Genomic DNA, 271,769 nt, shown 5'->3' with positions numbered 1-271,769 from the left:
TCTTTTTATTGCATGTTTTGACTAAATCTACCCATTTCATGGTTTCGTACCAGTGAAAATTTTATTTGACATTTTTCTCTGTGAAATACCGGTTATATTTCACTCTAATGTTCCAAAAATTCAATGAAAAACATGCAGTAACTCATATTTCATGCTATCACACTTGAATATCCTACCATCATTGTCATTTTTTTTTCATATTTATTATTTTGCTGCTGTTTAATAGGTTGTTGTCAGATGCCCTTAAATGGCCTTGACTTTATCATTGTTACAGAAACGTTCATTTTTCACAGTATTACAGCTGAAAGAGATCTTCACTTTGAAATGTGGTACTCTTATTTAACCGAGTTCGGAATTTATCAGCACCGAGAGGTATCGACTGATGCCCAGATAAAATATTTCACTAATGAGTATTCAGTATTCATTGCAAACAATTAAGGGGACGCATATTGCTACATTCACAGTTCATACAGCAATGCGGAAGGGGTGCATATTCAAGAAATCGATGGTGGGAAAATAAAAAACATATTCCTAAACTGATATAATACTGATGGACACCTGTAATATTCAGTATTTTGTGGATAAGGATGTGGTACTATGAATGTAATAGGAAAACAGAGGTCTTTGTGAAAGTACATTCAACACAAAATATTAAGCTTTTGTATAAGGAAAATACAGGTTTTTTACAATAACAGTATTCCAAATAATGTTGAAGGGATGAGATTTTCTTTCTAACACACCAGGGCCCAGTTGATCGAAACTTTAACAGGCGATTAAGCTAACGGTCGATTAACTTTTAGAGTTATTTTTCGCATTTCAGACGACTTTGAAAATCAAATGTATAAGGTAAGAATTAAGAACAATGAAAACTCTTTACAATAAAATCAAAACATCATACTAGTGTTTTTCACCAAGTCTAGTATTTTTAATCAAAATTTAACAGGCGGTTATGTTAACAGCCGGTTAAAGTTTCGAACAACCGGCCCCAGGTTTGCTTAAACATGTAAAAATTTAACGCCACGTCAGTTCACCTCGGGATGGACGCCATATTTGTCATTGATAAAAAATGTAAACAAAAAAGTCAGAGGGGGATTAGCATTGCAAGGGCATAACATGACATTCTACACAATGAATACCTTAGAACAGATATCTAAGATGCTACACAGGTCAGGCGGGTTAAATGCATAATGTCGATCACTTGAAATTCATCTTGAAACGGTGGTTAATTTTAGTTTGTTTACATGGTTTTTAATTTTTCCACGACTTCTCGGCGATTCACTGCAAATGTATTACTGCGCCGGACGAAAGGTAACTCTAATAAACAACGGGAGACAACTTAGGTGTCAGCACGTGTACGATTTTTAAAAAAACATGTCGATGATTATAATTTCTTATCAAATAATGAATCCTATTCAGATATTCGTCTTTAATATTAGAAAATTATTAATTTCTGTGGACATTTGTCAAATAATATTACTTACAGTGGACTTCTTTGCGCATCAAACTGGTTTCCGCTTCAGTTGTGAGGCACTTCCGTTATACTTTTTGACAACAATAACAAAACACAAAATGAATCAATAAAGTCACTTATAAACCGACTGCTACTTAAATCAGTGTAAGTAAAGTTGTTGTTACAACATTATACATGTTCGTTACGATATGAGATAAAGTTTATCTTGAACTGCATAATCCATTAATTACGTTTAGATGATACTGCATTTACAACTTATTTGACCCCGTTTTTTTACGTGAATGACAGCATTCTCGTGCAACTCGTGCAAACAGAGTTATGAAAAGTATGGTGGAGAATTCAAGGACAAACTATAAATGACATTAAAGTGAGGATAACTGTATATTCGTCCAGTTTTGATCATTGACATTCCTGCTGTTTATTAGTAACTTTTGTGAACAAGATTAGAATGTTGCTTTTGCACATATACACATTGATTGGACCTCTCAACCAAATTTCATACCTTATTTTAGGGATTTTTAAGACAATACATTTTCAAAAGTTTGTTGAATGTGTTTTGATATTTAAGTGCATTGTAGTTCATGAAAACCAAGTTAAAAATTAATAATGGCAACATTTCTAGGCCTTTATTGTAAGCCACTAGACTTCTGTAACGATAAATGTTAAATGTATTAAGGGGAATATACTCTTTTAGTTTTGTAATGTGGCATTCCTTGACCACCGTATCTTTTCTTAGGCACTACTTTGTAAACAAACTAAATAATGTGTTTTAGCTCACATATGCGAAATGAAAAGCAAGACAGTGAACTTATTTCACATTCTTTCTTTAAATTAGAATCTGTAGGACATTGATAAATGTTTAGACAAAGTGAAGCACTATTATTTTCGCACCAAAAAGTCTTAATTGTTGACTTTGAATGTACACAAGAAGTCTTACGTAATTCAACAATAACTTTCTTGTTTCAGTTTTTCTCATTTTTATTTTAGTGATCAATCCTTTGTGTACTTATAACAGTTGAAACAGTATTCATTTCATTTACCAAAACCTTGTACTTTTTTGCAGGTAAATTTTATAATACCCCACCCACTTTTTCTAATTTCAAAGTATGCGTCCCCTTAATGTTCGGTAGACACAGATACAGTTTAAAGTGCGTGTGCATATTTTATTTAAAAGTATGCGTGTAAATGTGATGATTTTTTTTAAAAATTTACCAATGATCTAAATAGATTTAACTTGATATTCTATTCAAGTAACACATATTTTATCACATTTGTATTAACGATGTATCAAACTATCTTTAATAGAGAACCTCCTTTTTGAAGAGTATTCAATACCCACCACAAACCTACTTTTACTGCAATTCTTATGGGGGCGTAGGTTCAAGTCCTACTGGGACCAAATTTTTTTCACCTTATTTTCCATTTTTTCTAGTAAGTTTTTACTTCTTTCAAGACTTATTATGAGTTCTTGTACAAAAATGGAAAAAGACGAATTTATAAGCAATTTCTTGGTGTTCAAAGTGAATTTACTACTTAAACAGAAGGGGTAGAGTTACACATCTTTAAAAATATTGAGTTACACGCGGTGAAAGTTCTCTATTTTGCTTTCACTCTTAGATTATATATTGTAGAAGAAAATTAAGTAAGTTTTACGTCTGCCCTAAGGTTATTTTTAAATAGAGTAAGCAAAATTCAAAACAGAAACACAGCATTTGACCTTATCTTTTTCAATGTTGAAGTATGAATTCTGTCTCATTAAATCCGTTTACTTGAGGCACCATAGAAAAATGATATTTATATTTTTATTTTGTGTTTTATAATTGTTTACCAATAGTTTGATGTTTCTTTTATTAAAATTAATGGTAGAATGAGTTCTCTGCAAACGTTTTGGATAATGGATATCACTTTGAAATTTGTCTCTACTTGAGCTTGAGGAGATACCATAAGTTATACAAAATTTATAAAAAAAAAAAAAAAAAAAAACAGCACGGTAAAAAGTTGTTTAAAAATTGCAAAATAGTGCAAAACACGCTTACCTTTCAGAATATACCAAGCAAAGGCCATTTTGTAAACATTACTATTAGTGATATAATACCTTAACCAGTTCAAGAGACTTATACTTCTGTGCGATTTAAACTTGTGATGTTCTGTCCCAAACAATGGTTTTTCTTTGATCGGAGTTCATATGCAAAGGAATTATATCATTTTGATATGACCTTACAGAACTTTTAGATTGTTAACCCTTACCCTGCTAAATTTCTAAAATGGACTGGTCCATCCTTCAGTTTTGGCAATACCATTTATTAGGGGTGTTCATTGAAATGTACTGACTGAATAGAGAACATTTACTAGTTTGTCCGGTACATTTCTTAGTTTGTGTTGTGCATTCACCAGTTTGTGATGTACAATTGATAGTTCGTCATGTGCATTTTCCAATATATTCGGTACAAATTATAATTTGTCTTGTAGATAAAACAATTTGTTATGTACATTTACTAGTTTGTCCGGTACATTTCTTAGTTTGTGTTGTGCATTCATCAGTTTGTGCTGTCCAATAGATAGTTCGTCATGTGCTTTTCTTAATATGTTCGGTACTAATCATAATTTGTTGTATAGATAAAACAGTTTGTTATGTACATTAACTAGTTTGTCCGGTACATTTCTTAGTTTGTGTTGTGCATTTACTAGTTTGTGCTGTCCAATTAATAGTTCGTTATGTGCTTTTCCCAATATTTTCGGTACAAATCATAACTTGTCTTGTAGATAAAGCAGTTTGTTATGTTTTAATAAACAAATATGTATTAATTATCTTTTCAAAAATTTCCGAAAATAGATAATTGCCGAAAAGAACTTATCTAACATAAGTAGTATATTTGTTGTGTGTATGAGAATCCACTTGTAAAGACAAAAATTGTAAGGGTACACGTTGTGTAATTTAACATGAACTCGGATATTTTTAAGCAATCAATTGGACAGCACAAACTGGCGAATGCACAACACAAATTAAGAAATGTACCGGACAAACTAGTAAATGTACATAAACTGTTTTATCTACATAACAAATTATGATTTGTACCGAACATATTGGGAAAAGCACATAACGAACTATTAATTGGACAGCACAAACTAATGTATGGACATCACAAACTAATAACCGGACAAACTAGTAACTGTACATAACAGTTTTGTCTACAAGACAAATTATAATTTCTACCAAATATATTGGAACTATTAATTGTACAGCACAAACTAGTGAATGCACAACATAAACTAAGAAATGTACCGGACAAACTAGTAAATCTACATAACAAACTGCTTTATTTACAAGACAGATTATGAATTGTACCGATAGCCACATGAGAAAACGCAAACTGGACCTGGGGCCAAGTACAGACATGGGCGAAGGACAGAATACATTGGAGATCTCTGGTGGTGGCCTTATGCGCAAACCAGCGCAAAGAGGATTAAGTAAGTAGTAACGGTGTTTGTGAGTGGAGTGCAGTTTCATCTCACACGTAAAACAGCTTTTCATTACGCGACACCACATATTGGTACAATGTTAATGTTGAAACTGTAACTTTAAACTTTTTTTCTGGAATTTATTGATTTCATTTTTGATATCATGGAGGGACGTAGACGCTATATTTTTACTTTCTTATAACAAGCTGTACATTTCTGATTTCTGACACAGGCAATTTCAGTAACATATTGTATATATCATTCTTAGATAATAAATGGATAGGTATTGTCGTTTATTTATATGTAAGGTAAACCATTAAAACGTAAAATATGTTATTACATAGAATATGCGATTACAAAACGTGTCACAATGTACACTATAGTCAATAAGTAAGGAATAAAAGTGTCTTTTGTACGTAAGTCTAAACGAGCCACAATTCGTGCTCAAATATTTCCAATGTCTTATACACCTGTGGGATAACTCGCGTACTGTGAAATCCCGCACTTGTCTCCCTTGTTTCTGGCTGCAAACAAGTAGCCCCTTGCACCCCAATCAGTTCCCCAACTGAAATGGAAACAAAAAGGTATTCAAAAATAATTGACGTACATTGTAATGCACTAATATAATTTTTAATGCTAAATATGTCTTCCATTGTTTCAAGGGTATACAGTAGTAAATAAATTTGCTGTATGTTCTAAATAAAATCAACAATCTTCTGAGAGCTGTAAGACATAGAAATGCCCATTTGAAAAAATGATTACTAGCCTTATGTTCTTAAAAGACCTATTAACCACAAGAAAAACACCAAGAAAAGAAGGGGACATGTATCTACTAAGAGAGATTTTTTGTCTGACAGGTCAAGACTATAGAATATCTTCCAAACTGACAGCTAAAATGTGAGAATGAATACATGTGTAACAATTAAGGTTTATATACAATTCTATAAAAGCAAAAAAATTCCCTGAAAATGCTACCAAATTGACAAGTATAATAAATAATAATAATAATAAATTAAGGGCGTAAGTGGAAAATCATAGTTTTCTGCAAAATGAAAAAAAAATGTCTATGACAGATACGCCCTTCTAATTCTAAGGGCGTAAGTGGACTTTTCTGGTACAACAATTAAGTGCAGATACGCCCTTCTATTACTGGGATTCTGAAAAACTTTTCACTTACACCCTTTTATTATTGGTGAATTTGATCAACACAGCAGTTTGTGACAAAAATTGTTTTTTACAGAAGTATGCCCCTTGGTGTGTAGTTTCAAAAAATGTATGATTCATAAAAGGGCGTAACTTACACTTACGCCCTTCTTATTCTGGGGCGTCAATATGTCTACAAATACATAATAAAAAAACAGGAACTGGCTTACATTAAACATCAAAATGCCATTTTAACTGAGAAAAAAAACTGAGGATTTTTTCTTTTCACCATCATCTGATAGCCCGGAAGTGCTAACTGCTTGATAAAATATTTAGTACTACTGTACCTTCAAAGCATTACATATGCCTTCAGATTTGATTTACAGTAAAAATGATTTTATCCCGTTATGTTATACTTCAAAAAAAGTGACTGCACGTTTATTACAAAACCATTTCACCGTTTTCTGTAAGTATTGTATATAAATTTAATCACTAAGTATGCACCTTTTTCAGATATTGTTTGTCAATAAAACTAAATCAACAAGTTTTCACTTGTTTTTTTTTTCCATGACAACTTACCAGAATTTGCTTGCTTACCTCAGTGCCTTTTCATTGCAAGAAGATTTTACCATTTCCTTACCTGTTTTTGATGATCCAATATTGTCCTCCGCTGCTTTCACCATATCCCACAGCTACCATGGCATGGGTGGGATGTTTACTCGTGCAGTTAGGCTCGTGGTATATCCCGTTTTTGTAACTCCTGTACACATTTGGATCAGAAATAAATCATTCAGAAATGTACAACTGATAAGAAAGATTTTACTATTCGTAAAGCTTTTTTAGGCCCGTCCTTTTAAGATGTTTGAACTAGGGTATAAATGTTGAAATCCAAGGCTCTTTCAAGAACTGACCTATTACCGTCCTTTCCCTATATAGCAGAAAAGTTGAACATATAGGCTGAAGACATCTGTCCATTTTCCGTTCGATAAAGATAAGTTAGATTAGGTCAGTTACATATATTGTTGTTAACTTAGTAAATAGAAATCTAACATTTTATTTGGGCAGGCGGGGGACTGGGGGGTGCGGTTGTCATGTTTACCAATAGATATAGCACGACAACTTACCAGAATGCTTTATGCTTACTGCAGTGCTTTTGTGTCCATGTTTTATTTTTAAATTTACCTTCAAATTGCTCTTTAAGTATTTCGAAATAAGAGTTTACTTCAGCTACCACTGTGATTACTGTAAAATATTTATAAAAAATGAAAATACATTTTGTACATTTTGATGTATTTCGCATATTATTAGGAAGAAGATATGAATGACTAATTAATTAAGCAAAGATTAAGAAATTAAAATCTGTTTCAATATTACCAAAAAGAGCGGTGATTGACGTCCATGGCAATGGCAATGGGTCCTACTTTCGCCAGTGAACTTTGAAGACTGCTATCGGATTTACCAACGTTCCCATATCCACCATTTTTGGCCACCTTACAACACCGTTTGTAGCTACAAGTCTCATCCTGTGTAAGACGAGAATACACCAATCAGGTTGATTTACATAGTGTTGCTGGTATTGACCTAACCAGTGTTGCTGGTATTGACCTGTCGTCTGCGCTAACAGGAATGAGAGATTACGGACGAATGCTCATACGGGCGCATCGTCACGAGCTTGGTGCAGTTCAAGGTCAAGTGAAAAACATTATGCGGGGTGGATGGGGGGGGAGTGGGGGTTAAAATTCGTTTATTGTATAGAAGTTAATGATATTTTAGAATTCAAATATTGCAGAATTTTCAACATATTTATATTTTTCCATCTGGATATAATTAAACAATGAGTGTCAAATACTTATTGAAATCTTCTATAGCAATGGTCCGATTTATGAAAAATACAGTGTCAAATTAGCGTCAAACCTTTTCTAAAACCAACCTCCAAATAAAGGCCAGTTCTATAATGTCTGTTTATAAAGGCCAATATTCTCTCTTCCCGTTTAACCACATATAGTGTAAATTAACATGTTGTCAACAAAGACATTTTTTATTCCTCAAGGGTGGTCTTTATACTAGACAGATTTGACTGTAAAAAAAAATCTTTTGGGATCATTTAACTCTCTTCTGGTAAATAATATTTCAAGATAAATAAGAGTTAACGTAATGTCAATAACAGAAAGAGGTAGAAGTAAATTGGTTGGAAGCACTTTTTAACCTGATTCGATGCAGACGAATAGTGATGACGTCATCGTGTCATACAATGAGAATAACAATAAATATTTTCTTGAAGTATGCATCTTATATTCAAAACGATTGCCAAAATAGACTGTCACGGCAGCTAAATTATTTTTTTCAAAAGGTTGGATAGATATCATGTCGTGAGCGAAATCATTATTAGATACAAAGTGCACTGAAATAGTATTTGTATAGCGCTGGGAAATTAGAAATAGATACCTTGGCTGTATACGGTTGCCAAAAAAAAAGGCTGCCACGGCAACTTTGTTATTCTTAGTATGTTGGAAAGTTATAGCGTCGTGAGTGAAATTATGTTTATATATGAAGTGCACTAAAATGGTGTTTATATACTGTCTGGAAATTGGAAACAGATACCTTGGCTGTATATGGGTAACAGATCTCGCCGTCAACTCCTCGGTTATCTTTGATGTACTTATAAGCATTGTTCATCCATCCACCCTCGCATCCATAATTACCTTAAAGATTAACTAGAATTGCTTAGAATGTGAACACTTAAGAAGGAATTTATATATTTTATTTTGTTGGATTTAACGTCGCACCGACACAATTATAGGTCATATGGCGACTTCCAGCTAAGATGGTGCAGGAAGACCCCAGGTGCCCCTCCGTGCATTATTTCATCACGAGCGGTTACCTGGGTAGAACCATCGACCTTCCGTAAGCCAGCTGGATGGCTTCCCCACATGAAGAATTCAACGCCCCGAGTGAGGCTCGAACCCACATCGATGAGGGGCAATAAGAAGGAAACATCTGTTTATGACCGTACGGATTTATCCATGTTCAAATGGTCAGCTGAGGCCTCCACATTAATTTTGGTACACTCGCTCCAGGTCACTCTTAGTTCTAGACTCTTCAGTCAGTCCGTGTTATAAAAATCCTGTCATTTCAGATTTTTTTGCCGAGGAAAAAGGGAACATTGATTTTCAGAAGATTCCACTTACCATATTTTTTATTTGCACAATCAACCAGATTCTGTTCAGACAAATCACTGACCGAACCTCCATGATATTTCTTCTGTTGCCCCTCCAACGCTCCCAATGCGGAGAATGCCCAACAAGATCCACACCTTCCCTAAAAGGATATTGTAAATCGTCATTTAAAATTTATTCCTTTTTAAGATCGGTTAACAAAGTGAGGAATGGCTATTCATTTGTCATTGACCTAACAGACAAGTCCCAGTATGTTACATGTTGACATCTTTAATAAATGGCGTCCGTTGATACTGTATATTTCAAGACAATCTTTGCTATTGATTGCTATGGTTTACTTAAGTGAGATACGTTTTACCTTACCGAGATACATTTAAGGAATAAGAAGATTGGCGACAATCTGAATCGACGTAACAACAACGTACCTGGTTTTTCACTGATGAAACAAATCCGCGCTTTCTCCAGTCAAGTTGATTAGGAGCTTCCGGATCCGGTTCAGTGAGGGCTTCCGGATATTCTTCCTCTACTTCCGGTAAAATAAGACATCGCAGGTAGGTTTTCTCAAACTCGTCTTCAGCCTTAAAAACATAACATGCAAATTTTGTTAATCTAGTTTTGGCAATTAAGACACAACGGACACTGATAATTTTATGCCTTCAACAGAAATATTGGCACTGTAGATTTTTTTTGTTTACATTAATGTTAGAAAGCATAGCTCATGAACCTGTATTAAGAACTAAGAATACATCTAATTGGGCGAATCTCCATTAATACGTATTATACTCGGATTAATATATAACAAACCATGTCGGCAAAATCATTTTCTCCCACTGTAAAAGTAGATTCTCCTTGGTCAAACTTCAGGTTGTGTTCCTGAATAAACTGCAGAGTATCTTCCCAATATAAACGTCTGGAATAGAAACAGATACCTTATTCAAAACATAAAAAAACGGAAAATGCCGAGCGATCACGGAAACGACCGAGAGTTTACACGTCAATGAAGATGGTAGCAGCTGTAGAGATAATTTTTCAAAGTCGGAAATGATGTTTAAATTTTTATGTGCTTAAAATCACAAATTATATTTTTAAAAACATATATGGTATTGCAGTTTTGATATAGACCTGCAAAGAACTTTATTTTTGAGATCGCAAATATCAACATCTCCTACTTCTTGTCGATTTTTATGGTACCTGTGTCTAACAACATCTATTGTATAAGCCGGGCCTAATCGATTTCCTCCGAAAAAAACAGTTCGGAAAACGCAAACCCTCATAGTTTATTACTTGTATAACGTATAAAACGTTCATGACTATTAGGAATCGAATGACTACAGAAAGCTCTAATATGTCCCTCTTGTAAAAATTCTTATTATTATAAACAGATGGAAACGTAGATTTTTACAATACTAGAAACTAGTACAGCGTTAAATGTGCGGATCATTATTCGAATTCCATATTTGTGCAATAACGAAAGTAAAATAATTATCATCTTTCTTTCGGAACTTTTTTTGTCAGAAATGTAACTATTTCTCTTTGTAAAATGTACCTTCTGACTTCCTCGTTGGCATCAACATACGTCTTGTTGTAAGTCTTCTTGAAAAGCATCCAATCCTGATCTAACTCAGAGTTCACAAACGAAAGTAAGTTCGTCTGCGGAAGATCCCATGAGTTCAAACCGAGGCTGACGCCGACACAGCAGGCGAGTAAAACCAATGCCGAGTTCGTCTGCAAAATAATTTTTGTCTTTTGAAGTAAGATATTTTCTTTGAAAATGAATTATTTAGTATTTCAAGTCTATTTCTACTTTAAGCCGGTGGGCATGTAGAGACAATCGACAATTTCCCTGAGATTATGTATTCTCGTTGGTCAATTCGGCATTCTTCGGACTTTTCCGTAACTTCCGGAAAAAGTCGAAATCACGTAAGGATAATGCGAAATTTGCCGATTGTCTATACAAAATCGCATCTTGGCCCATGCTAAGTAAACAGTCGCGGCGTGAAACTTTTTGTTGTTGTAGCTTTTGCTAGATACTTCCCGGACATCGATTTTTGTTTTGTCTTTTAAAGTGTATGTTCTTTACGCAAATGCCTGGAGGAGGCATACAAAATAAAAGTATAGAACGTGAGCTACAACAAGATATTTTTCTCTTAAATTTTATCCTAAATTGTTCTTATAGTGTTTCAATAAAGTTATATTTATTTCTTTTTAGTGCTCCTGTTATGTAAGCTTTGTCATATTTGTACTCGTATACTGTTTGTCAAACAACGCGCATTAGATAAATCAAATTATTTGTGCAATGATTGTCTGTCATGTTGTGGCAAATAAACTTTTCAATTTCTATTGATGAAGGCAGCCGCAGACATATGATACTGCGTCCTTAATGACACACGTCAGTTTTGGTTTGATTACATACTTTACGTATGCATTAAGCATAATACAGGTACGGAAATCCATGTACTTGTGACCGCCGAAGCAATTTAAGGAGGAGACCATAATCTCAAGGAAATTGTAGAGTGTCGTTTCGGGTTCACTACTCTAAAAAGAACATGGTAGAGAGTAAAAGTTAGTCAGTGGCCCGTTTATTATGCTAATGGTCAAGTACATATGCTGGTGTACCATCATTTAGAAAGACGTCCTTTGGGTTTATAGGCATACAGACACTAAATAGGAAAATGGCGCAAAAAAAATGATAGTCGCATAATAGCGGATACAAATAGTTCTCAGTTTTTTTTGCTCTGTAGAGCTATTTTCCTTATTTTCTTTGCAATTGTTTTGCTAAAATCGCTTGACAGATCTATGCTTGACATGTAGGTAGCACTTTCATAATGAAATAACAACATGACAGAATTTTTCATGGAAACTTAGATTATACACCACCACTACAATTTGGGGTCTCAGTTTCAGCACTGACTATATTCTTCAAGAAAATGTAAGTTACAGACATTTAAAATGGGTCCTGGTGTGTGCTGCGGCCATTGGAAATATGTCAATTTTATATAGAATAAAGAAGAACTGCTTTTTAGTGTGTTGTAATCTTATATATTGCAATAGCTGGTTCTCAGCTTGCCAATGCATTTGCAACCTTCATGGGACTCGAAAGCTTCGGTCTTTTTCGTTGTTTTCAAACAAAAATCCTATCATTATAGCGACCCGTCGGGACGGGCAAGAATAATGTTATAGTGGCAATTTATCATAATATACAACACAAAGGGTATTTTGTTGACAGAGAACTTAATCATTTTATGTGGCACATTATGTCAGTTCTATTATTCATCGAATAAATGCATAAGTCTATTTACTTTGATTCTAACACCATCCGCATTAATTGCAATATAACCATATAGCAAAGAGCTTATATACATTTTGTAGGAAATAAAATTTAATTGGTTGATACATTTAACACCCTACGATTGTAGCGTAAGAGATTCTACCGCTATTCCTATTCACACAAATACGTCGTATACAAGTTAAGATCGTAATTAACACTTGGTCAAATAATAAAATATCTGCATTTTTATTAATAATAGTTTACGAGCTGTTAGATTACTAGATTATAAATACTTCCGTAAAAAGAAACAAATATTGACGATGCATCACTTTCTTACCATGGGGAGTAAATTGTAACAGCATAAGGCCCGAATGACGTTTAGTACTGTAAAGTGCGAATTTTTGACGTTGTTGGAATCGAAATAATAAACACGTTCCAATAATTTTATCAGGTAATAAAATATAAACAGTCATTCGGGTGCGAATAATGAAATCACCAGCGCTACGCACTCGTGATTTCATTATTACGCATCCTAGGCCTAACTCCTGCACATATTTTATTAAATGATAAAATATATTAACAGTTTTATTATTTCTTAAACATAAAATATCTTCAAATTTAGTGACATACATATTTATTAATTACCATTTCTTTTTATACATCAAATTAAGTGGTAACTATATTATGAAATATTTATCGATTATCAAAATTAATGATTTAATAGTTTGTAAATTCACTTAAATCCAAGACAAAAATGTATGAAAATATCAAAAACCCTTACCATCATTGATAATTCCGCTACTGTAATGCAAGGAGAGGCAAAAGTTTGCCTTTTTAGAGGTTCAAAGATCCTGGTTGTTAAAATGACCTAATGATACGTGATCGATAAAGAAATCAATTTGTCGAGTATCTAATTAAAAACAACTTACAATATCTTAATTGCATAAGCTTTCTAGTGGGCATTATGTGGATACGTGTCCTGTTTCAAAATTGTTTAAAGTTTTAATATCCGAGTAGAGGCGGCATGTCTGCTTTATGATAAAATAACCAGTTAGTATCTTTAACTTGTTGATTTACTTGTATATCTATAAAAACAATCCAGTAAATGTTATTAAGTTATTTACATATACTTCATCGTGACTTGCATTCAGTAGAAGTATCAAAAAGTCATTAAAAAGGGAAGTAATTCAGAAGAAATATACCAACATTTTTATGACATATTAGTGGGAACTATTGTGCCACGTAATGTTGACATATGACCTTCAGTTTAATGCTAGGGATCTAGATTGTCTCATTATGGACAGGAAACTCCTGTTAACCGTTGACCTCACAGTCGGACATTGACCTTTGAACTAGGGGCCCACAGTGTTGCACATGACGCGCCGTGTTATTATGGGAATCATTTATGCTAAGTAATATTAAAATCTCTTGGTGGATGGCCGAGTTATAGACCGTGCATCAAAGTGTAGACGGACGTATTCCTTAAGTCCCTAGAAACTAGTTTTCAATCAGTAGGTACTTATATACAAACGTACGACGTTTCAAAAAAATTTCAAGAAAAGAAGACTTACATAAGAAATTCCAATTTTCTATGTACAGAATGGGACAAAATTCTGACAAAATGCATGCAAAATGCTTCGCCTTCGTATTTGGATACCGATGATAAACATTTGTACAAAGTTTCAAAGCTATAACTCGTATAGTGTTCAAGTAAAATGAACCTAAATGATGCTATATAAGTGTGCATATCTTAACCACTGGCAAGGGTGACGCCGACGAAGACCTTTCATGTGATTCAGTTTTAACTTTAATAGTGAAATGATTTTAACAAAATGATCTTAACAAAAAAGATAAAGGTACATGCAAAGATGCTACGGTTCACGTTTAATGATTTTATGAGAACAAAGGAATTTATGTTCTCTTGGGAAATAAATCTATTTTATTTTTCAGTAGGTACGCAAGAGCTATAATTTCTGCTTCAGTTACACTAATCCAGTCCATATAATATAACGTGCCTCGATTAATCAATTTCACGCACGAGCAGTTCACGGGTGTGGTCATTTTGATCAATTTTATATTTCAAACCGGTTCATTCCTTCACAAATAACTAAGCAGGCAATTCGACACTTCGTATATAAAAATACCCACCCTCCTCACCCTAACATTTTTTGAAAAAAATCTGCTGCCGTGTTATATGTTTTTCAGCGCCAGTACACCAGGTCATGCCACATACTGCCACGCCGGTATACAGTACCTTTTATGGATAAAGACAATTTTTCCTTCCAAGAAGTCAAAAGTTCGCCACCAAGTATATGGAGGCTTCAGGTGTTTCATCTACGAAATTCAGCGATTTTTTTCAGTTTATTTAAGTATTTATCTGAATATTTAATTTGTGTAAATGTTACGACCTGTATCATGTCCAATTTTCATTTAATACCAGAAAAACGAGTGTTATAGATCAAGAAAGTCGGGGGGTGGAGACACCTTTCTGTTTGCAGCATTTGGATATCACTACCTCCCTCCTCCCCCTCCAAATTAAAATAAATAACTAAAAGATGAGGGTAAAAAAGATATATAAATAGGAGTTAGGGGTTAAGCAGCCGTCTCGCAGTTACTCGACTTCCCTTTGAAATAGCCCTGTTAACAAAATGAAATAGATTCAGTGAAAATTTTAAGGTTGTGAAACAAAAGAAACTGTTTGTTTTTATTCAGTAAAGAAAACATTTTATTTTGTAGAATATGATAATTATGTTGTATCAAGTAAACACGCGGGCAGCAGCGGACTTGTTTATTCAGTTTGCTGCAAAATATCATCTTTTTAAGAGCAAAAAATATCATTTTAAAGACTTAAGTTTTAATTGTTAGTCGTGACTTTTGTTCCCATCGTGGCTGATATATTGCTGCATAAACATGGCAAAAATATGGTATCTATTTGGCAGTTTTATTCTAATTATACATTCTCTTGCACTTGACTGGATTCATATTTTTGTTTCCTTTAAATCCATTATCATGAAGTTGAGAATTCGTTGAGCATCTTGGCCTCGGATTTTCGGCAGCTGGATTTGCTAGCACAATTTTCAATTTTGCATTCTCCTTCCATTGTCTAGTACATGTGTGCTTATCATAAATTTAGAGCTTCAGCATCATAGCGTTGCCTATTTTGTTTCTTTGCAATTTAGCTAGAAATCTATCATTTCATGCTTCATTTCATGATACTCCTATCTCATACAAAATGCCATGATATTTCATTAATTTTCTGTAATGATATTATAATAATAAAAGTCACGGTCTTATCCCATTCAATCAGCATTTGTTATTTATTGTCAATAGTCAGAAGCGACAGGCTGCTCTTACTGATATATGGTTAAAATCTAAGTCAGTTCTCATCATGGTTAAAACAACATGTCTCTCAAGAGTGCGGGCGAGCATGTCGCTTCTTATATTCATGTCCTACTGATAAAATAAGTGATACTAAAAGATTTTTTTATTTTGTAGCCCAGATGACCAGTAAAGGCCTAAAAGTCTATAACATTTCAACCTCTCATATAACTGATAAAGTTACAACACAATGAGGCCTTGTAAACATTGATTATACCTTATGTCAATGTTATGCAGATTGTCCCTGTTTGTAATAACAATTAAACATATTTTAGTTCTTGTAATAACACAGCGAACAAACAGTCTCTAAGCACTTGGCTTTTCGTCGTACTTCAATCAGAATAAATTACTTCCTTACATCTGTTAAAAAAATATCTGGGGATTATGAAAGAGACACGTTTTTAAATTACGGTTAAACCTGCACTTGGGAGAGTCAAAAGGTGGTCTTTATTAACAGTTAGTCTTGAACAGGAAAGACATGATGACCCTGTATTTCCCACTAGAGTTTCACAGTTGTAAAATGAAACAGTATTGCCAATTAAGTAACTTTAAAAACTTGTCGCAGATTTAGAGGCGATTTTCAAAGTTTTCCGTCAAGTCATATATAAGGAAAACTAGAACAACTCAATGCAGCCATTGTTTTGATAAGACACGATGGAACTTAACGATTTTATTAATATTAAGGTCAGTCAAGGAACATTTTTGTGAAATAATATCTCAATCATACTATTGGTTTAGGAATTTTGGAATATGGTGGGGATAAGAGTGAGGTAAGGTGCGCACCATAAGCCGATATAAGCTCTCAATATTGTTTTTGCCTCTGACCATTTCAAGGCGGTACCCATGGCGTTCCCTTGTTTGTTTTGTCCTCGTGTTGCACAAAACAAGCGTCATCGTGTTGCACAAAACAAGCGAGGTTCAGAACCCACAGCGGATAATGGCAAGTCATTCAGGGTTGGCCATCTTGAACACTTGGCTACGAGAGCCCCAAAAGCTTTTTTTTAAAATTGGTTTGCTTTTCTGCCTATGTTTATTGACAAATCAAGATATCTTGGTAGATGGTTGTCCAAGGAGCGCTATTTGAAATTATTTCATTTTTTTTGGTTAGTTATCCATGGAGCTTAATTTGAAATTATTTTCAATTTCTGACGAGAAGATTTTTGAAGTTCCCACTACATACACAATATGGAAACTGGCGGCCATGTTTTAAATGAATCGGATAGATTCAAAAATCTTCGTAGAGGGTAACTCGAAACATTCCTGTTAACAAGAAAATTGTTTAATTTCCAACCAGACTTGTGTAATTAGTCACCTCTATTTAGCAGCCATCTGTAGGAAGCAGCCAAACAATTTTGCTATTTCCCATTTCTTTTACTTTTAGAGCAAAAAAGCCTGTTTTCAGCAACAGCCTCTATTAAATTTCACCTTTCTCCTTCCCTTTTCCGCACAGCTGTCTGTGAATTCACATAATAACAACATTTGTTATGCATTCATCAATGGTAATACCGCTATTTAGGTTAAGACAAAAACAAACCATTTATTTACTGAAAACATACAGAATAGCCAAGTGTGTCAGGTAAATACAAAGCGATCAGGAAATGAAGTCACTTGTATCCAAGATATGAACCTCACTAATAAACAAATTACCTGTAAAATTGACAGACTAATAATGCATACTTAATGAAACTAAGGATATTATCAATTTAATTGAATTCAGAAGAGTTATGGTATGCTATTTTCCGGATAAATAAACCACTATCAATCCCTCATATCCTGAGAAACAAGGAACTTATTGAATATTCATAAAGTAATAAATCAGCTACAGAATATTCATTAAGTAAAAAATAAACATTCAAGGAAGGTCGTAGAAGGCAGATTTTAGATAGGATTGCCAGTCTTTCCAATTTCCGATCTAAATATTTGTTTTATAAAAGTGATTGTTTAATTTAATGATGTTTTTACTCCAGTGGTAAGTTTTATACTTTTTATTGACCGACTCCAGTATCTGTGACACCCTGTTATTGTTTTCTACTATCCATCACCATCATCATGATTTCTGTCTACAGAGAATCATCGTCGCACACCCACGACCGATTCATTCCATTACACAATTCATCTTTCTGTCTACATGGAATTACAGAATCTGCTTAGAAAAAGTCATGCCACATTAAAACTGGACCAGGTTTGATTAAGATACGTGAGAAGCGTGATTTTATGTTTTTGAGGCGTGGCTTCTTGCACGAGAAGGCGTGACTTCTAAATGTATAATCAAGTAAAATTCGCAGCGAGATTTTGAATCATGATAATATAGTTTGTGTTGTGAATTACGAAAGCGTGTAAACGATATAGACAAGTTGACGATATTTTGACATACATCTTTTATTCGAATAACAAACAAAACGTATAGTTTTGCAAAATATTGCCTGCAGATATTTTAATTTCCAGACAGTATCAGAAAATAAGACTTAAAGAGTGGATAAATGGTAAATGCTTGTTCACAAACGGTTCAAATGATCGCAATGATATTTAGTTTCACAACCTGTACAGATACTATCAGAAGGGTGTGGGTCTGTTGTCAGTGACAATAGTTGTTTGATACCTAGAAACTGATACCTAGAAATGGGTACATGGACTGCGAAGACAAAAGGGAATAAGTCTGATTAACCTAAAATGAGGTTTGAGGTAACCTCGCCAGTTGATGCGTCTTGTAGAACTCAACCTCCTGAGTTCAGATGGACTGCGTTCAAGGTCAGCTAAGGTCTCAAATGGCAGACCTTGATGTTTTCTGCCGCGAATGTATGACAAAAATTAAAGCCTGAACCATTTTACTAACGTCACTCTTTTTTATGGTTACTGCTCATTCTTTTTCACCAAATCACAGTTGATTTAAAAATCCATTGTCTTCAAGATATTGTTAACAGACAGTCATATACAACCAAGGATCGAACTCGCGGCCCCTTTATTTATAGTCTTGTGCTTAACCTACCGGGCTAACAGGACTCTTACCGAAAATTTATGCCAATGTTTATTATGTTTTAATGACGAAACAGGACAATTTGGTTTTCTCCCAAAATGGCATACTGTAAAATCATTTAATTTCGTGGACATGAAATTTCGTGGTTTTAGTCAAAACGGCAATTTCGTGGGGACATGAATTCATGGATTTCAACTTTTGAACATAAAATGAATGGAAATTTTACATGTTCGTTGGCATTAAATTTCGTGGATTGACACAACCACGAAATCCACGAAAATTAGCCCCCCACGAATATTAATGATTTCACAGTATACATCGACTACAGTCATTGAACATTAACCATGATCATGCTTGGCATGAGTGATTCTGCCTTTGCGACCAGTGTAGATCATGATTACCCTGCACATCCATGCAGTCTGATCATGACCTACACTGTTCTGACAAAACAAACGGGCCGATGACTAGCTCTTACGAAAAGCTTACCTAAACATTTCAGCAAAATTAAGTATCTATGACCGCAATGAAGCAAATTTTGGTTCTTGTCATAATTGCGCAATGAACAAACAGTCTTCAATCACGTTCGTTATACCTGAACCAGAATAGATCACTTTCTCATACACATTTTATAGGCCAGATGGCGACCTTCCAACTTTTATGTCGGAGGAATACGCCCAGGTGCGTTGGAAAAAAAACGCTATTTTTTTAAATACTTTTCAAGGGAGGTTGCTCTTTCTTCATTGTAAAAAATCCAATTAAAAGTTTAAAACATTTTCCTACCTACAGACCCTATTTTTGGCATGTTACCGGAAACCAACAATATGTTTTAGGCCTAATGGCAATTGACAATTTAGTTACGTATATTTGTACGGATTTAACAACATTAATATCTCTAATACCTCTGTTTAGATTCGGGCACCAAACATAAATTAACTAAAACATACAGAACCTTCAAGAGTGTAAGGTAAATACATCAATTACTTTCCATCCAATATATGAACCTCACCTTTGAATAAATTACAAATAAAATTGACCAGACCAACCACACATTTTACGAAACCAAGGATATTTGCAGTTTAATCGAGTTCAGAAGATAGAAACAGTGCTATTTCAACGTTATGGCGCACTATATTTTGATTCAATCAAACACGATCAATCACTAATATCCTGTTAAACAAGGAACTTATAGAATATTTATAAAGTAATAAATAAGCTACAGAATATTCATTCAGAGCAAACGTTCCTGGAAGACCACAGAAGACTAGATTTTAAATATGCTTGCCAGATTTATTTTCCAATTGCTGAACAGCTTCATGATCTAGATTCTTAAAATATTTTATCAAAGTGATAAATTAGTTTAAAGCTGTACTTTCTCCAATGGTAAGTTTTATTTTTATTATTGTCTGACTTCAGTAATTATCACACTAATATCAATGATTTCTGTCTATAGAGAATCATCGTTCCAATGCTGTACCGACTGAGCTACGCGGCCGCCTATACATTTTCTCCTTTTTTCAATATCCAAGTTCTATACCGTGACAATTCCGTATAGGGGACGAAAAGTCTAACCGTAATCGCCAATTTGGGTAAGAATATTAACTGAATATCAAGAAAACTTTCACAATAACCACTTATTGATGTGCATATGTGGATGGCAGAGGTGGGCACTAACAGGCAGTTTTGTCCTGTTAACATAATTATCTGGATAACACGCAATTTTGCCACCTGCCAGATAATAACTAGATATGTGACATTTTTAGAGAAAACTGTCTACATAAATAAGTGGATATGTGGTTGGCAGACATATGCCACCATACGTCACTGAAAATACGCGATGCAAAACTGAGTCAGATCTGCACGATATTTACCGATTAGACGCGTACATCATTTAACGTTTAAGTTATTTGAAATGGTACAAATGCTACAATCTATCTATGAACATGTATCAGCTTGTGTTAAGGTTTTCTCTGATGTTTCGGATTTTTCGAAGCTTCACCTGGCTCAAAACAAAGGGAGCCACTTTTTCCGATACTCTTTTTTTATTCGTAAACGATGTGTCTGCAAACATCTTAACCATACTCCGATATACATGTTATTATTTGCAGATGATAATTTTTAGGGTGTTATTTACCACATATCAAAACAGTTTGCAGTCTGTATGTTTATTCCATGAAGTGGGGTTTTAAAATAAATATTGATAAAACAAAAGTATGTATTTAAAAAAAAAATGAAGATTAAATGTTAATTATCAATGGTACATAAATGAATGTTACTTATATATCAGCTAGGATATGGATATCTATGGGACAATACTGAATTGAATGTTACCTATTTCCTTAGATCAGCTAGGATATGGATATCTATGGGGCAATGCTGAAATGAATGTTACTTATTTCCCTATTTGCAAGATCAATTTCTACAAGAATGGCATAACAACGTAACTAGTTTGCCAAAACTAGAATACTACGCCAGATTTAAAACTTCGTTTAGTTTTGAGTTATATTTGAATAATATTGATAATGATTACTTCAGAAAGTTGTTTACTCGTTTTAGAATGTCTTCTCATTGCTTAGCTGTTGAAATTGGTAGATATAATGGTGTTAGAAATAAAACATTATGTACACTATGTACATAATGTCTCTTAAATGCAGTTGAATCGGAATACCGTGTACTTGTGTCTTGTCCGAGATATGCGAATATTCGCTCAAAAATACTTGCCAAAAATATCATGGCTAAATTTAAGTTAATTTAATAATTTGATGTCCACTGACAGAAAGAGAATATTAATTTTGCAAATTTCTGAAGGAAGGATACTTGTTGAGATGGTAAGTAACTGTTGTTTATGTTTACGCATTTGTATGGCTTGATTTTGACGTTTGAAAGTTCAATTTATAGACTCGTCTGCAGATAAGGGAAATCAGCATGATTTACATTGCCTTATTTAGGTAAGGACCACTATCGTACTGAAAAACACGACCATTCCATTATTAAAAGTACAAAAACATAGCTGACCTCAAAACCGAACTATACAACATAATCTGTGAAAAAAAGATCCTTTGGAAGCAAAAAATGCAACCAAGAAGAATAATAGCAGACTCGGTTTCATCGAGTCTGTTCATGAGAGGTAATGAAATGTACAACCTCTCACGCCCCCTAGCGCTGGCTTAAGCGGAACCCTATTACACATATGTTGAATGGACTCCATGATCCCAAAGGACCAGAAAATATAACAGCACATATATACAAACCATATGTATAAAATGTTTACTGTTCGTTAGTCAAAGACATGTAATTGTCAAAATTGCTGTTAAAAGTTGTTGCTGAGTATTTTGCTTATCACTCCTTCATGAAGCACCCTTTACGCGCAAACTGAATAGATTATGACTGATTGATATTGATGTTTAGATAGATTAACAGTTGACATATCTTGTAGGACTTTAATAGACTTGAAAATTAAGTGTTTTACAACTTAATGAAACAGGTTATAATAATGTAAAAATATTGCACTATGTTGGTTTTCTCATGGGGCGGTCAATTTTTTAATGTTTTTTTTTTTCGGCCTTATCAACAAGTTCAGTTGTTTAGTTATAACCATTTAAAAATAAAGATGTTCACGATAGTATAGGTAAGTTTTCTTTGTGTGAAAACAACAGTGTTTATGTACACTCATCATTTTTGTGTTTATTGTTTTAAGTTACATACATCACAATCAAACCTTCGCTTTTTTTCTCTTGTGAATTTTGGGAAAAAAGCAGTTTGACTTTCTCTGAACACAGAATTTTATGAATGGTTTTCAGCACTGTATAACTTGAAAGGTGAGCAATTTGATCTAGATCATGTCTTTTTAAGGGTCGTTAGAGCTAAAAGTGGCAGAAAAAAGACTTTTAAATAACTTCTTCTCATGAATACCGAAATGGATCCTCATTAAATTTGGTCTGTAGCATCCTTTTACACATGACCTGCTTGGTGGATCTTTATCAGTCATGGTCTGTATCATCTTTGTAAGGTCCTCTCTCAATTTTGTTTCAGTAAGTGCACCTGGTTCCTTTTAGGGGCCGCCAGAGGTAAACATAGAAACACTTTTAAACAACTTTCTTCTCATCAACCGCTTGATGGATCTTTATCAAATTTGGTCTGTAGCATCATTGTAAGGCTGGGTTAATGTTTCGTCATTTAACCTGTATTTTATGAGCCAGTGATCTTGCCTGTGTGTTGTACATGACAGGTTTTCTTATTCTGGGAAACATTTGTGCCAAATATTATTTAAATCTCTTGATGGATAGCAGATTTATGGACCGCATAGGAAAAAAAAATCTATTGAAATTTGACCTCCAAGTGTGACCTTGACATATAAGTTAGGGATTTTGGTGTTACGCATGGCACATCATCTCATTATGGTGAACATATGTGTGACGTTATAATTTATTGAAACAGTTCAATGAAAAAAATCTATTGACCCTTCAAATCCGAGTGCGACCTTGACCTTTTGGTTAGGGGTGTGGGTATTGCGCAGGACAGGTCATCTCATTATGGGATACATTTATGAAATGCAATATTAGAATCCCTTCAAGGATGACAGAGTTATGGTCCGAACAGAAAAACAGTACTGACCTTTGACCTCCAAGTGTGACCTTAAGCTTTGGGCTAGGAGCCAGATCTTGCGCATGACACGCCGTCTCATTACTGGATAATTTGTGCCAAGTAATATTGAAGTCCATTCAACGATTACTGAGTTATGGACCGGACGGGGAAAAAACTATTTCTTTTGACCTCTGAGTGTGACCTTGACATTTGGGCTAGGGGTCTGGGTGTTATGCAGGACATTATGGGATACATTTGTGTCGAGTAATATTAAAATCTCTTCAAGTAAGACGGTGTTAAAGACCTAACAGGAAACAAAACACTGCTGACTTTTGACCTCCAAGTGACACATCGTATCATTATGGGTGATATTTTTGCTAAGTAATATTAAAAACCTTTGATGGATGACAAAATTACAGACCGGACACGAATTCGGGACGAAAGAACTAACGGACGGACGGATGGACGCTGGTATTGCTATATACCGCCCTCAAAAGGGTGAGGAGGGTGCATAAAAACATTTAAACGACATTTTTTCTCTCTGTCAAACTTGCAATTTGGAATCATTTAAAGGCCCTCCCTCAAACTTGCTCAAATGGGGGCACTTGACCTGTTTTGTGTTTTTCTATGCTAAACAGAAATATTACTATTCACGATTCAGTGTGTCACACGTATATTCAAGGACAAACAGTCAAAATCAGATGAACAAATTAGGGCTACTATTGCCCGTTTGTTTTTATCATAAACACGATTTTCAAAGAATTTTTCGGTTCAGTCTAACGTTTGAAAACAGAAGTTTGGATGCCAGTATGAAAAAAAAGATAGCATGCTATTGGTTAGATTCTTAGAAACATCCAGTCATATGACTGAATTTCGTGACTGGTTTTAAAACTCATAATTTTTTATTGACGAAGCATTTGAAAATACTTCCCTTTTCTAGGTATGGTATTGAAATGTCATTTAGAAGTCTGAAAAGTTTTTCGGGCATGTGAATAATAAAAAACTGTCTAGTTTAAATAACGCTTGACCTCCTTTAGAATATGAAATTATATGATGATATCATTTTGCATATTTCTTTCAGAGCAATAAACATATCCAGGTATTCTGTAAGAAGTTTTAGAATGTGCCATTAAGAACAATGTTAGCTGCACTTATCATACAACAGTGTGTTCTACTAACATGCATCTCACTCACGCGCGCACAGTGCCGCCAGGAGAAAGAAAAATATATCTGCAACGGATATGTTCCTACACAAATACCAACCGACGTCACAAACATGTCCTTATATAACACAAACTTTTGCACAATAAGAAACCATCTGAGACCATCGTGGGCACATCTAAAAATTCTGCACATACTGCCCGAAACCTTAGAAAATGGGACGGACTTGTGGGCTCTTCGTCAGCATCATTGCAGTTGCCTCGAATCAACAGTAAAAACTCAATCGTTTTACTTCCTTAAAGAACTTGTATATTTACGGTTCATAAGCCCTTGTTTGAAATCAATAGAATCTGCAGCATTTCTGGGTCTCAAAAAGTTGGAAACTTTGGACCTTAACAATAACATAAAACTTACGTTTGATTCAGCAATGAATGGTTTAAAAGGAAGTAAACTGGTGTCTTTGAAAAATCTTTATTTACAGCGGCTTAGCCCTTACACCCTTTCAAATGAAAATGACATTGGACAGTACTTTCCTTTTCTAAAACATTTTCCGATCGAATTTTTAGACCTTAGTTATGTAAGCAGTGCTGTAATGAACACCGAAATATTTGCAAAAAATTTTCCGTTCTTAAAAAAAATCAATCTAGACCACAGCGGAGTTTTAGCATTTGACCTACTAGTATCCGCCGCATTCTATCATACTTCGCCAACATTCCAACATCTGAGAGAGATCAACATCAATTATCCAACGATACCACGGGGTTTTTACACAATGAACTTGACTTTTGAGCACCTTGTACTTAACCTTACTTCAATAAAAGCAAGGGCTGTAACTCCAAAAGGCTTTTCAGTTCATATGTTTGGAACATTAAGAAATGCTACGAGCACACGTTGGTTAGGGAAATTATGGAATTCTACAAAACGTTTTCTTTTATCAGCACACCTTAAAGAAAATGGCGTGATCTGGAATTTTCCGTTACCAATAAACGAAGATGGCAGTGTGTCTTTACGAATTCTAGATTTAGCGCACAATCACGTGGTACAAGTGAGTCCGTCGCTATTGTCGAGATTGATGAAACTTACAGAGTTCTATTTTTCAGAAAATACCTTAAGAAAATTACCGAAAAATATTTTCATGAACAATCACATGCTGCAAATTGTTGATCTATCTCAAAATCTGCTAGAAATAATAGATTTGAAACTAAATCATTTAAAGTGTTTGCAAATTTTCAATATAAGTAACAATCATATACATTTTTTAGACTCTTCAGCGATGAAAACTTTCGATCAACTTGTGATTCAATCAAGAACGTTTTTAGCTGAAGGAAATGAGATAAGTAACCACAGCCAATTATCCAAACAGTGGTATTCTCAGAGTTTTCAATTAATTTTAGTGGGCAACCCTATTTATTGTTCCTGTGAGTATATTACATTTCTACGCTGGATTTTACAGCACAGCTTCATCAAAGACCCCGAAACTTTGAAATGTTATCTTGATAACAAGCCTGAAAATAAATCACCGCTTGATAAACAAACTTTATCTTCTACTGAATACAAGTGCAACTTACCAAAACTTATAGCCATATCGGCAGTGCTTTCAACTGCAGCTTTTATCATCATTTTACTCTCTACATATTGTGCTATTACAAGATATAAAAGAAAGCAACACGACAAAAAAGTTAAAGATACGATCGAGAAATATAAATCTGACAAGAATCTTCAATTTCCGATCTTTTTGCCATATTGTAGTGCAGACGCGAGGTTTGTTGAAAAATGGGTGATTCCTGGATTAAATACTTCGCTTAAACATATGCTGGCAACTGAAGAAAATTGCATCGCCACTGGGGATAGGTATTTCAAACCGGGAAAATGGGTGAAAGAAGAGGTGATACGATGCATTGAAATATCAAGTGTTGTTGTGGCATGTATATCAGAAAACTTCTGTAAAAGTAATTTCTGTACGGATGAGGTGATGGTTGCACTGACGGCAAATAAACCTGTAATTTTGATGTTTCTAGAACATGTACATGAAAAACACATGCCAAAGTCGATTTGTAAGCATTTTAATAAAACAGCGCGAGCAAAATGGACTCTGGCAAACGACGGCACTTATACGTTAACGCCCGGATTTGATGTTTTATGTTCAACGATTCTAGAATTAATGAATCAGTCAAATGAAATACATGCAAGTACCTATATATAAAATAAAAGGCAAAAAATACCCATTAAATGAGCCGCGCCATGAGAAAACCAACATAGTGCGTTTGCGACCAGCATGGATCCAGACAAGCCTGCGCATCCGCGCAGTCTGGTCAGGATCCATGCTGTTCGCTAATGGTTTCTCTAATTGTAACAGGCTTTGAAAGCGAACAACATGGGTCCTGACCAGACTGCGCATCAGCGCAGGCTAGTTTGGATCCATGCTGGTCGCAAACGCATCATGTTGGTTTTATTATGGCGCGGCTTAAATGTGAAAAAGAACTAAACAATAATCTTAATCAATTTTGCTGTGCTTTACTCACATTTCATAAATACACTCGACAAAATCTCTAGCAAACCGTCTGGTTAGTTCTTTCAATCTTTGAAGCAAACTAATGATTTAGAAGTTTAATAGGTATTCATCTTTTTAAACTTTCAGATATACAAAGAAATAAAAACAAACAACCCCAACCCCTGAAAATGCTCCCTAAAGTCAAAGCAGGGCTAGATAAAAACAAAGATGCTTTAGGCATTAAGTTTGGTCAAAAGGTTCAGCTCTGACAGTCCCTAATTAAAGTTAAGCAGAGAGTTTTGAATACAATTGAAAAAGGTCCATGCAGTAATGCTACAGGCCAGGTTAAGCAAAAATCCTTCAAGCGTTTCACGAGAAGAAGTTGTTTGAATATAACTGAGCGGCGCCATGGGAAAACCAACATAGTGCGTTTGCGACCAGCATGGATCCAGAGCAGCCTGCGCATCCGTTTTCAAAACTTATTGCAATTAGAGAAACCGTTAGCGAACAGCCTGAATCCTGACCAGACTGCGCGGATGCGCAGGCTGGTCTGGATCCATGCTGGTCGCAAACGCACTATATTGGTTTTGTCATAGCGCGGTTCATATGGCACACGTTTGGTCATCTGATTCATGAAAAGAAGTTGTTAAAACGAATAAATCTATTTTAGCCCTGGTGGCCCTTAAAACGAGCCAAGCGAACAAAACATAGAGAAACCCTTACAAAGATGCATAAGACCGGGTTTGATGAAGATCCATCAAGTTGTTCATGTGATGAAGTTACTAGAAATATTTCTTTTTTAGCTCTGAATGCCACTGAAAGGGCCCAAGCAAAATCATTTAAACAAACTTGACAGAGAGCCTAAAGACGAGATAGATTCAGTGTTTTGAAGATCCGTTAAGGTTTTCATAAGAAGAAATCGCTAAAATATTCCTTACTGTCAAGTCTATCGGCCCTTAAAACGACAAAGCTAAAACATTTAAAGGACCTTACAAGCATACTGCAGACCAAGTTTGGTGAGTATCCATTGAGTGGTTTACGAGGAGAAATCTTTTTTCTAGTTTAGCAAACAAATCATTTGAACAAGTTTGAATAAAAACGTTATAAGGATGCTACAAACCAAGTATGGTGGATATCCATCAGATGAGTCGTGAGAAAAAGTTGTTAATGTTTTTATAGCTTTTACAGCTCTGATAGCACCTAATAGTAGCCATGCTGAACCATTTGACGTTTATGCCAAGATGCAACTGACCAAGTGTGGTTGAATTCTGACAAGTAGTTTGACAGAACCAATAAAAATGTTGACGTAGGATTGATGGGTGACGGACGCATTATAGCTCACTGCCTAATACCAAATGCATGTGCAAATGCTCCGACGGTTGCATCATTTAAACGAATGCTAAATAATGACCTACCAAATGTCTCCAGCTTCTTTTCTGGTGACCGTAAACTGCAGATCCTTCGCACAAGATTACGCACTCACTGCAGCTCTCTTTCCTCTGATTTATTTGAGAAAAATATTATCGACTCTCCTTTGAGTGGCTGCGGCGAAATAGAAAATTCTTACCACTATTTCCTTATTTGTCAAAAATACACAGATCTCCGACCTGAACTACTTACTACGTGTTCCCAACATTGTAACCCTTCTATTAATGTTAACTTAAACGGTGATACTTCATTATCTCTCGATTCCAATATATCAATTTTTAGTGCCGTTCAAAAAAACATTAGAGAAACAAAACGATTTTAGTAATAGCTATAGATAAGATGGTTGCATAAAATACAGTTGCACCTATATATGTATACACGTCATATCTAAACATTATCATTATCTAAACATGTTGATGATTTGATTGATTCAGCTATTTTTCTTCACACTTTATCCTTATCGTTCATCCGTTTATCCTTTCTTCCTTTACGTGTTTAAGTTTTTACTACTCTAAATTTAGTTTGGTGTTTAATTATTACATTTTACACTTACCATTTAAATCAGTATCAAATATCTCTTTCAATGAGATTTGCTTGTTATTTCATATCCTGTGATTCTGAATTCTATTATTCAATTCATTGTTATATGTCTGAAATATGTTTTCATATTTAAACTCTAATTGTACTTTACAAAAGCACTTTTTGGTTTATTGAAATGTGCCATCTTTCCATGTATTTCATATAATACTGTATTAACTGGTAAATAATTGTGCCATGAAAAAACATGTAATTTTATGTAATAAGGAGAGGACAACTGTAAGCTAATATAGCTTTCTGTCCAATTCCTGAAATGTTGTATTGTAATTATATATTTCATGCTTTTCGGAATAAAAATATGTTTAAACTAAATGCATGCGCAGTAAATTTGCTACTTTAGGTCGGGCTTTTGCATCATTTCCGAATGAGATATTAATGTGTGGTGATGGTGTCTTACAGAAAAATGGAGCAATCAAAGGCTTAAAGCTGCATTTCCCCTTTGCCCTTCCTTTTCTAAATACACTCTATAATTAAGTTATAATTTCGACAATATGAGATGCATCGGTATCATTAAGAGCATGTTTTAACACTTAACGATAACAAGAGGGTCATGATTACCCTGGATCGCTCACCTGAGCAATATAAGCTACATGTTTCAAATGTCAAACTGATGATAAAATATTAAGAAAGTCAGTAGGTCACATTCATGGTCAATGAAATTCAGTTTTACGGTTTGTGTGCAAAACTGTGTATGTAATCAAAATTTCAAGGCTGTATCTTAAAAAAACAAGAAAGTAGGTCAGTAGGTCAAGGTCACAGTCACGTGACATCAAGTTACTTGGGGTCATCGGGTAATTATAATTAAACAGTCTTGGAAATATGATCAGATGATTTTTTAAGTATTTTCCTATATAACTCACATAATAACTAAGTGACACCAGGGCGGGTCCTCTTTTAACCCCATGGGCATAATTTGAAAAATTTTAGTAGAGGACTACTAGACAATGCATCATACCAAATATCAAAAGCCTAGGTCGTATGGTTTCAGACAAGAAGATTTTTAAAGCTTTTTTCTATATAAGTCTATATAAAACTTGGGACCCCCAGGGCAGGGCCTCTTTTCACCCAAGGGGTACAATTTGAATAATTTTGCTTGAGGATCATAAGACAATGCTACAAACCAAATATCAAAGGGTTAGTGTTGTGGTTTCAGACAAGAAGATTTTTAAACTTTTTTTCTTATATAAGTCTATGTGAAAGTGGGACCCCCGGGGCGGGGCCATATTTGACCCTAGGGGATAATTTTAACAATCTTGGTAGGTGACCATTAGATGATGCTACATACCAAATATCAAAGCCCTAGGCCATGTGGATTTGTACAAGAAGATTTTCAAAGTTTTCCCTATATAAGTCTATATAAACCATGTGACCCCCGGGGCGGGGCCATATTTGACCCTAGGGGGATAATTTGAACAATTTTGGTAGAGAACCTCTAGATGATTCTACACACCAGATATCAAAGCCCTAGGCCCTGTGGTTTTGGACAAGAAGATTTTTAAAGTTTTTTCCTTTCGGTTGCCATGGCAACCAGAGTTCTGCATGGAATTCAAATCTTTGAACAATTTTGAAAGGGGGCCATCCAAGGATCATTCCTGTGAAGTTTGGTGTAATTCTGCCCAGTGGTTTTCAAGAAGAAGATTTTTTTAGAAATTATTGACGCACGACGGACGACGGACATCAAGCGGTCACAATAGCTCACCTTGTCACTTCGTGACAGGTGAGCTAAAAACTATGTTTGGGACAAAAAAAAGGATTATAATTGAGAGGTGCAAACATAACATTAAATTAATTAGCTTTCCTTCCCGTCTGTACTTTGAATATTTCGTTATATTCCCGGAGGGGAGACAGTTAATACTTGCAGATGAATATTCGTGTTCGAGGAGGCGTGTCTTTCTGTTGATGAGGCGTGACTTCCTGTACGAAATATATAATAGGTAAAAACGCAGTAAGACTTAAAATGATTATAATATTTTAGTCTAAACATAGTTTATTTCAAACAATGATTACAATATTTACAATTCATTGTTACGCAATACAAAAGAATGAATGAATGAGTTGGGTTTTACGGCGAATTGACACAAAAGTCATATATCGCCGAGCAGTACAAAAGATGCATGCATCAAAAAGGATCAGAGTCGAAAGCAACAGCATATAGAGGTCCTCTCCTACAATAACATACTATTGCAGGTATGGAAAGACAATGTTTATGTTCTTATCTGAAATATTATCTTTAAGAAATATAAGTAAACTAAACTCTGAAATAAAGAACTATTAATTCGAAGATTGTCATTAAAAAAAGATACTATTTAAAGTGAAACAAGCACACATAATTATGGTTAATGAGTGTGTAAGTTGAGAATGATATAAGAAGAGGAAGAAAGAGAAGGCAAATATAGGGATAAATGAGATATAACATGAGCCGCACCATGAGAAAACCAACATAGTGCATTTGCGACCAGCATGGATCCAGACCAGCCTGCGCATCCGCGCTGTCTGGTCAGAATCCATGCTGTTCACAAAAGCACTATATTGGTTTTCTCATGGTGTAGCTCACAGTAATCCATTCATATAGTAAATTAGTGGCATGTTATATATGATCAATTACTCATGAAAATATTTTACTTTCCCTGATACAGTTTTGAACTGCTTAAAATATTTGAATGTTAATATCATCGCTGAGATTCCAGTCTCCAATCAGTAAGGTGTGATGTGTTACGGTGCAATAGATGGAAGTATTCTCAAGAAGACAGACTCTGATATCACTATAACAGTGACATTCAAAGAAGAAGTAATAATTACTATCCGTAAGACCACATTGACAAAGAGGTGATGGATAGATTTTTTTCTAAACAAATGCTGGTATAGGGAGCTGCATTCAGTACGGAGACGAACATGATGGACTTGCCTTTTCCTATCGCCTAGTTTTTATACTTTTAAATGTATTCCCATGAATCCTCTACTTTGATGATGTCGTGGGTACATGTAAATCTCTTTAATTTTATGGCTTCCCCAATTTTGTCCAGTCTGGTGTTCCGTACTTTTGCCAAAACACTCCAATACTTACAAATGATCCAAGGGAAATAAATCATCGCAGCCTTAAGTTCTTATGGCATGTAACTTATTTTTACCAATCACGATCTGGTCATTTCAAAGCTCAATGTTTTGAAATGTTTAGTTTTATACTCTGCGAAGTAATCAAACTATCTTTGGATATATGAGCTGGTCATTTTAACTTTAGGAGTTGAACTAATTCCAACATAACTTTTCGGTGTGGAATAAGTAGTATGTAAGGAAATGAATCATAGGGAAAAAAACTCCTTAAAAATCACAAATTTCAAAGCATGACTTTTGAGATATTTCATCTGAAATTCTGAAGTAACGTCTACATCTAATACTCACAGAAGCTCGGAGTCATGATCGTACTTTTTTCCTGCGCGGTTTTGTCTTTATATCACGACCGAAGCAAGGACCAAACTCAAATAATATGGTTTTATTTTACCCAAATCGTAGCTTTCATAAGTTACCGTCAAGGTGCCGGCAGACTGAAAAACAAAGAAGTATACTTTAGTTTGTGAGTAATTTTTAAAAGATATAAGGGATCATATTCGTTCCGTCAATACATAAAGACCGGATAAGGCCGAAAAATCTGCGTTCCCGACCTCGAGCTCCTGTGGATCTGAGGTTTCGCATTGGATCTGAGGACACGCCATTGAGACTCACGTTCACCAATCAGAGCCTTGCTTACAACATTAGTTGAAGTTTAAAAAAAAATCTATATTAAACCTGGGATTCAAGTTTTCAATATGTGGTTCATGTTTCTAGTAAGAAAAAAGGAAAATGGTCTCCTGAAGCAAGTGGTCTCTTACTAGACGTAGTTTATTTGACTAGTTTATTTTAGAGAAATACACGTTATCTATCTCTATTAAACTGGCTGCATGCACCGCACGTATTCAAAGTGTTGAAGTGATTTCTCAACTTGACACTGACAGATAACGGCCGAATCATTGGGATCCTTTTAAAATATATATAAATCGACAACGCATTTTTATATGTAGGTTACGGAAAGAAAATCTAAAATTAAGGAAGAAGTGTACTTACAAAGAAGGTAGATTTACCGTGTGTATGAACTGTGTGATAATTTTGTGTGACTTTTTATACTGTAACATTTGGAATATTTGCAAAAAAAGTTGAAATTCAGTGGTATGAATAATTTAACTTATAGTAGTATAAGCAATTTATAACTGTTTTGATTCATAGATGAAATTTATAAATACACCATATTGACTGAAATCTAAATATTGTTAACTTAGTATACGGGCACATATCAGGCACAGGTACACAGAAAATGACGTCACTCGACCTTCAGCTATTTCCGGAAGTAAATAAAAATGAAAGTAGACAGGTTGAAGTCGATAATCAGGGGTCACGCGCAGGGGTCACACCGCCTAAATATATGCGCGTGGACTTTTATATTCTAACAGGGAGTCAATTTTCAGCACTTTCTGACGATTCGAAAATAGTTATTTAGGGCTTGAGCATAACATGTCAGTTTTTCATCTACGTAACAATATTTGAATTCGGATTAAACAGAAATCCCACAGGGTTCGGCGTAACGGAACAAGGGTATGTGGAGGTCAAATCGTTCAAAAGGTCCTTTTTGGTGTTATCTGAAAGTGTCTGCATATGTGTCGGAAGTAAGATATTCCCGTATTTTAGAGCAGCAGACCCAGACATTTCAGAAATGATTTCAAAATTGTAGATTCCATGGAAGCGCGAAAGTGCCATCAGACGCTATTAATACGTTTTATTACGTTACAGGTACGGAAAGGTGAGAGTAATATTGATCATCGCGAGATATTGTGCTGCTCATTTGATTAAAACAGCTGTTATAACATACATTTGCGACCCCAGAACAATAAAGTGAGCGATTACCTGGCATGTATTGAGACTGACGGAAGTCAAAAGTATTGAGTACGACACAAGTTGGTAGGATGTGTAGGCAGATGACTGGAAATGTACATATGGGAAATATTGTTGATACATGTATGGATGTAGTTATTATAATCTGTAGAAAGTGATAGTGACGTGCCCCCATCTTTTGAAGAATAGGGAGTGTATTGTTTTGGGCATGCATGTCCAGACCATTTGTTTCCAGTCAACACCTACAGCTTGTGGAACTTGTAAACTCTCGAGCGGTGTTTTTGCCACTGATGTTCCAAAGCGATGCCTTGCTGCTTTTCTTCTTGAACGTTGCTGCATCCGTGTCTGTTAAATGTGTACATGCGCTCGGTCACCGAGTGCGTTTATGCAGTTGCACCTGCTCGTGTTTCTGTGTTGGGTGCTGTAATGGCGGCTTCTTTCTTTGAATGTGGGTTTTCCTGTTGGATCTTTGTCCGAGGTGGCCCGGGGATCTAGTGGTAACACGCTTGACTGTCAATCCAGCCTGGCCCGTATTCATCAACGTCCAAGTCTAAGCTTTAGACGTTTTAGAGAATTTAACTCCTTTTCTAATGTATCTATTTACCTGGAACGTCGCACACCTTTTTGTTATAGTATATATATATATATATATATATATATAGTAGAGAGAATTTTTACGAACTAAATCACCACCACAATATGCCAGACCAATTACGGCAAAGCGCCTAGCAGTACAAACGAACACGCACATGCCACAGCAAGTCCACTAACCCAATAAGATTAGTTTCGATGCTTCTTTATATACGAGCCCGAATTGTACTACACATTCCTACTGGTTCAACATTTGCATATATATACTCAAATCTCTGTTTTCATGTCTCACAAATCAGTAGTGACTTTTTAGTCTTTATAACTGATTGGGACCAGTTAATATTTAAGACAAGTTTTCAAGGAAATCCATGCTTTATTTGAAAAAATAAATATTTTAGCACTTCAAAGTCCAAGTCTAAATCGTTGGTCAATACGGGCCCAGAGGTCTGGGGTTCGAATTCCGGTCTTGGCACTGGAAACTTGTGAGATGCTTGTGTGAGTCTCCAACCTAAGTGGCCAATACTGGTTCTTCCAGGAAAGACAGCTTTGCTAGTGCCGGTGCTACACACCGGGCACGTTAAAGACCCACACTGTCTTTTCGCAAAAAGTTAGGTCAAGTTAGCCGGACATGCTTGTATATAAAAGAATTCTCTCTATCTGTTCTAGGACATTCTCTAACTCTGTCCCTCTAGTCTGACAGATAGATCTGTGTCTGTACAAGTAAAGGATTAATTTGGTGCCAAGAGCGACTGCCTTTGTATGTAAAGTGCCTTTGTACATATTTGTCTTGAGAAGTGCGCTGTATAAATCTGGTATACTATATCTAGGTACTCTTGTTGTTTTTGGGCTCAGCAGAGCAAGGCCTCAGCGACACTGAAGCTAAACACAGGAGATTGTTAAGATTGTGCCTACGACTGTCACACTTTAGGACAGTAGATTATGTCGACAGGTCAAGGTCACAGGGAGATATAGACTGTATTTTTTTCACATCACATGAGCCCATTGATGTCAAACTTTATAGGATGGTTGTTTGTGGTCAGAAGATGGTTACTATTGTTTCAGGGATTAAAAAATCAAAGGTCAAACTAGCAGTGATTTTCAGACTGAAATACGTAAAGTCCTCCAGCCGTCAAACTTTAAAGGGTGATTGACTAGTACATGTATAAGTTAATATCCCATTTTTGTAGGGGTCAAAGATCAAGCTTACACCGCACCTTAAAAAAGCTCCGATCAGTAGTGCCTGCAGCCGCCAAGCTTCATAGGATGACTACCTGAGATCATCCTGCAAGTTTGACGAGTGCAGGCCAAGGCAAACTGACAGTTACCGTTTTCAATTTTCGATTTCACTTTGACCTTTGACCTACTAACTTCATAACAATAGCTTTTATCTGCTGACAACAGACAATCATCTTATTTTATGTAATTGTCACAGATTATTGAATGGAATCCAGCTGGTTTGCCGACGGATGAGCAAAACCAGTTTACTTTCTGTTCATTGAAGAACTTGTGATATAGGTGGTATCTTCAAGCGTTTGACTAAACAGACTGAAGTAGAGTATTCAGGAGATTCACACCAGCGAAGAAGAACAGGAAATGGGTATAACTCCTCTAACATGTATTAACTGAGTAGAAAACACAGAGTTGAGAAACATTTATTTTATACATTGTTTATTGTAAATGATTTTAACTAATCTAATCATCTGAAATATTCAGTAAAAGTAGCCTAATTTCTGAACAACTGCTTAGAATAAAGCCTGATCAATGACTTTAAAATCTTCCCAGACGGCAATAACAGGGTTGCCAACCCACGTGACTTTGAGGTATCGTACCAGAAAATTGCTCACATCAGGTAACATATTCATTTCCTTTCTACTTGACAGATTTTCATCAAATTAAGAAAATGGGTGCTTTTGTCACCACAAAGCATCTGTCAAAAATGCTCGGTACTTTTCTCAAACACTTCGCCCAGTTTTTTTTCATTGACTCAATGTGTTTGGAAACGTACACACTGGAATATGGGCGAAGTGTTTGAAGACGGTATTGATTAAGTCTGGCAGCCATTTTGTTCCTAGGAAAACACGCATTTTTCTGTCTTTAACACTCTTTATTGTACCAAAATCCGTCAAGTAATAAGGAAACTACACACAACACCGTTACATGAATCGAGCGATTTTCCACGTGTATACCATACCGAAAAGTCACGTGGGTTAGCGGCCCTGAATAAAATCTCGGGGGAAGTTAACATTAATTTTTAAATTTTGAAAATAGGATCAAAGAATGAATTACTGGAAGAATATGGGCAGCTGGAAATGCAACTGTTGAAGTTGAAAGAAAGATATGACGATATATGTTCCTCCGTCGTTCAGAGAGCATCGGCAGAGTATTTAAGATGCAAGAATCATTTCATTCTGAGACGAAAAAACGAAGTCAAAAGTATTATCGAAGGTAATGTATAGAGAAGCGGTGTTTTAAACGATAAGTCAGCACTATAGAAGAGCGTATATGTTATGATTAAGATATTTATTTTTCTGTCTCAGTCTTAAAGTCTACATGACGAGGCACGCAACCATCCTACGCAGGACCAAACAGTAGGGACTCTAAATCAAAACAAAATTATATGTAACTTGTAACTTGATAAAGTATTCAGCTGAAATGTTTATTTTTACACAGAGGGAGAAATCAAATTTCGAAATAATTGGACAAAAAGTTACTTAAGCAGTAACACGGGAATTCGCTTGACCACTAATCATTTGCAAAATTACATTTTGATTGATTGATCTATTTATTTATTTCGTTGTTGGCCGGAGAATGTGGTAAGAATTGTTCTCTGGAATGGGTCTAGCTATGATTGGTAGCCCTTTAAAAAGTCAGTTTTATATAGAATATATCTAGGGAATACTATTTATTGTAGTGTAACCTACATTCAGTTTTCTTTTTACTCTTTTTACTGTTTTTACTCTATAGGTTGTATTAAAGTCTCGGTTTTGCAAAAGTTCCCACAATATTCTGACGATGAACAAGACAAAGGTGAAACACCCCGTAAAGGACTTCTAACGGTTGCAAGACAATTTTCGTGTACAATGGGAGACGTACAAGCTGTTTTGGGTATAACTTTTAAACTGGTACTTAGCTTTCTAAAATCAAGATAAGTAACACTAATAATTTATCCATATTTTCTGTACACTATGGTTCCGTCGATAACTTCATGGCAATAGTTCCGTCGACAACTTCATGATAAAGTGCTGCTTCAAAAACTATCGCGTGTAAGGTTTACGTGAGGCAAATACGGGTATTGGATCACAAATACGTAGCCCGATCAGCTACTGGGTCCAAATAGCCATTAAGTCCGGTCACAGCCTAACTCCTGTGTTCTTAAAAATGTAAATTCTAAATTTCAGAAATAAAACATAAAGTTAGACACATGAAAAAGGCGGATTTACAAAGAGAAATTGAAAAGACGAAAACAGAATTATCCGAAATGAATAAAAAGTTTGAAAAACTACTGGAAGAGATAACAACACTAGAAGGAGATTACAAAGCGTCCAGTCATATCCGCATCTTTTACAGGCGGTATTTAGAGAGAAAAAGTATGATAAAAACTTTCATCAGGGATTCAACTCAGTAATGGTAACGGCTTTCTGGACTTGAAAAAGACGTAACATTAAAGTCTATATCGCAGAAGCATGTTAAAAATGATGCATGGAACATGGAACTTTCAGTGGCAGAAAAATATGTTGAAACTATGTCTCAAATTACATTGGCCTTTAAAATAATTGTCTGGCTGATTGACATTGTTTGTAGACTGACATTGCTTTTAGAGTGACCAATTACTTTGACTGAAATTATGTGATTTTGGATACAGTATCGCATTTATCAGCAATTTCGGAAGGTCCTCTGATTGCCAACTTTACTTGTAGACGTGGTCAATATGTATAACAGAGATCTCTTAGGAACCATGTCAAGCATCAGATGGCACTGGACTGAAAATGCTTCAGCTCCTACCTGACAGGACTCGAACCAATTATGCTGCCGGGTCAGATGGCGGTGGATTTTGGGCCAGTCATTCTTCGACAACGACCAGGATTATTATTCAGCTCAGATCTAACCTGTATTTAACATCTTAGGACTTTTTTAATTGAAAATGAAAACAACTTACAGATATGTTTTAGACGATAGTCGGCGCAAGACAGATTCATCAATATATGAGCCGTGCCATGAGAAAACCAACATAGTGGGTATGCGACCAGCATGGATCCAGACCAGCCTGCGCATCCGCGCAGTCTGGTCAGGCTCCATGCTGTTCGCTTTTAAAGCCTATTGGAATTGGAGAAACTATTAGCGAACAGCATGGATCCTGACCAGACTGCGCGGATGCGCAGGCTGGTCTGGATCCATGCTGGTCGCAAAGCCACTATGTTGGTTTTCCCATGTCACGGCTCATATATACGATTTAAGGTAAAATCAGTCTCCTTGTTGGATCCTTGAATTCGGATACAAATACTTATGCTGCTTTTATCTTTTTGACTTTTACATTGATATACCCAGATGCATGTCATTCGTGAAAGCTCTACATAACAAGAGTAATAATGGAACTAAAAATAAAATTTAATGTGTAGATACAATGTATGTGATTCTGATCTATTTATAGTTGATGTTTATATTGGTTTTTTTTTCTTCTATCTAAAGAAGCCGATGAGGAATGCTACAACCACAAGACCTATTCCTGCATTCAAATTTAAAATCTTCGACCAGAACCTATTCTCTTTCAGAAACACTTTCTTCTGTGCGGCCTGTTCTTCTAAACTGTGTTCTTCGGCTTTTTTCGGAATTCCACAGACAAAATCCGCCCATCTTCGACAAGTTCCGCCACTTTCCGCCTCATCATCATCTGTTGCTGACTGTTCTGTTACGCCTGGATGCACAAAAAGCCAAAAAAGGAGATAACCCAAAGAAATACATTGACATATTTTCTTCGATCCTTTAGTCACCTTTGAAAGAATTAAAGTTAATTAAACACTATATTCCTCCCGGATTGCATGAAAATATTCCAGAGGTTTCTTCACTTAGTATTTTATAACCAGAATAATGTGTAAATAATCTGCAAAAAACAATGGCCAACATTTTTAGTCATCTAGTATATGAATTCTTTCGCTTCAAACAAATTATTAAAAGTAGCGGTTTTCAAGCGTATGAGAAATGTAATTTTATAAAATATTGAAAGCTTCTTTATAAAACCAGTGATATAAATAACTAACGTTACTAACCATTTGTTCTTGGTTTCAACGTCATTTCGTTCACTTCAGTAACATCAATATCGTCTGCTCTGAAACGTGTCCACCATGTCATTCCTATCAACTGTGAAATCAGAAAACACACAAAACCATGATTAGGTTATTGTAACTAATAGAACTTTCCTTTCGTATGATGTAATTTGATAATAAAAATCAGGAACATTTTGATACATTTTCTGTATCAAGCATTTCTGTACTAAACATTTCTGTACACAATCATTTCTTCACGAAACGTTTCTGTACGAAAATTCTGTACGTAAAACATTTTCTTTCACTTGAAAGTCACAGAACATTGTCAGTTTGAAAAGATATGAATTTTATAATTTAGTATATGATAGAGATGGTCTTGGTACCCAGCTTTCAAGCCTTCGACCTTGACTACATTCCATTATAAAAAGGAATATCATAGTATAAATCAATTTAAAAATAAAAAGTATATATAGGCCTACGCGTTTCAGACATGTCCATACAAAGAGAAAAGCTATAAAGTGTATGTCTGATTGTCAGCTTGGAAATTGCATATTTTTCATAAACTTATCTACCAATGAAAACTTACATATTTACCTTTTCCTTACCAAGCGGCTTGGTCAGGAGACTTATTATTATGATGGCTAAAGATGTAATAACCAAGTTCATCTGACAAAAATATGTATAGTGCACGTGAAGTACAACAGGCGGACGTGTTTCCGGTTCGCCGCAGTCAGGTGCTGGATATACAAAATCTAACACCATTCGTATCACTCCGCACACGTGACCAATAACGATTCCCCAAAATGCTCCCTGAAACAGAATATGTACAGTTTTTACACAGGTGAGCGAGGATTGCTGAATTTCGCACAAGAAAAATAACAGTGTAGAATTTAAATTTATATATTCATGTCACAATATTTACTTAAAAATATTCCAAGACTGTATAGTGTTTTTTTTCGCGTGGGCACATCAGTTTTGAATTCTTCAAGCAGGGTAAGAACCACAACAAATGGTCATTTACGGTCTCTCTTAAGTAAATGTTATCTTCTTATAGATTTTATTATATAACACCATATACATTTATAAAAGAGGTGAAACCTTCCTCGGACAGTCTTTATCTAGTTAAGTAAAGAAACGTAAATTACCTTATTGCAACGATCACATGTTCAAGGGCAAAATTCGGAGAACAATTATGATGAAAATGTTTGATATATTCGAGTTTAGTTAACAAACGAAACCTACATGTTCGTTCATCCGCCTCCACAGAATAGCAAAGAGAAAGAGAGCACCTATTGGCGTCCCCAGATATCCCTGTACAGCCTGTATATACACAAACAGCTGACCGCTCTGTGAGGACTTAACTAGCGGGATCCACAACACACTGAGGCCACACATGACGGCAATAAACACCCTGAATGTATATAATAGCACAACACACTGAGGCCACACATGACGGCAATAAACACCCTGAATGTATATAATGCCACAACACACTGAGGCCACACATGACGGCAATAAACACCCTGAATGTATATAATACCACAATACAATGCGTTATCGAGAAATTTTCTAAATTTCACGTTGAAAGGATAAAATTTAATCACACTCTTTTTTTCTAATTATTACATTATAACTGCTTTAACCGCGTAAAATAATATATCTGTCTGTTCAAGACAAATGAAGTAGTGTATATCTGTTTCTTCCACATTTTTCTAAACCACAAATAAAACCTTAATTACTTCATTCGGTCAAGATGTTTATTGTGGTCCTGTATGTAAAATACCTTCCGACGATAAGAAGTTCCCGTTCTGTTGCGTGTTTCCTTATTCGTCTCCAAAGATCCATTGTGAACAGGGTACTGGATGAGTTTAGAATGGACGTTAGAGAACTCATAATGGCTGACAACATCACTGCCATCAATAAACCGCGTAAACCTGTCAGACAATAGAGAATGGACGTTAGAGAACTCATAATGGCTGACAACATCACTGCTTTCAATAAACCGCGTAAACCTGTCAGACAATAGAGAATGGACGTTAGAGAACACATAATGGCTGACAACATGACTGTCATCAATAAACCGCGTAAACCTGTCAGACAATAAGAGAATGAACGTTAGAGAATACATAATGGCTGACAACATGACTGTCATCAATAAACCGCGTAAACCTGTCAGACAATAAGAGAATGGACGTTAGAGAACACATAACGGCTGACAACATGACTGTCATCAATAAACCGCGTAAGCCTGTCAGACAATAAGAGAATGGACGTTAGAGAATACATAACGGCTGCCAACAACATCACTGCAATCAATAAACCGCGTAAACCTAACAAACAGCAAATAAAAATGGTACCTTCCCTAATTTTCTTAATCATTTATGCATGGAATATGTTGTATAATAGTTAATTAATTAATGATGCCAATAATAACAATAAATTCTTGAGAAACAAAGCATGGATCTGTAAGCCCCGACTGACTATAAGTCCCGTCTGACTGTAAACCCGCCAGACCATAAGCCCAATCTTTACGTAAGGCCCGTCAGATTGTTGAAAAACGGCGTTAAACCAAAACAAACAAAAAATTATTTTATCAACTGTTCTCATTAAAGCGCTTACCTGTAGGCATAAGGGAAAGGACGAGTTTTGGGTAAGCAATATTGGAGCAGCCGACAGGGTTACCGCATACTCTGTTGCATTCTTCAGGATCTACACACCCAACCTCATCTACAAGATAAAACACTTCCGTACAGTTGAGTGCTACATTTTATGGCGGATTTCTTTTAAAAGGTACTCATATTTATTTCGTTAGTTGGGTTTTCTAAAATCATTTAAAGCAAGCAGTTTTTTAATCGGCTTAAAAGAGATTAATATAAGATGGCAGCAATTTTGTTTCAACGAGGGCGTAAACTGAGGATTAAAAATATCTTTAAACATTAATTTTGACTGTTTTTCCTTAATATGGTAAATAAGGTCTCTATTTTTTCCAGCTAGAATATAAGACATTATCTTGTTATAAAACCTGTAGAAAAAAGTATTTGAAAGGGCTAAATACTTTATCTAGCAGTGTACAACGAAATCCTGTTTAGCTCATATCGTGTGTAGTCCGTCGTGTTTTATGCTAAATTCTTAAACACGTTTGAATAAGTAAACAAAAGAGAATAGCACAAAAGAGATATTCTCATTTTTCAAAAAGAGTTTAAGCCGCTGATCAAGTCTATACTTATCACAATGTTATATAAAATTTCATTCACCAAAAAATTTGTTGGAGTTACAGCTAGTCTTTTGTCCAATAAAAGGGAGATTACCTGGCTAGTCTATGGTCCAATAAATGGGAGATTACCTGGCTAGTCTGTGGTCCAATAAAAGGGGATTACCTGGCTAGTCTATGGTCCAATAAAAGGGAGATTACCTGGATACAGAGAATGGTCCAATAAAAGGGAGATTACCTGGATAGTCTATGGTCCAATAAAAGGGAGATTACCTGGATACCGGGAATGGTCCAATAAAAGGGAGATTACCTGGATACAGAGCCCTGCTAATCATTCCAGGCCATATCATGATGAACAGTGGAACTATCTTCAGATATCCCGCCAAAATTGCCCCGCCTTTCGCATGCGAAAGGTTCTTAGCAGCGAGAGTTCGTTGTACTATCACCTAAAACATAAATACATTCTTTTAATGTTGTAATGACATGTAGTATATTTTTATGCTTCTCCAATCTTCAGGGAAAAGTAAAAAAAATGTCGTGTGGTTGGCCAGTCAAAGTTTATATAGATAGTATTTTGTGACCACTCTGTATATTTATATATTTTTGAATAATTTTCAAATAACTCAATGTTTGGTCAAATGCCATCATGAGACGACGTGCAGAAAGCAACGTTCAGTCATGCCGCTTAACGCTTAGTGTTACATTTTGAGAAATAAATCCAAACTACATAAAATCATAGAAAGGGTTGTTTCGCATGAAAATTGAGCAGCATGTAAAGCATGTATATTACTCTACAAAACAATTGTCAGTATATTTATATATATTTTGGATTACGGAATAGGACTGCATTAAGGGGCCACACTTTTGGACAGTTCAACGCTTTTAAAACTACCATTTTCAAAGAACTGTTACATAATATTATCTCCATTTTTATGCATTTGCAACAATGTCCCAGTGCTGAAATTTCATATAACTATGTGGAACGTAGCTTTCAAAAAATGTTTATTTCTATTTATTTATAAATGTCATTCATTTTTTAAAGGGGGACAACTTTTTCAGAATATTTTAAGTATCAATCGTACGGGACAGTACAGCAGTAGATTTTTGGTAAAGATGCTGTTCATTTATAAAATATTGCTGTGTTTTGATGATATACCCCTAAATCTTAATTGTCACAGTGTACGGTGGGACCAAAGGTCAATAGGATTATATGTGTTCATGTTCGCTGTGTACTTTTTACCCATTTGACGAATTACATAAGTGATTGCCATGAAAAAGACAACATACAGAGCGCAACGTTTAGTCATGTTATTGCATATTGTTCAAAGTTCCGTATGAACGAAGCAGTAGAGAGTTTGAGATAACAAACTTCGCCTTCCCCTTCAACGTCTCTCATATATATTTTGGGTAAAACGTCACCGATATGCGTGTATTTTATTTATATCATACGTTGCTACTAAAGTTTTCCATATAATATCACGTAAGCCTAAGACTTCTCTTTATTACTATGCGAAATAAAAAGCTTAGTTTCGGGATTTCTGCTTATTAAGTTATTTGATTATCCATATAAATAATTAGATTAAATTTGATGCGAAACACTATCAATAGGTATAAGAATAATGAAGTTTTGTATGGCTAATGATTTTAACTAAATACATTGAATTGAACCTGGAAGTATGAAGTTATCAACCGATTTTGAGAAACTTTTGAGATTTTGTTCAAACTTTAACTTCTACGGCATATTTGTGTCCCCAGGCGGTATCGATTATACTAGATGGGCCTTTTTGTCGTATGAAGTGAAGTTTTGAACGTCCGAAGATGTGATATCACGAAAGTCGAAACTTCATTCTTTTTACATCTACTCTGTCCACATACTCGGCATCAAAGACTGAAATCTGGATGGAGGCACATGGCATGACAGTCATTTTACTTGAACAATAAATTACGCGCGATGATCATTTGGTGGAACATTTTATTTTCACATCCAAATAAAAACAATCTGTTTCTGTCGGACACTTAATACGACAATTGCGTTTTAATTATAAACATATAATGGTACTAGTAAGACGGAAAATTCTTCTGAAGTATCAGACAATTTCAGATCTAGGATATCATGATGAGAGACGTTTCCTGTTAGCCGTATGGGATAACTCCATTCTTTAAATGCACGGAACCAGAGCCTGGCAGAGGGACATTGTGGGTTAATTCCCCCTTTGATTCTTACATTTTACAAAGAAAGTCGGTCTTGAAACTCGGTGTGACCCTACTCTACTGAAGTGGGTGACGCCCTCTTTAATGTTGATGTCCCTCTAACCAAAATTCCTGGATCCGCAGATGCTTTACTTATCAAATAGTATCTTAAAATCATATTGTGCTGTCTGAGAGTTTGGCATTATACACAGTCATACAGAGTGTCATTATCACGTTGATATGATCATTATAGGTTATTAACTTTGTATGTGGATATATGCACGAGTTCTGCAGCGGTAATATTGCGCGACTTTAGGAGCGCAATATTGTCCGCGAAAGAACGAGTGCATATATCCACATACAAAGTTGATAACCTTTCTATTACATATCCACTATCAAATGATTAATTTATATCTAAATTATCGTTCTGTCACGAAAGACAGGAAAAAATACAGAAAAAAATTCTCCGAAAACGCAATAAACAAATCAAACTGACGCGCATTAATATTTTTATGCGAAAATGACGTCAACTTGTTGTCGCAACGTGCGCGTGGATGCCATGGACGTCACGCGATTCTTTCCATTACAACGTTAAGAAAACATTCCACGTCCTATATTAGTCCAACTCATGACGTAATTATAACTTTCATTTCATTTCAGTTTGATAAATTACTACGTGCCAGTATCTAATAGGTCAGATTAATCAAAGTGTAAAAGTAAACAAAATGTTGCATAAATTACAAATTAAACTAACACACAATAGCAACAAAAATCTAAAGAAACGAGATCCGCAATGGACGGACCGTCAGGGGAGGTAACTAGAATTACGGATTGGGACTAGTCCGATATGAAAGCGTTCAACGTCATGATATGGAAAAATATTGCACGATCGCGGTCCATTGAAACCCAATGGAAAGTAATTTTAGGTATGTAATAATCATTTTTATTTCCTCTCATGTATGATTTACAATCGTGCATTGTTTACTGACTATACTGACACAATTTTATATAAAACCTAAATGTTTGGAGCAACACTAACGAGTTTTTACATTGTTCACATTGTTTTATCGTGTTTTTTTTTTTTGTTGTTTTTTTTTTTTGTTGTTGGTAATCGCTCTAATATCCATGCGATGATTATATTAATTGAAATGTTTTTTTTATTTAATTTTCATTTTTTCATTTTTAAAACCTCTTGTAAAATTCCTGCCCTTTCGGACAATTGGTATCAAAATGCACGAAAAAAACGATCATAATTACGGATAAGTTGAATGGGCGGATTAAAAGAAGTAAGGTTCATTCTAATGTTTGAAATCTCAAGGAATTTTAATCGAACTTCATCTTCATACGTTAACTTCGCAAGAGACGTTGAAGGGGAAGGCGAAGGTTGAAATCTCAAACTCTCTAGTATGAGAAAACGTGCGTCTTTTCAAAACATTTCAGTTATACCCGATTTTATGACACTAGGTGTGCCATAATGGCAAGGAGGCACAACCTCTAGCTAAAATGTTTATCTTTTCCAGAAACTGGACTGATTTTTTTCATAATACCAAGGCTTTCAGAATGAAGCCATGGTAATGCGATTTGGTATCCATTGTTATTAGACCAGCAATGTCATGTCATACACTCCCACTGAAGTAAACCTTTTATCGTCTATCATTACTTGACATATATAAGTGTCACGTAATGTTATAGTTATATATGTCACGTAATAATAGACGCTAAAAGGTCTAAGGTGTGTGCTATTGACCTGTCTATAGTTCAACAATAAATTTTGCTGTCTGAGGAAAAAAATGAAAATTCATTCTGAAGTTATGTAATAAAACACTTATTGAATGACTTGCCAGTGAATAATAATAATAATAATAACAATAATAATAATAACATTAATAATAATAATAATAACTTTATTTAACGAGGATAAAATATTTGGCAATAGCCAGTCTAACATAATTATGGTCCTCTAAAAATGATTTGAAAATTCTATCCCCGGTGTTTAACAATGCCACTCAGTACAATTTGGTGATTAACAGTAGTTAACAATGAAATACAATTTTCAAAATTTAATGCAGATAGAAATGATAACTTTATGGAACCTGCAATGTCTGAGAACTCACGAATGGGAAGAATGAAAAAATGTACACAAATACAATCATATTGTGGACTGTGGCGGTCGTGAAAAATGAAATGCATACATCAGGAAATATGGAAACGAACAGCCAATACAGCACCCTTCCCCATGAAGCTGTTTTATCCTAACTGCTGGATACAAGTGGTTACAGCCTTACATAGAACACCCAGACGGACTGCAGTACCTGAACTTTTGACTGATGATTTGTCTACATTAACCACCATACTCTGTTGTGAAAGCATCATTTTTGAATTTTTCGTCAGCACAATTTTGTAGCTTTGTTTCGACAAAACTAGACCGGGCAACAGTTTTGACTATTCAACGGCAACCAATTCAATATGTATATAATATAACCCAATGAAACCATACTTGATCACAGCACCAGTACCAAAGACATCCGAGTGACGCTTGTAGAATTAATCCAGGCCAGGGTTGGTCTGACGTCACTGGGTCACGTAGAAGATGGAATGCGTCACTGGGCGGGGCACCACACGTGCTGTTCTCCTCACGTATCGACGGGTAGGCATCCATATAGAGTACCTCTAGTTTGTTATACCCTCCAACTTTATCCATGCCTACATTTGAACAAGACAGATATTTTGAGAAGACCCTATAGTACTACAGCAAGATTGCAACAATTTAGCAATCATTTGTACTTGTACAAATTGGAATTAGGAGTTAATTTCAATAGGATTTACATAATTATTGCATTAAGACTTGGGGGTTTATTTGCAATATCCTCTTCTTCAAAGTCAATAATCCAATGGATGTCTATACCAATAGGAGAAACTTCCCGTTCGGGAAACAATCTATGGATTTTCCCCCAGCCTCCCGAACGGGAAACTTGATACTAAATATAGTAACTTTCTTCCTGTTCGGGAAGCAAAATCACCAGTCATTACCTGTTCCTTTCAAAGAATCAAATGCATAAGAATATTTATGTCATCAAATAATTAGATAAACCATTGTGGACCTGAGAGGTTTTTCTTAATTTTTACCGTCCAATTTTTTAAATGTCCTGGTAAGTTGTTTTATTAAACTTTTGAATTTCTGTGGCAGGTTGAATACAGACTGCACATTTTATCTCCTGTAAAAAAACTTTGCTATACAGTATATGAGCTGTGCCATGAGAAAACCAACATAGTGTCTTTGCGACCAGCATGGATCCAGACCAGCCTGCGCATCCGCGCAATCTGGTCAGGATCCATGCTGTTCGCTTTCAAAGCCTATTGGAATTAGAGAAACTGTTAGCGAACAGCATGGATCCTGACCAGACTGCGCGGATGTTGGTTTTCTCATGGCACGGCTCAATTATCTTTCTAGGAATTTAGTTTAGTTTTGTTTACTAGTATGTCATCTTTGCATATTGTAAGAATACCCCAGCAAAATAACGTTCCCACAAATTTACTATAAATTATATATCTCAGTTTCCCGATTGGGAATTAAAGTTTCCATTTCGGCAAGCTTTGGAATTTAGAAATTCAAAAGTTGAATAGAATTTAATTAGGACATTTCAAAAAATAATGAACGGTTGAAATTTAAAATAGATTTTAATGTTCACAAATGATGTATTTCATTCAAATAATATATGTGCCATGTATTTTCTTATGCATCGAGCCTTTTGAAAGAAAAAAAACAAAATCGTGACAACAAGTTACTATATTTAGTATCAAGTTTCCCGTTCGGGAAGTAAGGAAAATCCATAGCCTGTTTCCAGAATGGGAAGTTTCCCATACTGTATACGGTGCCTCTTGCGGGTTTCATTACCAATACTTGCATGACATGAAACAAACACTACGGACAATGTGACATGTTACTGAATACTGAGGTAGACAAAAATACATTACTTATTCCAATGAGAGCAAAGGCACCGATCGTCATGATGGCTGTCTGCAATGTATCAGTATATATAACTGCTGCCAAACCACCTGAAAATATCAAACATTTTACACATGAAAAAAAAAATCAATGTGTAAGGTAGTTTTGCACGTTCAGATCGAATTGTTTTCTACAATGTAGAATTTGATTAAACCCTGATTTTTCAAAACTTCAGGATATACTAAGAAAATTCAGCAAATAAAAATGATAGGGTCGTTTGCTTGATATTTTGCTAGACTGATTTGAAAAATTCGGACCTCACGCAATTTCGGGAGTCTATGGGGAAATCACAACTTTCTTAACATTTTCGCAAATAGAAATTTTTCTACAACGTAGATTTTAATGAAACTTCTCATAATCGTAAATAAACATATGGTGTATAATGTAGTGAAATAAAATGTATGATCCGTGTGCTTGTTTATGAGATATCTGACCGCACGTTTCAGGCTGATTTTAAGACATTATTTTGAATTATTTAACGTGTCAGATGTTTTAATATCATATTTATTTTAATTTTAGAAAGACAGTAACAGTACCATTGTAAAAATTTACTAACGGGTTGCTATTTCATAAAATGATTTTCATTTCCGTACGCCGCATCCAGGTTTTATGTATATTTATGTTGGGTGTTGTAGCACTATTTTCGTTATGGCGTTATTTCCGTGTAGGGATAACGCATGTTTTTTCGTGTTATAACATCTGCAGAATCCCGAGGGATTGGTTGGTACCCGAGCCCGTTAGGGCGAGTGTACCAACGATTCCCGAGGGATTCTGAAGATGTTATAACACGAAAAGAACATGCGCTAACGCTATTCTAGCAGAAAACGCGTAAAAAACCAGGTGAATTAATATATTGTCCCTCAGCGTCATTGAATTTCCAGGAAATGCGCGGTATTTAAAGTCTACGTTGTTTTGTCACGTCGACGTCATTTCATTTTGAATTATCCGTTTTGGGGCCGTCATGCGTTTACGCTTTGCCACGGAACATGCATATATAAAAAGGTGTTATAACAGCACGTGAGCGCGAGAATCTCTCTGTTAGCACACGTTTTCTCTCCTGTTGAAACACCCCCGAAAAATAACAAAAACAGCAGTTTTATGCTAGAATGTTAGATGTTGTAGCGTTATTTTCGTGTTTAATGTTGTAACGTTATTTTCTTGTTGGATATTGTGCTGTTATTTCATGTGTTATTTTCGTGTTGGATACTATGCTGTTATTTCATGTGTTATTTTCGTGTTGGATACTGTAGCGTTAACACACACGCTTTACATCTGCTATCACAATAATGCTTTATCAAAATTGAGCCGTGCCACGAGAAAACCAACATAGTGGCTTTGCGACCAGCATGGATCCAGACCAGCCTGCGCATCCGCGCAGTCTGGTCAGGATCCATGCTGTTCGCTTTTAAAGCCTACTGCATTTAGAGAAACTGTTAGCGAACAGCATGGATCCTGACCAGACTGCGCGGATGCGCAGGCTGGTCTGGATCCATGCTGGTCGCAAAGCCACTATGTTGGTTTTCCCATGGCACGGCTCATATTATAATTTGTACTCAATTTTGCTTATCTTTGGTAACTTTACTAACACTCGCATTCAGATTCGAAGTTTCATGGAGATTCTATAGTTGTATATATTTGTATTTTTTCCAGATGCTCTTATTGTCATTTGGTTTTGACACTACTAAAAATAACTTTGGAATACATTGTGCATGCAATCAACAACAACATAGTTACTATCTGTATTTTTTTTAAGTTCGTTCGGTTTTAAAATGTTTGTAAACATTTAGCCGTTTAATGACCTATATTTCAGGTTTTATAATATTAAACAAGTAGATTTCAGTACTTACTATCCCAGTAGTGCACTAAATAACTTTTGATTTAACTTGTTTTTTTTTTACATGAAAACAGTTTCTCGTCTAAACAAACAACTTATTGTTATATACAGGTATCTGCGGTTGCTTGGCTTCGCAGGAGTGTAAAATGTTCTCCTGCGATTTTAATCTGAGGAAACCATAGATATTATTGCATATGACAGCAAAATTCCTAGAAAGTGACATTATTTGGAGGTACTTTTTTTCTATGTTGACATCATACAGTCAAAGTATCATACTACAATATAACAAGTTAGTATGGGAATACTGTCACCTCACTTGGTAAACAAGATAACTATCGTTCTGATTTTCATTTTTAAGGTAAATAAACATCCGGATTTCTTTTTGTATTATTTGTATTATTGAGGTGTATGTCAAGGTGAAATTAAGTCCCATCTAGTGGGATGATTTCATATCTTCAATGCAAGACACAGAGTAAACAAAATAAACTATCGTTGTGATCTTCATTCTTAAGTTAAAAAAAAACAATAAAAAAACCAAAAAACATCCGGATTCGTTTTGTATTATTAAGGAGTATGTCAAGATGAAATTCAGTCCCATCAAGTGGGATAATTTTGTACCTTCAATGCAAGACGCAGACAAATGTAAAGGTTACATTTCTGTTTCTTACTCCAAAACATTTTTAGTGATTACTGACTTGGATATGTTTAGGTCTTATTAGTAGGAGATACGAAAAATACAAAGAACCCAGGGAGATACTTTTGCTATTTGTGAATAGATACATTGGCAGTGTGAAGCATCGATAATCGAGATTTCTCTTTCCTTCTTTCCTGGAAATTAAGACCCAGTACTGACCTTTTATAAACTATAACTTGGGTGGTAACTCAGAAATTTCCAGTGTCCGGTCCGGAAATTTAACAGCGGACCATCGGATTTACTGTCAAGCAGGTTATCACTAGACTTAACAAGCCAACCATTCCGATGTTTTTCCCAGGGACAACTTTCATACTGTTTTCACACTGTTTCAAACAGGAAAAGATGGCTCTTAGGAAGGAGATGGAGTCTATAAGACTTGTCTTTCGTTCTAATCCTTTCCATCAACTGTACTTGTAATATGTTTAAACCAAAGAGGATTCTGAGATAGATTTAACAAGATTTACGATACGTACAGGCCACCACACCATGCTTCTTCCCGCCAGAAAGTAACTGCGAACACTGCCTCTGTTTGGTCGCCATAACGACTGAAAAATTAACAACAGAAATTTGAAAAAATGTTTCCAAAACAGCAATGCAGCATGAGACATATACTGGAAATGTGCGTATCTTTTGACGATATTTTGCCACGGTTTTCAAGTGTTAACCCGATATGGCTTTATCGCGTGAACTTTGATCTAACGGGTTATCCTAAGTATTGAGATAAGATTAATTAGGAAATAATTGAAACTAGTTTACAAATTTGAATTAATGACTATAACTAATGTTACTAATGGACAATCTAATGGTTACTTGCAATTAAACCACAAAACAATGACAAGAAGTATCTTAACGGTGAGCCCCATATTTTGTGGGTGGAAAAAAGATCAAACAAAAGAAAGCTTTGCTTTACATGAAAATTGAACACCATATAAAACATGTATATTACTCTACAAAACAATTGTCAATTTACTGACATAAACATTGAATTCTGGAAAATGACTACATTAAGGGGCCACACTTTCGGAGAGTTCAACGCCTTTCAAGTAAAACCTCACCATTTTCAAAGAACAGTTACACTTTTTAGATGCATTTGCAATAATGTCCCAGTGTTGAAATTTCACATAACTATGTAGAACGTAGTTTTCAGCCATTGTTTATTTTCATTTCTTTACAAATTACATTCATTTTTGAGAGGGGAACACCTTTTTGAAAATAGTATCCAGTCGTACGGGACAAGAACGGTAGGACATGTAATGGACAGGTAGATTGTTGGTAAAGATGCTGTTTGTTTATCAAATATTGCTGTGTTTTGGTGATATACTCCTAGACCTTAATTGGTGTCATGAATATTTCGGCGATGGTCAAATGGTTACCATCAAAGTCTATGCAAAATATCGTCTTTACTGTTGGTCAATGTTGCTATACGATCGAATTGTATATCTGATTTCAAGTTCCATTCTTTGAAATGCACTGGCGATTGTTTCTCTTTCTCCTCAAAGAAAACTTCCACGCTGCTCTTAATGTTATAATATCACGAGATAATTCAAAAGTTGTCCAAATGAGCAATATGCATAGTTCGCGGTAAGAAAATAACGCGACTTCTGATGTTAAGTCACAACAATAAAGGGAGGTAATCAGAAACAGTAGATTCCGTAAAACTTTCTATTTTGTTGGTTAAATACTGAGACAAACAAAGAATATCGTGGAAAACTATTGCAAAGATCAGATAACAACAGGAAGTTAAATAGTTTAAGTTCATCTTCCAAAATGCATGCATTCATATAAACAATAAACCATTACGAATGTAAAAGAATTTACAAAACTTACCCAGAATCCTACTGCCAGCACAAGTATAAAATACACAGCAACAACTAGGATATCTCCCCAGTGGTTCAGACCTGCTATTGAGGATGAATCAGCCGAACCTGATTTCGGTGTAGTTGACATCTTGTAGCTGATCTGCTAGTCTTTGTATATATATATTTTAACTTTAACTGAACAGCTAAGTTATCCACTGATGTTCAGGTTAGTAAACTGTACATGAATATTAAACTTTCATTTTCAACACATATAGGTATACAACTTAAAAAGAAAAACAAAACGTTAAACGTTAATTATTTCTCGTTTAAGTGTGCGAGTACAACATTTGTCCAGGTGTAATTGTGTTTAATACAAACGTTGGTGATGCAAATAGAGCTTATCTTCCAAACAAAATTAATACATCCCGATTCGTAAACTGTATCAAGATAGTAGAGGGCTTTAAACCTAGTGAAACGCAAACGCGTCTAACTGGGACGTCTGTTCGATTTTACGGCCCCCTACTCGCCAAGTAAGGAATTGATGGACTATATAAGAATGCACAAAGTAAGAAAAAACAAATGTTAACCCTTACCATGCTGGACAGGATTGATTCCACCTTTGCGACCAGTGTAGATCACGATCAGCCTGCACATCCGTGCAGTCTGATCAAAATCTACCTGTTCGCTATTCAGTCAGTATCTTTTAGGTAAGACCCCCTTTTAACAGTTAATGGTACTGTCCAAATTAAAAGATGATAATGTGCATTATAGAAATTTAGCAGGGTAGGGTTTAAACAACGTCAAGGTAGTTTATAATATAGCCCTATATACTTCGTACACGACAAAAATAAATTAAATTAAATGCATTTTTTACCGCAATCAATCTCATCTTAAGAGGATCTGACATAAATTTGAATAAACAGAAGACAGCGTAGTTGGTAAATTGATATCTGTTATCTTTAAATGGTAAAATAAATTCATGCCCTTTTAAGGGTTTCATACTTTATCTTGGAATAACGTTTCATTTCATTTAAAGCGATAAGATAAACAAACCTCGTTAATAACTGCATATGTGCGAGGAATGACTGGAAGTCATGATTAAATAATCAATGCCTTCGCATAAACCGCAAATTCTTATATCCCCATTTTATTTATACCCAACTTCATTTTTCAGGGTAGTAATGAACTGAGCGTCATTCGAATATTTGACGTCATATTCCACTCTCACCGGTCCGCGCGCCAACCGTTGTTTAATGCAGAATTTGAAACGCTGTCAAAAAAAGTCGAGTCATCGTAGAATAGTAAATTATAAATTGCTATAAAACGTGAATTACGTAAATCAGCAATTCCTACTGAGGCAGTGGCTTGAAGGGTCACTGCACGTGCATTACGTCTGTGCTCAGACCCAGTGTTTTGTTCACAGGAGATAACTCGTGAGGCTATTCAAATTTTGTATAATTATGTCCCATTTCTTCTCAAAACATAATAATCAGAGCCAAGACTGATGAAGTCAGAATATATAGCAGAACTTTTTTTCTAAAAAAAAAAAATTGTCTGGTCGGTAGCCAGATAAGTGCATTACCGGCACAAGGTTTGTTCAAAACAAGAAATAGGTTTCCTTATAAAACGAGACGGGCGTTTCTTTGTTTGTTTTTTCGTTTGTTTTGGGTGTAACGCCGTTTTCCAACAGTATTTCAGTCATGTAACAGCGGGCAGTTAACCTAACCAGTGTTCCTGGATTCTGTACCAGTACAAACCTGTTCTCTGCAAGTAACTGCCAACTTCCCCACATGAATTATCAGAGGTGGAGGACGAATGATTGCAGACACAATGTCTTTTATCAAATCGTCACGGAGAACATACGCCCCGCCCGGGGATCGAACTCGTGACCCCGCGATCCGTAGACCAACGCTCTCCCTACTGAGCTAAGCGGGCGGGCTGACGGACGTTTCGGTGTTAAAGTTTAGAACTTTGGATAGGTTAAATTGGAGTCCTTTGCTAAATAAATTCATACAAGAAGATAAAAGGAAGACGTACAAGTTTTTTATCATTATTATTGATTTCCTGATAACTAAAACTCCATTAATGCCCTTTCATCTTATGCAAGCATGTGAAAAGGGTTCGTCGTGTAAACGAGGAACAGCACCATATTGGGCATGATCTGTAGACCACAGTGACACAAGCTTGTCTAACTGGAATGTAGAACAAAATAAACGAGGCCCTCCTCCATTAAACCAAGGGGGACAAAATCCCTCCTTTTTGATGATTAAAAAATTTAAAATTAAACTAAGATGAGCAGAAATAAAAGAATACAAACACTTTTCAAGATAAGTATCGATTCTAAACGGAACGAAGAGAAAATTTAGATATAAGTGAACAAAAAACGACAGGGGTGGATTTTGTCCAACTTGGTCAAAGTGAGCAGGTGAAATTCTGTCCGAGAATATTTTATCCATTTTCCGTTTATCTGGCATACCTTTAGCTCAGTGTCTTCCTCGAGATAACAAACTTTTACTGCTATTTTAGAAAGTAAAGCTTTTCTTAAAAAAACACTTTCATATACAGTATGGTAGAAATTTAGACAATGCAAGAAACAAGCTACACGATAAATATCAAAACCTTTAATGGGTGAAATAACAATATGCTGGGATGATATATATACAGTGTATTGCCATTACTTTTAAAACAAATAAAAAATGTAAAACAAATAACAAACAATAAAATTTACGATCCAACACGTGCATGACAATGGGGCTCTTAATCCATTGCAAGGCATAAATAACACCATAAGTTAGCTTTTATTAGAATTTAAATTGCAAATATTTTTCTTATCTTACTACTTATTCACTACAAGTGTTTGACAATGTTTTCATGGATTTATCTTTATATCATTTGTCAACTCGTACAAGGTTTTGCAGGAAGCATGAACATTCGAGTACAGATTAGAAAAAAAAACCTAAAACGAAATTTTCTGAGCCCGTACGAAACAACTTGTAAAATCAAAAACTTCGATTTAAGAACTTTCTATACAGATCTACCTTTATAGTAAATTTATAGCAAGTTTAATTTTCTGAGACGAATATGGTGTCTCTTCTGCCTGCACAACGCCTCTCCTACCAGACAGATACTCCTTGCTTGGTTACACCCCGCCTAGCCTCGCAATACCCATTCACGATCCAAGAACACCCTTATTACACTAGCAACGCCCCTCTTGGCCTAAAATCACGCCTGGCCTAGCAACGCCCTCCCGACCCAAGAACCACCTCCTAGCCTAGCAACGACCCTCCTGGCCCCAAGACCACCACTCCATGCCTAGCAACGCCCTTCCTGACCCAAGAACGCCCTCCTAAACTAACATCGTCCCTCCTGACCCGAGAACACACCTCCTAGCCCAGCAACACCCCTCCTGACTCAAAAACGCACCAACCCGCACCACCCTCCTGACCAGTGAATATCCCTCCTAGCCTAACAACGCACCTCCTGACCCAAGAACACCTCTCTTATCCTAGCATAAACCCTCCTGACCCAAGAGCATCCCTCCTAGCCTAACAACGCCACTCCTGACCCAAGAAAACCCCTCCTAGCCTAGCAACGCCCCTGCATACAAACTAACATCTCTGCTGACCACCATAACCTAGATAACAAGAGGGCCAAGATGGCCCTAGGTCGCTCACCTGTGTAACACACCATAACAGTGTAAATATGTTTTACCTTGTGATTTCATGGAGACAAATATTCTGAATCTTTTCATTAAGATTGGTCCAAAAACGTGGCCTCTTGAGTGTAAACAAGCATTTTCTTTCATTTGACCTAGTGACCTAGTTTTTTACCCAACATGACCCAGATTCGAACTTGTCCAAAATTTCATGAAAACAAACATTCTGACAAAGTTTCGGGAAGATTTTGACAAAAAATGGCCTCTAGTGTTTATACAAGCTTTTCCGATGGTGTTACCTAGTTTTTGACCCCATGTGACCCAGATTTGAAATCGTCCAAGACGTCATGATAACAAACATTCTGACCAAAATTTATGAAGATAGAATAAAAAATGTGCCCCCCTAGGGTGTAAACAAACTTATTCTTTGATTTGGCCTGGTGACCTAGTTTTTGACCCCAAATGACCCAGATAAAAAGTCATATGATATTTCATGCAGACAAACATTCTGACCAAGTTTCATGCACATCAAATGAACAAGAATGTTAACAATCTTCTCCTTTGATTTGACTGGGTGACCTAGCTTTTGACCCCATATGATCCAATTTCAAACTTGGCCTAGGAATCATCAAGATAAACATTCTGACCAAGTTTCATGAAGATAGGGTCATAAATGCGGCCTAAAGAGTGTTAACAAGCTTTTCCTTTGATTTGACCTGATGACCTAGTTTTTGACCAGACATGACCCAGTTTCGATCCTGGCCTAGAGATCATCAAGATAATCATTCTGTGCAAGTTTTATCAAATCAAAGCATAAATGAAACCTCTATATGGCTGAAATGGCCAAAATAGAAAATTTTGCCCCATTCAGGGGCAATAACTCTAGAACCTATGACAGAATCTAGTCGGTTTTCGAAAGGAACCAAGATCTTATTGTGACTTAAGTTGTGTTTTAAAAAAGGTAAAAATTACCAAATTTTGGCTCTTTTAGGGGTCAATCAGGGGCTGCAACTCTGGAACCTTTGATTGGATCTGAAAAATTTATCACGGAATCCAAGATTTATTGTTGTTGAAGATATTTTGCAAGTTTGTATCAAATCAAATCATAAATGAAGTCTCTATATGGCTGCAAAAGCCAAAATAGCAAATTTTTGCCTTTTAAGGGGCCATAACTCTGGAACCCATGATGGGATCTGGCCAGTTTTCAAAAGGAACCGATATATCATGCCAATAAAAGTTGTGTGCAAGTTTGATTAAGGTTGATTGCAAAATGTTGTCTATCGTGTTCACTAGCCAAAAATAGCAAATTTTGGCCCTTCAAGGGGCTATAACTCTGCAACCCATGATGGGATCTGGCCAGTTTTCGAAGGAACTGAGTTATTATGCCAATACAAGTTGTGTGCAAGTTTGATTAAAGTTGATTGCAAAATGTGGTCTGTATCATGTTCACAAGCCAAAAATGCCAATTAAAGTTGTGTGCAAGTTTGATTAAGGTTGATTGCAAAATGTTGTCTATCGTGTTCACTAGCCAAAAATAGCAAATTTTGGCCCTTCAAGGGGCTATAACTCTGGAACCCATGATGGGATCTGGCCAGTTTTCGAAAGGAACCGAGATATTATGCCCATACAAGTTGTGTGTAAGTTTGATTAAAATCAAATACAAAATGTGGTCTCTAACGTGTTCACAATGAAATTATGGACGGACGGACGAAGGGCGATCATAAAAGCTCACGCTGTCACTATGTGACAGGTGAGCTAACAAAGAAAGTATAGAATTAAATATGTGTAGTCATGTTGTATAACATTTAACTATGACCCAGCATTTTGAAAAACCAAACTCAGTCTTTACACATGGTCATCTGATATGTGGAAATTGTCCTCACTGGTATAAACAACATTTATACATAAAACAACGATGCTTCTTATGAAGCAGAAAATGTACAAAGACAACATATGCTCAAAATTTAACATGAAAATCATGTTTGTCATATGTAATTTACAAAAGACTGGAAAACTGATACAAAATATATATCAGAGGATGATGATTTCTTTGTGTTGCAATACGAAAAGCCTGGTGAAATATATTGTCAAAAAAAAAATGGCTTTCCTGCTTTTCTAAAATTTGCACCACATTAATTTATCTTTCACCTCTGCTGGTGTCTGCCCTTAATATTAGTAAAAGCAGTAAAAATATTATGCCGGTTAGCTGCTATGTATCAGTATATTATACAAATGATACAATTTTTCAACTTCTTTTTACATAATTTAACTTTAACAAAACAGGTGAACGATTTGCTTTGACTGAAAAAAACTGTAAAATTATAAAACAAGTATCAAAGGCCTGAATGGCCTGAGTCGGCTAATGATTGATGTACTGACAGTATAGTCTACCAGTTTCAGGTTTTTTTAGTTTTTTTTCTTAAAATTTCATAACACAGCTCGATATTTACCCAAAATATTATATCCGGATGCGATTACACTTTTCTCCAGTTTGAACAATATATTTTACAAATTGTGATGATACGAAGACATTTAGCAGCAATTGGCAGTATCTGACATTGAAGTTTACGGTTAAATTACCTTTTATTTAAATCTTTTCATAAAAAAGTTGTTTCGTTTCGCCAAACATAGACGATCTACTTTCGATTTCAAAAACTACAAGAAAATACAATTTAATGTTTCGCCGATTTGTTTATTTCTCGAAAAATAAGAATTAAAATCATTTTTAATATCTGTAGTAACTAAACAAACCAGTAAGAGCTTCTTCTTCCGATAATTTATCCGTTTACTGACTGCAAAATTCATGTGTGTGTGTAGAAACCCACGCAAAGTTTATAGAAATCATACGATGCGTGTATACGTTCAATGTGGGAGAATTAAGGCTGATCGGGATCGGCTATGTTACCTAACGCATCCAGACGATTCAGATTTTGTTTTTAAAAAAGCATTGTGTGCATTTCTGTAATTTTATATACGTTTAGAAATTATTAGACATGCGTATTTGCATTATTTCTATACGTAATTTACGCTAATACGCATCTTATCTTGAGCCCTGTGGAACTATTTTTTGTCTTTCGCTGGATGTTACGCAAGCTTTGTAAGCCTGCGCTATTCATAAAATGCACATTTATGCTTAATGAGTTACATTCGAGTATTGCACAATTACAAGTCATAAATATGACAGATTACATCGTATATTGGTCATAGCAAAGGGAATTCACGCAACTTAACTTCATTCTTGCAGTGAACTGTTTGAAGTTTGAGAAATCTAATGGAACTACATCGCTTCACTGTGTTATTTGGTCCATTTAGACTTAGAGAATCGCTGGATAGCAAGGACTCGTCAAAACGATTACATCGTTTAGCCGACTCAAAAAACCAAGTAGACCTTGATAATCAATAGCCATTTGTAAAACACATATAGCCCCATGATTGCCTATCAGGAGCAACTGGGTATGTTATTTTGTATGCTGTGACCTTGACCTTTTATTAAATGACTTCAAACACAACAGGGGTCATCTACTGACTAGAGGCAATAACCTTAAAAGTTTGAAGGTCATAGGACCAAGTTTTCTTCAGTAATTGATCTAAAACCTTTTCAAGCTCACTGTGACTTTGACCCCAAGAGTACTGATCCTAAAATAGTGGTTACCGTCTCATCACTGGCAATCAACAATTATAAATTTTGACAGTCTTAAGCCTAGAAGTGCTTTAGATATTGAACAGAAACCATTTTCAGTTTCCAGGTAACTGTGACCTTGACCTTTGACATATGACTTTATGGATTTCAACCCTGGAAGACAAAATGAATAGGTATTTCATTGTTCATTGAAATTAAAGTTTATGGATTGACGCAACAATAAAACCCATGAAAAATAGTCCCTACCAATAATAATGGCTTCACAGTATATAACTATAGCATTCTCGTCCATAAGAGGTTCGTCAAAATCACGAGACCAACCTATGATTTATTTCTTTTGTTTATTTGGTGAGCATGCACACTCCTGATTACTACACAGATTGATTTAAGCCAATCAATGTTCGCCATTATTCGACACGCCAAATTTTTAAATGTCAAACAAATGTAATCAAAGTATTTGCTAAAAATGAATAAAGACGATATTGCAGGACTGTGATTAAGATTTATTCCTCTAATCGGATGTGTAGAAATTTACCTCCAGAAATAATATTTCTCTTAATTCGGCGTCAAGATTTTAAAGGATGCGTTCACCCTTTTCACAGCCAATTTTGATTGGTTCGCGAAGATTTGTCGTGAAACATTGCCGTTTGGCAGAACCTTTACCTGTGATGTAACCAAACTAAAAATATTGGTGAAATAACTGCCACTGGTTCAACCAGGAAACCATCATGGTAGACCTCTGGTATGCGAGAATGATAGCTAATTCAGTAAAATAGAGCATTCAGTAAAACATTTCAAAAAATAAAACTTAAAACCAGTTTACATTTTTATAAAAACACTGCAAGTAAAACAACTTTCATGTGAAAATGAGATTCCGCTTGTATACAATAAAAAAATTTATACACAAAAACAAAAACATGAGATTAATATATTTCCTATTCAAAGCACTTATTGGCTATGAAGGTAACCACTTTTTGTCTATGCAGTTAACTACTTTTTGTTAATTCATTTAACCACTTTTAATCTAAGCAGTTAACCATTTTAAGTCTAAGCAGTTAACCATTTTAAGTGGAGCAGTTAACCATTTTAAGTCTAAGCAGTTAACAATTTAAAGTTTAAGCAGTTAACTACTTTTAGTCTAAGCAGTTAACCACTTTTTGTTTAAGCAGTTAACCACTTTTAATCTAAGCAGTTAACCATTTTAAGTCTTTTCAGTCTAAGCAATTAACCATTTTCAGACTAAGCAGTTAACCACTTTTAGTATAAGCAGTTAACCATTTTTAGTCCAAGCAGTTAACCACTTTTTTTTGTGGAGGTGATAACTTGTTTGAAAATGCACCAACATATGCTATAAAAAATGTGATCTCAAACATATTTCAACATCTTACATATTCTTCTTAATTTTTGGCTTTACATAATGTAAAATAAATCAAACACATTGTTACTAGGAATTTGACAGAAGATAAATAAAGATAATGGTTTCTTTAACAAAAAATTCTCCACAGAAACAAGTATGCCCTAGGGCAGAATGTCAAGCCCGCCAGCTGTCAAATGTGACCTTGACCTTAGACCTAGAGACCTGGTTCTTGTGCAAGACTCTCTGTCTCATAATGGTGAACATTCATGCCAAGTTACATCAATATCCCACCATGCATGAAGAAGAAATGCTCTGGACAAACTTCAATTTGACCTTTGACCTCCAACTGTGACCTTGACCTTTGAGATAGGAACATGAGGTTTGCACATGACATGCCTTCTCATTGAGGTAAAGTTCATGCCAAATATAAACAAGACTGGTCCATGCATGTCAAAGTTATGCTCCGGACAAAATCGGACGGACGCACACGCACATACACCGAACCGCCAAAAGTGGCGACTAAGTCAAGCTCACCGCAAGCGGGCTCAACAAAAACTTTCTAATTTATAATGCTTTCTTTCCTCTAAAATTATTTCAAATTTTTAAAAAGAATCAATGCAATATGGTATCTAAAACTATTAAAACATTAGTAAATATTTTTAAAAAAAGCTATACTGTTTAGTTCAGTGCCTGATAATTCAAACTTAGTGAACTCAAACATGTGTAACATCGATAATTAAATCTCTGGTTCAATAATTTCAATTAAGACTCTATTTTTTTAAAAGTTTTTCTATCTAAAGTTTGAGATTCAACAAGATAAAAATAGCATGAGTTGAACAGTATCAAATAAAGCATCAAAATGTTTTAACTCGTTGAATTCAAAAGTACGAGTTAGAGCAGTTTTACATTCAACACTCTATCTTATTTAGTAACTGTCTTTAACACTTTGACTCTAAACAGGGGTTATATCTGGTAAATTCTTTGCAGGATCATATCGGAGTTGACCTGATTTCACTCTCCGAGAGATCTCCTGCCATAATAGTTTTTTCTCCTTTTTCACTTTTTTCAAGATGCCCTTGTTTTCCATGGCTCGGCGGGACAGATATGGTAAAACCTCGTCAACTGGTCCATACGGTACATATTTGTACACAGAGTACCCTGCTTGACCTGAAACAGAGAATTTATATAAATAGGTATGCTATAATAGTAGATCTTAATTTTCAAGATAAAATCAGTAAAATTGTAGAAAGTATATCATATTGGAAGAGAAGAAAACTAACTCCAATTGGTAAAATTATAGTTGTTAAATCATTGTTACTTCCCTTGTTGACACATTGTCTGATATCGTTACCAAACCCAAGTGATCAAGTCTTACAAGAAATTAATAATATTTTTTATGATTTTGTATGGGAAGGTAGAGTAAAAATCAAGAAAACAGTTATCATTAAAGACTATAAAGAAGGAGGCCTGAAAATGATAGACATATTTTCATATACATACAGCTTGAAAGTATCATGGTTCAAGAAATGTGTTAATGGAAGTGAGAGTAATTGCTTTCGATTAGTTAGAACCTTGTTTGATATAGATAAATTATTTAATACTGGTAAACTGTATGCAGAATATCCTATAAGAAAACTCACAAATAAATTTTAGATTGATGTTTTAAAATGTTTTATTAAATTAATAGAGTGTACACCAATTGATACAGCTGAACAATTGTTAAATATGCCACTATTCTATAATCATGAAATTCTCTCTGGTGGAAATGGTATATTTATAAAACCACTCTATGATAGAGGGATTCGATTTGTTAGTGATATTATGTCAGATTCTGTGTCTTTTCTTAGTTTGCAGTATTTGGAAACAATTGCTGGAAGTAAAATAAACTTTTTACATTATGAGATATTAAAAAGAAGTGTAAAAAGTTTTATATTAAGTAAAAATAACAACATTGTTATTGATTACAATGTGGTACATCCTTGTATCAGTAGCTATTTAATGCCTGTAATTCTGAAAAACAATAAAACTATTTATAGTATATTTATAAAAAATAATGAAAAACCAACAAGTCAACTAAAATGGAACTCTTTGTTTAATATTAGTCTTTTAGATTGGGAATATATATATAGTTTACCTTTCAAATATACAAGAGATTCATATATTCAGTGGTTTCAAACTAGAATAGTACATAGAACTTTAGGTACAAACTCTTTGTTGTATAAAATGAATATGAGAAACGATAATTTATGTACATTTTGCAGAATGGAAGAAGAAACTTTATTACATTTATTTTGGAATTGTCATATTGTTCAAGAATTACTTAGCGGAATAAAAAACATATGTGCAAATGTTAATATAAATATGGAATGTATGAAACAAGAATGTTTTTTACTTGGATCCTTCAGTTGTAAACCAAGAAATGTTGAATATGATATTTTGTTTCTGGAGATAAAACGATATATATATTTGTGCAAAAGAAAAGGAATTATACCAAATGTTACTGGAGTTAAGAAGAGCCTTTCATTAGCATGGGAAATTTATAAGAATTTGAACATTACAGATTTAGAAAAACAAAACTGGTCAATTGTAAGATTATTCATCAGATAAATGTTAACTTTGTAATTAGATAATATAACAATTATACTTCATAATACTAATCCTCAGTTTGTGCAAGCTCGCTCAGCATCATTATATATCATACATGTATAACCGCTTTTTCTTTTTTTCACCTTTTTGATATGGTTTTGCTAAAAAGAATGTTCCTTGGGTACCCGTTTATGGCCTTTTATACCATACTTGTAATAGTATTGATAGTATTGTTATATGAAAATATTGATGTTTAAAATAAGTACAGTATTATAATATGTATATGTTGTAATATGTTGTGTGTAAGGTCAATTAGGGATGGTTCTCCGACCCTAGTTATACCTATGACGGGGAAAATAAACGGGGTTACCCATTTGGGACCTCAAAAAAAAAAAAAAATAGGTATGTTATTTGTTTATTCATTTTGTTGGGTTTAACGTCCGCCGACACAATTATAGGTCATATGGCGACTTTCTAGCTTTTGATGATGGAGGAAGACCCCAGGTGCCCCTCCGTGCATTATTTCATCACGAGCCGGCACTTGGGTAGAACCACCGACCTTCCGTAAGCCAGCTGGATATCTTCCTCACATGAAGAATTCAATGCCTTGAGTGAGGCTCAAACACACATCGATGAGGGGCAAGTGATTTCAAGTCAGCGAACTTAACCACTCGGCCACGGAGGCCCCTAAATACGTATGGTAAAACCTTTTGTCAGTACATATGATCCACATTTGTTAAATGAATATTCTACCTGGTCAGAACAACTGAAGCTAGACATTACAACGATCAATGCCTTTCACATATTACATGACCTTCCAGTCTATCAGGATTTTTGCGAATCATACATTTAGCACGACAATTTTAAACAATATTTACAGTTAAATTAGTTTCCTCAAAGTAACGCTACTTCTAGTATGTTTGTTACTGTTAACACATGCTTTCGCTAAAATGAAATCATGTTAACATGCCATGACATCAATATTTTTGTTGCGACAAAGAAAGAGCCCTACAGTCTATGTTTAATCTACTGTTTTATATAAAGAGCATATTAGGATTGAAATAATGTATAGCAAAATCATGTTTTACTTAAGGTATTGGACCCGTAATAGAGTACCTCCTTTTTGAAGAGTATTCAATTCTTACCATAAACCTACTTTGACTGCAATTTTCAGGGGGGCGTAGGTTCAAGCCCCACTGGGACAAATTTTTTTTCTCCATATTTTCCTTTTTTTCATGTAAGTTTTTACTTCTTTCAAGACCTATTATGGATATATTGTACAAAAGTGGAAAATTTTCATTTTATAAGCGATTTCTTGCTGTTCAAAGTGAATTTACCTCTGAATCAGGAGGGGTAGAGTTAAATATCTTTAAAAATACTGAGTTACATGCAGTAAAAGTTCTCTACTTTGCCTTCATTCTTTAGATTACATATTGTGGAAGAAATGCAGGTAGGTTTTATTTCTGCCCCAAGGTTATTTTTGAATGAAGTGAGCAAAATTCAAAACAGACTCACAGGATTCGACCTTAATTTTTCAATGTTGGAGTTAGAATTCTGTCTCATTAAATCTGTTTACTTGAGGCACCCTAGAAAAAATGATATTTACAGTTTTATTTTGTGTTTTATAATTGTTTAACAATAGTCTGATGTTTCTTTTATCAAAATTAATGCTGTAATGAATTCTCTGCAAACGTTTTAGATAGTGGCCATCACATTGAAATTTGTCTCTACTTGAGCTTGAGGAAATACCATAAATTATAAAAAATTTACAAAAAACGGCACGGTAAAAGTTGTTTAAAATTTGCAACACAGTGCGAAACATGGTCAACTTTAAGAATATACCAAGCAAATGCCATTTTTTAAACATTACTATTAGGGGTCCAATACCTTAAATCAATACACTCAAATCTGTTATACGTCCTGAGAATAATTTACTCAAGCTACGCCCTCATGAAATTATTCCACAGATGTATGAGCGGCTGAAAATAAGGCGTAACATTTCTATGATCAACCAGCTTGTATAATATATTGTATTTTCTAAATTATAAAAATCAGATGAACTAAAGCAAACAAAAATACAAATATGAGCCGCACCATGAGAAAACCAACATAGTGCGTTTGCAACCAGCATGGATCCAGACCAGCTGGCGTATCCACGCAGTCTGGTCAGAATCCATGCTGTTTGCTTTCAAAGCCAATTGGAATTATAGAAACTGTTAGTGAACAGCATGGATCCTGACCAGACTGTGCGGATGCGCAGGCTGGTCTGGATCCATGCTGGTCGCAAAGCTACTATGTTGGTTTTCTCATGGCACGGCTCATATACATACCAAGAGGAAAGCTGACCTGGTCACACATGCCAAGCAACTGACCGAAACATATCACCTTGTCTGCAGGTCTCACTCCGAACTCTTTCATCCTGTAATAACAAATCAGTCAGTTTTGTTACAATCTTCATACTTATACACAGCTACAGCTGCTTCTGTATATTTCAATCTTGTAAATTTTCATAAAGACATTGTCTAGGACATTGACAACCTTTTCTGGTAACAACAGATGTTTTAAAATGCATATGCTCCAATAATCTGCCTGTCTGAGGTAACTGAATGTGTAATTTTCAGTCTCAAATATTATATGACCTCTACCTTTGACCTTCCAATATATTACATGTAACTGGATAATCATCCTATGCAATTCTACAAATGTACGACAAAGCATTCTCCAGCTATTGCTTGTTGTTGTTGTTTTTTTAAGTCATAATGACCTTGACCTTCAAGCATCTGACAGCATTTGTCCTCTGAAGTTTGAACATCACAGACCCTAGCCTTATTCAATTTAAATATTGTGCAGCATTGATTCATTTTTGAGGTAACTGGGACCTTGACCTTAAACCTACTGACCCTAGAAAGAATAGGGGTCATCTACTCTACAAGTCCTATCACCCTACGGAGTTTGAAGTTTCTAGGTGAAACGGTTCTAAAGTTATTCACCAGAAATGAAGTATGACATATGGACAGACGGAAGGATGGACAGGCAAAAACAAACGTCTCCCCCAGTTGGGGAAAGACATAATAATTCAGCTCATACTTATTTACCTAACAATTAGCTCTAAGACAAGGACTAACAGTCTTTGAAGCCCACCCACTTAGCTCAGTAGGGAGAACGCAGATCTACGGAACTCGGGGTTGTGAGTTCAAGCCCTTGGCGAGGCGTATGTTCTCCGTGACAATTTGATAAAAGACGTTGTGTCTGAAATCATTCGTCCTCCACCTCTGATTCATGTGGGGAAGTTGGCAGTTACTTGCGGAGAACAGGTTTGTACTGGTACAGAATCCAGGAACACTGATTAGGTTAACTGTCCACCGTTAAATAATTGAAATACTGTTGAAAAATGGTCTTTGAAACAAATGACTATAAGAAAATACCATACTTTTCTACAGTGTATCTGACAGTATCTTCGTTGTGACTGGCCACCATAACGGCAATCTTTCCACGTTCACGGATTTGTATCTGCCTCATCACCTCTCGTAACACCTTGTTATACATTGATGTTGTTGCATCGTACGAAGGATTAATAGGGTCCTCATAACCTATAGTGGCAGCACGTTCCCTTTCCTTGAATAAAATATTTGCAAATTAACATGCATATACACTAGACTGAGCTAGAGTTGGCTGACAATTTCGACTGAATATATATTCCATTTTTCTTTCTCTGTTCATGAACTATTTTCTTTCAATTCACATGCATAATACATATTCATTTTCTGAGAGCAGTTAAATCATGAGTGTAGCTTTCAATACATGAATAGAACTAGAATTGTGTCCATAGGACAATGCCCCCACGTACTGGGCCATCCTTTATGGTCATATTCAGATAAGGTTGTGAATCTGAGCAACTCTAGAATACATTCCCTTAAAAAGTGTATGAGGAGTTGAACACACCAAATTTCTTCACTATGGCCTATCTTGTGAAATTAAGAAAGGGCCATGATTCTAGAAAAAATTGCCACAGTAAGAAGTCCATTATTTATGATCATCTTCACATTAAGGTCCTTCATCTGTGAAACTTTCAAGCATATCCTTTCAATAGTGTTTGAAGAGTTGGACACGCAAGATTTTCATCTATATTCTACATAGCAAAACTATCAAAGGGCCATAACTGCGGTAAAAATAGCCAAAGCAAAAGTTCATTCCTTCATGGTCATCTGCACATCAAGTTTGTTTATCTTTACAAGTTTGTAGCAAAACAGGCTTACAGTGTGGGAGAAGTTGAACACAGGATTTTCGGATATATGTATGTACAGACAGCAGCAATGCTATATGCACCCCACAAGAATGTGGAGGCGTATCTAAAAACACCCACAGCTTGCTTAGAGGTCAGCATGGATGTTTACAGGCAAAAATTCATATGGGCCAAAGCAGAGTGTACCTCCATAAACTGCAAACTATTGTAAATAATTTTTCAAAAGATCAAATTTTAATCATATCTATCAGTAAAAGCATATTCTATGAGTGCCAGAGAAATATCTTGCCTATGCAAATCACACTCCTGGTATTGGTAAAGTACTGATTTAGAATGAAATATGAAAATGAGGTTTATATGAGCCGTGCCATGAGAAAACCAACATAGTGGCTTTGCAACCAGCATGGATCCAGACCAGCCTGCGCATCTGCGCAGTGTGGTCAGGATCCATGCTGTTCGCTAACAGTTTCTCTAATTGCAATAGGATTTGAAAGCGGACAGCATGGATCCTGACCAGACTACCTGGATGCGCAGGCTGGTCTGGATCCATGCTGGTCGCAAACCCACTATGTTGGTTTTCTCATGGCACGGCTCATATGTAAAACGAGTACCTACCTGCTCCATATAAGCCCCTCTGACAAGTTTAGCACCAAAGTATATGTTGTGTCTCACTGCTGTGTCCAAGTCCAGCTTGATAGCTTTGTGGGCGGACTGAAATATCATACAAATCATTGTCTCTATGGTAACCAAAATATTTCACCTTTCATATGGTAAGCTAAATACTCCCATGTTTAATGCAATAAGCAAAATATTCTTGCATGCTGAACAGATTTTCACACGTTTTCAGCAATGCTGAAAACTTCGTCTTACATCCCTGGGTTTAATTGCAATAATTCATTTTAGATTGATTGTGAAACAAGTTCTACAACTTATATTTATCACTCTTGATACCTCATTCCTGATGGAATCCATCGCCACAAGGGTGAAGAGGCCAGTTTCCCTTTTAATGCTGAGTGCCAAGCAAGGGAGCTACTGGTACCATTTTTCATGTCTTTGGTATGACACAGCCAGGGATTGAACCCACAACCACCCGCACTCAAAGCGGACGCTCTACCACTAGGCTATCGAGCATCCCTGGGTTAAGAAGACTTATATGCTGTACTTTAAAAATAATGTGGAACTTCATATACTACTATACTAAAATTATACTTAAAAGAAAAGCTTTCATTTTCATCTATTTCTTCTAATATTTGAACAATACCTCATGCAAGACAAGAAATCTCTCACTGGTTGTAGGTGCAGATAATAATACCTCATTACCTGGCTCTCAGCACTGTTTTGTGGTTACTCAGCAGAGCCTTGTCACTGCTTAGTTACCCTTTGGAAAAAATTTTCAATTGGCACCTTTGGCTAGTGACAAACAGAACTCCACAACAAAAAGGACACAGTCTTCTGTCAAAGTTAAGTAATGAGTTTAGAATTTATCTGACCAATCAGGGCAGTGTTGTGGGGGTGGGATTAGGGCACGACATAATACTAGGGCGCAAAATTTTTTGATTGAGAGTTTTATGTGGCAGCAGAGATATGATATTAAGGCATTTTTTTTGTAGGAGATAGATGTAGGGACGGATGGGGGTTAGGACTGGGGGAGCTACACTCTGCATATCATCTTATCACCACCTACCTATATGCTAACTTCTAGTCAATACCTTGAAACAGTTTTAAGGTATGTTCCTGACAAAAATATGAAGGAAATATTTGACCTTTGACCTATAGCCCCAGTTCATGCACACTGCTCATCATCTCACTGCTATCTACCTACACCCCAAGTTTAAAGCCAACATGTTGACCAGTTTTTAGGTTATGCTCCAGACAAAAATATGATGGACAGATTCGACAATTGAGATCAATTTGTGACCTTAACCTTTGACCTACTGACCTTGTTCATGCGTTTTGCACATCATCTCACCACCACATACCTATATGCCAAATTTCCTGGAACAGATTTTTCCAAAATGTGCACATAAAAAGCATTATCTTCAAAAGTAACTACAAATCAGAAATCCTTAATAAAGCAAGTAAGCCTTTTGTCTTTCAAATCTGGAAAAACATCCAACCCATTATACCTTGAGGTAACACTGGTATGTATTGAAGATAATGGCTTTCTCTTTGTTAAATTTCTTCATCATCTCCATGGTGAGTCTATTTATAGCAGGCTGGAAGTATGACTGCTCTGCATCAACCATCACTCTCACATCCCGCTCAACTGCATACTGTAACACACAAGTTAAACTGAAGGACATACCATAATCACTGGTGTCTGAAGAAATCTTAGCATGACCCTAATGGTTTTAGAACCTATTTCCATGTACAACAGTCAATATTTCAACCAAAATTGATAAAAAAAAAGAATTAAACAACTGATGGAACTATTATACATATTAAATCAATTATCTATATGCACAGCTCACAAAACATAGAATGTTTTCTAAAATGTCTACACAAAGTATAGATGATAAATATCCTTTTTCAAGTTCTAGAAACAACTCTCAGAAACATGCCACAGAAGTATACATTTAAGCATGTAAGTTTTGTACAGTTAAATATCACTCGGCAATGCCGAGTCGGCATCATTTATAAATATCAAGAACTGTATGCATTTGAAGCAAATCTGCAGCCTAGAAGTATTCATTACTACAGAACAAGGAGCCCGAGTTTCATCTTCCGCTCCTCCAACTAAAATAAGACAATCCCCTATTCCTCAGACTAAAATTACGTGATCCCCTTTTCCTGTTACTAAATTACACGATCCCCTGCTCCTTCAACTAAAATTACACCATCCCCTGCTCCTCCAACTAAAATTACACGATCCCCTGCTCCTCCAACAAAAATTACACGATCCCCTTCTCCTCCAACTAAAATTACACGATCCCCTGCTCCTCCAATTAAAATTACAGGATCCCTTTCTCCTCCAACTAAACTTACACGATCCCCTACTCCTTCAATTAAAATTACAGGACCCCTTTCTTCTCCAACTAAAATTACATGATCCCCTTCTCCTCCAACAAAAATAACAAGATCCTTCCCCTCCAACTAAAATTACACAATCCTCTGCTCCTCCAACTAAAATTACACGATCCCCTGCTCCTCCAACTAAAATTATACAATCCCCTGCTCCTCCAATTAAAATTACACAATCCCCTGCTCCTCAACTAAAGTAACACGATCCCCTTCTCTTCAGACTAAAATTACATGAACCCCTTCTCTTCAGATTAAAATTACACGATCCCCTGCTCCTCCAACTAAAAGTACACAATACCCTGCTCCTCCAACTAAAATTACATGATCCTCTTCTCCTCAGACTAAAATCACACGATCCCCTGCTCTCCAACTAAAATTACATGATCCCCTGCTCCTTCAACTAAAATTACACGATCCCCTTCTCTTCAACTAAAATTACACGATCCCCTTCTCTTCAACTAAAATTACACGATCCCCTTCTCTTCAACTAAAATTACACAACCCCTTCTCTTCAATTAAAATTACACAATCCCCTGCTCCTCCAACTCAAATTACACAATCCCCTACTCCTCCAACTCAAATTACATGATGCCCTGCTCCTTCAACTAAAATTACACGATCCCCTTCTCTTCAACTAAAATTACACAATCCCCTGCTCCTCCAACTCAAATTACACAATCCCCTACTCCTCCAACTCAAATTACATGATGCCCTGCTCCTTCAACTAAAATTACACAATCCCCTGCTCCTCCAACTCAAATTACATAATCCCCTACTCCTCCAACTCAAATTACACAATCCCCTACTCCTCCAACTCAAATTACATGATGCCCTGCTCCTTCAACTAAAATTACACGATCCCCTTCTCTTCAACTAAAATTACACAATCCCCTGCTCCTCCAACTCAAATTACACAATCCCCTACTCCTCCAACTCAAATTACATGATGCTCTGCTCCTTCAACTAAAATTACACGATCCCCTTCTCTTCAACTAAAATTACACAATCCCCTGCTCCTCCAACTCAAATTACACAATCCCCTACTCCTCCAACTCAAATTACATGATGCCCTGCTCCTTCAACTAAAATTACACAATCCCCTGCTCCTCCAACTCAAATTACACAATCCCCTACTCCTCCAACTAAAATTACACGATCCCCTTCTCTTCAACTAAAATTACACAATCCCCTGCTCCTTCAACTAAAATTACACGATCCCCTTCTCTTCAACTAAAATTACACAATCCCCTTCTCTTCAACTAAAATTACACAATCACCTGCTCCTCCAACTCAAATTACACAATCCCCTACTCCTCCAACTCAAATTACATGATGCCCTGCTCCTTCAACTAAAATTACACGATCCCCTTCTCTTCAACTAAAATTACACAATCCCCTGCTCCTTCAACTAAAATTACACGATCCCCTTCTCTTCAACTAAAATTACACAATCCCCTTCTCTTCAACTAAAATTACACAATCACCTGCTCCTCCAACTCAAATTACACAATCCCCTACTCCTCCAACTCAAATTACACGATCCCCTTCTCTTCAGACTAAAATTACATGATCCCCTGCTCACCCAACTAAAATTACACGATCCTCTTCTCCTCCAACTAATATTACACAAACCCCAGCTCCTAAACTGAAATTTCACAATCCCCTGCTCCTCCAACTAAAATTACACAATCCCCTGCTCCTCCAACTAAAATTACACAATCTCTTGCTCCTCCAACTAAAATTACACAATCCCTTGCTCCTCCAACTAACACTACACAATCCCTTGCTTCTCCACCTGGCATGTCAAGAAAACCAGAATCTAATACTAGTATGAATATATTTCAACAACACACACTATTAAATTCTACTGTTCCATGAAAGTAAAAATCACCTTAGTAATCTCGTTAATTCTGTGAAGCATGTTCTTCATTTCCTTCTCTGTATCTTCAGGCAAACAATGTAACATCGGCTTCAATTCCCCTGTCTACGAAATATAACTGAATATTTTAAAAGCAATGGACTTTGTACTATTTTGTATGCTCTTAACCTTAATACAGTGTAACTTCCCTATCTTAGTTTTATTCACTGTCCAGAAGTTGTTGAACTTTTTTTTTTCTTTCACAATTTTATATTAAGGACTGCAGAGACAGTGGTCATATTCTGCACCTCTGTGCTTCCCTAAATCAGAAAGAAAACATTTGGTCTTTAAAGATACCACTATCACATCTGTACCAATGAAAGCAATCTGCAGGGTGGCCAGGATACAAGATGCATTTATATAAATCTACAACAAGAGCACCGCAATGCGAAAAAATAAACGCTCGAAGGTCTAACCTTTGACCCCTAAGTGTGACCTTGACCTTGAAGCAAGCCATCCGAAACATGCCCTCTGCACGTTGTCTCGATGTGGTGAACATTTGTATCAAGTTTCTTCGATATCATTCAAGGGGTTCAAGAGTTACAGAGCGGACACAAAATTGCTAACGGACAGACAGACGGACGAACAGACAGACGGAGACCAGTGTCATAACATAATATGTCTCTTCGGGTGTATACTAATTTTTTTCCTCTGTCGTAAGATCATTTCAGTAAATAATTAGTCTTGTAAAAGTTTTCTATGCAGAAAAGAATTTGTTTAAAACTTCTTGTGCCAGTACACAACCTTGACATCAACAGATGGCTCTTAGGCAGTATCTCACCAACTTTGAAGAGAACAAGAATTTTAAACCTTTACTGGTATGTACACAGCAAAGACACTGGAAATTTCAGTAACTATTGCAACAATTAAAATATTGGTAATTTACCAGTGGATCTGGGATGACAAACAGTTGGTCAAGTTTCATGTTAACTTCTAGCAGATTGTCCCAGTCCATGATGTCAACTTGTCTGAAATACACAATAACAGATAATACATGCCACTTTCATCATTATGATAATACTCCCTCAAACAATCTAGACACAAAGAAGTGTTTTTTTCTTTCTTTTTTTTCTTTTTTTTTAATTCTGATGTTACCCCAACAAGCTAGGAATTGCTGTCTATATACAGATTTGATGATTATGACCTACATTAAGGCAAACATGTACCAAAATCCCAGACACAGCAACTTAGATTATTACTACTTTAAAACTGAACTTGACCACATAATGAAGATTGTACCTTTTAACATATTAAGTAGGTAATTTTTTCCCCAATGTTTTCAGTCTTAGGTTTTGACTTTAAACTACTAAAGACTCACTCTTTAAAACTGTAACTAATTACTTCTATTCCTGCAAAGTTTCATAAAATTATATGCAACAGCATCTTTAAGAAGTTCAGATTCTGAATATTTATGGATTATGGCCCTGGAGAGAATAAACATAATTATAGCCTGGGCCCTGGACAACATAAAAATATTGTCTGAACTCTGGAGAGAATAAACAAATGGCCTGGACCATGGACTTTATACAGCATAATTACAATGTATAAGACCTCAGCCCTGGAGTAACAGAGAATAAACAATATGGTCTGGGCCCTGGACAGCATAATCATATGGCTGAGTTACAGAAATATTTCTTAATACCAGAAATTTGTAAGTTTCAAATAACCATACCCATCCTGACTAAGGTCTAGTATTGAGAACCATCTACTACATTCCTCCAGTGTGATCTTCACCCCCATCTCACGTAGCTTCAACAGGAACTCGTCTTCTCGAAAACCCCGTGAGAAATTGTCTCCCTCTTTGCTTGTCAGTTTTTCAAAAAAATTCCTTGCTGATACTAACACATCCGACATCTGAAGCTGCAGAATAAATCTACATAATCATGTTTAACAAATTTTCTGTAAATTAACCTTAAGCCTTCTGGCGGCAAATGGTTTAGCCTTTGCGACCAGTGCAGACCAAGATCAGCCTGCACATCCTTGCAGGTTGATCATGGTCTGCCCTGTTTGCTATTCAGTCAGTAAATTTTCAGCAAACACCCCTTTGAAACACCCCTTTGAATAATAAATGCCCAAACTGAATGATAGACCAGTCTATTTTAGAAATTTAGCAGGGTAAAATTTAAATCACACAAGAAACTTAATATTCAAAACTTCATGCTACTAGTAAATCTCTCATTGAAGCAACATCTTTCAATGATTCAATATTAAGATGGGTGAAGAAGTGAGGTTTGAAACTTTCAAAGGCCAATATATTTTACAGACTTTGCATATTTAGTCGACATGGTATACATGCGACCACCTGTATACCACTTTTCTATTAAATGACCACTTAAAATCCCTCCCAAGTGTTTTTACTATATAAGTACATCCTTTTAAACAATTTTTTCATTATGTGACCAGCGACCACCTATTGAACGACCACGAATAAAACTTTCGCACCTGTCTTATCAGCAGATACATTTTGCACATATATAAACTTAACCTTTATAATAGCTTAGCAAACAAACAATTTCAAGGGTCAGTGGACTAGGAGAAGTTTTCACCATACTAAAACAAAATTTAAACACACTGTTTATCAGGAGTTCAGCTTAACCCTTACCCTGCTAAATTTCTATAATGAACTTGTCCATCTTTCAATTTGGACATTACCATTATCTGTTAAAAGGCGTGCTAACCAAAAAGATACTGACTAAATGGCTAACAGTGCAGATCATGATCAGACTGTACGGATGTGCAGGCTGATCATGATCTACACTGGTCGCAAAGGCAGAATCAGTCGTGTCCAGCATGATAAAAGTTAAAGCTGGTCAAACTGAATTTACCACAATCTGTTATGAGACCATTTTCATTAAGAGACAAGTTTTTGGCAGTCCATTGTGTGGTCTCTTAACCCTTATCATGCTGGCCACGATTGATTCTACCTTTGCGACCAGTGTAGATCATGATGTGCAGCCTGATCATGATATGCACTGTTCGCTATTCAGTCAGTATCTTTTCGTAAGCACCCCTTTAAAAAGTTAATGGTACTGTCCAAACTGAAAGATGGATAAGTCCATTATAGAAATTTAGCATGGTAAGGATTAATACAAAGTCTACTGTATATCTTTTTTGTTTCTTATATAAATACTTCTTCATTTCTTATTAATATTCCAAATTATTAAGGTATAAAACTTGGATCTAAATGCAATTTCCTCTTAACAATATACAACATACAAGTGGAGTTTCAAAAAAATATGGCATACTTGTGGATTTATTTATTTATTTGGGTTTTATGATGCACCAACACAGTATAGGTTAAATGGCGCCAAACAGGACTACAAATTTTGGTTTCACATCTCATTTACATCGACATAAAAACATGAGGTATGGAATCAAAATTTGCATACCTGCTGGAATCAGAGTTACAGCAAAACCAAGTGTTAAGACCCTACAAGTCGCCTCTTATGATCATGCAAGGGTAAGGCAGTGGTTCCAATTCTTTTCATACACAGATCGTCCCAGAACCAGATGGGGCCATACTTGTGGATGAACCATCACACCATCTGATATTAATGAAAATTACCAAAAAACTTTCTTTAATAAATTTTCTTTCAATGTTCAGAGTCAAAAGCTGGTTTATTTTGGAGATTTTCTCTGAGAAATTGTGGTATGATATCTGACAAAAGTAATAGCTTGGCTTAATATTCACTATATTTAGAAGGGGAGTTGTGGTCTAGTGGTAAAGGTACCAGCTGCTCAACCCAGAGGTTGTGGGTTTGAGCTCCACAGGGGTCATGACCCGACCTTCTTATATTACACCAGTTCTGGTTTTTCCAGGAAACGGATCCCAGTGATTAAAATAAGCTGAAATAAACTACTATAAACTACTTCATTTTATTTGAAATTTAAAAGGAAACACAACTGAAAAAAATATCATATTCTAGGAAAATATATGATATGATGTATATGTTTCACTTAATTCTACTTATAGAACTATTACGCTCTAGTCTTCAATTAACAATACATTGTCCCAGGTCCGATGTTTTGACTACTGACCTGTAAGCTATTCATTAATGACATCAGAAATAAAGATAAAAGTATATTTTTCTCAATTTTTGACTTTAAGCCCAGCAAAGCTGTGTTGAACTTTTGACAGGTCGATAGCGCAAACTACTGACCGGCGATTTATATAATAAGTAATGTAATGCAAATACTTGTTTGAGGTAAATTTTGAGCAAGCTGACCTATATACCCTGATCTTTAACAAAGCCCTAAAACACAAGAAATATTGAGTGAAAAGGTCACCAAGGGTTATCAAATGCTACAATGTATATATACTAACCAGTAACTGTGGCCGCCCAAGGGCTGTCATCTTAATAGCACAGAACCCAGTCTTCTTTGTCGCATCTGAAACAATTCCAACATACAATTTATGTATTTAAATGTTGTATATACCATTTTTAAGAAATCATTCAAACGAGCACAACTAGAATGAAGTCCAGACAAGAATTCCTAAGTATCACAAGAGCTGTCTAATAACAGTATGCTTGACACACTTCCATATAATACTGACTAACTTCCATCACTGCCTAACCCTTTACAGGGACATAGACACTTTTAACTAACACACAAAAGCTTTACCCAATTTTTTTAAGTTAAAAAAGGGCATGATCTTGTAAATTTTAAATCAGAGAGATATGGAACCTGGTTCAGGATGGTATCTTCACGATGTCTAACTCAAGTCTTATGAAGACTTTGGAAGCATTTGGTACAATATTAGAAATATGCTTATAAATATGTGAATCTTTCACCAAAATTTCTAAGTAAACAAGGGGCATAATTTTGATAAAATGTACACCAGAGTTATGAAACCCACTCTGTGAGATCACATTATGATGCCAAAAACTTCTGATGAGTTTTAAAGCATTCAGTCAAGCAGTTTCTGAGAAATCTGCTCACATGCAATACTTCCACAAAATTTCTATGTTCAAAAGGGGCATGATTTTGACAAAATAAAAGTCACAGTTATGTAATTTGTTCTCTGAGGTTACCACATGCAAAGTTTGAAAGCATCTGGTCTAGTATTTTCTGACAACGAAATTAGGCTATAATATTCAAGCTAAAATCAAATTAAAGGGCCAAAACTCAAAATCACCTAACCACAAAACCAGTAAAATATGCGCAACAATGCTTCATACTGATCACCACTATAAAGTTTCATTCTAGCTCATGGTAATTATAATCCTGGATACCCACCTGCACATGTTCTTAAGCATGGATCCTTATGTTCTTAAGTAAGGATCTTTATGTTCTTGAGTATGGGCCCTTATGTTCTGGAGTATGGACCCTTATGTTCTCGAGTATGGATTCATATGTTCTTGATAACGGACCCTTATGTTTTTAACAATGGACCCTTCTGTTCTCAAGTATGGACCCTTATATTCTTAAGTAATTTTTGGTCAAAAATAGTTTCTCAAGTTTGTACCCTTACATTGACCTGTATACTCCAAAGTATGGACCCTTCTGATGTACAGTATGGTCCCATATGTTCTTAAGTATGGACTCATGTTCTCAAGTATGGACCCATATGTTGTTAATATTCTTAAGTATGGACTCATGTTCTCAAGTACGGACCCATATGTTCTTAAGTATGAACTCATGTTCTCAAGTATGGACCCATATGTTCTTAAGTATGGACTCATGTTCTCAAGTATGGACTCATATGTTCTTAAGTATGGACTCATGTTCTCAAGTATGGACCCATGTTGTTAAGTGTGGACTCACATTCTCAAGTATGGACCCATATGTTCTTAAGTATGGACTCATATTCTCAAGTACAGACCCATATGTTCTTAAGTATGGACTCATGTTCTCAAGTATGGACCCATATGTTGTTAAGTGTGGACTCATATTCTCAAGTAAGGACCCATATGTTCTTAAGTATGGACTCATGTTCTCAAGTATAGACCAATATGTTGTTAAGTGTGGACTCACGTTCTCTAGTATGGACCCATATGTTGTTAATGTTCTGAAGTATGGACTAATGTTCTCAAGTATGGACCCATATGTTCTTAAGTATGGACTCATGTTCTTAAGTATGGACTCATGTTCTTAGGTATTGACCTTTATGCTCTAGAGTATGGACCATTCAAGAGTACTGACCTGGAAGTTCTTGAGTATAATGGACATAATTATTATGGGACTAAATGTTCTCCAGTACTTGCCCCTATATTCTTAAGAGCCTTGAAAATGAGTTTTTAAATTACCTGCTACACCATCTATCGACTCAAGGAATATTCTCATGTTCTTATCACACTGGTCCTCCCCTTCATAAAAATATGTCCTGCTCGATACAACCTTATCTCGACGGTCACCAAACTCACGGTGTGCCTGAAATCTCTGCCGGCTGGGCTCTACAGAAAAACAAAAAGAACTGTACATAGTAGTCAGAATGACCCCACAAGATTGATTTTGCTTCAATAAAAAAATCATGTTCTGTTCAACCTTTAGCCAGCTGGCTGCAAGTGATTTCGCCTTTTACAGGTTGATCATAGTCTGCACTGTTCGCTATTCAGCCAGTAAATTTTCAGTGTCAACCCCTTCTAATAATAAATGGTATTGCCCGAACTGAATGATGGACCAGTCCATTTTAGAAATTTAGCAGGCTAAAGGTTACTCTATTTATCAGCTTTCCCTCTCTCATTATCACTTATAATAGCTACAAAATGTACTGTGTGTAGCATATGTTAAATGAAACAGATGTTCATACTGTTTTAGGAAAACTTGCACCAAGTTCATGCTATTCATAATATAGCATTGTATTGATATATTGATGAGGCATTAAAGGAAGTAACTGGTCTGGTGAATAATTTATCAATAAAGTAAAGGAGAGAAATCTCAAGAATGAAAGCTATTGCTGGATTTAGCCTACCTTTAGCTATGTCTGTCATATTTTCTGACACACATGAACTGAAAAAGACAATGAATATCTTATGCAAGAAAAAATAAAAGCGATTGTTTTTCATGATTATTTTTAAAATCAAGACAAGTTATATATCTGTACTGAATTTTGTCCAGACTATCAGTATCGGCGAAAGACTTACTGTTGGAATAATCAATCAAGCCTTCATATCTGTACAGTTGTAATTAAAACACCAGTCACGGAAAAATCAATGCAACAATAAAACCAAATAATATATGATACTATTCTATTCCAGTTACATACAGCTATAAAGCCTCAATGTAGGTATTTTTCTCCCTTTCTATAGAAGGAGCTAGCTAGCCCTTTACAGGCATCTTCTCATAAAAATTTCTTTTAACATGTTTAAATCATGCAGTTTTCCTTTAAAGATGTACCTGTGGGTTTTTATATAGGCAAAGAAGGAAAATTTTAACTAATGGAGAGAATTTTCTTAAATTTTGCAGGATCATTGAGCATCATATTAGAAACAAATTTATGGGGAAAAAACTGGGGTTCCCGGTGCTGCTTTTTGAGTTATCTCAGAACTAACTAACAAGTTAACATCTTTAAGTAAATATAGTTAACAACTTTTTGCATGGAGAAGATGAAAAAATAATTAACAAGTAATTATGCCTTTGCAACCAGTGCAGACCAAGATCAGCCTGCACATCCATATTCAGTTAGGAAATTTTCAGTGAAAACCCCTTTGAATGATAAATGGTCCTGCCCAAATTGTACGACAGACCAGTCCATTTTAGAAATTTAGCAGGGTAAAGGTTAATATAATACCTCATTTCAGCTTCTTTAGCCTCCTCACTGCTAACGTCTTCCTCAGCACTGTAGTCAAGTATCGACTTCACACCAAACTGTTTGTTCCGGTTCACCAATGGACGAATTGCTATCCGGTCTTCTCCAGCCACAAACTGACCATAGAATGTTGCCTTCATCAACTTGTGGAAGAGGTTTGTTCCAAGGATTGACTGACTCCATTTCATTAACTAAAATATTGTTTTATTTAAGCTAGTACAAAGTTAATGATTAATTATCAAGTAACTTTCTTCATTTTAAAAAGCATAAATTATATTCCAATTTGGTAAATCAGGATGGCTTATTTTATGACCTCAAGTTTTATAGTTATTATCCCTCTAAGATATGAATGACAGCAACCAGTAAAAATGTTTTCTTGCTGTTCTTAACATCATAAAATTTAGACTAAAGTTTTAGCATCAGGACATTTTCAAAATTTTGTTATTCATCAAAAACAAAAACAAAGATGAGTGCTGGATGCATTTTAATCTAGTTGAAGACTGTATACAGTGCTTTAGGGTATAGCGGATTTTAGGGTATAGAGGATAGATTGAGAAATTTTATCTTTAGACTTGAATTATTGTCTAAATTTTCATATCATTCTTTTACTGGCATGCAAACAGACATTCTGACATACATTTTAAAGATTTGCTTGTTATGTTATTTTTCATATGTCATCAGATGTAAAATAAAGCTATCCCCTATAGACTGAATCAGTGTATATGTTAAAAACGTCAGTGCATGGAAAGTATTTGATAGAAATTTAAAAAGCTGATTTTTTTAAAAAAGAGAATACATTATTATTCTGATTTATAGTAAAGAAATTTTGGAAAGTTTATTAAGATGTGGATTTTAAACTAATAATGGAAAAAATTACCAAAGCTATCCTGTACACCCTAAATCAGCACATATGTAAACAATGGAATGGAGAGAAAATACACATGAATTTCTATTAAAAGCTTAATGTTTTGAGAAGAATGGATGTTTTCTGTCTGATAAACTGAAAAAAAACTACTATTTTCATTTCTTTAAATTGGAATGCAGGAAAAATTAGTTAGCTATCCGCTATACCCTAAAGCACTGTACTTAATTTAATTGGTGCAAAACTAAAATGCGTGTCAGTGGTTAGCTGGTTTGAAGGAAAACTAGCATTCAGTGATGAACTGTTTCCAGCAATATTGGCCTAGAAATAAGTACTTTATATGAAAATATTGGCAATTTTTCTTAAGATATTTTTGACTCTTGTTACTTGCCTTTTTATTGTGACTGACTATTAGGGGTATTGAGCATAACTGAAAAACAAAGTAGGCTCTTAGCAATTCTCCTGTGGTTTTACTTCTATACGCTTCCTGTGGGTTTGTGAATGATAAATCAATTTGCGGGTGTCCATCATCCAGACTTGTTTTACTTTCGGTTTCGTTTTGTGCATTCGATGATGTTCGGTTTTCTTCGCCAACTGCTGTGACACCGACCGCCGCAGTAGATTTATTGAATCTTAAATTCAGTGAATTCAGTGTTAGTCTCTTTGCTAAGAACTGTATTGTATTTCCATGCATTGATCTGCACCACATGCATCTTAGCGCCATCAAACCGACCACTTCAGACAAAAAAATGAAATTCCTCCTACAGCTGTTTTGACTTTTGGCGGGAACAGGGACGTCACTCTGTCAACATATGAAAATAGTTTAATTAGCGGCAAGTAAAACAATTCGTCAGTGCAATGATATAGAAGACATTTGTTTGTTTCAGTGTAAAATAGAAATATCTTTTATGAGTGAACAACAGATGCAATATTTTCATGAGTGGCATAGCCTCGAGTGAAAATGTAGGATATCGATTATGGTGTTCATGAGTAAAGGATATTTTGAGGCTTACATGTATAATATAAAACAAACAAATTGTCTTTTTATTTCATGCTTTGACTATATTTACGCATTTTATAGTTTCATATTAGTGAAAAATATATGATATTTTAACATTGAAAATACCAGATACATTTCACTGAAATATTTCGGTAAATTTATTTAAAAAGAAAACAAAAAACATTTAGGCCTAAAAAACGGTATAGATATATGTAAATGGAATTATGACTATTTATAGGCATTAACTGAAAATGACATAAAACATTTTTTAAAAAAGGTCAATAAATCACATGAAAGTGCTCTCAACTTCAGCATATATGGAAATAAAAAAATACTGGGCACATTGCTTTAAAATGACACTAAAATTTTAAAAATAGAGTCAGTAAATTACACGAAAGTGCTCTCAACTTCAGCATATATGGAAATAAAAAAATACAGGGCACATTGCTTTAAGCATGAAATAAGACCAATACACCTATCTGTAATATCATTGCAACAAAGCGAACTTCAAGACTATATTCAATGATTCTATAAGTCTTCTTTTTTTAGTAAAAAAATGAGTAGGCCTAGTCCAGCTACCGACTAGATAATCTTTTGAATTTTTTTTCAGTCATTTCTCTTATATATTCTGACCGTTCTTTCTTGGCTAGTGTTTTGAGAAGAAAAGGGACATAATTATACAAAATTTGAAAGCCCGAAACACATGGTCTGAACACAGACTAGATCAAAGGTTAGAAAACCGAGTTTAGAGGTAAGTCTCAAAACTCCCGCGGGTGTTTCTGAGCCCAGTTTTGATCTGAAAAGCCAATGGCAAGGTTGCATTCTCGGATTTAGCTCAAATCACAGTTGCATGGTGACCTTAATGCCTCAGATCTATCACCGGCTTTTGACGATCGTAAAACGGTAGTTTTAAACATTTAAATGAAAGAGGTGATAATTCTACTTATTCCCGCTTAAACTTCAAGGCCAACGACATGCTAGCTATTTGCATCTTAAATAAATCAATTTCAATTCATCCGTTGATTCATCCATTTAACATCTAAAGTGTATGAATAATCGGTCATTTTAGTTTATTTACTAACAATATACATTCTCCTTCATATTATTGACAATACGCTCTGTTGCTGTTGTATATGATTTTACTGAAGATAAAACACCGGGATATTATACTGTTGTTATATACATTACTATCACATCGAGTAAACCTCAATAGTAACTGTTGGTCACAGGTTAATTAACTAAGAATTTTGTTTAACCTGTAGGTAAGAACACTGCCTATGCAGAGAGGTATTCGCTCCTTAGAGGTACCGTAGATACAGGTTGCACTGTGAAAATAATAAATTACAAATATATGATGATACATATATAGGTAAGCTTTATAAAACAAATAGCAACCACTTATCCGCATATTGCATGTTGCAACCGATTTACATGATGGAAAATCTGTAAGCTATTTCTAGGATTAATATATTAGCATAAAACAAATTAGCCATATAAATATATGATTTACTAGTCTAATTACCTGCTCCATAACTGCTACTGTAACACGCAGGGAAGTAGGCTAAATATTTGCTTGCTTTTATAAGTTTAATCAATATTTACTTTTTAATTCTAATAATTTACAACAATAGTACTATATATACAAAAAAAAAAAAAAAAACAAAAAAACAAGCAAATGGGCAACATCAGTAAGACTAAACGGGTCTCCCAGTGTTTGGTTTGATATACGTAGCTCAGACAGCATCTCCAACTGTTGCATGCAGTTAATTATTTAAACCAGTTTTAATGTTTCTGCATTTACTAGTAAAGGATTAATTAATAAGTGGTGTCTCTCATATCGGAAGCGACTGCTAAAAACGGACAAATCCGTTTACAAGAATGCGCAGACAATTTTTTTGACATTTAGCAATTTAAATTAATCGCTGAAAAATTGATGTTGATATTTACGGCAAGTAACAGTACAAGGAAAGTATTAGCCCTTTCTATGTACGTACTTTCTGTGAATTATCAGCGTACATTAACATTTTATAAAAATAGAGAATGCAAAATATGGCACTTACTTTCCATTGTAACATATAACTAATGAAAGAATTAATAATTCATCTTCTGAACGTTTACCTTTGATAAATTTGATTCGATTTCGATTTCGATTAATTGTTGTTTGTTTTTTTTTTTTACGTTCAGTGTATGTTTGAATGTACGCAGTGTACAAGTCTAAATCATGGAAATTATCCAGTGATATATAATATTGCATTTGAATGCACTAATCGGCAATGTTATTCTGGTTTTATGAATGGATAGTACGGTATATAATCTGTTTGACTGACGAAGCGAAACTATTTACACATGCGTACAAGTTTCTCTCTTTCTTCTAAGTATTGATATTTACATTAAGTATTAACATATATACTATATAACATTATATAGATCTAACCATTAACATACCGAATTAAAATTACTGGTTACCTGCCAACAGTTAGATGATATAATTACGTAAGTGCGTTATGTCATCAAGTATAATAGCTTTTAATACAAGAACGCTACAACAGCTAGACGATGAAAGGGCGATACTTTGATGAAAATTCTGACATTCTGAGAAAAGTTTCGAATAATGACAAAAAATAAAATACAGACCTGTCCCGGTTAATGATCAGTCATTCAGTCCAAGTCCGCTTTCTCTTTTAATCACTGTTATGGATCGATAACTAAGTATTAGTGGTAACATATACTACATGATGTAGGTTATTTTTTTTAACAAAGTATGTTTATAAAATCCTTCACTATTTAATGTAACCGTCCTGATGCAAATTAAATAACCCGAATATACAACCAGTCAAGGTCGAATTTTTGTAGCGGTGGAGGTGTGTCGTCATTGGACGATTTGATTGGTTTGTTTACGGAGCAATCGATAGGCGATTAGTCGGGCGAAAAATGTAAACAAAACCACGTGTAAATGTTTATAAACAAAGGAAAATATGTTTTATTATAATATCGTATACTGAATTATTTCCAACAGTCATATTTTAATAATGGCTGCGTGCAATGCTGCGTTTTAGTAACCGGTTGTATTGTGCCTATACAAGACTATCATGTAATTATCGTGGTACAGTTCGATTACTAGGTCAAACGTGTTTACACGTTATCAAACCAAATTTTCTCCACTTGCAAAATGACCTTTCTACTTTTTGATTATGTTTTGTTTTAGCTTGAGCTCACGTTTTTCTTATACAAGACACATTAAAATATGGAACACTGAGTTAAGGTTATAAAACGCAATCTTTTAATGTTTACAAACATGATGTTTACGAAAACGAACTGTAGTAAAAGTGGTCCAGTTACCAGGTATTTGCCATTTGTTAAAAAAAGCGTGGAGTCAAAAGACTTTTTGGCAGATAAGCAGATGGGTGGAAACAGTATATTCTGACTGTCAACAGCAGATGTCAACATCGTACGACATATTGATAGGGCATAAATAACGTTAAACAAATAAATAAAATAAAATGGACACGAGACTTTAGACAAAATGTACATGATATGATACATGCATGACGTTTACAAAGTTTCATTTAAATGGAAGATAGAGATAGTTACCTTTATTACTTTCATAAAAGGCTACAAAACCCATGATGGCCTATAATTTACATAATACAAGATATAGCAAAGCAGTGGTAGATGAAATTCAGAGAGGGTCAGAAATAAATATGAGAAAATTCTGTCCTCTGACCATTTAGCTACTGATAATATGCAAGACACTGTACTGAGCAGTTGAGTACACAATGTTCTGATATAGTTGTTACACTCCGAAGTCCAAAAAGGGGCGAGTATTCCATAAAAATAATCTGAGAAGGAATTTAAGGCTTGACAGCATGCATATGTCCACTTCATGTTGGTGATTTATACATTGATTCATTTTAATTGAGAGAATCTGTGGAAAGACTCGATTACACAATGTTCTGATGTAGTTATTCTATATCAAAGTCCGAAAACAACCATAATTGTACAAATATAAAATCGGACATAAACGTCCCGACTATAGGCGCATGTCGACTTCATGTTGATGATGTAGATTCTACACCGAGTTTCATTTCAATTGGATCGATACTGCCGAGGGGATTGAATACATTAGAAAGTGTGACGGACGGACAGTTCACACATTATATGCCTACCGGGTCTTCGATACCGTGTGTATTTCAAGGTCAGCTAAATTCTGCTGCTTTTTTTGTTCGGGCGCGAAAACGTATAAAACGTAAGACGTAATGACGACGTCACCAGCGCTAACGTTGTTATTTCAAAAATGGCGGATGTGAATGAAGTATGCGAGTTGAACACCGATTGTGACGAATATCTTGCTGCTGCTGATAAAAGCGAAAATGCTTATTATTATGGTGATGATATATATTATTACATGAAGGAAATAGCAGACTTGGTCATACAGGCGAGATTACAGGCTAAAGAAGCTGACATTCGAGCAAAATATTCCATTGAATTTGCAAACCGGGCGGCTGCTGAAGCCCAGTCGGCACACCAAGTGTCTACGGCATTAGCAAAAACATCCCGAATGGTTGCGGCACTGGCTTTGGAGTTTTCAAACAACACTGGCGAGTATATTGACTCTTTCAACGACAGTAGAATGGACTCCCATTATTCAAGTATTCTGGACAGTGATAATTCCCTTCAGTCTGTTGGAGAAACTTCATCTTACTCAGAGGGCATGGCGTCAGATACAGTAATGTCTCCATATAAAGCTCATAATAAAGACACCACGGCTGTGTCGATTAGGTCGGTGGGTACCGGGACTGTTTTGCCGAAGTATCAGACGACGTATCCGGAAACTGTTCCATTGGACGAATTTCCGACGGAAAAAATCCTTCCGACCGTTTGGGAGGACTCTGAATCCAATGAAAAGAATTTAACTGATGAAGACAAAGAGAGAACTACGGAGAAAGGGGGCATTTCAGCTTTAGAGCTCAAAGATGAAATAAAAAATCGTGAAACAAAACGAAAAATGCTACTCTATCGTGACAGTAAAATTGCTTTCACAAATATGAATACATGCAACTCTGTACCTGCTAACCCATCGATGTGTGTGGAGAAAGGCTCCACATTGTCTCCTGGTACACCAGCAGAAGTGTCTTGTATGTGAAGAAGATGAAAATAGCTAGTTAACTATACTACAAAGAACAAATTACTTTGAACTTCACTGACATAAAATAGATTGCCTTGTACCGTCTTAAAAACATTTGTTTAAATACAGTCATTGTTTCATGGAAAACTGCAGTCCGAAAAACTATAGATACATTGTAGATCTTTATTTGGTTGACAATCTAGTTACAATACTAACTAGCATGTTGAAGAAGTTTAGTTATATTTTATTCTTAAAAAACGAACAATGTCCTTGATGGTGCCATCTTGAAAAGTGTGTATATCTATGTTTTTAGTAATAATTTGACCTGGCGCCGAGTTAGAAATAAAATTACGTTAGCTGCATTTCTTTTTAATATTAATAAATTTTATCATTATTTTTTATTATTATTATTAATAGTTCACTGCGGATTTTTGTCTGCGTCCTGTGCTCCATTCAATAAAACGTACACCGATTTCTAAACGTTTGGAAGTGGGAAAATTAAAGTACTATGAAAGTTACATATATAACTGGTCGTTTACCAATTGTTCAGATTTGTAAATTCGGGTTTTGTAGTTATATTTAAAATCATGTAGATTTTTAAGAAATCTTCAATTTTATTTTAATTACGCTCCTGAATCCGCTAGACGGGAATAGAGAACGGGAGCGTATGCAGTGACTATGACCAAAATGTTGACTGTGTATGAGTCTCTCAGCTGTCACGTTTTCCAGCAGTCACAAAAACTGCCATAATTATATGATTTGCTAGGTCATACATGTATATGATTTATGAAAAGAATACAGTTTAGTTTAAGTGTGTGCGCGAGAGGAACACTACTCAATGATCAGTACTCACAATGACGTGAACACTACTCCGTGAACAGTACTTAAGGTAATGTGGACACTACTTAGTAAGCAGTACTCACCGTGCCGTGAACACTATTCAGTGAGCAGTACTCACAGTACCGTGAAAACTACTCAATGAGCAGTACTCGTGATGCAGTGAATACTACTCACTACTCAGTGAGTAGTACTCAAGGTAAAATGAACACTACTCAGTGAAAAGTACTCGCGGCATCATGAACACTACTCAGTGAGCCTTACTCACGGTAATGTGAACACTATTCAGTGAACAGTACTCATAGTGCCATGAACTCTAATCAGTACTGAACACTACTCTGTAAGCACTACCCACCTGCCGTGAACACTGCTCAGTGAGCAGTACTCACAGTACCGTGAATACTACTCAGTAAGCAGAAAACACACTGCCGTGAAAACTTCTCAGTGAACAGTACTCACAGTACCGTGAAAACTATTCAGTGAGTAGTACTCTCGGTAACGTGAGCACTACTCAGTGATCAGTACTCACGGTGCCGTGAACATTACTCAGTGAGCAGTACTTGCGGTGTGAACAGTACTCAATGAGCAGTATTCACGGTAATGTGAACACTACTCAATGAGCAGTACTCAGGTGACGTGAACACTACTCAGTGAGCAGTTCTCTTGTCGTGAACACTACTCAGAGAGCAGTACTTACGGTAATGTGAACACTACTCAGTGAGCAGTACTCTGGCCGTGAACACTACTCAGTGAGCAGTACTCTGGCCGTGAACACTACTCAGAGAGCAGTATTCACGGTAATGTGAACACTACTCAATGAGCAGTACTCAGGTGACGTGAACACTACTGCAGTGAGCAGTTCTCTTGTCGTGAACACTACTCAGAGAGCAGTACTCACGGTAATGTGAACACTACTCAATGAGCAGTACTCACTGTGCTGTGAACACTACTCAGTGAGCAGTACTCACGATAATGTAAACATTATTCAGTAAGCAGAACTCACAGTACTACCGTGAATGCTACTTAGAGAGCAGTGCTCAAGGTGACATGAACACTACTCGGTGAGCAGTACTCACAGTGCCGTGAACACTACCCAGTGAGCAGTACTCACGGTACCGTGAACACTACCCGGTGAGCAATACTCACAGTACAGTACCCGTGAACACTACCCAGTAAGTAGTATGCCATGAACACTACTAGATGATCAATGTTCTGTGAAAAAGTACTCAGAGCTGTGATCACTCCACACTGATCATTAGCAATGATCACTGAAAAATTGTAACCCCAGCACACTTAAAGTCCCTCCCACTGAACATTTCTCACCATACTAAAAAAAGGGCACCGTTGTAAAAAAAATGTGACCGTGCGACCACATACACGCATTACAGGATCAATGCCCCATTCTCTAACGAAAGGGGCGACATTTTTGTCAATCTACCGTATCCCATTTTGGGATAGGTTATCGGTCAACAATTAAACATGGGGTTTGAAGAAATAGTTTATGTATGGCATCTTTCTTACGTTTAAGCAGGGTAATAGTGCCAATTTGTTTTCAGTTTTGACGTTTGAAACCGAATATGATCATATAACTTTCTTGAAAATATGACGATGTTTATTTCTTCAGCTCATGTAAAACTGATTTATTAGACTTTTAATTATTTCAGCGACATCGTCGAAACGTTTTAAAAACGTTTTCTAATATTCTATCAATGTGCATATATTTCAAGTTATGCAAACATATACTCTATTTTTGTATACAAATCTTTGCTTGAGTAACACGTCAATAATTGTCATTCTTTGTATCAGATAATCCTTTTGTGCCATTCTTTGAATTCTTTCAAAATGATTTACAAGTGCTGATATTCAAAACTACTAATTAGTGATAACCTAGCTAGCAAAATATATGTGCCCCATATGTGCCCCATATTGTTTTCTATATTGGGCCCACATGGGATTTGCAAACGGGATTGGCATGGGTCCCACATCGAAGAGACATTGTATATGGGTCCCATATGGGTCCGTTGTGGGCAAATACTTACAATATCGGTCACTTATGGGACCCGTATGGTACATTTGCCCAGATATAGCCCATATGGGGCCCCATTCAGGCTTGCGTGCTGGGAATGAATGGGTAAAATTTGTATTTCTCACATATTAAATTCAGACAAAATACAAATATTACTACGAGTCGCAGCAAAGCAGATAACGTTATTCTTGTTCCCAGTTGGACGACCCAGTTGGAATTTTACTTACGTTTCACATTGAAAAAAAAACACAAAAAAAACACTGTGATTAGGGTTCATGAACATTATGTAAAAAAATGTGGTAATTAAAAATGATGGTTAAGTAAACAGCATTTCATGGTTGCGTTTTGCTTCTGTCACATTTTGAATTTCTCTAGACTGGTCAGAGGAATTTCACTTACACAATCAATAGCGCACGGACCACCTCTGCAGCAAGTCGTTGCCCCGTACACCCGTACCAGTTATGTAGAAGATACCGTGGGATTCTGGCCCATTCCTGATGGAGCGCTACAGACTGTGGTTGACGTTGACGTAACCGCCGTCCAAGGTAACACCAGGTTGCAGTCCGTTGAGCATGCCGACCAAGACAAAACGTCAACGTTGCTAGCCTGTAAAAAGTTCATTGTTACACGTGCAACGTGAGTTCGTGCGTTGCCATGCTGAAAGGCAAATTCTTGTCGTTGACGGAATATAGGGACAACCACAGTACGTAATATCTGGTCGATGTAAAGCCTGGCTGTGAGATTACCTTGGCACATGACGAGTTGGGACTTTAACCTATGATTGATGGCTGCCCAGACCATAACCCCACCGTAAGATTGTGATGCATAACGCAATTGTGAGCGTAGCGTTCATGACGTCGTCTGCAGACAGGAAAACGTACGTCATACTCTAAGCCGATTTTTCACTGTATGTCGATTTATAGACCGTCCATGGTTACCTACCTTTAAACGTGATGTGGATACAGCCGTCACAAATCTGTAACGCAAATGGGTTGGCATACGTACTGACGTAATACGCGGTCTACCCGAACGAGGCCTACCGACAAGCGTTTCTGTGTCTCTTACACGTCGAACGAGACACAGAATTGTCGAATTGTCACAGGGATGTTCCTTGGATGGTCTTCTTTAAAAGTTGTTCAAAGATATGAATTACATACAGAACTCTTATTGTCATGGCAACCGAAAGGAAAAAAAAATCTTCTTATTCAAAACCACAGGTCCTGGAGCTTTAAATTGATATTTGGTATGTAACATCATCTAATGATCCTCCACCAAGATTGTTCAAATCATCCCCCCAGGGTTAAATATGGCCCACCCTGTAGGTCACATGGTTTATACAGACTTCTATAGGATTTTTTGTCCAAAACCACAGGGCCTAGGGCTTTAGCATGATCTAGTGGTTCTCTACCAAGTTTTTTCTCTTCAAATTATCACCCTGGGGTCAAGTGTGGTCCCGCCCTCTGGGTCACATGTTTTATATAGACTAATATAGGAAGAAACTTTGAAAATCTTCAAAGAAATTTAGACCACATGTTTGATACAGGTTTCATTACTCATCTTGAATAGTCTTAACCATGACATACTGATCTAATTTTTCGTTATTGAAGTTACAGCTTAGAAATTAGAACCACATGTATAATTTTTGATACAGATATCCATCCCCATCTTGGGTAGTCTTAATCATGACCTACTGCTCTACTTTCTTGTTTTTTTTTAAGGTACAGCTTTGAAAGTTTGACCACGGTTACAACTTTTGATACATATTTCAATACTCATCTTGAATAGTCTTAACAATGACATACTGACCTACTTTTTCGTTATTGAAGTTACAGCATAGAAATTCGGACTACCTGTAAAATGTTTAATACAGATTTCAATACTCATCTTGAATAGTCTTAATCGTGACCTACTGACCTACCTTCTAGTTTTTGGCGTTACAACAAAGACATTTTGACCACATGTATAACTTTTGATACAGATTTCAATACTCATCTTTAAATTCTTAACCTGATCTACTGACCTACTTTGTAGCTTTTGAAGCACAGCAAATAGATTTGGACCACCTGTAGATTTCTGTAGTTATCTTGAATAATATTAACCATGATCTACTCACCTGAATTTATGATTTTGAAGCATTAGCAAATTTTTAGTCGGTTCAAAATCACCTGGAGTGCTTATGTTGCATTTTTACTTGCCTTGCCGACTCAAAATAAAATGTATCTTATCTTAAGTATCTTAAGTTATCTTATCTTATCTTAAAGAAATCTGTTCAAACAAGCAACTAAACTCAGATGAACGATATAGGGCCATTTTGGCTCCTTGTACTAATTTTGTCATTGAATAATTCAAAATTTACTTTTTCAAAACTCCATTTCCGTCGTTCGTTTGAAGGTAGAGTTAGTCTGATATGTATTCGATAAGACAGATCAGTGTAACAGACTATATTTAGATAAAAACATCCTTTTGAGTTTGCATATATGTAGTATCTAACGCGTGGAAGAGTCTATATCTAGATAGATACGCAGTAAAAAGCTTTATGTCGCATAGTACTCGAAAGTAAAGTGAATATCACGAATGTTTGATGCAACGCACCGGTAAAGATTCCGCGAAATTTTAATTTTCCGAAAAAATCACAAAGTTAATAAATTGCATATTTAGAGATGCCTATGGCTTTGTCGACACAAACAGCATCAGAAGATGAACAATATGTCCTCATAGCAAAGATTGATAGCGCAAGAAATGTGTCGAACATTTTGAAAGCCATCCATTTCAAAGAGGTAAAATAGGCTAGGAGTAGGAAAGGAGATCTATCTAAGTCTGTATCTGTATATACGGCTGGACTCCCCTCACGGGTATAATAGCAGGGTTGCACGTCACAACCAGATAAAAGTTTGTTTAAAAGTAGTGAAAGGAAGGCTTTAAAAATGAAGATAGTGAGATGGAAGATAAAAGGGTATCAAGTCAACTCGTCCCCTAGTCAACTCGTCCCCCAGTCAACTCGTCCCCGATTTGGTCATTTCGTCCCCCAAAATTGGTCTTTTGTCCCCCTCATGATAAAATTTGGTCAACTTGTCCCCATTTTGGTCAACTCGTCCCCCTTTTGGTCAATTCGTAATATATTTTAATATTTTAGGCATTTTTGCTTTTTATGATATTTTTGACTTTGAAAACTTGTATTTAATTAAAATCATCGTGAGTTTTGAAGGAGTTATACTGAAAATAGTTAACTTTAAATAATTAGGTTTGATAAAATAATAAAAGAAATATACTTAAAATATAAAACAATTAACTGAAATAAAATTAAAAAAAAAATAAATACAATGCCCTTAGTATTAAAAATATAATATAATAGAAAATCTAACTTTTTAAAAATCATAGTAAGAAAGGAGAGAGCAATAAATCCTTACCCCTGGTCATAATAAAAGAAAGTTTTAATTACAGAGAACAGGAGAATTACAAAGCTAACTCCATTTTCATTCAATGTTCGACTATTTTTATTAGTCTTCTTCAGGAAGTAAACAAATATGATATGAAATAAACAACGTCATGAATATATGACGTCATAAAAGATGACGTTACGTTACAAACATTTTGGCGTAAAAATTACAATGTACAATAGACTACATAATGTTTACACAAATGTATATCTAAAGTACTGTTTAAAGTATATTATGACAAAAGTAAAATTAAAAGTGGTTATACTTAATACATAGTAAGATTATAGACATTATTTAAAAAGTTTTAATTAGAAATACAATAAAGAATAAATAAACAACTAATATCTGTCACATATGTTTTACTAAAAATAACCAACATGCTTTATATTCATTTTTGTCATTAAAATAATAAAAAAATACTTCAAAAGTAGGGAGACAGTGGTTTCTAAAAAATGTAGAATGAGCATATCCCTGCATACGAAATGTGTTAAAGGTTATTAATCACATTAAAAGGCGTTGATTGGGCTGATTGGAAGGTGTTAATGGCATTTAATTGCATGAGAAGTTGTTGATTGACCGAATGAAATGTGTCAAAATTTTCCCCTAGTAGAATTAAATGTGTTAATAGTTGACTGGAGTGAGGAAATTATTTGTTATAAAAAAGTTTAATAAAAAGTTTAATCTTATTCAAAAGTTTGAAAATAAGCAGCATCAAATACGGGCATTTAAACAGCAATCATGTTGTCCAATATAGCAGACTTACAAAAAAACAAAACAAACCCCCACCCCCCAGAAAATCCTTGTTAAATCGATCATTTTTAAAACAAAAAGTTCTTAAAACGAACGAAAACTTTTGTATATTTTTAGCATAAAATATACTTATTTGAAAGAAAAAAAACGACTTTATTTATCATACTTTGATTTTTTTTCTCAAAAATACGTTTTAAAAAGTGGGGGCCGAAAATGGGGGACGAAATCACCGAGGGGGACGAAATGACCAAATCGGGGACGAGTTGACTGGGGTACGAGTTGACTGTAAATAGATAAAAGTGTGAAAGTGTTAAGTTTCAGCGCTTTTGAACGTTTATTTTAAAGATGAAAAGAGCGCTATAAAAATCTGGTAAATAATGGTAAATAATAAAGTAAGATGAAATATATACAAAAATTACAAGTTAAAGGTGGTTAAAAACATCCGCTTTGTGAGTACAAGGGCAGTAAGAGAGGACCGAGGGGTCAAGACATCGTTTGAAGACCTCAAGATCACAACATAAGTTAATAGTCAAAACTAGTGTGAAAATGATTGTGTGATAACTTATGCCTTTCGCTGTCACATCATACAAATTTATTTTGCATATTTCTGTAAAGAATTTCCCAGTGGCTGTGAAATCCTGTCAGAACATTTTCTGGTGTGTGTACAATACATTATGATTACATCTCTGATAATGAATTTATGTTGGCATTAAACAAAGAGCTATAAAAATAAATAGATCAGCAACTTGAAAGCGGGTGAAACACAATATAGGGAGCATTTAGAATATCGCATTGTTATACATGGTTTTCAAAAATTTTCTAACCCTTTAGTGCAATTTAACATTTACACTTCATAACACTAAATATGAAGAAGTTCTGTGCCAAATTTTATTGATCTAGCTCAAATAGTTTTCAAGCAGTGGCAAAAAACACATCTAGAAAAAGTCATTTTTTAAGCGTTATGTTGTTGCACTTAGAATTTTCCATATTTTTCAAATAAAATAATGGTATGATATTATATATTTCTATGTAAATGTGTGTTATCAGCATAAAGACAATTTTTTAAGGATTATTTTGGTGTTTGATTTATCATGATCGGATGAAAATTGTTGAAGCTGTCGAGAAAAATGTGAAATGGGTATGATGTTATGCAATTTTTCACTGAAATTCTTTCCTTTTATTATAATGATTAATTGCAATGTTAACATTATTTTTTCTTTAATATTTTGGTCCAGAATCATTTCTCTGTTGTAATAGTACTTAAAGAAAAAAAATCAAAATCATGTATTTCTGAAATTTATTTGTATGAATTTTTAAAATTGAAAATCAGGTTTTTATGAAAATATGTAGAGTCCGTAACCAATTGTATTTTATAGATTTGTAAGATATTATGAGAGTCTTTATTGATTTTTTCTTATCAAATTTAACTGTTGACATTAAATTTTTATGCTATTTCCTTTATTGTTAACTACATTTTTGCTGTAGCACCACTAATATGGTTACGGACACTACAAAAACACTGTAGTGTCCGTAACCTGTCTTTCAATGGTGTAAATAAATATTTTTTAAAATTTTGTTTATAGCTATTCTTATGAAAGTAATAACTGATTTCACAAGTTAATTAATCAACTTTATTTTTCATCAACTTGTTGATGTTGCAACCACATTGGAAAACCCTTATTGCGGCATCTTTATATACAGCATCATTTTCTGTTGCTGCAACATGAAATTGAAAGATGTAATAGCAAACATTGAAGCGATGAGAGATAAAGGATCACTACTTTTTTTCAATTTGGAAGGTTCACTGATGACAAATTTAATAAAGTCTATTATCGCATAGTGCGGCAATTTTCCTTTGATCTTTGCAGCATGTTATACATAGTAACACACATTATTACTACAAAACTGTGCTGATATCTTACAAAACTGTTGCGATATATATCAACACGGAAATCACTATGGAGTTTCATAAGAAAAAAAGTGTTCCGATATATATCAGCACAGTAAAACTGTTCCGATATATATCGGAACACTTTTTCTCTATTGAGGTCCTATCAAGGGAGTATATTTTTTTCCTTTCAAAGAAAAGATTATTTTAGTTCCAATTTACAGTTCACAGAGAAAGAATTGTCACAAACACCTACATTTATAAAGTAAAAGAATAAATAAACTAGAATATTTCAAAAACTTGATAGTTATTGCCAAATTCAGAAATACATGAAATATATGAAATTCTGAGATTTCTCAAATGTTTCTTTTTCTTTGATTTTTTTTTACAAACAAAACAACAAGTTTTACAATATGTCTGGCCAATGAAATGCAAAGATTTAAAACCAATGCAGAAATTTGTTGGGTACTTTTATTTGGGGAACACATTTTCTAAAACAGAAGTTTTAGTGTTTCAGTCAGCGAGGCGCAGAAAGGGAATCAAAATAGTAAAAATAATAATAAACAAATTTAAATGAAAATAATATATAAATTTTAATGATAAACTATGCGATAAAACAGTTATAATATGTAATGCTCGTGTGTTACCAGGATATATCAGAGCTAGGGGTACATCTCGTTATTTTTCTCTTCACATATCTGTCTCGGCCTACCGGCCTCGACGATATGTGCAAAGAAAAATACCCTCGATGTACCCCTAGCTCTGATATATCCTGGTAACACACTCTCACACATACGATAACTATTACTTAACAATTTCACTACAAAAGGTAAATTTTGCCTATTTAATAATGCTACTTGAAACTGTAGTGTCCGTAACCAGAGCTGAAAAAATTAAAACTTGCATCTTTTTACAGAAAAATGAAAAATTATCATTTCAAAGTTTATTAATATTGAGAAAAAAACAAATATATGTATTTGTTGACAAATATTTTCAGATATAAAAATATAGATACAGTTCAAAAGTGCTAAAAATCATGTTTATCATCTAAATTGCACAGATTTATATTAAAAATGTAAAGATGTGATAATGATAATTAACCGTTATTCACTTAGACAAATTTCTTCAAGAGCTTCAAGAGATAATTCAAGTTCATGTAGCTTACAATAATGTTTCTTTTCAAAATGTTTCAGAGGGACAGTGTTATCTGGTTACGGACACTACAGAAATTAAAACAATGTAAAAAACATACAGTATTACTGAAATTTCTGTTTAAATTATTATACATCTTACAGTTCAAGTGAATAAATCTTTACAAGTATTTATGATTAAAAGTAATATCTAAAAACTTGCAAATGAAAGCAAAATCTCTTCAAGAAGTACTAAGTACAAAGCATGTGATGACAGGTACATGTATATTCATTTAGATGAGATTTTATATTTATGTGATGGGCATATAGTGTTGCTGCTCTATGTATGTACGTCCGTCAGTGCATTCAAAGTCTTGTGTGTCCAACTCCTCCCGCCATTAGATTGCTCTGCTTCAGACTTTCATAGATGAACAACCTTGATGTGTAGATAACCATAAAAGAAGGAATTTCTCAGTGACTATTTTAACCACAGTTATGATACTATGATATTTTTATATAGAAATATAGAATATATTTAGAAAAATCTTGTGTGTCCAACTCCTCCCACACTATTAGCCTGATTTGATTCAAACTTTTCACAGATGAAAAAGCTCAAGATGTGTATATTACAATAAAGCGACAATTTTTTTCTGTGACTATTTTACTTCAGTTATGGCCCTTTGATAATTTCTGTTTAATCATAAGGAATATAGAGAAACATTTTTATGTGTCCAACTCCTCCAACACTAGTAGCCTGATTTGTTTCAGACTTTCACAGATGAACAAGCTTGATGTTCAGATGACCGTAAAGGGAGAAATTCTTTCTGTGACTGTTTTTCTTTAGTTATGGCCCTTTTATAATTTTTGCTATATGGAATATAGTATGATAGCGGAAAATCCTGTCAACGATTCCCAAACTTTTAGCCTGATTTGCTTCAAACTTTAACAGATGAACAAGCTTTATGTGCAGATGAAGGGAAGGAATCTTCTCTGAGTATATTTTTACTGGCGGCAGTTATGATCATTTTTGCTTTCTAGAGAATGGGAAATGGCATGTGTATGTGTGCACCTGTGTCGTATGGTTATAATATCTAGTTTTATATTGCAATTTAATTGCTTTATAATAAAGTAGAAGTATGTCTGATTTCATTGTGCATTTGTGATTCAGATATAGAGTTTTGATCTGATGAGGCACCTGCAGTGCTGAAACTTAAAAGGCACAAAAATGCTGAATAGGTTAGAAGAGGTTAAATGGCAAGAAAGGCAGAAACTCAATCCAGGCCAATGTGAAAATTAAAAGAAAAATGAGAGAGAAAGAAAGAAGGATTGTAGAATGAGACAGCAACAAGAAGTAGAGAAGAGTAACTCAAAACTAGATTAGTTAAGAAAGCAGAACTAATATCAAAATCACATGATGAAGGAAAAAGAGTGGAAAGAAATTTATGTGTCCGCACACAAGATCTGTCATAGGAGATAAGAGACAATGTTGTTGCATTTATAGATGAATCTACTATGACTGATAATAGGGCTACATTTTCAACACCAAGACATCTGAAAATTTGAAAAGAAAAGTTACAAAAAGATTATAGATATGTGTACCTTCATTAGATAATTCATATTGCAGTGTCCATAACCATAAACTTAATTTCTTTTTTCTGGTTAGTGGCATTCTTGAGTAAAAAAAGTGTAAGTGTTAGTTGTGTGATATGAATACAAAGTATTGATAATAATGTATCACTTAGAGAACTTAATATTGCTTGTTAAGTTACAAGATTTCATGAAAACAGTTTTCAGATTTTGTTGTTCTGTTTTCTTTTTCATTGGTTTTAATTTGGCAAGTTGTATATTTTTGTTTGAAGAATATCAAATTTAAATACACTTTCCATTCAGATATCATTTTAACATTATACCAAATAATTCATGAGTGGATTTAATGTTTTTAACATAATCTAATGCAAAACCATTCTTGAGGCTTTTTTGTAGTGTCCGTAACCAATTACTGGTATCCATCAATGTTTAGGATTTTTTGAAAATTATTCACTTTCCCTTTTAATCTAAGTCATTTTGTTTCAACAAAGACAGAATTTGTGTTGATTTTTCATTAAGTTTTCATCATTAAAACTGAAATTGAAGATGTCAAATGATTTGAAATATACATGTTTTTAGCAACAAAGTAATATTCAACAATATGTTTCTTTTTTCAGTATCTATACCTTTCCCAGTCCTATTTTTGCCTTGCATTATGTATTTCAATGTGTTTGTCCTACAAAACAGTAAAAATAGTTCAAGTTTATCATAAATTTGAAGCTTTATTTTACAAAATGTACCACTTGTAGTGTCCGTAACCAGCAAAAATATGCATTTTATCAGCCTTTAAAAATTACATTTCCGATACAAGTACCAGCAAACCACTTAAGTTGCTTATACTTCAAGCACTCTACTATGTAGAAAAATACTTTTTTTGCCAAAATTAAGAACTTATTTTTTCACCTCCAAGTGCAACACTACTGTTCCCTATATTGTGTTTCACCCGAAGGCATATTGAGCAAATCTCGCCAACATCCCGTGATAACTGAATGAGATCTCGTTTACCGGAAGTAACGCTTTCTCCACACGCCATTTTGTAAGCGAAAGCAATTATTCATTGGTAAATTAATTATCACCGTATGACCACGCTTCTTATTATGGCAAGAAAGGTGTACATTGTGTCTTAAGACTATTTCACATTGAACTTGCGTTCTTTTAAAAGCTAACATGTATTTTAAATGTAGTTTTAAAGGTACAAATTGTAACTCCATGCTTGCCAATGTTTGTTTTTACTATGATAACGCGATTCACGCTCTGACACGAGATCACGCGAGACTACAGCCAGTTGCCATTCTGTGTATTTTATACTTCTATGCATTAAAGCATGAAATGGCAGTATTCGGCGAGTTATCTACCCAAATCATTTAACAGGTGTCGCTACAGGCGAATAGGTCCTATCATGCGGTATACTCTCGGCTTTTATCATAGTGTTAAAAAGTGATTAAATTATCTAAAACGACAGAGTCATAAAATTTATAAGTATCATCTATTTAGATCTTCTGTTTTTAACATGAAATTTATAGTCTCACTTCAAAATGCTGGCCAGTAATATACATGTATATAACTGAAATAGTTTCGTAGCATTTATTTTTAAGCGTGTCACATTTCTATTTAATTTGTTAGCAAAGCGGGGTTAGCTGTATGGATGCTTTGTTTCACATAGACTATGATTACTCTTGATATATTAAGTTTGCATAAAATTTCCTATCCACTGGCTGCAAACTGATTGTTATCATAATAATGTGCATGCCATGAGTCCTGTTAACTCTAGGGGGTTAAAGAATATGTCCTTGAAGCAGACTTAACACTTACTGCTCCCACGTGGGTGTTACATATTGGACAGTCTGATGTTAATGTAATGTGTATAATAAGGTTTCTTAATACTTTTAACACTGATTTGACATAATGTCTCACATTTGTTTTTTTTTATTATTTCCAAAGCTCTACAAATTTGTGGTCTGTATTAAAAATCCTCCCGAGTGTTTTTATAATATGTAAAGATTCATATTTTGACATTCTTGTGATATTTCTACTTTGTTTTCTATAGTTAAGAAACAAACGTGTCAGATTTTTGTTGATTAAAAACATTTCAACTAATTGTTTTGGTGTTATCTCAAGAGGCGTTGCTTTAGGCCCGACAAAAATTTGAGATTGAACCAATGACCGTTTTATTGGAAGTTTGTATTTCACTGTCGGCAAGTTGGTGTAAACTTGAATTGACTGAAAATTAAAGAGGCAACACCATAAAATCAAAATTAACACGAGATATGTTAATTTGTCGAGAGATCATTTATGCCTCATGGATGATATTTTAATAAAATATATGAGAAAACAGCTGTACTAATTAACTGGGCTAATGGAAAATTGAAGGGACATCTTATCACAAGGGCATATATTTTAACGTTTTACAGTAATTATTAATATAATTTTTATATTATTCAAGACCTCATTGTATTAAGCTGTGTATGCAGATCTTTCCGATGAAGTTGTAACTTTAGGAATATATACTGTCTATACTTATCCTTATTTAAAGAATATAGTCTGAATACTTGCAAAATGATAAAAGGATTTTCCAAGGAGGGCATTTAATACTGAAAAAATAGTTAAAAGCTAAATCAAGCATTTTTGCCACAATTAACAAGTATGACAATCGTACAGTCCATGAATTTACTGACACACAGAAAATGCACTTTAAAACAGTCCTTACAGCTAGTCTGTTATTTTTTAAAGCATAGAATATCAATAGATATGAATAAAGCTCTTCACTCAAAATTTTGCTCAAGTGATAAACAGCTGAACTTTGATGACATTGTCGGATACTTTCCAAATCTACTAATATTTTGAAGTGACAGCGACTGTATAACGATGCAAATAATGTATACAAACTTTTCTAGGACCTATTCGCATGTAGTGCCACCTATATGCGCACCTGTTTTATCAGGGGAATTAACTGACCGATATCGCCCATTGCCCCGCTGACTTTTTTTTAATGTATATTTAATGTTTTGTTTCTGCAGTTTAGTGGCATTTGCTGTCCACCACAGTGTCATGGGTAGAGATCCCCATGCACCTGCTCACAGATTTAATATCTCTTATTTTAAAGGCTGCGGCTTTAAGTGTCCTTCAAACATGGCTACAGGTCTGGTAATCAATATATGAATACTGAGAACGGTATTTACAAAGATTTTATCTTTAATAACGGAAGATGGTTTCAAAAGTTAAATTTACTCTCGTACTTTTCAGTTTTCTCGTTGTTTTAAATACAATGTAAGTGAGAGGAAACAGAAGTATTTATAATTTTTTAAGCTCTGGGAAAAATACAATCGCAAAATAATAAATAGCAGTTTGTATGCACTAATTGGAAGCTTTTATCAATTCTTGTTTTTCTCTGGACTGATGAATTGAAATAATGTTTTCTTTAGTAATAGTATTTAAACCATGCACAGTCACTGTAAATAATGGTGACTACCGGAAATCGCTGTTAAAAGTTCATATTCAGTATGCCTCAAACCCAAGTGAGAGCTAATTATAATAAAAAATATTCACAAAAAAAAAACTAAACGTAATAATGGCAACTTCATGACAACTAATCATAACTTTCACCACCAGTTATCTTATACAGGGGTAATACACTAAATACAGTACATAATAGCACATGTTTATAGATTACTGGACCAGTTAGCAGACCTCTAGCCACTTCCTATTTAAAATTTTATTAATTTAAACTCATTTGAAGTTACTGCATGAATATAAGTGTCTAATCTGCTGGAGAAAGTAAGTCTAACCAGTATTTTATGACTTATGTTTGGAATTTACATTGTCTTTGTTTTCCAAACAGTAAATGCAGATACGAATGATGGCAACTCAAAAATATCAGATCATAAAACAGGCCATTCCTTTTAGCCGAATGACTACTGCTAACAACGTACCAACCCCACTCTGACAAAATCTTTTAACACCATTAAATATAGTATCTAAAAGCAAATAAGGTTTGCTTATTGGTTATATTTGAAATGAGTTATTTTCGCTGAGAATTTCCAGTCGGTAAATATTAACAAAAGTTTTTTTCATATGTTAAGCAAAATAAGTCTGAAACAGGTCTGTCTGGCTAGACAGTCAGAGTCTTGTTCTTTAACTTGCTAGGTGTATAGCACTGAAGCTGTCTTACCTTGGGAGAAGCAGTACATGTGTACTTGCCTCTCTCAGAAATTTCCAATGCCATATGCCAGTATGTTGTAACTAACTTTGGTAAAATGAATTTACATGAAATGAATTGATCTTGTCTTTGATAGACAGCAACAGTGTTTGCCAGCCCAATGGGATTGAAGGTGACAGTAGAAGATGCCAAATGTATCCAAGCAAATGCATTCATACAAGAGGGAATCTTTCAGGAATACACAATTAAGGAAGAACAGCTCACATTTAAAATTAACCTTACAGTCCTTTTGGTATGTATAAAGCTAAGACGATAACTTCTTATTTATTTACATTACAAAACAAAAACATAAACAAGGAAGGGAGGTGTCTGCAGCTATCACATTTGATTTACCAGTACTTAAAGTTTCTCATGGACATCTAGTTACTAGATCATCATCTTTTAACCCTACTTGAAGAAGTCTTCAAATATGACTCTTCCATTTTGTTTCAGAAGGAAAAATTTTTGAGTTATCTATGGTACATCTTATACCTGCTTGTGCAGGTTGTTTTAACTTGATAATCCACCTAATTGTCCAGGTTATCTTCTCTTGATGTTTGGTCTAATTGTACATGTTATATTTACTTGATATTTTGCCTACTTGTCAAGGTTATCTTTATATGATATTCCACCTATTTGCCCAGGTTCTCTTCACTTGACAATTTGCCTACTTGTCAAGTTCATCTTAACTTGATGTTTTTAGTAATTATCCATGTTATCTTCACTTGACATTTTGCCTACATGTAAAGGTTATCTTAACTTGATGTTCTTAGTAATTATCCATGTTATCTTCACTTGACATTTTGCCTACATGTAAAGGTTATTGTAACTTGATGTTCTTAGTAATTATCCATGTTATCTTCACTTGACATTTTGCCTACTTGTCAAGGTTATCTTAACTTGATGTTCTTAGTAATTATCCATGTTATCTTCACTTGACATTTTGCCTACATATACTTGTCAAGGTTATCTTAATTTGATGTTCCTAGTAATTGTCCAGGTTATCTTAACTTGATATTCTGCCTATTTGTACAGGTCTTAACTTGGTATTCCACCTAGTTGTGTAGACTATCTTAGCATGATATTCTGTCTAATTTCCCAGGTTATCTTAACTTTATATTCAGTCTATTTGTCCAGGTTATCTTAACTTGGTATTCCATCTAATTCTCCAGGTTATCTTAACTTGATATTCAGTCTATTTGTCCAGGTTATCTTAACTTGGTATTCCATCTAATTCTCCAGGTTATCTTAACTTGGTATTCTGCCTAATTGTACAGGTTAGTTTGTCTTGGTATTCTGCCTAATTGTACAGGTTAGTTTGTCTTGATATTCTGCCTAATTGTACAGGTTAGTTTGTCTTGGTATTCTGCCTAATTGTACAGGTTAGTTTGTCTTGGTATTCTGCCTAATTGTACAGGTTAGTTTGTCTTGGTATTCTGCCTAATTGTACAGGTTAGTTTGTCTTGATATTCTGCCTAATTGTACAGGTTAGTTTGTCTTGATATTCTGCCTAGTTGCCCAGGTAATCTTACTTGATATAGGAGAGATCGTGTTTGTATACATATCCCTTGTAAATTCTATTTTTAGAACTGATAAGACAAATACCGGGTGGGCAGACGCCGAGCGTCCATGTTTTTTTGTAAACAGTGATGTTTTTCTAACGGCTTAAACTTTCTTAAAACACAAATGACATCAATATTTTTTTGATCAATGGAAAGGATATAAAACAAGCAATTTAATGCTTACTTTTAATTATCATTTCGAAATAAAATGAAATTATTTTGAACGCTTAACTTACAGTGCTTTTTCTAAAAGTTTGGAGCATCGCTACACCGCTACTAAAATCATATGTCATTTAAAATGGTAATTCATTTTAAAAAGATATTTAAATGAGAAAATATGAAAATCATAAGCATTTCAAAACTTTTTGAATTTTTAAAATCCATAAATGAGCGAAAGTTATTAAAATTTAAAAATTCCGATCCCATACACAAAAGGTGTAAAAACATTTGTTTTGCCAACCACCAGATAAACAGGTGTTAATGCGTGACGTCACGGCGATCTCTCCTATTGTAATACTTCAAGGTACAGTGACCTACTTTACTGAATGGGGATGTAAGCTTAAATGTAATTTTATTATAAGGTTACAGGCTGTTTTAAGTAATTATTTATCTAGTTTGGTCTTGGAACTTTTGATTTAGACCAGCCTCACCTACTTTATAAATTCATATAAGCAGTAATTCTTGTTAGATCTCTAGAAACAGCTGACTTCCTGGTTTTGCAGACATGCTGTTGTTGTTGTACTTGCAATGCATTGTGGGTTTTGTTTAGACTTTGTTTACATTGTTGTATATAGAAATGTCATTTAACTTTAAAGCAAATATGCTTCCTAGAAACTCACTTAAAAGGAAATTTGATGTTATAATCATTTAGATTATTCATTTTTCTTTCTTTTCATACTCATTTTATTTATGATCTTTAATGTTTTCATAGAAATATTGGCTTTTGTTTCCTTACAGTCTAAAGTTCACAGCTTCCACAACTCCACAGTTTTTAGTGTGAAGCTGGGTTCACATTTATTTGTGTGGATCCTCACATTTTTGTGTGTGCACTTCCACAACTATTTTTGTGAAGTCTGGGAGGTATAAATACCCCACTTTGCCTGTTTTCAGGGTTCACAATCTTAAATCTCTGGCCTTGAGCGGCTGTTATAGTCAGATAATTTTAAAGAAATATTTAAAGAAGTCTAGCAAATTTTATACAAAGATAGTCGTACTTGGTGTGTTTTTTTACCTGCTGTATTTTAATATTTTAACTTTTGATAAGCATTTTTAAACTCTTAGCTGAATAAAACTGCTATTTTTCATTAGATAAACTTTAAATTTTAACTGTTGCTCTGAGTTGTGTACTAGAAGCTTACTGACAGTTATCAAAATTATCAGAAGCTGGGCTTGATTATTATCTTTAATGAATAATAGACCTTATAAGTAAAAATACCATGTTATTACACTATTCTTGAGAGCTGTGAATTATTTACAGAATTATTGTGTGAGTTTTCTTTTAAATGATGATTGTTGCTGAACATGAACTGTTTGTGTTGAAATTCTTACTTCAATAAACTATAGTTTAACTGTCAAAGGAGTTGATAATTTCTGTAGTTAAGTGCAAGAAAACCGGCCAGCCTAATAGTACCTCCAGTTGTTTAACATACTTGTAGAAGAATTGTCTATATAAGTTTCCCAAAGGGCTTACACTTCAGCCATGGTGCAACACTTATAATCAGGCTACAACTATCTGCCAATTGCATCATACCAAGTCAGCATAATCATAGAAATAGATTCCATCAATTGAAGATTACATAGAAACTACATTGGCCATAGCGTAACAATATTCAGTCTATTTGTCCAGGTTATTATGCCCCCCTTTGAAAAAGGAGGGGTATATTGTTTTGCAGATGTCGGTCGGTCGGAATGTAGACCTATCCGTTTCCGGATGATAACTCAAGAACGCTTGGGCCTAGGATCATGAAAGTTGATAGGGAGGTTGGTCATCACCAGTAGATGACCCCTATTGATTTTGAGGTCAGTATGTCAAAGGTCAAGGTCACAGTGACCCTGAATAGTAAAACGGTTTCCGGATGATAACTCAAGAACACTTGGGCCTAGGATCATGAAAGTTGATAGGGAGGTTGGTCATTACCAGCAGATGACCCCTATTGATTTTGAGGTCAGTATGTTAAAGGTCAAGGTCACAGTGACCCTGAACAGTAAAACAGTTTCCGGATGATAACTCAAGAATGCTTAGGCCTAGGATTACGAAAGTTGATAGGGAGGTTGGTCATGACCAGCAGGTGACCCCTATTGATTTTGAGGTCAGTATGTCAAAGGTCAAGGTCACAGTGACCAGGAACAGTAAAATGGTTTCCAGGCAATAACTCAAGAACGCTTGGGCCTAGTGTCAGGAAAATTGATAGTTAGGTTGGCCATGACCAGCAGATGACCCCTATTGATTTTGAGGTCAGTATGTTAAAGGTCAAGGTCACAGTGACCCTGAACAGTAAAACAGTTTCCGGATGATAACTCAAGAACGCTTAGGCCTAGGATCACGAAAGTTGATAGGGAGGTTGGTCATGACCAGCAGGTGACCCCTATTGATTTTGAGGTCATTAGGTCAAAGGTCAAGGTCACATTGGCCAGGAACAGTTAAATGGTTTCTGATCTTCTTGTCCAAAACCATAGGGCCTAGGGCTTTGATATTTGGTATGTAGCAAAATCTAGTGGTCCTCTACCAAGATTGTTCAGATTATTTCCCTGGGGTCAAATATGGCCCCACCCCTAGGGTCACATGGTTTATATAGCCTTATATAGGAAAAAAATTTGAAAAACCTCTTGTCCAAAACCACAGGGCCTAGGGCTTTGATATTTTGTATATGACATCATCTAGTGATCCTCTACTAAGATTATTCAAATTATTCCCCAAGGGTCAAATATGGCTCCGCCCTGTGGGTCACATGGTTTACATATACCTATTTACAGTGTGCATATAATTTCTGTTCCTTGTGCAATTACTAAATGCATCAAGGGGGGAATTTCGTGTTCGACGAGCTCTTGTTTTAACTTGGTATTCCATCTAATTCTCCAGGTTATCTTAACTTGGTATTCCGCCAAATTGTACAGGTTAGTTTGTCTTGATATTCTGCCTAGTTGCCCAGGTAATCTTAACTTGATATTCAGTCTAGTTGCCCAGGTAATCTTAACTTGATATTCAGTCTATTTGTCCAGGTAATCTTAACTTGATGCTCCACTTATTTGTCCAGGTTATTTTAACTTTATACTCTTTCTAATTTTCCAGGTTATCATTTCCATAGTGTGTTATTCAAAATGATCTTTTTTTAGTAAGGTGTATAAATATAACATGAAAATTTGATTTTTCTCATAAGATGTAAAAGTAAATATTTCTTCATAGAACATGTAGAATATAGAAGTAAATATTTAATTTAAGGTGTATTAAGGCAGTGAGTAATAACTTGTTACCTGCAGTGTTTACTTACTTGAGTGATATTTCTATCATAGCCTATTACATATAGGAATGTTTGACTATATTTGGAAGTGGACCAGTTGCAGGCTCTGCTACCAGTTTAAAGATGTGCTATGGTGGTTATGGGTGTCCTTTATTGCTTATGTAAGTTTTTTTTTTTTATTGAAGTATTGTGAGTTTTACATTTTAAGTTAATAAATACAATTACATGCTACTAATACTACAGAATTGCACAAAAGCCAAGCAGTTGTTGAGTATCTGGGTTTGTCACATTTATAATATGTTTCTGCCAGATGCTATTAAATCACTTTCTGCCTCTGAACACAATTAGTACTTCACCTTGAATTCTTTTTACGCTTCCTTTTATTTGCTTGATTTTATTATTTACCCTTAGCCTGCTAAATTTCTAAAATGGACTGCTCCATCATTCAGTTTGGGCCATACCACTGGGTCATTTAAAGGAGTGTTCACTGAAAATTTACTGACCGAATAGTGAAAAGTGCAGACTGATGTGCAGGCTGATCCTGGTCTGCACTGGTTGCAAAGGCACAATCACTTGCCCCCAGCAGACTAAGGGTTAAGCGGCCAGTTATATCTAAAATTTTATTATTAAGTGACCCATGAGTGGCATGTAAAATTTGCTGGTTTTATGAAGGATTTATGTAAGTTTGCCTTAGATAATTTTGCATAAACAAGATAATATTTTACTAAGCACTTTGGAGTTTTTTTACCATTTCTCTAATAATAGAACTGTATATTTCAGTCTAGAGGAGGATGGTGTTCTCACAGATTGTAGCATTAAAACATTAGAACCAGACGAAGTTCTCGACTTCAACTTCTCCAGTACAAATGTCATCAATAAAATCATTATGAAGGTATTGCTTTTTCTTTATCATTGGTTGAATATGGAAAGAATTGTTTTTTTGAAAACAAGTCCCTACAAATATTTTGATATACATTTATATTTTTTTGGCATTTCAAGAGCAGATGTAAATTTTTTAACTTAAACAATGATCAATGTTTGGAAAGACACTGATGTTAACAAATGCATCATGTATAAAGTAAAACGGGGCTAAGAGGTATGCGAGTCGCATCTCATGTTCCATACTTCTCAGAGAAGTTAGACTGTGTCATTTACTAAACAGTACACTGTGTCAGCTGCAACATTGTTAATTTTGTTACTTGTTAAACTGTAGACTGTGTCAGCTCCTAAATACAGTAAAACTTGCTTTAGCGGTCACCTCTGTTAAGCAATCTGTTTTAAGCAGCCAGTGTCTCATTTCCCAAAATGGTCATTCATTTTATAAACCTGAATTAAGCAGCCGCATACTGTAAGCAGCCACCTTTTCCCACTCCCTTGGCTGGCTGCTGTAATTTTGTAAAATCTAGTTATTGACAAAATTTGTTCTTTATAATATTCTCCTTGAAAAAAAATTGTTCATATAGACTTATATAGGGCAGAACTAAAATCTTCTTGTCCATAACCTACAGCATTCAAATTTGGACCACCTGTATAGTTTTGAGTGGCAAAATGAACCTTGACATGAATTGACCTTGATCTTGACCTAGTGACCTACTTTCACATTTCTGTAGCTACAGCCTTCAAATTTGGACCACATGCATAGGTTTGTGTACTGAAAAAAATTGACCTAGTGACCTACTTTTACATTTTTGAAGGTACAGTCTTCAAATTTGGACCACATGCATAGTTTTGTGTACCGAAATGAACTTTGATCTTGAGATTGACCTAGTGACCTTATTTCACATTTCTGAAGCTACAAGTTGCAAATTTGGACCGCATGCATAGTTTTGTGTTCAGAATTGAAATTTGACATTGATTTTTATCTTGTACCTACTTTCACATTTCTCAAGCTACAGCTTTCAAATTTGAAGCACATGTATGGACCACATGTACGGTGTTGTGTACCGAAATTAAATTTGACCTTGAGCTAGTCTTGAAATTTGGAACATTCAAAAATGGCTCAATGGTGGGCCCCAAGATCACTCTGTGGTCTCTTGTTTTATAGTATATCAGTAATAAAGCAGCTCAAGTTCTGTAGTAGATTAGTTGATTGAGATGAACAGTACAGTTGTATACTAAGTTTGTTCTGTTAATAGGTGCAATATGTAGACATTCATAATTGTTTTACCTCCAATAAGATTCTAGAATTTCCATTGGTGGAAGGGTGGTCACATGACTCCCAAAAGTGTCACATGACTTGCAATAATTCTGTGGAAGGTCTGCAAATTTCCACGTTAGGTTAGATTAAAAATGAGTGGTTGATAAAACAGGACTGTTGTCAGTTACCCTTGGCAAAAGTACGTGGAGCAGTGTGATAAATATGTGGACTTTGCTGATGGCTTACCAACTTTAAAAATGATCCAACATATTTCCAGGGAGGATTGCTAATGAACCTAACTCCTAATTAATAAGAAATATATTATTATAATTGCTGTTAGCATGCATGGAAATGATAATCATTGCTGTAATTTTTCAGTCTGAATGTATATGTAAGTAGTTGTTGCCATGGTTACAATAATCAATTTTCAGTCTGAATGTCTGAAGGAAGCATTCAGTGAACTAGATATGACCAGTGATGTTCTCGAATTCCTCATGTCACCTGATGCTCCGCACTTCAGACTCTCAACATTTGGAAATGCTGGTAGCACATTCGTAAGTATATGTATCAGAATTTCTGCACTGGTTTAATGAGATACTTTGTAATTTTTCTGTGAAAGATATTGATGACACAGTATATGAAATTGCAAATATGTATGCCAGGTCAGAAATATAGACAATCTAAACATTTGATTAATTTTAAAACATCAAGGACAACTCAGAAAGGAAATTTATAGGTTTGTTTTCCTGTGCCAAAGGTGGAGGGATATTGTTGTAGAGTTGTCCTTCCAGCTATTGGTCTGTACATATGCATGTGTTCATATGAAGACTTCTTGTTGTAGGATCACTGTGGCTGAATGTTTAAAGTCACTATTAGTGTTTATTTAGGACCTGTGTGGCTGTGAGTTTAAAGTCACTTTTGCTGTTCATGTGAGGTCGCTTCAACCAATCTTTGAAACAAACGATTTCCTTTATTACAGTCTGACTTTCCGAAAGATTCAGACATGATGGAATCATTTCAGTGTGCACAGACACAGACTAATAGGTATGTATCATTGTAACTTCTGCACTGTCATCACCTCAGCTTGTCGTGTCGGCAAACGCTGAAAATATCTGATGATTCTTTGCTTTCCGACAAATTCTCTCTTACTGTGCTGAACAAGACAGTACAGTAATGTAGTTCTGTTGGAATGTCCCAAATATTATTATTATTATTATTATACCAGATTTGTTGAGCGCCCTTTTCATATGTAATATACGTTCAAAGGCGCTTTACAATTAAACATGTGACACATCGCAGATATGTAGGAAAATAACAAAACATGACATATGCAATCACAAAACTGAAACTGAACAATTTGATTAAACGCCTTTTTTATAAATGATATTTTCAATGGCGTTGTACATAATAATAAAAAATAACAACAATATCATAAATGAACAATGATAATATTTACAGCCTTATTGTAACAAACAGCCGTGACCGCACCCCTTCCCTTGAGGTCGTTTTACCCCTATTGCCAAAACCAGAGCTTTAAACATCTGGTACGCCCAGACGGGCTGCATATAATGGTTCAACCTCCCGGTAAATAGTGCCATCATGTACTGTTTTAGATAGAAATACCACACATTTCAAGTGAAACTCAAGTTTTGCAAAAAAACACACACATATAACGTCATAACCCTTAAAATGTGACATGATGAAATAAAAGATGGATTGTCAATTTAGTTAATTACATGATGAATTGTACAGTTAAGAGACCTTCGTCAAGGACGAATGACTTGCTGTAGTTCTGTATTAAAAAAATAACAATGGCATATTTATTATGAGTAGGAACAGTCACAGTTGGTATCTATGTGTTGTAGAAAATTTTGAAAAGGTGTGTTTTGAGAGCTCTTTTGAATGAATTAAGTGATGAATCTTTTCTGAGATTGTCAGGGAGAGAGTTCCATAGTTTTGCGGTCGGCAACCCTGAAACTTCTATCCCCGTAGGTAACCAGTCGACTTTTTGTGGCACAAGGGTTGTTGCTGCATTTGCTGACCTCAGATTTCTAGTTGGCACGTACACCTCCAGTAAGTCTCTCATATACAAACCCGGGGACTGTCCATGCAAGGCCTTGAATGTTTGAATGAGAATTTTGTATTTGATTCAAACTTGTATTTGAAGCCAATGAAGATCTTTAAGGATTTGGTGTTATATGTTCAAAACGGGTTGTTCTCGTAATAAGACGTGCAGCTGGTGTTTTGGACATTTTGGGAGTTTGCTCGTTGTTGATTTTGGCACGCCGTACAAAAGAGCATTGCAGTAATCTAATCGTGAGGTCACAAGCGAGTTTATCAGGGTTTTTTGTGGCTTCAGATTGTCAAATATGGGCGAATATGACCAACGTTTCGTATTTGGCCGTAGCATGTTTCGAGTCACAGAATTAACATGAAAGGTCCATGTGCATGTTCGAATCAAGCGTAGCACCAAGGTTTCGAACAGTTTTTGATGGTCTTATGCTCGATTACGCCAACTTTCAGTTCTAGATTTTCAACATGTTTAGAGTGTTTTTGACTCGAAAAAAGAATTACTTCAGTTTTGTCTGCATTCAATTTTAACAGTTTGAATTCATCCATGAGATGATTTCTTTAGGCATTGTTCAACTCGTGTGATTGTGGCTGCCTTTGATGCTTGTCAACTGGTTTAAACGATAGATAGAGTTGGGAGTCATCTGCATAAAAGTGTGGTTTAGACCGTGGTTTCTACAGATGGACCCGACCGGCTTTGTGTACATCGTGTAGAATTTTGGGCCTAGAACAGATCCCTTTAGGAACACTGAATTTCATAAGGACTGGTTCAGAGAGTTTGCCATCGATGCATACTGTTTGGTAGCGTCTGTTAGATATGATGCCACCCACTGAAGGGGTTTAATTTGGCAAATCCAAAATTAAATTTGAGTCTGTGAAGAAGGGTGTTATGGTCAATGGTGTCGAATGCAGCCGACAGGTCCAACATCACAAGTACTGTGACGTCACCTTTGTCAAGGATTCGAGAATGTCGTTCTGAACTTTAACAATGCGGTTTCAGTTGAATGAAATTTTCTGTATGCTGACTGGTTTATTTCATGTAATTGATTGTTCGTCAAATTTCCTCAATTCTTTTGTTTACCACTTTTTCAAGGATTTTTGAGAGGAATGGCAGATTTGAAACAGGCCTGAATTCTTGAGTGTGTTTTGGTCAAGACTTGGCTTTTTTAACAATGGTCTTATTCGTGATGTTTTAAATGATTCTGGACGATTGCACTTTCTAGAGAGATGTTAACAATTTTCGTCAATATTGGGAGAAGTTCGTTTATACAAGATTTCAAGAGCCATTAGGAAGAGGGTCAAATTCACATGACTTATTAGCTGACTTTTGAACAAGGTTTTTCACCTCCTCCTCTGGGTTTCCGGACTGAAACTAGTCAAACGCGCGTATCACATTGTGATATGCGTCCGTCTTCTGGAGTAAATGATTCATTCTGATCCTGGGGTGCAATATTAGTTCTGATTTTTTCTATTTATCTATGAAGAAATCGCTGAACTCCTGTGCTATAGTTCTGGGTTCTTGCCTGATGGAAGTGCCGCTTCACTTGGACCGTTCAATAAATGTTTCGTTATTTTGAACAAGCTTTTTTGGTCTCGTTCACTTGATTCTATTTCTCTGAGTAATAATCATTCTTGCCTTTTTTAACATTTTGTTAACGATTGCGCATTGGTTCCTATACATTAAGTGGTAAACGGCGAGTCCTGAAGTCTGCCATTTTCGTTCTAGTTTACGTTTCAAATGTTTGGCGTCGTGGAGCTCCTCCGAGAACCAAGGACAAGATGGTCTTAATGTGATGGTTTTTGAACACAAAGGCGCATGATTGTCAATTAAAGCTGAAAGTTCACTGTTGTATAATGAGACGAGAGTTTCTGCATCTGAAGTACTCTGTGACAAATTCAAAAGATCGGATGATAGAATATCAGCTTTGAAAGTATCAATGTCAATCGAACGGACTTTCCTGTATGTCACAGTTCTCTTTACCGGAGGGGGTTTCGCGGCAAGTGCATTAAACATTACCGCGAAATGGTCCTTGGCTATTTTTCCAGAGCTGTCTGATAACCCAGGATCAGTCACTACTACTGCCGATACTGTTTTATCTATGTCTCTGGTGATGACCACGTCTAGGGTATGACCGTGGACGTGGGTGGGCCCTTTCACATGTTGATACATGCCACAAGATTGCAACACACTGTTAAATCTGATGGTGTCACGATCAGAAGGAATGTCTAAATGAAAATTCAGATCGCCAGTTATGATGATATTCTTGTCAACTGCGGCGTATTTTGATAAGAAATCTGGCCACTCGGTATCCAGAAAATCATTTGTATTCAGACCATTTTTCTTTGATGGAGGAGGTCTGTAAATAACGGCCATGAGCAATGTGTAGTTGTTGATACTAACATTACACTCAATATGTTCAAATGTTGAAAAGTATAAGTAAATATCAAAGAATTTTGTCAAACTTGTGAAGAATATTTGCACCATGTTTTTGTTTCACATTCTGCTTACCTTTTACATCTCACTTTGTTCAAGATGAGCTACTGTAAAATCATTTTATTTCGTGGGCATGAAATTTCGTGGTTTTGGTCAAAACGGCAATTTCGTGGGGAAATGAATTTGTGGATTTCAACCTTTGAACAAAAAATGTATGGGATTTTTACTTGTTCGTTGGGATTAAATTTCGTGGATTGACTCAACCACGAAATCCAAGAAAATTAGTCCCCCACGAATATTAATGATTTCACAGTATTAGTGTAGGTGGATGGTCCATCGTCCTGCGTCCTTCTTCAACATTTTTACCTAAACATCTCTAAAACTGCTAGTCAGGATTACACCAAACTTGGTCAGTACCATCCTAGCATTGACCTTTATCAAGTGTCTTCAAATGGTTTACCTTGGCTCCTTTTAGGGGCCGCCAAAACTAAAATAAGAACAGGGGCCTCTGTGGCTGAATGGTTGAGGTCGCTGACTTCAAATCACTTGGCCCTTATCGATGTGGGTTCGAGCGTCGCTCAGGGTGTTGAATTCTTCATGTGAGGAAGTCATTCAGCTGGCATACGGAAGGCCGGTGGTTCTACCCAGGTGCCCACTCATGATGAAATAATGCACGGAGGGGCATCTGGGGTCTTCCTCCACCATCAAAGCTGGAAAGTTGCCATATGACCTATAAATGTGTCGGTGTGACGTGAAACCCAACAAAATGAATAATAAAAAAAAGAACAACTTTTAAACGATTTCTTCTCATGAACACTGGATAGATCTTCATCAGACTTGGTCTGTAGCATCTATTCTAAATAAACAAACAACTCTGCTAGTTCGCATTTCACAATAAACTCACCTTATTGTAAATCTTTCTGAAGCGATAAAAAGTGTACAGTATCTTCTTTTATCATGATTACTTTAGAAATATTTATTTATAAAATGAGCCGTGCCATGGGAAAACCAACATAGTGGCTTTGCGACCAGCATGGATCCAGACCAGCCTGCGCATCCGCGCAGTCTGGTCAGGCTCCATGCTGTTCGCTTTTAAAGCCTATTGGAATTGGAGAAACTGTTAGCGAACAGCATGGATCCTGACCAGACTGCGCGGATGCGCAGGCTGGTCTGGATCCATGCTGGTCGCAAACCCACTATGTTGGTTTTGTCATGGCACGGCTCAAATAATTTTACAGTTTTGAAGATAAATGTATGTAACAGTTATAGCCCTTGTCCATCCTCTGTCATCGGAAACCCATTATTCACAATTTACATATGCATCTTTTTCTGTGAAAATTCAAGTTAGAATTACACTTAAGCCGGTGTTAGGGAATGTGAGGGATCTTACACATTTCATTTCATGAACAGAATCAAATTGAATCTGTTGTTATTGTTGCTTCTTACTTCCAAAGGATGTTTTTACAGATAACATTACTCTGTAGAGTAACTGAGCATACCACATTACATGCCTAGCTGTCTTAACCCTTACCCTGCTAAATTTCTATAATGAACTTGTCCATCTTTCAATTTGGACAGTACTGTTAACTGTTAAAAGGTGGAAGCTTACCAAAAAGATACTGATTGAAAAGGGAACAGTGCAGATCATGATCAGACTGCACAGATGTGCAGGCTGACCATAATCTACACTGGTCACAAAGGCAGAATCGGTCATGTCCAGCAGAATAAGGGTTAAATAGGTAGATGTAAAGTATCGTCATATTTATTTATTCATGAAATATGTTTTTTCAGATATAAAGTCTCACTGTTAAAGCCGTCAGTGAAAGCGTTAGCGTTGTCGTCAAGGGTATCAATACGTACAGATAATCGTGGGTTCCTCTCACTGCAATACATGATTAAGAATGAAGATGGACAGGTTTGCTTTGTTGAATATTATGTAAGTATTTCATGAAATAAGTTTAATTTCAATTTTCAATTTAATATTTTATTTGGCATAAACATATGAATGTTCATCGCTAATACAGTGGGGTACAACACAATACAACACAATGCTCCTGAAGGGAGGCATATAGTAATCACATTGTCTCTTAGTGCTTCGGTTCTAAATATTCCATCTCTCTGCTTTAACTTTTAAAAGGAGTGCAATGTAGATTGAGGAAATAGTTATTTGGCAATGTGTCAACAATAGAATTAGTTAAACACTAAAATGGTTTAGTGCAGCATATACTTTTGTCATCAAAGCATAAAAACTGCAAAACTTTTATACATATTTTTATTTTCACTACACTGCATCAGAAGTTTTATTCAAAGTTTTCATTCAGTATATTTGAAAATCGGAAATCTTTCTCTTTTTACAATTGTAAGTTTGTCAATCATTTACACAGAATAGATAGTTTTTGTTTTGAAGTAAAGGACCACTGTAGAGTATGAGTAATCTTATATTATTTAATCTAATACATGTATTGTTAAAAAACTTCTTAGAGACCAATAAAACAAGACAGGTACTTGTGGAAGAATATTTATATGTCTTATTTAACCCTTAGCCTGCTGGCAGTAAGTGATTCTGCCTTTGCGACCAGTGCAGACCAAGATCAGCCTGCACATCCATGCAGACTGATCATGGTCTGCACTGTTCTGTATTCAGCAAGTAGATTTTCAGTGAACACCCATTTGAACATAATAAATGGTATATCCCAAATTCAAAGATGGACCAGTCCATTTTAGAAATTTAGCAGGATAAGGGTTAAAAGGATCATCTTGTATTAGCATAATTATATTACTTAAGAAGTAGTAATTCCGTTTTACTTAGTGACAGTATGATATTTTGTTTAATGTCTATAATTATAGAAGCTAATTTTTTGTCACCACTCGTAATCAATATGGGCAACTCCTCTAGAACTGTGGGAGTATAGTAGAATATAGAGAAACACTCCAGTTCCAGAAGCTTTCCTTGGTCATCACAGTTGACAGGACATTTTCCTTCTACTTAATGAAATTCTGACTCCAAGGTTATTAACCTTTTAACCTTTAGACTACTAAAGTTCGAAAATGGACTGGTCCATCACTCAATTTGGGCAGTACCATTTATTATTCAAGGTGGTGTTTAATCAAAATTTGCAAACTGAATAGCCAACAGTGCAGACCATGATTAGCCGGACATTATGATCATTGTGATGATACATTTGTATTACAGTGTGCACCTGATGAAGATGTTGATGAGCCGGAACATTGAAGATCTACGACTATAATTGGAGAGCAGGTGCTTGTTGTTTGTCAATACAGAAACAGACTATAGAACTTCCCCATTGTAGCTTATAAATACAGAAACAAACTGTAGAACTTTTCCCTCGATTGTACTGTTGTATTTTTCACAGAGTTGTATGAACAGTATGTTTTGTATGGAACAAGTCAAGAACTACCTCACTAACGAAAACTTCTATTCAAGGATATAAAAACCAAAAAATGTGTTGTTACTGTATTAGAATACAGTACAAATGCGAGTCTTTCATAAATCTTATGAAGATTTGCTCAGTAAAAGAGATCAAAGTCACTGTGTGTCTGATAGCATATACTAAGAGTTTGACTATGAAGAATGTTCTGGTATAAAATTGACTGATTCATTTTCTTCATATTGAAAAGGGATATAAGTAGGGTAATACAGACTTGACTACAATGGTTGTCTGTCTGGATGCATTTTCAGTTGGAATGGTGTCTTGGTTGTTGATAAGCAGAGAATTTCTATGAGGATCGTTGAAACTGCACTTAGGAAAGCTGCGAGTCATTAGACATGTGTTGTCAAAGAGCTTGTCAATGACTAATTTGATGTTGAGTAACAGAAATTGGAAAAAGAAAAATGGAAGTATAAAACCATTTTTTTAGTTCACATGTCACAAGTGACAAAGTGAGCTTTTGTGATCATGCAGCGTCTGTCGTCCGTTGTCCGAGCGGACGTCCGTCCGTAAACTTTGGCTTGTGACCACTCTAGAGGTCACATTTTTCATGGGATCTTTATCAAAGTTGGTCAGAATGTTTATCTTGATGACATCTAGGTCAAGTTTGAAACTGGGTCACGTGCGGCCCAAAACTAGGTCAGTAGGTCTAAAAATAGAAAAACCTTGTGACCTCTCTAGAGGCCATACTTTTCAATGGATCTTCATGAAAATTGGTCAGAATGTTCATCTTGATGATATCTAGGTCAAGTTCAAAACAGGGTCACCTGCCATCAAAAACTAGGTCAGTAGGTCAAATAATAAAAAACCTTGTGACCTCTCTAGAGGCCATATTTTTCATGGGATCTGTATGAAAGTTGGTCAGAATGTTTATCTTGATGATATCTAGGTCAAGTTCGAAACTGGGTCAACTGTGGTCAAAAACTAGGTCAGTAGCTCTAAAAATAGAAAAACCTTGTGACATCTCTAGAGGTCATACTTTTGAATGGATCTTCATGAAAATTGGTCAGAATGTTCACCTTGATGATATCTAGTTCAAGTTTAAAACTGGCTCACGTGCCATCAATAACTAGGTCAGTAGGTCAAATAATAAAAAAAACTTTGTGACCTCTCTAGAGGCCATATTTTTCATGAGATCTGTATGAAAGTTGGTCAGAATGTTCACTTTGATGATATCTAGGTCAAGTTTGAAACTGGGTCACCTGCCATCAAAAACTAGGTCAGTAGGTCTAAAAATGGAAAAACCTTATGACCTCTCTACAGGCCATATTTTTCAATGGATCTTCATGAAAATTGGTCAGAATTGTTATCTTGATGATATCTAGGTCAAGTTTAAAACTGGGTCACATGAGCTCAAAAGGTGTCAGTAGGTCAAATAATAGAAAAAACGACGTCATACTCAGTTCAAAAGTGGGTCATGTGGGGACAGGTGAGCGATTCAGGACCATAATGGTCCTCTTGTTATTTTTAATGGTGTGGTGTTCCCATCTTGCAGCATTTTTTTAATTGTTGATGGTCATATGTGCCTGAAATGAAATGATGATGTTTTTATTGTTAAAGATGTTATTATAAGAAAAATAAAGAAATAAAAAGTTTCATGAATTTTTGAGAAAATTAAATCAGAATAAGCTGAATCAGAATTTTAGCTCTTGTTTTGTTGCCTTAGGTATACCTCCTGTATTTTATTGAAGAAATTTAATTTCTGCTTAGCTGGATTTGATTTACAGGAAATATTGGGCAAGAAAAAATACAAGTTATCATTCAGATAGTTTAAACAGTGGGAGGGAAATAACTTGCATGCTTGCTAGTTGAAGGGATGAACTCTTGAATATCAGATTATAATTGCTTGTTAGTGGAAGGGAAATAGCCCCTTCATATCATGTTATAATTGCATGCTATTGGAAGGGAACTAAAACTTCATTGTACATCAGATTACATTCTGCTTGTTAGTTGAAAGGAAATAGCTCTTGCATATCAGATTAAAAATGCCTGCTAGTGGAAGGGAAGTAATTTTTCTATCATATTATAACTGCTTGTGTCAGGGAAATTACTTGCATATCAGATTAGAATTGCTTGCTAGTGGAAGGGAAATAACTCATGTGTACCAGATTATGCCATAACGGTTTTTTTAGTGGAAGGGATATAACTCTTGCATATCAGGTTATGCGATAACAGCTTGCATACAAGGTTTAAAAGGCTTGCTAGTGGAAGGGAAATAACTCTTGCATACTAGGTTATATAGGCTTGCTAGTGGAGGGGAAATAACTCTTGCATACAAGGTTATAAAGGCTTGCTAGTGGAAGGGAAATAACTCTTGCATACTAGGTTATATAGGCTTGCTAGTGGAAGGGAAATAACTCTTGCATACAAGGTTATAAAGGCTTGCTAGTGGAAGAAAAATAACTGTTGCATACTAGGTTATATAGGCTTGCTAGTGGAGGGGAAATAACTCTTGCATACAAGGTTATAAAGGCTTGCTAGTGGAAGGGAAATAACTTTTGCATACTAGGTTATATAGGCTTGCTAGTGGAGGGGAAATAACTCTTGCATACAAGGTTATAAAGGCTTGCTAGTGGAAGAAAAATAACTGTTGCATACTAGGTTATATAGGCTTGCTAGTGGAAGGGAAATAACTCTTGCATACTAGGTTATATAGGCTTGCTAGTGGAGGGGAAATAACTCTTGCATACAAGGTTATAAAGGCTTGCTAGTGGAAGGGAAATAACTCTTGCATACTAGGTTATATAGGCTTGCTAGTAGAAGGGAAATAACTCTTGCATACAAGGTTATAAAGGCTTGCTAGTGGAAGAAAAATAACTGTTGCATACTAGGTTATATAGGCTTGCTAGTGGAAGGGAAATAACTCTTGCATACAAGGTTATATAGGCTTGCTAGTGGAGGGGAAATAACTCTTGCATACTAGTTAAATATAGAGGCTTGCTAGTGGAGGGGAAATAACTCTTGCGTACAAGGTTATAAAGGCTTGCTAGTGGAAGGGAAATAACTCTTGCATACTAGGTTATATAGGCTTGCTAGTGGAAGGGAAATAACTCTTGCATACAAGGTTATAAAGGCTTGCTAGTGGAAGAAAAATAACTGTTGCATACTAGGTTATATAGGCTTGCTAGTGGAAGGGAAATAACTCTTGCATACAAGGATATAATGACTTGTTAGTAGAAAGAAAATAACACTTGCATACAAGGTTATAAAGGATTGCTAGTGGAAGGGAAATAACTCATGTATACCAGATTATGCCATATTGGCTTGCTAGTGGAAGGGATATAACTCTTGCATATCAGGTTATGTCATAACAGCTTGCATACAAGGTTTTAAAGGCTAGTGGAAGGGAAATAACTAGGGATGGCAACGAATATTCGTTCATGACACGAATATTCGGAAAAAATAAAAGATCATAAGAAATAAATAAAAAACAAATGAAAGAACCAGTATGTTCGTCTATCTAATTTACCAAAATTCGCTTTCATATACACACAAAAATGGCTTCTGTCGCTGTCAGACGTGTCGCTTTGTATATTAGCGTGCCGAGATTGTACATCGCTGTGGTGATGACATCGTACCCTGTAGTAAGTACTGCTAATTGCTTACCTTTAGAAATTTTATTGGTCCCAAATTGATGTAAATCTGTTACAAATCGCCTTGTTTTCGGTAGGTGCGAACCAAACATAATTAAAAATCATCAGAAAGCACTTGAACTAATGACTCGGTTTTCAATCAAAGTCGATTTAAGATGTATTTGAGTAAAGAAAAATGCCGAAAAGTGTTGAAAAGTCAAATGTAATGAATATTATTTTTATGTAAAACGGATCATCCTCTTGATAATAAATGCGTTTCATATGGAAAATCTACTCAATATTCAGACAAAGGGTCAAGTTAAGCAAAATATATCTTTTATTAGACTCCCCCCACCCCAAGGGTTATAATTTTACATCTCTAATTGAAAATATTGTCCATTGTGAATCTACTGTCAAAATGCAAGCAATACTGTCTGTCTTTTTAAAGTATTTCACGCGATCATCCGATGTTCTATGTTCAAAAGATGAACAAGCGATGAGAACGATTAGTCAATCTTAATTCGTCAATGTCTGAATTACTTCCAGTGTAAATGAAAGTAGAATTAATGCAGATCGCTGCTAAGGGTACAATGAATTCATAAGATTTTGAGTTGATTTGTTGATCATTTGATGACTGAATATTCGTCCAGAAAGTTGACCGAAAATTCGAATACCAGAATTGCAATCTGTTGCCATCCCTAGAAATAACTCTTGCATACAAGGTTATAAAAGCTTGCTAGTGGAAGGGAAATAACTCTTGCATACAAGGTTATATAGGCTTGCTAGTGGAAGGGAAATAACTCTTGCATACAAGGTTATAAAGGCTTGCTAGTGGAAGGGAAATAACTCATGTATACCAGATTATGCCATAATGGCTTGCTAGATGAAGGGATATAACTCTTGCATATCAGGTTATGCCATAACAGCTTGCATGCTTGCTAGTGGAAGGGAAATAACTCTTGCATACAAGGTTATAAAGGCTTGCTAGTGGAAGGGAAATAACTTTTGCATACAAGAATATAATGACTTGCTAGTAGAGGGAAAATAACACTTGCATACAAGGTTATAAAGGCTTGCTAGTGGAAGGGAAATAACTCTTGTACACCAGATTATAACTGCTAGCAAGCTATAGTTACCCTATGTTCACTTTATTAGAATATTGGTTAGTGTTCAAAGTGTAATTTACATATTGCATGACTAAGCATAGTAATTTAAGCAAATTTAGAGGGGAAGTTGAAGACAAACGGTATCAAATATATGTCCTTATAATAAATGTGCCTTGACAATTCTATTCTAATTTTATTGTCTTTGTTGACAATTTAAACATTTTGTCAGAAGTTACAGTGTTTATCATTTGTTTCATAAAGTGATTTTTGTGATACCAGTAAAACTTTGGTATTAAAATTTCCTTATCAGTAACCAGTACAAGTTATGTCAACAACTCAACATTGTACAGATAAATAGAATTGTCCTATATTTATTGTCGTATTGCCCTGTAACTGATAACAAGGTTACAGTTTCTGCTAATTTGACAAAATTTTGTAGCAGATGGAGGGAATTGATTTTTCCTGTTATTAATTGACCAATATAAATACTGTTGTTGAGGGATATCGTGTCTTGCACAACAGAGGATAAAAGGTGAGCTTTTTTTCCTAATTGGTTTTTTAGTATCTGTAAAATACTAAGGATTTTATACAGACAGGATGTATGTTATCAGTATTGCTAATGAATAATGAGTAAATTTGTTTAATTGTATTTCCAAATTTTACTTTGTAATTGCTACACTAAATTTGGCTTTATACTTGCTAATTAATCAAGAAAACATGATTTTTGAAAAACTTTTTCGCATATCAGTTATTATTGTAATGATTGTGGCATGTGCATAGATATATTTTCTTCATAACCTTGGCACACAGCAATAAATTACCATAATTTTTAGTATCCTGCAGATGTGTATTTCAATAGAATGTAACTGCACTGAGAGCTCAGCTGATAAACCCCTTTGCTTGTTTACCTTGATAAGATCACTTGACTCTCTAGGCTGATATTGTCTATTTCCTAGCAACTGGATATATTTTTCATTTCTAGCAATTTAACCTGTGAATGGTTTGTGTAGTAGATGTTAGCAGATGACAACACCAGAGGTATGTTATCTTAAGTTGGCTTACTATTAACTTGGCATTTGATTTGAGTTGGGTTTAAATATAAAGGTTGGCGCAAGTAAAATTTCAGTTCCATAGATGAGAGGTTGTAAATTCTTTAAATATTATTGATTCATAGTAATGTAAGTAAAGAAATCCATCAAATAAAATGGTGGTATTCTGGTTGATCAGAATATTACTGGAGGCTATTTTCAGGTAAAATCTGTTCAAAAGGTGCAGAAAAATATTTGCAGGTGTGTTGCTTTTTAACCAGTCGGTGTAATGGCAGAAAGTAATGGGAGCTAACACCCAATTTGTAAAAGAAGTTTATAAGTTTTACAGCTTAACCCTTAGCCTGCTGGCGGCAAGTGATTCTGCCATGGTGACCAGTGCAGACCAAGATCAGCCTGCACATCAGTGTAGGCTGATCATGGTTTGCACTGTTCGCCATTCAGTCAATATCTTTTTGGTAAGCACCCCTTTTAACAGTTAATGGTACTATCCAAATTGAAAGATGGACAAGTTCATTATAGAACTTTAGCAGGGTAATGGTTAAGGGAAAGGCAACATGTTAAGTCTATCTGCTTGCTTCTTAAATTTCAAACGGCCAAATCTTTTTCAATTACTGGTACCCATAGTAAGGTTCGATTTTTAAAATTCTTAAAGCGTTTCAATGGGCTTTAGGTAGGCATTGTACCTAATTTAAAGAATATTTAAAAAATGAAATAAAAAAGTAAATATTGTTATATATGTTGCCATTGCATGATACAACAACTTTTATTTTCAATGTTCTGTCATCAGTAATGGAATAATGTTCAAAAGATGATCAACAACAAATAGTCCTACCTGTGTAAAGGGAAGGTAACTGTGTAACTAAATACTGGTTACTTAAGACAGTACTAGTTATCTCCCTTATCAATTTGCATATAAAGTGTCAGAATTGACCCTAAATTGACCTATGGTCTGTTTCATGTAGCAATCAAAGAAAACACTGATGTTCTTAAATATTTATTTAATTCTGTTTATATGAAATATAATGATTTATATAATGTTTTATGAAAATAGTACAAGTATGTTAATAAAGTGATAAGTATGTGGTATTGCACTTTGTTGACAGTAAAAAATATGAATTATATAAAAATGGACATTTTCATGAGAAAAAGAAGATATAGCTACAATTCATTAAAAACATAAGATCATAAAAAATAAGCCAACCAATTTCTAGGAAAAGGCAACTTCATAGTAAGAGAGAAAATCAAAAAGTACTGGAAAAGAGGTCAAAATAATGTTGCCTTGTAGTACTACTTCTTAATGTTTGAATAATGCCAGTTCAAATCAAAATACAACATTATTGGAAACTTTTATGAGTTTTTTATAAGTTTTATGAAGGCTGCTAAAGACCAGTAGCCTGTAATGTGATATAAAATCTGAAATACAAAACGTTTGACTAGTACAGTGGTGACATCACTTTTAAAGTAACCATGCCACTATCAAAGTTGACAGGGAACTTAAGGAAATTAACCTGCAAAGTTTCGTGAAGACTAATTAATAATATATTGTCCAGACAAACAAATCAGGACAGGCACAGGCACACCATTTGGACAACTAAGTCTTCATTTCCGTAAACTCGCACAACAAAAAGTAATGACAATATAAAATAGTGAAAACATACTCATGACAAGTACAAAAGGGCCAACATTTCTGAGTCATAGAACTTTCTGATCTTATGATGCTTAATGAGGTAACATGTTACACAAAATATTGCTATGGTAAGAAAAGGGCAATAATTATGAAAAAAGCCAAATGCAGTTATGTAACTAGTGCATTTAATGTCAGATTATTACAGTTTGCAATTGTAAGAAGTTTAATACATTTTTCATTAACAAAGTGGAAGGTGTTTTAGGTATTTTTATGACAAAACATTTCTCCCACCTATGTATACCTTTAAGCTATTGCAGCTATTTTGTGCAGCAAAATGGAAAGTGTCGCTGATATGCAAAAATATACTTGGTACTGATCACTCCTGTGAAGTTTCATCAAAATCTGTTAAGTAGTTTTGACCTGTGAAAGCCGACAAGATTTTTCTACTTTTAGCTCTGGCTGCAATTTAGTGCATCAAAACGAAACGTGCAATCGATATGCACAACACTATGCTTGGTACTGATCATTCCTATGAAGTTTTATCAAAATCTGGCCGGCAACTTGTCCTCTTAAAGCCAGACAGGCTTAATGCGGGTAGACGAGAAGGCATAAACAATACCTCTCCTCACCTTTAGATGAGACATAATTCCGAGATAAAACCTTACATACAACACTTTACAAAATCAGGATGCTAAAAAATGGATGTGCAATACCTCTACCTATCCTTCAGTGAAACGAAAAAGGACAACACACAAGTAATATGGAGGAGTTATGGGTCATGACATGTACGACAAACAAATGTTTTAAGACTGAAGAAAATGCATTGAATAGTTCAAAAATTTACATTAGCGTTTTAGTTCAATATAAACTTTGTCACACTAAAATGATATTGCAATTATAATGACCAATCACTTTTTAGATTAATGAAGGAGAAAAACAATTTATGCCAACTTAAAACTTACAACTTTAAAAACGAAAATTATCAAACGTTTTACAGTGGTATTGCATGAAATTAAATTTTGTCACCATACAAATAATTAATGATTTTAATAATACTGATAACTATGATCTTAAGTTTGATTTGTGAACATACTGTGCTATAAACTGAGACAAAACAGTACTGATACACTACAAGACATAGTATTTTGAAAATTATAACAGTGTAATGTTTATATATTCTCAAAGTTTCTGAATCACATTTACATGCACAGTTGGACAGGACTTGTTGCTCTCTACATATGCGTCCTACAATAACAGCAAATATGTAACAAAATTGATTCAGAAGGTTCCTCTATACTAAACTGTGCAAGCTGCAGACACTGATCTTGAACAATAGCTGAACGGTGACACTGAAGATTTCACAGGTATATCTGAAGAAAGAAATGCATAATGTAGTAACTCTGTATTCGAGGAGTCTGCAGCTCTTTAATATTCAAAATATGTATATTTCTGAATAACAGGTAGAATAAAAGTGTTACTGGATTAATAAAACTTCAACATATCTTATGCATAAGACCCATTTTAGTAGAATATATCAAGAGGCCAATAGTGACCCTAAGTCACTCCCTTGACCTTACTATTTGACCTAAATATATGTATGACACACTATGTATTTTAGAATATTATGATGGCAGGCTATATTTTATTCTATATCTTAAATACTTTGAAAATAACACACCTTATACTTGACATTTCATAAGTTATATCTTACATTCACCTTTTTAAGCTTTTAACAATTGAATTGTGTTTACCTTTTTAATTAATTTCAGGAGGAAAATATAAGATATTTGGAAAGTTACATTCATAAGTCTGTAATTATTTGGTACTGTATAATTTCTTTTTGTAAGTGTAAAGTTTATATATCACACTTGACCCTTGGTCTCATGTGAAACAAACTTTACACATGCCTCTTGAAGTGATATATGCCAAATTAATAACTGAATTACATTGTAACTCTTTGAATATTGTAAACAATTACCTGAAGGTATAAAATCTGTGTTTAATTAAGTCATACAGATCAACATTGGCATTCTCATCATATGAATCCACAAAACATTTTACACTGAAATAAAGAAACAACTTTCTACAAATTTTGTACTTCCATTACTGAAATTTACAGACTTTACATTAAATTAGGACTCTAATCCATTGAAAACATCAGGTGACAGATATCAAGAAAACATTGCATTAAAGATATTTAAACAAAATGGTTATTGCTATAGTGTGTTTAAAAGCTTTGAAACATGGTTAGTGGCCGACAATAGTAGTTCTTTTATCTCTGTATCATATGAAAGGCTAAGAGTTAAGGAGTCTGAATAGATATCTTTACCTAAGTCAAAATTTCTTGATTCAAAATGGTTGGCTGTACCATCCTTCATGAAACTTCATAAAATCATTTTAATTACATTTACAATGTGTTTCTGTTAAATGTTTATGGGAATGTAATTTTAATAACTGGCATTATATTACCATTGACATGTTAAACTTGTTAAAGAGTATCATTTGTACATCATTGTACCATCAGACCATCTTTCACTTCTGTCAACCTGACTAGACATGCTGGACACCCTGAAATATATAAATGATAAAATCTGTGAAAAGACTCATCATGCAAAAACCATAACACCATCTTTATAAAATCACCTTAACCTAAAAAAATATCATTATTTCAAATTATTATTTTCCATAAAAGTATAATGTATCCCATCCATAATCATTACATGACTCCTTATGTAATTTACCATTTCATAGTTTGGAATGGCTTCCAGTCTAAATCCAGAAGTTGGAAGAAAAACAAATTATGAAAGTTTATTTATGGTATCATTTAAAAGAATGACCTGCCTGTTAATTGTCAACTGTTTGCTCTTTTTAATATTGATAGGCAGTTGCATTTTATCAAATGATGTCTAATATATATATCAACTGTCAATAGTTTACAAGTGTTAATTAGATGTCACTGTACTTGTTTCAACATCATAAAGAGAGAAAAACATCATAAACTACATGTAAATTGTAAAACATTGTATGAGATACCCTTCCATCCTGTATAAATTGCCTTTAAAAAGAAATTACATAGAAGTATTATCCCACAGTTTTGACTGTCCCTGCTCTATCTAACTTTTCAAGCTTCTGCAGCCACTTTAATGTGTCATCTGTTCACTTGTACTTCTGTCTGAAATGAGGTAATTATAATATTTCAATAACTTATAATTATAAATATATTATGTTATTCTTTTCCTACAATTTGCAACAGTTATTTTGAAAATTCATTTTATCTCAATTACATTCTGTTCTGACTACAGCTAAAATACATAGAACAGACTATAAGCTATTATAAGGTCAAAGGTCACCCTAAAAGGAAAAATCGGTAAACTTAGGCCCAGTTAATCACAGATGCTTTAAATAAGCTGTCATTTCACACAATAATTTGCTATAGGGTTATGTATCTACAAACAAAAAACAAGAAAAAACAAATTAATAGAAAGAACATTTTTGGGCAATTTAAAAAGCGATAATGAAAGTGAAAGTAGAAAGTCAGTATTTTCTTATCGACTTTTCTTTCATAATTTCCATTTAAAGCGTAACAGTTTACTTTCATACTGTATTGAATAATCCATAAACATTATACTTACCGTTTAAATGCATGAAAAATCCTCATGGTACCCGTAAACTTATAATTTGTTGATAACCTCTCAGTTTTCGGCCGATTTCACGTGAAAATACGAAACCGGTGTTTACACAAATGTTCTACTTCCGGCGGTATTCGATTGCGTAAATCGGCTCTAGTACTATGTCTACTTTTGGATGGCTTTCATATATTAAATAAACTTGTTTTCAGGCATTCCTAATGTCCTTTAAGTGAACTTTTATTCTTCCCAAACGTTGTTTTAAGGGTTAAATGTGTAACTGTTGAATAACCTTTATTTAACCTTTACCCTGCTAAATTTCTAAAATGGACTGGTCCATCATTCAATTTGGGCAATACCACATTATATTATTCGAAGGGGTGTTCAATAAAAATTTACTGAATGAACAGTGAACAGTGCAGACCATGATCTTGATTGTTTTTAGCTCACCTGTCACATAGTGACAAGGTGAGCTTTTGTGATCAGGCAGTGTCCGTCGTCCGTGCGTGCGTCCGTCTGTCCGTCCGTAAACGTCTTTTGATTGTGACCACTCTAGAGGTCACATTTTTTGTGGGATCTTTATGAAAGTTGGTCAGAATGTTCATCTTGATGATATCTAGGTCAACTTCGAAACTGGGTCACGTGCCATCAAAAACTAGGTCAGTAGGTCAAAAAAAATAGAAAAACCTTGTGACCTCTCTAGAGGCCATATATTTGATAAGGTCTTCATGAAAGTTGGTCAGAATGTTCATCTTGATGATATCTAGGTCAGGTTCGAAACTGGGTCACGTGCCTTCAAAAACTAGGTCAGTAGGTCTAAAAATAGAAAAACCTTGTGACCTCTCTAGAGGCCATATATTTCACAAGATCTTCATGAAAATTGGTCAGAATGTTCACCTTGATAATATCTAGGTCAAGTTCGAAACTGGGTCACGTGCCTTCAAAAACTAGGTTAGTAGGTCATATAATAGAAAAACCTTGTGACCTCGCTAAAGGTCATATTTTTCATAGGATCTGTATGAAAGTTGGTCTGAATGTTCATCTTGATGATATCTAGGTCAAGTTCGAAACTTGATCATGTGCGGTCAAAAACTAGGTCAGTAGGTCTAAAAATAGAAAAACCTTGTGACCTCTCTAGAGGCCATATATTTCATGAGATCTTCATGAAAATTAGTCAGAATGTTCACCTTCATGATATCTAGGTTAAGTTCAAAAGTGGGTCACGTGCCATCAAAAAGTAGGTCAGTAGGTCAAATAATAGAAAAACCTTGTGACCTCTCTAGAGGCTTTATTTTTCATGGGATTTGTATGAAAGTTCGTCTGAATGTACATCTTGATGGTATCTAGGTCAAGTTCAAAAGTGGGTCATGTGCCATCAAAAAGTAGGTCAGTAGGTCAAATAATAGAAAAACCTTGTGACCTCTATAAAGGCCATATTTTTCATGGGATCTGTATAAAAGTTGATCTGAATGTTCATCTTGATGATATCTAAGCCAGGTTCGAAACAGGGTCATGTGCGGTCAAAAACTAGGTCAGTAGGTCAAATAATAGAAAAACCTTGTGACCTCTCTAAAGGCCATATTTTTCATGGGATCTGTATGAAAGTTGGTCTGAATGTTCATCTTGATGATATCTAGGTCAAGTTCGAAACAGGGTCATTTGCAGTCAAAAACTAGGTCAGTAGGTCTAAAAATAGAAAAACCTTGTGACCTCTCTAGAGGCCATACTTATGAATGAATCTCCATAAAAATTGGTCAGAATGTTCATCTAGATGATATCTAGGTCTTGTTCGAAAGTGGGTCACATGCCTTCAAAAAATAGGTTAGTAGGTCAAATAATGAACATAAAGGCCATATTTTTCATGGGATCTGTATGAAAGTTGGTCTGAATGTTTGACTTGATGATATATAGGTCAAATTTGAAACTGGGTCAACTGCGATCAAAAATTAGGTCAGTAGGTCTTGAAATAGAAAAACCTTGTGACCTCTCTAGAGGCCATACCCTTGAATGGATCTTCATGAAAATTGGTCAGAATGTTCATCTTAGAAGTTTGAAACTGGGTCACATGCCTTAAATAACTAGGTCAGTAGGTCAAATAATAAAAAAACCTTGTAACCTCTCTAGAGGCCATACTTTTCATGGGCTCTGTATGAAATTTGGTCTGAATGTTCATCTTGATGATATCTAGGCCAGGTTTGAAACTGGGTCAACTGCAATAAAAAACTAGGTCAGTAGGTCTTAAATTAGACAAATCTTTTGTCCTCTCTAGAGGCCATATTTTTCAATGGATCTTCATGAAAATTGATTTGAATGTTCACCTTGAAAATATCTAGGTCAGTTTCGAAACTTGGTCACGTGCGGTCAAAAACTAGGCCAGTAGGTATAAAAATAGAAAAACCTTCTGACCTCTCTTGAGGCCATATTTTTCATGAGATCTTCATGAAAATTAGCGAGAATGTTCACCTTGATGATATCTAGGTAAGGTTCAAAACAAGGTCACGTACCTTCGAAAACTAGGTCAATAGGTCAGATAATAGAAAAACCTTGTGACCTCTCTAGAGACCATATTTTTCAATGGATCTTCATGAAAATTGGTCAGAATTTTTATCTTGATAATATCTAGGTCAAGTTCAAAACTGGGTCACATGAGCTCAAAAACTAGGTCACTATGTCAAATAATGGAATAAACGGCGTCATACTCAAAACTGGGTCATGTGGGAAGAGGTGAGCGATTCAGGACCATCATGGTCCTCTTGTTTTAAGATACAGCCTTGAAATTTTTATGACGTGTACAGTTTAGCACACCAATCTTAAAACTGACTTTCAGTGACCATGAATGTGACCTACTGACCTACTTTCTTGTTTTTAGTTCATATGTCACAAAGTGACAGTGTGAGCTTTTGTGATCGCGCAGCGTCCGTCGTCCGTCCGTGCGTCCGTCCGTCCGTGCGTAAACTTTTGTTTGTGACCTCTCTAGAGGTCACATTTTTCATGGGATCTTTATGAAAATTGGTCAGAGTGTTCATCTTGATGATATCTAGGTCAAGTTCGAAACTGGGTCACGTGCGGTCAAAAACTAGGTCAGGTCTAAAAATAGAAAAACCTTGTGACCTCTCTAGAGGCCATATTTTTCATAAGATCTTCATGAAAATTGGTCAGAATGTTCAACTTGATGATAACTAGGTCAAGTTCGAAACTGGGTCACGTGCCATCAAAAACTAGGTTAGTAGGTCAAATAATAGAAAAACCTTGTGACTGCTCTAGAGGCCATATATTTCATGGGATCTGTATGAAAGTTGGTCTGAATGTTCATCTTGATGATATCTAGGTCAAGTTTTAAACCGGGTCAGCTGCGGTCAAAAACTAGGTCATTAGGTCTAAAAATAGAAAAACCTTGTGACCTCTCTAGAGGTCATACTTATGAATGGATCTTCATGAAAATTGGTCAGAATGTTCACCTTGATGATGTCTAGATCAAGTTTGAAACTGGGTCACATGCCATCAATAACTAGGTCAGTAGGTCAAATAATAAAAAAACCTTGTGACCTCTCTAGAGGCCATATTTTTCATGGGAACTGTATGAAGGTTGGTCTGAATGTTCATCTTGATGATATCTAGGCCAAGTTCGAAACTGGGTCAACTGTGGTTAAAAACTAGGTCAGTAGGTCTAAAAATAGAAAAACCTTGTGACCTCTCTAGAGGCCATATTTTTCACAAGATCTTCATGAAAATTGGTCTGAATTTTCATCTTGATAATATCTAGGTCAAGTTCGAAACTGGGTCATGTGCCTTCAAAAATTAGGTCAGTAGGTCAAATAATAGAAAAACCTTGTGACCTCTCTAGAGGCCATATTTTTTACAAGATCTTCATGAAAATTGGTCAGAAAGTTCACCTTGATGATATCTAGGTCAAGTTCGAAACTGGGTCATGTGCCTTCAAAAATTAGGTCAGTAGGTCAAATAATAGAAAAACCTTGTGACCTCTCTAGAGGCCATATTTTTCATGGGATCTGTATGAAAGTTGGTCTGAATGTTTATCTTGATGATATCTAGGTCAAGTTTGAAACTGGGTGAGCTGCGGTCAAAAACTAGGTCATTAGGTCTAAAAATAGAAAAACCTTGTGACCTGTCTAGAGGCCATACTTTTGAATGGATGTTCATGAAAATTAGTCAGTATGTTCACCTTGATGATATCTAGATCAAGTTTGAAACTGGGTCATGCGCCATCAATAACTAGGTCAGTAGGTCAAATAATGAAAAAACATTGTGACCTCTCTGGAGGCCATATTTTTCATGGGGTCTGTATGAAGGTTGGTCTGCATGTTCATCTTTATGATATCTAGGTCAGGTTCAAAACTGGGTCACATGAGCTCAAAAACTAGGTCACTATGTCAAATAATAGAAAAAAAAACCACGTCACACCCTGTTCAAAACTGGGTCATGTTGGGACAGGTGAGCGATTCAGGACCATCATGGTCCTCTTGTTTAAGATACAGCTTTGAAATTTTTATGACATGTACAGTTTATAGCACACGTGTCCAATCTTAAAATTGACTTTCAGTGACCATGAACGTGACCTACTGACCTACTTTCTTGTTTTTTAAGATACAGCCTTGAAATTTGGATGACATGTACAGTTTTGCACGCCGATCTTTAAACTGACCTACTTTCTTAATATTTTAGCATCAGTTTGACATTTGAAACATGTAGCTCATATTACTCAGGTGAGCGATCCAGGGTCATCCTGACCCTCTTGTCTTAAATTTCAAACTGCCATATCTTTTTCAATTATGGTACGATTTCGAAAATTCTTTAAGCGTGACAATATGCTTTATAATGGCTTTCATATTAAATAAACTTGTTTTCAGACATTCCTTGCCCATTAAGTGAACTTTTATTCTTGTTTTAAGGGTTAATTGTGTAACTGTTGAATAACCTTTATTCAAATACAGTTATATAAAAGTTTTGTGTCCAGATACTGGAGATTTTTTACTTCTTCAAAATGTTTGAAGACTTGGATAAATAAATTTATATCTGACTTTGATAATACTTTATTGCAGGGTAATAAGTTATGGGGTGGCAGGTTTACAGGGGCCACGGACCCTGTAATGGAGAGATACAACCAGTCATTACCTTACGATAAACGCATGTGGCGTGAAGATGTTGAGGGTAGTAAGGCGTACGCTAGATGTATACACAGAGCAGGTCTACTCACAGAAGGCGAGATGGTGGATATAGTTAAAGGTTTAGATAAGGTAAACACTTCTATTTAGAAAATAACTGACCAGATTAAAAGTACCAGTAGTGCTTTTTGCTGATAATACATTTGAACCTGTCTCTGTGTATTAAGCAACCAATGGCCTTATGCAACCAGTAAGCTAAGTTCCCAGATTGACTTTTTTGTTCCAATTTCAGTTTATCCTAAGCAGTTACCTGCCTTAAGTAGCCATTATTGTGTTGACTGACCACTTAATACAGGTTTGACTGTATCTGTAAGTACATTATGTAAAGGTCAAAGTCACAGTGACCCTGAGACTGAGAATGATAACTCAAAAACTCTGAGGCACATTTTCAAATTGGTTAGCAGATGACCCCTTGCAGTTTAAAGTTTATGGGCAATGCCACGGTGAGCTTGACTTCGACTTGAATCGGGATCATGTTTAAATCATGTGTACAGCAAAAGGTTTAGGCATGAATTGCTACTACAGTGAACATAATTGGGTGACCTGTGCAAGTATTCCTGATAGTCAGTAAAAACCTCTGTTTTTAGCTATAGGGATGTTATCAGCAATAAAATTACATGTAGTTTTCACACAATTAATATGAGCCGCGCCATGAGAAAATCAACATAATACATTTGCAACCAGCATGAATCCAGACCAGCCTGCGCATCCATGCAGTCAGGTCAGGATCCTTGCTGTTTGCTAATGGTTTCTCTAATTGCAGGCTTTAAAAGCGAACAGCATGGATCCTGATCAGACTGCACAGATGTGACCCACATTCAGAATCATCCAAGACGTAATGATAAACATTCTGACCAAGTTCTATGAAGATAAAATAAACATTGTGGCTCATAGAGTGTAAATAAGCTTATTCTTGGATTTGAATGGTGACCTGGGTTTTAACCCCACTTGACCCAGATAAAAATTAATCCAAGATTTCATGCAGACAGATATTCTAACAAAGTTTCATGCACTACTAATGCATAAAAAAGGTTTTTCTTTTATTTTAACAGGTGACCTAGTTTTTTGACCCTGATTCAAAATTGGGCAAAAGATCATCAATATAAACATTTTGACCAAATTTCATATAGATATGGTCATTAACGTGGCCTCTAAAGTGTTATCAAGCTTTCCCTTTGATTTGACTGGATGACCTAGTTTTTGACACATAATGACCCTGATTTAAAAACTGACTTGGAGGTCAAGACAAACATTGTGATCAAATTTCATGAAAATATACATAGTGGTTAAGGTCGCTGACTTCAAATCACTTGCCCCTCATCGATGTGGGTTCGAACCCCACTCGCGGCATTGAATTCTTCATGTGAAGAAGCCATCCAGCTGGCTTACAGAAGGTCGGTGGGTCTACCCAGGTGCCCGCTCTTGATGAAATAATGCATGGAGGGGCACCTCGGGTCTTCCTCCACCATTAAAGCTGGAAAGTCGCCATATGACCTATCATGTGTCGGTGCGACGTTAAATCCAGCCAAAAAAACAAAAAAAAAACAATCTTGTGCGCACCATCTCTCCTCATTCCCTTGACACAATTAATGAAACTTCACACAAGTGATCAGTAACAACAGTAGTTGTGCATGGTGCATGTTAGGTTCTTTCAGAAATTTTTTTGGCAGAGTTACGGGACTTTGTTTTTAGCTCACCTGTCACAAAGTGACAAGGTGAGCTTTTGTGATCGCACAGCGTCCGTCATCCGTCCGTGCATCTGTCCGTCCGTCCGTACGTAAACTTTTGCTTGTGTCCACTCTAGAGGTCACATTTTTCATGAGATCTTTATGAAAGTTGGTCAGAATGTTTACCTTGATGATATCTAGGTCAAGTTCGAAACTGGGTCACGTACAGTCCAAAACTAGGTTAGCAGGTCTAAAAATAGAAGAACCTTGTGACCTCTCTAGAGGCCATACTTTTCAATGGATCTTCATGAAAGTTAGTCAGAATGTTCAACTTGATGATATCTAGGTGAAGTTTGAAGCTGGATCACATGCCATCAAAAACTAGGTAAAATAATAAAAAAACCTAGTGACCTCTCTAGAGGCCATATTTTTCATGGGATCTGTATGAAAATTGGTCTGAATGTTCATCTTGATGATATCTAGATCAAGTTTGAAACTGGGTCACGTGCGGTCCAAAACTAGGTCAGTAGGTCAAAAAATAGAAAAACCTTGTGACCTCTCTAGAGGCCATACTTTCCAACGGATCTTTATGAAAATTAGTCAGAATGTTCACCTTGATGATATCTAGGTCAGGTTTGAAACTGGGTCACGTGCCGTCAAAAACTAGGTCAGTAGGTCAAATAATAAAAAAACCTTATGACCTCTCTAGAGGCCATATTTTTCATGGGATCTGTATGAAAGTTGGTCTGATTGTTCATCTTGATGATATCTAAATCAAGTTCGAAACTGGGTCATGTGCGGTCCAAAACTAGGTCAGTAGGTCTAAAAATAGAAAAACCTTGTGACCTCTCTAGAGGCCATACTTTTCAATGGATCTTCATGAAAATAAGTCAGAATGTTCACCTTGATGATATCTAGGTCAGATTCGAAACTGGGTCACATGCCTTTAAAAACTAGGTCAGTAGGTCAAATAATTAAAAAAACTTGTGACCTCTCTAGAGGCCATATTTTTCATGGGATCTGTATGAAAATTGGTCTGATTGTCCATCTTGATGATATCTAAGTCAAGATCGAAACTGGGTCAAGTGCGATCAAAAACTAGGTCAGTAGGTCTAAAAATAGAAAAACCTTGTGACCTCACTAGAGGCCATACTTTTCAATGGATCTTCATGAAAGTTAATTAGAATGTTTACCTTGATGATATCTAGATCAGGTTTGAAACTGGGTCACGTGACTTAAAAAAGTAGGTCAGTAGGTCAGATAATAAAAAAACCTTGTGACCTCTCTACAGGCTATATTTTTCATGGGATCTGTATGAAAGTTGGTCTGAATGTTTATCTTGATGATATCTAGATCAAGTTTGAAACTGGGTCACATGAGTTCAAAAACTAGGTCACTATGTCAAATAATAGAAAAAACGACGTCATACTCAGTTCAAAACTGGGTCATGTGGGGACAGGTGACCGATTCAGGACCATCATGGTCCTCTTGTTACTATACTATATACATAGACACAATCTTGTGCGCACCATCTCTCCTCATCCCCTTGACACTATTTAATGAAACTTCACACAAGTGATCAGTAACAACAGTAGTTGTGCATGGGGCATGTTAGGTTCTTTCAACAACAACAGTTGCAGAGTTATGGGACTTTGTTTTTTGTTAACATACTATGTACATACAGTCTGCATATGCAATCTTGTGCGCGCCTAATCTTCCAAACATTGCACACAATTTATTGAAACTTCACACAGGTGATCAGTACCAACCCTAGTTGTGCATGGTGCATGTTACGTTCTTTTAGATAAATATTCTGCATAGTTATGGGACTTCGTTTTTTGCTACTATACTGTATACATACAGTCTATATAGTACATACAGTCCACATAATTATGCAATCTTGTGTGCGTCAAATTGCAATGTACTGTGTCAGTGCATGCGGGGGGTACATTCATCACCTTTAGTGATAGCTCTAGTTTTATCAAAATTAATGTTATCATCACCATTTTGTTCACCTTACTTTGTCAAAGAATAGCTTCAATGTTCTAACAAAGCAACATCAGATAATGTTATTTGGAAAGCGACCGGATGGCGGAGATGACAAGATATGGAAGAAAGAAAAAAGAAATTTATGTCTTGTGGCCAGAGAAAAGAAAATATAAGCATAAATAATACAATTCAACAAAATGGATATGTAGTGTACAAGAGAATATATCATTGTTTTTCATGAATTTCATGGTTGAGTCAATCCACGAAATTACATCCCAATGAACAAGAAAAATTCACATTCATTTTATGTTCGAAAGGTGATATCCACGAATTTATATCCCCATGAAATTGCCGTTTTGACCAAAACCATGAAATTTCATGCCAACGAAATTAAATGATTTTACAGTAATTCAGACCAGTCCTGTATCACAATCATATCCTCTGTACAGCAAAGTCGGTACATTCTTAGTGTGCAAGAGTGAAATTCAAGTCAGTACATTCTTAGTATGCAAGAGTGGAATTCAAGTCAGTACATTTAAAGTGGAATTATGCACAATTTTCAAGTAAAAACCCAGCTGAAATAGATGTATGTGTAAAAAGAGTGGAGAAAATTATAGCTTTTAATCCAATATACCAAACTCTTCCTGTTACCAATACCAAATAATAAATTTCCAGATATGACTTTTCATATTTTGAATAGGGAAGTCTTTTTCATAAAAGTCGAACTGCATGAAAGAGTTGCTTCCCTTCAACTTCAGAACTCTCTACCTATAGGTAAGGGAGATCACTGCTCAGAAGATTGAAGAAAAGAACTATTATTTCATTAGTCAGATTTATTTATTTCTAAAGCATTAACTTCAAATACTTCTGCATTATTATCGTTAATCTAATACATTTAAATGCACAGCCACCGAAAATTGCTTTTATAAAACATTTACCAAAAACACACTGTGCAGTAAGATGCGCATAATGCCACTTTAAAGCTACTCATTTACAGTGGTGGTGAAACTTTTTAAAGTATGATTATTTTTATCTTAGAGTATATCTACTCAGTATTTTGGAAATTTAATGTGCCTGTTGCAATTATGATAACCTTTTCTGTAGGGTTGGTAAAATAAGTAACAAAGTTTTACTGATATTCACTCTCATTGAGAACTATTCCTGATAAGTGTAGGTAATATAACACTGGCTCATAACAACAGTAATAGCTTTTTGAAATGTGAATTATTTCTGTCATTGTGTCAGTTGAAAATCAGAATCGCCAGTCAGTTCAGGTGGGTAGATCTTTATGAGATTGTATTAGCCAAACACCTGCAGATATGAAATCTGGCAGCATTGTTTCTTTCTCTGAGGCGTAAAGATAACATGTAACATTGTAGAGCATCAGCAGGTCTGTTCTCCAGTTCCATACACTGTCCCAGTAAATTCAGTGCTGTTTCTCTGTGTCCAAGGTTGTGCTCTGTTCTAATAACCCACCCAAGTTTGTTCAGTGCTTGTTGCTGTTCCTCGGGTCTCTGTAGGAAGCTGTATGTCTTGTATTGTAGAAAGTAAAGGTATGGCAGTGAGTCTACTACAGCACAGTCCATCCAGTCATCAAACATACCTCTGTGTTGAAGGTCCTCTTGTGTTGACCTAAACATTTCATACTGAAGTTCATGTGGTACACAGTTTATTTCCCAAGTGAAAAATTTTACACAAAATGCAACAATGTATTTTAAAGCCTCTACACCATATTGACTAGAAAGTCGACCAAATCCTGTCTTAAAGTAAGATTTACAGAAGTTGTAGCAGTGACATAAAGGCTCGGTAACTTCTGTTTTATATCGTTCTTCTATATGAGAAAGAATTGAAGCAGCTGTTTCTGCGTTGCCTACACAGTACATTATAGATGCAAGTTTTAGTCTGCTTGAAGCAACATCTGAGTCCAATCCAGCTTCAATCCATGTAAGTGCTTGAGGAGAAACTGTGTTGTTAATCTGAATGTTCTGTGAGGCTATCAGAGATCCTATTGAGGTACAAAGTAGAGGTATTAGAAGTCTGCATGCTGTCTTTTCTAACATGTCACCAGCTCTGTAGTATCTTTTTAGTTGTATCATTTTCTGTAATAGTATTTCTAAACTTCCAGCTCCTATCTCCACTACTTCTGAAACTTCTTGAGCTATAATAACTAACAAAACACCCGTTATAGATATTGTTTGCTCATCTGGCTGTGGTAAAACATAATGTAGCTCATTTATCATATTGAGCTTAATCTGAAGTCTTTTACCAAGGTTGTCAATCTGAATTCCAAACAGTGAAATTCCATCATATGGGATTAAAGTTGACATTCTTTCAAGTAACTTCTGTTTGACTTCAGCAGAAAATTTTCCTGCCATTAGATTGTTTTCATGAACAATGAAATGGGGACAGTGTTCATTCAATATACAACTGTTCAGCGTAAATAGGCAGTAATTTAAACAGTTTAATATATTACACTCCTTCCATACAGATGAAGGTTTACTTGCTATACAGAGAAATAAAACAGTTTTACACATGAAGCTTGAAATGTAACTTTCATTGTCAAGATTTTCAACCTTAATGTATGTTTTAAGAATCATTTTCATTAAGATATAACATTTTATCTGAGTAATATTCAAATTGAACATCAAGCAGCGTTCAGCTAATGAGGTAGAAAGTCTCCATTCAAAGGCTGCATTTTCACTTGCTCTGCTGCCAACACCAACAACAAAACACCTTGTTGATTTTGCAAATCTCTTCATTTCTGCTGTTGGCCATGTATTTGTTTCTTGCTGGTGCAGCCAAGCTCTTAATGACTGGGGACATGATATACAAGGCAATGCCAATACAAGGTCTTGTGCAACAAAACCTGGTTCTGCAGCTAATGTTGTTGATGGTCCTTGTCGCTGACGTCCTTGCAATATATATGCAGCATCAGTTATTGTGTTCTTGAACAAGATCCGTCCATGTGTATCATTTACTGCTATATTAGCCAGTTCAACTGTAGCAGGAAGTGGAGTATCAGGTCTAAGTACCTGTAGAAGACAATAACCAGGTGGTGTTATTTCATTCTGGATCATCAGCAAGTTAAGTTTACCTGGAGTCCATTCAGACCAGTCCTGTATTACAATGCCACCATCTATACAGTATAGTATGTCACTATCTGATTGCAGTCCTAATGTTGTGGTGCCTTCTGATTGACTGCCTAAATAATAAAGATTGCATTGTTTACCATTTGCTCTGAAATTGATTGTCACCATAGTTTCTGTCAGTAGAGTTGTCCTCCTCCTCTTTATCACAATATTTTCATTTACTCCAATATCATCCAAGACCTCAGAAAGTCTCATGGATATATTGTGATAGTAATCTGGCATATGAAACATCCTGAAAATATATGATTTTAAACATGACATTTGCATACAGGTTGAGAACCAGTGGCCGGACAGGACCAGTTTCCGGACACGTGTAATAACCGCTTTATTTCAGCGTTATTTACGTAATTTTTTCGTATGGATCATTTGGATGTTTGTTCTTCATGTCTACAACAAACTACTATATTACAAGACTGTATAATATTAGGTTTTATGATGATACCTCACCTGTGTTTACAAAACAACTTTCTGCTTTCGCAGGGCATGAAGATAGCATTGCGCATGCGCAGTAGTTTACACTTGTCGAGGTATCAAGTGGGGGAGAAATAACTAAACTACACATTTATTGTCTGCTGATAACATGTGCTACTACTAATTTCACTGTAATAGTTACATAAAATGCAGGGCTATCGATTTTTACACTAATTTTATTCTATATCTGTTGCAATTATCAAGAATTTGTGTTAGACGAAATTTGATTTTTTTTATAGTTAGCCTCTCTTTGCTTTCGTAGATGTGCATTTTTGGAGAGATTAATGATAAAGAAATGTGTAAAAGTAGTTTAATTACTTATTTTGATACCAAAATAACAGCAAAACATCGTCAAAATATTTGTCCGGCTACTGGTTTACCTCAAAGGGAAAATAACTTCTTTTTGTGACCCCATTTGAGGCCTCATGGAACCCATATTTTACGTCACAACGCGATGCTGATTGTAACAACATGGGATGCAGAAGGAGCTGAAGTTTGTGCAGTGTGGGCTTCATTTATGTCAAATATTTTTTTAGGAAATAATGGAGCCAAAATATGAAAATTTGTCCGGCTACTGGTTCCCAACCAGTACATGATATTTTTTACATTTTTCATTTGAGCAGTTTTTAATAAAATAAGTACTGAAATGTGACAAGAAGTTGGTAAATATAAGAAAATGGAATAACTGACCTGATAAATTTACAGAAAACTAAAATTTAAATGTCTACGCAGTTGGTGATTATATTTTTTTCCAAACAATATAACTTCCTCTTTTGGTTTCAATAACTTATTTTTCAAGGGAAGTTACTCTGATATCAATGTAAATTGTAAATGATATGACCATTTGCATTCAGTCCCTTACATTGATGATCCTATATTGTGATTTATATTAAGTATCTTTTTCATTAATAATATATTCTAATTGTATGTTTACTTTTATAGTTTCCCTGTACATCCACAGCTTTCTCTAAAACCACCAAACCATTGCCTTCTGAATCTTAATTAATTGCCTTTTTCATACTCTCCAACATGAATAAAGCTTTCCAGGACCTGATTTTCCACTGCCTGTTTTGTTTCCCCTTACATTTTCAGCTCACCAGACACCTGTCACATAGTGAAAAGTTGAACTATGTGATCGCACTTCATCCGTCGTCTGTCGTTCTTGTGAATAGGATAGAGACCATATTTTGCAATTGATTTTAATAAAACTGCAATTAATTTTAATAAAACTTGCACACAGCTTGTATTGGCATAATATCTCCCTTCGATATGAAAACTGGCTGGATCCCATCATGTGTTCCAGAGTTATTGCCCCTTAAAGGGCAGAAATTTGATATTTTGGCTTTTGCATCCATATAGAGACTTCATTTATGGGACTTGCAAAAAATCTTTAAGAACAATAGATCTTGGATTCCATGATGAATCCGGCAGATCCAGTCATAGGTTCTGCAGTTACAGCCCCTGATTGACCCTTAAAAGAGCCAAAATTGTTAAGTTTTACCCTTTGAACACGATAGAAATGACATTTTGCATTACGTTTTGACCACATTTATATACAACTAGTCACAATCAGATCTTGGTTCCTTTAAAAACCAGTTAGATTCCATCATGGGTTCTAGAGTAACTGCCCCTAAAAGGGACACAATTTTCTATTTTGGCCCATTCTGCCATATAGAGGTTTCATTTATGCTTTGACTTGATACAAACAGAAAGATTATCTTGTTGGTGCCACATTTATGAAACTTGTTCATAATATTTATCTTGGGGATTCCTATATCATTTTCAAAATTGCATGGGTCATATGGAGTCAATAACTGTATTACCCATTCAAATCAAAGGAAAAGCTTGTTAACACTTTTGAGGCCGCATTTATTACCCTATCATCATGAAACTTGCAGAATGTTTATCTTGATGGTTCCTATGCCATGGGTCATATGGGATCAAAAATGAGGTCACTTTGGTCAAGTCAAAGGAAAAGTTTGTTTACACCCTTAATGGAGACTACATTTATGACCATATCTTCATGAAACTTGGTCAGAATTATTATCTTGATGATTCTTAGGCCAAATTTGAAACTGGGTTGTGTGGGATCAAAACCTAGGTCACCTAGTCGAATCGAAGGAAAAGCTTGTTAACACTCATATTCATGACCATATCTTCACGAAACTTGGTAAGGATGTTATCTTGATGATTCCTAACCAAAGTTTGAAACTGGGCCATGTGGGGTCAAAAACAAGGTCACCACTTAAAATGAAGAAAAAGCTTGTTAACACTGTAGAGGCCACATTTATGACCTATCTTCATAAAACTTGGTCAGAATATTTATCTTGATGATTCCAAGGCCAAGTTTAACAGGTGCAATATCATGACCCTATAATAATAAATTGTTTGTTTAGGTTCACTTTTTTTCCAAAAAGTACTAATAAACTTTGATAATGTGGCAGGTGAGTCCAATAAGTCCAGGGGTGTTCAAAGATAATCCTTCATAGATCTATTGTTCAGTAAATATTGGATTTACCTGTATTGGAAAGTAAACAGTGTCAACTGTATTGAGGTCAACTGCCACATTTTCAAAGTTTATTAGTATAAGAGCTACAGCTTTGAAACCTTGTGCTCTTTATCAGTTTTAGATGAAGGGCTAGACAAAAGAACAGGTATTACAGTGTAAGATTTATCATTTCGCAGTAAAAACATGACTTTAGTGATATGTGCATTATCATTATGGTCATCTTATTTCCTAATAATTGTTCAGCAGACACAACTCATTGGAATGATACCAAAAAGAAACATGGCAAAATATTATCTGTTTGCGGATTGGGTACCTTTTAGAAAATCAGTATTTCTTGGTTGATTTCTGTTTATTTCTTAAATACCCACTATATCTTTGAAACTTAAAACATTATTTTGTCATCAGTTAAGAGAAGTCAATCAAATTGAAGAAGGCCAAGAACAATAACTCTTGTCTTACATATTGTCCAACACTTACAGATGAGCAATGGTACTGGCAGACAGTGCTCCTTTTTTAGCTCACCTGTCACATAGTGACGAGGTGAGCTTTTGTGATCACCCTTCGTCCGTCATCCGTTGTCAGTCTGTGCGTGCGTGCGTGCGTCCATCCGTCAACAATTTCTTGTCTGCACGATAGTGGTTTCATTTATGATTTTATTTTAACCAAACTTGCACACAACTTGTATCACCATAAGATCTCAGTTCCTTTCTTGAACTGGCCAGATCCCTTTATGGGTTCCAGAGTAATGGCCCCTGAAAGGGCCAAAATCAGCTATTTTGACCTTGTCTGCACAATAGCAGCTTTATTTATGATTTGATTTTTACCAAACTGGCACACAACTTGTATCACCATAAGATCTTGGTTCCTTTCTTGAACTGGCCAGATCCCATAATGGGTTCCAGAGTTATGGCCCCTGAAAGGGCCAAAATTAGCTATTTTGACCTTGTTTGCACAACAGCAATTTCATTTATGATTTGATTTTAATCAAACTTGCACACAACTTGTATCACCACAAGATCTTGATTCTTTCTTGAACTGGCCAGATTCCATCATGGGTTCTAGAGTTATGGCCCCTTAAAGCCCATGCAAAAACAGGGCCTTTGAAGAATATACTTTTTTAATTTTGCCAAATATTTGCCATAACCTTTGCAGAACAGTTGCAGCACATGATTGCTGAATATATTCCACAGACGAGTAGACATGGAACGAAACGTGCAACTATTCTGCAAAGCTTTTGCAAATATACACTATGCACACAGAATGCAAATACCTCGCAAACAATTTACAATTCGCAGCTGAAACTTTGGCAAATAACTTTCGCAAAGTGATAGCAAAGTAATCGCAAAGTGATAGCAAAGTATTTGCAACTTGCATGCAAATAATATGCAAAGTATTCGCAAATACATAACAAATAGCAAAAAAATGAATTTCTCAGGTTCAAAGAAAAGAACTTTGTTTAATATCTGAAAAACAGATGTAAATTCACAAAACCATTTGCAGTTTAAATAACTATTAAAAGTCAGTCATTGTAGTGATCATTCAGTAACAATAACTAAAATCATGTAATAATGTAAGTTTTAACAAAAATTGCTTCAATAAAAAGTGTTTTATATAACTATCATTGATTAACATTACCTTTCCACATGCTGCAATATTCTCTGGTTCTTGGAAGTCTTATTGCTTAACAACAAAGTATTGCATTATCCTTATTCAACAAAGTTTATATCCAGAAAAAATAATTAGAATATAATAATCTGTTTAACTCAAGTTTGCATCACCAAAATATTTCTACTAACTGATGTGTAAACATTTCCTCACAATATTTTCAAAAATCCTGCCATTTGAATATAGACCAATCAGAAAACAGAATGGTTAATTACTTCCTGTACCTAGAGTCTACCAGGAAAGCAAATTCATCTGTGTTAACTATTTGCAAATGCTTTGCTCTTTCATTTGTGTACAAAGTGTTTATTTGCAATACCTTTGCTAACTAAATAAGCTAAGTGTTTGTTTGCAGATGCTTTGCTGTCTGCTAATTTAATAAAGTATTTGTTTGCAAAACCTTTGCAGTCTGTAATTTATCTAAGTGTTTATTTGCAAACCCTTTGCTTCAGTGTGATACGTTTTGCAGACTATTTGCAAAAGTCTGAGACAAATACTTTGCAGTCACTTGGAATATAGTTTCTGAGAAAACGAATATTTAAAATATATTCTGCAAATACATGACAAAGGGTTAAATGTGTGTGGGAGGTCCAAAATTGGCTATTTTGGCTTTTGCAGCCATACAGAGTCTTCATTTATGGTTTTATTTGATACAAACTTCTTAAATATCTTCAACAACAATAAATCTTGGATTCCATGACAAATTAGATCCAATCGTAGGTTCCAGAGTTATTTTATATATGATTACCTCCCCTGATTGTAGTCAAAATGGATTTATATCAGTAAGTACTTATAGGACTTATTTGAAATTTCATTGTTGTCATTAGTGGGACTGAGCCAATCAAAGTAGATAACTATGGACTGATTTTATGTCAAATTACCTCCCTTTATTTCAAATTAAAATGGGTATATCTCCGTAACTAATGAAGATACTGATCTGAAATTTCATTTAAGTCAACAGATTTGTTTGGCAGTTTCTTCTTTTGATCACTTACAATAATTTTCTTTTAATTACTTCCCTTTTATGTTAATATAAACAGCTTATTTTAGTAGCTTTTTTACTATTGGCCGTAGGGAAAAATCGAGACCACTTTTCTATGGTACAACATGGATGGTACCTCCAATTTTTAGGTGTAATTTGACATATCTGTACCTTGTAAGATTTTTTTTTCTTTTTGGTTAGATTTCTTTCCTTTGTTGTTCTTGTCCTTTGAACTTAGATATTTTTTCTGAGGACCTTCTTGTCCTCAAGTGCAATGATAACAGATGAGCGATATAGGGCCATCATGGCCCTCTTGTTCCCCTCAAGTTTTTTTCTGTCATGTATTTTTTCCATGATAATATGATTTATTATTACATACTCATTTCTATTCCCCGTTAAGTTACACTGGTACCGGAAACGTCAATATTTTTCCATACACTGAATCCTGAATTTCATATCGGGTGCATGACGTAATTCAGTGTGTGTTACTGCACTATTTTTTTCTATTTAGTTCAGTATTGTCAATCCTTTTCAGGCTATTGAACATATTTATGATATTTACATAGTATTTATACGTGTATATGCGTATGTAATTAAAAGGTTATTATCTATTATCTTTGCATCAGATTTCAGCGATATATGACCATTTTATGTCGATTCGCCGTAAAACCCAACTCACTCACTGCATTGGGAAATATGCACTTGTTCTTCAGCGGAAGAATATTGCGCTCCTGAAGTCGCGCAGTATTTCCGCTGAAGAACTTGTGCATATTATTTCCTGATAATAAGCTAATAACCTATAATTACCTATGTAATGTAGCCTCAGGTTTACTATGGTTTTATGTATGTATACCAGACATGTCCTTGAGTATTGTATTTACATGTATACGGTTTTAAATACTGGGAAATCCACCCAGAATATGTAATAAGCCACACAACACAGGTTGTGCATACATTCAAAAATTCAATTTTGAAAAAATACATCTGTGAAGAAAAGCATAGGGGTTTTATCTTACCAAAACCGTAACAGAGCTATACGTTGTATATAATATATGTATATATACATTGTATATAATATATGTATACAGGTAGGTGAAGAATGGTCATCAGGAGTGTTTGTAGTACAGAAAGGAGATGAAGATATCCATACAGCCAATGAGAGGAGACTGAAGGTAAAGCCACACAGGTTTGAGATTTCAGTTTCAAAAAAGTTCTTTGTACCTGCATAGATTATCATACTGCCGTGATTTGGCTACTCTTGAAATGATATTGAAACTGGTTGAATCTATCATTTGAGACGTCAACCCTAGGAATTTTTATGCTCACTGAAGAAAGGAGCATATAGTCGCCACCTTGTCTGTCCGTCTATATGTATGTCCATCTGTCCGTCCATCACACTTCTTGTCCGGAGGATAACTTAAAAAAGTATTGAAGATACCAAGTTGTAACTTTATACAATGACAGAGCTCATTGAGAGGAAGTGCAGTGACAAGGAACCATAACTCTAGGTGGTCCCATTTGAATTATCTCCCTTTTTGAAAACCTTGTCTGGGGTATAATTTGAATACTAAGTAAGATATTGACTTCATACTTTGAATATTCATAGAGGTCAGTGAGAGGGAAAACCACAACTCTTGCTGACCACATTTCTCCTTATCTTAACCTCCGTGACTGAAAAGCCCCTTGAGCTACAGTAATTTTGAGGAGCATCCATCAGTGTTACTGATCGCCTTGTTTATATGCTACACTTAACACAGGTGTTTGAAGCTTAATCAGTAAAATATATATGCTGGTTAGATCTCTTCATAGTATATTAAGTGGGTGGGATATGATAAAACATATATTTATTGATAGAGCTTCAAGAGCCTGTGAGCATAGTTTCCTGCATTTTGAAGTAGTTTTGGTTTTTAGGGCTCTGGCATTTAAATTAATGCTTCCACCTTGCTACCAGTCTGCTATGTAAAAGGGTACAAAATAAAGAATACTAATATATGCAAACTTCATTTTTGTCTTATCTTTTTTTTTTGAAACATTTAGAACAAAAATTTTATGATCAAATTGTTACATTAAGAAGATAGGCACTGCACAGTGGGAAAGAATTTTATCTTAGTTGCAGGATTTTCTTTTTTGCATTTGTTTTGTCAACAATTTGATTCATTCATGTTCTTCTATATATAAAGGAGTTGATAGGTGATGTAGCGGGGAAGTTACATACAGGACGCAGCAGAAATGATCAAGTTGCTGTTGATATGAGATTGTGGTTTAGAAATGCTGCGAGTTCTCTTAAATCTCGTCTTGTTGATCTCATGAGAGTGATGGTACAAAGAGCTGAAAGGTAACATTGTTTATCTCCCCTATAAGACCACATATTCCGAAAGAAATACAGGTATGAGATAATATCATCTCACTCAGCTTTCTAACATTGCACACATCTTTGTAGTTAGACTGAATTTTATCTCCTTATTTATGAAAAAGCTCACTAAATATACCACATACAGTGTGACATGTTCATAGTATTTGAAAAACAAGGACATAAGTCTACCAGGAAAAGCTACATTCAGAGAACGCAGTCGCCCATACAATACAACAAACAACCGTTCACAGATGATGGCTTAATTGTTATATGACATCATTGTATATGACATCACTGTTATATGACATCACTGTATAAGACGTCACTGTTATATCACAACACTGTATATGCCATCACTGTTATATGACATCACTGTATAAGACGTCACTGTTATATGACATCACTGTATAAGACGTCACTGTTATATGACATCACTGTATATGCCATCTCTGTTATATGACATCACTGTAATGATCTGGTTTATTTACAATAAGAAAACTACCATGTCAGGTAAGGTGTAGAAATAAGAAATCCCATCTGAGTTTGAATTGTGTTATAAAACTCATTGTAGGACCTCGTTTTTGGACAAAGTCCTCCCCTCAGTCCAAAACACTAGGGCATGACAGACTCCTCGTGTATATCTCATGCTGGCTCAAAGAGCTGAGATTGTTTTTTAGATATTCTTATATTACAGTGATATGAATATTTTATATATTGATAGAATAAGTATTTTACATTCAAGTTATATATTAAAGTTTAATATTTCAGTGACATATGAGTACTTAATTAGACAATGGTAAGAGATAAAGGTAATGTATACCATATTTCAGTGAGATAAATACAATGTATACTGTATTTCAGTGAGATAAATGAAATGTTTACTGTATTTCAGTGAGATAAATACAATGTTTACTGTATTTCAGTGAGATACTGTATTTCAGTGAGATAAATACAATGTTTACTGTATTTCAGTGAGATAAATGAAATGTTTACTGTATTTCAGTGAGATAAATACAGTGTGTACTGTATTTCAGTGAGATAAATACAATGTGTACTGTATTTCAGAGAGATAAATACAGTGTATACTGTATTTCAGTGAGATAAATACAATGTGTACTGTATTTCAGTGAGATAAATACAGTGTATACTGTATTTCAGTGAGATAAATATACTATATTTCAGTGAGATAAATACAATGTGTACTGTATTTCAGACCGATAAATACAGTGTATACTATATTTCAGTGAGATAAATACAATGTGTACTGTATTTCAGACAGATAAATAGAGTGTATACTGTATTTCAGTGAGATAAATACAATGTGTACTGTATTTCAGACAGATAAATACAGTGTATACTGTATTTCAGTGAGATAAATACAATGTTTACTGTATTTCAGTGAGATAAATGAAATGTTTACTGTATTTCAGTGAGATAAATACAGTGTGTACTGTATTTCAGAAAGATAAATACAATATATACTATATTTCAGTGAGATAAATACAATGTGTACTGTATTTCAGAAAGATAAATACAGTGTATACTATATTTCAGTGAGATAAATACAATGTGTACTGTATTTCAGAAAGATAAATAGAGTGTATACTATATTTCAGTGAGATAAATACAATGTGTACTGTATTTCAGAAAGATAAATAGAGTGTATACTATATTTCAGTGAGATAAATACAATGTTTACTGTATTTCAGAAAGATAAATACAGTGTATACTATATTTCAGTGAGATAAGTGTAATATATACTGTGTTTCAGTGAGATAAATGCAGTGTTTACAGTATTTCAGTGAGGTCAATGTAATGTATAGTGTACTTCAGTGGGATAAGAAAAATTTGTGACCGCTTGATGTCCATCGTCCGTCATCAGTCGTCCGTCGTGCGTCGTCTGTCAACAATTTCTAAAAAAATCTTCTTGAAAACCACTGGGCAGAATTTCACCAAACTTCACAGGAATGATCCGTGGGTGGCCCCCTTTCAAAATTGTTCAAAGAATTGAATTCCATGCAAAACTGGTTGCCATGGCAACCGAAAGGAAAAACTTTAAAAATCTTCTTGTCCAAAACCACAGGGCCTAGGGCTTTGATATCTGGTGTGTAGCATCATCTAGTGGTCCTCTACCAAATTTATTCAGATTAACCCCCTAGGATCAAATATGGCCCTGCCCGTTGGTCACATAGTTTATATAGACTTTTATAGGGAAAACTTTGAAAATCTTCTTGTACAAAACCACATGGCTTAGGGCTTTGATATTTGGCATATATAGCATCATCTAGTGGTCTTCAATCAAGATTGTTCAAATTATCCCCCTAGGGTCAAATATGGCCCCGCCCCGGGGGTTACATGGTTTATATAGGCTTATATAGGGAAAACTTTGAAAATCTTCTTGTACAAAACCACATGGTCTAGGGCTTTGATATTTTGTATGTATCATCATCTAGTGTTCCTCTACCAAGACTGTTCGTTCAAATTATCCCCCTAGGGTCAAATATGGCCCCACCCCAGGGGTCCCAAATTTTACATAGACTTGTATAGGAAAAAAAGTTTAAAAGTCTTCTTGTCTGAAACAACAACACTTAGACCTTTGATATTTGGTTTGTAGCATTGTCTTATGGTCCTCAACCAAAATTGTTCAAATTGTACCCCTTGGGTGAAAAGAGGCACTGCCCTGGGGGTCCCAAGTTTTATATAGACTTATATAGGAAAAAGCTTTAAAAATCTTCTTGTATCATAGCTCGGTGTTTTTTCTTAACACATTTGGTGCAGGTAAATCGTATACACTTAGTACAGGGTGCGGTAACTAAAAGTGTGCAGGTATTTAATACCCGTACGCTAGTTACCGCACTGTTGGGTACGAAAGTATGCCAGCATGTCTGGAACAGTACACAGCGAAGTGTATCTTATTGATTTTCTACTCTCGCATTGGTTTATTTTACCTGGGCTTTACACATTTGTAAAGCAAGGATTTTAAGTATACACTGAACTGCTGTATATGGCAGTGTGGAACGCCTACAACAACCATATATGGATGGCTATGCCCCCTCGTACAAATCGTTTACCCTCGAGTTTCAGTGCTCTTTCTATTACTTGTCTGAACATACGACCTAGGCTTTTGATATTTGGTATGATGCATTGTCTAGTAGTCCTCTACCAAAATTGTTCAAATTATGCCCCTTGGGTTAAAAGAGGCCCCGCCCTGGGGTCACTTAGTTATTATGTGAGTTATATAGGAAAAATACTTGAAAAATCATCTGAACCTATTTCCACGATTGTTTAATTATAATTACCTGATGACCCCAAGTAATATGATGTCACTTGACTGTGACCTTGACCTACTGACCTACTTTCTTGTTTTTAGCTCGACTATTCGAAGAATAGTCTAGCTATTCTACTCACCTGGCGTCGGCGTCGGCGTCACACCTTGGTTAAGTTTTTGCATGCAAGTACATACAGCTATCATTTAAAGGCATATAGCTTTGAAACTTATTTATTCTTTTTCTAGGTCAATTACCAACCTCTCTGGGTCAAGTCCCATAACTCTGACATGTATTTTGAGCAAATTATGCCCCCTTTTGGACTTAGAAAATTTTGGTTAAAGTTTTACATGCAAGTTACTATCTCCAAAACTAATGCAGATATTGAATTGAAACTTCACATGTGTCTTTGGGGTTATAAAACTAGTTGATAGCACCAAGTCCCATAACTCTGACCTTCATTTTGGCCAAATTATGCCCCCTTTTGGACTTAGAAAATTCTGGTTAAAGTTTTGCGTGGAAGTACATACAGCTATTACTAAAAGGCATATAGATTTGAAACTTATTTTTTCTTTTTCTTGATCAATTACCTACCTCACTGGGTCAAGTCCCATAACTCTTACATGTATTTTGAGCAAATCATGCCCCCTTTTGGACTTAGAAAATTCTGGTTAAAGTTTTACCTGCAAGTTACTATCTCCAAAACTAATGCAGATATTGAATTGAAACTTCACATGTGTCTTCGGGGTTATAAAACTAGTTGATAGCACCAAGTCCCATAACTCTGACCTTCATTTTGACCAAATTATTCCCCCTTTTGGACTTAGAAAATTCTGGTTAAAGTTTTGCGTGCAAGTACATACAGCTATTACTAAAAGGCATATAGACTTGAAACTTATTATGTCTCCCCCAGGAGACATATTGTTTTTGCCCTGTCCGTCCGTCCGTCCGTCCTTCCGTCCGTCCGTCCGTACGTCACACTTCATTTCCGAGCAATAACTGGAGAACCATTTGACCTAGAACCTTCAAACTTCATAGTGTTGTAGGGCTGCTGGAGTAGACGACCCCTATTGTTTTTGGGGTCACTCCATCAAAGGTCAAGGTCACAGGGGCCTGAACATTGAAAACCATTTCCGATCAATAACTAGAGAACCACTTGACCCAGAATGTTGAAACTTTATAGGATGATTGGTCATGAAGAGTAGATGACCCGTATTAATTTTGGGGTCACTCCGTCAAAGGTCAAGGTCACAGGGGCCTGAACATTGAAAACCATTTCCAATCAATAACTAGAGAACCACCTGACCCAGAATGTTGAAACTTCATAGAATGCTTGTACATGCAAAGTAGATGACCCCTATCGATTTTGGGGTCACTCCATTAAAGGTCAAGGTCACAGGGGCCTGAACATTGAAAACCATTTCCGGTCAGTAACTTGAGAACCACTTGACCCAGAATGTTGAAACTTAATAGGATGATTGGTCATAAAGAGTAGATGACCCCTAATGATTTTGGGGTCACTCTGTGAAAGGTCAAGGTCACAGGGGCCTGCACATTGAAAACCATTTCCGGTCAGTAACTTGAGAACCACTTGACCCAGAATGATGAAAATTCATAGGATGATTAGTCATGCAGAGTAGATGAATCCTAGCGATTTTAGGGTCACTCTGTTAAAGGTCAAGGTCACAGGGGCCTGAACATGGAAAACCATTTCCAATCAATAACTTGAGAACCTCTCGACCCAGAATGTTGAAACTTCATAGGATGATTGTTCATGCAGAGTAAATGACCCTTATTGTTTTTGGGGTCACTCCGTTAAAGGTCAAGGTCACAGGGGCCTGAACATTTATAACCAGTTCCGATCAATAACTTGAGAACCACTTGACCCAGAATGTTGAAACTTCATAGGATGATTGAACATGCAGAGTAGATGACCCCTATTGGTTTTGGGGTCAGTCTATTAAAGGTCAAGGTCACAGTGGCCTGTTCATGTAAAATCATTTTTTGGAAATAACTTGAGAACCACTTGACCTACAATGTTGAAACTTAATAGGATGATTGGACATGCAGAGTACATAACCCCTATTTATTTTGAGGTCACTTGATCAAAGGTCAGGGTCACAGGAGCCTGAACAGTGACTTGAGAACCACTAGGCCACGAGTGTTGAAATTTAGCGGGATGACTGGACATGCCAAGTAGATGATCCCTATTGCAGCCAACCATCAGTGTCTCTTTGACTTTCGCTCCTGACCCCTATTGAGTTCTTGCCTATAGGACTTTGCATTGGGGGAGACATGCGCTTTTTTACAAAAGCATTTTCTAGTTTTTTCTTTTTCTAGATCAATTACCTACCTCACTGGGTCAAGTCCCGTAACTCTGACATGTATTTTGGCCAAATAATGCCCCCTTTTGGACTTAGAAAATTCTGGTTAAAGTTTTGCGTGCAAGTGCATACAGCTATTACTAAAAGGCATATAGATTTGAAACTTATTTTTTCTTTTTCTAGGTCAATTACCTACCTCACTGGGTCAAGTCCCATAACTCTGACATGTATTTTGGGTAAATTTTACCCCCTTTTGGACTTAGAAAATTCTGGTTAAAGTTTTACATGCAAGTAACTATCTCCAAAACTACTACAGATATTAAATTGAAACTTCACTCGGTCTTCGGGGTTATAAAACTAGTTGATAGCACCATGTCCCATAACTCTGATGTGTATTTTGGGCAAATTATGCCCCCTTTTGGACTTAGAAAATCCTGGTTAAAGTTTTGCGTGGAAGTACATACAGCTATTACTAAAAGGCATATAGCTTTGAAACTTATTTATTCTTTTTCTAGGTCAGTTACCAACCTCACTGGGTCAAGTTCCTTAACTCTTAACATGTGTTTTGAGCAAATTATGCCCCCTTTTGGACTTAGAAAATTCTGGTTAAAGTTTTACATGCAAGTTACTATCCCCAAAACTAATGCAGATATTGAATTGAAACTTAACATGTTTCTTCGGGGTTATAAAACTAGTTGATAACATCAAGTCCCATAACTCTGATATGTATTTTGGTCAAATTATGTCCCCTTTCGAACTTAAAACTCTTTTGATATTTAACATTTTGGGTAATAATTTCCTGCTTCTGTGACAATATTTCGAATAGTCGAGCTTGGCTGTCTTACGGACAGCTCTTGTTTAAGATACAGCCTTGAAATTTTGATGACATACACAGTTTTGCACACTAATCGTAAAACTGAATTTCATACCTACTGACTTTCTTAATATTTTATCATCATTTTGACATTTGAAAAATGTAGCTCATATTACTCAGGTGAGCGATCCAGGGTCATCATGACCCTCTTGTTACTATATTTCAGTAAGATAAGTAATTTTTACCATATTTCAGTGAGATAAGTAAGTTTTACCATATTTTAGTGAGATCAGTGTAATGCATAGGGTATTTCAGTGAGACAAGTGTAATGTATAGTGTACTTCAGTGAGACAAGTGTAATGTATAGTGTACTTCAGTGAGATAAGAGTAATTTTTACTATATTTCAGTGAGATAAGTAAGTTTTACCATATTTCAGTGAGATCAATGTAATGCATAGGGTATTTCATTTAGCCTGCTTGCTCAACTGAATAGGGAGAGCACTGATCTACAGATTTTCATGTTTTGAGTTCTATTCCTGGTCGAGGGATATGTTCTCCATGATGATTTATTAAAGATACTGTGTCAAAAATCATTTGTTATCCACAGTTGATTCATGAGGAGAAGTTGACAGTTACTTGTGAAGAACAGGTTAGTACTGGTTCATAATCAAGGAACACAGGTAGGTTAACTGTACATCACTAAAATACTGTTGAAAAACAGCCCTGAACCCAAAAACAAACAAATTTCATTTAGATAATTTTCATGAATATTTCATTGAGATCAGTGGGACCTCCATGACAGAATGGTTAAGGTCGCTGACTTCTAATCACTTGCCCCTCATGGATGTGGGTTCGAACCTCACTGTGGGTGTTGAATTCTTCATGTGAGGAAGCCATCCAGCTGGCTTGCGTAAGGTCGGTGGTTCTACCCAGGTGCCGGCTTGTGATGAAATAATGCACGGAGGGGCACCTGGTGTCTTCCTCCACCATCAAAGCTGGAAGTCGCCATATGACCTATCATGTGTCAGTGCAACGTTAAACCCAACAAAAATAAATAAATTCATTGAGATCAGTAGTTTACATTCCAGTTAGTTGTTGTATTTATTTCTGTGAGGTAAATATTTCTTATTTCTCTGAGATATAAATGTTGTATTTTAGTGAGATATAAATGTTTTATTTTAGTGAGATATATATGTTGTATTTTAGTGAGATATATAAAATGAAGTGGTATTTTAGTGAGAAATATATGTTGTACTTTAGTGAGATATATATGTTGTATTTTAGCGAGATATATAAAATGAAGTTTTATTTTAGTGAGATATATATATTGTACATGTATTTTAGTGAGATATATATATTTTATTTCAGTGAAGTAAAAGTTTTAATGCCAGGTTATACCCACTTACAGAGAGCCCAACCAATTAGATGGAGTCATTGGATCATGAGGTAACAACTTTATACAAGTTATCCGTTGCATCTGTGTCCATATACATAAACGACTTAAATAGTAGATAAACAGTTAAACGTAAATTTGTTTATAACATATTTACACAAATGGAATGTGGTAGATCTTTCTGTAGTTGCAGAGTACACATTCATGCCAAGTTTCATTACAATCCTTACTAATTAATTACAGATCAAAAAGAAAATTTAGCATTTTTAGCTCACCTGTCACAAAGTGACAATGTGAGCTTTTGTGATTGCACAGCGTCCGTCGTCCATCTGTGCGTGCGTAAACTTTTGCTTGTGACCACTCTAGAGGTCACATCTTTCATGGGATCTTTATGAAAATTGGTCAAACTGTTTATCTTGATGATATCTAGGTCATGTTCGAAACTGGGTCATGTGCGGTCCAAAACTAGGTCAGTAGGTCTAAAAATAGAAAGTCCTTCTGACCTCCCTAGAGGCCATATTTTTCAATAGATCTTCATGAAAATTGGCCAGAATGTTTATCTTGATGATATCTAGGTCAAGGTCAGTAGGTCAAATAATTGAAAAACCTTGTGACCTCTCTAGAGGCGATATTTTTCATGGAATCTGTATGAAAGTTGGTCTGAATAGTCATCTTGATGACATCTAGATAAAATTTGAAACTGGGTCAACTGTGGTCAAAAACTAGGTCAGTAGGTCTATGTCGTCCGTGTGTAAACTTTTGCTTGTGACCACTTTATAAGATCCAGCCTTGAAAGGAGGGGTCCCAGTTAGGTGTCTGCGCAAAATGTTTTTTAATTTTATTTATATTTTGTGGTAATATACCTACATGTATTAAGTTTCATTAACAAGTGTTACTTTTGCTTGTGACCACTCTAGAGGTCACATCTGTCATGGGATCTTTATGAAAATTGGTCAAACTGTTTATCTTGATGATATCTAGGTCATGTTCGAAACTGGGTCATGTGCGGTCCAAAACTAGGTCAGTAGGTCTAAAAATAGAAAGTCCTTCTGACCTCCCTAGAGGCCATATTTTTCAATAGATCTTCATGAAAATTGGCCAGAATGTTTATCTTGATGATATCTAGGTCAAGTGTGAAACTGGCTCATGTGCGATCTAAAAAAACTAGGTCAGTAGGTCTAAAAATAGAAAATCTTTGTGACCTCCCTAGAGGCCATATTTTTCAATGGATCTTCATGAAAATTGGTCAGAATATTCACCGTGATGATATCTAGGTCAAGTTTGAAACTGGGTTACGTGCGGTCGAAAACTAGGACAGTAGGTCTAAAAATAGAAAAACATTGTGACCTCTCTAGAGTCCATATTTTTCAATCGATTTTCATGAAAATTGGTCAGAATGTTTACCTTGATGATATCTAGGTCAAGTTTGAAAATGGGTCAGGTGCAGCCAAAAACTAGGTCAGTAGGTCTAAAAATAGAAAAACCTTATGACCTCCCTAGAGGCCATATTTTTCAATGGATCTTCATTAAAATTGGTCAGAATGTTTACCTTGATGATATCTAGGTCATGTTCGAAACTTGGTCAGGTGCAGTCAAAAACTAGGTCAGTAGGTCTATAAATAGAAAAACCTTGTGACCTCCCTAGAGGCCATATTTAGCAATGGATCTTCATGAAAATTGGTCAGAATGTTCACCTTGATGATACCTAGGTCAAGTTTGAAACTGAGTCAGGTGCGGTCAACAACTAGGTCAGTAGGTCTAAAATAGAAAAACCTTGTGACCTCTTTAAAGTCCATACTTTTCAATGGATCTTCATGAAAATTGGTCAGAATGTTCACTTTGATGATATCTAGTTCAGATCTGAAACTGGGTCAGGTGCCATCAAAAACTAGGTCAGTAGGTCAAATAATTGAAAAACCTTGTGACCTCTCTAGAGGCGATATTTTTCATGGAATCTGTATGAAAGTTGGTCTGAATAGTCATCTTGATGACATCTAGATAAAATTTGAAACTGGGTCAACTGTGGTCAAAAACTAGGTCAGTAGGTCTATGTCGTCCGTGTGTAAACTTTTGCTTGTGACCACTTTATAAGATCCAGCCTTGAAAGGAGGGGTCCCAGTTAGGTGTCTGCGCAAAATGTTTTTTAATTTTATTTATATTTTGTGGTAATATACCTACATGTATTAAGTTTCATTAACAAGTGTTACTGTTACCAGTTTTGACTTACTCTTATAGATATTCACATTTAAAGTGGCTGGGGTAATCCGACATGTGACCAGCCAGGAACACAATTTCTGTTATTTTTTTTGAAAATGGTTCTAACTTTTTACCTGAAACTTTCACGATAAAATAACTATGCAATGGGCATTCACACAACATGTTGCATTTTAAATTGTACTGAATACTTTTTTCAGCACAGAGCCACAAAGTGGTCTAATCAAATTTACTGATTTTCAATGGACGAACTTCACCCAAAAGCTAAAACATTTTTTATCAGTTGAGATATTAAGGTGTTGTTTTCAGCAGATATTGTAAATTAAATAAACATAAAAATGACAGTATATCAGTATATTCTGATTAATATTGGAAGAGTGGTACACTCTCATACTGGGTAAAAGTGGGTGGGGTAAATAAATATTCGAAGCAACACTACAAAAATTGTACAGTTGTTATGAAATGGCCTCAGATTGTCTATTACTATCGTAATTGTGCCCCCATGAGTGGTGGGGGCATACATATTTGCTCTTGTCCGTGCGTCCGTCCGTCCATCCGTCCGTGCGTCCATCCGAAGTTCGTGACGCGCCTAGCTCAAAAAGTATTTGATATAAATTGATGAAATCTTGCAAGAGTCTTTATCATGATATGAACTTGCGCACCTTCTATTTTTCGTCTGGCTCCGCCCCCTTATTTTAGAGTTACTGCCCCTGAAATAGTCAAAAATGCACATTTTCACCTTGTGACACGCCTAGCTCAAAAAGTATTTGATATAAATTGATGAAGTCTTGCATGAGTCTTTATAATGATATATACTTGCACACCTCCTATTTTTCGTCTGGCTCCGCCCCCTATTTCTAGAGTTATGGCCCCTGAAATAGTCAAAAATGCACATTTTCACCTTGTGACACGCCTAGCTCAAAAAGTACTTGATATAGATTCATGAAACCTTGCCTTTGTCTTAATCATGATATGAATTTGCGCATCTCCTATTTTTAATCTGGGTCCGCATCCTATTACTAGAGTTATGGCCCCTGAAATAGTCAAAAATGCACATTTTCACCTTGTGACACGCCTAGCTCAAAAAGTATTTGATATAAATTGATGAGTGTTTATCATGATATGAACTTGCGCACCTACTGTTTTTTTTATCTGGGTTTGCCCCCTATTTCCAGAGTTTTGGCCCCTGAAATAGTAAAAAAACATGCACACCGTGTGTCCTACAGACACATTCTAGTTTTATCAAATACAGACTTGGTTGATAAATTTCAACAAAAAAGTTTTCTCTTTAATAAGACTTTATACATGTGTGCCATGGAAAAATCAATGCAGAAAATTTAATGTTAATTTGAACAATAGCTTTCCTCAAAATATACTGCATCAGGCAAAACCTTTTGTTAAATACATTGAGCTTTCAGGGTTAATTTGGTTTGTCTACATGTCATGTTCAAGGTCCATGCTTTTTCCATGACACACATGTATAAAGTGGGAATTTTTTTTGTTAAAATTTATCAATCAATGTGGTATTTAATAAAATTCAGATAGTAATAGACAATCGGGGACCATATCGTAACAACTGCACAATTTTTGTTGTGTTGCTTCGTATATTTATTTACCCCACCCACTTTTTCCCAGTTTGAGTGTGTACCACTCTTCCAATATTAATCAGAGTGTACTGATATACTGTCATTTTAATGTTTATTTAGTTTACACTATCTGCTGAAAATAACACCTTAATATCTGAACTAATGAAAAATGTTTTAGCTTTTTGGTAAAGTTCGTCCATTGAAAATCAGTAAGTTTGATTAGACCACTTTGTGGCTCTGTGATGAAAAAAGTATTCAGTGCAATTTAAAATGCAACATGTTGTGTGAATGTCCATTGCTTAGTTATTTTATCATGAAAGTTTCAGGTAAAAAGTTTGAACCATTTTTAAGAAAATAACAGAAATTGTGTTCCTGGCTGGTCACATGTCGGATTACCCCACCCACTTTAAATGTGAATATCTATAAAAGTAAGTCAAAACTGGTAACAGTAACACTTGTTAATGAAACTTTATACATGTAGGTATATTACCACAAAATATTAATAAAATCAAAAATCATTTTGCGCAGACACCTAACTGGGACACCCCCCCCCCCCCTCCCTTTGGATGACATGTACAGTTTTGCACACCAATCTTTAAACTGTCTTTCAGTGACCATAAATGTGACATACTGATCTACTTTCTAATATTTTAGACTCAGTTTGCCATTTGAAACATGTGGTTCAATATACTCGGGTGAGCGATTCAGGGTCATCATGACCCATTTGTTAAGATTCTGTCAAAATTTCATATTTTAAAGGTTAATGAATTAGACTTTCAAGGTTAATGATTTGGGCCCTGAACTTAAAGGCACACAGGTTGAATCTTAAAGCATTTAATTTCTTAGCAAGTGTAAAATGTTTTTATGCCCCCAGCATCTACTGATGCTGGAGGCATATAGGGATTGTCCTGTCCGCCCGTACGAGAGTAACCAAATGGGACCGTTTTGTCTAGCATCAATACCCCATACTAGAATGACTTGATATTAATGCAGATGTAACCTGTGACCATTCCTCATCTTCAGACATCACCTGACCTCAGTTTGACCTAGACCTCATTTTGGACTTAGGTTGCTTTATATTGGCCATCTCTTGGTTAACCAAATGGGACCGTTTCGTCTAGCATCAATACCCCTTACAAGAATGAATTGATACTAATAGACATTTCTAACGTAAACGTAAATCGGAAACAGATTACTGAATCCATAAATGTTATTTGCAAATAATGGTCTAAGGGAGATACTATTGCATTACTATTGGATGAAATTGTCTCCCCTAGACCACAAATTAGCCTAAAATTTTACGGATTCAGTATTCCGTTTCGTAATTACGTTTACGTTAGAAAGGTCTAATACAGATGTAAACTGTGACCATTCCTCATCTTCAAACTTCACCTGACCTCAGTTTGACCTTGACCTTGACCTCGTTTTGGACTTAGGTGCAAAATCTATTGACAAGGATGCCACTGGGGGCATCAAGCATTTATTGAACGCAGCTCCTTGTTTGGTTTTTTTTTGCGTCGTTCCACTTCAGATAAATAGTTAATTACAATTAAAATATATCACAGTATAAGAGTAACAGGTGTGTAAGTGCACTTTAGAGCAAAGAAAACGTCATTGAGAGGGTTTTGTATTTTATTGCAGTTACGTGTGGATGCTAAGAAGGGATTATGAGAGACTGGTCCAGCTTTCCGATCGTTCAAACATCAGTCCACTAGGAAGTGGTGCTATTGCTGGAAATCCATTCAATATTGACAGAGTTACCCTAGCAACTGGCAAGTCTTTATATGCAAAAGATAATACTATCAGAACAGATACATTCAAAAAGGAAAAGAAAAAAAAATCTTACAATTTGCACATCTGTCTTAAAGGAAGACAACTTTTGTAAGATTGCATCTTAGTATTACAGGCATACAACTTTTGAAATGTTTTAAATGGAGATAATCTTTGTAATGATTGCATATCTTTATTTAGGTGAGACAACTTCTGTAATGAACCCATTTTTATGTTACCTGAATGGGAAGCATAACATTACTGTTTTGTCTGTCCATACGTCTGTTCCTTGTGCAATTCTTGTTCGGAGTATTTCTCAGCAACCACTGGTTGGAATTTAGCAAAACTTCATAGGAAGTTTCACTATCAAGAGGAGATTTGCATATTTCCTCCATGTACTAGTCTGATGATTTTTCACTAAGTTATTGCCCTTTGACTATTCAACATTAATATACTATAGTTCCATTTCTTGTCCAGAGTATTCCTCAGCAACCACTAACTGGAATTCATCAAAATTTCATAGTAAGTTTTACTCCCAAGAGGAGAAGGGAATATGCGCATAATGGTTTCTTATTCTGGTTGGATGATTTACTTTAGTACCATTTCTTGTCCGGGGTATTCCTCAGCAACCATTGGCTGATATTCAGCAAAGCTTCCCTATCATAAAGAGAAGAGGCACATATCTTGTGCACACTTCCTAGCAACTACTTGCTTGAGTTCTAAGAAATTTCTTTGGAAGCTTCACTGCTGTGACAAGGTAAGTGCCCAGTCAATGAATTCCACTTTTGTTCTTTTGATATGCAACAATCATATTTCAGGGAGCATCCATCAGTTTTACCTATATTTTCTTGGGTTTGATTAAAGGGTGACAATTTTTATAATGATTCAATCACTATTTACAGATCTGAAGTTTTCTAGTGTAACAGACAACAGCTTGGATGCTGTCAGTGATCGAGATTTTATAGGTCAGTTCTATTTTATGGTATGTCATATAATTAAGATAGTTCCTGTTGTCAAGGGATTATACAGGTGGGCCGGTGTCTACTGATAACACACTTGACTGTCAATCCAGAGGTCCATGGTTCAAATCCCAGTCCAGGCACTGGAAATTGCTGAGATGCTCTTGAGTGTCTCCCACCTAACTAAAAGGCCTGGTCACCAGGAAAGACGGCTTCTCGTGTATCGGTGCTATACACCAGGCATGTGAAAGAACCAGACTGTCTATTCGCAAAGAGCTAGGCTAAGTTAGCCGGCACCTGTATCTCTCTCTGTTCTCTCTATCTCCTCTGGGGGCTTATCTCACTCTGATCCTCTGGTCAGATCGCTCTGTGTCTGTACTAGTACAGGATGAATTTCCCTGTGTGGTTGCCTTTGCTACATGTTAAGTGTTTTATCATGAAAAGGGCGCTATATAAATCTGGTATAAAATTATAACAATAATAGGATCAGTCAATATCACAAATAGACTAAGGTTATGTTGATTCTGCAAGTTCTTGCAAATGCCAATGTTTTCCACAAAAAAAACTAGCTAGCTTTCTTTAGTGCAGGTGAGTGTTGTGTAATGAAATAGAATTTCATTCTTCCATAGGTAGGGATTATCAGGTATTCTAATTAAAAATTTCATGTGCTTAGTCTTAAGTTATATGGAAAGGTGTCAGAAATTTAAAACTTGTTAGAATCACCAGTTCAATTTATGTTGTATGTTTGTGCAACAGAAGTCCTGCAGGAAAAATGGTTTAAACTCGCATCTAAGAACTTAATATTGTTCTTAAATTTTTTATATGTCTGCATGTTTGATATTAAAGGGAGACAACTTCTGTATTTGTTACATGTCTATATTGCAGGAAGACAGATTTAGTGAAAAATACTCCAATTTCACTTTTAAGAATATCTAGATACATAGATTAATTTTGTAGTCTGCAAATACAGTTTATTTTCAGTTGAGTTTTTGTCTTGGGCAAGTTTAATGAGCATACATCTAAGCAGATGGGCAGAAGATTTGATACTGTATTCCAGTAAAGAGTTTGGCTTTGTTACTCTTTCAGATGCATACAGGTAAGAATGACCCCTCTTTTTAAGGGCCAATCCAGTTGGCGCAGTAAACGGAACAAAACGACTTTCAATCATAAGTTACAGTGCCAGGTATCAAACCAGGGGCCTTCACCCTGTAGGAAAGCATCTAACCAATGTGTCCACTCAATGAGGTAGTGTTTATATTTTTTATGAACGTGTGAAAATTGTCTCACTTTATTGCAAGATATATTCCATATTCATTCAAAACAGTTTTTATACGCCCTTTTGAAAAACGGGACGTATTATGGGAACGCCACTGGCGGGCGGGCAGAGTCCACAGACTTTGTGTGGAGCATATCTTCTTCATGCATGGAGGGATTTTGATGAAACTTGAGACGGAGTGTCATTCGCAAGAACCAGGACCCTAGGTCTAAGGTCAAGGTCAAAGGATACAAGAATGAAAACTTTGTCTGGAGCATTTCTTCTTCATGCATGGAGGGATTTTGATATAACTTGGCACAAATGTTCACCACCATGAGACGGACTGTCATGCACAAGAACCAGGCCCCTAGGTCTAAGGTCAGTGTCACACTTAGAGGCCAAAGGTCAGATGCAAGAATGACTGTCCGGAGCATTTCTTCTTCATGCATGGAGGGATTTTGATGTAACTTGGCACAATTGTACACCATCATGAGACAGAGTGTCATGCACAGGTCCCTTCTTTATAATTACTTCCCTTTGTTGTTACTATAAATAACTTGTATTGTAACTTTTTCATTGCTATTATTATTATTATTTACCAGATTTTTATAGCGCTCTTTTCATCTATAAAATAAACGTTCAAAAGCGCTGTACAAACTACATATCACAGAATGATATGGACATACAATACAACACAAAAAAGTATATCAACAATAAATTGCTAGTCGTAAGGAAAATCTAGACCTCTTTTCTGTAGTACAACATGCATGTTTCATCCAATTTTGAGGTGTATTTTGACCTACCTCTACCTGGTAAGGATTTTTGTGTGGACTTAGAAATTTATTTTTTTTTTTATTTTTTTTTTTTTTTTTTTTTTTTTTTTAAGATTAACTTTTCTTAGTTGTTACTATAAATAACTTATATTGTAACTTTTTTTTAATTGACCGTAGGGAAAAACCAATACCACTTTTCTGTGGTACAACATAGATGTTACTTTCAAATTTTAGGTGTATTTTAAGGTATCTCTACCTGGTAAGGAGTTTTTTTGTGGATTTTTTAAAAACAAAAGAATTACAATAATTACTACACAACCACAGAATTAAAATTCCATTTGCAAATACAGGTGCTAGTGTAAAAAAATTTGCTTTGATGGGCGTATATTGTGACATTCTGGCACTCTTGTTTGTATTTTCTTCATTTTGACCTTGAAATATGCATTTTGAAACAAATTTTTATCTCAGTGCAGCAGACAGACATACGTAAACAAAAATGACATCAGTTATCTTTTGATGTTACAAAGGCACACATGACATAAAGTTCCATTTCATTTCATTGGTTGCTGCATGACAGAACAAAATTCTTGTCAAATAACAATATTTGAATTGAGAAATTTACTGTAAAGAAGAAAGTATGACTGCAAATTTCATCCTGTTTTAGATACACAAAAATTAGACTTTTTTTACTGTTATAAACAAGTCAATTTGACCTATGTCTCCTATACTTTGAACCACATTATTTCATTAATTTGCATAAATTCTGTATATCACTTAAATAGTGTTGAAGATTTAAAAAAAATATTAATAAAGTGAATCTTGATAAGTGATGTTGAAGTAGTAGGTATGATTGTTGGTAAGGTACAAGGTAATGTTTTCTTTTATATATATTTCTTGTAGTACTGGAAGCAGTCTAATGCCGCAGAAGAAAAACTCAGACAGTCTGGAATTGATCCGTGGTAAATCTGGAACAATATTTGGCAGGGTGTGTATAAGTTAAAGTTCCATAAGGCTTTAAATTTTATGTTAAAAAGAGATCAAACAGCTGTCCAAATAGGTGTTACGCATGATTACAGGGTTAGAAAATCACTACCTTGAATTCTGCACATGAACTTACACTGTCAGAGCCATAAAGGGAGATAATTAAAAATAATGGATTCAATAAAACTCTGCTGTGTTAATCAGTATTCAGGCCTTTGACAAATGCTAGAGAAAACAGTTATATTAATTTCTTGATATTTCATGCCCATAACAAAAAATGTAGCAGCCACATTATAAACAAAGGCATTATGAGCCTTTAAGTTTTGAAATAGGGTTAGGTTATTAAATTGGACCAGTAATAAGAGATTCATAATTTTAATTCATTAATGGGGGTTGGGATTATCACCATCTCAAACTGTCTTTAATTTAGCCGATGTCCTTGTCTTCAGCTTTTTGCCTTGTTAGCTGACCTGAACTATGCTCGGAATGAGGTATTAATACAGGTGGATGGTCCGGTGTCAATGTTCCTGGATTTAAGATTTTTATTTTAACATGTTCTCTTTAGAATTTTATGAAACTTGGTCTGTAGCATCGTGGCATGGACATCTCTCAAGTTCATTCGAATGGTTTTGATTGGCCCCTTCTACTGGCCACCAGAGCTAAAAATAGAAAATAAACTCTTAGCAATTTCTCATGTATCATGTGATGGATCTTGACCAAACTTGGTCTAGAGTACCCTCTTGGTTGGACCTCTTGGTTACTCATTTTGGGGTCCATTATTGCAAAAAAAATAGAAAAACCTTTAAATAACTTAATGCTTAATTGATGTTCACCAAACTTGGTCAGAAGCCAGGTGAAAAGGTCAAGGTCTTCCTTGCGTGATTTACTAGAACCTCCTGTTATTTTGTTAGTACTAAAATAACATCAAATTAAACAAGAGTCGACAGTATTTAGTGCACTGATGGTTATTGTTAAACATTATATTTCGTATTCTGACCAATGCTACATACATGACATTGTTAAACATTATTTTTCATATTCTGACAAATGCTACATACTTGTCATTTGGTTCTTCTAGTGCTGTGGTTTCATGATGACTTTGAAAGGTATTCCGAGCACATACAACAAAGATTTACAGGTAAGACTGTGTTGTGACACTATTTATAACTATTTCAGCTCATCTGACTTTTCTAGGTATTGCCATCACTTGATCATCAGTGTTGGTTTTGACTAAGAGTTTTGTTTAGGTCCAATATTTAGCTCACCTGAGCACAAAGTGTGATCACCCTGTGTCCGTCGTCCGTCGGCGGCGGTATCGTCAGCAATTTGACTGTTAACACTCTAGAGGTCACAATTTTGACCCAATCTTAATGAAACTTGGTTAGAATGTTACCCAGTAATAAAATCTTGGAGGAGTTTGATATTGGGTCAGCTGGGGTGAAAAACTAGGTCACCATGTCAAATCAAAGGACAAGATTGTTAACACTCTAGAGGTCACAAATTTGGCCCAATCTTAAATGAAACTTGGTCAGAATGTTACCCTCAATAAAATCTTGGACAAGTTTGATATTTGGTCATCCGGAGTCAAAAACTAGGTCACCAGGTCAAATCAAAGGAAAAACTTGTTAACACTGTAGAGGCAACATTTATAATGTATCTTCATGAAACTTGGTCAGAATGTTAATCTTGATTATCTATAGGTCAAGTTCAAATCCGGGTTTGATGGGATGAAAAACTAGGTCACCAGGTCATTTCAAACGGAAAACTTGTTAACACTCTAGAGGCCACATTTATGATTGTATCTTCATGAAACTTAGTCAGAATGTTAATCTTGATGATCTTTAGTTCAAGTTTGAATTTTGGTTATGTGGGGTCAAAAACTAGGTCACAGGGTCAGATCAAAGGAAAAGCTAGTTTACAATGTAGAGGCCACATTTATGACCGTATCTTAATAAACCTTGGTCAGAACGTTAAGCTTGATTATCCATAGGTCAAGTTCAAATCTGGGTCAGGTGAGATCAAAAACTAGGTCACTAGGTCATTCAAAGGAAAAGCTTGTTAACACTCTTGAGTCCACATTTATGACTGTATCTTCATGAAACTTAGTCAGAATATTAATTTTGGTGATCTTTATGTCAAGGTCGAATCTTGGTCATGTGGGGTCAAAAACTAGGTCACAGGGTCAAATCAAAGGAATAGCTATTTAACACTTTAGATGTCACATTTATGACCATATCTTAATGAAACTTGGTCAGAATGTAAAACTTTATGATCTTTAGGTCAGTAGGTAGGTGAGCGATACAGGGCCTTCATTGCCGTCTTGTTTCAAATTAGAATGGTATATCTCTTTCACTAATGAAAATACTGATCTGAAATTTCATTTATGCCATCAGGTGGACTTGGACAATCAGTGAAGATACATATTGACTGATTTTATGACAAATTACCTCCCTTTATCTTTTATGTAAATGAATATACCTTGCAACTTCCAATGAGATTGGTTTGAAACTTGATTTATGTCTTCGATGGTAAGAAATTTCTACTTTAACTTACTTTTCTAATATATTGTTGTAAAGCTTGTACTCTCTATCTTCTACATGCATATACCAATGCATGATTACCTCCCCTGATTTTAATAAAAATGGATTTATTTCAGTAAGTATTTATAGGACTTATTTGAAATTTCACTATTGTCACTGAGACAATCAGGGAAGATAACTATGAACTGATTTTATTAATCCCCGGCCACAAGTGGTGGGGGTTATAGGAATGGTCTCCGTCTGTCCGTAACACTTTCGTGTCCGCTCCATATCTCCTAAACCCCTTGAAGGATTTTCATGAAACTTGGGTCAAATGATCTCATCAAGACGATGTGCAGAACGCATGAGTCAGCCATGCCAGCTCAAGGTCAAGGTCACAACTCAAGGTCAAAGGTTTGAGCCTTCCGTTTTGTATCCGCTCTGTATCTCCTAAATCCCTTGAAGGAATTTTATAAAACTTGGGTCAAATGATCACCTCATCAAGACGATGTGCAGAACCCATGAGTCGGCCATGCTGGCTCAAGGTCAAGGTCACAGCTTAGGGTCAAAGGTTTGAGCCTTCCATTTTGTGTCCACTCTGTATCTCCTAAACCCCTTAAACGATTTTCATCAAACTCGGGTTAAATGATCATCTCATTAAGAGCTCATGAGTGAACCATGTCAGCTCAAGGTCAAGGTCACAACTCAAGGTCAAAGGTTTGAGCTCTGTATTTCCTAAACCCCTTGAATGATTTTCATGAAACTTGGGTCATACGATCACCTCATCAAAAAAAAAAGACGTTGTGCAGAATTCATGAGTCTTTCACTATCCATTACAGTGGCGGGGGATTTAGCTGTCTTTCAGACTGCCTTGTGTCAAATTACTTCCCTTTGTTTCAATTTAAAATGGGTGTATCTCATTAACCAATGAAGATTTAGATTTGAAATATCATTTATGCGATGGACTTGGATATCAGGGTAGATAACTTTTGACTGAATTTATGACAAATTACCTCCCTTAACTTTATGTAAATGAATATACCTCAGCAGCATCTAATGAGATTGCTTTTAAATGTTATTTAAGTCTTCCAGGGTAAGTTATAGTATTGCTAGTACAAAAATGCAGCATTTGAGCCAATGACCCTCAGACTTGGTATGGAGATTGGCTATGACTATTATGTGACCCATAGGTCAAAAGGGACTGTTACAAGAAAATATTCATCCTGATGATATATAAAGTGTGTGGCTATGTGATCTATGTCAAAACTTGATCTTATCATTAAGAGCAGTGGTACTCAGGTGGGCGATATAGGGCCATCATGGCCCTCTTGTTCTTGAATACTATAAGAGCTATAGCTTTGAACCTTTGTACTCTAGTTATCATCATTAGCCGAAGAAGTATAACTTTGTCTTGCATTTTGCTTGAATTATTACCCTTTTAAGATCGATTATTTAAAGAATATGTAAAGCTATTGAACTCGCCCTTTTTTGGAGTTGGCGTCCTCATCTGTGATCCACTCGGGGCGTGAGGAAGCCATCCAGCTGGCTTATGGAAGGTTGGTGGTTCTACCCAGGTGCCCGCTCGTGATGAAATAATGCACAGAGGGGTACCTGGGGGTCTTCATCCACCAACAAAAGCTGGAAAGTCTCCATATGGCCTATAGTTAACTTGTGTCAGCGCAAAGTTAAACCCAATAAAAATAAAAATCACCTGTGACCCGATTATGTTTAGCTTTTGTGTGTAGGCAGGTATCTCTGTAACCAATTATAGGAATGGAAAATTGAAAATTCACACACTAATTAATTGTGATAAAATAGGTTCCATAACTCTGTTTGGCTTTTTGTACAAAATTATGCTATTTTTTCGAATTTGCAATTTTCAGTTAAGTTTTTTTTTGTATTGTGAATTGGTATCTCAATTCCCACGAATGGAAATGGGTTGAAACTTCACACACTTGTCCATTGTACTGAACTGACATGCATTGTACTTGTGTCATTGGAAGAAAATGAAAATAGAAGATACATTTAAACAAGTCCTTTTCTTAAACCTGTCAATAGATCTTCATCAAACTTGATTTTGTTCAAATGGGGGTACTTGGCCCCTCTTAGGGGCTGCTAGATGTAAAAATAGAAAAACCTCTCAGTGTTTTTGTCTCATGAACCACAGGACGGATCTTCCTCAAATTTGGTCAGTAACATCATATAAAGGTCCTCTTTGAGATTCGTTCAAACAGGAGTGTTAGGCTACTAGTGCTAAAAATTCAAACACCTTTCATCTCACGAACCACTTGTTGGATCTTTATCAATCTTTGTTTTAAGCATCATCTTAAGGTCCTCCCCATTTTTTTTTCAAATGGGGACACTTTGCCCCTTAAAGGCACCACTACAGCTACAAAAAAAAGACCTTAAAATGACTTCTTCTCATGAACCACTGGATAGAGCTTCATCAAACTTTGTCTGTAGCATGCTTATAAATTTATGTTTAACTTAAATTTCCTCAAATGGAGGCACTTAGCCCCTGTAGACATACTGAGATATCTGTAACTGACTTTTTCTTATGAATCTTCATTAAATATGGTCCATAGCATCCTTGTAAGGACCTATCAGATTTGTTAAAATGGAAGCACTTGACCTGTCTTATGCTTTTTTCTAAACACTTGTTACATTCAAGATTCAGTGTGTCATACATATACGAGGGCCATTCTAAAAATAATGAATATTGTGCTAGAAGTTAGTACACAGCCTTTCTGTACACTTCAAATTTGGTTTATCCCTTCAAAGTAATCGCCCTTGACTTCCACGTACTTCCGCAGTCAAGAAGAGGTGAAAGCTTCCTAGTAGTCTCTCCTTGGTATGGTCTAAGGTAACTGAAAATGCCACTCCCAGGTGATTTATTCAATAAATCTTTGCACACAGTCAGCATCTGTTTCAGCCTTGGAAAGAGGAAAAAGTCATAGGATGTAGATGTGGTAAATAAGCGGGATAACTGATTTGTACCACTATTTCATCTCTCGGAAACTTTTGAAGGATTGCACTTTTATGAGCTGTAGTATTTTACATGGATCAGCTGAAGACCACAAAGACCAGTCTTTGGAGGCATTTATTTGTATTTTCGATCAACAGCTTTTAGTACTTTGTCTCTATATAACTTTCCAGTGACTTTCTGATGGTGTAGGAGTTTTTACAACAGTACCTCTTGAGTTAAAGATGGAATACAAAACCTTTTTGACACTTTTAGTTCTTTTTGCAATCACTGGTCTACGGTCACCTTTTCACAGCCACTGTTGACAACGAAACCTTGTGGCTTATTAAAGTATATCCAGGTCTCATCTCCTGTTAGGAGCTGTGACATTGTGCGATTATCAAAATTTGAGAACTTTTTCTGCGTTTCTTTAGCACTTTTGACCCTATTGGCCTTTTGCTCCTTGTGAGCACCGATTTGTCACAAACCTTTCACAAACCCAAGTGCTTGGTGAGAATCTCATGAGTTCTGCCCATTGACATGCCAAGAAAAGACGCTATCTCGGACACCATGAACCTGGCATCTTTATCTATCAGGCTTCTTACAGCAGCAATTTTCTTTGACGCCACTGCTGTTTTGGACCTGCCAGGATGAGCAATGTCTTTAAAAACTCTCTGACTATTTTTAAAATTACGTACCCATCTGTAGACAGTTTTCTCTGATACTGCAGACTGTATGAAGTAGCTATGCAGTTAACTGTGTATCTGCCTTGCAGGTATTTCTAAAGAACAACGTACTATTATGTATGCTCTAATTTCACATTTTTAGCTCACATGTCACAAAGTGACAAGGTGAGCTTTTGTGATCATGCAGCGTCCGTCGTCCGTCCGTCCGTCTGTGCGTAAACTTCTGCTTGTGACCACTCTGGAGGTCACATTTTTCATGGGATCTTTATGAAAGTTGGTCAGAATGTTCATCTTGATGATATCTAGGTCAAGTTCGAAAATGGGTCACGTATGGTCCAAAATTAGGTCAGTAGGTCTAAAAATAGAAAAACCTTGTGACCTCTCTAGAGGCCATACTTTTCAATGGATCTTCATGAAAGTTGGTCAGATTGTTCACTTTGATGATATCTAGGTCAAGTTCGAAACTGTGTCACGTGCCATCAAAAACTAGGTCATTAGGTCAAATAATAAAAAACCTTGTGACCTCTCTAGACGCCTTATTTTTCATGAGATCTGTATGAGCATAGGTCTGAATGTTCATCTTGATGATATCTAGGTCAAGTTTGAACCTGGGTCACGTGCCTTCAAAAACTAGGTCAGTAGGTCAAATAATAAAAAAACCTTGCAACCTCTTTAGACGCCATAATTTTCATGGGATCTGTATGAAAGTTGGTCTGAATGTTCATCTTCATGATATCTAGTTCAAGTTTGAAACTGGGTTACGTGCCATCAAAAACTAGGTCAGTAGGTCAAATAATAAAAAACCTTGTGACCTCTCTAGAGGCCATATTTTTCATGGGATCTGTATGAAAGTTGGTCTGAATGTTCATCTTGATGATATCTAGGTCAAGTTCGAAACTGGGTCAGCTGCGGTCAAAACTAGGTCAGTAGGTCTAAAAAAAGAAAAACCTTTTGACCTCTCTAGAGGCCATATTTTTCAATGGATCTTCATGAAAATTGGTCTGAGTGTTCAACTTGATGATATCTAGGAAAAGTTTGAAACTGGGTCACGTGCGGTCAAAAACTAGGTCAGTAGGTATAAAAATAGAAAAACCTTGTGACCTCTCTAGAGGCCATATTTTTCATGAGATCTTCATGAAAATTGATGATAATGTTCACCTTGATGATATCTAGGTCAAGTTCAAAACTGGGTCACGTGCTTTCAAAAACTAGGTCATTAGGTCAAATAATAGAAAAACATTGTGACCTCTCTTGAGGCCACATTTTTCAATGGATATTCATGAAAATTGGTCAGAATTTTTATCTTGATATCTAGGTCAAGTTTAAAACTGGGTCACATGAGCTCAAAAAGTAGGTAACTATGTCAAATAATAGAAAAAACGACGTCATACTCAGTTCAAAACTGGGTCATGTGGGGACAGGTGAGCGATTCAGGACTATCATGGTCCTCTTGTTGTTTGCTTTTCATAGCTACATGTATTTTTGCTTAGTGTATATGACTACACCTGATACAAAACTAAACCTATTAAACCGTGTGATAGTTAAGTTTTCAATAAAACTTTGCAGAATTTTAACGGAGTCATCCATGTATATTCTTGTAGAACACAAGTATCTTGCATGTCAAAATTATGTGGTAGCGTGCGATTGTCGTTATAGTCAAAACGACCCTCATACAGTGTCAAACAGTCAATTTCAAGTGAGCGGCCACTGCGGCCCTCTTGTTTTTTGCAGTTTGTAATTGTTTAAAAAAGTTCCACAGATTAGCTATTATCAGTACGGCTATAGTAGGGTCTGTACGACCAGGGTAATATTAAATTCTGTTATACTTCAGGAGGATAAAGAAGCCATGTTTGATGTCTATGACACACTGGAAGGAACACTACAGGTAGCAACTGGAGTCATCACCACACTTAAGGTACTTTCGTAAAACAAAGATATTGCAGGTTTTACTGGACATAAGTTACATTTGTAAAACAAATATAAAAAATTACTTTGCTTACTGTCTGTTGTAAAACAACTCGAAAAGTCTTGTTGCACATAAGATGCTTTTGTAGAATAATTCTAAATTCTTTAATACGTATATTTCTGAAGGTGAGATTATGCCAGATACAGCAGGATACGTTGTAACAGTAGCTTAGTCAGACACAACACTTGCCTCTCACATGTTGGTTCAAAGCCTCTCTTGAGGTGTAGATTCTTTCATGTGAAGAAGCCCTCAAGCTAGTTTATGGAAGGTCAGTGGTTCTACACGGGTGTCCGCTTGTGTCTAAAATAATGCAGGGAGGGGCACATGGGGTCTTCCATCAGCAAAAGCTGGAAAGTCACCCTATGATCTATAACTGTATCTATGTGATGATAAATCCAGCCAAAAAATTATATTAACAGATTGTGTATTTTAGGATTTTTCTGCTTATATTCAGATTCATGAGGAAGCTATGAGAGCAGCACTCAGTCCGGACATGTTGGCCACAGATCTGGCATATTACCTGGTTAGAAAAGGGGTAAGATTAGAGTATAGTGTAACGTTTCTTTGTTTGCTGGCTTTCCAGCATTCCTATTTTTAGCTCACCAGAGCACAAAGTGCTCAAGGTGAGCTATTGTGACTGGTCATTGTCCGGCGTGCGTCGTCCGGCGTGCGTCAACATTTGCCTTGTGAACACTCTAGAGGCCACATTTGTAACCCAATCTTTATGAAACTTGGTCAGAATGTTAGTCTTGATGATCTCTAGGTCAAGTTCGAAACTGGGTCATGTGGGGTCAAAAACTAGGTCAGTAGGTCAAATCAAAGGAAAAGTTTGGTACTAGTACAAAAATGTTCTCTGCAAGTAACTGCCATCTTCCCTACATGAATCAGAGGTGGAGGACGGATGTATTTGCAATGGTTTGTTTTGTCGCCGATATTTGCAAATAATGACACAGACTTACAATATTTAAAGGCACTCGCTGTAGAAACTATCCATCCTTCCTTAGTACAATGGAAGTAAGGAATAACTAGTGAAAGTGTGAAGTGTCCTCAAGGTCAAGTTAGAACAATCACATAAGATATTGGCGGTCAATAATGAGGCTATGTCAGTACTTGCAGTGAAATTAAATTTTCTATTTTTAATGTTGGACATAATAATAAAAGATATATTCATTTGTTCTTGCAGGTACCATTTCGTACAGCACATGGTCTTTCAGGAGGGTGTGTGGCACTTGCTGAAACTAAACGCTGCACTATTGATAAGCTAACATTGGAGGATTTTAAAACTGTTAGGTATAATAACACATTGTGTATTATAATTAGATACATTCTCTTTGGTTAAGGTCTCAAAAGATGGTATCATTTTTAGCTCACCTGAGCACGAAGTGCTCACGGTGAGCTTTTGTGATCGCCCTGTGTCCATCGTCCGTCATCAGTCCGTCGTCCGTCCGTCGTCAACAATTTGACTGTTAACTCTCTAGAGGTCACAATTTTGGTTCAATCTTAATGAAACCTGGTCAGAATGTTACCCTCAATAAAATCTTGGATGAGTTTGATATTGGATCATCTGGGGTCACCGGGTCAAAAGCAAAGGAAAAGCTTGTTAACACTGGAGGTCACAATTTTGGCCCAATCTTAATGGAAATTGGTCAGAATGTTACCCTCAATGAAATCTTGGAAAAGTTTGATATTGGGTCATCTGGGGTTAAAAACTAGGTCACCAGGTCCAATCAAAGGAAAAACTTGTTAACACTCTAGGTGTCACAATTGCGGCCCAATCTTAATGAAACTTGGTCAAAATGTTACCCTTTATTAAATCTTGGGAAAGTTTGATATTGGGTCTTCTGGGGTTAAAAACTAGGTCACCAGGTCAAATCAAAGGAAAAGCTTGTTAACACTCTAGAGGCCACATTTATGACTGTATCTTTATGAAACTTAGTCAGAATGTTTATCTTGATGATCTTTAGGTCAAGTTTGAATCTGGATTATGTGGGGTCAAAAACTAGGTCACCGGGTTAAATCAAAAGGAAAGCTTGTTAACACTGTAGAGGCCACAATTATGACTATATTTTCATGAAGCCTGGTCAGAATGTTACTCATGATGATCTCAAAATCCAGTTTGAATCTGGGTCATGTAGGGTCAAAAACTAGGTCGCTCGCCCGCTTAGCTCAGTAGGTAGAGCGTCGGTCTACAGATCGCGAGGTCGTGAGTTCGATCCTCGGGCGGGGCGTATGTTCTCTGTGACTATTTCATAAACGACATTGTGTCTGAAATCATTAGTCCTCCACCTCTGATTCATGTGGGGAAGTTGGCAGTTACTTGCGGAGAACAGGGTTGTACTGGTACAGAATCCAGGAACACTGGTTAGGTTAACTGCCCGCCGTTACATGACTGAAATACAGTTGAAAAACGGCGTTAAACCCAAAACAAACAAACAAACAAAACAAAAACTAGGTCATCAGGTCAAATCAAAGGAAAAGCTAGTTAATACTCTAGAGGCCACATTTCTGACTGTATCTTCATGAAACTTAGTCAGAATGTTAATCTTGATGATCTTTAGGTCAAGATTGAATCTGGGTCATATGGGATCAAAAACTAGGTCACCAGGTCAATATTTATGACTGTATCTTAATGAAATTTGGTCAGAATGTTAATCATGAGTCATATCATAGGAAAAGATTGTTAACACTGTAGAGGCCACATTTATAACTGTTTCTTCATGAAACTTGGTCAGAATGTGACTCATGATGATCTCCAAGTTCGATTTGAATCTGGGTCATTTAGGGTCAAGAATCTGGTCACCAGGTCAAATCAAAGGAAAAGCTAGTTAACACTCTAGAGGCCACATTTATGACTGTATCTTTATGAAACTTAGTCAGGATGTTAATCTTGATGATCTTTAGGTCAAGTTTGAATCTTGGGTCATGTGGGGTCAAAATCTAGGTCACCGGGTCAGATCAAAGGAAAAGCTTGTTAACACTGTAGAGGCCACATTTATGACCATATCTTAATGACACTTGGTCAGAATGTTAATCATGATAATCTATAGGTCATGTTCAAATCTATAGGTCAAGTTCAAATCTTGGTCTTCATGAAGCATGGTCAGAATGTTACTCCTGATGATCTCAAAGTCCAGTTTGAATCTGGGTCATGTAGGGTCAAAAACTAGGTCACCAGGTCAAATCAAAGGAAAAGCTAGTTAATACTTTAGAGGCCACATTTATGGCTGAATCTTAATGAAACTTGGTCAGAATGTTAATCATGATAATCTATAGGTCATGTTCAAATCTTGGTCAGGTGGAATCAAAAACTAGGTCACCGGGTCAAATCAAAGGAAAAGCTTGTTAACACTCTAGAGGCCACATTTATGACTGTATCTTTATGAAACTTAATCAGAATGTTGATCTTGATGATCTTTAGGTCAAGTTCGAATCTGGGTCATGTAGGATCAAAAACTAGGTCACCGGGTCAAATCAAAGGAAAAGCTTGTTAACACGCTAGAGGCCACATTTCTGACTGTATCTTCATGAAACTTAGTCAGAATGTTAATCTAGATGATCTTTAGGTCAAGTTTGAATCTGGGTCATATGGGATCAAAAACTAGGTCACCAGGTCAAATGAAAGGAAAAGCTAGTTAACACTTTAGAGGCCACATTTATGACCATATCTTAATGAAAATATCTTGATGACCTTTAGGTCAATAGGTCAGGTGAGCGATACAGGGCCTTCATGGCCCTCTTGTTCTTTTTTAATTTTGACGAATATTTTTTAACTGTTGTCAAATTTCTTACAAGTGTTTAATGAAAATTCAGGCATATTATACATTCTTTTTAAAGTAAGTATTTTCCTTTTTAGCTCGACTTTTCGAAGAAAATTTAGAGCTATTGCACTCGCCCCGGCGTCGGCGTCGCCGTTGGGTAAAGTTTTTGATAAAGTCAAATATCTCTGTTATTATCAAAGCTATTGACTTAAAACTTAAAATACTTATTTACTATCAAAGTCTACACCAGGAGAAACAATCCCCATAACTCTGATTTGAATTTTGACAGAATTATGCCCCTTTTTAACTTAGAATTTTTGGTAAATGGTTTTGATAAAGTCAAATATCTCTGTTACTACCAAAGCTATTGGCTTGAAACTTGAAATACTTATTTACTATCAAAGTCTGCACCAGGAGAAACAATTCCCATAACACTGAATTGAATTTTGACAGAATTATGCCCCTTTTTAACTTAGAAATTTTGTTAAAATTTTTGATAAAGTCAAATATCTCTGTTACTATTAAAGCTTTTGACTTGAAACTCAAAATAGTTATTTACTATCAAAATCTACACCAGGAGACACAAGTCCTATTACTCTGGTTTGAATTTTGACAGAATTATGCACTTTTTAACTTAGATTTTTTAGTTAAAGTTTTTGATAAAGTTAAATATCTCTGTTATCATCAAAGCTTTTGACTTGAAACTTAAAATACTTATTTACCATCAAAGTCTACACCAGGAGAAACAATTCTCATAACACTGAATTGAATTTTGACAGAATTATGCCCCTATTTAACTTAGAAATTTTGTTAAAATTGTATTTTAAGTATTTTCCTTTTTAGCTCGACTTTTCGAAGAAAATTTAAAGCTATTGCACTCGCCCCGGCGTCGGCGTCGCCGTTGGTTAAAGTTTTTGATAAAGTCAAATATCTCTGTTGCTATTAAAGCTTTTGACTTGAAACTCAAAATAGTTATTTACTATCAAAATCTACACCAGGAGACACAAGTCCTATTACTCTGATTTGAATTTTGACAGAATCTTGCCCCTTTTAACTTAGATTTTTTGTTAAATTTTTTGATTAAGTCATATATCTCTGTTACTATTAAAGCTTTTGACTTGAAACTCAAAATAGTTATTTACTATCAAAGTCTACATCAGGAGACACAATTCTCGTAACTATAATTTGAATTTTAACAGAGTTATGCCCCTTTTTAACTTGGATTTTTTTTACTGGCAAAGCTCAAATTCAGAGTCAAGCACTGGGATTTTTTTTACTAGCACAGCTCAAATTCAGAGTCAAGCACTGGGAAAAGTCGAGCGCGCTGTCTTACGGACAGCTCTTGTTATACTCACAATCGTTTTATGTTATGACACTGGTGTCCATCTGTCCGTCCGTCCGTTAGCAATTTCTTGTCCGCTCTGTGCAAAGCGCATGTTTTTGGATAGCTTGCTTCAAGGCCAAGGTCACACTTAGGAGTCTGTCATATGACTTTGTTTCGTGTACGCTCTGTAACTCTTGAATTGCTTGAAGGATTTTAAAAAAAACTTGGCACAAATTTTCACCACATCGAGACGACGTGCCGAGCACATGTTTCGGATGGCTCTCTTCAATGTCAAGGTCACACTTAGTGGTAAAGATGCATACTTTTGGGCGTATATTGCTCCGCATTGCGGTGCTCTTGTCTGTTAAATAAGTTATTCTAAACCAACACGTTTCTGTTACCTCCACTTGGTTCTTTAAGACAAGTACAAAAAGAGATAACATTGTGTTATTTGTTATAGATGTTTGGTTGTATTTGTAGTTGCATGTTTGAGAAGGACGTATTAGAGATCTGGAATTATGAGACATCAGTGAGTCAGTACAAGGCCTACGGAGGAACAGCACTGAGCAGTGTGCAGGAACAGATACATAACATGCTCAACTGGCTGAGTGAACTGAGAATCTAAAATACATATGCTCAACTGGTTGAGTGAACTGAGAATCTAAAATACATAATATGCTCAACTGGTTGAGTGAACTGAGAATCTAAAGTACATAATATGCTCAACTGGTTGAGTGAACTGAGAATCTAAAATACATATGCTCAACTGGCTGAGTGAACTGAGAATCTAAAATACATAATATGCTCAACTGGTTGAGTGAACTGAGAATCTAAAGTACATAATATGCTCAACTGGTTGAGTGAACTGAGAATCTAAAGTACATATAATGCTCAACTGGTTGAGTGAACTGAGAATCTAAAGTACATAATATGCTCAACTGGTTGAGTGAACTGAGAATCTAAAATACATAATATGCTCAATTGGTTGAGTGAACTGAGAATCTAATATGCTCAACTGGTTGAGTGAACTGAGAATCTAAAGTACATAATATGCTCAACTGGTTGAGTGAACTGAGAATCTAAAATACATAATATGCTCAACTGGTTGAGTGAACTGAAAATCTGAAATACATAATATGCTCAACTGGTTGAGTGAACTTAAAATCTGAAAGACATAATATGCTCAACTGAGAATCTAAAATCGGCTTGTTCTATACTTCTCATAAATGATGGATTACATTGTTCATACACGAATGAATGAGATATTGATTGCAAAGGAACTACATGTACTTGCATTATGTAATTAAAATGCTTGAGAGAGCAGTGTAATGGACACAAATATTTTTTTTGCCCTTGACCATCTTTGTGGTCCAAAATTTTATTGTGTGCAGTTGTTTGTGTGTAGGTTAAAACATACCAGCCGAAATGTACCCACATGGTAATATTAGGATATACCAGTAATACTCGCTTCTAAATTTTGATATACAATTATCTGTGTATCCAGTTTAGAAAATATTGATGCTCTTGTTTGATATTTTCAGAGTTTAAATTAATTGGTATAGTTTTAAATCACTCGGATAATAGCTCCTACTTTAAGCTGAAAGAATCGGACATGTAGAAATTTCCGCAACCTAAACAAGAATCGGCGCTCATGAAATGCTGTAACCTTATTAAAAACAGCAAATTAATACTTTGTAATACTTTATTTCATTCCAGACCCAGTTCTCTTTAAACTCTTATAAAACATGCTATCAAATTTCGACACTGTTTGTATCTTTTGACTTCTTTTTTAAAAAAAAAAACAAAACAAATGGTACATTTTAGTTAATGTATGTTTTGACTATAATTCCAGTTGTAATTGATTAATATTTTGACAGATCACCTATAGATGTTAAGATGTACTTTCAAGAATGGTCTTCACTCCTGGATATATTTTTGTTTCCTAATCAGACTTCATCTGTTGAAGAACATAGAAATTACACGTTAAAATTATTTAAAGAAGTTCCTCTTCGTAGTCAGTATTTATTTCTAATAGTTATTACCTATTTTATTTGAGGGGGCCTCCGTAGTGGCGTGGTTGGCCCCTGACTTTAAATCACTTGCCCCTCACTGATGTGGTTTGAGCCTCATTCGGGGCGTTGAATTCTTCGTGTGTGGAAGCCATCCAGCTGGCTTACATACGTTCTGTGGTTCTACCCAGGTGCCTGCCCGTGATGAAGTAATGCACGTAGGGGCATCGTCCTCCACCACAAAGCTTGATAATTTTGTCGTCGCGATGTTAAACCCCACAAAAACAAAAATCAATACATTTTTTATTGGTATTTATCTAATAAAACACTTTTAATATTAACATTACCTAGCTGTTTAAATTGTTAACAATGTTGTTCATTTATTGTAAGTTTCTGCAATATAATAAAGGTACCACTCAATTTAATCTTTGTTTTTTTCCCACATTTAAATTTCCAGTTAGTATTTAACAAAGGATTGAAAACTCGTTTCACTGGCAGATATGCACAATTGTATAGCTGGCTGCGTTTTTCTCTGAATTCGGATTGAAACTGACCATATTATGCAAGATTTTGGCATTTAGGTTTCATTGTTTTCTCGTTTGGGGCAAATCCTTTACTTTACCTGGGGACCAAACGCCGCTCTTCATGGAATTACACGCCTCAACACGTGTATCATTGAAGGTTCCATGTTCATCGCCGTTTGAATACACCTGCGGATGTCTCTAAATTACTTTTTGTACTTTTAGCATGTTTAAATGTTGAGTTCTGCTCAACCCGGGGCTAGAGGGCGTGACGATAGCATGCATTTCCACTACCGTCCATGAACAGGCTCATTCAAACCAAGCCTGAAACATTTTCGTTTTTGTCGAGTTGAGCGACTTGTGAAGTTTCCATTTCTCTTTATTTCATTATGCATCCCTAATGTGGAAGCATATAGCCACTGCTTCGTATGTCCGTCCGTACCGCAATTCTTTTCCACAGTGCTGGATTTCAGCAAAACCTCATAGGAAGCTTCACTCCCAAAAGGTGAAGTACCTCATGACTGTCATCATGTTCCGTTTGGATGATTTTTCGTTTGAGTTACTGCCCTTCGATTATTCAACATTAGTATACTATAGTTTCTTGTCTGGAGTATTCCTCAGCAATCACTAGCTTGAATTCAGCTGAACTTAATAGGAAGCTTCACTCTCGGGAGGAGATGCACAGATCCTGTGCATAACTTGTTACTAGGTATGTGCCTAGTCGATGGATTCCATTTTTGTGCTTTTGATGTGCAATGATTATACTTCGAGAAGCGTCCATCGTTTTACCAATATTTTTATGCCCCCGGCATCTACTGATGCGGGAGGCATATAGTGATTGTCCTGTCCGTTCGTTCGTCCGTACGAGGTTAACCAAATGGGACCGTTTCGTCTAGCATCAATACCCCCTACTAGAAGGACTTGATACTAACGCAGATGTAACCTGTGACCATTCCTCATCTTCAGACATCACCTGACATTGACCTTGACCTGGTTTTGAACTTAGGTTGCTTTGTATGGGTCATCTCTTGGTTAACCAAATGGGACCGTTTCGTCTAGCATCAATACCGCTTGGCCCGCCCGCTTAGCTCATTAGGTAAGAGCGTTGGTCTACGGATCGCGGGGTCGCGAGTTCGATCCTCGGGCGGGGCGTATGTTCTCCGTGACTATTTGATAAACGACATTGTGTCTGAAATCATTAGTCCTCCACCTCTGATTCATGTGGGGAAGTTGGCAGTTACTTGCAGAATACAGGTTTGTACTGATACAGAATCCAGGAACACTGGTTAGGTTAACTGCCCGCCGTTATATGACTGAAATACTGTTGAAAAAAACGGCGTTAAACCCAAAACAAACAAACAAAATCAATACCGCTTACAAGAATGAATTGATACTAATACAGATGTAACCTGTGACCATTCCTCATCTTCAAACATCACCTGACCTCAGTTTGACCTTGACCTTGACCTCGTTTTGGAAAATCTATCGACAAGGATGCCACCGGGGACATCAAGCGTTTATTGAACGCAGCTCCTTGTCTTGTTTCAAATAGTCACAGAACTTTTGAAAAAAATAGCCGTTTATAAATGCATGGTGTTTGATTTTACAAAAATAATTATCAAAAATATGTTTGTGCTGGCAGAAACGAGGTCCTAAACATAATCTGTGAAAGTTTTAATCACTTAAGAAAAACATGTTTCATATTAAAATTATGATTGCCTTCCTACTGAATAGATACATTTACCAGTTTGATTCCGTAAAGTCGGTGGCTTGAAATAATGTCCGTACAGATGCCTAGAGGTCATGGGTTCACCCCGTGGCCATATCATCACAAAGACCTGAAAAATGGTACCAGAAACTTGCTTGATGCCGAGTATCTAAAGCAAACTGGAACTTCAATTCTGTCATTCCCTCATGGCGATTTCAATGACTTGCGTATAGCAGGTTTTAACTGGTACAGAATCCAGGAACACTGGTTAGATTTAAATCGTCGTTAAACCAAAATCAGGGGCCTCCGTGGCCTAGTGGTTAAGGTCGCTGACTTCAAATCACTTGCCCCTATCGATGTGGGTTTGAGCCTCACTCGGGGCGTGAATTCTTCATGTGAGGAAGCCATCCAGCTGGTTCTACCCAGGTGTCCGCTCGTGTTGAAATAATGCACGGAAGGGCACCTGGGGTCTTCCTCCACCATCAAAGCTACAAAGTCGCCATATGCCCTATAATTTTGTCGGTGCGACGTTAAACCCAACAAAAATAAATAAACCAAAAACAAACAAATAGTTAATAATACTTTAAATTCATTCCGCGTTCTTTATATGTTCTTATAGAAAAAAGGCTATCAAACTTTAATCTTTTGGGTTCATTTTGACTTTTATTTTCAGTACATTTGCATCTGTGACTTATGTAAGGAGTCATAAAATAATATGTAATAATTGGGGGTGGGGGTGCGATTAAAGAGTAAAAAATTCTATGTATATTTTAAGTGTAAATTACAACAGAGAACAGATAATTAAAGTGAAAGACTTCTAGCTCGTCTGTCACGTAGTGACAGGGTGAGCTTTGGTGATCGCATTTTGTCCGTCGTCCGTCCGTCTGTCGTCCGTTCATATTTTTGCAATTAATTTTAATCAAACTTGCACATAACTTGTATTAGCATAATATCTCGTTTCTTTCGAATGGCCAGATCCCATCATGGGTTCCAGAATTATGGTGTCATAAATGGCCATAATTTGCTATTTTTGGCTTCTGAACACGATAGAGATCACATATTGCTATCAGTTTTAAACAGACTTGCTCACAACTTGTATTTGCATAATTTATCGGTTTCTGTCGAGAACTGACCAGGTCCCATCATGGGTTCCAGAGATACGGCCCCTTAAAGAGTTAAAATTTGCTATCTTTGGCTTGTGAACGTGATAGAGACCATATTTTGCAATCAACAGTGTAATATCTAAACTCTGTTTGAAAATTAGCCTGTTCCAATCATGGGTTCCAGAGTTATGGCCCATTAAAGGGCCAAAAATTGCTTTTTTTTTGTTTTTTTTTCTTCTTCTTCTTTTGCAGCCATATAGACTTCATTTTTGGTTTGATTTGATAAAAACTTTCAAAATATCTTCAGGAACAATAAATTTTAGATTCCATGATGACTCTGTCAGATCCAGAGTGGTAAGAATTATTGTCTGCATGAATTATCTGATGAATTTTTATCCTGGTCATCATAAGTAGCATCAAAACCTAGGTCACCAGGTCAAATCAAAGAATAAGCTTGTTCGCACCCAAGAGGCCTCGTGTTTTTGGTCAGAATATTTGTCTTCATGAAATCACTAGGTAAAGCATGTTTACATTTTTATTGTATGTTACTCAGGTGAGCGACCTATGGCCATCTTGGCCCTCTTGTTAAAATAACGAAGGCTCTGTTTTCCGGTATTATTTTATTTATCGACTGACGAGCGATTTTGAAAAAAAAAGTCATTATCAAAGTCAAAAACGTTTTAAGTCAGCAGTCATCTAAAAGGATCTGTAGAAATGCAGAATTTTAGGCATATTTCGGGTATTCCAACTTAAAATCAGAAATCCAAGAATGTATGTACAATTAAGCAAATACTGTAGAAATAGACTTATATGAACGATCTTTGAAAAGTGATGTGTGTTGAGATACAATTAGACATAACGTTTTATCAGTTACAGTATATTGTATGTCACTAGGTCAGTGTTTCTACGAATAAGTTAACAACAGACGTGAGAATGCGAGTGACACTTTCCTGTCGAAGATCGAGCATCTTTTCTGATGATTTTGCTTGTTGCTACGTCATTCATTCATTTAACACCATCACACTTCTCCTTCAATCACTTTGTGATTAAAGGAGGCTTATAGTAATCACACTGTCTCTTAGCTTGTCTGTCAGGTATACTTCATGTCTCTGCTATAAGTTTTAAAAGTGGTGTACAGTAGAAGGATGAAATAGTAACCAGGCAATAAGTCAACAATAGAAATAGACAACAGTAAAATGGTTTGGTGCAGCATATACTTCTGTCGTCAAAGCATATAAAACGCAAAACTTTTGTTCGCTAAACTGCATAAAAAATTTATGCAAAATTTTAAAGCAGTATTTTCGAAAATGGGACATCCTTCTCTTATCACATTCTGCCTTTGCAGCCAGTGTAGATCATGCTCAAACTGCATATCCGTGCAGTCTGATCATGATCTGCACTGTTTGCCATTCAGTCAGTATTATTTTTGGTAAGCACCCCTTTTACCAGTTAATGGTACTCTCTAAATTGAAAGATGGACCAAGTTATTATAGAAATATAACAGGGAAAGGATTTTAAAAGTAAAAGGAAAATGTTCTGCCCAGTGAGATGACACAGTCATTTGTATTGCAGTGTGCACCTGATGACGATGTTAATGAGCCTGAACTTTGAAGATCTACGACTAAAATTTGAGAGCAGGTGCTTGTTGCTTTTAAATACAGAAACATACTATATAACTGTCCAATTGTAGCTTATCAGTACAGAACCGCGCTATGAAATTTCCCATAACATGTCATGCCGTGAATTCCCAGTCCAATATTACCACTTTAGATTTTCGCAGTGGCGAACTGTGGCAAGTCTATATCTGCATGTAGTTTTCGTGTGGCTATCGGTATGTAACATTACCGTATTCGCATTGACCGTTAATTATAGGCTATAGCATTTATTTTATCCATCGGTATTCAACAAATTAGAAGAGTTAAAACCCCACCAATACATAGTGGTCCACTTTTTCTTCCCGCATGAACTGTGCAAAATGTTCTGGTAATACTGGTATCATACAACTATTGTACAAGATGACAGGCGGACAAGCTAAGCCCTGTTTTCATAACTTCATTTGCAAACTTATTCAGTCATTCTCTTCTCAGTATAGTTTTATTAAAATAGAATAATTAATATCTTACACTGTATATAGAAACATAGTGTGGTCTAACCTCACCTTAATACATGGAAGTACCGTGCATACTACTACATTAATTGAATGATATATTTAGTAATACATTGCCTTAGCTTTATATCTGTTACTGTCAAACTGTAATAAGATACTTGTTATTTCTCATTTTTTTCGATACAAAAAATGTATAATTACAATTATGGAACAATCTGACTGAAGTACTTGATCTTGAAAACTAAGATCCACGAATGACCCATTCTCATTCATCTTCTGTATATTTTTGATTTTTCAAGAATTGCTATTTTAATTTTCGCAAATCTATTGTTTTATTTTAACCAATCAGACGACTTGTTCGAATGTCAAAGATTAAGAAAAATGTGCAGGCAGTCAGCGACTCGAACCCGGGTCCCGTCGCTTACAGAGCAAGTGTTCTACCGACAGAGCCTAACGCTTTACCGACAAAGCTAACCGGTTATCTGAACCTTTACGTCATAAAAATGTAAATATCAAAAACCAAGTCTAAATATAGATTTTTTAATCTTCAAAAAGTTGTTAGTAAGCCTTCTGATTGGCTAGCGGATTGGTCGTCAGAACGGACTGCCAATAGCATGTCTTCAGATCTTAAGTATAGCGTAATAGGAGATGTACTTTAGTCAGATAGCATCATGGAAATACAAAAGGTTACAGTTAGTTTATTGTGTGCCTTTAAGGTAACTTGACAATAGCCTCTACAGACCTTGACATTTTATAGGGAAAATTACAAATATATATAACTCTCAAAGTTAGAACTGAAGCTCAAACAAGAGCTGGCACTATCAGTGACAATCGCCCCCGAGGTTTGCCCAAGAATGCTACAGTTCGATGCGCAAAATATGCCAGAATAGTTTAGGTATGACTCATTTTTCGACCAGAAAATTAATTTCTCTGAAGGTAAAGTTGACCTTAGAGCTAGGGTCTTGGTCTTGAGTATTTATGCCAAGTTGTTTCAAAATCCCCTCAGCGATAAAAGAGTTATCTATTAAGATATGACTTCTAAATATGACCTTGACCTTGGAGTAAGGAACCAGGCCCCGATTTCACGAAAAAAAAACTTAAATAATTACTTAGTTAAGTCTGTTATTTCAAAATTATGTTATTGCTTAATTTATTGTTATTTCATGTTGATTTTTTCTATTACAATGTGTTTGTATCTAAATTATACTATGGTTAGTGGTTTTTGTCTGCAGTACTTATTTCAGTCAAGCAAATATCACATTTCTACTTAAGCACGATATAACGAACTTAAGTATTTTCTTTAGTATGTTTCTAATTTTTATACTTCGTTTTCTTTATAATTCAGAATTGTTGTATTTTAATTTATGAAATAGTAATATACGGTTCTGTTATAGCTGAAAAAAGTCAACATTAAAGACACATAAAGAGCAAATGCAGGCATTTGAAATAACAGACTTAGCTAAGTAATTACTTAAGTTATTACTTAGTTAAGTCTTTTATATTTTAAAATCGTGTTATTACTTAAGTAATTATTATTAAAAGTTGATTTTTTTTTCTGTAACAATGTATTTATAGCTAAAATACACTATGGCTAGTAGTATTTTTCTGCAGTACTTACTTTTGCCACACAAATATGATACTTCTCTTTAAGCACGATATAATGAACTTAAGTATTAGCTTAAGTATATTTCTTTTTTCTATACTTCGTTTTCTGTAAAATTCAGAATTATTGTGTTTTGATCTATAAAAGAGACATATACGGTTCTGTTATGGATGAAAAAAACAATATTGAAGACGCATAAAGGACAGAAACAATTATTTGAAATAACAGTTTTTTCGTGAAATTGGGGCCAGCCAGGGTCTTGCGCGTGAAACATTGCCTGATTATGGTTACCATTTATGCCAAAATATTTCAAAATCCCTCCATGGATGGCATTTGAGCACTAAGTCCGACCTTGAAGCTAGGGTTCTCATTTTGATAAACATTTATGCTTAGTACCTTTAAAACCTCTTGATGAATAGCAAAGTTACGATCAGGACACGAAACAAACCCTATTTATGTTTGACTTCTAAGTGTGACCTTGTCCTTGTAGATAGGGGTCTGAGTGTTTCACATGAAACGTCGTCTCATTAAGTTAATATTTATGCCACACTATTTCAAAATTCCTTCACGGATAACAGAATGAATTTTACAAAGTTACGGTCGGACGGACGGGCATTGCGATTTTAATATGGCCACCTTCGGGGGGCATTAAAATCAAAGAACATACTGTAGTCTAAATAAAAAGTTTTTTGCTGAAACATCTTTAAAGAATGTAAGGATGTTATTATTAAATAAAAACCTAAAATTATCAACTGCTTTTGTAAAATTCTTGAAATAGATATATACCTAATCACTTAATAACAACATAATATATTAGGCCCTAACAAATCTGAAAAAAAAATCCCTCGGAAGCAACGAGGACAAAACAAATAGTAAATATTGCAGACTCGATTTGATTGAGACCGCATTAGCTCTAGTTGGTTTAATTTGTACGCTAGTCAGCAGTGTACATGTATTTAGATAATTTACAACCATGCTTTGCACGGAATGTCACGGATCAGAGGGATAGACTTGCTATATTCATCACTACAACCCGGCAAACTCACTCCAGGAGAACTACGTTCCAACGTAAGTCAAGTCTCATCTATTTCATGTGACATATCTCAACGACAATGTTACGGTGTCGCTTCGTATGACCTTGTTGATTCATTTATTATGTGCAATAAAGCATTGATTCTATGTTTTCATAACTGAAAAGATGAGTTTTATGTGTGGAAGCAATATTAGCTATTTGCAGAATTTTGAAAGATAAAACGAACTAGCTACAAATAAACTTATGTAAGCTACATAAATGTTGCAAGGCCGCAACGATAACGGACAATATGTGATAACGTCTCACGTACAGTGTTGCAAAGTCTCCGCATCATAATTACCATTTGAACTTCGAAAATTCATATTTACATTTTATCTTTACGTTGGGAACATTTCTTAGACACTTTCATAAATGACTGGATGACGTCTTAGCAAGGTACAACAATTCAATCAGTATGACAAATGTATTTGAGCCACGCCATGAGAAAACCAACATAGTACGTCTGCGACCAGCATGGATTTAGACCAGCCTGCGCATCAGCCCAGTCTGGTCAGAATCGATGCTGTTCGCTGTCAAAGCATATTGTCCATTGATCCATGCTGGTCGCAAACCCACTATGTTGGTTTTCTCATGGTGCGGCTCAATTGCCGTTATCATTTTACACATAATAGTCTTACGCAGGCTGGTGTAAAAGCATTTGAATTGGATGCATACAATTATATACAATTTCAGCAAGAAAATTAAAACGTAAGTTAATGCTCCACAATTATACCATGGACTGTTGTAAGCATTGTTGGTGACAGTGGTGTTCAGCTGAACCATTTAAAAACTTAAAAAACTGTATACATGTTATTCATTTCAATGTTTACATTTTACGTTAAAAGTGGGTCGAAAACATGTAACGTTTTAATACTTGGAAGAACATTACAATTTAATACAATTATTGCATTTCTTTCTTCCTTGTCCTCTTTAAACACACGCATTTCCTGAAAATTTCGTTATTTCGCATTGTTTTCATCTCCAAATTTCCCTTTCAAATTCACGAAACTTTTGTTTTACTACGAAACGCCATACTTATGCAGTTTATTGCAAATATAAGCATTTATTTTAATCTCAGACAAATTTGCATTTTACTGTGTCCTTTTCTAAAAAACAATAACTTGCTTTTCAACAATCTCATTAAATCATTAGCTATCTATGTTCGCAGTGACTCGAGTATTTATACCTGATAATTGTACTAGGTCTGTTTAATCCCTTTGCTTTTTTAAAACTCACAATTAACTTAATGAGATATTTTTATTTTTGTCTTTTAAATTTTCCCTTATTTCTTGCGAAAAGATTTTGTTTTGTTACAACAGATTCCTTTAAAAATGATGATCTTCTTTTAGAGTTAATGTATGATCTGCAAAATCTATAATAGAATTTAGTATGAATTATACAAAAATCACTAAAATTGGCATTGTATATTCTGTGCGCCCATAGTAAGTTATAACGTGAGGGCCAATGGTCGCTGACTTCGAATCACTATGCGTTTGAAATTAAGCTTTGAATATGGGATTTTCATGTCAGAAAGCCATCCAGTACGCTTGCAGTAGGTCGTTTGCTCTACCAAGATGCCCGTCCGTATATAAAATAATGTTCGGTGGGCACCTAGGGCCTTCCATCACCATGAACCTTAATATCTTTTATCAGAGTGACGAAAACGCTTCATTTATGTTACTAAACCGGCTCAAAATAGCTTATACTATTCGTTCACACTTATCAAATAGTTCGTGTTCACGTAAGAACACGTAATAACTGATACATGCGTATGCAGTTAATCAATACTGTATAAATTTTTTCGGAAATAGTTTAAAGCAATGAAAGAGAAATAACTTGCAGGGACAGTACTCTTGAATATCAGATTATAATTGCTTGTGAATAGAGGTGAAATAACTCCTGCAGATCCGGTTTATAATTGCCTGCTATTGGACGGGAAATAAAATTCCCCGTTCAACAGATTATAATCTGCTTGTTAAATGCATATCAGATTAAGATGATTTTAGTATCGGATTTTAATTGATTTTGTCAGAGAAGTTTACTTGCATATTAGCCGATGGTCTAGTGGTAACACGTTTGACTGTCAACCCAGGCGTCGGATGTTCGAATCCCGGTCCAGGAACTGGGAATTTCTGAGATGCTCTTGTGTGTCTCCCACCTAACTAGAGGCCTTTACTGGTTCTTCCAAGGAAAGACGGCTCCGCGTATATAGGTGCTATACACCGGGCATATTAAAGAACCAAACTGTCTATTCGAAAAGAGCTAGGTTAAGTTAGCCGGCCACGTCTGTATCTGCGGGGATTTTTATTTGACATGCTGGGAACACAGCGCTACCTTTTGAATTGGGAATCTTCACGTTGTTCTGCACAAAATTGGGAAAGAGTACAAAATGAATAATTAATTTTGCAAGAGCTTAACGTCTTAAAATGATTCCATTTCAATACCAGATTCTATCACTGGATATCAGAAGTATTTAATATTGGCTATTTAGATGATTTTTTGAGTACTTTTTGCTTTTTAACAATTTTTGGACGGGCAATTCATTGGGAATTTTCTTCAACTAATCGGGAAAACGCATACTTTTTTTGTAATTGGAACTAGCAAAGAATCCCTGATCTGAAAAGTTCTATCTGTCTGTTCTGGGGACTTTATCTCACTCTGTCCCACAGGTCAGATCGCTCTGTGTCTGTACTAGTAGAGGGTGATTTTGCGCCCTGTGTGGAAGCAGTTGCTGTCAAGCGCATTTGAACGTGTTTATCATGAAAAGGGCGCTGTATTAATCTGATATGATAATAGTATAATAATTGTTTTCTAGTGGAAGGGAAATAACCCATGCATGTGAGGTTATAATTGCCCTTCATTGGAAGGGAAATAACATCTGCAGATATTTCAATTGCTTGCCAGTGGAAGGGAAATAACCCCTGCCTGTCAGATTGTAATTACCAGTAAAAAGAAAATAAAATTTCCTAGTACATTTGATTATGACTTCCTGCTAGTAGAATGGAAATAACTCTTTCTTACACCAGATAATAAATGCTTGCAAGCATAACGTTTCTTTTGTTCATATTAGAATGTTGGTTAGTATTCAAAGTAATAACACCTTGTACATGAGAGGTGGAAGGGAAATAGGTTGCGCATCAGGAAAGTTACTCTTGAATATTAAATTATAATGGCTTGCTATTGGAAGGAAAATGACTCTTAGATATCAGGTTATAGAGACTTGCTAGAGGAAGTGAAATAACTCTTAGATATTAGGTTATAGAAACTTTCTAGATAAAGGGAAAATACATCTTAGGTATCAACTTTTAGATATCAAGTTATTGAGACTTGCAAGAGAAAGGGAAATAACTTAGGTATCAGGTTATAGAGACTTGCTAGAGAAAGTATATAAGGGAAAAACTCTTAAATATTAAATTATAATGGCTTGCTACTGGAAGGAAAATGACTCTTAAATAGGTTATAGAGACTCGAAGCCCGCCCGCTTAGCTCAGTAGGTAGTGTGTTGGTCTACGGGGGGTCTTGATTTCGATCATTAGGCGGGGCGTATGTTCTTCGGGACTTCTTGATAAACGATATTGTTAAGTTAACTGCCCGCCGTTATATGACTGAAATACTACTATTGAAAAACGGCTTTAAACCCAAATCAAATAAAACAAAAAGCGACTTGTTAGAGGAAGGGAAATAACTCTTAGATATCAGGTTATAGAGACTTGCTAGATGAAGGGAAATACATCTTAGGTATCAGGTTATTGAGACTTAATAGAGGAAGGGAAATAACTCTTAGATACTTAGATATCAAGTTATGGAGACTTGCTAGAGAAAGAGAAATAACTTAGGTATCAGGTTATAGAGACTTGCTTGAGCAAGAAAAATAACTCTTTAAATAACTCTTTCATAACAGATTATGCCGTAAAAGCTTGCTAAAGGAAGGGAAATAAGTCTTGCATACCAAAATGGTATATAAGATATGGTGAAGATAGTTTGCTTGTTCAAAGGAGCTAACTCTCGCATATGAATTAAAATGAATTTCCTGTTGAAGGAAAATAGCTGTTGCATACAAGGTTTTAAAGGTTTGCTAGTGGAAGAGAATAACTCATGTTCACCCGCTTATAACTGCTTGTAAGATATGTTTACTCTGTGTTCACATTATCAGAATACTGGTTAGTATTCAAAGTGTAATTTACATATTTCATGACTGAGCATAGTAATCTAAGCAAATTTAGTGTGGAACTTGATTTGTATGATGATGAATCAATTTAAGTGATAAAATTTAAGGAAATCGGCTGCAAATGATATCAAATATAAGTCGCTAAATGTGGCTTGACAATTCTTTTCTAATGTCTTTTTTTTTTGTTGACAATTTAAACATTTTGTCAGAAGTTACAGTGTTATTATTTGTTTCATGAAGATATTTTTGAGATACGAGTAAACACTTGAGCTTTAAACTCTCCTTATCAGTAATGGGTGCACATTATGTCAACAACTTTGTACAAATAAATAGAATTGTCCTATATTTATTGCCGTGTTGCCGTGTAACTGATAACACGATTACAGTTTCTGCTAATTTGACAAAATTGTGTAGCAGGTGGAGGGAATAGATACAAGCAGGACATATGTTATCAGTATTACTAGTGGATAATTAGTAAATTTGTGTAAATCTATTTCCAAGTTTTACATTGTAATTGTTACTCTAAATTTGGCTTTATATTTGCAAAATTATTCAAGAAAATATGATTTAAAAAAAAACAACTTTTCTGCAAATAATTTATCATTGTAATGATTGTGGTACGAGTATTGCCTAGCTACTAGGTTTTTTTTTTTCATTTCTAGTAGTTCAGTTGGTGAATAGTTGGTGTAGTTAATGTTGGCTGATGACGACACCAGAGGTATGTTATCTTAAGTTTGCTTAAACTTTGCATTTGATTTGAGTTAGATTTAACCTTTAGCCTGCTAAATTTCTAAAATGGACTGGCCCATTATTCAATTTGGACAATACCATTTATCATTCGCAGGGATATTTACTCAGATTTACTGACTGAAAAGCGAACAGTGCAGACCGTGATTAGCAAGCACATTTGACGCCAGCAGGCTAAAGGTTAAACATACAGGTTAGCTGAAGTAAACTTTCAGTTCCATAGATTTATTAACCTTTAACCCGCTGGCGGCAAGTGAATTTGCATTTGCAATCAGTGCAGACCATGATCAGCCTGCACATACGTGCAGTCTGATCATGGTCTGCACTGTTCGCTATTCATTTAGTAAATTTTCGGTGAAAACACCCCTTTGAATAATAAGTGTTACAGCTAAAATTGAATGATGAACTAGTCTATTTTAGAAATGTAGCAGGGTAAACGTTAAATTTTATTGTTTTATAATAATATAAGTAAAGAAATCCATCAAACAAATGGTGGTATCTGGGTGATCAAATACTAGAGGCTATCTTCAGGTAAAATCTGTTAAAAAGGTGCAGAAAATATTTGCAGGTTTGTTGCATTTTAACCAGTCGGTGTAGTGTCGGGAAGCTAACACCCAGTTAGATAGACCAGTCCGTTTTAGAAATTTATAAGTTTTACAGCTTGACCCTTAGCCTGCTAGCGGCAAGTGATCATGATTCTGCCTTTGCGTCAAGTGCAGATCAAGACCAGCCTACACAGATGTACAGGCTGTTCATGGTCTGAACTATTCACCATTCAGTCAATAATTCTTTGGTAAGCACACCTTTAACAGTTAATGGTACTATCCAAATTGAAAGATGGGCAGGTTCATTATAGAACTTTAGCATTGCAATGGTTAAGGGAAAGGCAAAATTATTCATAAGTCCATCTGCTTCTTAAATTTCAAACCACCAAATCTTTTTCAATTAATAGCAGTATGGTTAAATTGTAAAAACTTCTTAAAGCTTATGACGGGCCTTAGTATGGCTTACGTATTAAATAAACTTCTTTTAAGGCATTGCTTGCCCTTTAAATGAACGTTTATTCTTGTTTTAAAGGTTAATTGTGTAACTGTGAATAAGCGTTTTTTAAATACAGACATGTAAATTTTTTGTGTACTTTATTGCAGGGAAACAAGTTATGGGGTGGCAGGTTTACAGGGGCAACAGACCCTGTAATGGAGAGATACAGCCAGTCATTATCTTAAGATAAACGCATGTGGCGTGAAGATGTTTAGGGTAGTAAGGCGTACGATAGATGTATACACAGAGCAGGTCTACTCACTGAAGGCGAGATGGAGGATATAGTTAAAGGTTTAGATAAGGTAAAGATTTTTATTAGAAAACAACTGGCTAGATTAAAGGTACCGGTAGTCCTTATTGCTGATAATATTTCTTAGTATAAAATACATTTGAACCTGCCTCAGTGTATAAAGCAACTAATGGCCTTATGCAAACAGTAAGCTAAGACGCCAAATTGGCTTATTTTGTTCCAATTTTACTTTCAGCTTATCCTCAGCTTATCTTGCCCTTAAGCAGCTATATTGTGTTGACTGACCACTAAATACAGGTTTGACTGTATCTACAAATACATTATGTAAAGGTCATAGTAACATTTAGACTGAGAATGATGACTCAAAACTCTCAGACACACAAACCTTCAAAGTGTTTGGCAGATGACCCCTTGCAAGCTTGATCATCTTTCAATTTAGACAGTACCATTGAATGTTAAAAGGGGTGTTTACCAAAAAGGTACTGACTGAATGGCAAGCAGTGCAGACCATGATCAGACTGGACTGCACGGATGTGCAGGCTGACTTTGGTCTGCACTGGTCGCAAAGGCAAAATCACTTGCCACCAGCAGGCAGAGGGTTAAATCATATGTACAGAAAACATTTAGGCATGAATTATAGAACAGTTAACTGCTACTACATTGAACATGATTGGGTGACCTGTGCAAGTATTTCTGACTATAAGTGATAAACCTCAGGTTTCAGCTGTAAGTTATGATGTTTTCTGTAATAAAAAACTAACAATTAATTTCAATTTTACAGCACTCGTTTGATCTTTCTGCTTATGGAAAAAAACACTGTTAGGTATTTTAATCACATGATCAGCATTGGTAATTTCTTTTGTTTAGGTCCACCATTTCCCAATAATAGCTATGACTTTTGTTTATCATCATTAGGTTGCTACATGGGTTCACAACCATAAAAACCATAACTCAGATAACTCAGATAGGCATTTTATCAGAGTTATTGCCCTTTTGTACTTAAAAATTTGATTTTCTTGGTTTAACTTTTTTAGCTCACATGAGCACTGCTCAGGTAAGTTATTGTGATCTCTCGATGTCCAGCGTCTGTCGTCTGTCAACATTTAGCTTGTGTATGTGGTAGAGGCTGTATTTTCAATTGATGTTCATGAAATTTGGTCAGAACGATTGCCTTGATGAAATCTAGGCCAAGTCCAAGTATGGGTTATCTGGGATCAAAATAAGGTCAGTAGATCAAATCAAAGCAAAACCTTGTGTATGCAATAGGGACCGCATTTTACACTGGATGTTTATAAAATTAGAATAGAATGTTTGTCTTGATGCAATCTAGGTTAATTTGAAATATGGGTCATCTGAAATTAAAAATTAAGTTACCCAGTCAAATCAAAGAATAACCTTGTGTACGCAACTACTCAGCCCTGGGGCTGTATCTTATACTGGATATTCATAAAATTTAGTCAGAATGGTCGCCTTGATGAAATCTAGGCCAAGTTTGAATATGGTTAATCTTGGGTCAGAACTAGATCGATGGGTCAAATCAAAGAAAATCTTTGTGTATGCAATAGTGGCTGCATTTTACACTGGATATTCATGAAATTAAATCAAATGTTTGTTTTGATGAACTATAGGCCAAGTGCAAATATGGGTCATCTTGGGTCAAAAAAACAGTCACTGTGTCAATTCAATGAAAAATCTTTTGTACACAATAAGGGCTGCGCTCTTCACTGGTTATTCATAAAATTTATTCAGAATGGTTGCCTTGATAAAGTCTAGATAAGAACTGAATATGTATAATCTAGGGTCAAAAACTAGGTCGCTAGGTCATATCAAACAAACACCTTTTGTATGCAACAGGGACTGCATTGTAAACTTTATCTTCATGAAATGTGATCACAATATTTGTCTGATTGAAATCTAGGTCATGTTTGTATATGGGTTATTTTGAGGCAAAAGCTAGGTCACCTGGTCAAATCAAAGAAAAAACTTGTGCATGCAATATTGGCTGCATTTAACACTGGATACTCATGAAAACTATCCAGAATGTTTGTCTTGATGAAATTTAGGTCGGGTTTAAACAGAGATCATTTGAGGTAAAAAACTAGGTAACCCAGTAAAATCAAAGAAAACCTCTGAATGCAATAGTGACTACATTCTAGGCAGGATGTTCCTGAAATTTGACTAAAATGTTTGCTTTGATGAAATTGAAGTCAAATTTAAATATGAATCATGTTGGGCCAAACAACTGGTTACCTGGTAAATACAAAGAATAACCTTGTGTGTAATAGTGGCTGCATTTTTCAGTGGATCTTCATGAAATTTGATCAGAATATTTGTCTTTATAAAAGCTAGGCTTAGGTAAAATGTGCATCATGTTGGATCAAAAACTAGGTCGCTAGGTTAAATCAAAGAAATACCTTGTCTTTGCAGAAGGGGTCGCATTTTAAGCAGGATATCCATAAAATTTGAAAGAACTGTTTCTTTTGATGCAAGTATGGGCCAACTTGGATCAAATCCTAGGTCAAATCAAAGAAATACCCTTTTTGCATTATGGGCTGCATTTTAGACTGGATATTCATTAAATTTTACCAGGCTGTTTGTCCTGGCGAAATCTATGTCAGGTTCAAATAAGGATAATCTTTGATAAAAAACTAGGTCACCTTCTCAAATCAAAGAAGAGTCATGTTACAAAAAAATACAATGTATGTATGATATTGGGGCTGCATTCTAGACTGGATATTTATTATATTTGTTAAGAATGTTTCTCTTAGTGAAGTCTAGGTCAAGCTTCAATGTGGACCATCTAGGTACAAAAGAATTTAACAGTCATTTTCAGGACGATTATTCCTGCTGTTCTCAGGTGAGCGACCTAGGACCATTTGGTCCTCTTGTTTTAAGAAACTTCACCAAAATCCAAGGAAACATGTTTTGAATTACTTCGAGAATGATAACAATCTTTGCATATCTGTAAATGCGTTAAACTTCAGTTGCACAAATTTAATAGATAGATAGATTTATTTCGGTAAGGAGTGCACATACATGGACAATTAAAAAACAACATGTCTTATTTCCATTGTGGTCCTTTGTGTTGGTGGCATGACATAGAGAGGCATAACAGAGTTTACAGAATTATGTGACTAGATGGAAATTGAAGTATGTGACTAGATGGAAATTACACAGCTATATCAAATAAAGAATTATGTGACTAGATGGAAATTGCACAACTATATCAAAAAGTAAAATGCGAGCTTAAATTAAAATGTTCATACATCGAAGGCCATAAGAATAGTTATTAAAACACATTAAATAGTTTTTAAAACACATTAAAGTAATTATGCTAAACTGTCTAGTAATAATTCTTTACTAACGTTTTAAAAACAGGTAATTTCTCAGTCTGTGCTATACTAGCAGGCAACTTATTCCATAGGGAAATACCAGAAAAGAAAAAGGACTTTAACCCAAAACCTTTGACCTTCGGAACAGCAAAAGCACCTTTGTGACTTAACCTTGTCCTATATGAATGAACAGTATCCTGTGGGATAAAATTGTCTCCCATGTAGTCCGGGGCTAACTTATTTTTAATCTTAAAAACATGACACAGGATAATCTGGTCTACACGTTTGCTGACTGGTAACCAGTTGAGAGATCTAAAGTGCTCTGGGCCAATGTGCGACCTAGCATCAAGGTCCAGGACAAACCTCATTAACTTATTCTGTGTGATTTGGAGCTTGGATTTAAGTAACTGAGTCAGACTATGGTACCATATAGAACAGGCGTAATCAGAAATGAAATTAGGGCCATGACAAGAAGTTTCTTGGTGTGTTGAGTAAGATAACGTTTCTTCCGATATAGATATTTTAACCTTGCGTTAGCCTTTTTTAATATGGAGCGAGCCATTGAATCGAAAGATAGGGTCTGATCAAGGGATGCACCAAGATATTTGACAGTAGAAGTTGGTTCAATAGTTGTACCATTACATGTAATATCAAGAGTTGGATTTGACCTTATTCTATGTTTAGATCCAAATAAGATTGACTCAGTTTTACCTAAATGAAGTGAAAACTTATTATCTACCAACCACTGACTGACAAGATGCAGGTCATCTTTCAAAGATTTTTCTACAGATGACTTACATTTACCTGAAACAAGTATACCAGAATCATCTGCATGTAACAAAAGCTTGTTTTTAACCACAGCTGACATATCGTTGACGTAAATTAAAAATAAAAGAGGGCCTAGTATGGACCCCTGTGGAACTCCACATGTAATAGGAGCAGAAGCAGAATGAGTACCAGAGACATCCACCAGCTGTTGTCTTCCTGAACGATATGACTGAAACCATCTTTAAATGTCATCACCAAGTCCCGCTGAACGAAGCGTCATAAGAAGAATGGAATGGTCTACTGTGTCGAAAGCCTTTTGGAGATCTAACAGAATCATACCTACTACATGACCTTTATCCATCTCCATCCTTATATAATCTGTTAAATGAATTAAACATGTGTCTGTTGAGAAACCACTTCTGAACCCAGACTGAAAATTGTACAATAATTTGTTTACCTTGAAGTATGATTCAGCTTGGTCGTATACAACCCTTTCATAAATCTTGGATACAATACTCAGAATTGAAATTGGGCGATAGTTACCTACAGAAGTTTTGTCATTCTTCTTAAAAATGGGAACAACCCTGGCTAATTTGAGATCATCTGGTACCACACCTTGAATGAGGGACAAATTTATGACATGAGCAAGAGGTTCAGCAATAATGCAAGCTCCATCTTTTACAAAACGGGAAGGTATACCATCCAAACCTGTAGCTTTATTAGCAACTAGCTGAGTTAAGTATTTCAATACCTGATTTTCAGAAACTAGTGAAAAAGAGTAGTTATTCAAAAGCACACCTAAACTGGCATAAAATTTTGTCACAAAAGATTTACCAAACTTATTAACCCTAGCCGGCAATTTTTCAACAAGTTTTGAGGCAACTGAAGTGTAGAATGTATTGAAAGAGTCAGCAATAGTTTCCTTATCAAAACAAATATTACCATTAATATTCAGACATATGTTGGAGCTTGAAGAAGATAACCCTTTCTTAGAAGGTAAGCCCACAGTAATTTGGAATCATTTTTATTTTCTTCAAGACCCTCGGTAAAAAAGCTTCTCTTTGCCGAATCAATCAAATATTGTGTTTTGTTACGTAAAGATTTAAAAGTACAATAGTTCTCATCACTTCTGACTTTTCTATATTGCTTAAAAGCTAAATCTCTCTGGTTTATTGCATCTAATATATTAGCATCCATCCACGGCTCTGTTCTTTGTTTGATACGTAATTGCTTAACTGGTGCAATATTGTTAACAACGGACATAAAAATGTTCTTAAACTGTTCCCAAGCTTCAGATGCATTGTCACAAGTAATAATACTCTTCCAATCCACAGCTAACAAGTTTGCTTGAAAATCTTCACTACTATAGTTTTTCATGGAACGTGTAATGATTTACAGGTGTTCGCCAGACTGTGATTACTATTATTATCAATGCATTTATTAAAATAAAAGCTTGCACTGTAAGCCAGTTAACATAAAAGATATTTTATCAAAGTTAATATTATTATCGTCACCGCTTTTTCCCCTTACTTTGTTTGCCAATATTAAACCGCTCCTATTTGATCTACGCACATATTGAGTGTACTATATACTGACTAAAGGTTAGGGTTAGGTTTAAACTAGGTTTAATAGTGTACGTTCAGTGCATGCGTACACTAAATGCGGGAGATTTAATGCCGAGCTTCCTGTGTCAAGAATAGCGTCAACAAACCATCAGTTTTAGTTTTATGTAGAAAGTGACTGGATGGCGGAGATGACAAAATATGATAGAAAGAAAAAGAAAATTTATGTCTTGTGGCCAGCGAAAAGAAAATATAAGTAATAGGGCTGAAAATATTTTACACTGCTAATTTTAGCTAGCTATTCTTCTCACCCTGACGCCGACATTGGTGTCATACCTTGGTTAAGGTTTGCATGCAAGTATATACAGCTATCATTTAAAGGCATGTAGCTTTCAAACTTATTTTTCTTTCTCTAGGTCAATTACAAACTTCACTGGGTCAAGTTTCGTCACTTTGACATGTATTTTGAGCAAAGTATGCCCCCTTTTGGACTCAGAAAATTCTCGTTAAAGTTTAACATGCAAGTTACTATCTCCAAAACTAATGCAGATATTGAATTGAAACTTCACATGTGTCTTCGGGTTTATAAAACTAGTTGATAGCACCAAGTTCCATAACTCTGACCTGCATTGTAACCAAATTATTCCCCCTTTTGAACTTAGAAAATCCAGGTTAAAGTTTAGCGTGCAAGTACATACAGCTATTACTTAAAGGCATATAGATTTGAAACTTATTTTTTCATTTTCTAGATCAATTACCAACCTCACTGGGTCAAGTCCCATAACTCAAACATGTAATTTGGGCATATTATGTTCTCTTTTGGACTTAGAAAATTCTTGTTAAAGTTTTATATGCAAGTTACTATCTCCAAAACTTATGCAGATATTGAATTGAAACTTTACATGTGCCTTCCGGTTATAAAACTAGTCCCATAAGTCTGATATGCATTTTGGTCAAATTAAGTCCCCCTTTGAACTTAAAAATTCTTTTGATATGTGAACATTTTGGGTAATATTTTCCTGCTTTTGGGACAATATTTCGAATAGTCGAGCTTGGCTGTCATATGGATAGCTCTTGTTAGTGTACAAAACTGAAATTCAGGTCAGTATATTTTGAAGCTGTACTTCACAGTATGCAGAAGTGAAATTAAAGTCAGTACATTTAAATTGGAATCGTGCGCAGTTTTCAAGTAAAAACCCAGCTGAAATAGATAAATGTGTAAAAAGAGTGGAGGAAATTATAGCTTTTAATCCCTTGTACCAAACTCTTCCTGTTATCAATATGAAATAATAAATTTCTTGATATGACTATTCATATTTTGACTGGGGCAATTTTTTCAGAAAAGTAGAACTGCACGCAAGAGTTTCTTCCCTTCAACTTCAGTAACCTCTACCTATAGGTAAGGGAGATCACTTCACAGAAAATTAAAGAAAAGAATTATTTCAATAGTCGGATTTATTTCTTTCTAAAGCATCAACTTCTAATACTTCTGCATCATTATTATTTATCTTATTCATTTAAATCCAAAGCCGCCTCCGAAAATTGCTTTTATAAAAAATTTACCGGTACCAAAAACACATTATGCCACTTTACAATAGTGGTGATGTTTTTTAAAATATTATTATTTTGATCTCAAAGTAGATGTATTTCTGAAATTTGACGTGCCTGTTGCAAGTATGGTAACATTTTCTGTCGGGTGGGTAAAACAGGTGACAAAGTTTTACTGATATTCTCTCTCATTGAGAACTATTCCTGATAAGTGTAGGTAAAATAACACTGGCTCATATCAACAGTGATAGCATTTTGAAATGTGAATTATTTCTGTCATTGTATTAATTGAAAATCTGTATCGCCAGTCAGTTCAGGTAGGTAAATCTTTATGTGTTTGTATTAGCCAGACACCTGCATATATGAAATCTAGCAGCATTGTTTCTTTCTCTGAGGCGTAAAGATGACATGTAACATTGTAGAGCATCAACAGGTCTGTTCTCCTGTTCCATGCACTGTCCTAGTAAATTCAGTGCTGTTTCTCTATGTCCAAGATTGCGCTCTGTTCTAATGACCCACTGAAGTTTGGTCAGTGCTTGTTGCTGTTCCTCGGGTCTCTGTAGTACACAATATGTTTTGTATTGTAGAAAGTAAAGGTATGGAAGTGAGTCTGCTACAGCACAGTCCATCCAGTCATCATCTCCACCTCTATGTAGCAGGTCCTCTTGTGTTGACCTAAACATTTCATACTGAAGTTCATGTGGTACACAGTTTATTTCCGAAGCGAAATATTTTACACAAAATGCAACAATATATTTTAAATCCTCTACACCATATTGATTAGAAAGTCGTAAAAATCCTGTCTTAAAGTAAGGTTTATAGACGTAGCAGGAACATAAAGACTCAGTTACTTCTATTTTATATTGTTCTTCTATATGAGAAAGAATTAAAGCAGCTATTTCTGCATTGCCTGCACAGTACATTATAGATGCAAGTTTTAGTCTGCTTGAAGCAACATCTGAGTCCAGTCCAGCTTCGATCCAGGTAAATGCTTGTGGAGAAACTGTGTTGTTAATTTGAATGTTCTGTGAGGCTATCCGAGATCCTATTGAGGTACAAAGTAAAGGTACTAGAAGTCTGCATGCTGTCCTTTCTAACATGTCACCTGCTATGTAGTATCTTTTCAGTTGTATCACTTTGTGTAATAGTGTTTCTAATCTTCCATCTTCTGTCTTCACTATGTTTAAAACACTTTGAACCATATCAGTTAACAAAACAACCGTTATAGATATTGTGTAGTCATCTGGCTGTGGTATAACATAATGTAGCTCATTTATCATATTGAGCTTAACCTGAAGTCTTTCACCAAGGTTGTCAATCTGAATTCCAAAGAGTGAAATTCCATCTAATGGGATCAAAGTTGACATTCTTTCAAGTAATTGCCGTTTGACTTCAGCAGAAAATTTTCCTGCCATTAAATTGTTTTCATGAACAATGAAATGGGGGCAGTGTTCATTCAATATACATCTGTTCAGTGTAAATAGGCAGTATTTTAAACAGTTTATTATATTAGATTCCTTCCATACACATAAAGGTTTACTTGCTATACAGTGAAATAAAACAGTTTTACACATGAAGCTTGAAATGTAACTTTCATTGGCAAGATTTTCAACATTAATGTATGATTTGAGAATCATTTTCATTAAGATGTAACATTTTATCTGAGTAATATTCAAATTGAACATCAAGCAGCGTTCAGCTAATGAGGTAGAAATTCTCCATTCAAAGGCTGCATTTTCACTTGCTCTGCTGCCAACACCAACAACAAAACACTTTGTTGATTTTGCAAATCTCTTCATTTCTGCTGTTGGCCATGTATTTGTTTCTTGCTGGTGCAGCCAAGCTCTTAATGACTGGGGACATGATATACAAGGATGTGCGAATACAATGTCCTGTGCAAGAAAACCTTGTTTTGCAGCTGATGCTGCTGATGGTCCTTGTCGCTGACGTCCTTCTATCACTGTAGCATCTATTACTGTGTTCTTGAACAAGATCCGTCCATGTGTATCATTTACAAATTCATTATCCATTTCAACTGTTTCAGGAAGAGGAGCATCATTTCTAAGTAACTGTAGAAGACAATAACCAGGTGGTGTTTTTTCATTCTGGATCATCAGGAAGTTAAGTTTACCTGGAGTCCATTCAGACCAGTCCTGTATCACAATCATATCCTCTATACAGCAAAGTGTGTCAGCATCTGATTGCAGTCCTATTGTTGTAGTGCCTTCTGATTGACTCCCTAAATTATTAACAGTCCATTGTTTACCATTTGCTCTGGAATTGATTGTCGACACAGTTTCTGTCAGTAAAGATGTCCTCCTCCTCTTCATCACAATATTTTCATTTACTCCAATATCATCCAGGACCTCAGACAGTCTCATGGATATATTGTAATAGTAATCTGGTGTATGAAACATTCTGAAAATATATAATTTTAAACATGATAGACTTCATGAAACATTATCATGATTGTGTTATGTATTCTTCATTTTTTATGTCCCAGATTTGTATACATATTATATTTTTTTACATTTTTACCATAGCAGTTTTTAATAAAATAAACACTTAAATGTGGATAGAAGATGGTAAAGATATCAAAATGGAATAACTGACCTGGTAATTTTGCAGAAAACTAAAATTTAAATGTCTACGTAGTTGGTGATTATGTTTTTTTCCAAAACAATATAACTTCCTCTTTTGGTTTCAATAACTTATTTTTCAAGGAAAGTTACTCTGATATCAATGTACATTGTATATTATATGACCATTTGCATTCAGTCCCTTACATTAATGATCCTATATAGTGATTTATATTTAATGTCTTTCCCATTAGTAATATTTTTTTTGTATGTTTACTTTTACAGTTTTCCTGTACATCAACAGCTTTCTCTAAAACCACCAAACTATACCTTGCCTTCTGAATCTTTTATTAATTGCCTTTTCTTACTCTCAGACATGAATACATTTTTCTAGAACCCCATGTTCTTATCCTCTTCTGCTTTGTTTCCCCTTACATTTTAGATCACCTGGCACATAGTGACAAGGTGAACTTATGTGATCGTGTTTCATCCGTCGTCTGCCCGCAATTACTTAATACACAATTTGTAATGGCATAATATCTCCCATATGAAAACTGGCCAGATCCAATTATGAGTTCCAGAGTTATGGCCCCGTAAAGGGCAAAAATTTGCTATTATGTCTTTTGCAGCCATAGAGACTTTATTCATTGGACTTGCAAAATATCTTTAACAACATTAGATCTTGGATTCCATGATGAACTGGCAGATCCAGTCATATGTTCTGGAGTTACAGCCCCTGGTTGGTTGACCCTTAAAAGATCCAAAATTGATTTATTACCTATGTTGTATGTATAATGTAGCCGCAGGTTTACTATGGTGTTATGTATGTATGTCAGACATGTCCTCAAGTATTGTATTTACATGTATACGGTTTTAAATACTGGGAAATCCACCCAGAATATGTAATAAGCCACACAACACAGGCTCAATTTTGAAAAAAGAATACATCTGTGAAGAAAAACATAGAGGTTTTATCTTACCAAAACCGTAACAGAGCTATACGTTGTATATAATTCAGTATACAGGTAGGTGAAGAATGGTCATCAGGGGTTTTTGTGGTACAGAAAGGAGATGAAGATATCCATACAGCCAATGAGAGGAGACTGAAGGTAAAGCCTTACAGGTTTGAGATTTCAGTTTCAAAAGATTCTTTGTACATGCATAGATTATCAAACTGCTGTGATGTGGCTACTCTTGAAATGATTCTGAAGCTGATTGAATATATGGTTCTGTTGAGACATGAACCCTAGGAATTTTTAGGCCTATTGAAGAGGGGAGCATAGAGTCCATTTGTCCATCCAGCACACTTATTGTCCGTAGGGTAACTTAAGAAATATTGAAGATGCCAAGTTGTAAATTTATATGAGCCGTGCCATGACAAAAAACCAACAAAGTGGGTTTGCGACCAGCATAGGTCCAGACCAGCATGTGCAGTCTGGCCAGGATCCATGCTGTTTTCTTTTAAAGCCTATTGGAATTGGAGAAACTGTTAGCGAACAGCATGGATCCTGACCAGACTGCGCGAATGCGCAGGCTGGTCTGGATCCATGCTGGTCACAAACCCACTATGTTAGTTTTCTCATGGCGCGGCTCATATGATGATAGAGCTCATTAAGAGGAAATTCAGTGAAAAGAACTATAACTCTAGGTGGTCCAATTTAAATTATCGCCCTTTTTGAAAACCTTGTCCGGGGTATAATTTGAATACTATGTAAGATATTGACTTCATACTTTGAATATTCATAGAGGTCAGTGTGAGGGTAAAAACACAACTCTCGCTAACCACATTTCTCCTTATCTTGACATCTGTGACTGAAAAGCCCATTAAGCTACAGTAAAATAGGGGTGCATCCACCTGTGTTACTGATTGCTTTGTTTATATCGTACACATAGCACAGATGTTTAAAGCGTAATCAGTAAAATATAGTTGTAGGGTTGAGTGCAATACTACCTTAAATTTTTATTTGATAGGAGTAATGGCAGTATTGCATCGACCCTCATATTTTGCAGGTTAGATTTCTTCATAGTATAGTAAGTAGGTGGGATATGATAATGTATATTATACGTTTATTGATAGACTTTCAAAGGGCCCATGTGGTTCTGGGACAATCTGTGTATGAAAAGAATTGGAACCAATGCCTTACCCTTGCATGATTATAAGAGGCGACTAATAGGGTCTTAACACTTGGTTTTGCAGTAACTCTGTGATTCTAGCAGGTATGCAGATTTTGATTACATACCTCATGTTTCTATTTCGATGTAAATGAGATGTGGAACCAAAACTTGTAGTCCTATTTGGCACCATATAACCTAAACTGTGTTGGTGCGCTGTAAAACCCAAATAGATAAATAAAGAAGACCTTCAAAGGGTTGTGCTCGTAGTTTCCTGCCTTTTGGCAATATTTAGTTTTGTGTATATGGAATCAACTCTGAGTAAAGGTTTGGGTTTTTATTGCTCTGGCTTTAGTGCTTCCACATTGCTACCAATCTGCTGTGTAAAATCATACAAAATATAGAATATTTATATCTGCAAAGTTCATGTCATTCACAAATTTTAGTCATATCTTTTTTTTTTTTTTTTTTTGAAACACTTTAGAGTAAAAAAATAAAATTGTTATAGTACAAGGATAGGCACTGCACAGTAAGAGAGGATTTTTAGTTGGTGAATTTTCTTTGTTTCTTTTGTTTCATCAAGAATTTGTTTCATTTATGTTCTTCTATTTAAGTGAAGGAATTAATAGGTGATGTGGCGGGGAAGTTACATACAGGACGCAGTAGAAATGATCAAGTTGCAGTGGACATGAGGTTGTGGTTTAGAAATGCCGCAAGTTCCCTCAAATCTCGTCTTGTTGATCTCATGAGAGTGATGGTACAAAGAGCTGAAAGGTGAGATTGTTTATCTTACCTATGAGACTGCATATTCCAGCACAGGTTTCAACTTTCGAACATTACACAAATCTACAAAATACACGTGTATTCTTCATTTTAGTGAGTGGTACATGTTGTATTTTAGTGAGATATATAAATTATGCTGTATTTCACAGAGATAAATATTTTGCAGTTTAGTGAGATACTCATGTTGTATTTTAGTGAGATATATATTATATTTTGTATTTCAGTGAGATACATATTTTGTATTTTAGTGAGATATACAGTCATACTGTATTTCAGTAAAATATGTAATGAATTATGTTGTATTTCAGTGCGAAATATAAAATTATGTTGTATTTCAGCGAGTTAAAAGTTTTAATGCAAGGTTATACCCACTTACAGAGAGCCCAACCAATTAAATGGAGTTACTGGATCATGAGGTAAAAACTAAACAAGTTAACCACTGCATCTGTGTCCATATGCATGTACAATTTCAGTCTAAAGTTTACCGTAAGTTTGTTTATAGTATATTTACATAAATAGATCTTTCTGCAGCTGCAGAGTACTGTTAGATAATTTAATTTTATGGGCATGAAATTTCGTGGTTTTGGTAAAACTGCAATTTCATAGGGATATGATTTTGTGGATTTCAACTTTCGAAAATGAAATATGTCAGTTAGATTTCGTGGATTGATGCAACCACAAAATCCATGAAAAATAGTCCTTTACGAATATTTATGAACACATTCATGCCGGGTTTCATCCTTACAATTTCTTACAGGACAAACAGAAAATTTTGCTTTTTTTAAGATTCTGTTAAAATTTCAGATTTCAAATTTAAGGTGTATGAACAAGACTTAAAGGTTGATGAATTCCAGCTCTGAACTTGAAGGTAGACAGGCGGCTGAATCATAAGCCATTTGCATTTAAATACTTCTTTAAATTAGCAAGTTTAAATGATTGGGATTTTGCATCATTTATTTCAGTTAAATAGTTAAATTAAGAAATTATTTATAGCAGAAGAGTGCTTTAACACTATTTGTGCACAATGGCTGGTTATACCTTTGGCGTAATAATTTTGAAATGATTTGAACAACGTTTTACCACATGTGTGTATAAATAGTGTTAAAACAGGCTTGTGGTATAAATTATTTCCATTCTCACATGCCCATAATCTTTATTGCAGTTACGTGTAGATGTTAAGGAGGGATTATGAGAGACTGGTCCAGCTTTCAGATCGTTCAAACACCAGTCCACTTGGAAGTGGTGCTATTGCTGGAAATCCATTCAATATTGACAGAGTTACCCTAGCAACTGGTAAGTATTTGTATGCAAAAGATATTACTTCATGTACATGCAAAAGATATTACTATCAGAACAGATATGTTCAGAAGTAAAGTAAAGAAAAAAAATCTTAAAAATTGTTTATCTGTCTTAATGGGAGACAAGTTTTCTTAGACTGCATCTAGTATTACAGGGAGACAATTTTTGTATTGTTTTAGATAGAGACAGTTTTTGTAATGATTGCATATCTGCTAATTGTTATGATTGCATATCTTTATTAAGGTGAGATAACTTCTGTGATGAACCCATTTTTATGCTGAACACATCGTCACTGCTTCGTCTGTCTGTTGTATGTTAATTTCGCAAACATTGTCTTTCTTATATTTCTCAGCAACCACTGGCTGGACTTTAGTGAAAATTCGTAGGAAGTTTCACTGTTGATAGGAACTTTCATATTATCTCCATGCACTAGTCTGATGTTTTTTAATGCCCCCGCCATAAAATGAGGGGGGCATATACTGTTACCACTGCCCGTGTGTGTGTATTCGGGAAAGGGTGGTGTTGTGTCCAGGCCATAACTTTAACATGCATAGTCTGATTTCAAAATAATTGACACAAATGAAAAGCATGGATAAATAATGTGTCATTCGCAAGAACCTTTTCACTAGCTTAGAGGTCAAGGTCACAGTCCTTGGTTGAACTTAGCCAATTTTCACTACATGTATACTGATAATGTGGTCTTCATGTCTGGTCCATAACTTTAATATGTATGATCCGATTTCAAAATAATTTGACTCAAATGGTGAGCATGGATGGGCAATGTGTTGTGCACAAAACCCATTTCACTAGCTCAAAGGTTAAGGTCACAGTCCTTGGTTGAACTTAGCCAATTTTCTTACTACATATACATATTACTAAATTTTCTGGTTTTCCTACAATATTTTTTTTTGTAAATAAATAGAATCAAGGGTCCTTCTTTTAGTGTGTGAATAGTACCATGTCTGTGACCTTCCTCATGTTGTGGGGACATCCGAGTATGTGACACATGTCTAGTTTAATATTACTAAATTATTTCTGTTTGACTACTCAACATTAGTATACTATAGTTTCATTTCTTAGTTGGAGTATTTCTTTGCAACCTCTACCTGAAACTTATCAAAACTTTATATGAAGCTTCACTTCCAAGATGAGATGCACAAACATGTATTATCTTTATTGCTCTTTGATTCTTCAACATTTTACTGTGCAAGTACCCTTTCTTGTCCCGAGTATTCCTCGGCAACCATTGGATAGAATTCATCGAAACCTCATAGGAAGATTCACTTCCAAGAGGAGATGCGCATATTGTTTACATGTTTTAGCCTGATGATATTTCACTGAGTTATTGCTCTTTTATTATTCAACATAGTATACTATAACATAGTATATACTATAGTACCATTTCTTATCTAGAGAGCTCCTCAGCATACACCAGCTGGAATACATCAAAACTTCATAGGAAGCTTTACTCCAAAAATGAGAAGGGGATATGCCCCATATTCTTATTCCACTTGAATGATGTACTCTAGATTAGTACCATTTCTTTTCCAGTGTATTCCATAGCAATCATTGGCTGATATTCAGCAAAACATCATAGGAAGCTTCAGTCCCAAGAGGAGAGGCTCATTCATGTATCTTGTGCACACTTCTTAGCAAGTACTTGCTTGAGTTCTGAGAAACTTCTTTGGAAGCTTTACTGCTAAGACAAGATATGTGCCCAGTCGATGAATTCCACTTTTGTTGTTTTAATATGAAATAATCATATTTTGGGGAACATCCATTGGTTTTGCCGATATTTTCTTGTTTTTGATTAAAGGGAGACCAATTCTATAATGATTCAATCAATTTATTTACAGATCTGAGATTTTCTGGTGTAACAGACAACAGCTTGGATGCTGTAAGTGATAGAGATTTTATAGGTCAGTTCTCTTTGCTGGTATTGTAAAAGCAGGAAGTTTTGCGAGGGTTTAATTTTCGCTGTTTTCGCGAGGCCCTACATCTCGCGAAAATTAATCCTCTTGTAAATATTCACCATTAGTGTAATTCAAGTATGATACCATTTTAAACAATTTCGCGAATATTAAACCTTGCGAACACATAGTTAAAATTTCAAATTTGCGAAATTTTTACCCAGCAAAAATGCGTGCTTTTACAGTATGTCATATATTAAGATAGTTGCTGTTGTAAAGGGATTATATGATTTGCAACAATACATTTCAGATGATCAGTCAATATCACAATTAGGCTAAGGTTGCGTTCAGTCCTTTCCACCACATAAAAGTAATTCTGCAAGTTCTTGCAAATGCCTTCTCTGTTGCCACAAAAAAAAACTGCCAGCTCTCTTTAGTACAGGTGAGTGTAGTGTAATGAAATAGAATTTCATTCTTTCATAGGTGGGTATTATCAGACATTCCAAAGGAAAATTTCATGTGCATAGCCTTAAGTTGTATTGAGGGAAGTCCAGATATTTAAAATTTGTTAGAACAACCAGCTCAATTAAGAAATAATTTATAGCAAAAGAGTGCTTTGACACTGTTTATGCACGATGGGCGGTTATACGTCTGGTGTAATAATTTCACGAGGGCGCAGCCCGAGTGATATTATTTGTGCGACGTACAAGTATTACCACCCGAATGTATAAATAGTGTTAAAACATGGTTTTGCTATAAATTCTTTCGATTCTTATATGCCCTTAATCCAAAACAGTAGATAAGATATGGAAGTGCTCTTTCTTGGTCGCAGCAAAAACTTTGATGTCACCGCACGTTAACATGGTATCATTCTATCGTAAGAGTGTTTTAACAGAGACAAGCATATTAGAATATAAGTTATGTCGCATGTTTGTGCTACAGAACATATCATTAGCAGTTTCTTTGTATTTTACTTCAGGAAAAATGGTTTTAACTCGCATCTAAGAACATAAACATTGTTTATAAATTTTTGATATGACAGCATGTTAATATTAAAGGGAGACAACTTTTGTAATGTTTGCAGCTTTGTATTGAAGGGGGACAACTTTTGTATTTGTTATAAGGATATTTAGTGAAAAAGACTCCAATATCACATTTGAGAATATCTAATACATAAAATTAATTTTGTAGACGGCATATACGTTTTATTTTCAGTTGAGTTTTTGTCCTGGGCAAGTTGAATGAGCTTACATCTAAGCAGATGGGCAGAAGATTTGATACTGTATTCCAGTAAACAGTTTGGCTTTGTTACACTTTCAGATGCATACAGGTAAGAAGAATCCCTCTTTTTAAGTGCCAATCCAGTTGGCGCAGTAAACGGGATAAAAAGGCTTTCAATCATAAGTTACAGATTCAAGTCTCGTACGAGTTCAGTGTTCTACATGATGACTGACTTAAAACATCTCGTCCTCCACCCTCTGATTGATGTTGAGAAATTATCAGTAGTAAAGGATCTAGGAATGCTACTTCTTTCAATTGATAGATGGTACTTGTTTTGAATGACTATGTAAAGTTTATTTACCACCACTTTATGAAACAATGAACATAAGCTCTGTAGACTTTTTGAGTGACCTATTTTAAGAATAGCTCAAACCAAATATACCTACTGCTGGATCAACTAAGGCAATCATAGTAAAGTGCCAAGAATCCAGCCAGGGGCCTTCACCTCCATAGGAAAGCATCTAGCCCCTGTCGACCAATGTGTCCACTCAGTGAGGCAGTATTCATATTTTTATGAGCATGTGAAAATTGTCTGACTTCAATAAGAGATATATTCCATATTCATTCAAAACATCTTTTTTTTAATTTTCCTCTTTTTGGCTTGTCTGATTTTGAAAAAAATCTACAAGAATAGATATTGTCGTCACCGGCATCGGCGTTGGTTAAAATTTTTGTTTAGGTCCACCTTTTCTCAAAAACTATAAGAGCTACAGCTTTAAAACTTTGCACACTTCTTTATCATTATTAGGGGATTATGTAGGCCAAGAACAATAGCCATGATTGTCAGTAAGGTACAAGGTAATGTTTTTATGCCCCCGCCATAAAATGGGGGGTGGGGGCGTGCATATAGTGTTACCCCTGTCGGTGTGTTTGGAAAGGGTGGTGTTCGTGTCCGGGCCATGACTTTGACATGCATGGTCCAATTTCAGACTAATTTGACACAAGTGATAAGCATGGTAGACAATTTGTCATGGACAAAAGCCATTTTTCTAACGCAAAGGTCAAGGTCATCGTCCTTGGTTGAACGTAGCCAATTTTCACTACATAAGTAGTCTTAGTGTCCGGGCCATAACTTTGACTTGCATGGTCCGATCTCAGAATAATTTGAAACAAATGGTAAGCATGGATAGACGATGTGTCATGCGCAAAACCATTTCTTTCGCTCAAAGGTCAAGGTCACAGTCCTTGGTTGAACATAGCCAATTTTCACTACATAAGTAGTCTTTGTGTACGGGCCATAACTTTGACTTGCATGGTCCGATTTCAGAATAATTTGAAAAAAATGGTAAGCATGGATAGACGATGTGTCATGCGCAAAACCATTTCTTTTGCTCAAAGGTCAAGGTCACAGTCCGTGGTTGAACTTAGCCAATTTTCACTACATGTATACTGATAAATGTGGTCTTCGTGTCTGGTCAATAACTTTGACATGCATAGTCCGATTACAAAATAATTAGAGGCAAATGATAAGCATGCATAGACAATGTGCCATGCGCAATAACCATTTCACTAGCTCAAAGGTTAAGGTCACAGTCCTTGGTTGAACTTAGCCAATTTATTACATATACAGGTTACTAAATTTTCTGGTTTTCCTACAATATTTTTTTATATAAATAAATAGGGCCAAGTGTCCTTCTTTTAGTTCGTGAGCAGTACCATGCCTGTGACCTTTCTCATGTTGCGGGGGCATCCATGTCTGTGACACATTTCTAGTTTATATATATTTCTTGTAGCACTGGAAGCAGTCTAATGCCACAAAAGAAAAACTCAGACAGCCTGGAATTGATCCGTGGTAAATCTGGAACAATATTTGGCAGGGTTTGTATAAGTTAAGTTTTGAAATGAGGATGGTTATTAAATTGGAACAATAATAGGAGATTTAATTCATTGATGGGGGTTGGGGTTAACACTGTCTCAAACTGTCATTAGTTTAGCCAATGTCCTTGTCTTCAGCTTTTTGCCTTGTTAGCTGACCTGAACTTTGGTCAGGTTGATGTATTAATACAGATGGATGGTCCGGTGTCAATGTTCCTGGATCAAGGTTTATACTTAAACATTTTCTCTTATAAAAGTACTATTTAGAATTTCATGAAACTTGGCCTGTAGCATCGTGGCATGGACTTCTCTCAAGTTTGTTCCAAAGGGTCTGATTGGCCCCTTTTATTGGCTACCAGAGCTAGAAATAGAAAATAAACTCTTATTGATTTCTCATGTATCATGTGATGGATATTGGTCTAGAGCACCTTTGGTTGGAACTCTTCCTGGTTACTCATTTTGGGCCCATTATTTCAAAAAATAGAAAAACCTTTAAATAACTTTTCATAAAATAATCAATGTTCACCAAACTTGGTCAGAAGCCAGGTCAAAAGGTCAAGGTCCTCTTTGAGTGATTTACTAGAACCTGTTCTTATTTTGGTATAACAAAATAACATCAAATTAGACCAGAGTAGACATTATTTAGTGCACTGATGGTTATCGTTAAACATTATTAGCTCGACTATTCGAAGAATAGTCTAGCTATTCTACTCACCCTGGCGTCGCCGTCGCCGTCACACCTTGGTTAAGTTTTTGCGTGCAAGTACATACAGCTATGACCAAAAGGCATATAGATTTGAAACTTAATTTTTCTTTTTCTAGATCAATTACCAACCTCATTGGGTCAAGTCCAATAACTCTGACATGTATTTTGGGCCAATTATGCCCCCTTTTGGACTTAGAAAATCCTGGTTAAAGTTTTACATGCAAGTTACTATCTCAAAAGCTAATGCAGATATTGAATTGAAACTTCACATGTGTCTTTGGGGTTATAAAACTAGTTGATAGCATCAAGTCCCATAACTCTGATATGCATTTTAGTCAAATTATGCCCCCTTTGGACTTAGAAAATCCTGGTTAAAGTTTTTGCGTGCAAGTACATACAGCTATTACTTAAAGGCATATAGATTTGAAACTTATTTTTTCATTTTCTAGATCAATTACCAACCTCACTGGGTCAAGTCCCATAACTCTGACATGTATTTTTGGCACATTATGCCCCCTTTTGGACTTAAAAAATTCTGGTTAAAGTTTTACATGCAAGTTACTATCTCCAAAGCTAATGCAGATATTGAATTGAAACTTCACAGGGGCCTCCGTGGCCGAGTGGTTAAGGTCGCTGACTTCAAATCACTTGCCCCTCATCGATGTGGGTTCGAGCCTCACTCGGGGCTTTGAATTTTTCATGTGAGGAAGCCATCCAGCTGGCTTACGGAAGGTCGGTGGTTCTACCCAGGTGCCCGCTCGTGATGAAATAATGCACGGATGGGCACCTGGGGAACTTAACACACTTTTGATATTTAACATTTTGGGTAATATTTTCCTGCTTCTGGGACAATATTTCGAACAGTCGAGCTTGGCTGTCTTACGGACAGCTCTTGTTTTTTTCATGTTCTGACCAATGCTACATACCTACCTTTTGGTTCTTCTAGTGCTGTGGTTTCATGATGACTTTGAAAGGTATTCCAAGTACATACAACAAAGATTTACAGGTAAGACTGTGTTGTGACATTACTTTAGCTCAACTTTTTGAGGAAAATATAGTTTTTGATAAAGTCTAATATCTCTGTTATTGTCAAAGCTTTTGACAGAGTTATGCCACTTTTCAACTTAGCATTTCTGTGGTTAAAGTTTTATAAAGTTTTTACTGGCAAAGCTCTAATTAGCGTCAAGCACTGAGAAAAGTAGAGTGTGCTGTCTTACAGACAGCTCTTGTTAAATATTTTAGCTCATCTGACTTTTCTAGGTATTGTCATCACTTATCATCAGACTGAGTGTTGGTTTTCATTAAGATATTTGTTTAAGTCCACTTTTTAGCTCACCTGAGCCAAAGGCTGAAGGTGAGCTTTTGTGACCAGTCTGTCCTCTGTCTGTCAACAATTTCTTGTCTGCACGATAGTGGTTTCATTTATGACTTGCACACAGTTTGTATCACCATAAGGTTTTGGTTCTTTTTTTTCAGCTATATTCCATTATGGGTTCTAGAGTTACAGCCCCTGAAATGCCAGACCTAATAAGTAGGTCAAGAGGTATAACTTTGTTTTGCATTTTATTTGAATTATTACCCTTTTAAGCTTGACTATTCAAATAATAGGTAGAGCTATTGAACTCGCTCATTTTTCAGAGTCTGTGACCCAGTTAGGTTTAGTTTTTGTGTGTAGGCTGGTATCACCATAACCACTTATGGGAATGGATTGAACATTCATGAACTAATTAATTGTGATGAAATAGGTTCCATAAATCTGTTTAGCTTTTTTACAAAATTGTGCCAATTTTTTTAAATTCGCAATTTTCAGTTAAGTTTTTGCATGTAAACTGATATCTCATTACCCACTAATGGAAATGGATTGAAACTTCACACACATGTCCTTTGTATTGGACTGACATGCATTGTACATGTTCCATGGGAAGGAAACTAAAATAGAAGAAACCTTTAAACAATTCTTTCTCTTGAACCAGTCAATAGATCTTCATCAAACTTGATTTTGTTCAAATGGGGGAGCTTAGCCCCTCTTAGGGGCTGCTAGATGTAAAAATAGGAAAACCTCTCAGTGATTTCTTCTCATGAACCACATGATGGATTTTCTTCATATTTGGTCAGTAACATCATTTAAAGGTCCTCTCTGAGACTGGTTCAAATGGGGGCGCTTGGCCCCTTGTAGGGGCTACTTGTGCTAAAAATTAAAATACCTTTCTTCTCATGAACTGCTTCACGGGTCTTCATCAAACTTTGTCAGTAGCATATTTTTAAGGTCCTCTCCCATTGTTTTTAAATGTGGACACTTCACCCCTGATAGGCACCACTAGAACTACAACAAGAAATCCTGAAAATGACTTCTTCTCAAGAACCACAGGATAGAGCTTCATCAAACTTGGTCTGTAGCATGCTTATAAATTCTTGTTAAATTTCTTCAAATGAGGGCACTTAGCCCCTGCAGAAATATAGAAATATCTTTAACTGACTTTTTCTGATGGATCTTCATTAAACGTGGTCCACAGCATTCTTGAAAGGACCACTCAGATTTATTAAAATGGAAGCACTTGACCTGTTGTATTCTTTTTTCTAAAACAGTTGTCACCATTCTTGATTCAGTGTGTCATACATATACGAGGACCATTTTAAAAATAATGACAATTGTGCTGAATTTTGAACACAGTCTGTGTACAGACTTCAAATTTGTAGGACCAGGATAACATTAACATGTTCAGATTTATACTGTTATACTACAGGAGGATAAAGAAGCCATGTTTGATGTCTATGACACACTGGAAGGAACATTACAGGTAGCAACTGGAGTCATCACCACACTTGAGGTACTTTGGTGAAACAAAGATATCTAAAGTCTTACTGCACATAAGTTACATTTGCAAAATAATTCGAAAAACTTACTTTGCTTACTGTCTGTTGTAAAACAACTGTAAAAGTCTTATTGCACATAAGATGCTTTTGTGAAACAATTCTAAATTCTTTAATATGTATATTTCTGAAGGTGAGATTAAACATGATACAGAAAGCTCATTATAACAGTAACTTAGTCAGATACATCACTTGCCCCTCATCAATGTGGGTCCGAGCCTCACTGGGCGTTAAATTCTTTAAGTGAGGAAGCCATCCAGCTGACTTATTTAAGGTTGATGGGTCTACCCTAGTACCCGCTCGTGATGTCACATCATCTTTTTTTAGCTCAGCTGTCACGAAGTGACAAGATGAGCTATTGTGACCGCTTGATAACACCGCCCTGGGTGTCACATGGTTTAAATGGACTTATATAGGGAAAACTTTGAAAATCTTCTTGTACAAAACCACACGGCCTAGGGCTTTGATATTTGGTAAGTAGCATTATCTAGTGGTCCTCTACCAAGATTATTCAAATTATCCTCGTAGGCTCAAATATGGCCCCGCCCTGGGGGTGCCAAGTTTAACATAGACTTATATAGGAAAAAAAAATTTAAAATCTTCTCGTCTGAAACCACAACACTTAGACCTTTGATATTTTGTTTGTAGCATTGTCTTATGGTCCTCAACCAAATTGTTCAAATTGTACCCCTGGGGTGAAAAGAGGCCCTGCCTTGGGGGTCCCAAGTTTTATATAGACTTATATAGGAAAAAAACTTTAAAAATCTTCTTGTCTGAAACCATACGACCTAGGCTTTTGATATTTGGTATGATGCATTGTCTAGTAGTCCTCTACCAAAATTGTTCAAATTATTCCCCCTGGGGTTAAAAGAGACCCCGCCCTGGGGTCACTTAGTTATGTGAGTTATATAGGAAAAAATACTAAAAATCACCTGATCCTATTTCCAAGACTGTTTAATTATAATTACCTGATAACCCCAAGTAATATGTTGTCACTTGACTGTGACCTTGACCTACTGACCTACTTTCTTGTTTTTTAAGATACAGCCTTGAAATTTTTATGACATAAACAGTTTTGCACACCAAGCATAAAGCTGAATTTCATTGACTATGAATGTGACCTACTGACTTTCTTAATATTTTATCATCAGTGTGACATTTGAAACATGTAGCTCATATTACTCAGGTGAGCGATCCAGGGTCATCATGAGCCTCTTGTTTTAGATTTTGACAAATTTCTTTGAACTGTTGTCAAATTGCCAAACAAGTGTTTAATAGGGAATTCCACTGTTAATGTTTGGCCCATGAACATTTCGATGTATTATACACTTGTTTTATATTAATATGTTCTTTGTTATGTTAATTAAGTTATTCTATAACCAACAAGTTCCTGTTACCTCCATTGAGTTCGTTAGAGAGATTTTCTACAAGAGTTTCAGATTTGTTTTGTATAGTTGAAACATATTTATTTTGAAAACTGCATGCCAATACATTTCGCAAGCAGGAAAACATTCAAGTCCAAAAATAGATTAGAATGTGTTTTATGTTATAGATGTTTGGTTGTATTTGTAGTTGCATGTTTGAGAAGGACGTTTTAGAGATCTGGAATTATGAGACATCAGTGAGTCAGTACAAAGCCTATGGAGGAACAGCACTGAGCAGTGTGCAGGAACAGATACATAACATGCTGAACTGGTTGAGTGAACTGAGAATCTAAAATCGGCTTGTTCCATACTTGTGACAAATGATGGATCACATTGTTCATACACGAATGCATAAGATATTGATTGCAACTGTAATTTGACAGATCACCTACAGATGTTAAGATGTACTTCTGGATATTAGTCTGCCAATATCTGAGGAAAATGTAACTTCTGATGGCATTTTTTGTTAATGCTCGGATATTATTATAAAAGTGTTCCTTAGGATCAAACATGAAATTTAAAAGGGGCTGTCGCCTTCTAGGGTTCCTCCTTACAGTATAATGGGGTCAAAGGTCAAATGAGTGCATTTACGAATAAACTACACCGTTGTGCATTCGTTTTGTTTTCATATAAACATCTAAATTGGTTTAAATATTGTTTTTCAACGCCCTTTAGTATTTTTGTAAATAAAACTGATGATAATATTAAAAATATATATATATTATATTATATAGAATAATATATATCTGGGAAAAGTGGCATACGATGGCAAAGTGTGTTATACTTGACATATTTGCCAATCTATATATTTGGATCAACTTCGAAAATATTTTTGGTATTGTCGTATCCAAGGGTTATTTTAATGTAATTTCAAGGTCACAGACATGTCAAGGTCAAAAATGAACTTTTGAAAATGACTTCTAAGGTACTACATGAATCAAAATGGTGCGTTTATTAATAATATACAACTTTTCTCTTTTTTTTTCTTTTATCGCCAAATTTTGACAGATTTGGATGAATGTTCTACACAATGTTTAATGATTATTTTATAATAATAAAACATAAAAACGATCAAAGCCTGAATTTTATTCATTTAACCGTAAGGGTAACAATAAGGTAACCCTTAAATAAAATGTCACATAATTACTAAATTCATCACAGCAGAAATTCAAAGTACCATATTCTGAATGTTCAACTATGTTTAATTGAAACGGAACATCCGTCAATATTTTCAATATGAACATATTAATTTTATATCTGGTTTTGGACGTCATTAATGACACCAATTAATGACAAAATTGTCCAATACTGCAGATGGCAGTACTTGCCAGATAGAGACCAGCACCAAGTTGCATCCATTCTGTGACGTTTAATTTTTAGGTTACCCTATTTGAACTGTCATGGCTCAATAAATGTACCCACAGTTGATATCGCTGTTATGTTTATCTAACTGAACTGGTCATTAAGCAATGTGTCCAATTTTCATTCAAATCTGTCAAACTTTGGCGGAGATAAAAACAAAAGTGAGGTAGCAATAAAATTTGAATTTATGCTTTGAACTGACTATCAAAAGATTATTTACATATTGTACACCTTTTGATAAATGTGTGCGAAAGAGAAAATATGGCTGGTTTTGAGTAGGGAGACTTCAACGAAAATGAATTACATATAAATCTATAAAAATTCTCACATACACAGCTAAAATCACTTTACTGTCATGTATACAACCAAGTATTTTAGCTCAATAAGGAAAGCGCCGATCTAAGGATAGCGGGATCGTGAGTTTGATCCCCGGGAGAGGTGTATGTTCTCCATGATGAATTGACAGACATTGTCAGGAGTAATTTCGTCCTCCACTTCTGAATCATTTGGAGAAGTTGGCATTTACTTGCGGAAAAAGGCTAATACTTGTAGAGACTCCAGAAACACTGATTAGGTTAATTGACCGCCGTTACATGACTGAAATACTGTTGAAAGTAACATTTACATATATGGAATGCTTCTCCAGCTCCTAAAGAAATTATTTCAATACTGGTGATAATTCATTATATTATATAGATTTATGTTAATTTGCCCACGAGGTGATGGTTAAATAGGACCATTTTAGAGGAATAACTGAAATATTGGTCACATTATAGGTGTACACAGTACATGTACGGTAAAAAACAAAACAGAAAATATCTGTAGGAATTCAACTAAGAACTCTATACACCACGTCTTTGATTTGCTGTAATTTCTTTCCTTTTTTCTACTATCGGTCAGACATTTATCATCATATTTTATGTATTTGTAATTAAGTAGAACTATCACCGAAGCTCTTAATGCGATATTTGCATTATTTTATTTGGTTTCAGACAGGATGTCCTTGATAACATTGTGAAAAGAAAGCTAGTATCTTGTAACCGAAACATTAGTCATTCAGATGTTTTACAAATTGTAATGTAAAAACAAGTTAAAGCATAGCAAAAATTCCTTCTAGGGCACATCTATGTAAATATATAATGATCATCTTGTAAAATTTTGGTTGCAATGCCTGTTTTATAATGCCAAAAAATGTCAAGTAGGTATTTACTCTAGTTATTATTTAGCATAAATTGTTAAATCCAACACAAATTAAATCTGTTACCACTTTCAGTTGAGTAAATACGGTAATAAGACATTGACCCGGTCAATCCGTTATGATTCGATGCATGAATTTGTTGCACATAATTAGAGGGTCGCAATGGGGTTTATTTTCACATATTCAGTAACCATGCATTTGAAGATAACGATAATATTAAGTTGTTTACATGTAAATTTGCTGATATAATGTCCATCTGTTTGTACATATGTTATGTTCCTCAAGAATGGATGAAATAAAAGAATCAGTCAACCATATTCGGGTTTAGTAATATGTAATCCACGCGTTCAATCAGAGAGTCGCCTCAATTAGGAAAGAATAGTTTTAACGTCAGAGGTTATTTCTAAGGTCACGGAATTTGACTGGCCAGCTTGTAATGACAACAGTTTTCGATATCAGTAGCTCAGTCAAGTGTGACTTACCAAACTATAATATTCCTTCTCAAGAGAAGGAACAAAGAAGATACAAAAAAATCAGAAAGGTTGCTTTAGATTTTTTATAATAGTAACAAAGTCACATTCAGTAAAATATTGAAATATACCTTTCGATATCTTCATGATTACTAACAGATGATGGTTCGGCTAATCAAAATGATGAAATATGGTGTTTCGATAGTAACTAAGAGATATATAATGTGTAAAAATAACTTCCTACATGATGATAAGAGCATGAAAAAGAGATTCAAAATTCTAAACGATGGCTTCATAATAAACAAATACTGTCGATTGAATATGTCAGGCTTAGACGTCTATAGCTTGTGAAGTGGGACTATTATTCCATTATGGGGTTTAATCATTTTTATACAAGGGTAAAACGTTATTTTTATATAAGTGTAGTTCATTCTAGCATTCCGCACTGAATTTAATTAACATTCTAACATGGCTCGAATTGATTTCCAGTTAAACAAAGAAGAAAATCAAACGCTGTATATCCTGCGATAAACAACGATTGACGCGCGGACCGGTAAGGCAGCATTATGACGTCATTTATGACGTCATGTGGCCGTCTGACGTCCGATACATTACTCCTCGCGTAAATGAATTCCAGCAAAATATCTATTGAAATATATCAACGTGCATGTCAGAATGAAAACAATCAAGGCCTTCTTGTGATTTATCGTCTAATTTACCACGGTTCATCGTTCAGATGCTTCAGTATTTAACCACTCGGGCTAACGCCCTCGTGGTTCAATTCCTACGCATCTGAACTCTGAACCGTTGTAAATTAGACGATAAACAACGTGAAGGCCTTGATTATTTGTTAAATATATCTAATTTTACACATTTAAAGTTAAAATAGCATTAGCTCACATTTGTTTCATTTTATAACATTAGATTCCTTCGTGATACATGGGTACGTTTGCTCTACCCGGTCCTATCACCAGCCAAATACTCGGAAATCTAAAGGCGTTGTAACAGGAAAACAAACATGCTTTTCCCTATATTCACAGTCATAAAGATAATACTAATAATATTCGATATACTTTCAAATTCACTGACAATTATTAGGCTTTTCAAAGTTATGGCATTTATAGAACCAATATAAACAAATACCGGTAGTTACAAAATTGTAGATATTGAAAACACTTGAAGAACGGTTACCAGTTCTTATAATAGCCTAACGTTAATGTGCAAAGTAATGTTTTTTGCTGATTCAAAAATATCAACACCCACACATTCCTGATATTAATACAGCACATGCATAAACCACTGGAATAGATTTTTAATTGACAGCATAGACCATTTTAGATAATGCTTGAGAAAATTTGCACATTTCATACTATCTCACAAACAGACTTAATCAAACTGAGTTTGCTATTTTACGTCCTTGTGTTCTATGCTTCTGAAGGAATCTTTATTCTGTCAACAGTTATTACAGCCAAACTATATGTTCGCTAGAGCTCGACGGGACAAGCAAAATTTGTTCGAGATATCAGTAGGACAAGCCAACGTGAAGTACACATTATATAGACCTGACGATGAGTTCGAGCCAGTAGTAAGCGAATAATCCAAATTCGAGCAAACGAAGTTTCACTGTACCAGTCTTATAATACGCGCCAAAGACTTTTTCTACCTGTACTGTTCATACAGACAATCATACAGGCAGTCAACTAGCCTTTTAAAAAAGTGTTAGCCTGAAAACGGAAGTTTTAGAATGAATATCAAACATGAAAAAGATAGCTTTTATAAATGAACAGAAAATCAGAGCGTACGAAAAATTAAGCTCATTCTATAGAAATAACTTTAGTCGTTTTTAATTTTGCCAGTCTCAAATGCAATAAATATACACAAAGTAATTTATTTTACTTCTCAAATTCATAATTATCACCGAAAAATTACAAGTTTATATTAAAAGGTAGCAAAAGTGACGAAAATCTGACGTTTATAACAAAAATGCACTTATTAACCTTTGACCTTGTGCTGTTCCCTTACTATGGCCCTTAGAAGGCGACAGCCCCCCTGAAACTTTTCCAATTTTTATAAAGTTAACGATGAATATGGCTGTCGGGCATTAACAAAAAATGCCATCAAAGGCAATTTCTAGGCCACTTTTCTGGATATATAGGCAGACTATATATTTTTGTTTCTTAATCAGACTTTATCTGTTGAAGAACATAGAGTTTACACGATAAAATTGTTTAAAGAAGTTGTTCCAGGCTTTCTGTACTTTCTCGTAGTCAATATTTATTATGTCTCCCCCAGGAGACATATTGTTTTTGCCCTGTCCGTCCGTCCGCCCGTCCGCCCGTCTGTACGTCACACTTCATTTCCGAGCAATAACTGGAGAACCATTTGACCTAGAACCTTCAAACTTCATAAGGTTGTAGGGCTGCTAGAGTAGACGACCCCTATTGTTATTGGGGTCACTCCATTAAAGGTCAAGGTCGCAGGGGCCTGAACATTGAAAACCATTTCCGATCAATAACTAGAGAACCACTTGACCCAGAATGTTGAAACTTCATAGGATGATTGGTCATAAAGAGTAGATGAACTCTTTTGATTTTGGGTCACTCCGTCAAAGGTCAAGGTCACAAGGACCTGAATATTGAAAACCATTTCCGATCAATAACTAGAGAACCACTTGACCCAGAATATTGAAACTTCATAGGATGATTGGTCATGAAGAGTAGATGACCCGTATTGATTTTGGGATCACTCCGTCAAAGGTCAAGGTCACAGGGGCCTGAACATTGAAAACCATTTCTAATCAATATCTAGAGAACCACCTGACCCAGAATGTTTAAACTTGATAGGATGATTGATCATAAAGAGTAGATAACTCTTATTGATTATGGCATCACTCCGTCAAAGGTCAAGGTCACAGGAGCCTGAACATTGAAAACAATTTCTGATCAATAACTAGAGAACCACTTGACCCAGAATGTTGAAACTTCATAGGATGATTGTACATGCAAAGTAGATGACTCCTATCGATTTTGGGGTCACTCCATTAAAGGTCAAGGTCACAGGGGCCTGAACATTGAAAACCATTTCCGGTCAGTAACTTGAGAACCACTTGACCCAGAATGTTGAAACTTAATAGGATGATTTGTCATAAAGAGTAGATGACCCATAACGATTTTGGGGTCACTCTATGAAAGGTCAAGGTCACAGGGGCCCGAACATTGAAAACCATTTCCGGTCAGTAACTTGAGAACCACTTGACCCAGAATGATGAAACTTCGTAGGATGATTGGTCATGCAGAGTAGATGAACCCTAACGATTTTAGGGTCACTCTGTTAAAGGTCAAGGCTACAGGGGCCTGAACATGGAAAACCATTTCCAATCAATAACTTGAGAACCTCTCGACCCGGAATGTTGAAACTTCATAGGATGATTGGTCATGCAGAGTAAATGACCCTTATTGTTTTGGGGTCACTCCGTTAAAGGTCAAGGTCACAGGGGCCTGAACATTGATAACCAGTTCCGATCAATAACTTGAGAACCACTTGACCCAGAATGTTGAAACGTCATAGGATGATTGAACATGCAGAGTAGATGACCCCTATTGATTTTGGGGTCAGTCTATTAAAGGTCAAGGTCACAGTGGCCTGTTCATGTAAAATCATTTTTTGGAAATAACTTGAGAACCACTTGACCTACAATGTTGAAACTTAACAGGATGATTGGACATGCAGAGTACATGACCCCTATTTATTTTGATGTCACTTGATCAAAGGTCAAGGTCACAGGAGCCTGAACAGTGACTTGAGAACCACTAGGCCACGAGTGTTGAAATTTAGCGGTATGACTGGACATGCCAAGTAGATGATCCCTATTGCAGCCAACCATCAGACTCTTTTTGACTTTCGCTCCTGACCCCTATTGACTTCTTGCCTATAGGACTTTGCATTGGGGGAGACATGCGCTTTTTTACAAAAGCATTTTCTAGTTTCTAATAGTTTTTACCTATTTTTTATTTGAGGGTACCTATTTTTTATTTGAGGGTGCCTATTTTTTATTTGAGGGGGCCTCCGTTGCTGAGTGGTTAAGGTCGCTGACTTTGAATCACTTGCCCCTCGACAATACGAGTTTGAGCCTCATTCGGGGCGTTGAATTCTTCATGTGAGGAAGCCATCCAGCTGGCTTACATACGTTCTGTGGTTCTACCCAGGTGCCTGCCCGTGATGAAGTAATGCACGTAGGGGCACCTGGGGTCGTCCTCCACCATCAAAGCTTGAAAGTCGCCATATGACCTATAATTTTGTCGTAGCGATGTTAAACCCCACAAAAACAAAAATCAAAATATTTTTATTTGTATTGATCTAATAAAACACTTTTAATATTAACATTACCTAGCTGTTTAAATTGTTAACAATGTTGTTCATTTATTGTAAGTTTCTGCAATATAATAAAGGTACCACTCAATTTAATCTTTGTTTTTTCCCACATTTAAATTTCCAGTTACTATTTAACAAAATCAATTAAAGATTGAAAAATCGTTTCACTGGCAGATATGCACAATTGTATAGCTGTGTTGTTCTCTGAATGTGGATTGAAACTGACCATATTATGTTAGATTTTGGCCTTCAGCCTAATGTGGAAGCATATAGCCGCTGCTTCGTATGTCCGTCCGTCCCGCAATTCTTTTCCAGAGTATTTGTCGCCATCATGTTCCGTTTGGATGATTTTTCATCTGAGTTACTGCCCTTCGATTATTCAACATTAGTACACTATAGTACTCCTCACCAATCGCAGACTGGAATCCAGGGAGACTTCATTGGAAGCTTCATTCCCGAGAGATGTTCATATTATCTTCCTGTTCAGTTGAATGAATTTTCACTTAGTTATACCCTTTTATTATTCGACATTAGTAAACTAAAGTACCATTTCTTGTCCGGCGTATTCCTCAGCAACAACTTGCTGGAATTCAGCTGAACCTGATAGGAGGCGTCAAACCCCAAGAGGAGATGCACAGATCTTGTGCACAACTTATTACTAAAGGTATGTACCCAGTTGATGAATTCTGTGTTTGTGCTTTTGATGTGCAATGATTATACTTCGGAAAGCGTCCATCGTTATTACCAATATTTTCTTGTTTCAAATAGTCACGGAACATTTGAAAAAAATAGCCATCTATAAATGCATGGTGTTTAGAAATATTTTTTTTGTGCTGGCAGAAACGAGGTTTAGAACATAATCTCTGAAAGTTTTAATCACTTAAGAAAACCTGTATCATACTAAAATTATGATTGCCTTCCTACTGAATAGATACATTTACCAGATTGATTCCGTAAAGTCGGTGTCTTGAAATAATGTCCGTACAGATGCCTAGAGGTCATGGGTTCACCCCGTGGCCATATAATCACAAAGACCTGAAAAATGTTACCAGAAACTTGCTTGATGCCCAGTATCTAAAGCAAACTGGAACTTCAATTCTGTCATTCCCTCATGGCGATATCAATGACTTGCGTATAGCAGGTTTTAACTGGTACAGAATCCAGGAACACTGGTTAGATTAACTGCTTGCCTTTACGTTGAAAACCGGCGTTAAACCAAAAACAATAGTGAATAATATTTAAATTCATTCCGCACTCTGTTCTTGTTATGTTCTTATAGAGAAAATCAAATTTTGACACTATGGGTTCATTTTGACTTTTATTTTTAGTACATTTGCATCTTAGACTTTTGTAAGAAGTCATATGATAATTTGAAATAATTGGGGTGGGGTTTGGTGCGATTAAAGAGGAAAAATTCTGTGTATTTAAATTGAAGTGTTAAAATACAAAAGTGAACAAGAGTGTTAAAGTAAAAGACATTTTAAAATGTCGAAAGCCCTGTTTTTCAGATAACATTATTATATTTATTGACTGACTAGCGATTTTGAAAAAAAAAGTCGATTATTATCAAAGTCAAAAGCGTTTTACGTCAGCAATCATTTTAACGGATATGTAGAAATACAGAATTGTAGACAAAGATCAGGTTTACCAACTTTAAATCAGAATATGTTTCCTTTTTCTGAGAATGTATGTACAATTAAGCAAAGAATGTATAAATGGTCTTTGGAAACACGTTATGTCTAACTAACACACATCAAAGTTATCAGTTACAGTATATTGTATGTCACTAGGTCAGTAGTTCTGCGAATAAGTTAATTAACAGCCATCAGTTACTTTCAGTGGAAATGCAGTTGACATCAAGCATCTTTTCTGATGATTTTGCTTTTCCCTGGGCAAGTCTATAGTGTTACTAAACTGTTGATACGTCATGCATTATTTAACCCCTGGTTTTTATGTTGCTTTTATGTTATCACACTTCTCCTTCAATCACTAGTCCCCTTTGTGCATAGGAAAGTCTACCTGTTGTCGACTGGACAAGTACACTGGTTGAACAGATTAGACATGCAAACGTCAGTAAGAGCCTAGAGATCTGATTGCTTGAAAATGAGAATTTTTCTTTGTGAATTAAGTTATATGTGCTAAAATGTGATAGATGCTGTGATCTCTTGCACTTTGATGAAAGATTGTCATTTTAAAAAAAATATATATGTATTGGTGCATATATACTGTTTTAATCATCTAGCTGCTTTCGGTCGTACTTTTAACCATAGTGGAGTTGAGACGATAATTTCATATTTAATAAGCTTCCAATTGCTTTTTATAACCATCTCTTAATACATGCATTGTCTCTTAGCAGTTGGAATGTGCCAAGTTGTAGATCAGAAGCCTTAACACATGCTTTATAACTTATTCAGACTCTTGGTATTTAATAGTTTAATATTAAGAATTGTGCAGACTATTCCGCGGTAATTTGATTTAAACTATGTACTAAAGGTATTGATTTTACTTGCAGCTCTTTCATATTTGTTGTATTTGTTTGTACTTGTCATCAGTAGACTGTTCAAAAGCTCATTCAGAGTTTATGTTGTATGTCTTGCCGGCTTGAAATAAAAACTTACTTTAAGTGAGTTAAAACCTCTAGTTACATAAATATAAACATTTCCCCAGCGATATAGTTATTCCTAGAAGGCAATAACAACAGATTATCCATCATCAATTATGCACAGACATCGTAATCATTCAAACACGCCGGCATGCTGGGATTCTAGAAGTTGCTCGATATGATGCTGCACAATTACTGTTTCGTTGATGCTTTTGGTATTCAGATATGAATGATTGTGACGGATGAATGTCTTTATCCAGAACACGAAACATGTAAATGGCATGTTATATATACTGAGCAAAACTTCCAACTAGACACTTGAAGAATGTATATATCTTTTGACCTGAGTGCCTACACATAATAATAATATATCGGACACAAGATCCATAACTCTAACACCAGTGTTATGAATTATGCCCCCTTTTTACTTAGAATTTTAACATTGCCTTTTCCAAAAGGATTTTTCTTCATTCTTTTAACTCTTCTTTACCAAGTAATTTGAAAATACTGCGAAGGAAAGTGGCATTGTCCTTTTTTACATTATTTTCATTGCATCTCTGAAATGTTTTACGTCATTTTGCTCACTGGCAAACAACATTACTTTTTCGTCTGTTCTTAAGACTAGGTTTATAATTGCTAAAATGACCGCGTATACATTGTTCAGATTGAGAATGGGTCAACATTTTATGGTTTTTAGCTCGACTTCAAAGAAAAAGTAAAGCTATTGCACTCGCCCAAGCGCTGGACTCGCCGTCGCCGTTGGTTAAAGTTTTGATAAAGTCAAATATTTCTGTAACTATCAAAGCTTTTGACTTGAAACTTAAATAGTTATTTAATATTAAAGTCTACACCAGGAGAAACAATCCCCATAACCCTGATTTGAATTTTGACAGAATTATGCCCCTTTTTAACTAAGAATATTTTGGTTAAAGTTTTATAAAGTTTTTACTGGCAAAGCTCGCATTCAGTCAAGCACTGAGAAAAGTCGAGCGTGCTGTCTTACAGACAACTCTTGTTATATTGTTTGTCACCTGCATCAGAAACTTTGAAACAGTGATGCTGTATTGCTTAGAACGTTTTTAGATGCATTTTCAGTACCAAATCCTCTGTTTTTGTCATCACGTGTTAACACAGCATTAATGTCTTCGTAGCAGACGGCATCGAGTTACCTTCTGAAATAATTTTTTTACGAATTTTATGAACAACGTCTTTGAAATTTTTCGTCAATTTAAAATGTTCACTGATTCAAAATGTTCCTCATTTCTACTGCAAACTGACGCTTGTCATGTTTTCAAGCGGTTCCAGGGTCCCTAAACGCGACATTTTCTTCCGTTGATGGGCGTCAACGTTTAAATTTTTCTTCGCTTGACTGGTATTAATTTGCGACATTTTCTTATCATAACGGGCCCCTAAATGTGATCGTTTCTTATATTTAGAAACCTTTTGATTTTCATTCCGTGTCTTAGAAACATTTGAGAACCTTTTCTCGCGACTATATTCTAAAAAATCATTATCGTATAAATCACGATGTATGCTTTTCTCCTTTGAACTTCCTGCTAATTCATAAACACAGTGAGAAGCGTTGTGAGTGGCACCATTACTTTCAGTATATCTGTTCCCATGACTTCCATCTGCGTCTGAGGTTTTCAAGTGAAAATCTGAACTTCTCTCAGACAATGTCTTCTCTGCCAAACTGTCTTGAAACTCCAATACTTCTGCCCTCGATTTCTCTTCAAGCTTGCTCAAAAATCTGGTTATGGCTCTTTGAGCAAGATATTTCTTTCGCTCTGTATTATTTAATTCACGATAATCTTTTTCAGCAGATGCTTTTGTTACTGTCACTTTTGCATTGTACTGTGCCGCGCCGTTCAGAATTTGTTGTGATCTGCGCGCGGTATCATTTTTACGTTCTCTGGCAAGACGTTTGCGGCGTCGGAATAAATGTATGTCAATGGAAAAATAAATCAGAAACACGAGGAAAATACACCCAATGATGATTGAAACCGTGATCCATTTCTCAGTCATCTCTGAAAGAATGGGGAAAAAGACTGGTGATTGGCAGAATAATTTGCATTTGTGGCGTACTTATAACCCGATATGTAATCGCATTTAATATTTGACTCCCTTTAACTTTTACCATTTTGATAAAACATTAATGCTGTTAATTACAACTTAATAATAGTTAAAGATTTGGTTTTTTTTACGGTTAATTACAGCAATAACCGGATCCAAGAATACTCACTTTACCTTACATAATGTTCAATTGTTAAAGAAGCTAGTTTTAAAGTACTGTATATGAATTTATATGAATCAGAATCGCTCTTCTGTAAATAGCACACATTAGTGCTAAGGTAATAAAAAGATGACAGCCGCCAGAGAATTCATTAGAGCAGGAAAGCTTGTGACAAAAAGGCAGATAAATAATTAACACAAGAAAACGTTTGAGCTTCACATATAGAAGAATAGTTGGAGAGAAGTTTATGGTTGTCAAATCTGTTGTTTTGGGAGTCAAAGTTCAAGGCCACGGAGACATTGAGGTTAAAAGTGTGTCAGGATACGAGTTATATAATCCAGGAAAATGCTTACGCTTTTAACATCTTGAACAATGTAATGGGTCCAATCAATAAGGTGTCTATCAACCTTCAACTAATGAAATCAGCTCAAACTCCTCTAGGCTGGAGATACTAGACTTGATTGGTCTTTTTGTCGGAGTTCCCGTCAGACTATGTCTTTGAACAACAACGTACGAGTCCTATCGCATAGATACTCCGTCTATGTCCTCTTAATTAAAGCTGTAACTCAGTATGTTTGCACTGACTCCTGCATGAGCCCGCCCGCTTAGCTCAGTAGGTAAGAGCGTTGGTCTACGGATCGCGGGGTCGCGAGTTCGATCCTCGGGCGGGGCGTATGTTCTCCGTGACTATTTGATAAACGACATTGTGTCTGAAATCATTAGTCCTCCACCTCTGATAATTCATGTGGGGAAGTTGGCAGTTACTTGCGGAGAACAGGTTTGTACTGGTACAGAATCCAGGAACACTGGTTAGGTTAACTGCCCGCCGTTACATGACTGAAATACTGTTGAAAAACGGCGTTAAAACCAAAACGAAACAAACGAAAAGACTCCTGCATGCTCAACGCCTATACGCTATCATATAAAGCATTTAACTACCATATAGGTGTACCACCGATGCCTTGGCTGTATTCCGCCCATAACGCTGAACCTCAACTCTCCTATTATCTCAGTAGATTACCAAACACTATATCTCTGCCTCAGCTTTCCGATGCTCAGTCTATATTTGCTATAGTCTAAAGCATTCAACTTCCGTAAAGGTAAAACTCCTATGCGCTGGCCCTATAGCTCAAAACCTTGTCGAAATTCTGCAACTCTTCTTTAGTCTATGAACTTCAAACGTTTTCTTTTTAATAATTTATCCGCCCTGACAGTGTAGTTGGAATAACTTACTCAGCAAGGTACTGGGATACATTATTAGTTGAATCCTCGATGTGTCAATCGCTGGATACTGACACATCAATCGCTGGATACCGAATGATCGCTCTGTCAGTCCATCCACCCTTTCAGACAGACCGTTATTAAACTTAAACACTGACTGTTCTGAGTACGTACTCCAACAAATAGTTGGTTCCCTTTAACTATTGTGTATAATATAATGTGTGATGATGGGATCCATCTAACACAGTAATCAACCCAAATCGTTCACAAATGAACAAAATCCTATTATTTACAACAATTCAACTATAATTATAACAATGATACAATGAAAAAGGAGTCAAGCAAAATCTGTGCCTACTTCCCACACCAGCAATATAACAAATATGCAAATTATTCTGACAAAGTGTGTCCGATCATTAACTGGAAAATGCTTGAGCGAACAGCTGCCGATTAGCCTACCTCTGACCAGGATTATTGCTTTTGTGGTTATAAGATTTGACCTCTAAATTTTACCTTGACATTGAAGTAACACCCCTGAATATTGTACATGACATGGCATCCCGTTAAGTTACAAGTACATAGGTCTGTTGCAGATAGATATAATTATTGCAAACTTTACCTTACAAATTCATTCAATCACTTTAAAAAAAATTTTTTAATTACTCTGATACAAAAAAGAATACGTACACTTCGTACTGAAATATTTCTGCGACGACAAAATAAGGTTGAAAGTTTGTTTGACCCGTAAACGCTCTCAGTCTTGTAGCATAATATAGTGCCGGTAAAACTGATACACACCTGCTGAAACTAACATCTATAATGGGATTAAATTCTTTACACACCTTTATAAGGAAAGACTAGATTAACAGCTGGCGTTTCTTTCACGTTTTCTTGGTTATTTGATCCATTTATTTGTCGTCTGCCAGACTGCTGACCTTGACCTTTGTCTGCATTATACACTCACAGTCGACAGAGATTCCTTGATCCATCTGCAGCGTGTTTGGTGTCTTAGATGTAAACCTTCCTGCCTAAAAATATAATTGCCAATGTACGTAGAATATATAGAGGATATTACATAGGTGTATTTTTTCAATTGAACTGATTAAACAAGTTGAATAAAATAATAAAATGCGATAAATTCATTGTGGAAAGACACAATTGTAATATTCTTTTTATCGCATGTAAGCTTTTCCTGCTTATATGTCACAATTTCGTATTTCTTTGCCTGTTATAGACCAAGTCGATTCAACCAAGGTTTCCCATGACGTCAATCATGTGATAAAAGTATACATAAAAACGAAAACAGGTGATTGTAAAATAGGTGAGATATAGATTTACGTAGTACGACTAATTGGTGATAATCTAATTACAGAGACCGTAGACAAAGACAGGTCAATATTGGTCATCAAACAGTACGACCGAGATTTACGCTGAAGTACATTGTAATTATTAACACCGGAATAAACAGGCCATGAGTTTCTGCTATTACGCAAGAGCAGTTCAGTAGGTATACCTGTCTATATTAATAATATGTATAATAGTAAATAAAAAATAACAAATTCAAAACAGATGTTGCTATGTAGATTGCCTACAAAGACACATGTATTTACTAGGTAAGTTACGCCAAGTATGAAAAAAAACTTTTTAACAGTTTCGTAATTAGCTTATACATAATTTATTTTAGGTCGATTGTGAAGGAAGTTCTACAACTTTTATTAATCACTCTCGTCACCTCATTCCTGATGGTATCCATCGCCACGAGGGTATGAGAGAAGAGGCCAGTTTCCCTTTTAATGCTGAGCGCCTAGCAAGGGAGCTACTGGTACCATTTTTCACGTCTTTGGTATGACGCGGCCGGGGATCGGACCCACGACCTCCCGCACTCGAAGCAGTAAGGCTATCGAGGCGAGTCTCGTAATTATTATATTAATTTCGCTACGTAATATTACGCGGTATTTTTTCAATATGATGGTGGTGAAATTTTAACTAAAAGGGGCAAGGACACCTGGAGCATCACCGGTCCTGCAAATCCGAAGCTTCTTCGAGTGTGAGAATACATATAAACAGACATGCGTTAACAGAAGCAATCCTGCTGTTGGCAAGCTGTTATCTTTAAAGAAATAATTTGTCTATGATATGTCACACAACAAATCCATTGCCTCGAAAGATCCTAAAACGCCCACCATTTTACTTACATAGAAATATGATTGCAGTGAAGGTCTAGATAGCGTGCTCAGATTTCAGTTGCACAGAGCTGTTATTATGAAGCCAATCAGCATTCACTTTTAATTTAGTTTAGGGACCTCCGTGGCCGAGTCATTAAGGTCGCTGACATCAAATCACTTGTCTCTCATCGATGTGGGTTCAAGCCTCACTCGGAGCGTTGAATTCTTCATGTGAGGAAGCCATCCAGTTGGCTTACGGAAGGTCGCTGGTTCTACCCAGCTGCCCGCTCGTGATGAAGTAATGCACGGCGGGGCGCCAGGCGACCAACAAAATAAATAAAACAAATTAATTATTTTAAAAACATATGTGAAAAGTGTATGAGACAGGGCATTCTTTATACGGTGTTGAACACAGGAAAGCCTAGCTAAAGAATAATTTAAATGCAAATTCTGTTATAAAATCAAACAAATGTAAGAAAATACTCACATCAAGTTGTTCCTACCGTCATGTCAGTTGATGTAAACAAAGATCTTGTAGCGAACTTATGATGTTTTTCTTTTGAAGGTTTACTTTTCAATACTAAACCTTGTTTGCAAAGATTACGATTTTTGTTGATAGTCTTTATTCAAACGCGTGATAAATTCGCAGAGTTTTATTGTTTTATCTGGCTTTCTAACGCTCGGTCCATATTGGTATATCAGGTAAAAAATAGTAATATTAAAGACGATATTCCTTTTTAACGTCCCTGTACATAAAAAGATACACATATCCAAATACGACTTATTGACTTACTGATTAAGCGACATAAACTACGGCTTAGAATGCTCATGTTTACCTGGGAGACACAGTAATGGAATTATCTCCGAATGGGAAATTATACTTATTGGAGAGGTCTATCAAGACCTCTCAATAGTGTTGGCTTTCAAACTAGGAGGATTTAGTCTAATCTACTAATTTTACGGCGTTAGATTTCACTTTCTAACGCAAATTACGGTGAGCCAGTCTAAAATGAAACAGAGTGCGCTTTCGAACAAGTAAGTTTTGAAATCCTCCAAGACGAAAATAATTGTTCGTTTAAAATAAAGAAATATAGTGTATTACTATTGTTACAAATGTGTAAAACAATTCAGTTATTAACAAAAAATTATATAGATATATATTTACTATTCTTTGTTCGCAGTATTCAAAGATATGCATATGAATTGAATCACGTTAAAATGTATTTCGTTCAATTAAATGAAATTATTGTTTAACTGGCGGGTACGTTTGCCCCGTTCGGAAGATCTGTCGGAATAAGAAGAGTTCTTCCAAGCTTCTGTTTCTTCCACCCGATAGTCGGAGATGTAAATCAAAACAAGGCGGCACTTACAAACTGAGTAATAAACTAGAACAAATAACCCAGCCAGCATGACTATATCGGCCCGATATAGGTATAATGTCGGAATGTCGGGCCGATATCATTTTGATGTTGGCCAAATATCGTTTGCCAATATCGGACCAATGTTATTATGATATTGGCCCGATACCGTCTGCCGACGTCGGGCCGACATCATTCCTATTTGCAGTCGATATTGGGCCGTTATAGACGACGTCGGTTTGATATCGGACCGATATAGAATGCTGGCTGGGAAAATGTTTAGAACTTTTTTCAAATAGCACATTAACAACAAAAATATCTGAAAAATTACATTTAAAAAAAAAGAATAGTATATTTTTTTCACTTCCGGCAGACGTCAGTTCGAATGGGATTTTCTTCTAAGCTTTTCTAAAGCTTCTCGGAAGCTATTCTCTTTTGACCCAAACGAACGGGGCAGCTGGCAAACAAGCCTGTCATGTGAGGTTCTCGCAAAAAATGGTTAGATGCTAATTTGGCAGCTTTCACCAGGGCCAAGTTCAGTGTACAATTATTGCAGTGGTAGCTTTTGAACATTTCTAAATGAAATTCAGTAACTAGGAAATGCTCTTGCCTACAGTCCTCGGATTGGCGAAGGTTGATCATAACCTGAAAAGATGACTTATTGATTTTGAGGTCATTAGGTCATGGACACAGTGAATATGACCCCTAATAGGTCACAGTGACTTGCAACAGGGAAACTGTTTTTCGTCTATAACACAACCTATCATATAACCAGACACGTTATATCAGAGACATAGATCTATGTCTCTGATATAACTTTAAAAGGAGCAACACTGGACCTCTCCTAGGTTTCTTTTTTTTTTTAAAGCCTACTTGTTGTTGGTTTCTCTCTCTGGAAGGAGAAAGTAACGGTGTTTGCTCGCTGCTTGGCAACAACTGAACTTATGAATACTGCTCCCTTCATGTTTTGTCATCAAGACACACGTTAAGGTATATGGCGCATGTTTTCAAATATAAATACCGAGGTGCTGTAAAACGTTTAACACGTTCTTACCAGTTGTCTTGTTCTAAATAAACGGAAGTTTTCCGTATGCTAATTTCTAGACGAAATAAAATTTGAACACAAACATGAAAGAAGCTAGCTGTACTTAAGGACAAATGTGTGGGACACTGTGACCGAGTAGTTACGGTACTTGTTTAACACTGTACTGGATACAGAGTGCTTTTTTCCACGTGTCAAAGCTATCCGGTCTTTCCCGAAAGTCGACGACTCTACCAGGGTTCTCCCTGATACCTGAAGTAATGCTCAAGGACATTCGGGGTTTTCATTCACTGCTAAAAGTTGAAAAGTCACCATATGATCCGCATTTGGAGCAACATCCTGGGAAACAGCACACAAACAAAAACTTTCTCATGATGTTCAGACATAGAAATATGGCAAATTACTCGAACATGTACACGTATAAACATCTCAGTTTATTTCTACAATGGACACTGGGTCATTGATAAACATAAATTAGTAAATTAAAAATTATTCAAATTATGACATTGATATATATCGGCTAGTTTTAATAGGGTCTGTCAACGAGTTTAAAGCAACGTTTATATATGAAACGAAGAATAGTTGGTTTGAAAGAATATCAAACTCCATTCATCTACTTATTTTGACCAGATTTCAGCTTAAATAGTCATATCGTATTATTCTTATTTCAATCTTATGTACCGATAAGCCTTACAGGCCCTGGTATTAAATCAATTTGAAAAAAAAAATCTACTATAAATGTGTTCAACATTACATAACAATCCCTGACCAACCACCATTGGAAAACGCTACCCGAACGAACGAACATGCCCTTTACTTTTTCTCTGTGAAGGTCGGTGACTCTGTGATAAAGTCCACAAAATGTGTTAGGAATCTTGGCGCAATATTTGTCAACAGTATGGATATGGAACAACAAGTCAACTCTGTGTGCAGGGCTGGATATGCACAACTACGCAGAATAGGACACATCAGACGGTATCTTACCAGTGATGCCACAAAGACCCTTATCAACAGCCTGGTTACTTCACGGTTAGGCTACTGTAATGCCTTGTTAAGTGGTATCCCAAACAGCACACTTAACAAGTTGCAACATGTCCAGAACACCGCAGCTCGCGTCATCACTAAGACGCCCCGTCGCAATCATCATCATAACACCGGTTCTGAAGGAGCTCCATTGTTTGCCAGTGAAATACAGGGTGCAGTACAAGGTTCTGACCCACACCTTTAAGGCTTTACACAATCAGTCCCCTGCCTATATTAGGGATATGATAGAAGTGTATAAACCGGTCAGGAACCTAAGATCACAAGACATGCTGTCACTGGTTATACCAAAAACTAAAACCATGACGTATGGCAATCGCAGCTTTTCGTGCACGGCTCCAAAGCCCCGTAAAGATCAAGGAAGCTGACACGCTAGCTGCTTTCAAAAGCCTGCTAAAAACCCACTTCTTTGTACAATATTTTGTTAACTGACCGATACATTGATGCTATTTTTTTTCTTCATCATAAAACAGCGTAGAACAGTATTTAACCTAGGGTCACTTAAACACTTTTAAATATGTATGTATGTTTATCTTGTTTAATCTATACGTTTTACATTCATGATTTTTGTTAATGTGGAATTATTTAATGTGCATTATTTTTTGTATGCGTATTTGTTTGTATTTTTGCAATTTATTCTGTAAAGCACTTTTGAACGTGACATGTGCATGAAAAGAGTGCTATATAAATGAGGTGTTATAATAATAATAAAAATAAGTTATTGGGTCTATGCCGTAACGTAATAAAACGTATCAGCGTCCGATGACCCTTTCACGCTTCCGTAGAATCAACATTTGTAGAACGAAATTCATTTTGAAAATATTTCTGAAAAGTCTAGGTCTGCAACTCTCATATCTGGAAATATCTTACACCCGAGGCATATACTGACACTTTTAGACAACATCAAAAAATGACCTTTTGAACGATTTGACGAAGTTCTAAAAATCTCCATATACTCTTGCTTCGTTACGTACCCCTGTGGGATTTGTGTTTTTTCCGAGTGCAAATATTTTTTCGTAGATGAAAAACTGACATGTGCTAAAGCACGGGTATTTTCAAATTGTAAGAAAGTGCTGAAAATTGACTCCCCATAACAAACCAAAAAAAAAAAGAAGAAAAAAAAAAGAAGTCTACGCGTATACATTTAGACGGGGTGACCCCGGCTTCAGACTAATGCAATTTTTATTTTCTTTACTTCGGCGAAAAGCTGAAGGTCGTCTGGCGTCATTTTCTGTGTATGCCGGCCGTCCTAAGGATATATATACAAAATACAAGCCGTCGCAGTTACTTCTAAATACAGTATTTTTGACAGGATTTATACATGTATATAATAAATAATGATACACGTCAGGTTTACCAAGTATTGATGCATGCTAGATGTCCGTATTTCTCACATTCAATGGAATCGTGAACTCTTCAGTTGTTTACGGCATTGTTGATATATCATAGAGACTATAAGCAGATAATACCGCTCGTAGTTACATAAATATTGACATCTCTCCAGTTATATAGTTATTCCTAGAAGACAATAACGACATATTACGTATCATCAATTAAGCAGAGACTGTACAATCAGTCAAACACGTTGACATGCTGGGATTCAAGAAATGGCGCGATCACTGTTTCGTTGTTGTATTTGATGCTAAGATACGATTTTTTTGTGATTGATGAGTGACCTTTTCTCATAACAAGAAGCACTTTCAGTGTATTGTATACTAAAATGAATTGTTTTCAGTTTGATTCCCACATTCCATTAAAAGATTAGATTATTCGTTCATTATTTTTCTCGACCGTAACTGTAATATTATTGTTGATTTTAAAACAAAGTGGGTGGCAACAAGAAGTTTTAGTAATATCAACAGTGCATTTTAGTTACGAAGTAATAAGAAAAGGAATAGACTTGGAAGTAATTTAGCTGCAATAGCCAAAAGCTAAACGTTTGATTAAGCCAATTAACGACTTCCCTGAAGCTAGGATAGCTACACCTTTTATGATCATTTAGTGAGAGCACATGAGAGGTATTGAGACAACAAATTCTGTTTAGTTTCATTTATTTAGTTTCTGACCTAGTAACATATTTATGGTCATTGTAATTCTACACGGAAGCGCATGCAAATAATCTGACCAATCAAAAAAAACAAACTAGCTACTGATTGATGATGAAGTAATTATAGATCTTAAATACTAAATTTGATAAGATGTAATAAATTACTGTATAGATTATGAATACAACTTAAACGCCGATTCCTTCACTTTTTTAATAAGAGTTATCCTCTATTGATCATATGTCTTTATTATTATTATTTGAATGTGAATCTCATGTTTATGTCATGTACATACTGAGAATTTAATAATAAACTTGGAAACGTTCTTAGAGACCTTGTGTTATTTTCCAGTTTCCTTAGTCGTCTGTATGCGTATCTGCTAAACCAAAGACAACTTGTGACCTCCATAAAACGGGTTGAATCATAAACATAAAGTCAGGGTCGAGAAATACTGTCCCTTCACTATTGTGGTTTCAATTCTCGATCTGGACGTCTACTTCTTTTATCAGAGGAAGCTAGCAGAAGATCGTTCGTCCTTCCCACGTGTACATCCGATTCAGAAAAAAACTGCCTATCGGGACACCCGATTTAAGATCATGAAAATCCATATACGTACTGTTGTGGGTTTGCTTTTTGCCAATATAATTTCAAAAACCAAAAGCTTCTTTTGTGGTAACAAATTTTAAAAATGTATTTATAGAATGAGGGATAATCATGCACTCGGTATACGGTAAGACTTTCTCGTTTTTTAATAGTCGCGGATGACTGATAGACAAAAATAAAAATGATTTTGTTTTAGGAAAATCAGGACATTAGGATGCCCAGCAAAGCTGAACCAAGAACTTGAAAATCAATCAACATTCTCCTACTTGGAAACCAGAAAGTGTTACTATATGATTGGCTGGAAACAAGAAGAATTCGAAGTTATTAAAAGATGTTTTCGTAAAACACACAAACGTTTGTTTGCCCATTTATTTATTAAATAATAAATAAATAAATAAAAATCATACTTTGTCTTTTTATAGTACAGTTAAAGGTAATCACAAGACTGAGTAAAAGCAATAACTGATTTTTCTAAAGTATATGGATGATGAAAATGACCCCAGTTCGAGTCTTGCAATGGTGGAGAACAATTTTGTGCGGGAATATTAGAGCTATGGACGGTCCATATGTGTACGTGTTCAAAGAATAACCCACTATGGCAAATAAAAGTTTATTAATGATAATACGACATAGATGCACAACACATGCGTACACAATTAGTATTTCTCTTTTTCGTAGTGGAGCTCTATCATAGAATCTGAGCAGTGCTTTTTCCCAAAAGGTTTCCTCTTCTTCCTTTTAACTTTTGACGTTACCGAATATTCTGAAATTATAGGGATGGAGATATCGTTTGTCCTTTCACTTAAATAATTTCCTTCATTCTGCATCTCTGAAAAGATAAATGTATCTTTACTGACGGGAGAGACAACGTTATGTTTTCGTCCATTCCTATGAGAACGTTTTGAGTTGCTAAAATGTCCGCTTAAACATTGTTCAGATTGGGAATGGGTCAAGGTTTTCTTGTTTTTAAATTGTTTGTCATCTGCATCAGAGACTGTTTGAAACAGCAATGCAGTATCGCTTAAAACGTCTTTACATGCCTTTTCCGTACTAAATCCTCTGTTTTTATAATCGTGTGTAAGAATGTCAGCGTCATCTCCAGTCAATTTTGTAGCAGATGACATTGCAAAAACAACTTCCTTACGATTTTTGTCAGTGTTGTGAATAACGTCTTTGTAAGTTTCGTCCACTATATTCACCGGTTCCAAATGTTCCTCATTTCTACGGCAAATTGGAATAGTGAATCGATGTCTGTTTCTTGTTTCTCCTAGAACGTTTATCGTTTTTTCAAGAGGTTCAAGAGCCCCTAGGCGAGATGTTTCCTTCTCATGATTGACTCCTAAGTGTGACTTTTTCTTCACATGATTTGCCTCCAGTTGTGACAACGTTTTATCATAACAATTCTCTAAGTGTGACGTTTTCTTCTTATAATTGAAACACTCCTGATTTTCATTTTTTGCCTTGGAGACACTTGAGAACATTTTCTTATGACTATATTCAAAATAATCGTCATCATATGATATACGATGTGTATTTTTCTCTTCTGAACTTCCTGTTAGTTCATTCTGTAATGTTATGAATGTTGTCATTCATTTTATTATAAATGTTTTCATGATTATCAATTGTTCCCGTTTCCATTTCCGAAATCGTTTTCACGTATAAGTCTGAACTCTCAGACAATGACCTCTCTGGCAAAGGCCCTCGAAATTCTAATGTTTCTGCGCTAGATTTTTTTCTAAGCATGCTCAAAAATCTGGTCACGCCTCTTCGAGCACGATATTTCCTTTGCTCAATTTCATTTATTTTACTATAGTCTATTTCAGCCGACACGTTTGTAACTGTTACTTTTGCATGATATTGTGCCGCTCTATTCGAGGCTTGATGGGGTCTGTACATGGTAAGATTCTTCCGTTCTCTTACAAGACGTTTACGGCGTCGGTAAAGATAGAAGTCAATAGGAAAACAAATGAGAAACACGAGTGAGGTGCAGCCAACGATGAGTAAAACCAGCATCCATTTTTCAGTCATTACTGAAAGAAAAGAATAACAAGAGCACCGCCTTGCGGGTGCTGACGCTCATCTGATTTTTTTTTGTGTAATAGAAATATTGTCCTACCCATGATTTTCTAAGTCTAAAAAGGGCCATCATTCTTGCAAAAAGCAGGATAGAGTTATGTTTCTTGATGTTCAGTGTCCACTTATGATGGTGAAAAACTGTTGCAAGTTTTAAAGCAATAGCTTTGATAGTTTATGAGAAAAGTTGACTTAAACATAATACTCAACCAAGAAAATGATTTTCTAAGTCCAAAAGGGGCAATAATTATTGCAAAAAGCAGGATGGAGTTATGTTGCTTGCTGTACAGGGTCATCTTATGATGGTGAACAAGTATTCCAAGTTTCAAAGCAATAGCTTTGATAGTTTAGGAGAAAAGCTGACCTAAACATAAAACTTAACCAGGCAACGCCGACGCAGACGCCGACGCCGACAACCGCTCAAGTGATGACAATAACTCATCATTTTTTTTCAAAAAATCAGATGAGCTAAAAATCGGTGATACACTCACATTTTTTTTTATAAATTGTCTACGAAGTATCCCGATCGACCTTTAGCAATTTATCTCTTTCAAACAAAGCTTGTGCACATAATTGTTTATAGCTTGACAATGCACTGTATGCATTTCTCCATTACCGCTGCTATTTTACGATGGTATGCTCGTTGCTAAATGAGCATTTTAATTTATATACAATATATACCTAAAATTAAAAGATAGAAAAATATTCTCTCAGATGAAGTCAGTTACATACCAGCAGTCACGTCTTCAATTCCCTTTTGCTGTCCATAGAAAGATTACAAAACAACACTTCCCAGTTTCCGTCCACGAGTATTCTAAATTACACCAGGGCGCCATAGAGAATGAAACTTTTGCATTGACTGAGACGTCTTAAAAATGTGAATAGTTCTGGTATGCTTGAAGTTATTGCATAACATAACGGTTACGTAATTAGACTGGCTTGTTTCAGGTTTCATTAATATTAAATTCAGTATAAACGACTATCTGAGGAACTAATCTTATTACGTTTAACTCATTTAACCATCATATATTGCAGCTTGTCTTACTTTGAAATCATTCCTTAACGACTTTCTGTGGTAAACATCAATATACTTATCTACCAAAAAACGGGCACTTCGCTTTGACTGTAAGATGCATTTCGATTAATTAGCCGTAATAAGCTAAGTGGAGTTCGTTTTAGCTTTCTCAATTGCAACAGGTCAAATTCACTTTATGACCCACGTAGACAATAGAAGATCTTATCTGTAATATCAGAAGAACTTCTAAGACAAGCTGAAATCGATATTACGAAAACAGTTTATCTGATGCTGAATAATTTAGGAATTGCGTTTTTTGTTCTGTGTCGGCTGTTGGTGGATATAAGTGATTGTTGAACTTGCAAACGAATTGCTGTAATTTCGTGCATTGGTAAGTGGTAATTGGCAAAACTATTATCATTGAAATTACGAACAAACAACATTATACATTTATGCAAAGCACATATGGCCAGGTAACAGACTGATGTCACCCTGACATTGAAGTTACAAAGACGCATAAAGTTATTTTCGAGATATCAAACTACGGTCTACCGTGCTTTTTTGTTGTTCTAATGTAAGCACTTTTTAAGAACCGCTGGAAATATTGTATCACAATGTTCTTTTCATTTCTAATTATTTCATGTCTGAAATGAATATAAAATTATCTACACACCTTGATGAGGGAAGGCTATTTTAACCACGGACGTTTCCAAGTCGCCGCCATTTGTCGTAAGTTGATCCATTTAATTGTCGTCTGTAAGGTAGTTGCTCTTGACTTGACTGTGTATTACTTTCACTTTCAATAGAGATGTAAACCATAGTACCTAAAAATAGTTTTTCAAAATAAAAACGAACAATGATCTTCCAGAAATGCACAGTATCGTCAGTATATTGTGATTTCAAGTCGTAGCGTATTTAGTCCTTGACGACAATCTAAACATCTAGACGGAAAGAAAAAAACGAGCCGATCTGACATTCCACAAGGGTTGTTCAGTAACTATATCTGTCAATATTGATAAAAGTAAATATAAAAATGACCGATGGAAAGCAGATGTTACTGTGTAAATTGCTAACGAAACCTATTTACCAGGTAATAATTGCTGCAGGTATGACAAAAAGTTAAAGCAATTAATTATTACTGGGATTATACTACTAATTTCATTATATAACACTATACACTGTATACAAAATGTATTTAATTAGATACTGGAAGCGGCAAACCACACTTCGGAACATCACTAGTCCTTCGCAGACGAGGCTTCTTCGGGTGTTAGAAACTTTATGTGAACGTAACCGGTTTGAACAGAAGAAATCTTATCTTTGATTAATTGTCATTTTTAAAGAATTCATTGAAATCATTTAATGTATAACATATTTGGTCCTGTTTTCGGTCGTAAAATATCCTTCAAGGTCGTTATTATGATTTCAATGGTTACCGACGCGAAGATTTCAGTTTTTCGCACAGATCCATTTTTATGAATTCTATAAAAAATGATTTTGAAAAAAAAAGAAGAAGCGAGCCTTATAGATCTTCAAGAAATTATAATTTCAAAATCAATTCAATGTTATATTGTTTATGGATCATGCATGTACTAAGTTATTAACTTTATTAAGAGTTCCGATCTACCTTGTTATACATTGTATGCTGATTAAAGCTACATGTGGCTGGCATGACAAGAAATAACTGATTTGATAAATGAACACTATTCTTTAAAACAGTCATGTGACTTTAAAACAGTCAAAGTTCTGCTTATTTAGATTTGAAACAATCGTTTACAACCGTTTGCCTCTATACATCAACAACTTACAGTTTTAGACCATGTATAAACTGGTATTTGTTGGAAAGGTGTTAATGAATAAAACAAATTAGCACATTTACATTAGGAGCAATAATTATGAATGAACAAATAAGATTATACACCTATCTAGCACTAAGAACACTTTTCAAAACAAGAACGTTAACGGATATTTGAGTCTCATTAAAGATACTGAATCCTTCAAACTAAATTCAAAGGACTGACGATCAGACGCAATCATTTGCACTTGCAAAACTCGAGGTGAAAGTACTTTCTGTAGTAGCCGGAGGCACCTGTAGTGGTTTTCCTTCACCATCAAAAGCTGGAAAAGTGGCAATGTGTATTGAAATGTTTCGGTGTGTCTGCAAGCCTAACAAAACAAAACACTATATGGTTAACTTTCGCATGGCGATAAAATGGCAAGAACGCGTGTACTAGGTTAAAATTGATCCCGTGTGTGAAGGAATATAGTCATAAAGCCTCATGAAATGAAAGTGCTATTTTTAAAAATAATTACGTTTTCGTCAAATCACTGCCTGTAACACCTTTTACATACAAAGGTATTCAAAATCATCGGAGTTAATGGATAGTCTATAAATGTTAACATCCGAGTTCAGCGACAGCACTAGCAGCCGTTTTCGTCATTTTTTTTTTTACCATGCCTATTTAACGGCTAATATATTTTTTCAGAAAGAACGTAGGACCCGAAAACTTCACACAGGTGTTCTGAAAAGACACATCTGTTAAACCAGGTGATAAAAGTTTTCACAGGCTATTCATAAAGAAAACAATTTGCCCAAAACTTCGGATTTTTGCTCAGTTTTTCAAACTGAAGAAATTGTTAGGGAACTTCTAAAAACATAACGATCGTTTTCGACTCAGAAATTGTAAATGTAAGCCATGTCAATTCCTTGACAAAATTGTCCAGTTGATTTGCAAGAATTGTCTTCGTTTCTATAGAAATAAACGAAAAACTTTACCTACCGACTTACAACTGGGTTACATTTCCAGCGGGGTTTTATTGTCCAGCGGGTGTCAGGATAGCCGGTTATCCAGTGTGCGTATGTAGCACTTCAGTTGTTTTATTCATTTGTTGGTTCGATATCGAATTATGCCTGTCCAGTGTGGGTTTTTACAAAGTCAAAGGATCTCGAAAGAGTTCAGTTTTGTAAAATAATGTTGGGTGTTGAACAAAGCGCAAGTAATGCTGCTTTTTATAGTGAACTAGGTAGATACCCACGCTATGTTAATAGGTACAGTTTTCATAAATAACGAAATATTCAAATTCAAATGCTAACTCCGAAATCGAATCAAATAAATGTAAGTAAATACTCACACCAAGATTTGATATCCGTTTTGATTAACAAGATCGTTCCTTCCGGCACAAATTTTCCCTTTTTTTGCAGCAAATTATTACATCATACAGGCAGCATGCATCTAAACGCATTATAGATATCACATGTTTTATACATTTATACATTTATCTGTTTCTAAAACTTGTCACATATTGCCGTTGTTCACAGATTTGCATAGATATGAAAGCATCAATATTTACCAGCCTTAGGGTCCTTATTATTTATTCCTTTCAAATATTTCTATACAAATATATTCAAATGAAAGCGAACGACTGAATAACAATAGCGTGTAGCTGCAGAGAGCGTTTCAAACATAAAAGTATGTTTACCTGAACGACACATCATGGAATTTTCTCTGCGCAAAATCTTCATCTGGCAAATTAAATTAATTGCTCTTTTCTGTCTGGTAGAATGAGATAAAGGATTTTATTTTTGCTTGTAGATTTGCAACTGATAAACAGATTCCTGTTGTTTTTTTAACATAAGTACGTACATGTAAGTATTAGGGAGACTTCATAAGGTAGAAAATCTGGTATCCCTGTTACATACTTACGTGGTATTTTGGTTGTAATGTTTAGTATAACAAAGCGAGATGCTGCAAAGCTTAAGCATGCGTTTATATGGAGTATATGAAATGTGTGTCTTTTCTCGTCGAGTTGATTGAATTTGAGGCTCTGCCAAGCATTTTATCAATTTTTATTCAACGAGTTTTATAAATTCAGCATGAAAAGACACACTAATCACATGTAAGTTCTTACTTGTAAAATATTAAAATTTCTTCTTTCTTTGCCTATTATATATATATAGTCAATTCGACAAACGGCTCTTGTGCTTAAAACGACGTCAACGTCATAGAGGATATTTGTTTTTTGCAGTGTGATATCGAAATATATCTTCACCGATAAGGGAGGCGTAGCATGAGTGAAAATATCAGAATTGTCTCCCTTATCGGTGATATATTTCGATATCTCACTGAAAACAAACAAATTTTCTTTTTACTTTATGCTATTTGGTGAAGATCAACGAATTTTCTGTTTATTTCATGCTTACATATTCAAATAAGACCAATACTTCATGATGAAATTCGGATTTATTTAGGCTGCCGTGTTATATACGATGCGTCCGCTAAATTACCATGGACTCTTGGGCACATTGATATCGAATATTGGTAATTAGGTCCGTGAATTCAAAACGGCGCCATTTTGTTTTGTTTTTAACAAAATTGCATAAAAAAATTAAAATGTTTTGTTTAAAAAAATGCACAATCCGCGGCCAACAGACAGTGGCAAATGTCAGTAGTTAAGTAAGCATATTTAAAACTTTTCAGGGGTAATGCCGTGAGTTCATTGAATAACCGGAAGCTTGCTTTGTTTACAACACGCTGAAGGTCATACTAAAACAAACAACATAAAAAACGTAAACATCTGGAGATACGAAAGTCCTTGGAAAATGAAGCTGCAGAATTAAATATCATCATGGCTTCAATGGAAATATTGATCTAGGAGCTGTATGGCATAACGAATAGGGATGGAAATTGGAACATAACTGTCTGGGGAAAGTATTTCGACGAAAATGCTGGCATATTACGTAAGGCTGAGTTGGTCTGTTGATGTCCTGTGATAATAAACTAAGACAACAACCAACTAAATGTGCTGTCGCCAGTAAAATCTACCATACGATAGCGATGAACCGGTAAAAAGCGAAGGAAGCACGTATCTACATGAATGGCAAGGCCAAGCAACCAAGCCCAAGGTAACATTTCTAGAGCATTACTATTATTTCTTTTGCAAACTTTATGATAGTTAGCATGTCCTATATAGGATTGTCTAGCTGCACATGACTCGTGTATGGCTTGAATATTAGGATAATCATAGGGTACCGTTTTTCTAAAGACAACAAAAGGAGTTAATTAAAGAATATATTTCACGGTAGATAATTTTATCTGAAAAAAAAAAGAAGTTCGGCACTGTGAGTGATATAGAGAAATATCTCACTGATAATTTTTCAGTATTTCACCAGTTAGCACAAAATAAAAATCATTAATATTTATGCAATGGCTTTATTTCACTCCTACGACGTCAAACATGTGATAAAAGTTCTTTTTAAAGGGAAGGGTAAACAGTACCTAGTTCAAATGTTAATTCCGTCTGCTAGGATTTCTTAAATCATTTAAAGAAGTGAAAGAATTTTCAAAATCGGCTTAAAATGTGAAATTTATGAGATTTAAATATTTGATCAAAATGGCAGCCATTTTGTTTCCGTGGCAACGAAAAACAAAATGGCGAATTAATTAAATTTCTAGATACATATTTGAACTGTATTAAACTAATTTCTCCATTTTACCAGCCATTATGAAAGAAATTGCTATGTTTTACAGCTTACACTCAAGAGACATATGAAATAAATATATTTAATAGGTTATTTTAGAATTCAGCAGCGTGTAAATGACGTCACAAACACACTAAAATGGCTACCTCCATGAACAGCCATTTTCTTAGTTTTCACACTACCATATCTTTTTTAAATGTGGTCCGATCTTAGAAATTCTTTCAGCGTTATGAAAGGCATTCCTTGCCCTTTCAGTTTGTTTTCGATCATTTGAATATTTATCAATAAGCTGATGTTTTCAGCTTGATATAAAGAAACATAGAATAATTTAGACTTGAAATGATTGGACCGAGTGGTTAATGGAGTTATTTCCCGTGACAATACATCAAAATCCGTGACTCTTCATAGGTGTGCCTGACACAATACCTGGAGGTACTTAGGGGTTTCCTTTACAGTTAAAGGTTCGAAAGTCGGTGTCACATCCTAATTACCAATCAAATACTAACATAATCTAAAAATAGCCTATGATGTGTATATATACGATCCAAGACATTTCTGTCAAAATTGAAGTGAAAAGCTTGCAGGCCAATTTTGGCGTTTAACTTCTTCTAAAATATGATAAAATTTCGATTCATCATAGAATAACCACATCTTAGAATAAATACATCGTGGTTATTAATTATTAATACCGATCAGTTATTGTATACATAATTGTCTCACGCTCTTCTTTTAAAGTGTTGCATGAAATGAACATTATCAACGCCTATAAAGAAAACTTTTTTAAAAAAACAGCATACACAACATGTTTCTGCAAAAGTGTTCTTGTTATTTCTCTCGTCCCTTGTAGTCCATTACAACTGCACTATACAAAGTTAGTTATATAGCTTTCAGCCAATTTGTCTCTGAGAGACCACCACTTGCAAAAACTGGAGATAACTTTGGTAACATATGGTGGCTGATTTCTGCCATTTCGTGTGTTCGTGTCGGCGAGGCGAAATGTCGAAGTAACAAAAACACGAAAGGTCAAAATAATGCTTATTTGTCGTGTGTTCGCCTTTAGACTTTCGAGGCGAATACAAGAAGTAATGAAACATTGAAGGCGAAATAACGAAATTTCAGAGGCGAACACACGAACTTTTGTATTAATCACTTTTCGTATCGGCGTGTATTAAGACTTCGTTATTTCGCCTTCAAAGTTTCGTTACTTCGTGTATTCGCCTTGGAAGGCGAAAGGCGAACACACGAAAATTGAGCTATTTTCGACCTTTCGTTACTTCGACCCGCCGACACGAACACACGACAAATGTTTCGTGTAGGGTCTGCCTTAATACACTATAATAATGGCGCAATATGGGGCGTAATGTATAAATGAATTTTATACCAGAACTGAATTACTTGAAGAGTGACTTGTTTTATTGCATATGAAACATTTTCTATCATAAATTGAGAAAAATGTTTGTATAAATGGTAAAACACATTATCTAGATAGCATTCAAAGTTCAGGTCGGCGTAATGATATGCCCCGTAAGACTGACAGAAGCTTAATGTATGTACACATTTAATACTAGTGATAAAATATTTACACAGTGACATCTTTTATAGAATATAAATCATTATCTTTCGTTTTAGGACAAATATTATTTTATAAATGGTAAAACACATTATTTAGATAGCATATTCATTTCGGCAGCATATGTGTAATTGTTATGCGCATGCCTACCGGAAGGCGAATACGCGAAAGGACGACATTGCACATTTGTCGTGTGTTCATGTCGGCGAGTGGAAGTAACGCAAGGTCGAAAGGTCGAAAACTGCTTATTTCTCGTGTGTTCGCCTTTCGACTTTCGAGGCGAATACACGAAGACACGGCAAAAGAAGGGCGACAACACAAAGTTTTGATACCCGCCGACATGAAAACTGATTAATACAAAAGTTCGTGTGTTCGCCTCTGAAATTTCGTTATTTCGCCTTCAATGTTTCGTTACTTCATGTATTCGCCTCGAAAGGCGAACACACGACAAGTAAGCAGTTTTAGACATTTCGTGTTTTCGTGTCTTCGACATTTCGACCCGCCGACACGAACAAATATGCATTATTTCGACCGTTCGTGTTTTCGTTACTTCGACATTTCGCATCGCCGACACGAACACACGAAATGGCAGAAGTCAGCCACCATAGTAACACGATGTTTATGCTTTAGTCGGTTTTGAGGGAAATTGGAGTATATCTAGTTTTCGAAGATTTCTATAGCGTAAGCTAATCAGTTGCCGAATGCATCGTATTTGGATATAGTAATAGCTTTTGTAATGCTCCGCGCCATACTATTTTTTTAAAAAGTGTTTTCAGCCCGACTATTCAAAGAATAGTACAGCTCTTGGACTCGCCCGTGCGTCGGCGTCGGCATCGGCGTCCCGAGTTGGTTAAGGTTTTGTATGTAAGCTGGTATCTCAGTAACCACTTGTGGGAATGGATTGAAACTGCACTCACTTATTCACTGTGATAAACTGACTTACATTGCACAGGTTCCATAACTCTATTTTGCTTTGTTTTTTCAAAATTATGCCCCTTTTTCGACTTAGAAATTTTTGGTTAAGGTTTTGTATGTAAGCTGGTATCTCAGTACTCACTAATGGGAATTGATTGAACCTTCACACACTTGTTCACTGTCATGATCTGACATGCACTGTGAAGGTCCCATAACTCTACCTTGTTGTGTTTGTTTTTTTTTTTTTTGTTTTTTTTTTTTCAAAATAATGCCCCTTTTTCCACTTAGCATTTTTTTGTTTTTGTATGTAAGCTGGTATCTCAGTATCCACTAATGGGAATGGATTGAAACTCCACACACTTATCCACTGTCATAAGCTGATATGCACTGTGCAGGTTCCATAACCCTGTTTTGCATTTTACAAGATTATTCCCCTTTTTCTTCATTCAATTGACAAGGCTGTTGAATAGTCGAGCGTTGCTGTCCTCCGACAGCTCAGTCTTGTTAGAGTTACTTATCGTCATCCTAGGTGTATTTTATAAACACTTATCATTCTTAACAAGTATTGTTTCATACAATTTTGTTAATTTTACCGAGGACGTTATTTACATACTTAATCTTACTTTTGTATGGCATTATAGTTCAATGTTAAATTATGCCAATTGGCAATCTAAATAGCCTTTCAAACTGTGAGTTTCACGCCTCTTTGTCCAACATTCATGAAACCCTATCAGACTGTCCGTTTGCCTAGGGTCTACAACAAAGACACCAGCATCGTTTTAACACCTCCAGATCTATCAGTACAACATACACTGCATCTTGCAGCAACTTTCGTACCTGTATAATATACAGGTAAGGATACCCATTTCAACGGTTGAAACATTCCGTACAAGAGTTTATTTCTTCTAAAATGTACAAGCATGTACATTATTAAGTCAAAATTACCTTATCTTTTCTTTTACAAGTTTGATGATTTAAATCTAAAAATATCCTAAAACCTTAATAACAATGCTGTACAGAGGGTAAAAAAGGAAGAGAATAGCTTTACTAAGTCACAATTTTACATTAACCAGCCAGTTGTCGTTTGTTTATTGTATCTATTACATGACACTTTATATAAATTGCCAGTCTGTCCATGCTATAATATTAACTGATAATGTCTTTACTTAGTTCAGATAAAATTCTTTTTTCAAAACGTTTACACATTAGCTTATAGCTTAAATTCTTGAATCATGTATGGATGTCCCTTTTATTTCTGAAACTGGAAATTTTGATAAACCGAAAATAAATAATTAATGATTCTTTTTTTTAGACAATTATTGATATTGGGTAGTTCGCGATCAGTTTGGTGTATCCTACATAGTACAAACTCTTCCAATATTACTAGGGTCATACAGACCCGGGACTATACTTATATAGTTGGAAAAGTAACAAGATTAAAAAGGCAAAAATACCTGCTATGAATGCTCAGAATACCAGAAAATTCTTAACAATGCAGTGATAGTTCATGTGTCCTTTACATACATTTTGTATCAATATTTTATTCTTCTCGCACTTTCTACCCAGAATTCTCTTTTTGTCATTTAAGTCTGTCAACTACAGGAAAATAGTCCAACTGTATACGACTGAAGTTTCTGTATATTGGTTGATAGCGTTGCATTTTTTTTTTTGCCATTTCTCCTGCAGCAGACGTTAACAAATAAGGAAACTACTTCGTTTTATAAATGCTGTGTAACAAATTGATTGATGTGACAACAGACGATATTCATGCCATTGATGTTTCATACTTTGGAGAATCTTTTGGTTTTGCAGGGAGATGATATCATCTATGGTTTCTATTTTTCGCCGTTGCGCTACACAAAATGATCGTTTGGTCAGTTTTTTATAGTTACCAGACCATTGCGTTGGACACAACGGTATCGCAGTTCCTTTGGATATGTACCATAAAACGGTATTAATAATAATTGCTGGTGATAATGATAATGAAGATGGTGGTGATGCTAACTGAAAAAAGGTATGATGTTGACAATGATGATAACAGTAAAATGATGAAAAAATTGAAGTAACCGATGTGGATGATAAAACGACAATTTTGATGAGGGCGACGATGATGTTTGAAAAAAAAGATGATGATTATGATTATGATAATGTCAATGATGAAGATGATGATGATGATAATGTTTTCGCCAAATAATCTAAAACAGAAGAAACAAAATTTTATATAGTTGATAAAATATAATTGTGATGCGATGAAGAAGACATATGATGATGATGATGGTGGTGGAGGTGGTGGTGGTGGTGGTGATGATGATGATGATGATGATGATGATGATGGTGATGATGATAATGATTATGATGATGATGATGAAGAAGAAGAAAATGATGATGATGTTGACAAATAAGTAAAAGTACGTTCCATTTCACGGTACTTTAGAAATGATGCTATTTTGTCGCTACCAAACACAACAAAATGGTGTTCTTTCATATTCAGGCGTCAAAATTGCTTGCTGTTCAAAATATTGATTATGCGAATTTGACTGCCAGATCTGTCGATGCATATATCATCCAATTAAAGAAGTCATAACCTTGATTTATGTAGAGATTTACGTATAATTCTGTTGTAGAAATTCTGTTAAATTACTCACTGTAACTAGGCAAACAGATACCTCTCTTACACTATTGATGTAAGTAATAGTTATAGTATGTGTGAGAGTGTGTTACCAGGATATATCAGAGCTAGGGGTACATCGAGGGTATTTTTCTCTGCACATATCGTCGAGGCCGGTAGGCCGAGACAGATATGTGAAGAGAAAAATAACGAGATGTACCCCTAGCTCTGATATATCCTGGTAACACACGAGCACTACATATTATAACTGTTTTATCGCATAGTTTATCATTAAAATTTATATATTATTTTCATTTAAATTTGTTTATTATTATTTTACTATTTTGATTCTATTTATGTGCCTCGCTGACTGAAACACTAAAACTTCTGTTTTAGAAAATGTGTTCCCCAGATAAAAGTACCCAACAAATTTCTGCATTGGTTTTAAATCTTTGCATTTCATTGGCCAGACATATTGTAAAACTTGTTGTTTTGTTTGTAAAAGAAATCAAAGAAAAAGAAACATTTGAGAAATCTCAGAATTTCATATATTTCATGTATTTCTGAATTTGGCAATAACTATCAAGTTTTTATATAATGTAGGTGTTTGTGACAATTTTTTCTCTGTGAACTGTAAATTGAAGCTAAAATCATCTTTTCTTTGAAAGGAAAAAAATATACTCCCTTGATAGGACCTCAATAGAGAAAAAGTGTTCCGATATATATCGGAACAGTTTTACTGTGCTGATATATATCGGAACACTTTTTTTCTTATGAAACTCCATAAAGATTTCCGTGTTGATATATATCGCAACAGTTTTGTAAGATATCAGCACAGTTTTGTAGTAATAATGTGTGTTACTATGTATAACATGCTGCAAAGATCAAAGGAAAATTGCCGCACTATGCGATAAGTAATAGTTATAGTATGTGTGAGAGTGTGTTACCAGGATATATCAGAGCTAGGGGTACATCGAGGGTATTTTTCTCTGCACATATCGTCGAGGCCGGTAGGCCGAGACAGATATGTGAAGAGAAAAATAACGAGATATACCCCTAGCTCTGATATATCCTCGTAACACACGAGCATTACATATTATAACTGTTTTATCGCATAGTTTATCATTAAAATTTATATATTATTTTCATTTAAATTTGTTTATTATTATTTTTACTATTTTGATTCCCTTTCTGCGCCTCGCTGACTGAAACACTAAAACTTCTGTTTTAGAAAATGTGTTCCCCAGATAAAAGTACCCAACAAATTTCTGCATTGGTTTTAAATCTTTGCATTTCATTGGCCAGACATATTGTAAAACTTGTTGTTTTGTTTGTAAAAAAAATCAAAGAAAAAAAAACGTTTGAGAAATCTCAGAATTTCATATATTTCATGTATTTCTGAATTTGGCAATAACTATCAAGTTTTTGAAATATTCTAGTTTATTTATTCTTTTACTTTATAAATGTAGGTGTTTGTGACAATTCTTTCTCTGTGAACTGTAAATTGGAGCTAAAATCATCTTTTCTTTGAAAGGAAAAAATTATACTCCCTTGATAGGACCTCAATAGAGAAAAAGTGTTCCGATATATATCGGAACAGTTTTACTGTGCTGATATATATCGGAACACTTTTTTTCTTATGAAACTCCATAGAGATTTCCGTGTTGATATATATCGCAACAGTTTTGTAAGATATCAGCACAGTTTTGTAGTAATAATGTGTGTTACTATGTATAACATGCTGCAAAGATCAAAGGAAAATTGCCGCACTATGCGATAACTATGGAAACAAAATTTTCATATTTCCATATATGAAATGGTATATTTCTTATTGCGGCGATTTGCTTAAATTACTCGACTGTTAACACTTGCGTATGAAGATACGACTTTCATGAGGCAAACGTGTTCGTGCCGATTATGTTTTTACCATGAACCTTCAAGACATTATAAAACATAAATTTTATTTTTCGAATCTAGTCTGGCAATTTTGACCCGTTCCTGAAAATATGCTCAGACAGGTAAGCAGAGTCCTTTTGTAAAGTTAAAGTGGAAAAAGTCGGGATATGACGTAGAATGTATTGTGCGACTTGCTCCCGAAAATGTATCAGTATCCCGATCCAGGCATTGGAAATTACTGAGATGCTCTTGAGTGTCTCCTATCTAACTGGTTCCCAGGAAAGACGGCTCCGCGTGTATCGGTGCTATACACTGGACACGCTGTCTATTAGCAAAGAGCTAGGCTAAGTTAGTCGGGCAGGCCTGTATCTAAAAAGGATGTATCTTCATTTGGTCTGGGGGCTTTATCTCACTCTGTCCCTCTGATCAAATCGCTCTGTGTCTGTACTGTGTAGAGGATGAATTTCGCGCCCTGTGTAGCTGAGCTTGCTATATGAACGTGTTTATCATGAAAAAGGCGTTATATAAATCCGGTAGAATAATAATAATGATGATGATGATAATAATACAGTATTAGGTTAACAATAAGTGGAAATCGTTAGCACTCAAAAGTTTAGGAAATTTCTGGTATTCTATTGAAGCGTGAACTCTTCAGATGATATATTTCCTGCAGAGTAGAACTTCCTGTGTAGTTACATAAATAAGCATTTCTGGGCAATAACAACACATTTTACATCATCAATTATGTAAAGACAGTATAATCACTCAAACACGCCGACATGCTGGGGAATTCGAGAAGTAGCGCGTAATGATATTGCACAACTGCTGATTTGTTGTTTTTTTTTATTCAGATACTAGTATTTCGTTATTGTTTTTGGTATTCATATATTTCGTTGTTGTTTTTTCAATTTTCATTTTTGTGTTTATTTATGAATTGTTGTGAATGGGGTGCATCCTTTTTTATATAGGCACTTAAAAATACTGATAATGTTGGTGTTGAAAGGTATCATTTTGAAACGAAATGTGCGGCAACAAGAACTTCCTACATTTTTATTTTATGATTAAGTACTGTTTAGTGAAGAAGTTAAATAAAGTTTAATAAAGACGGCGTAAGAAAATATTAATATTCAGCCCGTTTGAGAGAATTAAGAGAAAAGATCAGCGATTATTTATTTATCTAAGTTATCTTAATTGCATAGTTTGTCTGGAGCGGTGTGCTAACTTTTAATTGCAAAACCATCTGACTTTCTTAACATCGATGGTTCTGCCCCAAGTGACTGCCCGTCAAACGAAATATCTGAGGACCATAATCGTTTAGCATATTTTACATGTACCTTGAACTATGGTCTAAACAACAAATCAAAATTTGACCATTTGTAAACGAAATTTCAAAGCGAATGTGCGCTAGACCAAGTTCGTAAGGAACTTCTCGACTTTTCTCTTATCCCACTTTATCTCGTTATCAAAATTAAGGTATTTCTTAAAACACATATCTATTTATGTTTCCATCTATTTATATATATAATAATAAAGAAATAAAAATCACATTTTGGTTTATCACAAGTGTCAAGTCAGGCCATACCAAATTGATTTGTCGTTCGTCGGAACTACCGCATCAATGATTTCATTATCGAGAAAAAGAAAAAAAAATTCACCCGCCCGCACGTACATAAAAATCGCCGAAAAAAATTTTTTTTTTCTGATTACGCGGTCCGGAATGATAACGGTAAACAGGTTTTATCGCTGTTTTAATGCGTCAAAGTGATATTGATCGGAATCCATGCGTTCGTAATACATGTAGCTGATGACACAAACTCAAAAAGTCAGGGATTATGGTGTTGTTCATCATTTGTTTTAAATCTGAAGTGTCTGTGCTAGTGCCACACATGGCCTTCGATGTGCCGGTAGGTGATGAAGTAGGCACGTTCTACGATTGTTCAAATTATACAGTGAAAAGAACAAAGCCCGACTTGTAAGACGTGCTAGGCCACAGGGATTCAAATTGAAAATATTTGGATTAAACATAGAAATATTGTTCAGATAAAGTTTTCAAACCATTTGTTATCAGTGTGTTTAGTTAAATATTTTAGATCTAGAGCCAAAGCCAGTGCTTTCTTGAAAAAAAGTTTGTTCACAGATCCTGACTGATCCATCACATTAATTGTCTCGGGGCCCAAATCGTTTTAAACGTAACTTCTTTAGTACGGCAGTCAGATATTCTATCAAAATGCATATATTCATTTTTAAAAAATGTTTAGCTTTTCAAATAAGTTGTGTAGATATAAAAAATAATTTCTGTCGTATTGTAACCCCAATTTTCCCTGTTTGTATATTAATTGGCTGTGAATTGATTGAAAGAAAGAATCTGAAAAAACAGACCTTCCCAACTCCAAATTTCTTGGTCAATCAAAGCACAACAAATAACACTTTTAAAGAGTGGCCATATTGTGATCATTTTTTGTCCGTCTGTTATCATTTTTGACTGAAATGAACCTCTACCACAAAAACTTAAGCTAAGTTTATCTGTTAAGAAATTATTCCAATGGATTTGAGCAATGTCGAAGCATTTGTGTGCCCAACTCCGTTTGGTCTCATTGGTCAAGTGATTTATTATTTTCCCCTCACCTCTACCGTTTGGAGTTTCACTAGGGCCACAAAGTTGCTCATGTGTCGAAGCCATCTAACTGGGTTTCAGAAGATATGTTATTCCACTTGGGTGCCTGTTTTGTCTTAAATATTCCTCATCCTCTGCCGTTAAATGGGCACGCCTTCAGATTAATGTAGAACAATCAAAATTAAAAATAAGGCACTCAGTAATTATAAATACAAAATAAAAACAAAGTGATTCAGTGTGTTTTAGCAAGAATTTATTTGCAAAACCATTCATGTAGTCTTTAAAACATACAGAAAAGCTATCTACTGTCTTAGACACACTGTAAATGTTTGAGTTCTGTATTATTCTTAAAGAAGTGTTAACTTCATGTATAATCATAACTGCAAAAAACAAATACCCGCTCGCTCCATGTAAAAGCTACCCGCCTCTGAAAAAATCAAAATTGAGAAAAAAAAAATTTCGCTCGCTCGATCCCATTTTTTTTGAAAATTTTCCGAAGAACTATTAATCAATTTGGTATGGCCAGAGTAATAGCAGAGCAGAGCTGAATTAAAACCTGCTTGTTTTTGTTTTTAAAAAAGTGTCAGGATACGAGTTATATAACCCAGGGAAGTGCCTACGCCTTTAGTATCTTGAACAATGCTTTGGATCCAATCGCTAAGGTGACTATGTCTTAGACTAGCTGACAAACGATGTAGAATGTCCTTTGTTAAAACGTAGAGCTGGTCAGACCAAATATCTCATATATAGAATTTTCCTCTGGCTACCTTGCCTAAATGATTCGTGTACCAATGATTCGTAAATGATTTCTGTTAGAAGCTAAATAATTTCAGGGAACAGGCAAATCACTAAATGTTTCAAACTAACAATCTTCAATTTATAAAAATTAGCTCAAACTCCTATAGGCAGGAGACTCTATACTTGACCTGGTCTTTTTGTTGAAGTTCCGTCAGACAATGTCTTTGAATCAACAGCAAACGAGTCCTTTCGCATAGATGCTCGGTCTCTGTCCTCTTAATTGAAGTTACAAGCTTATATGATTGCCCTGACTCCTGGATGTTCAGCGCCTATATGCTATCACATGTATCATTCTACTACCATATAGGTATATCCCCGATGCCTTGGCTGTACTTTGCAAATAACGCTGAACCGTCTATGAGCTAGAACTCTCCTACTATCTCAGTAGATTACCAAACTCTGAGTCTCTGTCGCAGCTTTCCGATGCTCATCCTATAATTGCTATCGTCTAAAGCATTCAACCACCCTTAAGGTAAAACTCCTATGCGCTGGCCCTATAGCTCGAAACCTTGTTGAAATTCTTCAACTCTTCTTTAGTCTATGAACTTCAAACGTCTTATTTTTAATAACTTCCTTATCAAGATACTGGGATAAATTATTAGTTGAATCCTCGATGTGTCTTCTTCAATCGCTGGATACAGAATTAACTCTCTTTGTTTTGTTTTGTTTTATTCGTTTTTATTTGTCTACGCTGCACTGCGTAGTTTCAATCGTAGGCCCAGCGAAATTTGAATTTGGAGACCTGATATCAAATACAGGTCGATGCCTGGATACGTTCCAAAATGAATGAATGATCTCTCTGTCCGCCATCTACCTATCTATACCTTAGCAGACGTGAGCTTTGATCGGTGCTATTTATAGAACGTTTTCTGATTGGTCCAAATTTATACGTAGTATTTTACAACGAGTACTTGCTCTATCAAATATCTGGTTCCCTTTAACTATTGTATATGACATAATGTGTGATGCTGGGATCCAGATATCAAAATAATGAACATAGATCAGCCACAAATGACCCAAATCCTATTATTAACAGCAATTCAACAATAATTATAGCAATGATAGCATGAAAAGGGAGTAAAGTACTATCTGTGCTTATGTGTAACATTATCAATATATCAAACATACAAACTTTTCTGACAGAAAGTCTATAGAGATTATGAAAATGAGGTCAGATCGAGTCTTTCTTTGCTTAAGACCAAATTAGGGACGGAATATAATACGGTGAAAGATATTTCAATCACACATACTTTCGTTTCATTTCATGTCTTGTCAATGGCTTTTCCAATTATGCCAGTTTTACAACCATTCACGTGCATAAGGCAACCTCACACGCATATGCATGATCCACAATGTTAATGTTGAAAAACGAGCTGAAATTACTCCTTGATCTTTAAAACTGTCTTCTTCTAGAGATGAAAAATAAATATCCGAATCAAACAATTGAATGAACAATGTCAAAATGAGATCGTTATTATACTTGTGCGGAAACAGGTCCTGTCCGGCTATTGGTTCCCAGCCAGAAGTTAAAGCATATTGGAAATCATCAAGTTTGAAACAGTGAAAGAATTAAATATTATCTACCATTATATTTAAATAAACCGCTGAAAACACATGAAATAAATACAGTTGTTATATTTTAACTTTAGCTAACGTTTGACATCTGAAACACTGAGGAACTCGCAATATTCGTCTTATTTGGCTCGCCCTATCCTCCACATAAAACCACTAACATTCCGTATTCCATATTGGATACCGGTGGCGACTTTAAGTAAATTCTGATACAAACCAAAACTCGGAGACCTTTTGAAAATTGTTCTACTACTTAACTATTTACATGTTATACAATCAATCAACATTTGATAAATTCACTTGAAAATCATTCTATCCAGTGAATGACAAGGTGGCCATTAGAAGCATACATTTCAAATTAATTATCGACATTTCTGTAAATGGTAGTTTTGAATTGTCGACGTAAGGAACATTTTCCAATGTAATTAGTATTTCTCTTTTTCGTAGTGGAGCTCTGGCATAGAGCACTGCTTCTTCCAGAAAGTATTTTTCTTTAGTTTCCTTTTAACTTTCGGTGTCACCGCATATTCTGAAAACACAGGGACAGTTATAGGCATTTTTCTATCATTTAAAACATTTGCTTCGCTGTAAAACTGTTCTGAAAAGCTGGATGTATCCTCACTGACGGGCGAAACGACATTACGTTTTCGTTTCTTCTTATGAGAACGTTTTGAATGGCTAAAATTTCCGATTATACATTGTTCAGATTGAGAATGTGCCAAAATTTTATGGCTTTTAAATATTTGGTCTTCTGCGTCAAACACTGTTTGAAATAATTTAGCTGTATTGTTATGGACATCTTTAGCTAAATTTTCCGCACAGAATCCCTCGCTTTTATCATCACTTGTTAACGCTGCATCAGTGTCATTTCCGGTTAGTTTCGCAGCAGACGACACTGTGTTACTTTCTAAACTATGTTCATTATTGCTTTTGTTGTGAGAAATCTCTTTGTAATTTTCGTCAGCTATATTCACGGGCTCCAAATGTTCCTCATTTCTACGACAATTTGGAATGGTGAAACAATTATTGTCACATGTTTCTTCAAGAACATTTGTCATGTTTTCAAGCGGTTCAAGGGCCCGAAAGCGTGACTTTTTCTTCTTATGGTGGGCTCCAGATTGTGACTTTCTCATCTCATCAAGTTGGGACATTTTCTTATCATAACGGGCGCCTAAGTGTGACCGTTTCTTCCGGTAATTGAAAACCTCTTGATTGTCATTCCGTGCCTTGGAAGCTTTTGGGAACCTTTTCTCAGGACTATAGTCAAAATAATCGTCATCATATAAATACTGATGTGTAGTTTTCTCTTCTGGACGTCTTGTTAGTTCATTTACACAATGTGTAAGGTTTGGAGTGTTGTCATTCATTTCTTTATAACTGTTTCCATGATTATCAGTTGTTCCTTTTTTAACTTCCAGCATGGTTGTCAGGTGCAACTCTGAACTTCTCTCCGACAATGTGTTCTCTGCCAAACGCTCTTGAAGCTCTAATGTTTCTGCGCGTTTCTGTTTAAGCATGTTCAAAAATCTGATTACGCCTCTTTGTGCACGATATCTTCTTTGCTCAACTTCATTTATTTCGCTATAGTCTGTATCAGCATACACGTTTGTAACTGTCATTTTTGCTTGACATGGTGCAACTCTTTTCGGAGTTTGTTGTGGTCTAAACGTGATGATATTCTTACGTTCTCTCGCAAGACGCTTACGTCGTCGGTAGAGATAGAAGTCAATTGGAAAACAAATGAGAAACCCGAGTGATGTGCAGCCAACTATGAGTAAAACCAGCATCCATTTTTCAATCATTACTGAAAGAACAAAATACAAATCGTTAAAATTATCTTTTTTATAAACATTACATGAAATATTCCGACCCGACTGGTCAACTTCGCCCTTCCTCACGTAACATGTTTATATGGCTTTCTTCATTCTCACATTATTTCATCATGATGTTTTTCATTGACAAAAATGGACACATCAATTCACATAGAATATATGAACATAGTTAAACACAACGAAAAAACATCTATCAAATCACGTCAATTAAATAAGCACACTCGCGTTTTGTATCATTTCAGCAAACTCATTTCTATTTTGCAGCCCATGGGTTGATTACAAATGAGCATTTCGAAGCCTTGCTAAAATTTCCGGTCATTGGGATCATGGAAAAAGGAAAAAAAATCATTTTTACTATGACAGAATTCAGCTTAAGCAGGCGCTAAGTGGGGAGGAGATGGGATAGGAGAGAGAGAGGGGGAGTGGTGTTGCACATATCATTACCTTTCATGAACAGGCTCAGTCAAACTCAGTCTGCTACTATGTTGCTTGATTGCATTCTATGCTTCTAAAGGATCTTTTCACAGCTATTACTAAGTTACATCAGAGCGTCATATAGTGTGTAACGTCTAATTGTGGAACAAAATGATCCGAACGTGCAGAACAACCTTAACTCAACTAACCAGCATAAATTGCAACTTGTGTGTGTTACTTTAAAATCTTTCCCAAATGGTTTTGTTGGAAACACCAATATACTTACTTACCAAAAATGGGCATTGCGCTTTGACTGCAAATGACATTTGAACTAATTAGACGTCATAATCTAAGTCGAGATCGTTTGAGCTTTCTTTATTGTAACATGTCAGTTTCACATTAAGGTTCCTTTAATGACCTTAGATAGACAATAGAAACCCGTATCTGTAATAGCAGTGGGACTACTATGACGTCTGAAATCAATGTTACAAAAACTGTTCATCTTAGATTGAATAATTAAACATGCTCTCCTTTGTTCTTTGTCGGCTTTTGATCGTTTATGTATAGGAGAAAAGCCGAAAACTGTCCATTATGTGAAAGAATGGACAAATCGAGGCGCAACGCGCCGAGATTGTCCATTCTTTCACATAATGGATAGTTTGAGGCTTTTCTCTGACTTAAAACACGGTCCTCTCGAATAAATCAAGATTGTCGTGATATTATATAATGTCCCTAATATTGTCCTCTTTGAGGCAAAGACAAATCATTGATTTGTGTCTCTGTGCTAAGTAAAAATACCAAGTCAAATAGAGTTTAAATAAGATTGCATGAAATATTTATTGCAATGAAAAGATTTTTTTAACACTAATGATATGCAGTGCTGATCTTAGGACAGTTTCGAACATATCACGTTTTGTCATATTTACATATGATTTGAAGTATCTTTACAAAAAGTAAAATTTAGCTTGGCCTTATGATGTATGTATTAATAGTTTTCCACGCTTTGTTCGTGCTGAGTTTGCAGTTTTATATAGATGACAGGTCCAGGTGAAGACATTCTAAAATGTATGTATATGTATTTTATATAATTATTACAAAACAACCGTTCTTATCTCGCAATTACGTTGTTTTCTATCAATTTTATTAGAAGACAATAACACGTATTATATGAGACGTTTGCTAGTTATGAAAATTAAAAACAAAATAATGTATTGTTAAATTGAAATCATTGCGGCCAAATTTCCCTGTATACCGAAATACCGAAACATGCAGTAAAACGATAAGAAATTTGACGTGTTTAGTGTGTTTTTTTTTTTGTTTGTTTGTCTTTGTAGTAGAAATGTGAAATTGCACATTTCTGAATGTCAGTTATGACAAAAAAAATTAACCAGGTGTTTTAGCTGGACTATTCAAAGAATAAGTAGAGCGGTTTCCAGTTTAATTCTGCCCACGGTTTTCTCGTTTAGAGCCCAACCATTATTTTATTCGCTTTTCAAGGAATTGCACTTTGTGCATCATTGAAGGTTCCATGTGCACCGCCGTATGAACACATGGTACAGAATCCAGGAACACTGGTTAGGTTAACTGCCCGCCGTTACATGACTAAAATACTGTTGAGAAACGGCGTTAAACCTAAAACAAACAAACAAACATTGGGTTAAATATCATACGTTCCACATAAGGGTTTTTTTATTGCAGCTACAAATTCTGAAAAAAAAACACGTTGCAGTTTTAATATATTTCGAAACTTTCGAATTTCAAAGACTGATGTATTCACACCTCTCAACGTACAAGGTTGTTACTATACCTGTCCATTATTAACCTGTACCTGTCCATTCTTAAAGTATCCATTATTTTAAGAATGGACTCTTACAGGTTAATAATGGACAGGTATAGTAAAATAATCGTGTGTATAGAGCGGTATCGGTACAATTACCTATATAATGGATAAAACTAACAAAGGATTACGTCACAACCGTGTTTTAAGCGTACCTATGCTAGGAGGTGCAAAACGGCTTGAGGTAATACTAAGGTCGTGACCGGTGGGTCAGTAAGTGATTGTTTACTAATATACCATTGTGTTGTGTCGAAAAAAATAGCAAGTACACAGCTTGTCATACATTTATTCAAAGATTTCAATGCATAAAAATATAGTCAGGATGCAGAAATGGTAATCTCTTAATATGACATTGGCATTCAAGTAACAAAGGTACGTGAGTGTTGTGCTTGGCAACCTGTCATCGCACATAGTTACAAGTAAATATGCATTTGAGATACACTCAGTTTTAGGAGTACCATTTCGCGCCGCACATTCGCCAATAAACAGTTCTATCATAATTGATCTAAATTTTACAATAAAAGAAGACATATAAGAATCGAAATATTTTATAGGAAAAGCGTTTTGGAACACTTTTTATATATCCTGGCTGTTATATGTCGTACAGAATAATAGCACTCGCGATGCGCCCTCTTGACATTACGCCCGACATAAAACCGCCCATCGTATATAAATCATGATAAAACGCGGTTTTGCTATAAATTAGTTTTTAAATAACACACAGCCTTATTTATTTTAAAGGAAAATGAATCAAGTTGTGCTAGAAATTAAAGTAAAAAAGACAGATACGCCGCTTTGATATGAGCCGCGCTATGTGAAAACCAAAATAGTGCATTTGTGACCAGCATGGAACAAGATGTTGTTCGCTAACAGTTTCCCTAATTGCAACAGATTTTGAAAGCGAACAGCATGGATCTTGACCAGACTGTGCGGATGCGCAGGCTGTTCTGGATCCATGCTGGTTGCAAATACACTTTATTGGTTTTCTCATGGTGCGGCTCTATGCTGCATCAGCGTCTTTTTATCCTTTTAAAACTGATTTCTGGATATTTGATTTTTAAAATGAAAATTAAATTCTCTACACACCTTGATGAGGAAAAGCTAATTTAACAGCTGATGTTTCCAAGTCGCCGCCATTTGTCGTGAGTTGTTCCATTTAAATGTCGTCTGCCAGTTTGTTAGCCTTGACCTTTGACTGTATAGAACTTTCACCTCTAACTAAGATACATCATTCCGTCAAGTATGTAAATCTTCGTACCTTGAAAATAGTTCGTAATTCTTTAGAAAGAATATCAACATATGAAAACGTGAAAAGTACGTTGTAGAGTTATGTACTTCGAGCTGTAAAGTATTTAGTCATTGATAACAATCTAATTATGTAGACAGTAAACAAATAACAGACCATGATTATCTGACATTCCGCAAGTTTTCTTCTAACGCGCTTAGATTTATGCTTATATCTTTCAAATTACTTGATAAACTCTTAAGTTAAGATCCTAACAGTAATAAACGTAACTGTTGCTAATGCTGTTATTGTTGTTGTGTAAAATTTTTACACACATTTGGTAAAAAAAAATCTGTTGATAACAACATTTCAAAAATTACACCAAAAACCAAATTATGCATTTACTAGTTTATAATTTTATCTTTTATCTAAAACCATTTTAGAAATCACAAAATATCAACTTACGGATAAAATGAATTTATTGAGGTATGTCGGTCACATTTTTATTGTGTTTCAGTTTTTTTACTCATGATAATGATGCCTATCTTAAATTAATTTTTGCAAGTTGTTCCCGTTTCGAAAGCAGGGTAATTCATCCTAAGATTATTTTTTTGTGTGCTTTAAATGATAAATAAAAGGAACTTTTTCGCATGTTTAACAAGTATTTATAACGGGATTTCACTTCTTTTGTTATTTTTTAAATGTCAGATATACTTTTTACAGCTAATTAAGTGTACATTGTATGAATATGATATGAAGTTTTGACAAAACAACTGGGTTATTGTACTTTTTATAATTCGTTTTCGTGTGAAAATCTTATTTTCTTGTAAAAAAATATAAAAATATATATTCTTTTTCATTAAAAGTAGGATGGTGTGGTACAATGAGTAAAATTATATGTTTGGGATTACGTGGCCGAGAGGTTAAGGTTGCTTACTTTGAATCACGTGACTTGCCTCTCCCAAAACTGGATGGGGTGTAGGATGTATGATTCGTACTATGAGGTAGCCATTCAGCAGGTTTACGGAAAGTGGGTGATTCTACCCAGGTGCCCGACTATGCTTTTAGCAATGCCCCGATGGACACGTTGGGGTCTTCACTCTAAATAGTGTTGGCGTGACTTTAAAAACAATAACAAAAATATAAGGTGACCTTAACTTTCTTTCTGAAAATTTTTGTACGACACTCACAGTATAAATATTTAAACGTATGCCAGTAATGTACGTACCTGAGGTAACGTTAAAGACATAAACTAGGTGTTGCGAAGTGTATACTTGACGTCGTTAATAATATATATATATAATAGTTAATATAAAAAAGACAAATGGAAAACATATGTTGCTGCGCAAATTGCCTACAGTCACATATTTACCAGCTTATAATTGCTGCAGGTATTCGTGCAGATATGACAAAAACTGTTTGTTATAGGATTTATATTATCAATTCCACTACATGGGTATATTTTACGTGATGATTATGAACTTTCTTAAACACACGGAATATCCCGGGTTCAGCACAAACAGGAATTCTTAAACATATAAGGATTGAGCTATATATGTGAACTTTATAGGCTTAAACAGCAGCAATCTTGTCGTTGGCAAATTGTAATTTATAAAGAAATTCTTGAAATCATTTGATGTTTGAATACTTTTGTCTGTTTGTCTAGCATACAATACATTCATTTTCTTTCAAAGGTACAAGAAATATGTTTTCTTCTATTTTCCTTTTTTTTTTTTGTTCCATTTTATAAAGCAGAAAAGCTAATAAAATATTTAAATCAGAACTTCGAAATATAATGTAAGAAAATACTCACATCAAGGTGTTCAATCAGTCAGTTAATATCCATTTTGAGTTACACAGTAATATCTGATGCGAACTTTAGTTTTCCTTTTTGGCATTGCAACGAAGTCAAAAAAGACAACATGCCTCCAAACAAGTTATAGATTTCCTATTTACTACGTGTACATTGGTATCTGTGGTAAAAACAGAGTTCCAAAGGCAAAAAGTCAACTTCTCGCAAAAATTCATTAGACTATATCGAAAATCGGCATGGTGTTCATTGATCTTTCAAATGGTGTCCGTATTATATCGATATTTTTCAGTCTTAAGGTCGACATTATTTATTCCTGTCCCAATATTTCTATGCATATATCCAAATAAAAACTATTGACTGAACAACAAAAGCAAGTGCTGAAATTTCTCCTCGGTTTACCTGGGCGACAGAGTGGTGGAATTTTCTCTGCGCTAATCATCATTAGGCAAATTAAATTTATTACTTGTTTATCTCTGGAAGAATTACGTCAAGGTATTTTTGCTTGCTTGTAGCCTGGCAACCAAACACCTTAGGAATACAGCTCCCCTACATTTATTTGGTATCAATACGCACATTCAAGTAGACTTCTTAATGAACATTTTCTGAGAGTTTCTTTGTTCACAAATGGTTATTCTTCATTTTGGCTTAATCTTTACGTAACTGATTTGAAAGGACAGAAAAACATATTTTAACAGAAATATCAAATTCCAACAATAAAGGACTTTGACTCTGAAATTGAAATGTAATGCAGACTTCCCGATTGTTTGTTGACCAGTAATTCCAAAGTTTGTAGTTGTGCGTACATATCCAGATATGCGTGAAAAAATCACAGA

General features: G+C 35.5%; 10 protein-coding genes, 1 long non-coding RNA gene and 1 pseudogene across 15 annotated transcripts; 4 read left to right on the top strand and 8 right to left on the bottom strand.

The window, feature by feature from the left end:
* Window positions 1-5,208: 5,208 nt before the first annotated feature.
* LOC123534315 (procathepsin L-like) lies at window positions 5,209-13,447 on the bottom strand. Its single transcript, XM_045316493.2, has 9 exons — window positions 13,299-13,447; window positions 10,796-10,974; window positions 10,054-10,159; window positions 9,675-9,827; window positions 9,262-9,391; window positions 8,675-8,775; window positions 7,448-7,596; window positions 6,714-6,833; window positions 5,209-5,495 (listed from the first exon to the last, which is right to left on the bottom strand). Exons 1-9 carry the CDS (start codon window positions 13,302-13,304, stop codon window positions 5,393-5,395), a joined length of 1,047 nt encoding a protein of 348 aa, XP_045172428.2. The 5' UTR covers window positions 13,305-13,447; the 3' UTR covers window positions 5,209-5,392.
* Window positions 13,448-36,054: 22,607 nt separating this feature from the next.
* On the top strand, window positions 36,055-39,275 carry LOC123534755 (uncharacterized). Its single transcript, XM_053518992.1, has 4 exons — window positions 36,055-36,235; window positions 36,907-37,083; window positions 37,603-37,743; window positions 38,037-39,275. The coding sequence occupies exons 1-4, from the start codon at window positions 36,232-36,234 to the stop codon at window positions 38,261-38,263; spliced, it is 549 nt and encodes a 182-aa protein (XP_053374967.1). The 5' UTR covers window positions 36,055-36,231; the 3' UTR covers window positions 38,264-39,275.
* On the bottom strand, window positions 39,226-54,085 carry LOC123533971 (sodium/glucose cotransporter 4-like). The gene is made up of 12 exons (XM_053518907.1): window positions 53,662-54,085; window positions 52,263-52,379; window positions 51,250-51,307; window positions 49,276-49,356; window positions 47,798-48,003; window positions 43,421-43,556; window positions 42,519-42,626; window positions 41,683-41,833; window positions 41,142-41,310; window positions 40,494-40,709; window positions 39,903-39,993; window positions 39,226-39,550 (listed from the first exon to the last, which is right to left on the bottom strand). The coding sequence occupies exons 1-12, from the start codon at window positions 53,779-53,781 to the stop codon at window positions 39,315-39,317; spliced, it is 1,689 nt and encodes a 562-aa protein (XP_053374882.1). The 5' UTR covers window positions 53,782-54,085; the 3' UTR covers window positions 39,226-39,314.
* Window positions 54,086-59,959: 5,874 nt separating this feature from the next.
* LOC123534586 (proline dehydrogenase 1, mitochondrial-like) lies at window positions 59,960-86,321 on the bottom strand. Its single transcript, XM_053518991.1, has 14 exons — window positions 86,300-86,321; window positions 83,057-83,467; window positions 81,786-81,994; window positions 80,967-81,004; window positions 80,302-80,448; window positions 78,378-78,442; window positions 75,726-75,913; window positions 74,940-75,021; window positions 74,027-74,119; window positions 71,241-71,387; window positions 69,730-69,825; window positions 68,302-68,486; window positions 67,202-67,290; window positions 59,960-63,452 (listed from the first exon to the last, which is right to left on the bottom strand). The coding sequence occupies exons 2-14, from the start codon at window positions 83,387-83,389 to the stop codon at window positions 63,238-63,240; spliced, it is 1,887 nt and encodes a 628-aa protein (XP_053374966.1). The 5' UTR covers window positions 83,390-83,467; window positions 86,300-86,321; the 3' UTR covers window positions 59,960-63,237.
* A 7,908-nt stretch (window positions 86,322-94,229) lies between these two features.
* Window positions 94,230-121,390, top strand: LOC123534584 (cell cycle checkpoint protein RAD1-like). 2 transcript variants are annotated; one of them, XM_053518989.1, is made up of 8 exons: window positions 94,233-94,430; window positions 104,738-104,893; window positions 109,727-109,821; window positions 110,441-110,552; window positions 112,229-112,351; window positions 112,777-112,841; window positions 118,093-118,237; window positions 119,495-121,390. In XM_053518989.1, exons 1-8 carry the CDS (start codon window positions 94,314-94,316, stop codon window positions 119,531-119,533), a joined length of 852 nt encoding a protein of 283 aa, XP_053374964.1. In that variant the 5' UTR covers window positions 94,233-94,313; the 3' UTR covers window positions 119,534-121,390. The 2 variants fall into 2 exon arrangements, with proteins under 2 accessions (XP_053374965.1, XP_053374964.1); XM_053518990.1 differs by lacking the exon at window positions 104,738-104,893 and having other exon boundaries at window positions 94,230-94,430.
* Window positions 121,391-124,650: 3,260 nt separating this feature from the next.
* On the top strand, window positions 124,651-182,524 carry LOC123533981 (argininosuccinate lyase-like). The gene is made up of 15 exons (XM_045315993.2): window positions 124,651-124,960; window positions 125,411-125,466; window positions 135,791-135,985; window positions 149,431-149,514; window positions 150,523-150,677; window positions 158,468-158,545; window positions 163,934-164,064; window positions 164,965-165,027; window positions 166,003-166,117; window positions 167,950-168,034; window positions 169,109-169,168; window positions 176,029-176,112; window positions 176,618-176,698; window positions 177,347-177,453; window positions 181,726-182,524. Exons 2-15 carry the CDS (start codon window positions 125,452-125,454, stop codon window positions 181,868-181,870), a joined length of 1,398 nt encoding a protein of 465 aa, XP_045171928.2. The 5' UTR covers window positions 124,651-124,960; window positions 125,411-125,451; the 3' UTR covers window positions 181,871-182,524.
* LOC123533982 (uncharacterized) lies at window positions 126,459-130,892 on the bottom strand. Its single transcript, XR_006682922.2, has 5 exons — window positions 130,737-130,892; window positions 130,177-130,276; window positions 129,574-129,672; window positions 129,083-129,166; window positions 126,459-128,474 (listed from the first exon to the last, which is right to left on the bottom strand). It is a non-coding gene; the product is annotated as an uncharacterized LOC123533982 (long non-coding RNA).
* On the bottom strand, window positions 139,694-143,985 carry LOC123533980 (uncharacterized). Its single transcript, XM_045315992.2, has 2 exons — window positions 143,880-143,985; window positions 139,694-142,950 (listed from the first exon to the last, which is right to left on the bottom strand). Exon 2 carries the CDS (start codon window positions 142,947-142,949, stop codon window positions 140,856-140,858), a length of 2,094 nt encoding a protein of 697 aa, XP_045171927.2. The 5' UTR covers window position 142,950; window positions 143,880-143,985; the 3' UTR covers window positions 139,694-140,855.
* Window positions 182,525-196,239: 13,715 nt separating the features above from the next.
* LOC128547154 (argininosuccinate lyase-like) lies at window positions 196,240-222,251 on the top strand (annotated as a pseudogene).
* LOC128547181 (uncharacterized) lies at window positions 204,553-207,496 on the bottom strand. Its single transcript, XM_053518987.1, has 2 exons — window positions 207,398-207,496; window positions 204,553-207,202 (listed from the first exon to the last, which is right to left on the bottom strand). Exon 2 carries the CDS (start codon window positions 207,199-207,201, stop codon window positions 205,114-205,116), a length of 2,088 nt encoding a protein of 695 aa, XP_053374962.1. The 5' UTR covers window position 207,202; window positions 207,398-207,496; the 3' UTR covers window positions 204,553-205,113.
* Window positions 222,252-242,768: 20,517 nt separating the features above from the next.
* Window positions 242,769-249,913, bottom strand: LOC123535091 (uncharacterized). 4 transcript variants are annotated; one of them, XM_053518985.1, is made up of 4 exons: window positions 249,496-249,837; window positions 247,037-247,187; window positions 246,081-246,589; window positions 242,769-245,305 (listed from the first exon to the last, which is right to left on the bottom strand). In XM_053518985.1, exon 4 carries the CDS (start codon window positions 244,862-244,864, stop codon window positions 243,932-243,934), a length of 933 nt encoding a protein of 310 aa, XP_053374960.1. In that variant the 5' UTR covers window positions 244,865-245,305; window positions 246,081-246,589; window positions 247,037-247,187; window positions 249,496-249,837; the 3' UTR covers window positions 242,769-243,931. The 4 variants fall into 4 exon arrangements, with proteins under 4 accessions (XP_053374960.1, XP_053374961.1, XP_053374958.1 ...); XM_053518986.1 differs by lacking the exons at window positions 246,081-246,589; window positions 249,496-249,837 and adding an exon at window positions 249,844-249,913; XM_053518983.1 differs by lacking the exon at window positions 246,081-246,589.
* An 11,768-nt stretch (window positions 249,914-261,681) lies between these two features.
* On the bottom strand, window positions 261,682-271,372 carry LOC123534696 (uncharacterized). The gene is made up of 3 exons (XM_045317046.2): window positions 270,937-271,372; window positions 268,985-269,156; window positions 261,682-265,619 (listed from the first exon to the last, which is right to left on the bottom strand). Exons 2-3 carry the CDS (start codon window positions 269,052-269,054, stop codon window positions 264,241-264,243), a joined length of 1,449 nt encoding a protein of 482 aa, XP_045172981.2. The 5' UTR covers window positions 269,055-269,156; window positions 270,937-271,372; the 3' UTR covers window positions 261,682-264,240.
* Between the last annotated feature and the right edge of the window lie 397 nt (window positions 271,373-271,769).

Source organism: Mercenaria mercenaria, chromosome 12, assembly GCF_021730395.1.
Source record: "Mercenaria mercenaria strain notata chromosome 12, MADL_Memer_1, whole genome shotgun sequence".
Classification (NCBI taxonomy): Eukaryota; Metazoa; Mollusca; class Bivalvia; order Venerida; family Veneridae; genus Mercenaria; species Mercenaria mercenaria.
Note: the sequence above shows the minus strand (reverse complement) of the source record. Positions and strands in the feature narration are given on the sequence as shown.

Coding starts and splice junctions, on each gene's coding strand:
- LOC123534315 (XM_045316493.2), bottom strand. Junction 10,160..10,795: donor GCCAACGAGGAAGTCAGAAG/GTACATTTTACA, acceptor TTTCTATTCCAG/ACGTTTATATTGGGAAGATA. Junction 6,834..7,447: donor GTCAATCACCGCTCTTTTTG/GTAATATTGAAA, acceptor AAATGTGTACAG/GAGTTACAAAAACGGGATAT.
- LOC123534755 (XM_053518992.1), top strand. Junction 37,084..37,602: donor AGTCAAAAGTATTATCGAAG/GTAATGTATAGA, acceptor TTTACTCTATAG/GTTGTATTAAAGTCTCGGTT. Junction 37,744..38,036: donor AGACGTACAAGCTGTTTTGG/GTATAACTTTTA, acceptor TCTAAATTTCAG/AAATAAAACATAAAGTTAGA.
- LOC123533971 (XM_053518907.1), bottom strand. CDS start 53,781: ATGTCAACTACACCGAAATCAGGTTCGGCTGATTCATCCTCAATAGCA. Junction 51,308..52,262: donor CTATCTCAGAATCCTCTTTG/GTTTAAACATAT, acceptor TGGTTTCCTCAG/ATTAAAATCGCAGGAGAACA. Junction 48,004..49,275: donor CTTTGCTCTCATTGGAATAA/GTAATGTATTTT, acceptor GTTCAAATGTAG/GCATGGATAAAGTTGGAGGG.
- LOC123534586 (XM_053518991.1), bottom strand. CDS start 83,389: ATGGCGCTAAGATGCATGTGGTGCAGATCAATGCATGGAAATACAATA. Junction 78,443..80,301: donor GTCGATAGATGGTGTAGCAG/GTAATTTAAAAA, acceptor GAATTGTTTCAG/ATGCGACAAAGAAGACTGGG. Junction 71,388..74,026: donor GAATTAACGAGATTACTAAG/GTGATTTTTACT, acceptor TGTGTGTTACAG/TATGCAGTTGAGCGGGATGT.
- LOC123534584 (XM_053518989.1), top strand. CDS start 94,314: ATGCCTATGGCTTTGTCGACACAAACAGCATCAGAAGATGAACAATAT. Junction 110,553..112,228: donor TCAATAAAATCATTATGAAG/GTATTGCTTTTT, acceptor ATCAATTTTCAG/TCTGAATGTCTGAAGGAAGC. Junction 118,238..119,494: donor TTTGCTTTGTTGAATATTAT/GTAAGTATTTCA, acceptor TTTGTATTACAG/TGTGCACCTGATGAAGATGT.
- LOC123533981 (XM_045315993.2), top strand. Junction 165,028..166,002: donor CAGTGATCGAGATTTTATAG/GTCAGTTCTATT, acceptor GTTTATTTTCAG/TTGAGTTTTTGTCTTGGGCA. Junction 166,118..167,949: donor ACTCTTTCAGATGCATACAG/GTAAGAATGACC, acceptor TATTTCTTGTAG/TACTGGAAGCAGTCTAATGC.
- LOC123533980 (XM_045315992.2), bottom strand. CDS start 142,949: ATGTTTCATATGCCAGATTACTATCACAATATATCCATGAGACTTTCT.
- LOC128547181 (XM_053518987.1), bottom strand. CDS start 207,201: ATGTTTCATACACCAGATTACTATTACAATATATCCATGAGACTGTCT.
- LOC123535091 (XM_053518986.1), bottom strand. CDS start 244,864: ATGACAACATTCATAACATTACAGAATGAACTAACAGGAAGTTCAGAA.
- LOC123534696 (XM_045317046.2), bottom strand. CDS start 269,054: ATGGAACAACTCACGACAAATGGCGGCGACTTGGAAACATCAGCTGTT. Junction 265,620..268,984: donor ATTAGCTTTTCCTCATCAAG/GTGTGTAGAGAA, acceptor TTGTTCTTTCAG/TAATGATTGAAAAATGGATG.